The 288,358-nt window shown below is 41.3% G+C and overlaps 4 protein-coding genes and 1 long non-coding RNA gene across 6 annotated transcripts; 4 read left to right on the forward strand and 1 right to left on the reverse strand.

Moving 5' to 3' along the window:
* Positions 1-10,173: 10,173 nt before the first annotated feature.
* On the forward strand, positions 10,174-11,680 carry LOC136054145 (uncharacterized). Its single transcript, XR_010622713.1, has 3 exons — positions 10,174-10,466; positions 10,945-11,072; positions 11,573-11,680. It is a non-coding gene; the product is annotated as an uncharacterized LOC136054145 (long non-coding RNA).
* Positions 11,681-16,402: 4,722 nt separating this feature from the next.
* Positions 16,403-17,777, forward strand: PGAP4 (post-GPI attachment to proteins GalNAc transferase 4). The gene has a single exon (XM_065745224.1). The coding sequence runs from the start codon at positions 16,403-16,405 to the stop codon at positions 17,588-17,590; it is 1,188 nt and encodes a 395-aa protein (XP_065601296.1). The 3' UTR covers positions 17,591-17,777.
* An 8,614-nt stretch (positions 17,778-26,391) lies between these two features.
* Positions 26,392-34,294, forward strand: ALDOB (aldolase, fructose-bisphosphate B). The gene is made up of 9 exons (XM_065745180.1): positions 26,392-26,525; positions 31,146-31,267; positions 31,550-31,761; positions 32,013-32,067; positions 32,217-32,377; positions 32,528-32,611; positions 32,855-33,029; positions 33,173-33,372; positions 33,810-34,294. Exons 2-9 carry the CDS (start codon positions 31,156-31,158, stop codon positions 33,903-33,905), a joined length of 1,095 nt encoding a protein of 364 aa, XP_065601252.1. The 5' UTR covers positions 26,392-26,525; positions 31,146-31,155; the 3' UTR covers positions 33,906-34,294.
* Positions 34,295-35,291: 997 nt separating this feature from the next.
* On the forward strand, positions 35,292-35,989 carry MRPL50 (mitochondrial ribosomal protein L50). The gene is made up of 2 exons (XM_065745237.1): positions 35,292-35,448; positions 35,579-35,989. Exons 1-2 carry the CDS (start codon positions 35,324-35,326, stop codon positions 35,970-35,972), a joined length of 519 nt encoding a protein of 172 aa, XP_065601309.1. The 5' UTR covers positions 35,292-35,323; the 3' UTR covers positions 35,973-35,989.
* A 2,857-nt stretch (positions 35,990-38,846) lies between these two features.
* On the reverse strand, positions 38,847-152,582 carry PLPPR1 (phospholipid phosphatase related 1). 2 transcript variants are annotated; one of them, XM_065745221.1, is made up of 8 exons: positions 152,497-152,582; positions 102,812-102,920; positions 70,963-71,151; positions 59,693-59,825; positions 51,425-51,675; positions 44,144-44,320; positions 42,233-42,364; positions 38,847-40,368 (listed from the first exon to the last, which is right to left on the reverse strand). In XM_065745221.1, exons 2-8 carry the CDS (start codon positions 102,872-102,874, stop codon positions 40,336-40,338), a joined length of 978 nt encoding a protein of 325 aa, XP_065601293.1. In that variant the 5' UTR covers positions 102,875-102,920; positions 152,497-152,582; the 3' UTR covers positions 38,847-40,335. The 2 variants fall into 2 exon arrangements, with proteins under 2 accessions (XP_065601293.1, XP_065601294.1); XM_065745222.1 differs by lacking the exon at positions 152,497-152,582 and adding an exon at positions 152,176-152,347.
* Positions 152,583-288,358: the final 135,776 nt, after the last annotated feature.

Raw genomic sequence — 288,358 nt, forward strand, 5'->3', positions numbered from 1 at the left:
ACAGGTTTCTGCTCTCTCCAGGGACTCCACAACCTTCCTAAGAAACCTGTTTCAGTGCCTGACAACAACTTTCACTACCAATACATTTTTTTCCTCATGTCCTCTTGAATTTTCCTCACACGTTAATTTACTAAACCAATAAACACTTCCTTAGAGGGTTCCCAAAACAAGTTTATCAGCTAGAGTTGGAAAACAAAACAAAGCACATCTTCATTAGTTATAAGCAGCATTCTCTTCCTACATTCAAAGGTCTTGTGATGGTTTAAACCACAGATCTCTGTTCCTCTGAGCTATATGATGTCCTGAAGTCAGTGAAATGCAGAGTATACAATATTGTTCAATTTTAACCCACAGTGGCATTTACTGAACAAGTACGGGCTGCAGATTGAACCAGAATGCTGTTCTATATTTGAGTTATACTGAAAACAACGAGGCTCCTGTATTTTTACGATACAGGAGAGATAACAAAGAACGGCGATGAGTTAATGCAATACCACATCCGTCCTCCATTCCTGCCTCCTGCCTCGAAACGTTAACCCTAAACGGACCTCAACAATCAGACGGAAGAATCAAAAACAACCCCCACCCGTCTGCTTTCTCTCTCTTCGCAACACCCCCCACGGGCCTACAGCCGCCCCACAGCGCAACTGCCCCACAGCGCAACCCCCCCCCCACCGCCCGCCGCTGCCCGACCAACCCCACCCGCCTGGCTGCGGCCCGGCCGCCCCCACCCAACCGTCAAACAGCACACCGACCGCCGCCGTCCGCCTCAGGCCCTCCGGAAGGGAAACCCGCCGCTGGGCCAACCCGAGGGACGGCTGCGGCGCAGCACCGCCCTCAGAGGCGGCCGCCCCTTCCGGCGGCCATTTTGCCCGTACTTGTTATGGACGCTTCACGGGCTGCCGCTTGCCCTCGCCTAATATGGCTGCCGTTGCCATGGTGCTGCAGCGGCGACTGAACGAAGCGCCCTTGCCCTTAAGGAAAATGGCGGGCAGCGACTGGGCGGTGCTCTTGCCCTTAAGAAAGATGGCGGCTTGGTGGCGTGGAGGTGCTACTGCTGTGGCTGCCCTGGTCTCCTGCTTGCTCTGTGCCTTACGGCTCCCCGGGAAGAAAAGCAATAAATAAGCCATTAGCTGGAGCCAGAGGCTGAGGAGCGGCAGCTTGTTGACCTGCTGATTATGAGGAAGTTGGCTTTAGTGGTGTGAGCACCTTTGTACTGTCCCCAAGGTGGTTACCTGTGTTTGTGGGTTAGGATATCTACATAGCTTGACATAAACGCCCAGAGTCCAATATTTCACGTAGCTCATGTTTAGCTCCACTGAAGTACTGTTTTAGGTACATCAGGCTTAAAGTAACATCTTTATGACCATCCAACTCTGCAGATCGTGAAAAGCATGAAACAAAAAAGCCCTACAAGACGCTGATAACGCTCCTATCTCGATGCTTAAAGGCAGTTTGCAGCTTTCAAGAGCTGAGTTCTTCTTTGACCGCCTCCCCAGCAGCTGTTTTTGCTTGAATTACAAAAGATATCTAAATGATACACAAAACGATGCATGCCCTAGAGTGATAAGCTATCAGGGGGAAGACTTCAGGCTTTACAAACTTTACTTTATTTTTGTTTTTATTTTTTTCCCACTACATGTATTTTTTTCATCAAGTGCTGATCTCAAGGGGACTTGAAACACCCATGGCTTTACACCATTACAGAAAAACTGTAATTGAAACACAGTAATCACAAACATTTAATTTTCTCTCTTTCTTTTACCTCTATGCACCTTGGTGTTTTCTCCATAGGAAAAGAAAAACCCATTTCTCTAATCTGTTACATGTTTGTGTAAATTATCATGTTTTAGATGAGCATTCTTTCCTCTGGACAGCTCAAAACACTTGCAATTTCTGGAAGAAAACAGTGCATGCTTCAGTCAAAACTACAGCTGCTTAAAAACTTGAATGACTAGATGAGATATTTTCTTAAGTGTGTGCATGTGCTTTTGTATTAGCAGATGAAAAACTAATATCAGGAAACATATCAGATAACCAGAGATTAAATGCAAAACAAAAACAAAAGACTGTCTAAAGCATGGCCTACAGAGGACAGTTCTGGGTGTTAACTGTGTTTTAGGGCCATGACCACAAAAGGGCACTCACAGATTCTCCCTGCAACCAAGGTTGTGCTGAGGGTCCCCAGCCCTGATGCCAGTTAATCTCTATTGCAAATCTGAAGGACCTACAAAGCTTCAGTACTGGCTCTCCCTCAAATTGCAGAGGGAATAACATATGCCAAAGTTTGTTATGAAAGTCTTACAAATTGGCTTGAAAATTTGTCATTCTGCCAAGATACCGAGGCACAGTGTTGTGAACTCAGTCATTACCCAGATACATCTGGGCAGGCACTTTACAGTTAGGTGATGAAATCTGGAAGTGTGACACACCCAGGACTCTATCTATACGATCTTTCATCCAGCAGAACTGTGCTGCTTCTGGGAGAAAAGGCCATATGGAAGACAGTATGATTGCTGATCTTGACAAAACCTGTTTGAGAAACTGTCTCAGAGAGTGGCTAACAGAAGGCTCTGCCCTAGAAGCTCTATGCCCTGGAATCTATTAAGGGAACAGAAGACAGATTTATCCCAAAGACAGAACAGGAAAGCTTCAGCCAGTCAGTCCCTGATGCTGCCAGTGGCAGATGGAGAAAGGGATTGCAAGTTGCAAACACAAGGGAATGGGCCAGAAAACAGACTTGAGGACTTGTGTAAGATGCAGCTAGCTTAAGATAATAAGCTAGAAAAATTCATCTTCAGACAACCACTGTGAAACAGCAAAGAAGAGCAGTTTGCAGGCACAGCTGATTAACTGACCTAAAAGAGCTAACTAGGGGCCTAGTTAAATGAGCAAAGCTCTCACTATAAGTAATTATTTGGGGAAAAAACATCTCTTGTTATCAGAACAGACAAGCATTTTGTTTGCTAGGTTGTAAACTGGAAGCACTGAAGTTACTTACCCATAAAAAGTTACCACTGAAGAGCATATATGAAATGCAACCCTTAATGTGTCCTGTATGCGCTCAGAGCATGCTGCACTGGGTCTTGTTCTCTCAAAAAGTTAATCTACAATGTACAGCTCTAGGACTAGAATAGTTATGATACATCTAGGAAGGGAGATACAAATTATATTTTACCTTGATTAAGGAATAAAATTCCATTGTCATCTGACTAGAGCTGATTTGGGCAGAAATGTAATTATGCTCTGCAGAGAAATCCTTACTTATTTTTTGCCTTCCAGACATTTTACTTCCCTAATTGTCTCCCTCCTGCAGAGAAACACTTGATGCTGTAAGCCAGGTGGAGAATACAGGTGTGAATACAGGAGGTCATTAGGTCGCTGTATTTTATGAAATAATGAGTTTTGTGAAACATGCCTTACATTCTATTTAGTAACCCACAAGGATGGGACTTTGTGTATATTCCAGGCATGAGCACTGTATAAGTTCTGCATAGTAGCAATAACTTCTACACAGCTCAGTAAGTCACAAATGTGATCTCCGACAGTAACCCAAATTCTTTTTGCTCGCACCAGCAGTGCCTGAAGTAACAAACAATTCTGGAGCAACAGGAAGATAAATGCTAGAAGTGGCCAATTAAACAGGAATACCATGAGAAGAGAAGCGCACATGCTTGCTCTCTTGACCTAAAACATCCTGGCAGGCAGTCTGAAGAAAGAAGGAATGGAAGACATCAGTAAGTAATGCAAAGTGGACACTCAACAGGGATTAGTACCTATTCATAGAATGTTTGAGTTGGAAGGAACCCTTAACGGCCATCTAGTCCTACTCCCCTGCAGTGAACATGGACAGCTACAGCTAGATCAGGCGCTCAAAGCCTGGTCCAACCTGACCTTGAATGTCTCCAGAATCAGGGCATCAACCAGCTCTCTGGGCAATCTGTTCCAGTGCCTCAACACCTTTTTTGTAAAACACTTCTTCCTTATGTCCAGTCTAAATCTCCCCTCTTTTAGTTTGAAACAATTTTCCTTTGTCCTGTCACAGCACACCCTGCTGAAGAGTCTGTCCACTTCTTCCTTACAACTGCCCTTAAGATAATAAAAGGTGGCAGCTATCAGGTCTCCCTGGAGCCTTCACTTTTCCAGGCTGAATAGCCCTAGTTCTCTCAGCCTGTCATCTCGGGGCATGTATTCCTTCTCTTGAATCATTTTTGTGGCCCTCCTCTGGACATGCTCCAACAGGTACATCTTTCTTCTGTACTGAGAATTCCACACCTGGACTCAGTATTCCAGGTGAGGCCTCACCAGCACAGAGCAGAGGGGCAGGACCACCTGCTGGCTGTGCTTCCTTTGATGCAGTCCATGATGCAGCTGGCTTTCTGGGCTGCGAGGACACATTGCTGGCTCGTGTCCAGCTTACCAACCACCAGTATTCCAAGTCCTTTTCAGTAGAGCTGTGTTTAATCCTCTTCTTCCCCATCTTGTAATGATAGTGGGAGCTGCCACAACCCAGGTGCAAGACTCTCCACTTGGATTTGCTGGAGAACCTGCTGATCTGCCTGTTTAGGCCTCCCTGAACAGCATCCAGTCCTTTGTGTGTGTCAGCCACACCACACAGCTTGATGTCATCCTTAAACTTGCTGAGGGTGCACAATTACCTTGAAATCTCACTGTCTTGTTGCAGCAATGATAGAGATGAAAAGGACCAGAAAATGGAGCAGTAGCTTGAGTGTTCTCTTCCCCTTTTTGTTGCTAATCAGCACAACTCCCTAATGTGCAGTCTGTATGGAGAGAGATTCTGGGCACATAAGATTTTGGAAACTGCTATGAATAGTCTCCTCAATTTAAACATATGTGTACTACCCATACTAACAGATGTGCTTACATTTTTAAGATAGTTAGGTTCTTAAGGCTTGTCTAAACTTAAACATTCAAGAAAATCTATCTGTAGTAATTAAAAATATGTACTAAAGGCAAACTATATTTAGTCTCTGTTACATCCTGCAGAGGTGCTATCATTTAGAAGGAAAAAAAAACATAAATTTTAGTTCTTCTACTTCCAAAAATATTTAGCTAAACTGAATTAAAACTACTTCAATTGCAAATGGTGCTTGCTCATAGAGATTTGATTCAGTTTAAAAATAACCACCGTTTGATCCAGTTTTCCTGAGAGTCTTCGTATTGTTAAAACCTCATTCTAATGTTACCCAGACTTTCCATCTACACAGCAGCTTATCACACCCCAGCAGCAGAACTCTAGATCCAGAAGTGCACGCCTGATTTTGCCATGGAAGAAAACAAGAACAATTATCTGTGCATTGTGCCTCTCACATGCAGCAGCTCCTTCTATGCCTGTGCGTTTGAGAAGCACAGGCACAGAATTTGTTGTGTGCCCAGCAACCATGTAAAATAACTTTCACTCCCTTTTGCAAGGGAAAATTAAAATCTTTCCAGCAGTCCATCTGTTTGGAAACCTTGTGTTATACCAACTTACCCCACTCTGGTTGTTAGCGCTGCAAAATGTTCGCTGTTTCAGACCGTTCTTCTATGTTACAACACAGAGCAATTAAATGAAAGCCTGTGCATTCTCACAGCAGTTGCAGAGACAATTTCTTAATTGACAGCTTTGTGCTTTTATGGACTGCAGCTCAGAATGTCGGAGCTTGGCTGCCAAGTTATTGGGCCATAGAGCATTACAATTAAGTTTGTATGATGCACCCATTTCTGTAAGCATGATCGCACTTGTAGTCCTGAATTCTTGCCATCATTTAACATCTTGTGGTGTTGCCTTGTATTTTGCTGTAAACATCCCCAAATGGTGATTTGATTAGAGAAACAAAGGAAGCACAGACAAGCTCTGTGTGTGTGTGACATGAAGTAGTCTCTAAAAGAACTGGATTGCAGGTAGCAATAATTGTGTTTCTGTCACGTTCAGATATGGACAGTGTAGGTAGAAAAGCTTATAGAAACAGTATATAATAGTGTATCTGCAAGATGAATTAGTTATGGAAATAAGCCTGAGAAGTCTGAAATACAGTTATGTAAAGCAGACCTCAGGCCTGGGAAGTGTACGAAGAATATTTAATCCTTAATAGGTAACTAGATGTACAGACTCAAGTGAAAAGAAGATCACAGAATCATAGAACCGTTTGAGTTGGAAGGGACCCTTAAAAACCACCTAGAAGAACTCCCCTGCAATGAGCAGGGACACCTACAGCCCCATCAGATACTCAGAGCCCAGTCCAGTCTGGCCTTGAGTATCTCCAGAGACAGGGTATCCATCAGCTCTCTGCACAACCTGTGCCGTGCCTCGCTGCCCTTATTGTAAAGAAACTTTCCCCTTACATTCCAAAGATCAAAAGATTCCAGGCTTTTCAGAGGATGTTTGCATACCCTGGATAGCTAAGGTAGCAATTAGTCTGCTTTGGAGCTGCATTTCTTCTCACCACTATTGTCTAAAATCAAACACAATAGCTCTGACATATAAGCTCACAGCCTCTGCTATACAACAGAGGACTATGAACAGCATTTTTTTTTTTCCCAGTGATCAACACTAACTCTAAAAGAAAACCAGAGAAAGTCAGTGTACATAATTTGGTTTTCATCAATACTCATCAGGTTCCTATTATAAACAGCCAGCAGAAATGTCTGCTGCTTCTTAGAAAGCAGAATGTGAGCAGGAACTATTGCTTGGTTTATCTTGTGGATTTATTTGTTTATTTTAAGTAGCAAGAGAAGAAAAACATTTAAAAATTTAGCTGTTGAATTGAATAGCAGATAACCTATTCAGAAGGTACAGGAATAACCAGGTAATTACTGTCATCTGTTAACTAAATGTGTAAATGTGTAATGTAGTCACTGCACTGCAGAACTCTGCAACCCGTGTAGCTGACCAGGTTATACATATACTGGTACAACATGTTATGTTAAACATACTGTTCATTCCTCCTGCTAGAATGCACTTTTCTTTGGATTTTTTCCTAAGGACATTTAGGCTTACAAAATCTTCCTTCCTTTCTTTCTGTTTGTCTCTCTTTTTCCTGGCCTTTCACAGCTACCTGTCTGACCCTAATACATTCTGAATGTTTGTCAAGTTTCATTGCAGCTAGCTGAAGGAGGTCAGTTTCACATGTAGGTGTGCTGCTGCTTCACACTGCATGCAGTCTTATGCAGAGCAGAGACCCACAAGCCAGTGGAGCCACAGGGAGGTGCCACAGGTGTTTTTGAAGGAGATGCCCAGACACAAATGACATGGATCCATCAGAGAAGAGGCTTCTCAATTCAGCTGCCTTTAAGATGATGGATTTCTGCTCTGCTGTTTGCTGGGAGTGTGGAGCACATTGTACAAGCATCTGGACATCCCCCTGTTAGCTTGTCCAGCTGCTAACAAAAATGTCTATAAAAAGCAAGAGCTGTACCTGCTCTCAAGCAAACTACAAAAAAATATTAACCCTTTCCACTTGTAGAAAATGTTCAGCACTGTGAGTGGCCAGCTGCATGGCACAGGAAAGTTGATTTTAACAACAGAAAATCCTCTTACCCACGTGGCTGGGCTGAACCACTGCTGCTTGGGCCCAATTCTCAACGTGTGGTTTTGGTTTTTTTTTCCTGCTTATAACTTTGAAGGATTGTCCTGCCATTTTGCGAGATGAATAATTTCAGAAAGACATCTCAGGTTGCATATAGGTTACTGCATACACGGTCAAGTTCACAGATGCTCATTTCTGCTCTCCCAGCCCTGCCTGCCCTGCCAGGCTGGCATAATCACTTGGTGGGGCGGGCTGAAAGTGATCTGGGTAAGAAATAATCATATCATGTGGTTGAGGCACCATCCCTAGCGCTGTTCAAGAAGCGTTTAGATGAGGTGCTAAAGGATTTAATTTAGTAGTTGGGTAGAGATAGTGATAGGAGGATGGTTGGACTAGATGATCTTATAGGTCCTTTCCAACCTTATGAACTTATGAACTTATGCCAGCACACTGCCCGCAACAGGCAGCACTGTGGTGGCAATGAGCAGTCAGAATTGCTTTTGACTTTTTTCCATCCACTTTTTAAGGTCTAACAGGAGTTGTTTTATCGGAGTAAGTGTTGAAGAGTGACTGTCAAGTGCTCTGTGAGAAGCAATCAGCTGAGTCAGCTAGCAGCAGAGATGACTATAAAGAAAGGCTTTATAGAAGAATGCAGTTACCCAAACATCCATCTGGCAGAGAAGGCCTCATGGCCCATTCCTGTTAATTTACTGCTGCCAAATTGTTTCTGCCATCTGAAACCCCATCTGAATTAACACTGGGTGCACTGCAGTGTGTGTTTTGACTGATGTCACTCAGCAGCTCTCCCACACACATACTGTCACAGGAAGGAGAAAAAATATTTTGTGTTTCTCACAAATTCTGCAATTCTAATTCAGGGAAGAGCACGCCAACGGACCTCTCATGAACACATGATCTCTTTTCCATCCCACTTCCTCTGTTCTGAGCCAGGATCTATTGTGTTTCAAGCGCATCAGTATTTGGAGGCCTGAGAACATGTAAGAGGAAGATGGAGTATGAGTCACCGTCATTAAAAACTGGCAGAAAAAGTGAAAGGTGGTGGAAAATAAAGGATCTACTGAATCAGGCAAGCAAACGAACAAACAAATGAACTATGCTTTCTTGTGTAAAGATACTATGAAGTGAGGACCCAAAGGATAACTTTGTTCATAATGCTTACCACAGGAAATAACATAAGTTCTTTAGTTAAAATTATAATAAAACATAGAGCCATAGAATCATTAAGGTTGGAAAAGACCTTTAAGATCATCTATCCAACCATTAGCTGAACCTCACCATGCTTGCTAACCATGTCCCCCTGTGCCACATCTCTTGAACACCTCCCGGGTGACTCCACCACCTCCCTCCAGTGCATAACCACAGCTCTGGAGAAGAAATTATTCCTAACATCGCTCTGCTGGTGCAACTTGAGGCACCCAGGAGCAGAAGCCAAGCCCCTCCTCGCCACAACCTCCTTTCAGAGAGACGTAGAGGGCAGTAAGGTCTCCTTCAGACCACACAATCCCAGCTCTTTCAGCTGCGTCCCATCAGACTTGTGCTGCATACCCCTCACAGCTCCACTGAATGCACTCCAGGGCATCTCCTGTAGAGAGGAGCCCAAAATTGAACACAGTACTGGAGGTGTGAGTTCACTGCCCATAGGATCAAGCTTTGGCCAAGTTCTGCCTGTGCCTAACAGAGCATAGTGTTGTGCTGCTGGTGCAAGCAATTTCTCCACCACCCCCCTTTTAATTCTCGTTTCATTTCAGATTTGTAAGAGAGGTCACGGCCTGAAATAGTTCATCCTAAAAACCTGCACCCCCTCTTTGTTCTTTCTTTCTGCCTGCGGATGCAAACACCAAGTGAGGAAATCTATGCAAAAGACAACTTGGGCAGTGACACAGCCCAGCCTGGGAGCGCCCGGCGGCACTGCGGGAAGGAGCGTGGGCAGCAGGGGAGAGAGAGCAGGGGGGAGAGAGCAGGGGAGAAGCAGCGGATCGCCGCGGCCGCTTCCCCGCACTCACTGCGGACCCCGCCGGGGTGTGCGGGGCGGACCTGCGCAGGGCGGGCACCGCGGCTTTGACTGCGGAGAGAGGGACGCGAGCGGCACGGCCCGGTAGAGGCAGCCCGATAGCGCCCGGAGCCTGCGGAGGACTGCACGGCTCTGGCACCGAGCGGGGGGTAACGCTTCGCTGCTCCTCGGGCACCGCTGGGGGGGGATCTCCGTCTATTCTCCGTTTTTCCCTCTCTGTTTTCGGTCCGGGAGGGGCAGCGCTGCCCGGGGGGTTGGGGGGGGGGGAGCACGGCGGCCGCTGTGGGGGGACGGGGCGCGGGCGGGCCTTGGGATGCCGATTCCCCTGCGGAACGAGAATGGGGAAAACGGCATCCAGAAGGGGAAAAAAAAAAAAAAAAAAAAGAAAGAAAAAAAAGAGGCAGCTTCCTTCCTTCTTGCGATCGGTGCCGCCCTGAGACTGAGAGCGGGAGGGGGATGCCCGGGCCGGGGAGCTTTTCCTGCCCTCCCCGCGTTGGGAGCGCTGCCATCCACCCCCTGGAGGAAACTGCAGCCCGGATAAAGGTGCTGCACGATGGGACGCGGTTGGTTCGTAGGCTTCTTGCACTCACGCGGCTGCTGAGAAAGCTTCGCTGTGTACAGTGATGAGCTGCCGTAAGGGCACTGCAGGTTGAGTACTCGTGGGCAAGGGCACAAAGGCTGGGAGAGCTGCACGTGTGAAATGTGCTGTTTTCAGTGCTGACCATATACCAGATTGCTGCTCGGCTGCTGCATTTATCCCATTTTTCTTTTCCCCTGGGGCTCCCTGGTGTTCTCCAGAACCAGGACTCACACTTAACTGCTCCTTTCAGACATGGGAGAGAAGGGGGAAACCTCCCAGAATCTTTTGTGGTGCAGAGAGGAAGCAGTGCCACTGACACCAACAGGTAGTGCCCCAAGAGAAGTGCTGCTTATCAGTACAGCCCAACAGTTCTGTGGACAGAACCAGAATATTGCAGCTGCCCCCTGGTACGGTTTCGTGGTTTTATTTTTACATAGACATGTAGCAATTCCAACATTCCTAACAGGAATAGGCCTTCACAGCCTAGGCCTTTGCTCCCAAAGTCATGTCCTGTTTCCTTATTGCTGTATTGTGTTCTTTGCACTTAATGAGTGGCAGGGCAGCAAAGCTGCAGCTCTCTCTGAGCTCAACAGCCCAAACTGCACCCATTCCCTTCATGCTACTGCATCCCCAGCCCTGCAGATCCTGCAGGGAAAAAAAACCCTTTTTTTTCACAAGCTACCTTGGATTACTTACCTGTGTGAGTTACCAGCGTGATTAAATAATTAAGTGCCACCATGACATCAAAACCAGACAGATGTTATATATCTGGGGAAAATGGCCTCCCTCTTTTATATTTGTAGGCTGAGGATCCATTAAGGTAGAAGTCACCTCTTGCTGTGTTTGTGCTCAGTATCTTGCACTCAGCTCTTATTTCAGCAGAGGTCTGTGACACCAAGAGATAAAATACAACTGATCTGCAGCACCTCTGGTGAGTCAGAGTACTTGGCTTTGAGATTCTGAGAGCAGAGAGCAAAAGGCAATATCTGGTGCTGTCGTTAGCAGCAGCTTTTTTCTGATGCCTCTTCTTTTTTGCCAAACGGCGATGCAAACTTTATAATAAAGCGTAAGTGAGCTCAAATAAAAATCTACTCCTCAGATTTTGGAGGGCTTCAGGCAGATCTGTGTGAAAACAAGCACCTGTTTTTATACAAGATCAGATTCTGTTACATTTGTGTGTGTGTGTTTACCTCAGGCACAGAAAAAAAGGTAGAATAAGAAAGATATAGATTGCATAAATAATTCTAAAGTAGCATCAGCCTTTGCTGTCATCGTCTAAAAGACAGCTCCTCGCAAAGCTGCTTGCCGTAAGCCTGTATGGAGCTATTATTTCACAGAACTCTCTTCTCCAAGCTGCTTTTCAGTCCCACTTGATCTTAATACTGACATTACTGCTTGATAGTGCTGAAGGAAAACATCACTTTCCTGCAGCTTCGCACAGCAGGGAGCAGCCAGCTGAAAGCAGCAGGGGCTGAGAATGGTACCCTTTGATACTGTGGAGAAGGAAAGTAGAAGGAAGAGAGAAGATGGAGAAATAACCACAGTCGAAATACATTCAGTTCACTGTAATAGTGGCGTGTTTTTACTTTATTAACTCAAGGAGAATGGAGGAAATATCCTCCAGCTGCCACATCCACATTTGCTGCCCATTAGTTCAGTAGCTTCCAAACTGTGACCCCTGGATTTCCAGGGATTTGTGAATGATTTGTTAACTGTGGTTTGAGGAGAAGAGCCAGCCTGCTAATCAGAATGCGTTCAAGATGGAATTGCAGAATTTCTGGGCTTTTCCATAACGGGGTTATGAACGAACCACTGCCTTCAGAACAGGCTGCACAGAAAGGTGCTCATGGGTTAGTGGACATGGTTGTGATGGGCTGGTGGTTTGGCTTGGTGGTCTTAGAGATCTTTTCCAACTTTAATGCTTCTAGGATTGTATGATTCTGTATATCTGTGTATTTTCATTCTTTTAGTAATGCTTACATTCCAGAGCCTATGTCAGGAAAAGCTGAGGAAAAGCTGAGAAAACAGCCTGCTGCTCCCTTGATTTCTGCCTCTCTTACCACGTGTAACTGCCACAGGGCACCACATCCAAACCTTCTCCACTTCCCCAGCCACCTCTCTTATTCTTCTAGCTATCACCAATTTGTTGTACCATAGCAATATTATGCAATATTATAATATTATTATGATCTATTATAATAGATCATCAAACCTGAAAGATCTGAGAAATCCACCAGTAACCATGGTCCTTGCCATAGCCCTGAGCATGTTCAGTGAAACTAACAAAGCAGCCTGGCTTCTTTCATATCTATTGTGTCACAGGAGCAAACAGACCCCATAATGACTACCATAGCACATGGCTGCTTCATTACAAAATTGACTGTGTGCTCTACTGGCCATGAGTGACTCTGTCCAACTATTGGTACTAGCTGGTTCCGAGTTGGCCTAGAAACAAAATAATGTCAGCTGCCATAATCAGTGCTTCAGATAGAAGAAGTAGGAGGTATATTTGCACTTGCTAATAAAGTCTAGTCTAAGAATAACTGCTGAGCTCCTTCCATTTACATTCTGCCGAATCTTTTTTAGGAGCACATCATGCCAGAATGGTTTTCTTTTCTAGAAAGCCTAACTCCTACTCTTACATGTAAATGTAATGGTCAGATGTGCAAGTACTTGCCTTCTGTGCAATGCTGCTATTTTCAGTGCACATCTTAACACACGGCAGAAACATTATCTGGCATCTCACTTGCTTAAAATTGTCAGAAAACAGGAAAGGAATTGTTGTACTATGAATTGCAGATGAGAAAAGCTGGCCATCTGGTTCAATAATACTCATCATGGTAGAAACCTCATCATACAGAACAGTGAGCTGGCAGCTTGTGTGTATGAAACAGAAGGAAATTTCTGTATCTCTTAACTTTGTGATGCTTGAATCAGCTTCCCTTGGGCTCCAGCAGGACTCCTGATGGGGCACTGCCACCACCACCATCCTCAGGACAAAGCTCCCATTGGAGGAAGTCAGTCTGGACAGAGACCTTGCCCTGAGGCTGCAGGTTGGCTGCACAAAACCGAGCTGGGGAGCAGTAGTGCTTTTTTGCTCGAGGGTTAAACTACTGCAGAAAGAACACAAAAGTCAAACCTGCAGTTTGGTATGAACACATCTGCTGACATCACTGTGTCTCTTTGCTGTCCCAACTTGCCTTCCCAGGATCTTCCCCAAGAGCCCACCACTGCTTCATGCAGTGAAGACCCTATGGCCTCTGTGCCTCATTGTGGATGAGGCAGTGGAGGATGGAGATGCCTCTCTTGAATCATCAGTCCAGGAGCCTCCTAGAATCTCACATCAAAGACACGTGGGAGGCTTTGCTCCAGGAATACTTGCCCTCAGAACACCTCTCTGCAGAGGAGTTGGGAGCAGACAGAAAATCAGCTTTAAAGCCCTGGCACAGGTGACAGTATTCTGTCCTCCCAGAGAGGAAGTTATGTGTTTTTGTGTTCTTCCTCAGTGTATGCAGAGGTAACTTTATCCTAATCAGTGCAACTCAGCCAAGTAATTAGAGGCTAATGAAGATGGAGATGTGAATTTGGATGTGGTCCAGCTGTTCCCAGAGGAAATCTGCATCAAGATCTAAGTAAAGTAAAAGATGAAGCTCTCTATCCACACAGCTTCCCAGCATGTCTAAGCAATTGCTCAGTTCTACACAGAGGTGTGTAGAAATGGTCTCAACTTCCAGTAATTAGGTGGCTGCAAAGTAGTTATTTTCCATGATTCATGCAGTTTGCCTTTAGGATACAATACAATTCAACTCGGATTCATTCTTCTCACCTTAAACTTTACGGTCAGAAATGGTGCCTTAGAAAAGAACAGTCAATAATGGGGGAAAAAAGGAAGCTACATTTCCAAAAGCTTCTGAAAATGGAATAGCTTCAGTAAGGCCAGAGCCATACTGATGGCTGGAAAACAGCTCAATGGTAAGCTCTGCTCTCAAGTTCTACGTATAAGAACAAATTTTATCTGTGTAAAAGCAAGAGCTTCTGGTTCTCAGTGCTAACAGAGGAAAAGTGGAGAGGCGGATGATGCCTTCCTTCTGTCCTAGAATTCTCGTGATGGCTTTGGCTGGAAAAGACCTTTAAGATTAGCAGGTCCCATCAGCCCACCCACACCATGCCCTCTGCACTATGTCCCTCGGAGCCATATGCAAAGACAATGACTCTACCACCTCCTTGGGCAGCCCATTCCAACACGTTGCCACTCACTTCTAAGAAAATTTCCTTAACATCCAAATGGAACTTCCCTTGACTTCAGCTTCAGCTGCCCAGCAAAAGCAGACTTCTCCTCTGGCGATGAGCTGGCATTCGTCACGACAGCCAGGCTAAGCCATTGTGTTTGTGATTGGTTTGCACAAAATGAGGAGAGGCAAAGCCCTGGGTTTTGGATGAATGAGTGCATTCAAATGTGAGATCTTTACATTTGATGAATTTCAGGTCTTCATACTGCAAATCTCAGAGGCTTCGATCTGGTGGTTGAAGTGCAGCCATCACCTTTAATGCCTTTGCAAGGTCACTGATGCAATAGTGTCGGTGAAACAAGGTTGTGCAACAAGGAAAAAAATAATAAAAGAAAACCATGGGAACACAGTGCAGATTCCCATGCATCAGTGTGCCAGTTTGTTATCTCTGTTTACACAAAAGCTTTGAAATCATGTAGTTCTTTGAGTCATTAGAATAGCACAACACGCGTCACAGACTTATCCAAAGACTGTTTGAGTCTTTGAGTATATTTTCTATTAATGTTAGTAAAAGACCCTTCATACAAGATGGTCAGATTGCCATAGGGCAGTAGGAAGCAGTTCTTGTAATAGAAGATATAGCAAATCTGTGATGGAGGAATGAAGGTAGTTCTGAAATAGCCCCATATTTAGATCCTGCTCACTATTCTTTGAGTCATTCTTCTGTGTGGCTCTTCTGAGACACAGAATGAAATACTGTGGCACGGATGTCCTCCCATCCACACAAGATTCCTTAGGATGCTTCAGGCAACAGTGCAGAGAAGGAACAAGGGCTGGGAGCAGCGTGCTGTGGTTAGAACTTAGTGAAGGCAGGAGGTTAAAAATGGGAGAAATTCTTCACTGATTCAGTCAGCTAGAGGACATGAATAGCTCCATTCGTAAGGACAGGGAATACCAAGTAGAAAGGAAAGTCAAACTGCAGGTTATAAGGGGATATTGCTGGCATGAGAGAATTTACATAAACAGCCCTAGTTTTGTGTAGGCTACAAATGGCCCAGAGTTAGGTGTCCATAGCAGCCCAGACAAGCAGAACAGGAAAGCTGGATTTGGCAAAATCTCATTTCTGTGAAGGTGAGTGCTTGCTTAGACTATGTGGGTATGTGTACACATATGTATAGCAATGTCTAAGATAAAAATTAAAGGGATAACCTCTCACATTATAAATATGAGTAAATGGATCAACTGTATCTTGTTAATCCTGCTGCTGCTGTGTATTTCACAGATCTAGAGAGAAGACGTCTGACAGGGAGACACATTGCACCTAGCATACACATGCCTCTAGTGAAGCGAACTGGTGTGTTTGCTATCTCACTTCACCCTCTTTGGAGTAAAGTATAAACACACGCAGGCTTTTGGAACTGTATAAGCAACAGAAGGGAAGCATGCATCACTCTACAGAGGTAGAAGTTTGTCTTTCAAAATATGTGCTAGGCAGTGATACCAGAGATCTGGCTTTGGTTTGTGGCCAAATATTATGTCACTGCAACCAAATAGCTGCATCTCTGCTATTAACAGAAAGTTCTGTGTTTTTAGCAGAAAGAAGATTTATTTCTCTACAGTTCTGCACCCATGTTGCTTGTTTGTTTTGCATTTCAAGTACAGTAACAAACACAGTAAAATCTTATCTCAGCTAACTCAGGTCAGAGCTCCTGTGTGCTGAGAAGGTATTATCAGCACTCTGCTCATCTTCCTTCAGGCTTCTTTGGCAGTGATGTTCCCATTGCAATGGACCCCTTGGCAGCCCTCTCTTTTGGCTTAGTTGGTGCCTAACCTCAGCTTTCCATTTCCTCAAATCATGGTCTTCCCATTCTGACAGTTCCTATTTCGTTAACCATCATTCTTCTTCCTCTCCAGGCGTGGACAAACTTTGACAGCCACCGCTGCAATGGTATTTTGAGATCCAGAGAAGATGCAGTGGAAGTGAAGAAGGAGGGCACTGGGTGCCCTGAGGTAGGAGTGCCTTCTTGCAGCCATGTTACACCCTGCCTGGCAGCTCTATGGGAGGTGGTGCCGCTGGTCCAGTCCTTTTGTCCACCTTCTCACTCTGACTGTGGTGACGTTTGGTGTGCTGGCTCCTTTGATCTGCCACCGACTCCTCCACTCTTATTTTTATTTGCGGCGCTGGCACCTGAATCCCATGAGCCAGGAGTTCCTGAGGCAGAACCAGCAGGAGGGTCAGGCTGCACTCCACTACTTTGAGAAGCTGCAGATACCAAATATCTCCAGGGCCTCTGACAGTGAAACTTTCCAGCCCTTGCTGCTGGTCACCATTATCACTGTGCAGAGGCGGGATGATTTCCACTACGTCTTGCAGGTGGCGTCCCGTTTCCACCACCTCCTCCAGCAATGTGGGACGAACTGCCAGAGCCACCGTGTCCTCCTTTGTAACGTGGAGCCTGAACCCAGTCGTCATCAGGATGTCAAGCTGCTGAGCAGCTTCTTCCCTATGGTCAGTCGTGACAAGACTGGGGAGGACCCTGACCCCAGAGTGAACCACTTTGAGAAGGAGAAGCAGGACTATGTCTTCTGCCTTGAGCAGTCGCTCTTGGCATATAACCCAGAATACGTCCTGGTAGTGGAAGATGATGCTGTGCCAGAGGAGGAGATATTCCCTGTCTTGCAGCATCTCTTCTTAGCCCGATTCTCCAAACCATACCTCAGAGATGCACTCTACTTCAAACTTTACCATCCTGAGAGGCTTCAGCACTACGTCAACCCTGAGCCCATGCGAATCCTCGAGTGGTTGGGTTTGGGCATGTTTCTGGGGCCTCTGCTGAACTGTGTGTACTCCTGGGCAGCTGGGCGCCCGAGCCTGAGTTGGCCCATCGTCTTGTTCTTTGCTGCCTACAGCATGGCACTGTCAGAGCTGGTGGGACGGCATTACTTACTGGAGCTGCGCCGGCTGGCCCCTGTGCTCTACAATATTGTGCCGGTCACAGAGTGCTGCACGCCTGCCATGCTGTTCTCTGCTCCTTCTGCCCATCGTGCCTTAGGTTACTTGAAGGGGATGCAGTGTCGCCAGGGTTTTGCTAAGGACATTGCCCTCTACTCACTGCTGCACACTAAGGGGGAGAATGCCTACGTGGTGGAACCCAACCTGGTCCGGCACGTGGGAATGTATTCCAGCCTTCGGCTAAACGACAACCCAAAACTGCTGTGATGTCTTCCTGCTTTTCTAGACACAAAGCCCTGAAAACCTTCTCACTGAGCTGAGACGCTGCAAGCTCAAATGCTGAATGCTCTGCCACTCACACCAAACACCCACTGCCTCCAACTGGACAGAGAACAACTCTTCAAATAAAAGTTTCTCAAGAAATGAAGCTTATGTACACACAGACCCTAATATATATTTTACATACATCATGTGTGGCTTGGACTAGATGATTTTAGTGGTCTTTCCAACCTTAACGATTCTGTCATGTCATGTGAGAGGGGAGAGGGGGCTTTCAGATTTGGGTGTGGATCATCTCTCCATCATGTTCAATGAAAAGCTCTCACACCATTAGGAACAGCTGTACTGCCTGCTCCCCTCTGCATTCATTACAGAATTCTCAGCTTAGGGAAACAGCAGTGTTGGACGACGTGAATGTGTCTAATTTAAGCTAGTGAGAAGAAAGAGCTCCTATTTGCCCATCCTCACTAAGGTCTGATGTCTGACCTCGCTATTCCAAAGCTGTGTGTTCTCAGCACATCTTTCAAAAGCAGCACAGATATAATGAGAACTTTCCCTGAAAAGTCATGTAGGTTCTGCAGATTTTACTGAGTGTTTCAGTATTCCTTACTATCTCTCCTTACAGCCTGTCTGTACCTATACCCTTTCCTGTCCTTGTCCTTGGAACAGAGGCTATTGGAAAACTGTCTCTGCTGCTTTGTTAAAGGTCAGCTCAGAAGGTAGGAATAGGAAAAGAGAATAACAACCACTGGTGTTACACAGCCAAATGTACACTTTTGTAGATACATTTCCAGAAATGATAAACAATACATAATTACCACCATGTTGGTATTGCCACTAGTTGCAGAGGATCCAGCTCGTTAAGAGCATTTATCAGTTGCTGATTGGACTTAGACATTCGACAGGAATTTACCTGGACTTTCAATCAGCACGGAAGGAAAGGGAAGATTACGTCAGGTGCTGCCACAGTGCAGGATCCTTATTGGAACTGAAATTCATAATTCTGTCAAAGTGGTTCACTCACTGCTCCTGGCAGCAAGCAAAGTGGCCATAAGAAACAAAGCCAGCTGTTAATATAAAGAAGCAACACATCAAAGTGCCATTCCTCTGCTGACCCATTTACTTAACCTGTTCTGTTTGTCAGTCATTTGGGATAGGTACTTTGTACCTTAGCTTTGAGCACAGTTAAATATAAAACCATGGGGATAACAGAGATCTCATATAAAATCAAATCTGTCACCAGAATGTAACTGCAAAAAAAGCCTTCCTGGACTTCAGTGGGCTTTGAATCAAATTCACCTTTAGGTGGAGTTTGGTTGAACTGTACTTGGAACCACTTTCCTAACTTCAGAATGAAGCAAGCACAGCATTTTCATTGAGTTTTGGCTGGGCAGGGTTGTTTGTTCCTTTATTCTTGTCAAAATAATAACTCTACTTTGACATTTATTTTTTATCAGTCTCTACCAGGTGCTTTAAGCCTTCAGCTTTTAACAAGTGTGGTTGTAAGTGAGAAAGGCTTAAAAATCCTGAGAGGTGAATCACTTGCAAACCTCCAGCTGTGTGTCTGTAGTGGATACTGAACACACAGTACACGTGCTCAACACAGGTGAGCCAATTTAGAAATGGCTTCACAGCTTGAGGCAGTGCATGCTCAGACAGATGAACTTTGCTCGCTTCATGGATCAGCTAGGACACTTTGATATCTTCTTTGGAAATCAGTTGTGAATAAAGCTTGCTTGTGAATTCCATGTCATTCCAAAGGCCAAACATCTCTTCTGCCAGAAGACACAGGAAAGGTTGCAAAGGCAGAACTCTTTAAGTTTATTCTTAGCTGATGAAAACCTCAAAGATATCAAAGTGGTCACACAGAACCACCAGTGGCAGGTGGGCAAGCCTATTCTTGGGCTTTCTGGTAACAAGGTAAGGTGGCAGGATGTGAGTGTCACTTTCTATTTATTCCACTAAGTGCCTGCACTTGCAAGTACAACTTGCTTTGCTTATGCTTCTTCAGCTTATGGATGTTTTGGTGTGGCATACTTGACTCTTTTTTCAACTTTGTACTGTACAAATCCAGAACAACACCCTGTTATTTTCAAAAGGGTTCATTCATTTTTGCAAAGAAAATCTCACAGTAAGGTACAATTTGAATATTAGGAAAAATTTCTACTCCAGAAGAGTGGTCAGGCACTGGAACAGGCAGCTAAGGAAGCTGGTCAAGTCACCACTGCTATAGGTGCTCAAGAAACATTTAGATGTTGTACCAAAGGACGTCGTTTAGTGGGGAAACATTAGTGGTAGCTTGGCTGATCTTGGAGGTTTTTTCCAACATTCATGATTCTATAGTTCTATGATTCTATAAAAAGTGGGATAGAGAAATCAAAAATGAAAGAAGGAAAAGCAACTAAGAAACTTTAGATAAGAACACAACCAACTATCGGGAGTCGATAAATGTTTTGATGTGGGAAATCAATTACTGGTTCGTCTCCATGTTATTTTCCTTCCATTTTGCCCTGTTACTTAATCTCTTGTTCCAATAGTCTATAATTTCACTAAGCTTCATTTCTGAAAACTGAGAACATGAAATTAAGGCATCCCTCCTAAACTAGAAAACCATTTACAGAGCAAAAGAGCCAACAGAGTTTGGCTGGGAGAATCATTTGCAAACAGTATTTGGAGGGGCAACAATTTCAACCTGCCAGTGAAAGATAAGCTCCTGATAAGCCACTGAAGTGCCCAATTCACCTTTAAAATGGAGGTGGTTCCTACATGGAGCCAGATAGGAGTTATATATATATATGTGTAACCTGAGTTATTCAGGTCTTTAGTGCCCATCATGATGTTGTGATATCACAGACAAGTGTATCTTCTGTATCTTCTGCACTGCAGAACTCTGAAAATGACTTTTTGTTTGTTTGTTTGTTGCTACATTTTTTAAAAGAAGTGACAATTTGGAGAATTTTACTTCATCCTTGGAGGAAAAAAAAAATACAATGGAGGTTCCAAATTCCTGCAGGATTTTATTCCAGTTTGGGCTACAAGTGCATTTTCAAACACCAAAGTCATTTACTTCTCTTCTGCATCAGGAGAGTGGAGCTGAGTTGCTGTATCTGCGGCTATGTAAGTTTAAGCATCATCTCCTTGAAACAGCCTTGAGGTTGTTCTGACTCACATTCAAAAGATCAGACCAACCATTTTTGAAATAATACTGTTTTTTTTGGACGTTGGTTCATTCTCAATATTTAGGACTATTTTTCAATGCAGCAACTGTTGCTTGCACTGCAGGATTCCTGCTTCATGGGACAGACAGCGGGACTCAAAATTCAGGGAGAACAATTAGACAAAAATACAAAGTAAATCCAACATAAGCACAATTCCTGGCTGGAAACGAAACATAAATTGATAAGTCTGTATTAGAATAGAAGCCCAAGAGGTTTTTCTAACTACAGCAGGTATCGATATCTTAGTAGAAAGTACTGCATTTAAAGAGAGAAGGACAAAGACTTCTTCTCAGTTGTGATGCACTGCAAATGGCCATGCTGGCTGTTACAGCAGCAGTCAGTCTGATTAGTCTGGACACAAGGTGCTTCTGTTTAAAATGTAGCTTTTTTTTTTTCCTAAAGATATTTGCAAGCAAGCTTTCTTAAAAAATAAACATTTTCAACAAAACTATTGTCTCTTCTGTCTTTATGTCACTGTTAGCTTTCCTGCCTGGCAGATCCATCTCCTTTCTTAATAAATTTGACTGAAAAAAGATGTTCCTCTGGTCACTTTTTGCATCTGCATGGACTTATAACTTGTCACTGAACCCTGGGCTTGTACAGGTTTAAAAGGGCCTCTGGAGCAGATCTTTCTACACCAGGTTGCTCAGGTTTTTCAGACAAGTATTTTGGAAGACCTGAGATAAAGTCCAGGGACTTTATAAAATCAAGCTCTGATGTTCTGTCATTTAAGTTCTTGGATTTTTAATTTAATTTTGTACAGTAAAGTTACACATTTCACAAAATTAAAAGAGGAATTTTCAGCCTGAGGCAACTGTAGTTATGAACACAGTGGCAGTTGCTCTCTAGAAGTTAAGAGTTTCATTCCACACCAGCTTTCCAGATGTCACATCCAAATTCACCAGATGGTAAAATCCAACATACGGTTCTGAATAATCCTCAGTGTACCTCCCAATAATGCATATAGAATTATGTGTGTCTGTTGGCTGTGCTTCTTCATGTGTCTCAGTTGGTAGAATACCTTTGTTTCCCCAAAGTCCCTTCTGTCCTGACAGGTCATGCTTAGAGAGAAATCTCCTGTCTGGACAGGTTATGTGTGCACCTTCATGCAAAGACACAGCAAGACCAATGTCCATTTCCAAAACTTTGTCCTGTATGGCAAAACATAAATGTCACATTCCCAGCCACATAACTACTCCTGATTTGTAAGTGTTGATGAAGAAAAATAATATATTTTCTTGCACTGTTGGTGCGTTTCTGTCCATGTATGAAATCTTTAGTGTCTGCTTGCTTTCTCAATTTCTGCCATAGTTGCAATGTTCTTCCTGCACTGTAGAAACCACAATTACAATGGCATTTTCAGCAAATGAGACCACTCCAGACATCTGCTGTAGTTTCTCCAAACTGCATGCTAACATTAGCATGCAGCACCTAAATGTGTTTTTTTGAATCTGTGCTGCTTAGATAAAGTGGTAATTAACAGAAAAGTGTCCCACTCCAGCAGCAGTTATTTACTTAACCTTCTTTTTAGAAGCAAAATGTCAGCAAAAAGGCACAGAAAACCACAGTCATTACTGCATTTATCTTCACGCCCTATACAACAAGCAGAAGACGACCTGTAACAGGTATTTTGCACAGCCCAGAAAAGTCACCACTGACAGAGTGATTTGAAGTTGTATCCCCTTTTGCTGTCCCCAGTACAGGAATCACTGTGAACATTTGGGTTTTGTTAGCAGTCAAGACATACACTTGTTTATATTTCACTCTGAGCCGTGATGTCTGTTGCAGCCCAGCTTTAAGCCAGAAGTCAGAAGAGCAAGCAGACCTTCCTGGCCTGAATGAGGTCCTGCACCAGCCCTGCCCAGCACCCTCCACATACAACGTGCCTGCAGACACAGCTGAGTACTGTAGAACTAGGAATACAGTTGATTTCTTTCAGTGGGGTTAAAGGACAGGCTCTCTGCAGTGGGGGCTAGGAGTGTTAGGTGAATGAGGAAAACAAATCACTTAATAAACAATACCTCTGATTAGATAGGGATGAACAAGCTGGACTTTGAAACAGTTAAGTAAGACTGCAGAGTACAGAAAACAGGAAACATCCAGCACGAGGCAGAGAGGTGAAGAGGAGGCAGACTCCACTCAGCTCATCTGTTCTGATTAGACTTTAACCCCATCACGCAGGCAGCACTCTCCTGGGGCACACAGAGGCAGGTGTTTTTCATGTGGATGCATATTAGATTCAGATTTCTTCTAAGTTTCAGCTATTTTTTTCCACCTCATTTCAACCCTCTCACAGGTCTGACCACGTATACAAGTTCTGATAAAATTCATACTATGTCATTTCCTGAAGTGCAGAGGGAAGTTTTAACTCAGTTTTCTTTTTGACCTTTCAATTGATGGCCACTTATGTAATCTCTGAAACTTAGTTATGCAGTTTTTCCTTTTCCTACATACTTTTCAGGTCTATTACAATTTGTCTTTTGTCTGTCTTCGCGTTCACTTATTTTCTTTTAAAGGCATGTTAATACCAGGCAAAAATCAATATCAGAATGCTACTGCTAGACAGACAGAAAAACACAAGCAGCAACCAACAGGATTCTAAACAATTCTTTTTCTTTTACCTCATGTCTTTAAGTCAGGCTTTCCACGCATTTTGAAGTACTTAATCCAGCAACAGACTTCACTCAAAACATCAATGCAGAACTGAGTCTCTGAAAGCAGGGCTACTCCAGGCATATTACAAGGGCAGCTATTAAATTGACTTCTGCTGTAAAAATCCAGTACTTGCAAACAATACATTTGGCACTGTCAAAAGCAAAATCATAAAATAAAACCAGATAATAGCCTAAGCCACCTATAAAGGATTCTGGTGGTCTTCAAAAACATTTAATATACAGAATACTTCTGTCAACTTGTATATGGTAACTTCAGGTTGAAGAATCAACACTGGCAAAACACCCAAGCCATTCAAATACAAAATTCAATTCTGAAATGCCACATTTGTGAGAGAGAAATATCACAGAATATCCCATATTATTGGAATATTCCAATAATAAAAAGTGCAATATTGGAAGGGACCTATAAGGATAACTGAATTCAACTCCTGACTCCACGCAGGACCACCCAGGTCTTCCAGCCTTCCTGAGATGTGATGCATGGTCTGAAGTCAGCTACCCACAGCCACAAATTCAACTTCTTCTGAAGGAGCTGTAGCCCTCAACCAAGGGTGTTCACACTGGTAGACAGACCTCTCGCTAGCCACAGCCCCACAGCTGCATTATGTTACTCTGAAAAAAAGCTTAAATTAAAAAACACACAAAAACAAAATTCCAAAATAAGTTAGCAGATTGAAAAGCTGAGAGAGATGACAATACTCAAACACTGTTCAAACACCAGCTGGGTGAAACAGGTTTATAGCTCAGCTAATGCAATGATTTTGCTGTAGAAAAGTTTGTGTGGGTAATGATATCTCAGGTTAGTTTCTATGTTTCATGTGAGTACACTGCATTCCCTGCACGGTGCAAGCTTATTCCTCCTGCCTCCTGTGGAGATATAATACCACTATAACTTAATCTTCAGGGCTGTAAGTATCCCTAAACTATGATTACAGGTCTCTTTTCCAGTAAGTCTATTTTTAATGTTACATCACTACTAATTTCTGTGGATCATGGTCTGCAGCACGATTCTGCATGTTAATAGCACTAAACCTTAGAGTGACATTATCTGGAGTGACTGCTCATTCTGCATGACATGGCTGTGATTCCTAAATTAAGTGAAGAACTCAGCCACAAGTCTCTGCACTTCTTTTGCTCAGAATCTCTGCTAGGACTTGTATTTTGGCCTAGAAGGAATGGAAATGACCCATAGGGAAAATGTGTATATGTAATTCTGAAAGAACTAAGAGTGGAAAGGGGCTGCATGGGATTATCTAAGTGGTTTTAAAATATCAGATTATTTTTATCAGGAATACTTCTCCAACCTTTCTTGAACAGTTACTCAGTACATATTATAGACAACTCGGGGAAAGAAACACTTTCACATACTTTCCTGTCTATCAGTATAAATCTTCTTGGTCCCAAGAGACTCTCAGATAATTTTTTTCAAGAAAAATACTTCCAATCCATAAAAGATGCCTCAATTTTTGTGCTTCAGAAATCTTAATATGTATTGGAATTCCCTTTCCTGCTAGGGTGGGAGAAAAGGCACATAAAGCAAACAGCATGAACCAGGGAAAGCTTTCTTGTCAGTCATGTGCCAGAGCATTCTTCTGAAAAAAAAAAAAAAAAAAAAAAAAAAAGGATGGACTGGGGAGGAGAAAATTAAAGATAACAGAGCAGGACAAGAACGAGGCCCTCACCTAGACTCTGTTAGACCATACTCTCAGTTTTCTCAGAGATTCCTCTGCTGACTGTTGTGGAATGCAGACTCTGGCAGTGTGTTCACTGTTTAAATGTCCCACAGACACGGACATTGGCATGCAGCTCTAGGACAGACTGGTTCAGGGAGAAAGAGCCCTAACGAAGACAGCACTGCTTGGTGGGAGTGGAAATCAGTCATCTCATCGTGTCCATGTAAAGGCTAAAGGTGTCCCCACATGAGCCAAACAAATGGAGAAACTACGTCACTGTTTGGGCAAACACTAGGGTTTTGGAGTAGAAACATACTAATGTCCAAGGTCACAGAGTATACTTTTGCTGAGGGTATGATGTTTCCCAAACAGCCCCACACTGTTCTTCTCTCCATGACTATGGACCAGCAATATGAAGAAAACAACAACATAATCAGGTCTATGTCTGGATTTGATGAACAGCCATGGTGTGACCTGATATAAAGTGGAATGCTGATACACCATATATGACACATTAGTGTCTTTCAAAGAAAAATCTTACTCAGCAACTGAAAAGTCAGCGTGCCACTGTAATGTGGGGAGAAGATATTTCAGTGGGCTTTTCATGGAGACTTGCACCTCTCCCAGTGGGCACATTACTTCTGATAACCACCATTCTCACACTTACAGCGTGAAAGAAAATCAGAACTTGTGGTTTCTCTAATCCTGGTACCATAACGTGGCATTTTCTCACTCCAAATACAAATTAGGAAGTGAAAGCATATTTCCGTGCTAAATTTTCAATTGAAGAAAATCAGTGTAACACCTAGTGAGCTTCAGGAATGACAGAAACTCATGCTAATGAAGAGTCTGCTCCAGCAGTTCTGCATTTTGGTTTCTAATCTTCCCCTCTGCACAGTGCAGCTTCCTGAGCACAGGATTTCTGAAGATGTTGAACATAACTTTGAAAGTTATGCCCCGTATCCCTGTAAAAACTTTTCATGGCTTCTCCCGTAGTTATTCACAGCACATTTTTTTGAAGGAAAAAGAATAATCTGAAAGAATTGGAAAAGTCTCAGTTTCACAGCATCATAAATTGCATTATATATATGGGGGAGGGAAAGTGGGCGGAAAAGCAGGGACAGCAAATAGGTCCAATGGTTGTGGGTGGTTGCTATCTAGCAGCCAATCAGCTGTTCTAGGCAAGAATATCTGCCCAACCAGCCTGGAGAGGAGGGAGAATAAAGGAGTGGGAGGAAAAAAAATAAAAAAAAACGGTCAAGAATTTTATAAAACTTAGTGACTGGGAGGACTGGGTCTCTTTGCCTGCAGCCACCTCACCGGAAACTTGGAGCTGGGAGGCACTGTCCAACAGCAAGTAAGTGCAGCCATTTGTTTCTACACTGCAGAGGTGGTACATGTATCAGCAGCTGTGACACAATGTGTTTATCTGAACAAGTCTTTTGAGGGGGGGGGGGGTGTCAGGGTTTGTTTTTATTTCTACTTCTCAGAACAAAGCTTGCAAGAAGTGAGCACTCAGCATTGCTGCTGTGATCTCCAACTGCTAACAGTGGCTTTCTAACTTAGTTTAACAGTTCAGCTCTCCTGGAGTAAGTGATTTCTTAGTACAGGGGCCTAGAGGAAGAACATACCTGCATGGCTTTCTACTGCTTCAATTCTTATGTGTTTATTTCTGCTTGTGCAGAACATGAATTTTTGTTTTGTAAGAAGAAAGAATGATTGGAATTATCTGTGTTCATTGTCAGCAGTGCTGAGAGGATTCTTTGGTAGGGGGATGTAAGGTACTGTGCAATGCAGGAAACTAGGAAAAAGAACAGAGAATTGGGAATAGTATTTTTATGACCCTACAAGAAGCTGTAACTTTTCTAGCTGCAAGCAGTCAGCTTCTGGAGACTGCCTGTCAACAAACTCTGATCCTCACCAAGTCTCTCAGCCATCCCATGTGCTCTGCAGCCAAAACTACTTAGCCTATCTGAAACCTTGACCACTGCTTCACATACCTCCCCTGCTGCTGTCACAAATCTTGAATTCTTACCTAAATCTGAAGCAGATTTTTACCTTCTCTGACTAGAGCCCAGCCCTGAGGGAGAACTTTCACCCGAAGGATCACGCTTACTTCCAAGATAGAAGTATTTGTTGCCACCTCACCCACCTTGAGTGCCCCAAGAGTTTTCTATATGGACTGCAGAAGCCAGGTCCCTGAGAATAACTTCCTTTTACTCTTGTTTGAGAGATTAAATGGGGGTACATTCACTCAGAGTTTTGAGTACAGCTCTGAAGCTTACATGGGAACCAGGGCAGGTCTCACATATTCCTATCCACATGAGATAGGCTGCTGAAGTAAGGTCCCTAGACAATACATGTGGATGAGAAAGAACCCTGTTCTCACCCTCATAAGAAAGGAAAAACCTACCTGGTGATTAACCTATATATGCCTCCAAAGACCTGTTGAGATAGTTAAATCTGCTTTTTCAGAGCTTTCACAAAAACTACTACATCAATGGTTAGCATACTGATTTTTCTAGGTGACATAAGTCTGAATTTTTTTTTTTGTCCTGTGCACTTGTCTCATTTCTCAGCACCCAGAAATGAAGTATTTTGTTATATTAAAATCTGCACTTCTACCACAATATGAAGGGAGCAACATCTTGTCCTTCCCTCACTGCTCCTTCGTTGTATATACAGGAGACACAGCTTCTGCTGTGGCTTCCATAACCAAGTACTCCTGCAGAGTCACAGGGTAGTTCAAACTGGAAGGAAAATGGGGAGGTCTGTATGTAGCCCATTGTCCTGCTCAGAACAGGCAGCTTCTGGCTTTGCTTAGGCAGGTCTTGACAGCTTCTATGGATAAAGACAGCCACTTGCTCCACTATTTGGCTGTCCCAGTAGTGAAGAAAACTTTCTCCATTCTGAATCTCTGTAGTTTCAGCTTATGCCTCTTGTCTCACTCTCCTGCCACACGCAGATGTGAAGAGCCTAGCTCTGTCTGCAGATCACTTCTCAAGGTACCAGAGACTGCTGAGAGGTGCCCCTGAAGCCACCTCTGCTCAAGGCAGAGTTAGCCCCAGCCACATGGACTTCTCACAGAGCAACTGCTCCAGCCACTGACATTCCTGGTGGCAGCTACTGAACTCCAGTTTGTTGACATCTTTTCTGTACTGCAGGTGCACAAAAGTGGATGCAGTACCCTGTCATGGTGTAACCAGTTCTGAGCAGAGAGAGGGATAATCTCTGTCCTCCCCTGGTAGTCCAGGCCACAACCCTGCTTGTGCAAGGTGCTGTTGTGCCTTGTTGCTGGCCCCTGCTCAGCTCCCCACCTGACAGGCACAGTCAGAGCCCAGTCTCACTGACCCCAGCAGAACCAGTGCCAGGAGTGGGCTGGCTATTTGTCCTGGCTGAACTCCACAGTGTTCCTGCTGCTCTCCTCCCTCTCCCTGGTCAGGCTGGACTGAGTGGCCACCCTGCAACAAAGCACGTCAGCCAGTCCTGTCAGATGAGTGTTTTCAGAGGTCTAGATAAGAATGTGCTCTGTCAGCAAGGCCTACCCACCCACTCAGACCTGCCAGTTTGACAAGTGGCCAAATAATCAGCGGCCAATGGATGTACCAACTATAAAGAGAATATAAAGTACATGACACATTATGGGGCTGATCCTCCAACATATACAGTGTGAAAGAGGAGTAAATCTAGTCAAGTTAACACTATGCCCAAAGGTGGCAGTCTAAATTTTTGAAGGCATTTCACTATCAATAGTATGTTTTTATCTGTACCTGCAGCTTTTGCTTCTTCAAATCTTGTCATGTGCACTCTTCTGAAACAGAATCTCTTATATGCACAGTGCAATGATATGCACATGTGCTTTGTATTGCAAACTGTCAAGAATGGTTGCTGAAGAACTGTGCTTAAAAGTGAGCAGCCAAAACCACACACACTGGATACAAAGTGTATTTTGAGTTTGACCCAGCACGTTTGGAAACAATTATATACAAACAGGCAATGAAGAAACAAAGAGAAAAAAAATACAGACACTAACCTGATCTTTACCATCCAGGTGAGATTTTCTGTAAGATTAGAAGATGCAAGTCACTTCAGGTAGCTGGAAATAAAAGAAATCAAAGACATATTAATGCTTGTAAGATGACCTGAAGTGGAATTTGTTTTCTCCTTCTGCTGTTTGGCTTGCCTCTGCCCTTTGTTTCCCCCTATTAACAGGATGCAATGTTTGTGCTGACATCCATAAACATATTTTCCCTTTAAGCCCTCTATTACGATGGCTGAGGAAAACTTGAGACTTCAGCAATGCAATATTTGCTTTCACAACTGTGCTTTCCTCTTTCTCCCCACCCCTGTCTCCTCCTGGTCAGGTGCTGGGGGCTGAACAAAGACCTTCCTTTGTTTAAGGAGCTGCTGAAACCTGACAAACACTCCAGGTAGCCAAGTGATAGTTGTTATGCATTCAGTACAATTTTATGCTTTTGTTTGTTCTTTTACATTTTAAAAACAATGATACGTGAGTAGCTAACACAAAGAGAATGCTTGCTGTCACATATGTGTACACACCAGTGTGAAACAACTTGAGCTTATGATACTAGTTGGCAGCCTAAAATGGGTGGATAAAAATGTTCTTGAGAAACTTCAGTGTGGGACAATTCTAGATACTGTTACTGAGAATAAAGTTCCTTCAAGTTTTCTAATAAAGCATAGAAGCTTCATTCATGGAAGAATAGCCCAGTATTAACCAGTGAAACCTCACACTTCCATATTTCAACAATTTGCATTGCTGGCTGTTCTTGGGTGATAAATGCCTCTTTGCTATCTTTATGGAAGCACAGAGAACAGGCAAGATATGAGACATATCTTATTGCATGATGTGTTACTAGAGTGATGGTTTTGCATCTCAACTAGCTGTATTAAAGATACCTGGATACACCTGCTCATCCTGTAGCACACTACAAGCTGTAAATCTGAATTCCTTTTACTGGTTTAGCAGTGCATTAATTCAGCCTTGGACAACCTGCAATTTGCAAGCCTTTTTCACAGAGGCTGCGAACAAATAGAGTTGTTCCTCACCAGTCTGCACAGCAATTCACTGTTTCTGATCAGGTGCTACCTAAATGTTGTTTTAAGTGATTTATCTCATGGATGTACCACGTGCTGTGGTCTGTTGGCCCTCTAGCTATAGAAGATGATGACAGAGAAGTCCCCCTCTCAGACTCACATACACACATATGTAGAGAATTATCCTGAACTATTCAGATGATAAGCTGTAATTTAATCCAGTTTAATGAGAGATCTACTAGGACCAAATGTGTTGTCAGGAGAAGACAGAACTAGACCTGGTTATCTGCATCTGGTAAGCCTCTGTCAAAGGTGAGAAGACAAAAAGGGGAGGTGAATCCCTCTAACCTCCCACTTCTCATGCAGAGTAAGCAATGCTTTACAGTCCTTAGCCACGGGGAAGGAGAGAATTACAGAACAAGGCATGAAAGAAGTGATAAGGCAACCAGACAAAGTAGAAAATACTGTGAAGGCAGGGCAGAGAATGGGAGGAGGAGAATGGCTAAGAAGATGGGAAAACAAGCTATGTGACAATTGGCAGTTTTCTGATTAGAACCAACAGGCTGTAAATCTGCAATTTGCCTGCATATAAATCTGGCACACTTCTTTTGTTTTTTTGTTTGTTTGTTTTTTGACACACTAACTTTCTTTTAGTCTCCAAGCAAATCTGTGTAATATACACTCATTCACACCTTCTGATTCAGAAGGATATGTAAAGATGTGGCTCCTACTCTTTCCAGTTCTAATTTTGCCAGACATACAAGAAAAACTCACACTGGATTTCTGGGCATATGACAACCACATGGGCTGGATAAACACTAGGAAGACTTCAATAGGCACACTCCAGGCTAATGACCCAAGTGGACTGTTTGCTCACAAAGCCTCTCCTCATCTTCAAACTACATTTTTTTCCCTGCAGATAAGTCACCATGACCCACCAGTTCCCAGCACTGTCTCCAGAGCAGAAGAAGGCTCTTTCAGACATTGCTCAGCGGATAGTGGCTTCTGGAAAAGGGATCTTAGCTGCAGATGAATCAGTTGGTGAGTTCTGAATAGCAATCAATTTGCAATACCCGGTATTTTTCTCTTAATTTTGTTTCATCTTTGAATTCAGTAGAGTAATTTAAAAAAGACAGTTAAAAACAGTTAAGTGAGCAGGAACAACTCAGACAAATCAGAACTGAAACTAAAATGATAACAAACCGTGTATTGAGAAGGGAAGGTCTACACTATAGCCAAAGTTCATTCTATTTACTGCTTACAGTGACCAGGAGGGGTAGCAAAGCCTGATATATTTCTGTCTGGCCTTTTGCAACTTGTTAGGTACTATGGGAAATAGGCTGCAGAGGATCAATGTGGAGAACACAGAGGAGAATCGTCGTGCTTTTCGAGAAATCCTCTTCTCTTCTGATGCTTCCATCAACAAGAGCATTGGAGGAGTGATCCTTTTCCATGAGACTCTCTATCAGAAAGACAGCAGTGGAAAGCCATTTCCAGCTATCATCAAAGAAAAAGGCATTGTGGTGGGAATAAAGGTGAGCTATTATTATCCTTCCGTGCCAACAGAACTCTTGAGCCATTCCCCACAGCCAAATGCACACTTCCCTTTCTATCCAATCCACTTCTTCCCCTTTGCTGCAGCCCTTTCCTTCCTTATGTGTTCCTCTGGTGTGTTCAGCCCCATATTTCTCTTACAGCCAATGTGCAAAAGTAGACCCGCCCTGGGTCACATGGTTTGGACTCACTTCTGTCACTCTGTAACCCTTTCTATTTTTGCTGTCTCCAGCTGGATGCAGGCACTGCTCCTCTGGCAGGAACAAACGGAGAAACCACCATACAAGGTAAGGTGAGATCTAAGAAGCCTTAGCTGTGAGTGGTACAGTACAAGCCACAGTGTGAATCAAGAGGAGGTGCAACCATGGTTGGTGCCAAGGCACATTTCAGAGCTGCATCCTATCCTCTCAGTGAAGCACTGTTCTTTCATCTGCAGGACTTGATAAACTGTCTGAGCGCTGTGCCCAGTACAAGAAAGATGGTGCTGACTTTGGCAAGTGGCGTGCAGTGTTGAAGATCAGCAGCACAACACCCTCTCAACTTGCCATCCAAGAGAATGCCAACACCTTGGCACGTTATGCCAGCATCTGCCAGCAGGTATCTCTACCCTCCAACAAAATTTCTTAAGGTGCTGTTGCCCCTTCCTCACTGCGATAACGGAACAAATACCACCAAACACAGTAAAGACAGCAAGCAGAGTTTTTTCCTTCCACACTGACAAAGACTTCCTTGTTTTTCCTTCCTTAGAATGGCTTAGTGCCTATTGTGGAGCCAGAAGTCTTGCCTGATGGTGACCATGATCTCCAGCGCTGCCAGTATGTCACAGAAAAGGTAAAGGATCCCTTATTCTCTCCTCACCCTCACAAATCACTGGTAAATCTTATGCCAGATCATAACAAAAGTATTACAAAAGTTTTCCAGGTCTCTCTAGGGTGGCAGCTTCTGTAATAAATTTTAAGAGAAAGTGAAATGTTTGATCTTCTCACACTCACAAGGAATAACTTTCTTTCCACAGCAGGTTGAAGTAAAGATTTGAGCACAGGCCTGTATTCAATTTTCATTTTCAATCCTTAGGTTCTGGCTGCTGTCTACAAGGCCTTGAATGACCATCATGTCTATCTGGAAGGAACACTGCTGAAACCCAACATGGTGACAGCTGGGCATTCCTGCCCCAAGAAGTACACCCCTCAGGATGTGGCTGCAGCAACTGTTACTACTCTCCTCCGCACTGTTCCTGCTGCTGTTCCTGGTGATTCTTGATTCATTCCTAATATAACCTTTCAGTTTTACTAAACTTGCTCCTACATCTGATGTGCTGATTTCTCTGACACAGTCAGTAACTCTGCCAGCTGGAACATCTGATTTGTAAGACTTGAGGCCTCTGTCTTGCAGGAATCTGCTTCCTGTCTGGAGGTCAAAGTGAAGAGGAGGCTTCTCTCAACCTGAATGCCATGAACCAGTCCCCTCTGCCTAAGCCTTGGAAACTGACTTTCTCATATGGAAGAGCCCTGCAAGCCTCTGCCCTGGCAGCATGGCTTGGCAAATCAGAGAATAAGAAGGCTGCACAGGAAGCTTTCTGCAAGCGGGCGCAGGTATGAGGCCTTCCCCTTGATGCAGAGATGCTGCTCACTGGAGAGGAAGATATGCTGTCATCTTCCATAGGTTCCTCTTATCCCTGTCCTTCCTGGTGCTCTATTTATACAAAAGTTGTTATTCTGGTCTGTGTGACAGAAGCCTAATGCAAGAAACAGCACAGGTTTCTTGCCACCAGAGGCAATTGGGTAGTTTTGTTTCACAAAGTGGATTTGTACCTACTGCATGTCTGTCTGAAAAAAACTGACAGACCAGAGAGACAAACCTGGGGACTGCCTTGGCAGCATTACAAAATTAAGCTAGCTCTTAAATACCATTGACAAATACCAAAGATGACTTCATTTCCCTTATTTATGTCCTTTGTTCATTCATACTGTCTTTCTAGAGCTGTCTTTCTTACTCAGAGCTAACAGATTCCCCTCCTTTTCTTTTTCAGATTAATAGTTTAGCTTGCAGAGGACAATATGTCACATCTGGGAAGACTGATGCAGCTGCCATGCAGTCACTTTTCACTGCCAGCTATACCTATTGAAAGCACAGGAATCTGCACTTGTCCTGTCCTTCTCCACAAGGTGGAAGATACTCTGAAATGAAACAAAAACAAAGAAACCTAATTTCCCTTTCCCTGAAGAAAACTGGAAATGGATTAGTTTACTCTCCTACCTTGGCTTCCACAATTTACAATGGGGATATTCTTTTTTCGCTTACATTTTCCAAATAAATAATTCTTTCCACACAAGAAACAACTAACACTGAATCACGAATCTGCTCTCCTTCTAGTTTAAACTTAATTCCCAGAGTAGTAGTAGTTCCCTAGCAACTGAGATAGATACCCCCATTACCTCATTTTGCAGTCAAATCCTGAATTATAAAACCTGTCTGTATCTTTAATCTTGTGAATAAAACAACTATTAAAATCAACACACCTCACAAATCCTTATTCTTTACAAACTTTTCACCCTTTTTCATTTCTTTGGTTCTCAGCAGCACACACAGAAATTAAGACAAAGCATTACTCTTGTTGAGCTTGGGAAACCCTGAGAAGGTCTAAGTGAAATAATCCAGTAGTGATGAAAGTGGAGATGTTAGTCCTTCTAACTGAAGACAAACACTAAGAAAAGCTCAGAGATGTAACACAATAAGCTCTGCACTGGACTCTGGACACAAGTAAATAACATAAGATATGCAAAGGCTATTTTCCTTGGTGCTATTATTATTGCATTTTCAGAGCAATTAGCCACAAGAATGCAGGGAGGGATTTTGACCTACCCAGCTGACGTAACTTGAATAATTACGTTGATGGTGAAGGCCCACAGTTTGACCTGCAGTATGCTGTCGTGTACTTGATAATGCTGTTAAGCTTCCTTAAAGTACAATGCACAGTTGTTATGAAAAAAAAAAGCACAATATTGTGAAAAACTGCAGCCCTGCTATTTGATATACACGGTAGAAACAGCAGAACTACAGTAACCAGAAGAACGTTCACGCAGCAACACACGACACCCATGCCGTGGGGCAGCCCACCCACCCGCAAAGACCACACAAGCCTGGAGATGCTTGTTCTCTCCTAGAAACCCATTCCTTCAGCTGGAAGCGTGGGGCAGAATCACTTTCCTGTAACTCTGCGGTGCTCATCACGTTAACAACCGCTCGCTTCTGAGGCAGCGCCTCACGCAAACCCCGACACCGGGGAGCACAGAACCGAAGGGACCCCAGCAGATCCCCCAGCGGGGGTTGCTAAAGCAGGTTCCCTCCAGCAGGCCGCGCAGGAAAGCATCCAAGCGTGTTCTGAACATCTCGATAAAGAGACTGCGCACCTCCCGCGGGCAGCGAACCCACGCGCGCATTTATCCCGCGCTGCCATACACACGGAGGGATGTCGGCGTCACTTCCGTTCGCGGGATAAACGCCACTTCCGGCGGCGAGCGGGGCGGGAGCGACCTTCTCAAGATGGCGGCCGCCGTGGGGCTGCGTGTCGTGGGACGTGGGTTGGGGCTGCGTGTCGTGGGACGTGGGTTGGGGCTGCGGCCGCTGCTGGGTCACACGCCGCGCCGGACGCTGTGGGGCGGCCTCAGGTGAGGGTGTGGGGGATGCGCCCGGGGCGGGAGGCGCGTGGCTGTGCTCGGAGGCATTTTTAAGTGTGTGGGCGCTGCTGTAGTGACTGAAAACGCTGTAGTGACTGAAAACGCTTTTCTCTAATGTCAGCAAGAAGGAGGAGAAAGAGGTAGAAGAAGTCGGTGTAATTCCTCAAGAGAAAAATGAACCCAGCTTGATCTGTCCGCCACCGCGCAGCAGGAAGTATGTTCCTCCAGAGGACATACAGAGCATCCTCGAGGCTCGTGTCAAGGAGATTTGGGGTCCGTCGCTTGCTGGCAGCTGGCAGCAGGCGTCCCTGAAGGACAACAAGCTGAAGTATCGGCTCCTGGCCCAGCTGGCAGCAGAACTTGGTCACGCTGTACCCAACTCGCAGCTCCACCTGATGTGCAGTGCTCAGGATGTCCTGACTTTCTACAGCACTCCTGTGAAGGGTGTATCAAAGTTAGATGAGCTGTGTGCTGCAGAGCTGCCCCCAAACCTGAAGATTTCAAGGGAGTACTGAGCCCTGCCAGTAAGCATCACTGTACTGCACTTTGGTTCAGCTCTTATGGCCAGATTGTGGAGCTGAAGCAGAACCTGCTCATTGTGATATCAACCAAACATGAATATCCCCAATAAACGTGCATCCATTTGTCTTCACATTTGTTTCTGCGCACTGTATGCTGAAGAAAGTAAAAGTTCTGCTTATGAAATGCTGTCATGCTGTCTTGACACCTAGAGTCTGGTGGGGATGAGTGAAGCAGTGCTGCTCATAAACTTCTTGTCTTTGGTTCCAAACTGTGTAATGGGATTACATGAGTGTGTTGCTGTGTTTTGTGATGCTGTTCAGCATAGACCAACAGAATGCTGGGGAAGGCATGGGGAGATATGTCAGCATCTTTGCTGTCTCCTCCCCTGCCTTTATGAGAATCAAAATTGTGTCAGAAATGCTTTTAAAACCCATCTAAGACACCATCTTAAAACAGAACTCCACTTGTTCTACTAAAAGTTGCTACATGAACATAGTGAATGCCAGATAGAGCTCTGAGACCTATTAGTTCAGTAACAGGGAACTCTCAGCAGCCCTGTGAAGGTGGCTGCCTTCGAGGTAGCTTCCAGCATTCTTCTGTGACCTCATTTTTATATGTCTTAAGTTCTGCTGGCCCTTGTAGTAGCTATTACTCAGTGTTTCTGTTTGCTTATTCTTGGTGTGTGTGATTGGAACCAGATGAATTCAGGATGATAAAATAAATGTGCAGTAGTTTGAGAAATGCCAGAGACTGTGTTCAATACAAAGCAGGTTATTTACAGTAAGAGTAGATGCTGCTTGTGTGCAGGGAGTAATCAATAAATACTCTGAGTAATGGCACTCATTCATTCAAACCCTTGTTTCCCTGTTTTCTTTTAGCCTCCAAATACTTGAAATGCACTAAGAAACAGCACTGTCTCATAGAGTTGGGTTTCTTTGTTCAGCAAACTTCTAAGCTCCGAGTTTCTTAAAGTTTCTTGTGGTTCTGAGGAAATTTGGGAAATGAATTCTTCTATCGTTTTGAGTCTAGTGGAACTGAAGTGAGGTGTAGATGTATTGAATATTTGATGTCAGGGTGACAAGGAGGGTACTGGGAGTTGTTTCACTTGTCACAGCAGAATGCTTTTTCAACAAGTCCTTTCACTGTAGCTCATGGAAAACACAAAATGATAAGCTATCTGGAAGCACAGGCTGTCTGGGAGCAAGGCACTGGAAAAGCAAGTGGAAAAAAAATCCATCAAAGAGCTTGTTCCTGACAGACTGGATGCAGAAGTCTTGGTGAATGACAGCTGGGCTGCATGTGTGTGCAGCTGTGGGAGGCTCCCCTGTACTACCACACCTGTGGGCATAGAGCAGAACTTCCTAGCTGCAGTCTGAGCTTGTGCTCAAGCCTAGCTTATCAAGTTCTCTTCCTGCTGTCTATCCCGTTCTGCAGGGTTACTGAATTGTACAGATTTTCAGGTTTAGATGTGGGCTTAATATGTAAGCCCACACTCAACAACTCATGGGAGCTGATTCAGTTGATGTGTAAAGTTTTTTTTTTTTCCAAAATAGTGGAATATTTTGTCCAAATGCAGAATATTTTCACAAGCACAGACAGCATGGAAAAACCTTCATATCAGGGGAATTACATCTGAGGGATTCCTTCCCTAGAGAGGAGCAAATATGATTTTCCTTACGTTGCTACTGAAGTACAATTGTTGCAAGCTCCTCAGGTCTCAGCTCTTGCCCTGTAGTATTAAAGACTGCATTTTCAGCTCCTGTACAATGGATCTGATCTGACTGTAATGATTGCAGTCCATCACACACAGCATGTTTCCTTGATTTTCAAAGCTTTTGTGATTCTTTGCTTTGAATCAAAATGTGTCCTGAGCCTTAGGGTTTTGTAAGCCTGGAAAAAATGATGGTGCTGTGCTTACCAAGAGGCTCAAGGCTGCAAACCAAGCACATGGTCAGATCCATCCATGGAGCTTAAGACAGTGACTGACACCTGAGGCATTTCAGTAACAGCAGTTTTGTAGAACATGCTCGTTCAAATTTTGGGGAGGATGAATATTATATTAATTCTTTTCTCTGTGAAATGTGACCATTTTCCCTTCATGCAGGTACACAAAGCAGGTGCAGATGGTTTTCCTGACTCTGAGTTGCATTCCAGACCTTCTGTGCAGCCAAGAAGCATAATTCACACACTAGGAGCCAGGAGGAACAAGAAGAGTCCTGAGTACAGCTCAGGTACTGACAGAGGATTGAGAGAGGCCTCAGTCATCCAGCAGGGTCACTGTGTCCCAGCAGGCAGCTCAGGGACTGCTGCCAGTTGCATTACATAGGCCAGGTTCATACCTGAATTGTGTTAAACTTTGTGTAGTCCAAGAACTGTACATCCACCTTTAAGGTGGTGCAACTGATGAAAAGCACAGCAAGAAAAAAATAACAAAAAAAGACCCATCTGCAAAAAGCAGGATAGAGAATATAACTGAGCTTATTTTACTATTCATTTCCTCTGCTAGCCCCTTGGAGCACAAAAAGGTGCTGCTGATGGGCATAGCAAATGGAGTATTCTTTGCTGATGAGCTTCCCTAATGCCACGGTCTTCCTAAGGCAGCAGAACAGGCCACGTTTATTCAGCAGGTTTCCCCCGTTCCAGGAGAATTTGAATCAAAGTTATAGTGAGGGCCCTAGAACACTGCTGGAGATTCCTCATGGTTCTGTATGGTCCTTACATTCCTAAAAGTGACCCGGACACCAGACATCAGAAGAGTCACAAGAAAATACCTAAATGGAGAAATTACTGCATGACAAGACACAGACATCCCATGTTTTCTTTGTGCAGTATCATACAGAAGACACAGAGACCACACTACATTTTTTTTTTCATCTGTTTTGGAAAAAAATATACAAAAAAAGCCAAGAAGAACCAAAATGGAAACGTGAGGTAAACATTCCAGTAAAAGTACAGACAGAGGCTCCATTCTTTAAAGGAGACACACAGCAGTTATCACCATGCTAGAAGAATGAGATGCAGGAAAAGCCTAGAAACAGTGAGAAGTCGTGTAATGAAGCCTGAGCCCCAACTCTAACCATGGTATATGCTCTCTTTTTGTTCTCCCCCCTTCCTCCCCACCCCCCGTTATCTTCATATAACTTAAAGAGTGTAGCTGAATTTTGAAACAGCAGTATGGATATAAATTCTGCATGGCGGTATTTACAAAAATGCAGACTGCTACTACAGACTGTGTCAGTTCAGTTATATTTTAATTTATTTATGTTTTTAATTTCTTTTTAAACTCACCAAAGCCCTTCAGTGAAAACGACACCATCAGGGCACAACTGGCTCCGTGGCGAGGCCAATCTGAATGCTCAGTAATGCCACATCAGAAGATGTGGCATCACTTTTCCCTTGCCACCAGTGTTGCTCGTTACCTCATAAATCTGTGATGAAGTTATGACACACTTACAGCACAGCCTCTGCTCCACAGTGATGGCTGTATATCCCCATAGTCAATTCCTGAAGCCAGATTGCACTGGGAGCTTTGGCTGGGCCTCGGGGAGGAACAGAGATCTAGGGACATGATATAATCAGCTCACATGCTATCAGCTACTACTATAAATTTTCATGTCCAGTCTGTTTATATTGCAGACTGGGTATGCCATTTCAGTTATTCTTCAATAACTAGCACAATCACTCACACCAGAACAACCAGGCTCTGATTCAGTCAAATGCTTAAGGGATACATCAGGTCTGCCAAGCAGTCTGGAAGCTGCGTGGCTAGCTGAAGTCCATGATGATAAGGCTTGCTTAAGTAGCTCACTGAATTGAGGCTGGATGTTTTACTACTTGTTGGTTTGGGTTAGATTTCTGATCACCATTATTTTCATCTGAATTAAATAGATGTAATTATTTCAGAGCTCACTAAGATCAGAATCTGACCCACTGGTTGAAGCACTTTGTTATGGTAAGAAAAGGTAAAAGTGATTTTTTTTCCTCAAGATATATTAATTCAAAAATTAAAAAAAAAATCTGTGTACAAATATCACATAACAACACCAACAATTCCATAGATGTAGTTCCTCAGTGCACACTTTAACAAGAAAAGTTTTTTTTTTTCCTTTTTTTTTTCTTTTTTTTTTTTTTTTCCTTTTTCTATTTTGATTTTAAATTCTGGCATAATAATATTAAAGCTGACAAAAAATCAGGGCAAGCTACATCACTTCCTCATACAAAAAATGTACAAAACATTAGCCTCTAACTAGACATAACATAATACTGATCATCACAGTCTGACACTTAGTAACTGTGTGTCTTGAAGTATTGTACTGGAGGGTAATAAAAAATAGCTTCTGCTGCCAGTCTTCCATCTCAGGTCACTTCAGTCATAGAGGCAGAGTGATTCTGCAAAGAGTAAAATGCAGTCATGTGAGCATTGGTACATATGTTTGTCACTTACATGTATTGCGTGGAATGAATGAGAAAGCCCTTCACTAAATGCACATGTGACATCTGTCACCCAACAATGCAGATGTGACATCTGTCACCCAACTAACTCAGTGCTGTTGAGGAAGAAATGGCTGTGGATGTGACTGCTGTCTGTTCTGAGCTCATGATAAGACAGCCTGAACTGCACCCTGCTCCTGGGCTGTGAACACTCACAAGTCAGCCTGCAAAAGAAGGTGCCACTTTTTCATTGGCAGTTTTCAAACTGGACTGGATTCTGTCCAGAGTCAGTGCAGGTTCAAAGTACTCCTCACAGTCATGTAGTTAATGCCATCTATGTAGTTAATGCCATCTCATGTGACCATCCTCAGTCACAAAGAGCCTGTAACAGCATGATGCAGCTTCTCACGTTTGGCTTCATGTGATGTGTGTGTGTAGGTCCTACAGCTTGATGCTAGGCAACTTACAGAGCTTAAAACCACATGTGGAGGGTAAATATGGCAAAACACAGGCAGGCACAAAAGTTCTCTTTGTGTAAAAACAGTGCTGATTCTTGGAAGCCAGTGTCCAGGACTTCAGTAGCAGCACTGGGTTGTCCTCAGACCACACTGCATCTGCAGGGTCTGTGCACGCAAGGCAAAACGTGAGTGGGGACAGATGCAGAAATCAGCAGAGAGGACATCCCCTATGTCTGAAGGAACACTAATAAGCAGCCACTTCCAGGGATTAATTACAATTGCTTCTTAATAGCTTCAAAGCAGTATCATGTTTTTCATTTTTTCACTCCTGTCTGGTAGGTGTATGGCCACTTAGAAACTGATAACCTGAATCAGACAAAATTACCTTTTTAATTAGAATGCACATCAGCAGCTAAGGCTTCGTCCCTACCTGTACCTCTCAGTCCAGAAGCTATAAATGGATGACTAGACAAAATTTTTCATAATCTATGAATGCTTTTACCTCTTCAGCTGTTCTGTCATACACTTCAGTATGGAAGGATTCTATTTCCAGACTGCAAGTCCACCAAGAGAACACTTGGTGAAGTATCAATTCAAAATCTTCCAGCAGAGTTTTGCTGGAAGTCAATCACAGCTGTGAGTGTTTGCCACGAGGTGGTACTAACCTTGCCACAAGCCAAGCAAACAGCAGTGACATGCCAGCTAACACAAGAAGTACAATTTACAGGACAAACCCCACAATGGCATTTCAGACAACTGATGAACTACAACTCCTGCTTGTTCCAAGAAATCCTTGGCAAGTGGCTCTTGCTTGTTTGTTTTGGTTAAGTTTCATTTATGCCAACAACACAAGCTATCCAAAGTTAGCAGCTTAACACCAACATCATCAGTGATGATAATCACACTAGGTTTTTTCTTGTTTGTTTGTTTTTTTTGGAAAACTTGAGAGAATATTATTAGCTTCTTCTTTGATGACTTAAAGAGTAGATAGAAAACAGTGTAAGATTTCTCAATTTAGAAGATACTGGTCAGAAAAAAGTATAAAAATCTAATTTTTATCCTCACTGTTTGGACATTGTGTAGGTTATCCTCAAAATTATAAATCTAAATCCTTAAAGCATTCCTAAGTGTGATTACACAGGCTTATCTTCACTCTTCTCTCAGTTTACTGCTCTTCTAAGCAAAACTTTGCTATTGCACAGCAGGCATGTGAAATCCTACTCATTAAGTTCTGGATGTGCAAGAGGGGCAGAAGGTATACAGAATTTGGTGGCTTAAAAGATAAATGCCTTCTAAAAGAAGTTTTTAGTCTGCCATATAGAACATGTGTTTTGTGATGGTATGGGTGGGAGTATTTACAGTACCTGTGCACTCAATGTCTCCAGAGGACTTTCCACTCTTGGAAAAGCCATTAGTGGCATTCCTCGTGGATCTTCAGGCTTCGGTTTAGAAGGAGCTCCATGAGTGCCTTTAAAGTTATGGACAACACATATCCCCTGTGTAATGTGGAAAATGCAGATAAACATAATGAGGTCAGCATATGCTGTCCAGAGGAGTAACTCACAGCAATCCCCACTGCATGCTCAACTGCAAGCTTTTGCACAGAACTTCACCTTGGGTTTTTGGGTAAAGGCATTGTCTGTCTCAGCCTTGGGGAGCAGTGCACTGTTACAGCTGGCACTCTGGGCTATCTTGGTAAAAGGGTTCATTCTCTTGACTGAATCAATCTCAGCTTTCTTATGTTTTATACAGCAAACTCCCATGATATCTGCTTTATCATTGCAGAATCTTGGATTAGACTGTTGCTAAACTGTCTCAGACAAATAATCCCTTGAGATTCTGACTGCTAGTTCCAAACAGTGAAAACAGCTCATTCAGTTACTAGGTCTGCCTCACATCTGGATGACACCAAGTACATTTAACACCACCCCTGCATACTTCCAGCACAACTCCTTCAACATCCATCCTACAAGGCCTTCCCCTGTGCATGGTGATATCAATAAGGCCACACCGTGCACATATCTGCTTAGAGTTTAGGAACAGACTGGACAGAAGGCATGAAGGAGCTCATACATCTGCTGTCAGAGCAAATCCTACAGCCAGTTCCTTGCTGTCTCTTCCTTTTTTCTGGTCTTTAGACCTGAGTAAGGAGCAGGCTGCAGCCTGGGTTGACGGTGACCATAGGGTATATCGATAAAGAAAATGTTTGTTGCTACACAGTGGATGGTTTTGAAGTATATTGTTTTTAATTGGAATTAGGAACATTTTTTATAACAGTGGGAATCACCTTGAGTACTTTGTGGGTAAATCCTCAGCAAGAGATCCTTCACCAAACAAAGCACACCACATAATCAACAGTGGAGTGAGTAATATTCGAAGTATAGAGGAAGACATGTTCCAAGACTCTGAGGGAAGGCTTTTGATGGCACATTCTAATACATTTTGTTACCCTAATGAATCAATCAAATTATAGAATCATCAGGGTTGGAAAAGACCACTGATAGCATAGAATCATAGAATCATAGAATCACCAAGGTTGGAAAAGACCTAAAAGATCATCCAGTCCAACCGTTCACCTATCACCAATAGCTCCCACTAAACCATGTTCCTCAACACAACATCCAAACGTTCCTTGAACACCCCCAGGGTTGGTGACTCCACCACCTCTCTGGGCAGTCCATTCCAGTGCCTGACCACCCTTTCAGAGAAGAAGCATCTTGTCCAACTGTTAATCAATCACCACCAATTTCACTAGTTACGTAGTTCTGTCTCCAAGAGAATCTGTCCTGACTTTCTATTGCACTTCTGTGGTCACAAACAACGTGAGGAATGAAGACTATTGCTAAGAACCCCAGATGATATGCTGTACCCTACAATTCTGCCCATAGAAGGCCACCAGCATTTGTAATATATGAGGGAACAAGTCCCAAGCATCCTACCTCGCTTCTGACAGTAACTGAAATCTACACCATTTTCAAAGCATTTTTACAGGAAGGTCATGTAAGAGCATGATCAGTAATTAAAATAATCTTGAAATACATATGAATACACAGATGTCATCATATTAGCCTCAGTAATTAATATCAATTTGATTTCATATTACAATTTTCTCTGATGACACATTCATCACTAAAGTTAGTTCCTAACAACAGGGGCTAAAGTTAGTTCCTAACAACTGGGTTAATTAGCTCCAAAAGGCCATAGGAGAGGAGCGATGTTATGTTTGTTTTAAATACACATTTTTAAACAGAATGGGGAGAAATTGATAGGCTTACCAGAAACAAGGCGACTGCACTTCCCAGGATGAAGCCTGCAATCACATCTGAACAATGGTTTCGATACTCAGAAACTCGATTCAGCCCAGTGAGGAATGCAGCACACAGGGTGCCCAGGCACAGCACAGGTTTGGCTAGCCTGCTGCTCTTTGTTTTAATTGTGCTTGTGATGTACATCTGAAAGAAAGGACAAGCCAAAAATGAAAAGGGGTTTGGCAAGAAACTTTTTCTTTTTTTTTTTTCCTTCCAGACATATCATAATTCAGCAGAGATATGACAAAATCCACAGTTCATGTATAAAAGCCTTGAGAAATGGAGGAAGAGGTTTATGGGAACTCAGGGAGTACTCTCAGGTAAATAAAACAGGTACTGGAAAGTGATTTTTCAGAATGTCAAATATCCAATCAACTGTATTTAAGTACTGGATTTCTGAGCTATTAAGTACAGGCTCAGTTTCACTGACTTCCTGACCTGCTTAAGTGCTTGCTCAAATGCCAGCAAACACACGTGCTGAATGTAAATGACTCAAAGTTGGCAAAGAATTTCTGCTTGTATGCCTGCAGAACTGTGATGTACACATGGTGGAGCACCTAGCATTCAAGCCACCTATAACTGCTCCAGCTTTCTAAGCAGTAGTCACATTAACAAACAGATTCTTAGCATGAAGAGAAACCACTACAGACATTTTCTGTGAGGTAAAATGAAATTCAGAATAGAAAGAAGGTTACTTTCAAAACAGAGTTGATTATGAAAACGTAATTCTACAGCACGAGGTTCACAATTTTGTTTGATGAATTCCATGTTTTCAGCAGTTAGCATTTTATTTTAAATGTATTTTGAAAAAAAAAAAAAGAAGATAAAAATGTGTGTACATCACAATTAGCAGCCAGTCATTAATTCCAGAGCCTCAAAGTGCTGAAGATAAGCAAACCAAGTCTGATGGAAAAACAGTACAATAAAATCCTTTTAATCAAGCATTGGTACCTACAAGAATTCCCAAGATTTGGTAAGGACAGGCTGAGAGCTGCAGCTGTTCAGCCTGGAGAAAAGAAGGCTCCAGGGAGACCTGGGAGAGGTCTGTCAGTATCTAAAGGGGGACTGTAGGGAAGAAAGGGTCACAGAATCCTTAGCTGAGTCAGATGTGACACAACAAAGGGAAATGGTTTGAAACTAAAGGAGGGGAGATTTAGATTGGATATAAGGAAGAAGTTTTTTTTTTACAGTAAGGGCAGTGAGGTGCTGGAACAGGCTGCCTAGGGAGCTGGTGGATGTCCCATCCTTGGAGACACTCAAGGCCAGGCTGGACCCAGCTCTGAGCACCTGATGGATCTGTAGGTGTTCCTGTTCATTGCAAGGGAGTTGGACTAGATGTAAGGGTCCCTTCTAACTCAAATGTTTCTATGATACCAAGTAAAGTAGTTGCATCAAACCACAGTCTTTCTTGGACACGCAAAAAAGGACACATCTCCTATATCTGAAACAAGATCAGAAAGATAAACTCAGAAAATTCATTGGGTTCTTCTTAATTGTTGGCTGGTAAATGAACCCAATCCAGTGAAAGTGCAAACTCTTGTTGCATTGGAATTATAAAGACTACAAACCACAGAATTACCTTTCAGTTTTCAGTAACAAAATATTCTGCTTTATTCACTTGTTTAAAAAATATAAAAAAATAAAGAAAGTGTAATGATCTATACTGTAAATATGCAATATTTACAATTTCAATATGTTATTAGTAATAACTATATTTATTAATCATATATTATTGTATTATGTTATATATTATAATTAATAATTACAATACAATATGCAAATATCCATACTGTAAACACTGCAAATTCGCTTATATTAGCCTTCTGGACAAAAGGCAGTGTACAAAAACTCTCATTATTTTAATTCCCTCAGCAACTAAAAGTGCTTTGCAGGTCACAGAATCTCTTCCTCTGGGCTGCCTTCACTTTTCAGGAGGGCATTGCTGAGAGCTTTGCTGTGAGAGTACTGAACCTCGAATGGCTGAATGCATTCTTTGTGATGTGGTGGGAGCCACCTCCAGTCCCCTGCCAAGAACACAACGGGTTGGTCAGGGCAAAGCTGCCCCAGGGTTCTTCTCTGCCAAAATTACTGCTGAAAGAGGTCTAAACAGGCTTGTCTTGGTGCTTCCAACTGCAGTGACAACCATCTCACAGCTTTCTTCACACTGTAATCTACTTGGTAACCATGGGTGTTTATTTTAGCGTATTTTAGTGCATGTTCATGAGCCAAGTACACAGAGGTCACTATGAGGCTAACTGAAACATGGGTTTCTGGGACCACGAAGGCCACCTCAAGGCCACCTTGTTCATTGTCTTCCATGTATTCCTTTCTTCTGCTCTACCGTACATAGTATTTCAATTTAGCTTTCTCCCTATCCCACTTTTTTTTTCCTTTCTCACTGTCTGGTCCATCAAATTCCCCTGTTGCTGGCTTCCACTCTCTGGCTGCTGTTAAACATATCAGCCCTAAAAACAATACAATACATTAGATGTAGGGATCGTATGCAGTGATAACCTCCTAGTACATAGTGGGTCAGAGCAACTAACCAGTGGGGTATATTTGCTTCTACCTAGGCAAAATTACAGAATCACACAGATATAGGATTGAGGGTTTGGGAGGTACCTCTAGAGATCATCAAGTCCAACTCCTCTTCCAAAGCAGGCTCCCTAGACCAGGTTGCACAGGTAAACCCAGTTGTACCAGGTTACTGTCAGCTGCCAAGCAACTGCAGTACTAGACTTTTAACATCTGAAATTGCTAGATCTCTGCACGAGGAAATGATGTCTTCTGGTGAACAGACCATACAGAGGTGAATTCAGTTTGTGAATTGGAACATTATGGAATGTAATAGAACTGGGATGGGACTAAGTTACACTGAAGGCTTCTGATTGCTTTGTTTTTCCAGTCCGTCATGGGAATGCACACGCCTTGAAATGACAGCTACCAACTGAGCACTAGGTGGCAATCTTCCCCCAGTTTTGCTGATAGCTTGAGCTGCACCTGAGCAGCACTGATTCTCACGTTGAGGCTTTTCTTCGGAAACAATAGAGAAAAAATATCAAGTGAAGGGCCACTGTGTGGATAATCACTGCCCATCCTTTCACTCTGTGCATTTCCTCCCGCAGAGGCCAATTCAAATGAGCAATTCAAAGACTGCTTTCTAATTCTCCACCAAAGCACCGCTGCAATTTACAACATCCAAAGGAAAATAATTACCTCCTTAAAGCAAGAATGCAGCACTGCTGTGACAGCTGCAATCACTAGCAAGAGAGAGCAATTCACGCATGCCTATTTTCTTAAGGGTATGAGATGGAATGATGTTTAGCTTACTCATCATAGAATCATAGATTTGTTTGGGTTGGACATGGACCTTTAAGATTACCTAGTTCCAATTCCCCCATTACTGGCAGGGACACCTCCCACTACACCTGATTGCTCAAAGACATTTCCCTTCATCCTGTTATTACCTGCCCTTATAAAAAGTCCCTCCTCAGCTTTCCTGTAGACCTCCTTCCAGTGCTGGAAGGCTGCTACAAGGTATCCCTGGAGCCTTCTCCAGGCTTAAGAGTCCCAGCTCTCTCAATCTGTCCACGCAGGGGAGATGCTCCATCCCTCTGATCGTCTTCATGGCTTTCCTCTGGACCTGCTCCACCAGTTCCATGTCCTTCTTGTGTTGGTGGCTCAAAAACTGGATGCAGTACACCAGCTGGGGTCTTAAGAAAGAAGAGCAGAGGGATAGAATCACCTCCCTTGACCTGCTGGCCCTGCATCTCTTGATGCAATCCAGGATACAGCTGCAAGCTGGGCAGCAAGTGCTTGTTGCCAGCTCATGTTGAGTCTTTCATCAGCTGACACTCCCAAATCCTTTTCCTCAGGGCTGCTCTCAAGCCATTCTCCTTCCAAACTGTATTTGTGCTTGGGATTGCCCCATCCAAGGTGCAGGACCTTGCACTTGGTCTTGATGAACTTCATGAGGTTGGCATGGGTCCACATCTCAAGCCTGTCCAGGTCCCTCTGGATGGTATTCCTTCTCTCTAGTGTGTCAACTGCACCACTCAGCTTGGTGTCCCTGTGATCTTGCCGAGGATACACTCCATTCCACTGTCCATGTTGCCTACAAAGATGTTAAATAACTCTGGTCCCAGCACCGATCCCTGAGGAATGCCACTCAAACCTGGTCTCTACTTGAGCCATTGACTGCGACTCTCTTAAGTGTGACCATGCAGCCAATTCCTTATCCAGCAAGTAGTACAGCATCAAATCCCTTTTTCACTAGGATGTCATGCTCACTCACTCACTCATACAGATGTTCTCTTTACTACAGATGGGATGTCATTGAAAGCACTTGAAGATTCACACATCTTGGCAGGAAAACATAAACTTGTAGTAAAAAGAGCATTTTTAGCAATGAGGACAATTAACTGTGTAAACAGATTGCCAAGGGAAGTGATAGAATCTCTATCACAAGGAAGGTTTTAAACAAGAAAGGTTGTTTTTCCTGAATCCATGCTCTAGTTCACCCACAGATCACCTTCTGAGCTTGGAAATTATTGGATGAGATTCTCCATTTTGGCTAAAACTCATGATCATTGAGGCTTTATTATTGCTTTAGTCACTAATGCAAAGAAGTTATTTGAAGACTCTTACAATATGTTTGCCCCTTCAGGTATTCAAAGCCTTGTGTGAGAGCCTAAAATCTCAGTGAAAGTTGCTTACATTTGATTTCCATTCTGCAGGATGTCTTGTAAAATTTCCTGGACTACTATTTATGAAGTAGATTTATATACAAAATTCTAAGTGTGAAAACCAATTGTTTGATGTGTGAGTGTGGGGTGAGGAGTGAATATAAAAAGATGTGAGAAAAGGAGAATAATTGATATACATATGTTCTATCTATATAAATAATCTGTTCAGCTTCCTTAGTGCATTTGTCAGCACTCTCAAGCAGTGTATTTAGCAATGAGCAATGTGTGACAGTGGTGTTCATTCTGCATGTAACTCCCCTCTCATATATTTTCAGATAGACGAAAGCATAGACAGCCAAGGAAGCTTATTCATTTGCAAGTTTAAAATAGTCAGACATGTATATGTACCTATATTTATACACGTATGTAAATGTATGCTCACATATATTTATCCCTGCTGAGGAAGGCAGAGTGGAAGAAGTCTGTTCAGTCCTGTTGCAGAAGTGAGGGAGATTTATTTTTCCTGGAAGGATAACAATTTCAGCCCAGTTCTGGAAAATCTGGTGTCCTGCAAGTTTAATAGATAATCTTTCCCTTTACAATGGAGATTTCTACACAAAGAGCCACTGACAACAATCTGTGTTACATATGTGATGCAGCTTCCTGGATGTTCAGTGCTGCTTCCTTAAGTGCCAGAGCCTTGAATTTCAACAATTAATCTGGCAGGTGTAAATGGAGGAAATGGACAGAGGAATCACAATGACCTAGGCTACTGAAGGGATTTGCTGTAAGTATTTAAAATGTTTCATACACTGAAAGTTTACTGTCTAAGTATATTGTATCACCCTAGTCTAGACAAGAAGCAACTCAGGAGTAAACAATACTTATTAGGTTGTGATAACCACCATGAGGTGGTGTCTTCTAGGCAGATGGAGATGACAGAAGGAATTATTTGTGGATACTACTATGCCAGTGCCTAGCTTAAGTATGCTATGCCAGTGCCTAGCTAAAAATACTACCAAACTATTGACAAGAGTGCTTAGTTGTAGCTTTTATCCATAGAGACCCTCCTGGGATTGTTTTCATTGCTTTCACTCCAAAAAAAGGAAACGGGAGTTCTGAAACAATTCTGAAACATTCTACAATAAAAGGTCATTTAAATGCAGTGAAATAACTTCAATTTTATGTGTTCAGGTTGACGATCACCACCTGCTGGGTGCCCTTGTCGTTGATTCTCCCATGACCTTTCTTGGAGTGCCTAACTGGGATACCTAGATTTAACATGCCAGTTTATCTTTTTTTTTTCTTTTTTGTCAGACGTTCACAAATTAAGGAATACCCATAACATATAATCTCCTCTTGAATAATGTACTTAGAAGCACATGTTTCTAATTGTACAGCAGATTGAACTATGTGTAGAGATAGCCCTGCCTGGGAGGGCTTCTTGGGAGACTGATAAAACTGCATTAAATATAATTCCACTTTTGATGTAAGCATGGAAGACAGCATTGCTTTTGTATTTATTTTTTCTTTCTTTTTTTTCTTCCTTCCCCTGCTTTGGGCATACAAATTTCATCTCTGCCTGAAGGAATTAAAAGAGTCATTTTTGGGTTCTCAGCTTATTTGGCGGGTGATGAGAAAAAAAGCCTATTTGATTAAATATAAAACCCAGATTATAGAAAAGAACAACACAAAGACAAAACAAATATAATGGGAGCACTGTTAATGGCAAAGAAATGAACAGAACACTAGAGACATCTCTAAAGGATTCCTGAGAATCAGTGATGCGACAGCACCTTTAGTGCTGGAGGATGTTCTCAGGAAGAGATCTGGACTAAAATTGTACCATGGTATGGGCTAAAACTGTACTGCAGGCTGAAAACTTGTGGCTCAGAAAGAGTTATGCCTTAGATTTCAAGCATCAGATGCAGGCATCTCTTATTTACACACCTGTCCCGCAAGAGCTGAAGGCATTCATCCCTCTGCATACCATTAGCTTCCCAGTAGAGCCAAGAAGAAAGCACCCCAGGTGCTTCACAGACTAGGGCTGAGAAACACTGAACTACTGGAGACTTAAACTCAGGAAAGAAAAGTACTGCTCTCCTTCAGCTGTAGAAATCAGCTGTTTGCAGAAGATGTGCCTTCCTAGGAACTAAAGTCCCTGGAAGGCCTACCCAACCTGGTCTCTCTGCTACTCATTTGAGTCTGGTTACTGGGGGAGACAGTCACTGGTTTAGTTAATGCCTGTTTTAGTGTTGATGAGACTTGAGCAGGAAAAAGAAGAGGTTAAATGCTTACTCGAAGGCCTCTGAGCAAATCAGCAGCCAAAATAAGATTAGAACCTCATGCCTCTCCATTACATGGTGTTGCAGAAGCAATGAGAACTTGATTTGCTTCCATTAGTACTAGTAAAACAGAGAGAGAGAAGATGATTTTCCCCTGTGGATAAAGAGGAAACCTATTCCTGAACCAAACCTCTTCTTCAAAAACACACTGCATGACTCCATCTGGACGTACAGACAGAAACCTCTCATACGAGTCAGCAGTCATCCCTGGTACTCACCGTGGCATATAAAGCTGAGTAGATGCTTAAAGCAGCATGTTTGGATGGGAAGGATCTTCTTGCCTTCTCAATCACCTCTACATCACCAGTGCAAATGTTGCCATTGTTGATGAACTGGTGGTGGGTCCGACAGTCATTTCCAGTGTAGTTGGGTTTACACACAGTCAGGAAGTATGGAGCCAAGTTCCCAGTCACAACCTGGCCAGCATTTACAAATATGTCAGTGGCAAAAAGTCCAAATGCAAACACTCCTGTGAGGAAAGGTTAAAAATAGTTATTATTCAAATAAGTTTAAGACAGCCATGGTTCCTGAAGGAAGAAATATAACGAGAAGAAAAGGTGCAATTGCTGCTGTATTTACCTGGAAAAAGCCCATACTGACTCCAGCAGAGTCCTGTATCAAATGTATGACATAAAAGAGTGATTGCTTAAACTATGGAAGATGCTTAACTCAGAATCTCCAGAGGAATGGGAAGAAGGCTGAACATGGTAAGTAGGAGCATAAGTACTTCTGTAATTCAAGCTCTGAACTAAATTGTGAGTTGTAGGTTTCACTGAAAACTATGCATCTATGCTGCAAAGTTTCACAGCCTGAATGTCAAGCACAAATGTTTAAGAATGTCCATGAATTTTTACCAGATTTGGCCGAGATTGGTGGTGTCTTTGAACTAAAAAATAGAAGCCAAGAATAGGTGCAGTGTTGCACAAAGACACAGTACTGCTGTTTCCTTAAAATATCATTTGTCTTTTGAGGTGTGATTCTACTGCATTCTGATGTTGTAAAATAAAGATTCCAATTCAGGAATATTTTCCAGGTTTTTATGATAAATTCTTAACGTTTTGGTGCAGAAGAAATTTCCATGCAGACCCAGCTCAGTTTATGTCAGCAGGAAAACATACCCTCATATGCTACAGCAGAAAGACTGCACTTGAACTGAGAAGCATTTGCAGGTTTGTGGAACATCCCCTGCTTGAAATTACAGTTGTCACATCCTCCATTAACTCCCTGTGTGTGTTCTCAGCATCTACTACAGCTGCAGTGAACGTCTATTGGGATCTTTGCTTGCAAGAGCTCACTACATACCAAGGGAATAGAGCAGCAGGTTTCCAGTAATGCCAAACCCAAACATTCTGAAAGACTCAATCAGCTCACTTTTCCCCCCACCCATTGCTAAAGTAGATAATCACATAAAAACAAACAAACAAAATAACTTATTTATTTTTGGTCTAGGAATGCTGAAGGTCATACATTTTTGCCTCTTCCCTCCTGTAGCTTTGTAAACAAGTCATATGAACACGAGATTGTATTTAAGAACAACAAAGAGCTGGTGCTCCAGGGAAAATAACTTATCTTAGGAGAGCTGCAATGGTCTCAGCAACTGCATTGTTTATCTGTACTGACCTAAAAAAGGAAAAAAGTGCTGGTGCAGTCTGATAAACAAAAATAACAGGGTGGAGGAATGTAACACAACTGAAAATGCTTTATATCAGATTAACGAGAATCAAGGATAATTATGCTCATATTGTAATCTTGCCTGTAGGTAAGAAAAATCAGCAGGGTTGCAACTGACAGTTAGATCCTTTTAAACACAATGGGTCTACCTTCGTGGGGACATCAGGATGGACAGTAACACAAAATAAAGCCCATAGCTGAGAGCAGTGAATGATACAGGAGTCCAGCAGGACTCCCTGGAGCTGCTCGCTCACCAAGGTGCTGTGCTGACACAGCCATACTGCAGCACACGTCCCTTGCTGAGGTGTCAGTGCTCCTAGACTGCAGGACTGGCTTCAAGGGGAGTGTGCTGACTCTGCTCCTTTAATTCTTTTATCCCTCTGCTAATACTATAAACCCATGATTTTACAACCACTGACAGGAGTTCCTTGTCTACATCAGGCAGTGCATAAGCAAGTTCAAATGAAAAACCCTGCAGATAGCTCTTTGGACAGCAAAACATTGATTCATGCCAGAAAAATCTTGGTTTATGTACTATTCTTTGGCCAAATTAAAAAAAAAAAAACAACACAAGAATGGCACAGCTTGCTTTAAATGGTATCATTTTGAAGTGCTGTGCAAATCACAGGGAATGTAATGAGGATTATCACCCAGGTCTTCATAGTACTTTGAGGAAATGTAAAAGCCAGACAAATACTGCAGTCTGACCCCATCGCCTCCATGGCAAAGTCAGTACTAGTCAAAAACTGAGGTGTTTCAGGAAAAGCTCGTGGGCATCACACAATTATTTCAGACCCTGTGCAGTGCACAGGTACAAAGGCAGTGTTTTGCTCTGAAAAAAAATAAATTTCAATATCTGCATTTCCCTGATAACTGGTAGTGCTGAAAGTGCTGGCTCAGACTCAGCTGCTGAGGGCTGCAGTACACTGCAGATCAGCAGAACAAGCCACGGTTGAAGCCTCTGTCAAGCTTCCCATTGTGATGCATATTGATCCCTGTAATACCCCTCATGCAGTTCTGCCAAACTGTGCTTTATGAAAATCTTAGCCATGTGCAGCACTGAATCCAGCAAGCAGGAATATAACCCTTGCAGACTGATTACACATCACATGCTCCCTGGAGACTGCCACGGAGCTGTTTCTAATTGATTTAAAGTCTGTAACACCAGTGAGTTTTGGTAGCGATGAAGTCCCCTGATGGTTTTCGTACATCAACAATCCATCTGTTCAGCCAATTTGTTCAATGACCTACAGCAGCCAAGTTAACTGACCAGGGCATGAGCATGCAGTGATGTGGTTGCCAGATTTTTGGAGGCAGGCTGAAAGGCTTAATGGAAAGGGTAACCCGTCCTTTGCTCTTTACACTCATTCAGCTGAAGTTTGTGATGCAATGTCACCGAGAGAACAGGAGAACCTGTATCCTTTTGCATACTTTGATGGCCAGGTTTAATGGAGGTGATACCCTGCTAAGGAGAAGTGCTTTATCACACTGTGTTCACTCTGTCCTAGAAAATGTGAGAATGAATGTTAGCCCATGAGATGAGCTGGAAAGGAATATACAAAGCACAGGCACATTCAAGTAAAACCTGTAAAAACACAGTCTATACATTTCATTGTTCATACAATGGATGGATACTGGCTAAGTTAATTATAGGCACTCCTTCCCCTCATCCACACGTAGTTTGTTTGCAGAAGGAGACCTTAAGTAATGAAAGATCTGCTAATAAATGCTGAGGACAGACAACATAAACCTTAAATCCTTACAGCTCTACTGAAACTTCACCTGAAGGAAGCATCTAAATCTTAAGCAGCTTCATAAGCCTGAATCCTTAGGTTTAATTTCTTCCTTTACATACCCCTGTAAATTGCTGCCCAACAATTCTCCAATTATAAAGCCATAACTGTAGGGCTCTCTCTGACATGCAGCTCCAACTCAACTCCCTGTGTGTCTGTTTGTCAGCATCATCACTTCCAGCTATGTCTATTGCTTTGGCTAGCAGAAACATATGTCCTGAAGAAGGATCTGGCTCTCCTTCCTCACTGTTACCTTAGCTGACTTGTTTCCTCTGTGCAACTCTTGCTCGAGCTCTCCTTCCACTCTTTATCTCCCTCTCTGACATCACTGACTGCAGCTGCTTGCTGACTCCATGGAAACTCTCACTATTACAGATATTTTAAATGCCACTGATTTGAAACAAAACATACACACACAACCAACCAACCAAAGGAGCTGTACACAAGCTGCTGAAAAGACATTGGGAAGAAAGATGTAAGGAGCTGGTGAGTGGAAATGGGAATACGTAGGCAGAATCCCTTAATAGAGAAAAAAAAACAACAAAACAAAACACAAAACCATTAGGTCAGGTGACAAATGGTATAATGCACTGAATAGCTCAGGGGACATTAGAAGCTATGCTCTTGGGTAGCACTGTCACATCTCCTACAATGTGCACTTATTGAGGAACAGTTTCTTCTCCCAGCGTACTCTAATGTCTGAATTTGTCACACCCCTAATTTCCTGGGAAAAAAAAATAAAATAAAATAAAAAAATATATGTATATATACACATACCTATTTGCATTCCCACAGCCTCTTTCCCACTCCTATGATTCTTGAAGGGCATTAGAGTTTAAAAGGAGGGATTCCCTGAGAAACTTCTGGTTCTGCACAAATGTTGATCTTCAGCAGCTGATCCCAGGATCAGTTTCTATCTCCTGGGGAAGACCCTTCAAAGCTCCATGCATCTACTGCCTCCTGTGTCTACCTGCTTTGCTCATGAGTGTCCTTTCTAAACACTGTTTCTTCAAGACATAAGGACACGAAGAAGAAATTCAGTGCAAAAGTGCTCTGGAGCCTCAACACTTTCTCCATGGGTGCAGATGACATCTATGACATTCTATCTTCCTGGCTCATGGCTATCAATTTTCACCTGGGCAGCAGTCAGCTTAGAGCCTTGGAGCAGTCAATTTTGGGTTTTCCTCAAAGCAGAGACCCAATTCCCACTGTGGAGGTTCTTCATTGACAAGAAGTGAGACCCATGGTAGTTTAAGCCACACACCCAAATACAGGCTGAGCCCTCCTGTGAGGCATTCAATTAATGACAGTGTAAACTGTTTCACTGTGGAAGAAGACAGAAGGGTAAGGTCAGGCTGTGTCCCACAGCTGCACAGGGAATTGACATCAGAGCTCTGGGGGTTTATCTATCCCATTACAATAAACTCAGTGTGCGTGTAAATCTTGTAAACCTTTATTTGCCCAACTAAAGCCTTAATTTGCCAAAATAAAGCTTTAATTTCATTATTTAGCTGCCTACTGTGAGGTGGCCCCATGCTTTAAATTAAGCTGTCAGCAGAAGCTGATCTGTGCCATTTGTTAACTGCAAATTATGCAGCTCCAGAGCAAAAGCCACCGGTAACAAATTCACGAAGCAAGTTGCATTTCTAAATATCTAGAGAGAGACTACTTGCATGTTATCAGAGCTTTGCAGGACTACAACTTAATCACATGGATTAGAAGCCTAATATAGTGATATTGAAATGCAGCAAAATATACACTTCAGTCACCCCTGTCAGACTGAGTCAGTGAGGTCTGAATCACGGGCCTGGGGGTGCTATTGTAGATGCATGTGAACATACTGAATCCTTGACTAAGACTGTCCACTAAGGAACATTAAAATAATTTATACTTCTGTTTGTAATACAAATGATGAAATATAGCATGGAAGAAAATGAAGGGTGGGGCAAGATGTTAACCAGGGTACTGACTGGGAAATTGGGGAATAAAAGTACAGAATACTGTGTGATGGGGAGAAGAGGCTAAGGCCCGAGAAACCACCACTCCTCCTCCCTGATTTCTCAAAGTTCCAGGATAAAAACCATGCATTTTGGTACCTGCAGTTCTTAAAAAACTTGTGAGGGCTGAGGAGGGGATGGAGGGGAGGTGATGTGAGTAAAGGACGGCACTACTGTACTGATATTTTAGTACAGAAAGAAGCTACTCCAAAGGAATCGCACAGCCCTCGTATGACATGAAAATCTCCAAAATAAATGTCTGCAGAAGAAATATAAAAGATAAAGAGGAAGATGGATCAAATTGCAACATATATCCAAGTCTGACATTTCTAAGCTAAAATAGCTTTCTTTCACCGACAAAAGGAATTGATTTTCTAAATAAAAGAGCACAGCAGTTTTCACCTATCTCGAATGCAATAAAGGACTTGATAAATACTGAAAGGAGTTGAAAGGCATTTTTTACTACAAAAGACAAAACATGCAGAACTTAATTCTGGCACAGGGAGAAAGAAGAAGATTTTTGTCCATCTTTCTGTGGACAAAGGACCAAGGGGGAATTTAAGATAAAGCTCAACTGTCAAGGTCCCCATGAAACTCATGAGGAGAGAACTCTAGGATAGACAGCTACTGAGAGCCTGGGGAAACAAGAGAGAATAAGTAGGAAGCATAGCAGGCAAGTTGTGAACATAAATGAAAAGAATCACAAGGGACTGAGAACATTCCAGAGGAGCAGTGGGATTTTGGTTTTGCTTAATTCTTTGCACCACTATCAGAATACAGAAAAAAAAAAAGTGCCTTACTGTGCATATACAGAGTAAAAGCAAGAGGAGAATAAGCTCAAGTCCAGCAATTAAATACAACAGATACCAAAGTGATAATGTGGCAAGAGTGCCTACCTTTCGTATCACTAAAGATAGCCTGAAACTCTCTGCTTGTTACGTGTTTAAATTTAGTCCAGTATTCTTAAAAATCCATTTTTTTCCTTGCACCCCTAGCTATGAAGTCAGGATGAGACTAAAAATGTCTTCATCCTTCTAAAATTTGGGAACAGCAGCTCTCAAAAGCCCTCTGCAATGTGCCCTTCTGAAATCAGTGTTCATTTTCTTTAGACATGAGCACTCAGACACAGTGATTGGTATTTCTCATCCTGTTTAATAATAACAACTGCCACAACTTACAAGATAAAGCAGTATTGAACAGAGCTCAATTACTATTTTTGGAGGTACTCGATGAAGTCTCTTGCTCCCACATCTGGGCCAAAAATGATGATCAGATTTTAAATATTCAAATAAATCTGTATCAAGACTAAACTGGCAGCAAACTTCTTTGTAACAAGCCAGACCACTTGCTAAGATATCTGGGGAGAAAGCCTATTCTATATTTCTGCTACTTATGGCTCTCATATTTAGCAAGAAGAGACTCATGTAAGGAAATCCATGTAGGAGTAACTTGTTTGTCTCTCCATAGCCAAGCATCCAGGCAAACCTCTTTATAGACTGAGTAGCTGTGTGAAGCTAACCTCCCTGATGGTCCCGAATGGGCAGCATCTGGCCAGTCCTTCTCATTTTTCCAAATGCATGTGGAATTTCAATAAAGGAAGAGCAGTTATTTTTAGTTCCTTTCATAAATGATTTCACCCAATTTTCAGCAAGCTGCTTTTCTCACTTCCCAAAAGAGGCAGGGAAGTTTCTGACAGAAATGTACAATAAGTGTCATTTAAAATGAGACCAGCACTTGAAGCTATTTCTAATAAAGTTAACTTCCTTTTTTTTTTTTTTTTTTCTGGAAGACAAAGATGCAAAGCTAAGATTGATTTCTTTATCAGGTTCATATCCTGCTCCTCTCTAAGGGTCAAGTGTATCGTCATTGCCCACTCCTCCTCCACCAAAACAGTAGAGGAAATGCCTAGGAATAAAGCTAGCTTAAGGGAAAGCAGGGCAGAAAAGTGCAATTATAAGAAAACATACAGAGCAAGTGCTTAGCCTCCACAGTTTAACCTCTTTTAGTACTGACCCCGCAGGCGAGAATATTTGATTAGAACTCAGCAAAACATGCTGAATGTGCTGCAATAGCCAAACAGCTCTGAGTGGCCCAGTGGACTCCAGTACTCTATTTTTCTCTTAATGGCAGTTTACTATCCATCAATATACCCTAGAGGTTATCTGAAGTTCAAGGGTATTTCACTTTTAATGTCTTTTGTGTTAATGAGCAGCACAGAGGACAGGCTTGGGTGATGAACTGCAGGTGGTTTGTCTCCATACACCACGGTGTGCGAGAAGGTAAAGAAGTATTTCAGTTCCTAACCTCCATGCATAGAGCAGGAGGCACAAGAGAGGAGAGGGAGAAAGGAAACCATGGCTGTTCCTCTTCCTGGCCCTAAAGGACCTATGGAGTGGTCAGCTCAGTAAGGTCTCTGATATTTTTCCACCAATCTTGTGAAAAGAGTATAGTGGTTTTTAAGTACAACAGAAGTAAACTCCACATATTTTATCGACAGAATTTCTTTACTGTTTTCCTCAACAAATAACTCGACAAAATATAAAAAAAAACCAAACCATACAGAATAAAAATATGAATGCTATTTTTAAGCGGGCGTTGGCATTTTTTACGCTGTGCTCAGATGAACATCATGTGCCAGAGCTATAGAAGTTAAAATTAGAGCTAAAGAAAAAAAAAAAGCCAAAGAGATGGGCTACTGAGCACTGATTTGTAAGTAAAATGGGTATCATACACAGAATAGAAATTCCAATCATTATTCATATAAGGGTTTGATTGGCGCAACCTTTCTTCAAGGGTCCAGAAGAAGCATTAAGCTCATGAGAACAGGATATAAACCAGGCCCAGACAGCATGATACTGCACATTTCAAACATTACCTTGCAAATCCCAAGGGGACTATTCCTCTAAAGTGGAATTTACCTGCAAAGATTTCACAGCTTAATTAACTTTGTGCTGTAAAGTATTAGGATCTTTTGTTCTGTTTTGGTGCAAACAGAAACTGCATTTGCAGTGCTAAAGATGCTCACCTATAAAACGTATTATTCTTCGAAGCAGTGGGTTCAGGTAACAGCACTCTCCAGTCAAAATAGTTTTCTCTTGAATAATCAGGGTTTCTCTGGTTGACTTTATGAAATACATGGATATCTCACCAATAAAAATCTGTCAAGAAAGGGAAAGAAACAGAAGGTTAAAAGTGACATCAGCAAATACTGAAACACGAGTGGCTGGTTCCAGCCCACAGAAACTCCTGCACACTGTTGTGTTCTGGGACACTGTACTTCCACAATGAGGCTACACCACTCAGTTGAGATGTACCTGTCAAGACAAGAAAAGGGTCTGCTGTTCTTACATTCAGAGGCAAGACACTCAAAACTTCAGGCCTAATTTCTGAGATACAGGGGACAAAGCTTTACCATTTATTTTTACTATGATTAGCACAGAATTTGTCACATCTTGAGATTAGCATTTAAAATTTACAGACAGGGCAGGCTTTATAGATGGAAAGCTTCTATCCTTGCAGCAAAGTGGAAGGTGATTTTGCAGACTTACATCCCAACATTCCACCAGCAGAATATTCTTTGCAGCTTTTACACCTTCTTAGAGTTCTGAGTCTGCCATTCATTTTTTCTATGAAATATGATAGCTGTTTCCCATAGGGGTGGTCTCACTAACTCCTAAGTGCTCAGAGTTAATTTAACTGTGATGCAGAGAAGTTTATCTGCCCTAGCTGAAGCTGGACAGATTTTGATCACAGGCTTCAGAGGCACTGGAGGTCCACTCACAGCTGGCACTTCTGTCAACCTCACCTATCATGTTTTGTCAGCAGGCTTTAGAAAGGGAATCTGAAATTTAGAAAGACAGAGTTTGTAATGAGAGTCCTAAGGGAAAATAAAAAACAGCCTGAAGTGGAAGAAATGAGCTTTTAAAAAGAAAGCACCTAAATGAATTAATTAGAAGACAGTTATTATAAGACACACAAGAGGAATCCATAATGGTCAAAGAAAGTTATTGCTAAACTGCATGCACATGCATGCACACAGATGCAGAATTAGCACAAACCTCAAGGAACAAATTTTAACTCACTTGACTGGGATGGTGTTTCAAGGTTTCAAGGGCAAAAATTTATCCTTATTAAGCCAGATGAGCATCGTTATTGATTATTGACATTCAAGCCAAGTATGCTCAACCTCTTTACAATTCTAACTGCTGATGGTGAGAGATGTAGTTGTAAAATGTATGTCAATAATGGCATCTGGGGCGTAGGAGCCAATGCATGGGAGCCACACTGAAATATTGCCTTTATCTCATTTCACTGCATCTGCTCTTAACAGAATTGGCAAGCAGTTCAATAAGCTCAGCTTCCTAACTATGGGGCAGGGAATTAAGAAGCAGACCATCTGCACTAAAGCAGTTTGAAAGTGACACTGTTTCAAATCACTTACTATCTGAATTATGATAATACTGAGAAGTTTGAGTTAATGCTTTGCCTCTGTCTCTCTGCCTGGGGCAGTACATGTACATTGAGAGAGAATTCACACTGAGGAAATTCTAGTCTGTGAAGAGATAAAATAGCTGACTTAAAAAAAAAGACACAAAAAAACCAAACTTTTAAAATGAGAGTTAGGTATAAAACATGGTCATAGCCCTTCTTTAGCCGTACATCATTTTAAAGTTCCTTCTCATCAGACTGAGTGTTTTCCAGGCTCAGTTCCATCTTGGCTTCCAGGAACGTGGCTATCTTGCACTCTCCTAATGACCATCACGTAGAAAAATTAGTTCTTAGATTTAGAAGTAAATCTTGCCATGATATAAATCTGTTCAACTTCTCTCCACTGATTAAGCAGAGCTACCCCAGAATTCCTTTAGCACAGCAAAATATGATGTTTTAACTGGCCATTCCTTTCAATTTAATGTAGTCTCTGGGTACATACTAATAGCACTGTATTTGTGAAATGACTCGAGCTTATTCGATATAGCTGGACTATTCTCACAGTTCTGCCTCTGTCACTGCACTTAGTTGTCTGAATTTGAGGATTTTATTTCCTTGTGCATTTTATGCGAGCTCTAAAAAGTGATTCAGGGCCTTGCTGAACTCTGAAAACTCATGGTGAGCCTGTACACCTGTTCTGATAGCTACTTTACCCACGTGAAATTGAATGTGTGGCTCAGAAATGTGATTTTTTTTCTTCAGGCATTTCTGAGGATGAGTAACTTCACTGATTTTCATGGTTTGAAACCTGATGGGCAACTTGGCTGCATGTGGACTCTGTCCAGCTGGCCTCCCAAAATCAATCACTGACACTGTGAAGTACCTCAGCATCTGCCAGAGGAGAATCAGCAATGCACAAACAGGTAGAATTCAGCTCTAAATCTGAAATATAAATTTAGGCTCACATACATGGGTGGAGAAAAGAAAAACAGAAGAAAACAAACAAACAAAAAAATCAAAACCAAAACCCAAATTACTACTTTTGTTTAAATTTTGGAAAACAACTCAAGGTTTATTAATTGCTGTACCATGCCTGTTTAATTATCAGGTAGAAATGGCAAGGAAGCTGCACTGGAGGAAGGGGAATGAAAGCCCAGGTGATCTGCAGCAGGAGGTGAGGTGTGCAATAGGGAAACTAAGGTAGTGTCACAATATGCTTGTATTCTCAAATTCATGAACTACACTGAGCTTATGCTTGAAATTTTTTACTCATAGTTGCTGTTAGGTAAAACTACTGCAGTGATGTCCCAAAGCGCCCTTAAAATCAGAAATATTTTCCATGAGCAGTCATTTTCCCTCTGCCGATTTCAACTTGTCTAATGAGGACACTTCATTCTATTTCCTCCACCCCATTACTGCCTCCCACCACTGGCACTGGCACACAACATTTGCTCCTCAACATTCAGCTCTCAAAAACCTGCTGCATGTTATTTCTTATTTCCTGGCTCCTGCTTATCAAACAGATGGATAAATGGTCTCTCTCATTTTCCTCATCAACAGCCTTTTGTCTGCGAAGGATCTGAACTTGCACAGCCACAGCCTGGAAAAGATAGTCCTCCAATCCGTGGACCAACACCTTTGGACAGAGACATACCACATCTTCCCCTTTAGAATTCTCAGTGCAATGAGAGCACTCATTTCTCCTTGCTCTCCTGCATAGTTTACTGCTTCTTAATTCGTTTAATTATCAATTTAAATATCAGAACAATCTTTTGCTTTCAAAGGGAAATGGGATTTTTATCTTTTTCATCTTTGATTCTTACATGACTTTCCGGAGCTCACAAATGCCAAATGATTCTTTGCACAACTGCACTCTAAAAATGGATGAAAGGTAAACATCAAAAGGAGCTGTTTCAGTAGGGATGAACTAAGATAAGCTGTCCAGGGATGAATCTGGGAAACAACCTGCAGGATATTCCAGAACAGCAGCATCCTGCAGCATCTCTCCTGCAGGAACTGTGCTGTGGGTGAGGAGATATATTCCATTTAGGAAGTTAATTACTTGATGCTGTAGTCAGGGCAGCCAAGGCTGGGTTAAGATTTAAGACTTTTGCTCTTTTCATCCTGAAGTACAGACAATATTTTACAATATTCTGATTTCTATGAGTTTTAAAAACCTTTCAACTCATTTGCTTTAACAGCATCCCTGTGGCACAATCAATCAATGTTAACACCATTTTGCCAAAGAAAACAACATCCAAGAACATACTATTACACAGAAAAAATCTCGAGCAGCAAACAAATACATATCTGGACCTCAAGACATCATCACTCTTATTTCTGGGCAAGTTTCCGTGAGCTGTGTGACATTTCCTGAATTCTCTACAAGACAGAACTAAATTAACCAAGTCTGCAGCATCCCAACAGCAACTAAGAGAAGGAATGTACAGGCTGGGAGAAAAACTGTGAGTGGAGCACTGAAAACCAGAGGACACAAGCAGCTGTGGGGTATGGGGACCCTGAACAGCCGGTTTTAAAACGACTGCACAAAATTCTCCTTGGGAAGGCAAGCCTGCCCAGTGAACAGTAACCTTCAGAGTGCTCCAGCAGTCATTCCATCAGCACTGGCCTGAATTGGGCCCACAGAATTCCTACTTTGAATTGTAGCTTATCTCAGGACTGCATCAGCACAGCTGCTGGTCACCTGGGACACTCTCCAGGTGCTGCAGAGAAGCTCGGGACTTACCTGGCATTAGTTAGACAGCAGAATGCCTGCACAAGCACCACAGAATGTAAAGCATAGAATCACACAAACTGAAGTGGGATGGAGACCCAGGGAGACTCTCAACTTTGTCATCACCATCTCAAGTGCTCTTTCATAGTGGGCAGTAAGTGATGCTGAATTTTGCATACATGGAAGAGGAAATGAAGCAATCCTTTCTTCTCTACAATGCAGAATGAGCTTAACCATTACTTGCTAAGAACAATACCTGAATCTACATACAATTACTATCTCATTCTGTTTCCCTGTCTTCTTTTTTTTTTCTTTCTCTTTTTTTTCAGTGAAAAATCAAAGAACAGTTTTTAAAAAGTTCTGCAAGAAGGGAAATTCATTTCTTTTATTCCTTCAGAGTCAAAACAGCTGAAATCCGTAATTTTGGGTCTAAACTGCCTACCAATAGAAGTGCCTGATCGTTCTGTTAGAAAGCAAATAATGTGGGAAATATGTCTAAAATAATCAGGTTCTGCCACTTTGTATGTATAATCAAGAGAATGAATTTCCCACAGCTTTGCAGTAGTCCTCAAGAGCCAGTAAATTAATGGGCTTGTTTCCAAGTCCTGCAGGACACTTGGCAGTACAGGCATCTGCAAGTGTTAGAGCAGAGAAAGAAGTTGTAGCTATTACTATCCAGAATTACAGAATCACAGAAATGTAGGGGTTGGAAGAGACATCTGGAGATTTCCCAGCCCAACCCCCACTGCTAAAGCAGGTTCCTTGCAGCAGGTTGCACAGGAAAGCATCCAGGTGGGTTCTGAGTAACTCCACAGAAGGAGACCTCACAACTTCTATGGACAGCCTGTTCCAGTCATCTCCACAGTAAAGTTCTTCCTCAGATAGGACTTCCCATGTTCCAGCCTGTGCCTGTTTGCCCCTTGTCCTTTTGCTGCACACCACCAAAAAGAGCCCAGCCTCCTCCTCTTGCCCTTTAGATATTCAGAGCACTGATAAGACCCTCATCTCTCATCAAGGAGGTGCTCCAGAGCTCAGTCGTTTTTGTAGCCCTCTGCTAGACCCTCTGCTCTCTCTTGAGCTGGGTAGCCCAGAATGGTGCACTGAGCACAGTACTCCAGATGTGGAGTTCCCAACACCCTTAAGCTGAGCTCTCCCTCTGCAGCTAAACAGGATGGAGAGGCCAGCTGAGACAGAGAAGACTGTACGAGCACTGGGCCATATACCTCCCTGGAAAGGGTCAAACCTTGCTTATGAAGTCAGTCACAATGGATACTCCAGGCACTGATGCTGCCATAGGGATCCCTGTGCTGCTGCCTACTGCATTACTGCTAGCACAGCCTGGGGACTTATTCATGGAAAGGCTTGGAAGAGCTGCTGTAACTGGGCCCTGAGCAGCAGGAGCTGCTCCTGGCTTTTTTTCAGATGCAGGGAACTCAGCCAGCACACCACAGAAGTTCCCTGCGTTCCTTTCTAGAAAGGCTGTATTACACCAAAGCCAAAGAGGGAAGATGGTAATGAAAACAGAAAAAAAAACATCTAAAAAAATAACGTATTTGAGACAAGTGTCACAACAAGGAAGGCAAGTGTAAAGTTGACAGAGAAGCTGGAACAGTTTCCCTGTGCTTCAGATAATAAGATAAGATTAACATCATCGTTCATCTTCTAACAAATATTCAGACCTCAATTTTGTGCAATAACATCTCAGAAGAAAAACTCTTTTGCAGAACTTAATTGCACTGGCCCATTAACAGCTACAAGAAGCTGCCACCTCCTCTTGGAAATAGAAAGAAAGAAACAAAAGATTGCATGAAAACAGCAGCAGCACTTTCCATCCTACTTCAAGGAAATGAAAAACTGCACCCTTGAGGCTTTGTGCTGCTGTTCAGCATTCATTTCAAGGAGCTGCCTGTCCCTAAGCCTCTCTTCTCCTCTCAAGGCCAGACAAATCACAACGGATGGAGAAGTGCAAAAAGCAGCTCTGAATGCAGGAATGAGGGCTCTGTAGTGGCTGAGGAGCTGGCTGATTTGTAGTAACCCCATAACAGAAGAACTGGCCTTGAGGGACACAAATTAATGCCTGAGATACCCAGAATATTTTTAAGGAAATGGCTTGAAGATTTTATATTTATGCAAAACAACTTGCTCCAATTGAAACAGTATTTTTGTGAAATTCTCACACTGGCAAAAATCAAATTATTATTACTTCTGCTCCAAATTATAATTACACTCCACCTCTCCTTATTTTGGTACTCACAGCACACTGAAATACACTTTCTCTCTCTCAGGCTCCGCGTAACACAGTACTGCAGGACATAACTTTTAAATTCACCAGACTTGCTATCATGGAACTCAAGCTCTACTTCCAAGCTGCTTTTAATATTTATGTTCCCTATCACCAGGAGGACAGCTGAATAAAAAGTCTGAGCTATGCTTACTTCCAGAAAAGGGTTTGCATCCTAAGACCCCCGACTCGGAAAATAAACACATTCATTTACTTGCTTATTTCACCCTGCTTGAAGTGCTTACAAACACCAAAAGAGGAGCTGTCCATCTAAAGATCTGTGTCTACTATCTAAATGTGCAGATCTGTTGCTGTAGGCTGTGTTAAGCTCAAGACAATAGTGTTGTTTTTTTTTTTGTTGTTTTGTTTTGTTTTGGGTTTTTTTTTTTTTTGACAGTTTGGAACATTTTATCCTTTGAAAATGGATGAGGCAAAAACTGAACTGTGTTATTCTCACAAGGATATGGAGATGAACATCCTCCCCCTCCTCGCCACTCCCCTTTCCCTGTCTCCACATATTCTGTAGGAAGCTTTTTGCCAAGTACTTGCCATGACTGTCAAGGAGAAAACTGATTTAACCCCAGCTGCAGAAAGGTCTGGAAGGCATGTGCAGTGAGGAGAGGCTGAGAACACCTGGGCTGCCCAGTCTGGAGAAGGAAAGGTTGAGAAGTGGCCTCACAGCTCTTTGCAGCTCTCTGAGAAGGAGAAATGGAGAGGGAGGTGTTGGGCTTTGCTCCTGGGAATTGATGGCAGGACGTGTGGGAATGGGTCAAAACTTTGCCAGGGGAAGATGAACAGGACACTGGAAAACATTTCATTATTGTGAGGGTGGTCAAGCAGTGCAACAGACCTTCTAGATTTGGACAATGCCCTTGATAACAAGCTTTTGGTTAGTCCTGAAGTGCTCAGGCAGTTGGACTTGACGGTCTTTGAAGGGCCCTTCCAACTGAACGATTCTATTCCTTTCCATTCCACTCCATCCCATCTCATTTCATTCCAGATAACTAAGATAGAATGAAAGCATTTTTATACCCATCTCATTGTGAAAACAAGACAGCTGGAAGCAGCAATTTTTTCATAACCAATCTCCAACATCGTTGTGACTGAAATCAGCTGCCAGGAAGGGCAAAGTCTCAGAAGAAAAGATGGATAGTGAAAATAACTGCTATGAGACATGAACAGTTTCACTTTTCCTTCCTCATAAAGCTCTTCATGGTGCCAGAATGTACAGGTAACAAGTACAATCTAAGACAGGATTATAGGAATCTCTTTATTCTAGCAATAGTCAGCATAATTTACTACTTGATTTTGAGCCTGCATGTTTCAGGGGAAAAAACAGTAAATATGAAATAAAATGTTTATTTACAAAGAAAGATAAGTTTGTCCATTTTCAGGTGCAATTTATCATTAAAATCACCATTTCCCTCCTGCTTTGCAGCAAAGATGTTAGTATCAACACTCTCTGAGAATTAAAAATGAATAAGGGAGATGAAAGCATTTGACCTATTCTCAGTGGAACATTTGAGAGAAAAATGCATTTCAGAGAATGGAGTCAGGCATACATGATTTTAATTTATTTAACAGTGTCACCATGAGATTCGGGCATCTCCCCTTGCAAGAAACTCTCATTATCAGAGACTAATAGGTTATCACCAGGAGCATTAAAAGACTTTTGTAATTCTGATGTATGATGATTAACTACCCAGCATAGCAGAAAAACAGGCTGGTCTCATTTATTTTGCTGCTACAGTGCAGGGAAATGAACATACAGCAGTACCAAATCACAACAGCACATCTAAGATGTGCTGTAAAGTACATGCATTCCTTTTCCCCATGGCCTCCATTACAGCCAAATGTCTGAGACACAATGATATTCCATTACATTCATGAAGATGTTCCCTTCTGGCTTTCAAGCACTCAAACACCTCACATCTATGCTGAAATCAAGGGCTTGGAGCCCTGTTCAGAGCTCTGCACAAAGGACTGCACTTAGACATTGCTTGGGACTCATCTGAGTGTGTTTGTACTGAATCTTGGACTATTTTCCATGGCTCCAAAAAGGCTGTTAGCCAGAACTGAGAGTGCTTCCCAGTTGCTGCTGGCCTCCTCTTCTCCCTAACAACTCCCTTCCCGTCATGAGGTATCAGAGAAGGGGCAATATGCACATAGCACTCACTGCCATAAATCCTCTTAGCCAGACCAACCAATTCACTGTCAGAAAGCGAAGCAATAGCATCTTGCAGAGAAGGGAAAAAAAAGGGACTGGCATTACCTTGTACTTTTGTCAGTTCTTCATACTGGAGCTGCAGGTTGTCAGTGATTATTCCCAAGAACAAAGTGCACAGAGTGAAGCTAGCTTAGCCCACAGTGAATGCATGCAAACTTCCCTCCTACAAAACACAGCTGTGCTTTCTTTCTTTTGCTTTTTATTGGGGGGGATGGTGGTGAGGGAAGGGATGGAGGCAGAGGAAACTACAGTATAAATGGAAATGGCCGCACTTATTCCTTTTACAGAAACCTCTGGGACATTCAGGGATGTTCAACTGCATGAAAAACCTCTTCCTGGACTTAGACTGTCTGAACAACAGGCAGCACCTATCAGGGCATTGCTGCTGATACTCACATGCACTGTAGTTTGACCAGCAATGTAATACAGGGACATAGCTTATAGAGAATCTGAGCTCATTTTCCATCTCACTTACCAGCTTTTTATTAACTATCATTGCCAAAACTCAGCCTTCAGCAGAAGACTGGGTGAAAACAGGGATCAACTAAAGAAGTTTGAAATCATCCTGCAAGGAGGGGAAAGTCCGTGAGGAGGAGATGGGTATGAGAAATAGAATCAAATCACTCAGACAAAAACACTGTGCTGAGGACCCTGTGAGTACAGGAAAATATCCCTTTGACATCTACTCTGTTGAGAATTACCACAATACTAAGAAATTATACAGAAAGTATTAAATAATATATTAGTACTGCAACACAGTAACAGACATAAAACATTAAATAACATATTAATATATAATACACCATGAATAAAAGGGAAAATGTTTATCTGGGAAGCGTGATCTACTGTCTCCTTGAGGTTGAACACAGATCACAACAATGCACAATGCAAAGACTCTGCCAATGCATTTCACACTGACACTGACCAAGTTTTCTCTAGATGAAGCAGTAGAGTCTGTTCAGCAGTACAGAATAACCCAAGAAGCAGAGCTTACTACCTCAGCTCCATCATTTAGTACAATTACTGTATCTCTGGACCAAAGCTGTAATCTTTGCATAGCTTGCAGTTTGCAAGACAAGCCCACCAACTCCACACTGCCCTTTAACTGAAGTTCTCTGCACACAAAATCTTCATTTGATGTTCACTCCCATCTTTCACCTCCTGTTTAATAAAGACTAAGGGGACTACAAAAACAGCATCATTCAACTCTCAAAGACGCCACAAAACCAGATGTTCATAAGTAACTGGGAAGAAATTATTAGGCCACTGATGTCAAAGAAATGTTGACCCTCCAGAGCAAAACCTGAAAAGTTTCCAGACAACTTCCCCAGAGGAAGACACTAATTAAGATCCAACTGAAAATGAGTGTTTTTAATAACATGCCAGTCACTGAAACATGGGACAATCCTCCCACTAACTCCAGTGTCACAGCATCCAGACATGACAGCATCACTCAAACTAACTTCAAATGCACAGCCTGAAAAAGTGAAGGTCACTAGGGAGAAAGTAGCATTTATTTTTTCATTTGCAAACCATCCATCCAATAGAGAAAACAACACTGTTACTGCGGAGGATTTTCTGACATAAATCATTTTGAAATCCCAACTCGTTTTCAGAAAGTGTCTTTTGACAAAAAGATGTAGACTCTCATGCAGATATCTTTCACAGTTCTTATCAAGTCCTGTGTTAAACTGTTTCATGCATCAATATTACTGCAGACTAAAAATTGAAATGGACTATGGTCCAGCATTTAGCCTCTCACATGTAAATACACAGTGAATGGCTTTAATTAAGTTTTCAAAAGTATAGAAAGCAAGGTTAAGAAATACTAAAGATTAAAAAAAGAAAGGAGAAAGAAAAAAGCATTAGAAAACAAATGAAGGATGTAGCATGATGAGAATTTATCAGTGTAATTACAAATAAGGAAAATGAGCTATTGGTGAAATTTGTAACTTTCTGCACAGAAAAACTGAAAAGGGAAAGTGTTTGTTTTACTAATGTGGGACTACAATAACCAGTTTGGAGTTGCTTGTAGCAGTTAACTGAGCATTTTGACATGCTTGTAACAAATACAGTTTAGCTGACTGGCAGGGTCTGGTGAAATAGTTAAGAGAAGGTGGCTGCCAAAAAGACAGAGAGACTTGAAATATGAAGGAGGGAGCATACATACTTTTCTCAGTATTGAGCATCTCTCTGCTTGTCTGAGCCCTTTAAAACCTTACAACAGTCCTCTTACTACAGCAGGAAATTATCCCAAGCATGCTGCATCTCCAGCCAACATTTTTCTCCTGCTTTATCCTGGATTTTTTTTTTATTTATTTCCAGTAATAGAACACTTTTATGTTCGTGCTTCTCTGGAGCTCAGACAATTGACAACTAATCACTGAGGTGGGCAAGCTATTGTAGCAGGCTTAACAAGCTGTACCACTCAATCTTGCTTTGTGATTACCTCAGAATAATTACATCTGGAGATAAGTGATGAAGATCATATTTGCTAAGGCAAAGTGGAGACCCAGTTAAGAGTAAATCAATTACAGCTGAAAAGAGAGGAAAGGGGACAGAGATATTACAGGACTATTATTTATGGAGCAGCAATGAAGAATTCAAATAATTTCTTATACTTACAATAGCTGTCGGAGTTGAAGCCAGCACACAGTAGAGCACCAGAGGTGAAATGAAGCTCTCATCCTCCGTTCCAGGGTATGGTTTCATCAAATTGCCATCCTGACAGAAGAAACCTTGGATGTGCACCTGAAAAGTATCGGTGCACTCGAAGTAGTAGGCAAGCAGAACAGTCCCAGCCATGATGACAAGCTGAAAATACAGCATGGTGACACAGAGACATTAGTTGCTTTTTAACAGATGCAGCTATGCCTTCGAGCTACTCTAGTACTGCAGACAATCCTCCCATCATCGACATCCCAACGGTCTTTGCAGTACTGGTGTGTGTGTGTGTGTGTGTGCGTGCGTGTGTGTGTGTGTGCGTTTCTCCGTGCTGCTTTGCAACATCTGTTACATAAACCTTTTGGCAAATGACACTAATGAACGTCTCAGATAGAAGTGGGTCCGTAATGCAGCTTGTGGAGGGATGGGAGCTTCGACAGCTACTTCATCAAAGGGCATGTGAGTGGCAGTGGCAGTGGCGATCAATGAAAGCCAGTGGGATAAGGGGCTGCACTGCCGGAGCAGAAAGTGGCAAGCTAAAACCTGTGGGGAGCTGGAAGGGATTGTTACAGGGATAAAAGAAGCTAAAGCCAAAATGCTTTCCTGCCGCAGCCGCAAGCCCACAACGGGGAATGCGCACTCTCTGCTCATCCAGAAGAGTCCTTCCTGGGTCAGATGAAGGCTCATCTGGAGGTAAACCTGCCTCCAGCCCCTCACCTTGCCCTTCAGCTGCTGCTTACCAGGAAAGCTTTAGGAGACTGCTCAGTAATCCTGCCTCCCCAGACAGCTGGCTGGGAGCACTCTGCACTGTTTGCCTACCCCACTCCATCGCAGCCACCTCTGAAGAAGTCTCTGGCCTGAGTCTGGATCTTCACATTTACCAATATGAACCACAAAGAGCTTTTCTTGTCTCATTTTGTAGTTCACTGCTATCAAACTGGACTGCCTGGAAAAGCTCAACTATTTCGTATGCATTCACCATTATTCTGTACAGTCCACATCGAGGTCTGTATCAGCTTCCCAACACATCTTGAATCAGCCTCAGCAAGGCTGTCATTAATCTAACCTCTTGCAATTAAGTTAATATGCTAACTCATCATTCTTGTTCACTCTCTTGACAGACTGCAAAGGAAACCTCACTTCAAAATTGCCATCACTTACAAAAGCAGTAATATTGATCTAGGTGTTATGACAATTACAGGAGCAGATTCACAGTAGTCGTGGTAGAAGGTTGGGCCTCCTACCACTGTTACCACGAACATAGAAGTTCCTTTAGTGTATGTTAGGAAAAAAGAGCAATAAAAACAAATGCGAAAGACCGAACTCCAAAGTTTGTAATATTATCCTCTCAAAAGGTGAGCATCAAAACTGCTTTACTGAGAGACTGCTACAAGAACAGACCTTGCTCTCAAAAACAAACTTACAAACTACCCACATATGCCTCTGACCTATCCTTTCAAGGGCTGTGACAGCCAAAAAAGATTATCTGGCCAGGTGCTGGACCAAAATTAGATAAAAAAATAAAAAAAAAAATACAGAAATTGGAAAAATAATTAATGAAATTAGACCACAGAAACCCAGTATGGCTAAGGCTGGCAGGGTCTTCTGGTGCACCCAGACTGTCCCAGTCCCCGCTCCAGCAGGGACACCCAAAGCAGGGTGACAGGACCACGTCCAGGTGGCCTTTGAAGGCTCCAAGCAGACAACTGCACAGACTCTGAGCAACTTGTATGGCAAGAAGACAAAAGTGAAACCAAAACTGAATGCTTCTGAACTCTCCACCATTCTTAACTGTCAAAATCAACAATATCATTTTGTATTCAGATTCTAAAGGCCATGGCCATAGATGAATTCCATCTCCTGGAAAATAACACAGGGAATGTTGAATGTTCTTAGCCCAATCAATTAACTGTATGAATTCAAACATCAGCTTCTGCAGATTGCAGAATGATGGTATCAACTGTAATTTCTATAGGCAAAGAACATTGCCTTTTTTAGACGCTCTAGAAGCCAGGAATCCACATAATTACTTCCTCATCCATATTTTCTCTTTCTCCCACTCTGATTTATAGCATGAATATACACATAAGCATAAAACGTTAATGAAACATTTGTTTCCTGAAGACTTTTGCTTTCTTCTGATTATTCAGTAACTTTTAGAATCAGCAGGATTTCCTATAAACAAACACAGTACTATAGTTAAGAGATTAGAAGACAAGAACTTAATTCCCTGTGTGGCTACTGATTACCTGATCAACCTTGGGCAACTCAATTTTATAAATTAATACCAGAGGAAGGCAGTGACACTACCACTACTCCCCCTGACATAAACAGTAGACTTCCTGGGCATAGGGGTACTGAAGCTTAGTTCCAGCACTTTGCACAAACCAGGGCTGTCAGTAACGACCTGACACATCCCTCCCATTCAAAATATACCTCCAGAAATGCTTTCGGCTGCCAGTGTATAAAATAAAATGAGACAGAACATAAGGACATGGGTCAATGAGAGCTGCTTTTTTCCCTTGCCATTGGAAAAGGGAGAAAACAAGCACTGTATATCCATCATTCTTTGGATGGCACAAGAAAAAAATATTTTTCAGAAAAAAAAAAAAGCTTTTTGAGGGGTTTTCTTTTGTTTCTTTGCTTTTGCTTTTGTTTGTTTTATGTGGGAGAAATCTTTCACTTATCCCAAAAGTACTCTCTAGTAGCAGTTGACCTTCCCAGTGCCACATGTTGCCTCAGTGCTGCATGAAAACACCTCCTGCATATAAAATTCCCCTCTGTTGACTTATGTCAGTACTGACCTACCACATGGACACCTCAATAATAAATCAAATCCTGTTCACTGTTCAGTTTCTGTGTTATGATCTTTTGAGAAAAAAAAAAAAAATGAAATCAAGGAAATAAAAACATATCTGCACAAAGAGAATGCAATCCTGAGAATGCTGGACATCTCAGAGGAACAGCAACAGTAAAATAGCAGAAATCAGACCTGCAGTTCAACATATCCTTCCATGGACCCATGAAGACAAGGGACCATGTGAGATACAGAAAGGACAGGCCAGTTATTGCCATGAATGTAAGCAAAATTTTTGCTGCCCCTACAAGCAGTGAAAACCTGGCCATGTGTGTGGCATGATCCTGTGTTTCATGTTGAGTATTCACTGCTGTCAGCAGCTTCTTTTTATCCTTTTCCCTGTCCTTTCCTTCTTTCCTTTTCCTTTTCCTTTCTGCCATCCCTTTTCCTTTTTGTTTGTTAGTTTCATATTTATTTCTTGTGGCAATTGTGGCTCTTTTGTGTTGACTTACTAATCACAGATGCCTTAATCAGCTTTAGTCACTTGCTCTTTCAATTAATAATGCTAGAACTTGAAGTGACAAGTGCAGAAATCCTGGATTTTTTAGCCACAGTGAGCTTGCAGCAGAAAACTTTCTCTTTTCTCTGTATTTTAAGGTTTATGGTATTTGAATGAAGTAGTGAGGTAGGCTGACAAGATAAAAAACACCTGGATACATAATTCAGAAAAGGGAACTCCGTTTAGCAATGATATTTTGCTGGCTTTACTTATCAGTCCTTACTGATGCATTTCTTTGAGTTTACTTCAGAAAAAATTTAAAAATTAAAAAAAAAACACAACAGTAATTCAGTTCAGAATACCAACCAAGGAACAGAAATATTTAAGGTGCTCAATGGCCTTCATTACACATTATTTAAGCACATTATAATCCTTAATGTTTATCATAACTACTCTATTGTAAGATAAGAAAATGCTCCTGTCACCATTTTACAGAGAGGGGGCAAAAGCAGAAGGAGATAAAATGATTGCCCGCAGGTCACAGTGGAGCCTGTGGCATAGCCAAGATGTATCGTTCTCTTGGACTCCATTTCTCTGGTTTAGTATTGACTAAATCTGCACATGATAAACTCAGTGATGTATGCTCAGATCCTGATTCTGCAGAAGCTTGACCACTATGCAGTTAACGAAGCACACCCATGTCTGATCCAGCCCCATGTGAAAACTTCTGCTTGACATCAGACCAGGCGTGACAATGTGGGTTCAACTGGCTTGTGTTTTTCTTTTTCCTCAGAGCCAGATATTTAAATGGATTAATTCAGTAGCACCTCACTCAACACCTGTTCCTCACCAGACCATTACGTCCTGTACCTCTCTGCAAGCCTGCCTGCACCACTTCTCTCCTTGCAGACCTATCACAGCATCCTTTAAACTGTTGGAATTCTATGAAATAAATGAAAAACCCAGAACTTTTTAAATGTCCAAGAAATAGGAAGCAAAGCATGCAATCTTCTTTCAAGCTGTAATTATTTGTTGCAAGTGATAATTATACGTGTGCCCTAAGTACAAAGAGAGATCCTGAGAGTAAGAAAGGAGATTCAGGCACATTAATCCCTGTGTTCTGGGACACATCCAGAAATCATTCCCTTCACTTTAACACTGTGACAATGTCACAGAGACTGGAGCAAAACCAAAACAGAATTATTTAAATTCCACTCAGCGGGACTCAATTCACAGACTGCATGCAGTCTCTTCATTTACCACAAAGCACTTCACCACAGCTGGAAACTCTGAGAGGATCAGCACCTTTTTAGGATGGCTGTGAGCACAAAAGGGGCTGTACAATCTGGCAAAACAAGCAAACAGCCACTGGAAAACTTACCCACTGCTACTGAGATACTTTGTCATTTGTATAAATCATAATGTAAATCCATAAAAATGAATTTGGAAAAACAAACAAGTACTGTTGGTATTTGTATATAAATAGGTAAATTCTTTCAGCATATCAGCTTTTCTACACTCTAGTGATAACATATCTTAATTAAAAGCACTGTAAGATAATGTTGACACTCGTGTGTGACTGATAACTGGAAAACTATTCTTGCACATAAATGACAACATTTCTATTCCTTCTGAAAGAAAACAAACTCTTCACATGAGATTTTCTGTTGTTGATAGTCAGTCACATAATTACTGAAGCCCTCCTCAGTTTATTCGTTCTCACTAAGCTTTGCTGTGTTTCATTCCATAAACTGAAACTCACTATTTCATGAGCAGAGCCATACAGACTTGCCTAAGTGTTTCCAGCTCTGGACACACATTTGGCTCACATTTCCAACTGTTTTAAGCAGACTTGCACCTTCCCTTCCGAACCAGCTCTAGTGACCACTGCTATGTGAAGACTGAAAAATCCTGCTGTGTTCAAATAAACCAGCTGCTGAGAACGTGGTATGCTGTGAAAACAGGTTAACTGTGTTCAGTACTCCCAGCAGTTTTACTGCTGGAAGGAACTGTTAGGAGTGTGCCATTGCTCTCTGCTGGACAGCACCAGTAACACTCACCAGCACATCCCAGGCTGCTCTGGACAGGGACAGTGACCATTTTCAGCCCGGGCGCCTTGGCCATGCTTTCTGGGACTTCCACAGAAGCACAGACAACTAAAAGCAATGCCAAGTGTCATAAAAATTGTGCCTGTCTACAAAGACTTACTTGTACCTTTCTATAAAGGGGTACGAAAGACATACTTGTGCATCTCTATAAAGACAAATCAAGACTCCACCTAAGAATTACTGAGATAGTTTCCTGAAGCATCCTCATAACAGTGAAACCTGAAACTCAAGCTGGTGCAGAGGTTATGAATTTTATTTTAAGTTCTACCTTTACTTTTCTGTAGCCAACTGATTAAATCATCCTTCATCTGACATAGATTTCTTACTTCTAGTGTTTGTACCTGAAAAACCCCACATCATCTCTCCTGTAAGGCTTTGTTTTCTTCAACCACTTTCCTTCAAATACTATCAGAAGTGTTGAATTTGTGTTACTAAGACAGTTTTACTAAAAATAATTAACGGGAGAAGCATTTTCATGGTATGTCTCTAGATATTTCTGTAGCACTCCTGAAACCGTGATGATGCCATGATTGTAACTTCCCAAGGCTTCCCTAAATATGCACACTGTAGACAATAAAGTGGAAAGGAAACAGTTAAATAGCTACCTGCAGAGAAGCCTATCCTTACACATAACAAAGAAGATGGAGACAACAATTAATTACAAGTCCATCTCATCCAGATGTGTTAGCAACTAAAAGGCCTCTTCTCCCACTGAGGTGTGAGGGTAATAGGTACGTTTCTCCCATTAGCATTAATGAGAGATAGCAGTGTAAACTCTTTAGGGATCAACAACAGCCTCCATCTCTACAGCAGTTTGTTAAAGCATCTGTTCTGTACCACTTTATCACAAATGACATGCCTTAAAATGTTTCACCTTGATATTTCTGAAGCACATCAAGGTCTGCAGAAAGAGGGAGAGTGTATCACTCAGCAAAGGCTCTTGCAGACTCTGACCACAGCAAAATAATGGTTGCAAATGGATGCCACGGATCTTGCCAACTACATAATTCATAGATTGCAAAGGGAATGGATGCAGCAAATCATTTTTACTGTTCAATAAAATATTACAAAAAAAACCAAACCAAACAACAACGACAACAACAACAACAAAGAACCTCACAGCTGCTAGAGGAATGTATCACAGACTAATGCTTGGAGACAGCAATAACTTACACTGATCTTCCACCTAATACATAGGTTGCCCTGAAAGTATAATGCCTTATTTATTTCCCTGGAAACTACAGCAGATACAAAGAGCACAATAATACCAATAGATATAGCAAATTCTCAGCTGCAAATGGGTATCATATTTTTCCATATGGAGGAGTTCAGTTCCACACCTTTGCTCCAGCTGCTCTTCCATGTCAGACACCATTCTGTCTTACTGATTCTCTGCTGCCATCCATCATATGGCGACAGCATGTAATGGGATGTGGGTGGAAGGTTCAGCCTCTGCTGCCATATGATCAATATCCACCTCTTGTGATGTGAGCCAGCAACATAAAATAGGAATCATTTCTTTCGGAGCAGCCCTCAGATAAAATATATAAGATATATATCTTATATAAGAAGATATAATAATTATATACATTATATGTTATATAATATAAGATATAATATAATTCCAAGTGAATGGTTTAATCATGCAGAATAACTACCTCTTTTATGCTGTGCCTGAATAAATATGATAGTCAGTGATCCATCAGAGCTGCCACTTCTCTGAAGCATTTTCAATCCATCACCTGAGATACCTGCCTTTGCAGTCTGATCCTGAGATCTCTTTTCTCTAGGAACTGTTGTGCAGAGTCACAGTTTGTCCTGAAAACAGACAATTTCAGGGCACAGCTTTGCTACAGGAGTTTTTTGTCCCAGCAGCACGGTGATGGAAAGCATCTCAGAGAAAGCTAACAGCATACATGGGCCTTTGAGGCTGAGGCTGTGTAGATCTCTACAGAGATCTCTCTGATCTCTACAGAGCTCCCTGCTTGTCCATTTCAAGAATTAATAGTCCAATTTTACTATTTGTTAACAAGGTTTGGTCTAGGTGTAGCTTATGAGGCTGAAGAAGACGCTCTCAGAGACAAAAAAGGGACTTTATATGTTCCTAATTAATATGTTTCAAAAAAGACACTTCATGAGTCTCTTAATGTACCTACACATGGTTGAAAACAATCTCAGCTTCCTTTTTATGGCACAGTGTTTAGAGAATTTCTATCTGCTACAAGTTCCTTTTACATTAAAGAGATGCGAAGCTACCCAAGGGCTCACCTGTATCAGGAAGCTGGATTTCTCCAAATCTAGCTGTGGTAAAGTGGTCAAGAACTCCTAATGGCTACAGAGGCATAAAGATATGGAAGTTCTTGAAGTGGAATAACTTTTTTAGTACATAGGAAATCAACTGAACATCATTAATGAGGCACCTTGATTATCAAGTATAATTCAACGCATTCTAGCTCTCTCAGTTCAAAGCGAGCCTTTTATTTTGTAGGCTCTTACATTTTGCATGTGATATTTATACAATAAATTTAAACCTATTTTTTTGACAGGTAACTGTGACCCATAGATCACAGGCTGAAACTGTCAGCTTAAAGGGAGGAGGAAAGCCTAACCTAACCACGTTTCGCTGTGTATTTTAGCAGTATAATCGCTTTTGTGTACCCAGGGTGTGAACATGAATATAAACGAAGTCCAAAGCATTAATTATTCCTCCATTTGCTCAACTGGAGATACTGAGTCCATGTATTGGAAGACTGGTGTAGAGCTGGCAGATTTCTGAACTCCAGTTGTGGATCTCCACTACAGCGTATTACGCTGAGTTACACCTATTAATTAAAAGCCTATTTTTTTCCTGGCACTTCTGTTATCAAAATTAATAGTTCTCCATAATAACACAAGAAACTAAGCAGCATATGACTTCCAGTATTATTTTCACTTTCTACTAGAGATGTATTTGTTCAAAGCACATTTTATTTCTGCCTCTTTCACTGATTCTCTTGGGGCTGCTAAGAAGATAGAAGGCACGACAGCGTAGACAGCTTTTTAAAGCACTCCTATAGGAGCTGTAGCAGTAGATGAAACATGGGGCTGTTGCAGGAAGAGGGAGGAGACCTTGGAAAACATCCTTCATCCTTCTGATGGAATGAAATGACAGTCTCAGTGATTCCTCAGCTTCCTCGTGTTGTGGGACATGGTTTAGTGAGAGCTATTGGTGATGGGTGAATGGTTGAATCACCAAGGTTTATCTTACAGGTCTTTTCCAACTTTGGTGATTCTGTGATTGATTCTGTGCCTGCCCTCTCAGGCTGCTAGCATGGACACTAGAGTCCTTTGGGGTAGTTTCTTGGGTACCAACACCAAAAGATGTGTATGTTTCTGAGGAACCTGATGCCATATCACATGATACTGCCCTGTCAAAAAACCTCAGTTGACAGATTTTCCTGTATCACTGAACTTTGACACAGTCCTTATCAGCTAAGAAACTGACATCAATAACAGCTTGTCCTCCTCTCTCTATCCTTCATATCCTGCTTGTTCAGCACACTTCTCACTTGTGAAAATTCAAGAGATGAAGGTATCTATTTTCAAAACCTGAGCTGCTAAGCATTTATCAGGTAAGAAGTAGATCTTCTCTCCTTGATAAAAAACAGTGCTTTAATGATACAAAATTTGCCAGCTTTTTTCCACTCACACTTTTCTATTAATGTCCCAGTACTACATCACCCTTGCCAAAATATGACAAATATGCAACTGTGCTGCACAAAATGCTGACATGGCTATGAGCTGCAGAAGGCTTTTACGCCTTGTGGATGAGAAAAATACACAAATCTCTGTGTTCATATGGCAGTGTTTGTGCAAACTATGGATAATGACTGGGAGCAGAACTGGCAAAGGTATCCCTGAAGAATACCTAAGACATGACACCCAAAGTTAGCTGGGTGTTTCATCTGTCAGCAGGGGGGTTTATGGCCCAGTGCTTCATTTGTAACACCCCAACTCTGTTCCCACTGCATTCATCACACTCCTGATGAGCTGGGATGCTTTTAATCATCCCCTTAGCATGGGCACAACCTGTGGAAGGCCAAATTCACTTCTCCCACATGTCTGAGAGTGGCATCACGGGTTTCCTCCCTCACTTCAGAGGGAATGCACATTGAGTTGGCTGTCTCTATGAGCTTTGGGTGGTCAGTCAATGCTATGGACACTTGCACAAGATTGTTTGCAGCTCAGACAGGTGGTGAGATGAATGGGTAAACAGTTCAGACTTACCACCAAAGGTGTTAATGTAAACTGGAAGAAGCACAGCTGTGTTCTTTTAATCACCAACAGTGGAGGAAAAGCACTTCCCCTGTGGCTTGAAGAGTGAGGAAATGAATCCTCAGCTATTTTATGGAATCATGTAATACCCATGTTGCCAAATGCAAGAGAGTCCATAAAAATCAATACTAATGATATCTTTTCTTACCTAGAAGACAGATAATAAAAGGCATGAAAAGGCCTATCATTTAGCTCCCTGTAGCTTAACCCTGAATGGCAATACATATGTTCAACCTTTCATATTTCCTTCATTTTGGCAAGCCATATTTCATTTTAATTATCTGCACTGTATGGAATTTTGAAGACATCTTCTTTAAAATTTAGTTCCTACATGGCCACAGTACTTCCCTTTCTACAAAACAAACAGAAGAAGTGTCAATAGTAAAGATTTTTCTCTGTTAATTTTCACATCATAAACTTTTTTATGGAGCAGACTTAAAAGCAATATGATTTATTTGAGCTGAATTAAGTTATGGTGAGAGATGATGGATTTTTTTTTAATTTATTTAAGGCAAGTACTGATGCACAGTGCTATTATCTACTGAGCACGATGTCTGCTTCTCCTTAAGTCCAAAGCAGGTTTTTGAAGGCTTATCAGCAGGGGGCATTAATGTAACATTAAACTCCAAATCCAAACTAGCAAACAACACTGCAGTGACTGTTGTTATTTTATTATTAAAAAGTAAGGTTTCTCCTTGTATTTTTCACAAGATTGTTTATGTTATTTTTTTATTTTATTTTATTTTATTTTATTTTATTTTATTTTATTTTATTTTATTTTATTTTATTTTATTTTATTTTATTTTATTTTATTTTATTTTATTTTATTTTATTTTATTTTATTTTATTTTATTTTATTTTATTTTATTTTATTTATGTGTATTTGGATTCCAAGCCATTTGCTGACACTGATCATCTGCTTCACAACCTATTGTGAGTTTCATCCTGACTGTAAAATGTATTCGTCATTGTTTGATGTAGTTTAGAAGTACCTGATTTCAGGTACAGCTATTACTTTCAAAGTGAATTACATCCAGCAGAAAGAAATGGTGGTTTCAACACATGCAAGATTACTTAGTCACAACATCAGCTGCTGCCTGACATCCTGTATACACATTTGAGGAAATGACTGACAATGCCCCTGTTTCCTAGGCTTGCACCTTTCCAGTAGCAACTAACCTGGAGAACAGAGGTACTTTCAGAAGGAAATTTTTAAATAGCAGCATATTCCCTGCAGAGTTCCCATTTCACACTCCACTGACAACAGAGGGAAAAGTAACCACTCAGATAATTTAAACCATCAGCCACAAAGAAAGAGTCCATGTGCTCATGCCAACAGGACTTTATGTTCTGTTTTCCTACACTAAGAAAGCACACAAAGAATATACCATTTATTTTGCTCAAGTCCTATGAAAGTAGTCCATGATATGCTGTGTTTCTACATGCCACCAGAGAAGTGCCTGAAGACTGGAGGACACCCAATATCACTCCAATCTTTAAAAACGGCAAGAAGGAGGACCTGGGAATGTACAGACCAGTCAACCACACCTCTGTTCCTGTAAAGGTGATAGAACAACTTGTTCTGGATGAGATCTCCAAGCAATTGGAAGAGAAGGTTATCAGGAGTAGTCAGCATGGATTCACCAAGGGGAGATCATGCTTGACCAACCTGTTAGCTTTCTATAATGCCATCACTGTCTGTGTAGATATGAGAGGAGCAGTGACTGCTGCCTACCTTGCCTTTAGCAAGGCTTTTGACACTGTCTCCCACAACATCCTTGTTATGAAACATAGAAAGTGTGGAATAGATGAGTGGACAAGGAGGTAGACTGAGATTTGGCTGAGCTTAGAGAGTTGTCATCAGCAGCACAGTCTGGTTGGAGGCCTGTGATTAGCAGTGCTCCCAAGAGATTGGTGCTGGGTCTGGTCTTGTTCAGCATTTTCATCAGCAATCTGCATGAAGTGACAGAGTCCACCCTCAGCAAGTTTACTGGTGATACAAAGCTGGGAGGAGTGGTTGGCACACTGAAAGGCTCTACCATTTTACAAGACTTGGGCAGGCAAGAAAATTGGGCAGGAAGAAATCTGATGAGGTTTAACAAGAGCAAGTGTAGAGTCTTGCACCTGGAGAGAGAAATCGCATGTATAGGTTGAGGGATGAACTGCTGGAGAGGAGCTCTGAAGAGAAGGACCTGAGTGTCCTGGAGGACAACATGGTGACTATGAGCCAGCAGTGTGCCCTGGTGGTCAAGAAGGCCAATGGCATCCTGGGGTACATTAAGAAGAGCATGGTCAGCAGGTCAAGGAAGGTGACCCTCCCCACCTACTTTGCCCTGGTAAGGCCACCTTTAGAATACTGTGTGCAGTTCTGGGCTCCTCAGTTCAAAAAAGACAGAAGTCTCCTAGGATAGGAGTACAGGAGAGGGCCACAGAGATGATAAAGAGCTTGGAGCACCCATGTTATGAGGAAAGGCTGAGTAATCAGGGTCTGTTCAGCCTGGGGAAAAGGAGATCTGCTTAGTGTTGATAAACATCTAAAGGGAGATGGGAAGCAAACAGATAAGGACAGGCTTTTCTCAGCAGTATGTAGTGACAGGAAAAGGAGCAATGGCCTAAAACTTGAACGTAGGAAATTCTATACAAACATGTGAAAGAAATTATTTATGATTGGGTCAATAGTGCATTGGAACAGGCTGCCCAGAGAGGTAGTGGAGTCTCTTTGTATGCAGTTTTTCAAGACCTGTCTGAATGCCTTCCTGTGTGACCTGCTTTAGGGTACCCACTTTATCAGGGACGTTGAACTCATGATCTCTTGAAGTCCCTTCTAACCCTGCAATACTGTGATTCTGTGAATATGTATAAAAAACACTAACACAGGGACTTTTAGCAACATTCAGACATTATCCACAATAGCAACAAGTACATGCATGCCGCTGGATTTTTTCCTTTTTCTTTTTTCTTTTATTTATTTATTTTTTTTAAGGCAAAAACTTGTTTTTTCACAGCAAAAGTTATATTAACAGTGGCTCTCACATTGTCCTGTGAAATTGGCAGGGCTCTTCCATGTGTGAAAATTAAGAATCTTCTCTTAGCAAAACCTCATGCATATAATGCAATTTTCCATAAGAACTCAGAAGCATGGAATAATATTGGGTCTGATAGCCTTCCTGATAAATGCAGGAAGATTTCTAGAAGCTAGGAGACAAAAATTAAATCTCCATTTGTCAAAGGGGATAATATGCCAAAATTTTTATTTTTATTTTTGAACAGACAGAATGTTATCACAAAGTATTATTAAAATCTCTGAGCCCCAAGTATACTTTCCCTCAAGCATATCCCATGAGCTTTTTGGCACATGGCATTAATGCTCCATCCAATTTCAAATGGCACGCAGCCAGGAAACTCCTGCTTCCAGCAATTAACACCTTAAAATGATCAACAAACTATGGCAGAAAGTAATTTTCTTATGAGAAAAAGCCTGCCTTAAAATGGCATCTGTTCTAAATGGTTTTTTTTTTTTTAGCAAAAGAAGCAGAATATGGATGTGTTTTGACTACTCTGATGTTGAATTAGAAGAAAAGGACACATTTTCCCACACTTTCCCTTCCCTTCCCATTAGAGTATCTGCAAATCCAGCAGGTTCAAATGAAGAGAACATGACTGAAATATTTTAGCATTTTAACATCAGTAATATGTACATAGTCCCCTCTCAAGGAGAGGATTTTTTTCTAGCTTGATGTATACTCAAGTTTTAAGACTTGATCTCCCAACTAAGAAGAGGAAGACAAGTAAAGTAAAATAAGAGCTATTCCAATGGCAGACATGAATGTCCATATAGAGTCCGTATAGAGTGTAGGGATGAGTTGTGTTCCAGGGGTGAATGGCCTATGTATCTAGGGCTTTTCCAAATCATTCCATAGAAAATCCTGGAATCACCCTCAGGATTCATAGATGAAACTTTCACCTACTTCACAAAATCCACCACCCAGCACATTACAAATACTATGATGTTTCAAGCATCATACAAACAGACACTACTAGAAACAGATGCTTTGAAAGAGCTTGTTTTGTTGGAAAACTTGGAACATTTGTCTCTTATTCTTCAAAACACAGGCTGAATTCTTTCCATATCATGAAACTGCCCATGGAGGGGTAGGAAATAGAAAACAGCCTACCAAGATGTCCTTGCAAAACTATTCTTCAAATTGTGCACCAAAAGATTCCAAGTCTGATCCCCAAAAATATATATCTTTTTAAATGCACCTGCGCTCAGGTTAGAATTGACAATAAGTATAGTAAGAGTCAGGAACTTCATTACAAACCAACAGACTAAAATCTTCCTGAAGCCTAATGATGCTCCAGTGAGTATAGGAATCAGTGTTGGCATGGTGGCAGCACTGGGACTCAGATAATGCACCTAAATAATGTAAAAAGAGGGGAGTGCATAGGACAGCTGTCCTACCGTGCCCTCTTTGCACCGTGTGAGATACTTTTATGAAAGAGGTGCTTTAGTCATGAATGAGTCACTGTATTCAAAACAACAGCTTCTGGACACAGTTCTGGAATTTGCTTTTCACTGTCTGGACCATCTAATGGTCTGTTCTAGATAGTCTGAATTTATGAAACCTGTCCATTTATTTAGGTACTGTGATATAGCAACATAATAAAATTCTTGTAAAATTCAGAGCATCTCCAAAATGATCTAGAGAGAATTTGGTCTTGAGTTTTGTCTCTTTCTAGCTGGAAGCAGAATGTGTCCTTTTGTGAAAGAGCTTTTTTGTATTTGATTCATTTTGACAGCAGACCTTAACCTTGACCATCTGATGTGAGTCATCCTGGGCATCAGAAATATTGAGAAATGTAGTCATACTTTATTACTTGCCTAATTGCTGTAATCAGACACAAAACTAAAGCTTTCTTAGCTTTGAAATAGCACGCTAATGCTATACGAAATTGATTTGATTGCCACACACACGTTTTATTTGCATAAGGTTGTTTCCAACAGAACTGTCCAACAAAAGGACCCCCTTGAAAGCTGAAACCCTGCCCTTGGCTAAAGCAATTTCCAAGTTGCCATAAAATACTGAGAATGGCTCACTGACTGATGATATTTCACTGTACAAATGGCTCATAAAAGCTGTTGAATCTGCCATGTACTCTAAAGGCATTTTTGTCTAATGACTATTTTCACTTACATAGGAGCTGTCGGGAAAATCCATTCCTCATATGACAATCAGCATCCAATCCTGACAAGAATCAGGATTCTGGCACAACAAACTAAAATGTCTTTTCTGAATGCTTTTCATGACTGCTCCACGGTATCTTCATGTGGTCTCTTTAAAGTGAGCTGATCACTGAGAGATATGGAGGTATGTTTTGATTTCTGAGGTATCCTTGCAGATAGAAAAGCAAGCATCTTTCTGCAGACTGAAAGGACTGGCAATGGGAGTATCAGACGATAAAGAGAATTAGGATAAAGTAAAATACAAAGGAAGAAAAGATCTGAAGGAAGTGAAAGCCAAACCACACCAAAACTCAGTCCTTATATTCCCTGTGCATGTTTTCAGACCATAAAATTTAAACATTAATGATGGGCTGAGTAATATTTTGAGTGAAATATTTCAGTAAAGCTCAAAGAAAAAACACAGTCACCAAGTGATTTTTTTCCAACCTTCTGGATAATGCCAAAGTGTTCTAGAGCAGAGTAGCTTTCCACTTGGTGAAAAGGTGTTTCCTTTCTGCTACCATGGGGGCAATAGGCCATTGTGTCATACACACATCATTACTCCGACAAATACCAAAGAAGCTAGAGAAAAGTTCCCTGTCAGATGGATAAATCTAAAAGCTGCTGTCATCACACCTGGCCAAAGGAAAGGGAAGTTGTTTTCCACTCCCACCCTTACTGATCAGGTCTACAGAAGTATCTTAGGGTGGAAATCCTTACTCAAGAGTCACAGAGTAGCTGTGCAGTGTTAGGAGGCTCATACTCCTACTTTCCCCATACCAAGAATGTGCTCCAAATCTGCTCTCTCATTAGCCATTTTTACCCATGCTTTCATCTCCCCCATTCTAGAAATGAAAAAAAAGCCCCTGCTCATCAATTTGCCTTTTAGGAAGGATGATCTCAAGCAGAGATGCATCCTCTCACATTCTTAAAAGCCACCCCCCTGGGCAATGCAAATCTGAGTGGAAATAGTTCTAAAAAAAAATCAGTACCTTCCCTCAGTTATATTTCAGTGAACATTTGTGAGTAGAGCAGAACACTGAAAAGCTGTGAAGTTTAGAGAAACACCAATAAATTCTGTTTAATGCTTAGATAAAACCACTGTTCTACAGTATTTCACAACTCAGAATATTTGAAAGTAAACACCAAGTGTCGCAAAAGCCAAACACTTAGACACTACATATTTTGGACCTATTTCTTTTGCCTTCGAAAAAAATAATTATGCTGACATTGATTTCCAAAGGTGTTAACAGCAGACTCCTTTATGTGAAAGTTTCAATAATCACAGAAGTGCTATGGGTTGGTGTTTGAGGTTAGGCATGGGTAAATAATTTGGCAGAAATGAATGTGTGTTCGCAGACAAGAGGCTACAGTCAGACCCTGTGACATGTCTGCCTTTCCACAGATGGGGCTTTCCCTCTGACAGGTGGCATCTCCACAAGCTACCTGGGGACATGCCAAAAAGGAACACATTTTAAGGCTCTTTGCTAAGAATCAATCTGCTGTGTGCTGTGAGGGATACTCTGGCAGGCCTTTAGTTCTTCACTCTCCTTGTGGTCAGAATCCTTACTCCCGTGTGCCTGGACTGTTTCTTACCTTCATAAATGGGGCTTTGATGGTTTCATCAATTACAACAAATGACAGTTTTAAATTCTCAGCCCTGCTGACAAGTTCTTCATTTATTATTATTAACTACTTCTTGCAACAGTCTAATATTCTCTTTTCATTCTTTCCTATAGTGGCACAGCACGCTGACATTTTAAGTCTCTACTTAATCCCCCTTCTTTCCCATATACACAAGAACACTTTATCATTTTCAAATGACTAATACTTCAATACTTCTGTTCTGCTACCTGCTGAGGAAAAGAAGAAAGGGGAAGGCTGTGTAATGGTGTTTCAGAGATAGCAGCTCTATAGATGACTGTATTTATTTATTACTAAAATACATTTTAAATAGTTGCACTATTGCAATGGAGATATAAATGCATAAATGTATAGTTCTAAGAGAAAACTGCTTTCTTTATCTTTCAAAAATTCTTTTGATAGTTTAAGGCCATTAAAGAAAGAAGAGACTTATAAAGAAGGGAAAATTCAACTAGCAGGTACTGAAATGCATGCACTTAGGTTTTCTTACACAAATCTGAGAGAGTCATGTTTCAAACTGCAGCAGAAGTCAAGATAAAAGACTTCATATATAGATGCTGAGATCTTGACAGTAGTCTAAGGAATCTAGGTGGGCAAGTGTCTCTGCCTTTGTTTCCCCAGCTCTAAAACTGAAATATACCTTCCCTTATAACACAGGTGTTACACTGGTTATTTTGGCACAAAGGAGACCCATCAAATAAGAGAATGAATTCATGGAGTGATGACCAGACGCAAACGTGCCTAGATGTGATGCCAGGCTGTGGTCTGCAGTCCACATAATTAGTGGAGTTGGTATGAACCACTGGAGATCACTTAGTCCAGTCTCCTCACTCCAACCAAAGTCAGGATGGCCAAGTTCATGTCCAATTGGGTTTTAAAGTATCTTAGAGGGTAAGGGTTCTGCATCCCTTTAAAGTTTATACACACTAAGATTCCTTCCTTAGTCTCCTCTCTCAAGGCTAAACAGCTTCAGCTCTCTCAACCTCTCCTCATATTAAGATATTCCAGTCCCCTATTCATCTTCATGTTTTTTTCATTAGACTCATTTCTGAAAAGTCCATATCTTTTGTACTGGTGAGCCCAACATGGGACAAACTACTTCAGATGTTTCTCATCAGTACAAGCAAAAGGGAAGGATCACCTTTAGCTATCTAACACTCCTGACAGAGCAGACCAGGGGGCTGTTGGCCTTCTCTGTTGCAAGGGCATATCACTGACTCGTGTTCAGCCTGTCCACTGGCACCCCAGGTCCCTTCTGATCCATAAAAAGATCAGTAGTCATACTGATTACTCCTGATCGTTTTCTTTTTCTTTGTTTGGTTTGAAATGGTTCCACGATTAGTAGCTCTATTGCTTTGAAAAGACAGAGCAGAGACTGGCCACTCTGCAGTTCCCTGGATCTTACTTGTCCTTCCTGAAGACAAGAGTGCCATTTAATCTCTTACTGTCCTCAAGAACCTATTTTAGTAACCATGATCTTTTAAAGACTATCAAGAGTGGCATGTGGGAGCATCAACCAGCTTCCATGTGTGCATCCCACTGGAGTTCACGGTCTTTTGTATGGGCAGTTGTTCAAATGTTCCTTAAGCTGACTTTCCTGCACTGTTGTTAAGGCTCCCTTGATCCAGACATTCCTGCCTCAAGGGCATCAGGTTCTCAAAGGCCATTCTTACTGGTAAAGACTGAGTCAAGGAAGGCACTGAGTACCCCTTAAACTTTTCTGTGTCATCTGTCACCAGATTCCCAGCAGAATCAGGTTCAGCTGCATGCCCAGGTTTTCCTTTTTCTTTCATTTACTGCCAGTGTACCCATAGATAGCTTTCTCATTGGCCTTTACATTCCTTTCCTGATTGAACTCCAGGTGGGCTTTGGCTTTCTTCATCCCATCCCGGTATGTTCAGACTGTGTCACTATATTCCTTCTGGGTCACCTGGAAAGATGAAGTCCAGCAGAGCATGTCACATCAGAGACTTGATCATCTGTTTTACAAAGCTGTCACTAGGGTACTTTAGAAGCCTTCTGAAAAGATTATGCCATGCTTTGTTGTCCTTCTACCTGTGTAGCTGAAGCCTGTGAAAATGAGGCTTCTTTCAGCTATCTGAACACCTTGTCTACTGCTTCCTGATCAGCTGGTCTGCAGCGATCCAAAACAACATCAGGTGATTCTGTGATTCTGTTTACTTGGTAATTCAAACCCACAAGCTCTCATCTGGTTCAGAACCCTTCCCAAGGCAAACATCCTTGGCCTAGCTGCTCTCTTTCATAAAAGGCCACTCTCCTTGCTCTCGCATCCTCTCCTTCCTAACGAGCCTCTTGTCTATCCATGGCAGCAGTCCAGTTTTGTGAGATATCTTGATGTATTACCACAACACCAAAGAGAGTGCAACCTTTCATTAATCCTAAGCAAGTGTGTGTGATCATGTCCTTCTACCGAAGCATACGTGAGTCCAAGTCATGAATGATAATGCACAGCATGACAGAAAGGCAGAGAGCTATGCTGATTTCCCCAGAAAGGCATGAAAACTCTTCCTCTCACTCCTTTACTTATGCCTGATGTGATCTCACTTGACCTGCTTTGCTGAATAGTGACTCCTCTTCACACCATGCTGCTCCCTTTGCTTGGATGTTGTCCTTTCAGTCTGACCACTTTCTCATGCGTATGGCTCCCATGCCCTACAACACAGCATCTAGAACACATAGCCCCTAGACAGCAATTCAGGTTTACAGTAGTTAGGCATTGATGGATGCAGCAGTTATTGCTAAAAGAAACTGTCTTCTGATACCAAGACAGCAGTTTGCTCAGACCAATCAGAAGAATCAAATGGAGACGATGTTTTAAAATAAGTAGGCAACTGTCAAAGACATTTTATTTCACCTACATGGACACAGTCTTATTAATATGTACACAGCCTTATAAAATCGGTTTTATTTGCCTCCAACATTTTTCCAGCTGAATAGGAAGCTTTAAAAAAATACAATTATGTTATCACTTTGAATCTTATTTGCTGCTTCTAAATAACGTTGAATCTGAGCCAATCCTTTTATACAACTTTTTCATCACAGTTTATAATCCAGCAATAGTCATATTATAAAATTAACAGTGGTGGTCTCTTCAGTTTTCAGTGTAATCATCTTTCTACATAATTATTTTCATAATTATGCAGGGCATAGAAGAAGGAAAATTGTGCATTTTGAAAACTTGCATAAAATTGCTAGGTTTTAGTGTTTGTGGGGTTTTTTGTTTGTTTTTTGTTTTTCAATTAAGCACACCATTCCCTTTTCATCTCTTAATTCTGTCAAAATAAGTAGAAATATTCACTGCTATTTGCTACAGCCATTTACCTGAAGAAGTTAGGTTTTATTTAATGCAACTGCTGATCTTCTGAGTATGCTGTTAACAGAATCCTCCAGAGATCTCTTCCCATCTGAATTTTCATTCAAGTCTATAAGCTTTCTTTTAACTTGCATTAAGCGTAGACCTAGGTCCCTGACTCAGCTGACCCTGGCTGCCTTCCTTATTCAAATCACATCTACTGTAAGTTTCTTCCAAGTTCCCCAATTTTGTTAACTTTCAGCTCTGCAGAAAGACTCTTGCAGTAAGAATGAAAACCCTGAAACTCATTATGATAAATCAATACTGGTATGAATTCATATGAGACCGATGCCAGACAAAGCACTACTACATAATTAGCCAGTTGGAGAGTCTCAGTATGTTTCCTACCATTAAAACAGAACAGGACTGATTTTTCATTTGGCTGGTTCAAATGAGCTCATAAAAATCATGGACGACTGCTGATTTAACTGGCTCCAAGTCAAAGATTAGCAGAATCATAAAGCTAATAAAAGCGTAATCTGTGATGTAGTCTCTTTGAAAGGTTAATTCATACCATTATAACTGGAATCTTACATTGGGCAGGCACTAACAAGAAACTCGATCACATTTATGAGCTACATTTATTCTTTTTTTTTTTTTTGCTATTGTTTTATTAGAAATGCAGTAATGGTTATAGACTACAATAAATCAGAAATTTAATCAATAGCTCTACTATGAAAAACAAAATATCACAAACTCTATTGATACGAGATTTTAAATCTCAGTAAATAGAAATGGTATTAAATCCATAATGCTGTACTTTTGCATAGAATACACACATAATAAATTTATTTGCTTTAATAACATATGTAACAAGTACTGATGCATTATTAGTGGGAGAAGGAAAAGCAGCATTAAGTCAGTCATTATGGAGCCAAATCTAGACATTCCCTTAGTTGTTAAATTTACCCTAATGAAGTCAGGGGCAAAACTGACAGTGACACCAGCAATAACTTCACAGTCATTTCACAGTGCAGTGACGGAGCACTGGAACAGGCTAATTAATTGCTGTAGTGTTTCAAAAAGTTTATTCCAATTAATTTTAAACCTGTTAGAGCTTATCTCCCCATGTGTTCAACAAGGTTCCTTGTTCCTCGTGCACTCAGGTTGTATAGGACATCAAGAGAAAGAAGCATAAAGAGGCTTTGTGGTATGTGTAAAACTTTGGAGCAAACTAGCCAAGCTTGAAGCACCTCCACCACCTCTGTGCTCTGTCCCCAGACACAAATTATGATGCACTGCATGAGAACAGAAAACTCACAGTCTTCACTGCAAAGCTGGCAGAGATCACTGACAGGCATGAAACTACGTATGCCAGGGCTGGTGCAGATCAGATGGTATATAAGCACACACTAGAAAGAAGGAGTTGCAGACCCTTATGAACAACCACTTGACTTCTTGGGCTGTGCAACAACTCCGTAACAATTGACTAGATGCTTAGGAACATATTGATTCATCATTTTTCTAACAGGTCTTTCTAAAAATCCATCCCTAACTGAAATCAGATCCTTTAAATCTTTCTGCTTCACGATGAAGACGATGCTTTATTCCTGACACCTGCAATTAAAACTGGAGTGCTTCTGGACAAGCTAACACAATATAACATTGAATATAACATAATCACAGATATCCTAAATCTTACTAAGTCTGAGCTTGTTAAATTCATCAGAAGTATTATTTTAGGCATGACATCAAGCTGAAATAAAATTCTTTAAGACCCGTGAACTCTGAATCTGTGGGGCAACCTCTAACCACGACTGAAAGCAAACACCATCATGAGGAATGATTTCATGAGTAATGACTTCATGTATGTTAGGCTTCAGTACCCATTTAGCATAATTTGCACAACAAGTAACAAATTTCAAAACATCAGTTCACAGCAATACTCCTCTCTTAGGGATTTCCTGCAAATACGTCTTCATAAGGAAGATTTTCATATAATATCTCAGGTAGCTGTTTTCTTCACAGCTGGGTACAAATACAGAATCTGTGCAAAATTAGACAGTACACGGCTAGCCTTCAGGAAAATGATCTGAAAACTACTCGTATTATATCTAATATTTCCCTGAAGTGTCTTGCAAAACACACCACTGTAATCTGACCATGCAAATATATTAGAGAAAAAATATTTATTTCTAAAAATCTGGGATGCGGGAACGTGCTGAGGAGAAGCAGCAGGCTTCCCTCATGAGGAGTCACAAAATTTGAGGTGCACCAAGCTAAGCAAGTTACAACACAGAAACATACAGCATCATTTCTCCATAAAGCTATCTTTTGTTTTATTTGCTGTCACACACTGTTGCAGCCATAATAGCTTTACTTCTTTTTGTACCGGTAACCAGATTATTCCTTTGTGATTTGAAGGGAGAAGATACCAGTTCCTGGGGAAGGTCCAGGATAAGCCAGTATCTTAGGGTGGTAAAGTAAGTCTTATGCTTACAAGACTTTGGCAGGCTGATTCTTAAAACCAGTTCTAAAACTCTGGAATTTCTAAAGAACTGAAAATACCAATATTCTTTAAAAGCTGTACTGTTTATACATACCTATGACTTTACCCCTGTAAAACTGCTAGAACAAAACTCCTTTCTGTTGTCTAGAGTGCTTAGCTGGTTGCCTGATGGCCAGAAGTGAACTCCTGTGTCAGCCTGGTGAAATTGGGCATGATGATTAAACAGACCTATGAAAACTCTCCTGATGCCAAAGCATCAGGTTTGATAATGCAAAATATGATTTAAATACTCTCTTTGCTCTGAGGTTTCTCATATCTTTCCTACTGACAGTTTCTGGGAAGGCTGTATTTATAATTGATATTAATCAATATGGATGTTGGATTCCTATTCGTCTGCACCTTTTTTGCATCATTCTAAATAAATGTAGGGATATTCCTACAGATTAAAGAAAATGTATGGCCAAGGATGCAGATCAGAAGAGATGGTGTAACTGTGTCATGGAGAGTCAATCATATGATAATGTGCTGCATCTGCAATGATTGCCAAATTTTCGTTCATCATAGTAAATGAAGAGCTCAACCAAGTTGAATGCTTGGGAGGGAAAGTATTAAAAACCTTCAGATCTCTGAACTGTGTGAAAAAAATACGACAGAAACCTTGCATCTATTGTAACATCTATCATAATCTGTAATCAATATTACAATCTAAGTGTACTTCTGAAAAAAGGGAAGGTTTCAGCAGTAAGTTTAATTGACAACAACCATATTACATCTGCCCATGTCAATATGTCCATATTGATTCCTATGTTAAGCCTAATTAATGTTGGCCAGTCATTACTAGAAATACCATGATTTGTAGAGGACTGAGTATGTAACACATGGAACTTGAATAAAAGAACTCTGGTTTTCTAATGTATTTCTTTACAGTTAATATAGAAACAATATTAATTACTAGTTTTTGTGGCAGTAACCTACCAAAACTGCATTTTTTAACCTACAAATTTGTAGTGTGTCTCTACTTAAAAAGTAAAGCAAATCTAATTTCCCTAACCAGTAAGTAATTAAAAAGTCACTATTCTTTCTTTATGAACTTGCAAAGGCCAATGAAATACAATCTGAAGCCATCATAAAAAATGTTGGTGATTTTCAAGACACAGCCAACCAGATACAGAAGTGTGTTCACAGCAGTTTCTCTTCCTCCCAAATAAATTTTTTAGTCATCCATAAAGGCAAAGCATTTTCAGTACTGTTAATCTCTTCCTTGAAAACTGCATCAAATTAATTGGTGCAGAACCTGAGACAATATTCAAGCTGTCAAATGGATTATCTGTGGTGGGAAAATTTAAGAATAAAGACCAGGGATATAAAATTGGGTTCATATGACTGCAAGCAAAAGTGCAATCCTATTTTCATTTATGTTTTACAAAAAAATGTAGTAATGCAGTTAATCCCTCTTGGGTAGGCCCTTAATGTTAATTTTTCAGTGTCCTCAAGAAGATAATCAAATAGCAGTCTGCTTTCTTCCAGAGTGCTCATCTCAGCTATGAGCTTTCTATTATAAAAGGTTTTATACTTCTTTGTATTATTATAGAAGACCCGGAAGGAATATCTGTTCAGAAAATTAAATTCACTGTTGTGGACAGGTGGGGTTGTAACTACTTTTCGGGGTGCCTTCCAACCAAAGCCATTCTTTGATTCCATGACACTAGAGCTGCCTAGCAATTCAGCAAAGCGAAACCAATATTCATCTGACATTCACTCAATGAGATTAAGCCAGTGGTACAGAATGGAACAAAGAAGTATGTTGTAGACAGACAAAGAAAGCAAGCAAAATAAGGATTGGGGAACATAAAGAGACATAAATATATAGAGAAAGAAATGGATATATTTGATGAGTGAATACGAAATGAAGCAATGAGTCTCATGAAAACAGAACTGACTGAAGCAAAGGGATTATTCAGAAACTTCATCCCATGCCAAGAGAAGTGCCTCTGTTTTCTCACAGCATCTGTCACCATCAGTCACACAGTCACCTCACTAGCACAGCTAATGACAGGGAGTTTATACAACACCAGCACACAACATGTCCCTTAGGGTGTTTTGTCCTCACTGCATCCCAGGATGGCTGCCTTAGTACTGCTGGCAGTGCGCAGATGGAGGAACAAGGCACTGGAATAGTGAGTGCAGGACCACAACAAAACTTATGGCATGGTTGTCCATGGGTGTTACTTTTGGCTTGTCTGGGCTGCTCTTGGTGAAGAGGAATTGTCTTGGGTCACATATATGTAGGCTGCTTCAAAAAAGTAATGCCTCTGTTTTTACTTCCATGGAAACTACAACTGATGCAAAGAGCACAATAACACTGTTTGATAGGGCAAATTTTCAGCTACAAAACACTATTTTTCAACACAGTCACCACCATTAGCTCTTCGTTTTCATCAGCAATGAGCAAAAGCCCAAGTTCTTAAATTCCTTTATCACAATGGAAAGCTTGGTAGCATATTCTTCACTGTTCACAGGAGTGGGTATAGCCAGTGCATCAAAATACATACAGTTACATGCCATCACTGGAGCTGGCACATCACTATGCCCCATGATCTGGTTTCAGCCTGGATAAGGTTAATGGCACACTGATTTTCTGTTGGTGCTGGGGGCTGCTCAGAGAAAGGACTCTCTGCTACAATGGCACAGGGCAGGGGGTGGCCACACTGTGAGCTGGGCTGGGCTGTGTGTGGCCTGTGGGCTGCAGGTTGGACATGCCTGAGTCCTGAAGTTTTGGCATCCACTGGAAAATCTTTCCTGTCTGCCTCATCAGGAATCAAAATCATTAAGTCTCACATAGTGAATACTGAAAACCATTATAGAATACAGCCACTGAACACTGCAACTGTTGGAATTTAATTCAGCCCACAGTGCCTCTTTAGTTGATGTTTATACTAAAATTTGCATGTACTTTTTGGGTGTTTTCTAGGAGAACTAGACATTGCCTTGCCAAAATTAAAACCCATATATTGAGCATCCAAAACTGTAACTCTGTGTTCACTCATCCTTTAAGAGATGCTAACCACTGTAATAGTCAGGAACTAGTTCTTTTAACAAAACGCAAATAGAAAGTCACCCCTGATATATTCTATGTCTCTTACAAATGTTGCTTTGAGGACCACAGCACACAGAGAAAGACCCTTCACGCTGCACTGGTAAATTAAGGCAGAATCTTTCACATTCCCTGAACACTCTGCTCAGAATTACAGATCATCAGCTGGAACCCTTAAATGGAGAATCTTTTGAGATTTCAGAACATCTAAACAAAAAATTAGAATTAAAAAATACGGCATGAATGTCATGACTGTTCTAATGATTCTTCTAGTGATTTTCCCATGGCTTCCAAATGCCTGCTGTTCAAGAGGCACCTTTCTCACATTCACAAATGACTTCAATATTGAAGAAATCCTGCTGCTAATGTTCAGTGATTGGCTTGACTACATAAGATACTGGAGGGAAAATAAGTTGGGGAAAGTGATGAATACATTTCTCTTTTTTTTTTAACTTAATTTTAAATTAATATCTGAAGATAATTCAGTATGTCCTGGAAAAACAAACAAACAAACAAACAAACAAAACAAAACAAACAAAAAAACCCCCACCAAACTCAAAACAGAAAAAGTGAAGAAAAAAATTATCTCACTGACTATGGAAACAGAAATCCTGTGAGACTGTAACACAGGTACAGTTTGTTCAGAATAAATATGAGTAGAATTTTGTTTTCTGCAGCAATTTTTATTTTCTTTCTGAGAAGGAAATAAAGATTTTTCTTACAAAATCTGCAGTTCTATGCAATCTCCATATTGACAGGTGAGTTGTCAAGAAGAAATACTTTATGCTCTCCCTGCAAAAGCTTTCCTGAGAATAATGGAATTAGTATGAAAAGATAGAATCTTCAGATTAGAAATTGAAAGATGTCCAATGTTTTGAGTTTTGATGGTTTTGATTATTTGAACCTCCCCTAACCTACCTTTGCCAATGTCAGGGTTACAGTAATCCACAAAAAAAGCAAAATGTGACATACATCATAAAGTCACTTGTCATTCAGTAACTCCTTGATCAGTTTAAGACAATTTATTTAACCCAGAGCCAGAAAATTCCTCTGTTCTACTGTGTGAGAAAACCTTGGATGTATGTTTTAGAAGGAACTGTACTTGAAAATTAATCCTCATATAACTCTCATCCTAAAACAACTCAAGCTCTCAAGCCAGTGTACAAAGGAAGAGGAAAATGGAAGTAGAAAGTGCCATATAACCAGAAATTCCTGAATAGTTTTCTTCTTTTATTGTCTAGATAGCCTCCATAATCATAACTACTGTTGACTCACAAGAGATGAGAATGTTTTATCAGAAAACAATCTGCTTGCTTATTGTTTCTTTAAGAACAACCATTCACACAATGGCTCAAAAGCTTTTTTGACACTAGAGTTGTGAGGATGTGGTTTACCTAAATATTTAACCATAACCTTCCAGCATCTACCAATAGATACAATCAGCATACCACATCACACTTCCTGTTTTCTTACCATAAGCATTAAATATGCTGGAAAAGTAGGCGTAATCATCTTAATAACGCCAAATTCAGTCAGATTGTATGCAACCCTCCTCTACCCATTTTGTCCCAGAGTACTAGCACTTAGGTGAGAAGAACAAAAGAGAAAGACCAGAGAGCATGGTGGACACTGCTAGATCAACACCTCATGGAAGCTCACCAATCCCCCTGAAGACCACTTCAGAGATAAGCTCTGGCCATGAAAAAGTCCTCAAATGATCCTGTGCACTATTTGTTCTTGCTGGGATAGATTTGGAGCCTACAGACAGCCAAGTGCTCTTCATCTTTTTCTGCACAGTTTGGGTCCATCGCTGAAGCTACCTGAGTAGGGTGTTCTGCTCTTAGCACTTCTATTTATTCAGCAGTATGCAGCATCAGACCTCAAGAAGCAGATCCTCAATGGCCCACACACTGCTCAGAGCAGGGATACATGTCTGTTGAGTGAGGAACAAAATACTTAAATCTTGCTGCAACATGCAAGATATGAACAATGCTGAAGAGAACCCTGCAGGGATGTGAGAAGATTGACTGGTTGGAGCAGATTCCAGGAAAGGGAAACCTATTAGCTTTGCTTCCCTTATTATCCTACTCCATGTGTTCTGCCGGGAGAAACAGCAGGATGAGGACTCTCAAGAATCTGATGAGAAAGTGGAAGAGGTATCTGAGGAGGAAGAAGAATCCTAAGAGGAAGAGCCTGAGGAGGAAGAGCCAGCATTAGAGAACGCAGAAGAGACCTCCTCCAAAATCATGGAGCAGGGCCTCTCCAATGAAGCAAAGATAATTCGAGCTCAAGCCTAAAAAAATCCCTGCAACCAGCTGGGGAAAAGCTGCTGAAAACCCCTGCTAAGAAAGCCAAACCAGCAGCCCCAGCCATCAAGAAACCCTCTGGTGGCAGCTCTTCCAAGAAATCAGCAGCCAGCAGGAGGAAGGAAGTAAAACCCTCCACCAAGGGCTGTGAGGAAATCTCTGGGCAAAAAGTAAGTTTTTCTACTGTCAGGGAATCCCATGATCAAAACCACAATCTTATTCATTAAAATCAACGTGCATTTGTATTTTAGTTCTGATGCTTAAACACTTCTGTTGTTTTGTTTTGTTTGTTTCTTGAATGATGTCGGAAAAAGCTGAAAACTAAATCAAACCAACCTAAGTACTTGTTAGATCTTAGTGCTGTGCCTTGTGCTTACCACTCCCCTGCAACAACTGTCTTTAGTTTCTGCAATAATTTTAGTTCTTTTCTAGGACCTGTAAACTGTACATTTCACAGTGTTCCTCTTGGGTTTGGAGGGAGGGTGGCTTTTAAAAATTCTTCAAAGAAGTTATTTGCATCTTTAGACAGCAAGAACGTGAGGATTGGGGAAATACAATCCCTAAGGAGGTACAATGACATGAGAGTCCTCCTTAGATCCCCGCTGTGATGAGGGTCCTTCTTGTCCTTCAGCTGGACAGGAGCTTCCTGAAGGCTCTCTTCACTCCTGCTGTCTGCAAACAATGCTCCAAGGTGGGACAGGACTCTCTTGCACTTCCTAATCAACTGTTTACATGCTTAACACAGTTTAATACAAAAACTCATTACAGACTTCTGGTAATAAATGCCAGACTGCAATGATACCTCGTATGATACAATAAAGGACCATCTGGAAAGCTGCCTGCACTGTTTGGGAGAAGCACTCAGATCTGATAAGTGGTTAAAGATTACTTTAATGAATCCATATTTAGTGTTTAAATCTACGCTTAATGTGACATTGTTTCTAATTAGGGACTAAAAATGTTCATTGATCTTTCCCATCCTCACAGATCAGACATAACATGCTATCTCTACGTTATTAAAAAGTTCTTATTTTACTTTAAAAAAAAATGGCATTAGTAGACTCAGACACAGCATAGAAGTTCTTATAATGAGCTATTTATCTTCAGGTCAGGTTTTATAATAACTAACTGCTACAAGTTAGCTGAAGAAAATGACATGGGAAAAAAAAAAGTGAATTGGAATAAATGTCAAAATTGTGTCTCATTTGTACAGATTGAGGCATAACTGTATTTAAAATGCCCAATTTTCTGGCAGCACCGTGTTTCCACCATCACTTATTTAAAGGGATGCTGCTTATTGGGTCCTTGCCAAGTACCTACTGCCAGAGTAACTGACATAGCAACCAAGCCCAGCATAAATAATGCCACTTTTTCTTAAGAGTAAGTATCTCAAAATTCTTAATCAAAGCACTACATTCTATGGAACACAGTAAAGAAGGCAGTATATCCTGGGGAACATCATAGGAATCACCTCCCTTCTCAATCATGATCACGAAACATGTTAACTACCAGATTGTTTTCACATGGAAAAATGTCATCTGGAAAGCAGGAAATGTTTTTTGCTGTCTGTGCACCTTTTGCAATAGCAGCCAGGTATCATGCAGCTTATCAACCCTTCTCTTAGTCTTAGACACAGAATGTGGCAGCATGAAAAGCAAAGTGCTTTCAGTGCCTTGAGATTTACAAGGCTCTTCAGATTGAATGGCTACTATCAATCATCTCTGCATTCCCAGCAGGAAATTAAATTTCCTGTTTTTTAATGCTACAATGCCTGACAATGTAGTTCCAACAACGCTCCATTAAAGATCTGGACAAAAAAAACCAAACAAACAAAAAACAGGGAAAATGTGTTTTTGCACAATGTAGAAGAGAGAACATCATTTTTGGACACTAATTCTCTGATTCTACCTGATTTGTCATTTAAAATTGTATTTTAATCAGGAAGGCAAACATATAAAAGGACAAGGAAAGTATACAAATGATTTATTCTTGTGTTCGTGTCAGTTTTGTCTACAGGAGGAACAATTTATAGCTCTGTCATACACTGCCAACCAGACTCATCATTCATACATTTAGAGGACTAAAAACCCTCAGCGCAGCTTCCTTCATGCAATAAATTTGATAAATTCTATTCCTGGTGGTGTTTACTATGGCTCTTCTCAGCTTATTGTAGTTTGTTATTTGCTTTTACCCTTCCTTTCTCGAGGTGATGCGATAAAGTAGTGACTTGTTTCTCTCTTGTTTCTGTTTAGTACCCCCTCCTCCTGGCCCCTGGCACCATGGTTAGCATAACTAGCAATAAGGCAAATATCCCCAGTTATGTAAGCAGGGTGTTAATGTTATTATTGCCCTCTTCTCTCTACTCTTTGGCCCCAGTATGTAGGGATTCCCCTTACCATCAAGACAACAAGAACCGACTGCTGAGCCACTAAGAGGATACGGGGACCACAAAAGATGGCTAAGCCCATCAGTATAAGCAATAGTCAGGTACTGGGTTTACAGGAGATGGTGAAATCCACTCTGTAACTGTAAACTATAATAATATATGCAGCACCATCTGTAAAATTAAGCAGCTAGAAGCCCTAAGTGGGATTTACTACAGAAATTATGCTGGCCAGGAAAACTTGTGACCCCACAGTGGCCAGGGATACCTCCACCATCACAGCTGAATCCTGAATCCAGGTAATGAGTGTATCACATGCTGATTGCTTAGATTTTCACTTGATAAGCAGTGAGTTTGTCCAGGTTTCACTGAAAAGCCCGTGCAACCAACCTGATTGTTAATGTCTTTTTATTTCACAAAACAAGAAAACTCTACTTAGAATTCTAAGTCCTTGTCCAGTTCCCATTCTGCCAAGGCTCCCTTGTCTGGGAAGTCATGCTGAACTATAGCAGTGTTTTTGTTACTCTAATCATCCATCTTCACCTTCCAACCTGACAGATACCTCCTGTAAGGGTGGACTGACCACTGCCCCTTCAGGTCAAAACCGAAACGACTGCAGACTTCAGATGAAATACCCATGGATGTTCAGATGGCTGCTGGAGCTAAGCTGGCAGCACAGAACGTAGAGAGTGCACATAAGGAAACTTTATCTCCTGGCTGGGGGAGATCCTATGAGAAGACATTAAGTGTGTAAAGGTTAGGAAGGTCCTGGATGTCACTGTGTGCTTTCCAAGGCCTTGAGAAGATCGCTGTTCTGAATATCAGTGACTTACAGCCCATTACACCTGCTGCTGCAGCACACTGGATCCTTTTTAAGATTTCAGTGGGAATGAGGTAAGTCTTCCTGTATATCCAGCATTACAATCAGTCTTTGGACTGTTTTTTGCTTCTCTTATCAATAAGCATAAGACATCTCACAACTTGGGCCAAAGAGTTGCATTCAAGCTGCATTAGAGAGGTGGAGCTATGGATAGGCAGTCACAGGCAATTATATCAAAATTAAGATAACTTTTTACCCTCCCTACAAACTTAGAACTACATGCTCACTGTGGAAACCCTAGGAGCCTCTTAAGCACCAGCTGAACATTTATTGGTTTCAATACTGATTTTGGTCTGTCTGGCAGGGTTGAGATAAGTAGAAGAAACACCACAAAAAGATTCAATTATATCGAGTAATGTGCCAATTTAAAAAAGTTGCACCTAAGAAACATGTGAAAAAACATCCATACCTGTAACTGTGCTTCTTATCGGTTGACAGACCTTTGTGCTAGCCAGCTCCTTCTTCAAACTTGAAGGATGGCTGTTCCTCACCTACATTTTATGTTGCACCTGAGCTGAAAAGAGAGCTAAATGTTGCTCTATTAGACTAGCAGATCTGACGTTTCTCTAAAAAATGCCTAGTTCTTATGCTGCCTCAAGATAGATACAGGTCTGAAGAAAACTGAGAAAATTCAAGTAGTCACTTGCTGACTTACACCTGCAGCTATTTATTGTTCTCTACCAAACACTCTAGGACTGGCCAGAAAATTAATTCTTTGTCAACTGAGTGCCACACTCACCTCAACAAAGATGAAGCAGGGGATGATGGAGTAACTTCTCTGGGTGTTGTTTCCTAAAGCCATTTCTCATCACACTTCTTGAGGAGGCACCGTTCAAAACTTTATAATCCTGAAGAAGAAAGGAAAAATATATTTCAGTATATTCCACTGTTTTGCTAACTCCACATTTAACATACCAAGGTTCATAACATATTCTGAATGAGGGAGGCAGACAAAAAAGAGCACGAAGGTCTAACTTGTGTTTGTTCAAAATAACCTGATAAGGCATTCCTTTTTTGGCACAAAAATACTGAAGAGATAGGTAAAAAATTACATTTGTAGAGCAAAGAGCAATAAGGGATACAACTTTTGTCCTTAATGACAATCCACTCCCAAGCAAGTCCATCTTTCTCAGAACATATTGTAAAACTACATTTTCATCCTACTACCCTGCCTACAATGTCTTTTGAATCAAGCGCAAGTGGTAATTGACTAGTGGACTTATACTTTAAAAAACACACTAATGTTACAATATGCAATGTAAAAATAATCAAATGTTTATTTCCATAACACATGACCAACTCTAGAAGACATCATGGCTTATCCATACAGAAACCAAACAACCCAAGCATATGTAACAGGAATGCATGGGTCGGTGCTGCAGACCCTTTCTGTCCTGCTATAAATTAGGATATTACCTCAGAACACCTTCCCTATGTAGCATCACTTCACGCAGCTGGCTATTTTAATTAACATACCCATGTGACACTCTGTGCCAAGACATTTAATCTCTTTGCAGCAACAGATTAGAAAAGAAGAGAAAAGAAGAGAAACACTGGGAAATTTTACTGAGAGACTGTGATTTTGTGCAGGAATACACCAAGAAATGCAATCAAACAATTTAAGAGAGTGGGACTGGTAGTGACCTAAGCTAGCAGAAAAACACAACTGAAAAAGTAGTGTGTAGATCAAGACCTGCCAGCTGCATGCTTGCAGGGAGCATGAGACACGCATGAGGGTGCAAATCCTCTGCAATAAATCTAAACATGAGTGCATCACGAGTGAGCACAGATTTCACAGAGTTGTATTACATTCATGAGTACCAGTAGGCTGTGGGCAGAGACTAACAACCATCTTGTTGGTGAAGAGCATGCCTCAACTCTCTCCTCTTAAAGAAGCTGTAGAACACCTTGAGGTACTCCCCCATAAGCCTCACCTATGTATTTACGTGGGCACAACCTCATTTCCAACACATCAAAATCATGCACTGATAATGAATCTCGTGGGCCAGGGCCATGGGTAAGAAGGAGGTGAAAGCTGATGTATTTTCCAGAAGCTTTGTACAAGCAACTTGGTCCAGCACCTTGACATCACTGGTATGAAGGTGAGGATTCAGGCCCTGGCATATGGAGCTTGTGAGGCTCACAAGGGGAGTAAGTGCTTTCCCACCAGCTCTAAGCAGGTGCACTGGAAGAAAACACTATTAGCAGAACACGGAGTTCAGCAGAGGTTATGGACTGAGGAGCCAGCACAGCTATCGCCAGCCAACTAGTATTGCCACTTCAGGTCTCAGCTCTCCTTAATTTATTTGACCCAGAGCTGTAAGATATATAATGCACATGAAGATTTTGGTAATGTGGTTCTAGGATCAGCTGTAGTGGGTGCAGTGAAGACACACTGTGTGTTAAGAGTTTCTGAGCTCTTAGCCATTGAAAAATGCAGCTCTGGGTCTCACACAGTGCCCAGGAAATGTCACCTCTGACATGTTTCAGAAATACAAAATGATTTTTTTTAAGCATACTTCAGCTTTACTTAGGAGATAAAATGTGTTTTCTGTCACAGAGTTGTGCCATTAGTTTTGTGTTTTTATTTTTATTTTTATTTTTTGGATTTTGCTATTCCAACTCCACTTGGGTTATAGAAAATTCTCCAATCATTAATTTTTAGCAATAAATTTAATACCATTGGCTTTTTTTGCAGCTCCCTCTCTCTTTAAATCATCGAACACACGGTGCCTGGTAGAACAGTGAGTCAGAGCTGCTTACTATTACTAAACCCTTTTTGAACCCCGAGGACACACTGTCATCACCTTTTCTGCAAATCCTAATTTTCAACTGGCTTTGTGTAAAGATGTTAATACCTTAGCACCTTCATAAATGCCCTCCCAGATTGATCAGTATTTTTCATAACACTATCCTGTAGCTTACACCTATACCTTCAATTCCAATGCCATGTTCCTTACAAAAGCAGAGGGCTACAAGCAACCCAGGAATTTAAGAAATGCTCTCAACAAATGCATGAAGCAACTGCACAGGCCAGCAAAGATGCTGAGGTTTCTTATCAGTCGTACAAAAGTGACTAATTAAATGCTAGGGGACTCCTTATGTCATAAATATTTATCACTGCGTCTGTTCTCTCATGCTCATCGTGAAACACTGGTCTAAAAAAAAAAAGCACTTCTTATGGGAAAGTATTTTACATGTCAGCTTCTCTCCTATGTGATGACACGTCTGTGTCAGATGTAAGTAGTCTAAAACCACACAGTTGCCTGATCAGGCCAGTTGATTCCCACACTGTGGGAAAACTCTCAGTTAGCCTTTGCTTGTCATAGCAGGTCTTTCCATCAGCTCAGGCTCCAGAAGGATGGAGGGGAAGAGCAGTGTGATCTTAGTGGGAGTGCACAACCCTTTGTCTCCCTCCAGCTGGCAATGAGTCCTCTAGGGACACAGACACTGCAAAACACAGATTACAGCAATCCCTAACGTCTTCGGTCTGCACAGCAGTCACAGATAATGTATTTTTGCCTCCAAAAGGGGAGAATCACAGTAAGATGTAAAACAAGTGTTTAGTGATTCTCCCATCTTAAAAACCATTCCTCTTTGCAGTGAACACATTTTCAAAGCACAAAGTGTCTGACCAAAGCAGCGAGAAATAACAGCTACAATATCAGCATATGGCATTGCCTGATCGTTTTCACTCTGATTTTTATCAGTTTGACTCAACTTTTAAGGAGCTTGTGCTACCAAAGCTGAAGATGGCTTTTTAGTTCCCACTAGCTATAACCTTTTAGTCTCTAATATGTGAGCACTGCAATGAGAGGAAAACTGGTCAAACTTATTCCAGTTAATTATGGACCCTAGTAAAGTGAATATTAACAATTTAGAGCTCTGGTATTACGAGGTGCTTCCATTCCTTGAACAATGCATATAATACTGCATTTGTGAATTAATTAGCATGAGTTAGTTCTCATTTTTTTCAATTTAGCCTACATACATTTTCAGAAAGCTCCTGAACTGCATTGTAAGAGGTTATGGTCTGACATCTCCTGGGAGAACAAGCAGAGACATGGAATATACATCAGTGATTTGAAAATTAACTAAAAAGGACAGCAAAGAAAGAACAACTCACGCTGAAGAGATTTTATAGCCTCTGGGATCCATCCAGAGGAAGAAAAAAGAATGAATGTCAGAGAGCAGAGGAAAGGAAAAGAAAGGCCTCTTGTTACAGGTTACTAAAAGCCCCATTCAGGTATGTTGTAAAGCTCTTAATTTAAGCATGTGGCACACAGCTAGAAGGACATTTCTAGGATAAACTATAGCATTTTGTGAGTCTTTCAAGTATATATATCTCCTGCAGCAGACACAGTGCAGCTCATCATTGTTCCACGGTATCAGTGCTCAAACGATGAATTGCTAGCCCATTCCTCAGAAGGCAGTGGTCACCCTTAGTGTTACAGTGTATAATGATTATCTGGGCACCTGTGGAAAATACCAGAATCCAAAATCCAGAAAAGCTGAATCCCCAGAGCAGGTACGGTTTATCACAGTTTACAATATGTATCTCATTTAATCAGTGAACATTTCTTTAAATTAGGAAGGCATTCACTGCTTTACTTTTCATCTGGTTCCAAAATGTGATCAAGTAAAAAAAAAACCAACATAAAAAAAAAAAATAATGTCCATCTTAATCTAGATAGTTCAATGATCTTTTTATCAGCTAACACCCTGTTTCAAACAAAATTTAATTATTAAATTAGGGGGAACACAACATAACAAAATTAACGACACTTAAAATGCAATCTTTTTCTGGTTTGTAATTTAGTTTAACCTTGCATTAATAATTAGCAACCCTGTACTGGTAATTGGATTCAAATTAAAAACATCTTCATTCTCGTTAAAATAAGAATTCTGTTCACAAGTTAAAAAAAAAGGACTAAGCCTTCTGCACCACTCCAACAAGGATCAGTTTGTGCATCTGAAACATGAAGCCACGTATGCCAAACCTTCATTCAGTTAGGAAAACAAACTCATACTGATGTCATTGCTCAAGATGATTATCCAAGCCTTGGTAGAGAACTGAGTTATTGCAACCACTATTTATTACACGCCCTGTTACAAATTTCTTTCTTAAGCAGAATCTCCTATTTCCTGTGGGGAAACGGAGCCAGAAAGCGATGAAGCAATTTGCTAGACATCACACAATGATTCAGTGCCTGGGCTGAAAGAAGCTAGATTAATCTCAGTCTCCTTTCAAGAGCTCCATCCACTTGATGGTGGAATCTCTACACTTCAAATGTACTTGGTAATTCCTGCACGAACCTTTGCAGTTCTGCTGCCAGGGATTCCCATGGCTTGCTGCTGAGACCAAAGAGAGTTTTGCTGTTCAGAACATCACAGAACACACACTGTTAAGTCTGCACAAGTAGTGATCAAACACACCCCAAGATGAGGCAGCCTCATGTCCCTCCTTCACAGCTTCAGTCTAGCCTTGTCCAAGGCACAACATCATTGCAGTACAAGCTCAGCGTGAAAATACATGTAATTTCCAACAGATTGCAAGGTGATAATAGAGGGTTAAAATGTCTTTCCGCATGAACCTAATGACTCCATACAAAAAGGCTTGAGGAATTTAAGTACAATTTTCCTAAAAAAAAAAGAGTCATGGCTATTTAGTTTTTTCCTGGGTAAAGTACAGACATTTTTAGTGTTTTTTAAAATAATCAGATAGCATGAATTATCCCCAAATGCCTACTGTGTGAGAAGTCCACGTGACATTGTACTACATCCAACACAATTTAGAGATGAAGATGTGATGTGAGACCACGTGAAAAGCCTTGCCAAGTCCAGATAGATCAGCTGTACTTCCTTTGTCTACTGAAACTGTTGCTCCACCATAGAAGGTCACCAGGCTGGTCCGGCACAATCTGCTGTTGGTGGAGCAGTGCTAGCTTCCTTGGAACACCTGCTCTTCCCTCATGTACCTTGACACGTCTTCCAGGAGGAGTTGTTCTACAACTTTCCCAGGCACAGAAGTGAGTCTCCCTGGCCCATAGATCCCTGGATCTTCCTTTTTCCCTTTCTTAAAAATGAGAGTCAAGTTTCCCTTTTTCCAATCATGACAGACTTTGTCTGACAGACATGATTTTTGATTTAATACTTTCTGTGCTATTCTAAAAGGCATTGGTTGCTTATGTGCCAGCAAGAACACAAACTTGATTTGTGAGGTTTCACAGCTATGCACAGAAACAGTTTTGCAACTATCAATATTAAAAACGTATTTCAAAAATGCATGCTTCAGGCTGAGACCAAGACCAAGCAAGGCCCTGTTTCAGGTCTTCATTGTATTTTTATTGGTTCATTTTAACAAATGACACAACAAATCTTCCCATTAGCAGGATTTCATGCCATGCTGAACAAACCAGGCCACCAAGACTTACATTGCTCCCCAACAACTTCCACAAAGGGAGGACCAGAAATGTATTTTTTGAAACCTGAAAAAACAAAGAAACAAACAAATAAAAAATGCACTTCTTCCTCAGTTCATTTGGATGTTTATGAAATCTCTTGTTTCTAGCTGAAAGTATTAACATAAATTTCAGTACTGTTTTCCTTTCTCTGTGCTTTAGAGGTTTGTACTAAATAATTGTGAGTCATTAAAAATATACATTTTGTTTGTGATCATATTATTCAATATTTTTTTTATAAAATACCTTATTTTACAGTTGAATGAGATGCTCTAGACAGTAAAATAGGATTTTTTTTTGCTTGGTTCCTCTGAGGTGCAGGAATACCCCTTGTTTCCAACTGTACAACTAGTCCACTCATGTGTACTGTATGTGTACCACTATGTATCCTAGGTATAGGATATAGCTCTGTCAGGAACCTGACAATTTGAGGAATACAGACATGGGTGAGGGGCTCTGCAGAGATCACAAACTAAATAAATCCCACTACTTTGGGATTTCTTAGGGTGTAATTTAAAGGGGATAAAGGTTAAAATTAGTGATACAGTGGGGAAGGTTTGATGGCTAGACTAGAAGATCTTAATGGCCTTTTCAACCTTAAAGATTCTATTAAAAATAACTGCAAGTTAAATTCAATTAGAATACAGATAAATATTTCACTCCAAGCTCTTCAGAAGTGTGTAAATTATACACAGGCAAAGGAATGAAGAGGATCAGAATGAGAATGAGACTCACAGGGATTATGTAGGTCTCAGAAACACAACCAGGATGGAAAGCTAGAAGTTCGCTGTTAGACTGTATGACATCTTAACAGACTTTGTAAGTCTGTAGTCTAATGGGGTAATGGTTGCCAGCTGGAACATAGGAGGCTCCACATAAATAGGAGAAAAAACTTCTTCACAGTAAGAGGAACACAGCACTGGAATGGGCTGCCCAGGGAGGCCGTGGCAAGCTATCAGTGTACAAGGTTTTAATGCAGAAGGAAGCCATTAATATTGGTGGCAGGAGCTTATTCCTCTGTGGTCTAGGATCTTTGGGATTTATTTTAATACATTTTTAACATACCTTATACGCTGCTTGTTCTACACTTGTCTGTAATTCCACATTATGTTCAGATTAACTATAGTATTCTCTAAATATTCTTTCTTTGCTGACTTTGCAGTCCTTCAGAGACCATTAACTGGCCAATGCTAATTTGGCTGCTTGTAGATCTGACATCTCTATTACTACTTTGTGCCCTTTCATTTAAAATTTCTTTTCCCCTGGGACCCCAGACAGTTCAGTCTATAAGGAATGAGGACTTGTTAGTCCTACCTCTTAGACAGAGAAACACAGAAAAATTACCATAAAAATAAGCACTACATTGTGATCACACAGGAATAAGCTAAGACAAAACTGATTCAGTAACAGCTAATGCTCTGTTAGACAACTATTGTTCGAACAAAAAGGACAGAACAAAGCTCCAGGCAGGCCAAGAGAAGCCATGGCAATAGCAGATCTGAATAAGTCTAGTCTTTGAGCAGAACTTGTGTTGTTATTGGAAAATGCAATACAGACTTTGTCCAGCCTCTGACTTCAATTCTTGATAGCGTGCAACATGAACCTTCACCCACAAATCCCACCAGACTACTGAAAATCCTCCTATAGCTTTAAGCTCTTGAATGCGACCAAGCAAAGGTCCTTTTGGAGGCCCTTGCTCCTCCCAGTGTTATTTTGTCTCACAAAACCTGCACAGGTCTCACAGGAACCCACATGGCCATTGTTTGACCAGCTAAGCATTTGATTTTTTTTGGACAATGCAGTCTGCACGATGAACAAAGCTGCTATCATTAAGGTGGCAACTACAGAGTACAAAGCCAAATTCTGAAATTCCTGTAGCTGAGCCTGTAATGTCACTTCTTACAGCGAGGTTCGATTAGAATGACATTCCTTAACAGAGTTTTCATTAGATATAAACCTTTTATGACATGCTTGTGATGTGCTGTGGGTAGAAAAATGCACATAAATAGGTACACGCTCAAATACAACAGGAATGTACAAATTATATTGTAGAGAATGACTGGAAATCAATGGAACAGATCTGCAATTGCATTTGGTCAAATTATGATTTGCCATCTAAACATGCTAGTTGACAACTGTACACAAACATACTTTATGTTGCTTTGTCTTCTCTGCTTTGTGCTCTCTGCTGGCATCCCTTTGAAGAGACCATCAAGAACAGAGTCTTCTCCAGCAGCTCTTCATTGCTGATGCACAGCTCACACCTCTAAAACACTAAAGTTCTCATTTACTGAAACTACTTGATCAGTTCTTCAAAAACAAAGAATTCCAGCACACTGGAACACCACATACAGAGTGTTTTGCATTGCAGAGGAAACGATTACCATCTGTTATTTTTTTGTCCGTTTGAGGGCCATACATTTATGCACTGCTCTTTTAATCTATCCTCAGTACAATATTAGAAAGGGGTGCACACACTCCAGTCACAGCCTTGAAAAGCTATATCATTATGTAATCCATTACAAACTCAGGTTATCACAGGAATCACTGCTAGACTCAGTCGATTCCCCATTGCTGCCTGTAGTGCTCTAATCAACACACTTTATCCGTGCACAATTGTCTCTCTATGGATGTACACACACAGATTTGCACATCTCTTTTTTCCATAAGTTACGTGGTAAAACATCACACTCATATCTGAATAAACTATTAATTGTGAGTACTACTATTACTAGGAATTACATCTATTCTCACAAATAGAAGCTCTGGTTTTGAGATCAATATGTATTTAAAATACATTAGTGTTTCTATTTTCATTTGTTCAGCTTTTCTGCTTGCTATCACTTCAGCCATGACAACGTGATTTATATGAAAAGTACTGCACTTCTATCTTCAAATATATGCATATGTGATAAAATAAACTAAACAGGAATGCAACAACAAACTTAAGAAGTGTCGAGTTAAAATCCGTAGTGTTGGAATGGACTGCATTCTCTTCTGAGGAGACAAAAACAGCAAAGATTGCAAAGAACGTAAATGGTATACTTGTATTATTTTCACTTGCTATGCTTGATTCTCTTATTTCAGTTGAGTTGATTCACTTCTGAAAAGCTATTCTTTGTAGACCTGTTCTTCCAAAACCTTCTGGAAGGTGCTACAAAAGCTGCAGAGCCACAGGTTTGTATTTCTCACTTCTCTACATGCAGGGCTCATATTTGGATGGAGATGCCTGCATTCACATTGAGCTTTGCCCTCCATCCCCTCAGCAGAAGGCACACTACTACAAGCTCTTGTCCAGGGAACAGTTCAGGACCAAGTGGCCCCACTTTCAGGCTGTCTCTTGTGGTCAGTGCCCCTGGCCCCTGCAGCAGGACCGCTGCACCTCAGATTTCACAGTGCCCTGGCTTCTTATTCTTGTCTGAGCATCTCTCTCTGCTTGTTGTCACATCTTCATTGCTCATTCTGTTTCACAATTTGCTTCCTCAGAATAGCTATCCTAATTGCAGATATTACTGTCTGTGCCTGATAGCGGCCACTTCCACTATACTTATTTACAATTTATTTGGATGTGCTACTACTGATTATACAGAAAAGCAAATCCAAAAAAGGATGAGGTAAGGATGAAATGAACTGTATTATTATTGTTGTTGTTGTCATTATTATTATAAAGTTCTATTTATTAGTGGAAGAAAGTATTTTCTACCACTAATCCCAGTGGATTGTCCCGTGCAGCCCTTGGGGTCCCTGCACCCTGCTTTGGAAACCACTGATTTACAACATCACAGACAAAGCTTGACAATCTTTTCTTACCCAAATACACTTTTAATTGTTGTAATTTTCACTACAGTAACACTTTTCAGCTTTCGATATTCCTTTCAAAGCTAACACAAATCAACATGGCTTCTCAGAGTGATGACCTGTTGCTGCAGGGGATACATCTAACCCAGCTTTTTCAGCTACCCACTGAGAACTGGCAGGTCAAGGCTTGCACAGGATTTTCTCATTCAGAAATGTTAAGGCAAACAGTTCCTGTTATTTAAATAGTCATTGAAAGCACTTGTTTTTGATTTAAAGACCTACTTTTGTGAACAAGCCTGCTTACAATTCTGGAGTCAGAGTGGCAGTTTCCTAATAACTTAGTATGTCTCTAATTGCACATCTCCCTTTAACATCCTTTAAAGGGTGCTCCAAAATTCACTTTAAAGATTACCAGTACCTCATTAACTGTGAGTGCTGTTGGTCTCATGATGATTCTGGCAGAGGGCGGAGTGGAATAACTCAAATCACAGGCTTCTATTCCTGTTTCCATCACAACTCTTTCAGGAACACGTTCTAGAACCCAATGAGGTTACAGATTATATGTCCCAACAGTCCCTTTAAACCTTCTCATACCAGCTGCTCAGTCAGAGAAGGTACAACAGATCTGTATGGCAGGCCTGTTACTATTCCTTAACAAGTTGAAAATATTATTTCTAGAAGCCTAGGCTGCTTAAACCCACATCCACTTCACCACACAAGTGTGGCAAGAAAACATCCAAGCCCTGCAGCTCAGACACAGGAGAGCTTGAGGCAAGTTTCTTACCCAGTTGGTCTCATCATTAAGAGCAGACAAATGTGGATCAGCTCTTTGCCCTCCACTGCCTGTGACAGGTATATCCATAGGGAGATGGCTCCTCTCCTCCTGCAATCAGATGCATTAATGACTTCTGCAGTGAGTACAGCTGCCATGAAAACAGCCAAGACTGAGTTTTAGAAAGCAATACTGATCTAATGGTTCAGTGGTGGGGATCGAGTTTCCATAAAGAACAGAGTTCATCAAAGCTAAGTTTATGTCTCACTATCACTACAAATTTGTATTTCCACATGCCAGTTCTTGGATCAAAGGTACCACAGCTGTGTGCCTCAATGCATCGTTCAGGTATTAAGCATATCTATAACTGAAAATTATTCAAAAGATCACTGGCTAATTCTACATTTGCAAGCTGTGCACTGAATCAGGTATTGCCTGCCCTCTTACAGCTGCCAAAAAGCCATACAAAAGCCAGATTGTGCATTCAGTGAATTCAGCAGAATCACAGTCACAGGGCCACCACCTTACCCAGATGGATCCACCACTGCTTGCCAACTCACAGCACACCAATCTGGTATTAATGAGCATGCATCCACGCTTTCAGTGCTGACGGATACAAACTGGGCCTCTCCTTAGATGCAGTAGTTAAAACTCAATTTTACGTGCACTTCCTGACAAAACTGGAATGCCTCCAAACCTCATCTCCTGGCACAAAGGAAATAAATCAGCAGGAAATTGTCAGAGAGATGGATGATAGGAGGGAAGATGAGATCCATCATAATGAGTTAGGTCTCATGGAGCAGAGCTCACAACACTGATTGGCATAAGAAAGTCCCAAGAAATGCAACCACAGTTGAAACAGGAGGTTTTTTCTCATAAGAGAATGGCAGTGACAGCTGAACATTGTGGGCTTCTTCAAACAGAGAGAAACATGTGATACTGCTTTTCAATGCACAGTGCAAAAGGAGCACTATGACCATTATAAACCACCTGCAGATTCACTGTCCAAATCTATTACTTGACATTGCATTTGCAAATAATCCTCCCCTATCATTCTGTAGACATGTTGAACTTAGACAAGTCCAGAAAGAACTTGAGATGTTGAAAGGAGTTTCACAACTTTTGCATTGGTATCAAGACACTCTGGCCACTGTCAGTGGTTGACAGTGACTTCAGCTGGGTGGGAGTTCATATTTGTTTCTTATCAAGTCATTGCTGTCTCAACTGTTAAATCAGTATGCTTTTTATCATAGAATCATATCACCAGGCCAAGTTTTAGAAGAGACAGAAAAGGCAACTTGATTTATATTTCTCTCTCTTCAGGAATTTTTTTGGAGGAAGTTCCTATACTGCACAGTCTAAAAAGCAAGGGAAAACATTTGCTTATATATAACTGCTTTAGATAATAACCTAAGAGCACTTATACAATTTTAGCTTGGCATTTTCATGTAAACATATGATTAAAAATCAGCAGAATTACTAGCAGCAAGCTGGGCTCCTTCAAACAAAGCTTCAGTTTCTAAGATTGCATTTGCAACCAGTCAGACATCAAAGGAATGCAAAGTTTCACTCTTAGTCCATGTCCTAAATTAGCCTTCATGGCATCATCTGTATGTCACAGCAATGGAACATTATTTTTACTGAAATACACATGCCAGAGTATTATAGTGTATGTGAAAACACTGTACTTCCATACTAGTATTTCTACCAGCACAGATTTTGGTTGCCAAGGGTAATTCTGCATAAGGATTATCAGAGTGAACCATCACCAATTTGGGTTTCTCTGAGAACCTCGTGTTGCTTGAAATAATCTAGGAGATTGCTGGCAGCCAAGGCAACTCACTAAAATTATTTACTACCACTAACTCAAATCTTAAGGGTAAACAGGGCAGCACAGAAAACAACTGCATAGTTTTATAGAAGACAGAAGACTTTTCTACTAAACCACAAGCAAACTCTAGGTGAACATACAGACTAATGAGCTTAACAAAGTTACTTTGATTATTTGGATGGGTTTGACCCTTGTGACATTGGTTTAATCTCTCCAGGCATCAAGAAGAGCACGTAGATACCTGTCAGCAGAGAACATTTTCTAAAAAAGCTAGAGTTTTGTGGTAGACCTTTTAAGACTCGTAGGATGGAAGTACGAATGGGAATTAAGTTGGGTGTAGAAGGAGGCATGCAGGGAAAGCACTAGGAATAAAATCAAGAGAACAAGTGTTAAAAAGGGGCATTAGCTACCAAGTGCTAAGTGTAGTTTCATTCAGATAGAAAAGATAAGATTCTGAGAAACTGAGCAATATAAAATGGAAACATAAAATACCCAGAAAAAGGAACACAAGAACTTTGCCCAATGCATATGAAGGTGAAACAAAATACTGAGGTGAAAAATCAATCTTGCACTCACTATTGAAGACTACAGAGGAAAATCAGGTCCAAACCCCACCCACCGCTGCCAGACAAGCAGAGCCCCAGAAATGTAATGGGACTCAGCAGCCAGCAACACAACTGGGCTCTGTGCCTACCCAACACAGATCCACAGTGCTCAGTGCATTCAGTGACATGACACAAACTGGGCTCAGTCAATAGACTGGTGTAAAGAAGGGGCTCTGCCATTAATCTGAGCAGAAACCTACACAGGGCTAATGAAAATCGTTTATTCTTAGAGATACTGGAGGTGACAGGAATGTGGAAAAAGCTTTACTAGAATTACAAGGGGTCAAAGATGAAACACACAACGTAGTATATTAAGATGCAATGTAAAATTGTGGACCAAAAAAGAAAGGGTGTTTGCCCATATTCTGGATAAGCGTGGAAACAATTCCAAGCAAACTCAAGACAGAAGAGTAAAAAAATACCACCATCAACACTGGTGTTCTTCCACCTGAGATGCTGATGGTAATTCTCCATTCTTCTTGATGAAGACTCATTCTACCCACCAATGGACAGCACTGGATGGTTCAGGGTAACATGGAGAAAGGAAGAGGTCCTGGGATGCTTACACGCGACAGCTGCACTTGTGTTATGAAAAGGAGTTACTAAGGAAAAGGAAAAAAAAGAAAGCCCACAGGTAATTTGGACAACTGTTATAATTTCAGCCAAAGTATGTAGGTCGCTGTAAAAGCAATGCCTTTGACTTACATTTCTTAGCTCTCCAGTGCATTTCCCACATCAAATTCTGTATTAGTTACTGATGTTTGTCTGCAAATCATGAAGTTAAATGGTTGACCGGAAAACAAACTATTTGAGAACAATTTTGAAATGAGATAAACCGAACTTGATCCACTTTCAGGACCTTTTAACTGGTTTGTTTTTTGCTTTTATTTTCATTTATTTATTTATTTATTTATTTATTTATTTATTTATTTATGAGTTTTTGGAATGCGTATCTTCCCAATAAAAAGGTTTTCACTGAAATCTAGACCTTAAATGAAGTGCAAGAGAGAGAGAGATGATGTAAGCAGTGGACACTGGGAGCAAAGATTTTAAGACAAGCGTGAGGAATAATTGTGCAAACCTTGACCTTAATGTCAATACAAGATATTGCACACAGAGCACGTGTTTGGAAGATGGCAGGAATCTCCTATGTTTTTCTGGATGTAAGGAGATCTCTTCCCTGATTTCAGTGGATGTGGCACAAGAAGGTTTTTTCATTTTTTAGGAGCAGCAGTACGATCAGAAATGTTTCCATTGGAACTCATTGGCTTTGATCAGACACATACACAGGTTAAGTGCTGGTGCATGCAGAGATGTATGGCTCTGTTTAACACCACTCGTTCACAAATTATGGTGGTGTTTTTTTGTGGGTTTTTTTTTTTTTGACATTGCAGCAGATAGCTCAGGGTATTACCTGAGGAGAAGAGGCTGCCTAGCTGATTTAGAACTATGATATATGGTTATTTTATCTCCATACTAATTGCTGTCAAACATTTGCCAAAACAGAGTCCCCTAACAAAGCCCGCTGTCCTCCAGATAAGGTGCTCATCGGAAAGGTCTCACCACTACGTGTGGGAGTACAGAACATCAGTTCAAACTATCAGCATGATGAAAGATGGAAAATAAATTCCATTATCTGAACAGTCTTATAAAATGACTCTTCGTTCACACACTGTCCCAAAAACCTAAGGAGCAAAGAGAAATATTATTTCGTTGCAATAAGCAGAATTTTTACAGAACTGGTATTTTTTTCATTTTCAGCTTAGATAAGCTTAACACAGTTTAGAAATTGTATTTTCAGAGCCAAAAGAAACATTGAAATGAGTTTGTTTCTTTAACCACAACTGGCCTACGCTAAAGAGATTTCTCAAACCGAAGGCACCGACCTCCAATTAACGACCTAAAAGGACATTGTTTAGTTAACTGTATATTATACCAGGAGGAATAAATTGTGACAAAAACCAACTGGTTGCCAGCTGCAAATTTCACCAGCAACATTTATTCCTGCATCCCTTTTCTGCGGTCTTTTTAGGTGTGAGCACAGAATATAAATGTGCTGTGTGGTGGTGGAATGTCCTCCCAGGGACCATGCTTAAACCTCAACTACAATCAGAACAGGTAAAACTGCAGAGAACTACGAAGTGCCAAGAAAGCTAGCCAGAATTTAACTCTGCAAAGGCATCCTTCTAAAAACAAAGAGCTATTTGGGCTTTAAAAACCCTTTTCAGTATCCTGAGATGAGGGAGAGTTTGTTGTACAAGTGCTAATAGAGAAAGCAGAGGAAAGAGTCAGAAGGCACTGAAACTGCTGGAAGTGTTTACCAAACACAGCAATCCCTTTAATTTTCAGCTTGAAGGTTTTTGTAGCTTTACTGTGGATGTGAGCCTTTTTTATAATTAGCAAAATAAGATGGAGCAGGCTCAAACTTTTCAAATAGCAGGGAAAGCAAACAGAACTTTCCTCACTCCTCCCACTTCTCTTGAGAGTTTAGGCATGCTGTCTGTGGACAAATGACAAACAGAAAACTGAGTGTTTTTTCAGTACATCAAACACAGCTTTTTTTTTTTCATATTTCTCTTAATTTCTTTTGCTTTAAATATTGATGACTTCACATGTACTAAGTACAAGCTCAGGAAACCTTGAGTTGGGTCAGTGAATGTGCCTTCTGTCTATATGTAGCACAAATATTTTATCATTTCTATTCACTACACTTCTAAGAAGCAGAAGAAGGGCTGTTGGAACTACTAACATGCGACACCAAAAACAAAAACAAAAGAAACATAAATAAGCCTTAGGGTAACTTTCTAAAATGGAAAGGTCACTTGTTCTGCAAAGGTAAGTGTGACTAACAGAGGTGTTCTGGCTGGTATTTGTAAGGCATTGCCTCGAATGCCAGTGAAAAGCACTGACTGTTCAGCTGCTGTGCATCACAGCAAGCATAGAAAACAACTCACCTCTCCCCATGCATATTATATTCCCCCATGCCGATCCCTAAAGAGTGAGATAGAGGCTTTATACCTCTGGGACCAGGTTTTAATTCTGTGTTTGTTCTACTCCTGTTAGAATTATCCTCTGAGAATTTCATTTGTAAATGCCAGTGAGCTTTCACAAAAACAAACACATCCAACACAGAGAAAAAAAACCCTCCACATCCCATAAATCCTTTTTTTTTCATGAATATTCTTTTCTGTGATATGCCTTATATTTATTCCTGCTGATGTGAATTGAATCTCATTTGGAGATGTGTATCTTGTCTTCTCCTTGCCTCCCTTCCTCCATCCCTCTTTCCTTCAGGGTGAACACAAGGCATTGGTCTGGGATACACCACATCACGACTTGCTTGCGCAGGAAGAAACAATAAAACCCCAGGTCCCTGAGTCCATCCACACTCTTTCACAATGACATGATCTCAGGTGACTCTTCTCCCTCCCTGGCAGAAATGGCTACTAAGCATGGTAGTGAGCCAGAACCCAAATCACAACTTTTCAGGCATTCTGCCTTCCCCCCCCCACCCCAAATGTCCTAGCTACTCTGTTCTCTGTTATAAGCCAGGAATCTCCTATGTTACTCCAAATACCTTTATAGTGGAAAATATAAAACTAAATAAAGCATTTGTTTGTGGAAGCCATCATATTCTTAAAATCTTTCCACAATTCAATGTTGCATCTGCTACAGCTGGGGAAGAATGAAAGATTTTCCACAAAGAGGTATTTACAGACAGAAAGGTTGGAGTCCTTACAGTTATGGCTTGCATAGTATCTCATTTGGTCCAATGCTGGTGCAACATCATTCTTTGTCAAATTACCAATGACAAATTACCGATGATGAAGACTATTTAAACAGCAATAATGGGTGAAACTCAGATCAATTTAGGCTGACACAAAAATATTTGATGTTGCTCAGTCCCAAGAGTAACTGAAATTGGAAATGAGAATATTAAGGTGTATTTTACAACAGGTCTCAGAAAATCAGTGCAGAGACTCAGTTGTTTAATGAACTATTAACGTCAGATACTACTGAATAATGAAGATAAAGTTAAAAAAATTCAGAGCCTACATTTTGCATGTAAGAACTGCTGCATGCAGACAAGTTATTTTCTTATCTGGGTAACTTAAATGGCCCCTTACTTCTGTTCTTCGTCCACTCACACAACCTCTGAGGAGTCCTTATTGCAAAAAATAAAACAAAAAATAAAACAATGAAACCTTTTGTAAGTCTTTATCATCACAAAAATAGCAATACAAGGTTCTGTTGGAGTATTCTTCTTTCCAAATGTTGTTCCATTTGCCTGTCATTGCAATGGACAGATTACTTTCAATAACATGTACTCAATTTTTTTATCTTTGTGCCCTCAGTACTAATGATTTCTATACTTAGTGTATTCATACAGAGCAAAAACATTTGTCTGAAGAAGGCTAAAAAAGCAGAAAATGCAACACAGAAACTTCATCAGCCTATACCTGTTCTGTTATATTTAGGCATATAACAATATACCCAGACAAACTCACACACTCCTATGATGTACAAATTTTGTTCTCCATTTGTATTTTCACTTTAACCCATCATATTGTTCAATGAAGCCAAAACCACAACTAAATCTTTCTGCGTAATACGTAGATTTATCATTAGTAGTCTCTGCTCCATAGATGTCATACCAATGTGCATTACACCACAACAAAATGAACCAGTTGGCACCTGCATATTCTGGGTTTACACCAATGCACTGAAGGAACAGGATATGACGTTTCATGAGCAACAGCACCTGTAATGCCAGAAATGGTACAAACAGATTATATACTGCCAGGATACAGCAGGCCTTTATATACTCTGCAGTGTATTAATGAAGGCAATGTGGACTTCTCTTTGAGAAAGAGCTGCCATCCCAAGTTTTGCAGCATTCTGTGGGATTTTAGTAACACAAAGTATATTCGGATGTTTCTAGCAAGTTTGGACTGTGCAAAATCCTGCTTGCTGCAATGCTCATTTGTGATATTCATGAAGATGGTGAGAACACCAGCTGATTTCAGACTTCAGATGGTCTTCAAACAACAGAAGACTTCCAGATGTAGGAGATACACTTAAAGATCCCTGAGGTAAGATCAGCCTCCTCATGAAAGATAGAAAACCTCTTTAAATCTTACTATGGATGCATGGAGAACAGACGTCTTGCATGCCACATCTGAGCTCAGCACCCTACATACTATACTATTAGCTACCATGACAATCAGATAAGAAAACATATGGAAAGCCTATTTCTAGATACACTGATCATTTCTGGTTCTGGTGACACAGCTGAAAGTGTAGTACACACTCTTGTAAATGGAGATATGAATACTTCAGAAATCAGAACCACCATGCCAACTAACCACGTTCATCAGAAACGTATTAAGTTTGAAAAATGGCACAGTAATTATCAGCTGACACAGCTGTGGGACAGTTGAACATATCTGGTAACATCTAGACCAAAAAAAAAAAAATAAAAGGTATAAGTGTGGGAGTCTAAAATGACAGGAATGAAAAAAAAGGAGACCCCTTAAGAGTGTGCACACATCCCAGGAGCAAGACTGGGAAACACAAGCTTCTACCATGTTTAGGAGGTTGCACCTACTACATCAATAACTTCCACTCCCACATCAGGAAGATAGCAAGATACCCGAATAAAGCTGTCTATACCATTTCTTCTGTAACTAAAGAATTTCTCTTCAGGAGCCCAACTCAGAAAAAGACAGGTATTCTAAAGAAACAAGAGAAAAGATAGAGATAGCAGCCATGGTGCTTGACAAGAAAGAAAAAAGCGAACTTCTGAAGCACAGAACAATCCCAATCCGTCTCCTGAAGGTTATTCAAGTCCCAAAGCTAGCCCATTCTCTCAAGCTCAGACGGATCTCAGGGCCAGACTCAGACACCAGCTGCTTTTGTCCTCTCTGTGGCATACAGGTGGTCCCTGACAGACCATCTTGGTGCCTGCATATGGTGTCTGCAAACGTTTCTTCAAGCAAGAATGCTGGGGCCATCCATGCAAGAAGGTATTCATCTGCTCATGTGCCTACTGGCCAGCCTTGGGCTTTCACAACCTATGGCAACTGGAAGAATGCAGTGTTTCTCTCTCACATAGCTTGCTCTGGTACAAAATTCCAGTTAAAGTTCACTTTCTGATAAACAGTGGAAAATATACAATAAATACAGTAACTGGGAAACAACAACAAAAACCTGAAAATAGATAGAATAGAATCTAAAATTTGTTTTTACTTCAGGTGAAATTATGAATCTTTCTAACAAACAAAGATTTCTTAAAGTCATTCTTCTAAGAACGAATGTGCTAACATTCTACTTCATGCATTCTTATCACTGACTTGCTTCTGACAGTTGTAATTAAGCAGATATCAGTAAATAATTGGTATTTTGTCCGGATTTAATTTAGCCATAAAGATGTATGATTTTTTGCTTTTACTGACTCACTTGTCATCTTAAGTTACCATCTGTAAGTTTCAACTATCAACTTCACATGTGGTTGTTTGGCAACCAAATGACAAGGAATATCACAATGCTTTGAAATAACTAGCTTCACTTATTGCCACATTGCTACTGCCCTTCCATCCTTCTAAGGATATAGAAGGAGTGCAAAAACCAAGTTTGGATTATTCAGGGATTAGGTAAACTGAACAGCAGAAAAGAGAAAAACACATTTTGACTCCTAGCAGCTATGCTTTCAGTCATCTCACCACCTTAGGAACCACCAGACATACTGATTAGATGCTGCTGAGTGCATGAAAATGGGTGAGTGTTCTGTAAAATCCAGTTGTGTATGCCCACGCATCTAGTGAATCACTTCTAGTTATGTCCACGAGATGCCATCCTGTCACACCCTGCCCATAAGTGGAGGAAAGGGGTGACCAGATTCACAAGCACCCTGGGTTAGACCAATCTAAAACAATACACTGAAGTCCACAGACAAGCATCAGTTTTAAAGAGACTCTGTACACTGCAGTTATCTCAAAATTGTTGGCACAAAATTATCCCCAAAATAATGGGACTCTGACACTTAGACTCTATCTTAAAATGTGTGGCGAAACTGCAATGAAATAAACCTCACAGCTACTTCAAAACATTACCACTCAATGACTTTACAAGAGATGCAACTTTTAAGAAACTAAAACAGGCCTTGCAATTACTTAATTTTATGAGAGAAAAAGATCAAAAAGAGAAAACTGAGGAAAATGGAGAGAGAATGAGAGTCAGAAAGGGGGGTTGCACTAAATGATCTCTAGAGGTCCCTTGCAAGCCCCTTAATTCTCTGATTCAGAAAAATGGAGAAAGTTTCATCACCGGTCTATTTTGAAGGCCTGTCTCAAGGAGTTCCAGTGCCAGCCTGCTGTGATGGAGAAAGGATGGGGAGCTGAGTGTGCTCATCCAAAGGTCGCAGTCTCGAACCGGCAAACAGAAATGATAGTCACCAAGAAGATGAAGAAGACAACCTCCTCAGGCATGCTTTTATGCCTGCTGGGCGTGCAGGTGCACTGTCCCACGGTTGTAAACAACCAAATTCACCATAACAAGTTTATAAAATACAAGTCCATAGCCAAAGCTTGCTTGTGGGAAGGGTACGCCAGTTTGTCAGCAAAGCAAGGCCAGCCTGTTAGAGAACAGGATATCATACTTGCTGGTATCAGCCTTCAACTGGCTGTCATGACAATGGCTTTGTGCGCAAGCATTTGAAACATACTCCAGAATGTCAGAAAGTGGTTTCTGTTGGTCCTTTACATCTCCTCTTTCAGTTTTAAGCCACTTAATTTAGAAAAGTCATCCCTAAGTGGAATTTCAGAATAACAGATCTCTTCTTTCCTGTCAGTGAAGCAATTGCATTTAGAATACAAACAAAGGCCTTTTCAGGTCTGAAACAGATCCTGACATTTTGAAAAGGATGCCATTGATTGTACAGGTCACTACACAACAGATATTTCCTGACCCTGCTGAACTCAGCTGGAAAAATCTCCATCACAGTGGCTATGTATTCAGCACCACAATGTCATGGCATTAAGATATTCCCTAAGTAGAAAACACATGTAACCTCATGAGACTATACTTGATTTAGCTTTCAGCCACACTCAGTGAAATCCTTAATGCACTTTTCCAGAAAGGATCTGCTTCTTGGCAATGTGGAGCTTCCCAGAAATGCTTCATTCTCACAGTGAAAGAAACTCAGAATCATTTGCAAATACAATAGTTAAGAATTTAAAAATAAATTTATCATCTTTTAAAATATTCTACACCTGGAACTCATGCTTTCCATCTTCATTACAAGGCTCAAGCCTCAGGTATGAAATAATGTTTGCTCAGAAATAAATATAACCCCTTAGCACACTCAAGTTACCATTGTGGTTTTATGATTTCTGCTGCAGGACAAACAGAACATCAGGACATCAGAACACCACGTAAAAACAATGGGAGTTAAGCAGTTAATGTTCTGGTGGGAAGTGGAAGAGGGGTGGACACCTCAGCTCCAGTGTGCTAAAGCATGTGTGCTTCCCCTGCAGTTTTACTAACCTAAGATTTCCCATCTTGGATACTCTTGCCTCTCTGCTTGATTTTCTTGGACTGAGTAAAATTACCTCAGATCTGAGGTAATTTCCATGACAGTTATGCAGAAGTGAACTCCTGTATGAGTACACCAAGTAACTTTTGCTTATGTTCCTTTAATAATTTTCTCACTTTTAGACAAGCTTAGCATGGAAGATACTTTTGAGATTGTAAGATGTGCTGAAAGTAAAAAAGGCTTGAAAATATTATCTGAGTTAGCATTTTGCTTTATATAACAGTAATTCCAAAAAGGATCTGTCAGCCTGAGATATGGGTTTCATTTGTATTCATTTTTTAATTACCCATGGAAGTTTCTACATAGCCTGGTAACTGCGTACAACTTTTGAGTTCCATTTCCTGCCTTTGCTATAAGATTCTTTATGTCAAACCGTGATCCCCATTTCTTCTCATCAACACTGCAGAAAAAGAGGGCTAGGATTCTATAATATGCATGCCTGAGATCAAAAAATACCTGCCAAAAGGATGAAATGCATCCTGGTGGACCAGAACAGTTGTATTTTTGTACTGCCTGGGAAAGAAAAACAAACCTTTTGCAAAAGTGAAAGACATAGTTATCTTAAAACAGTCCATTTTTCAGGTCCAGAAGTTCAGGGTCATGTTTTTATTTACAGAGACATTTTTGACCCTTGCACCTCTACAAGTGATCGAGTAAAATAAATCACAATAAAAGCGTAACTGATGCTGATCTACAAATGGTACAGATTTAATAGAACAGGATTCTTATCAGCTCTACTGGAAGCTGTTTGTTTCCATAAGCAGACAGACAGCATGTGTGAGCTTTCCTGAGAGGAGCAATGTCACCTCCCTGAACGAAAAAAACACAAACCAGTGGAATTTGCTAAACATCACACTCTTCAGATTTGCATTTACCCTTACAATACAAACAAGAGGCAACATATGTAGAAAATCAGTTACACTTCACGAAGGAAAATGACTCTACAGCTCTACACATTTGACGTTTGATGGAGAACCTCTTCAGCGTATTTACCACTCCCTCTTGTGACTCTCAAAACCTGTGATTTCACTTAGTTTGGCATCTGTGGAAGCAGTTGAGCATTTTCTCTAGCAAACTGAATTAAAAACCCACGCCGCTAATGAATGTAACCAGGTATTTCCTTGTTTACTTCTGTTTTTGCTGCTTTCCAGCAGCAGTAGCCTCTGCTAGATGCGGCCTGCCTCAAATCCTCCTGTCTTTGAAGAACATCTGCTGCAGCTAAAGCAAGATGAACACAAAAGGCTTTCATCTCTGCAGAGACAGGTCAATACTCCGAGAATCAGCACTATACACTCCTCCTACAAGGCCTGTTCATTCCATCTATCTGGGACTGGGACTCTGGAGAAGCTATGGATGGCCCATTCCTAGAGGTGTTCAAGACCATGTTGGATGGGGTCCTGAGCAACCCGATCTGGTGGGTGGCAACCCTGCCCACAGCAGGGAGGCTGGAACTAATCTTCAAGGCCCCTTTCAACCTAAGCCACTCTATGATTCTATGGAAACAGCACCTGATGCTACACTGACAGATGACTTCATGCAAGTCACTTAGCCTGTGAGCTTTCCAACTTTGTTATTTTCTATAATTCATTGTTTAAAGAAACTTGTGCAAGGAACTCCATGAGCTAGATACTACACTGCTGTCCCCCAAATCAAAAGGAAAAGCACAAGGTCAGCTAGGCTACAGCAGCTCAACTCCCATCAAGGTAAGCAAAGCTTAGCAAAGCAGTTTTTAGTGTTCTGGCATACAAAATCACACCAAACTTGTTTTTTTTCTTGACTACAGACTTCTTATAGGATGCTAAGATGTATTTTTTTTCCCCAAGTTATCTTATTTAAAATGTCAACAACATTACTGCAAAACAAGGCTTCTTGTGACCTAGGGTTACACTGCTGAAAAAAAAAATAAAAAACAAAAATAAAAAACAAAGTGAAAACAAAACAAACAAACAAAAAAAAAAAACCAAGGAGAAAAAGCAAGTCCTTTGCAATCCTGCTTATGTGATTGCTTCTTCTATCTTGTCTGACACACTGCAGACAACTGCCACAGTTAAAAGGCTAAGTTGTGACAGCGTGAAGAGAGACTCTTGCTCAACTGAGACAAAATTATGCCACACTGAGGAAAAACAGAGATGCAACATGCATTCTCTTCTGCACTAGGCTCTAGGTTGCAGTCAGGTTTTCCTGTTTGTTAGTTTAAATAAACAGATTGCCTACTTTCTATTTGGAACAGAAGACCCTCAAAACCACTTTCATGGGGAGAGAAAGGGAAGAAGGGAAGGGAAGGGAAGGGAAGGGAAGGGAAGGGAAGGGAAGGGAAGGGAAGGGAAGGGAAGGGAAGGGAAGGGAAGGGAAGGGAAGGGAAGGGAAGGGAAGGGAAGGGAAGGGAAGGGAAGGGAAGGGAAGGGAAGGGAAGGGAAGGGAAGGGAAGGGAAGGGAAGGGAAGGGAAGGGAAGGGAAGGGAAGGGAAGGGAAGGGAAGGGAAGGGAAGAAAGGAAGGGAAGGGAAGGGAAGGGAAGGGAAGGGAAGGGAAGGGAAGGGAAGGGAAGGGAAGGGAAGGGAAGGGAAGGGAAGGGAAGGGAAAAGATTATGACATCCTGAATAAAAATGGACCTTCACAGGAAATCTTCATGGAACCACTAATTAAGATATTTAAATCACTTTGAATTCAATTTCTCATAGATATAATCCAATGTATTAACAAAACTCAGATTCTTCACTCCCTTTTGAAGTTACATTGCTGTATTCTCCAACAAATGAAGGACAAAAATCTGCAGAGGGTGCGATAATAAGGACACTGCCTATTCACAAGAACAATTATTTTGCAACCAAAGAGTTCACATTAAATGTGACTAACAGTTGCTGATAATTGTTAAGGGTCAGCAACCTTCTGCATTGTAGAAAAACAATCCTGTAATTAATTAAGAATGAAAAATTCCATTCTACTTAAGAACAAACCACAGTGCCCCTAAGCTATTCTATTAGCTGAGTGAAACTGCTAGATTTCAATCGATGCATTCTAGTCTGTCCTGTTTGAGATCATGGCCTTATTAAGCCACCTGTTAGTTCACTGGTGTGAGACTTTTTTTTATCTACACAGACCCACTCCTTTTTTTTTTTTTAATTGGGGCATTTCAAATAAAGTCTGCAATAGGCCCATCACCTGAAAGTGTTTTTGTAGGCCTATATTCCAGTAGCGACACATATTAAATTTCATCTGGCATGTGGGAAAATGAAACGAAAGGATGAGTTTTGAAACATAAACAGGATCAATGGAGAGGACTCCACTCCACCGTACTGAATAATTACATCCCGGCGTGCTGCCCAAAGCATATTCATCATGGAGAGACTACAGGGTACAGTGTGCTGCTTCATCAGACAAAAGCTGGGAAACTCTGATAAGCCATCAGCTTATAGATTTGCTTGCTATTGCACTATCATAGGTTCCTGGAAACTGTTAAACCAAAGCACTGTGGTTCATTAGCAAAGTCCATAAATCCAAGGGCTTTTAATTACATATTAAGCACTGTACAGGAGTTCACACTACGCTGACTGAATTCCCCACATCTTCCATCTTGCAGTGGGTTGGTTCCCCTTCAGTGCTGTTCCTCAACTTGGATCAGTGACAGAGGAAAGCTCTCTCTAGCATCTGCACCATCATGAAACATAACACTGTTCATACCCTGGTGCTGCTGTGAGTATGGACCATATGTTTTGCTTAAAAAAATTTACACTTAGGAGACCCCTGTCTTTTGCTGCTGTTTTGCTTTAAAAATATTTTTTACTTCTGGCTTTATTCTGGTTTACAGGAAGCACTTCCAACATTCTACCTTATTTATTAATAAAAAATGAAAAAACACCAAACACCTAATGCACAAACTATGAAAGGAACGTGTTCACGTCCTGGTTGTGAGAGCAGCATTGTCAGTCCTGCAGCAGATGTCATTGCAGGCTGCATTTCGTTGCCTTGAAGACTTAACCAAAGAGTAAATGGAATTTGTCGTTTGCAAAATGCAAAATTTTTTTTCTAAGGTATTTTACCAAACTGCTAGGTTAATTCCCATGGAGGTACTGCTTACGGGCTCTACTGTACAATGCTCAAACTAAACACAAAATGTTTATAAACCACCCACTGACACTGCATGAGAATACATTTCCATCCAAATTCGTGAGATAAAATACTGTCTTAAAAGAAAGTTCACTTACTTTTTCTTTTTCTTTTTTTTCCTTAAATTGAAGTGAAACGCCGAAGAGCAAATTAGCCATACGCAACTATATAAAATCCTCTTTTTTCTCCTTTTTTTTTCCATCATAACAGCCACAGCTCAGAATAACTATGGTTTAAACATATACATGAGAAGAACCTCCAAGCTGAAAGCCCTTCTCTAGTGCAGAGGCAGGACTGAAGCATGTGCATGGCAATGCCTCAGGCAGTGACTGAGGCATTGCATGGATGCACAGCTGAGGCTAAGAGCCAACAGGGAGCAAGCAGAAGGACCAGGGGCTTGCACTACCTTCCCTGTGGAAAATGTTCACCATAGAGGAATGCATTTTGAGATGTACTTTCCCACTGCACCACCCCAGCCACAGGTGGCACTTGTGCCAACCTACCTGTAAGGGACACTGCAGGGAGACATGTGGCAGATGGGGCTGAATCAAGGAGAGCTGGAAAACTATAAAATGGGATTTCCTATGGCAGAAGAGAGGATAAATCTCATCTCTGGATGATTCATCTCTTAAAAGACCTTGGAGGCATTTCCTGTTTAAGACTTGTCCCAAGACACAGCAGGTAGCTGCGGCTTGTGGCCAAGTAGTTGCCATTCCAAAGCGAAGGTAAAAAACTATTTTTAATTTTAGCACCATAAATCCACACTGGCTCTTTTGATCATGAAAAGACTCTTCCTTTGTAAAGGCCAGAGAAGATATTACAGCTTTACCCTTGCCTTCTCTACCACGCCTGTGGCTGTAGCCACAAATATCTTGTTTTGTAAAGAGAGATGACCTTAGTAGTTTATCTCGTTTTTTGCAAAGACTTTGTTTTGCAAGCTGGTGTCCCACTTGGGCTCTGTATTATGCATTGGCCATGTGGGTACAGTGTACAAACAGAAAAGAAAACAACAACAGCAGTGACAAAGCACTAGAAATTTGAGTATTGAACTCTAATGGCGGTTGACTGTTTCCTGGAGTCATTTAGAAATCTTGCCAGTTTTACAGCACATCTTAGCACACTTTCATAGAAATTCTCAACTTCATGATGATGTTTTTGAAAGCACTGAAATATGAACACAAAGAGACCTTTCAAGGTGTTCCACTGGTCTCTGAATATAAAATTTAAAAAAGTATTTTTACATCCCACTCTGGTTTCACCTTTTTTTGACAGACAGATGCAAAAACTTCTCTACATGGAGCCAAACCTCTTCCTAACTGCAGAAGGGCAAGGATTGGTGCCTTGGCATTTGAAGGCTAAAAGTCTGAAGATGAAGAATGACCCATTTAAATCACATTACATATTAGGTTTGAGAAAGTATTACTCCAATGTGACAGTAGGGGTTCTGTTTTGAAATTTAAAATCGCTTTATCTTTTGCACAGCAAGGGTGATGAGATGAAAGAGATCAGAAACCTCAGCTGTGATTGAGACCAGAATCAGTTCCTATTTTCTAGCACCTTAAGAAGAGAGCATCATGCCATTGCTATTTTTTTACAGCATGCCTGCAATTTACAGCAGTGCACACTCTTCCATTTGTCTCTCAGTGAAAACATTTCTACTATTGTGTTTAAAAAGCATTTGCTGAGAGGTGTTTAACAGTCCCCTCTGAACTTTCTGGACTGAAACATGATATTGTTGTCACCAGCCATCAGGAAACCTTGTGCCTCTTGAAATTCACGCTTTGATAGAGGCTGTCAGCAGATCTGTGTGTATGTGTGCAAGCTGAAGCACAAGATGTTTCATAGGGTTACACATCAACAACGCAGCATATGGCAGCAGGATTGTACAGGCACCTCTAGCTGGGATTCCATAGCACTTCCACCTGCAAGATCTGAGGGATGTCCTGTAATCGACATTGTGAAAGGACACTGCACACAGCCAAAGGGTAAATGGGAGAGACTGCACAGCCTGCATTTAGACATGCATCAATGCCTAGATCAAGATCTATTTAAAGGCCTCCTATGGGCACAGAGTAACGCTATCATTAGTGTCTGTCTGTTGCTCTCTAGTGCAGATAAGAGGATGCCTTCTAAAAAGGATGTAGCCTCAATGACAGCACCAGGTGGGCAAGAATCAATTTATCTGAGCAAGTATGTCTTTAGAAAGTTGTTGCTCACCTTGCATCTAACCCTGAGTTATAAAAATACAAAATCCATAATGAGAAGTCAGGGTATTTTTCCTGTTAGCAGAGTTTGTAAAAGAACACATACAAGAAGGATCCTTTCTCTGAAATATATTGAAGAGAAACATTATAAATCAGTAGCAACAATATGTGCTATGAATCAGCCACACAAGTGCTGCTTCCCAGATAGCAGCAGGGTACTAAAGGACCCATCCAGGCAGGATGCAATTGGTCTGCAAGTCCACCCTGCTCCTGAATGTGGCTGTAGGACGAGGAGAATCTGGGAACTGCTGAATGTGATTGCAAACAGTTTCAGAAGAGAATAATGATTATCTGGGCACCTGTGGAAAATACCAGAATCCAAAGTCCAGAAAAGCTGAATCCCCAGAGCAAGTATGGTTTATCACAGTTTACAACAGACATCTCATTTCTTTAGACGAAGAAGGCAACCACTGCTCTACCTTCCCAAAATGTGACCAAGATTAAAAAATAAATAAAAAAGGATTGGATATCCTGTCCATCTTAATCTAGATAGTTCAGTGATCTTTTTATCTGCAGCTAACACTCTGCTTCAAACAAAATTTAATAGTTAAATCAGGGGGAACACAACATAACAAAATTAACCTTGCATTAAAAATTAGCAGCCCTGTACTGGTAATTGGATTCAAATTAAAAACATCTTCATTCTCATTGAAATAAGAATTCTGCTTACAAGTTAAAAAAAAAAAAAAGGACTAAACCTTCTGCACCATGAAGGTTCAGTTTGTGTATCTGAAACATGAAGCCACGTATGCCAAACCTTCATTCGGTTAGGAAAACAAACTCATACTGATGTCATTGCTCAAGATGATTATCCAAGCCTTTGTAGAGAACTGAGTTATGGCAACCACTATTTATTACACGCCCTGTTACAAATTTCTTTCTTAAGCAGAATCTCCTATTTCCTGTGGGGAAACGGAGCCAGAAAGCGAAGCAATTTGCTAGACATCACACAATGATTCAGTGCCTGGGCTGAAAGAAGCTAGATTAATCTCAGTCTCCTTTCAAGAGCTCCATCCACTTGATGGTGGAATCTCTACACTTCAAATGTACTTGGTAATTCCTGCACAAACCTTTGCAGTTCTGCTGCCAGGGATTCCCATGGCTTGCTGCTGAGACCAAAGAGTTTTGCTGTTCAGAACATCACAGAACACACACTGTTAAGTCTGCACAAGTAGTGAAAAAAAGAATCATGGCTACTTAGTGTTTTCCTGGGTAAAGGACAGATATTTCTAGTGTTTTTTTTAAATAATGAGAGCAATAGCGTGATTAATCCCCAAATATCTACAGTGTGAGAAATCCACGTGACATTGTACTACATCCAACACAATTTAGAGATAAGGACGTGGTGTGTGACCATGTGAAAAGCCTTGCCCAAATTTAGATAGATCAGCTGTACTTCCTTTGTCTACTGAAACTGTTGCTCCTCCATAGAAGGTCACCAGGCTGGTCCGGCACAATCTGCTGTTGGTGGAGCAGTGCTAGCTTCCTTGGAACACCTGCTCTTCCCTCATGTGCCCTGACATGTCTGCCAGGAGGAGTTGTTCTACAACTTTCCCAGGCACAGAAGTGAGTCTCCCTGGCCCATAGTTCCCTGGATCTTCCTTTCTCCCTTTCTTAAAAATGGGAGTCATGTTTCCCTTTTTCCAGTTACCACGGACTTTGCCTGAGAGTCATGATTATTCATGAAAGATGGAGAGCAGCTTGGCAACCACATTGTGCAGCTCCCTCAGACACCTGAGAAGCATGCTGTCCATCCCCTTAGACTTATACACATTCAGGCTTTTGAGTTGAACTTGGACTTAACTCCACTTCTATAGTGGGGGGAATTTTGCACCCTTGACTCCATATTATAAGTTCAGGGATACTAGAAATATGGGAAGCCTGACTGGCAATGAAGACTGCAGCAAAGAACTCATTAGGTATCTCAGACTTCTCCATGTGTTGAGAGGCCAGCTGTCCTTTTCCATTTATCAGACGGTGTATACTCTCCTTTGCTTGTCTCTTCTGCTCAAAGTATATAAGGAAACCCTTCTTGATGGTTTTCACATCCCTTGCCAGTTTAATGCCATCTGAGCCTTGCCTTTCCTCATCCCATCCCTGCCCATCCAGACAGCATCTCTGTGTTCTTCACAGGCACCACATCCCTTCATCCACTACTTACACTTTTCCTTTTCTTCCTTCAGTTTGACCAGCAGGTTCTTGCTTGTCCACGTTGCTTTATTGCACTGTCTGCCTGACATTATATTCTGGGGGATGAAGAGCTCTCAGAAAGGCATCCTTAAAGTGATGCCAGCTCTGTTCTGTTCCTTTCTCCCTAAGGATAATTTCCTAGGGGATGGCATCTAGCAAGTCCTTAAATGGCCTGAAGTTAATTTTCCTCAAGTTCAGGGACCGGTCTGCACTCTCTACCAGGCCTATGTTCCTCAAGACCACAAATTCGACCAGGGCATGGTCCCTGCAGCCCAGGATGCCTCCAACCTTAACCACTTTCTTTAATGATCTCTTCTAGATACATGAGCACCGGGTCCAGCAATGCTTCACCTCTGCTGGATCTGTCCAATACCAGAGAGTTATCGTCAGCGGAGTTCTGGAGTCTCTGTGATTGCTTGCAGCTTGCCAAGTTGTTTTCCCAAAAGATACCTGAGAAGCTGAAACCCCCAATCAGGATGAGAGCCTGCAAGCATGATGCCTCCTGGAGCTGAAGCAAGAAGGCCTCATTGAAAGGTTCCCCTGCCCCTCAGCCAGCACAACAGACATGGACTAGGCCCTTCCTTTCCGGCCTCATGAGATATCGCTCTTTTCTCTCCTACATCTCTTTGCCAATGGCTTGCTAGAACAGAAAAACCTAAGGGGGGAATTTTTGGGTTCCCCCTTGATGCCATCTAGTGCACAATCCACCTGGAAGACCAGAAGGTGAAAACCTGAATGGAACAGGAAGCTTGGTGCTGGCAGAGGCTCACATCAGTTCCACCTGGGCCCAAAGAAAGTGATTGCGACCCTTCCAACCAGCTCCAGGACAAAGTCTTGCCAGAGCAGACAAGCCTTGTGTGCCAGAAAACTGCAGAACATCAGGCAGCAGAGCTCATGTCCTGTGCCCTGCCTGAAGAAGTGGGGCCGACCACCGGGTCCCTGAGCCCATCGCTGTATGAGGGCTGCTCTGCTCCTTCCAGCACTGCTTTGTTGGTGAAGCTGCATAGAGACAAGATGTGTGTGCAGCTTCCATCTGCTTTGTGCCATGGACAGGCTCGGTGATCCTTCCTGGTCCTCTGCCCCCTTGCAGCCTTCCATCTTCCTGCCCAGGTCCTTCTGCTAGGAGCACAGCCCTCTGGAGGCAGCTCCATCTCAGAATATCATCTGCATCATCTACCTGGAGCCCATGGGGGACAGCATGTCCTGCCACACCACGGTGTGCCCAGGGTGCAAACAGGCCTAGTTCCACTGGGGCTATGTCAGGGCAGGAGCTCTCCCCTCATCCTGTGGACATGGTTGATGCTCAGCAGCACCTGGCCTCGCTCAAGCTCATGCTGCTTGTGCTTCTTCCTGCAGAAACAGGCCATGCATGCTGCCATCCTTCTTCTGCTCTGTCTGCAGCAAAAAAGAGCAATTCCATTCCCAAATGACATCACTGGACTAGGGTGGCAGGGTGGTGTTGCCACATACCATGCCCCAGGAGGGATGGCAGCCTGCTCCACTGGAGCTGCAGGTTCATCCTGCTGACCTTCCTATCTCTCCTTGCAGCCTCCAGCAGTGGCTCAGAGCTTGACAGCCCCTGCACTTCCAGCCAGGAGTTCTCATTGCCATCCCACATCTATTCAGGATTTGAAAACATCACTGCCGGCCCCGCTAGCCAGGCAGCATCCAGCCCATCTTGCAGCTCCCAGATGCCTGAGCCCAGCATCCAGTCCAGAGTGACTGTGACAGAGCAGAGGACCACCTGCCCACATTTATCTGAGGAGCAGGATGCCTCTGATCAGTGCTGAGGATGTGGTGGAAGGAGATGGGCACCAGCTGCAGGCTCTGAGACCTGCACCAGACAGGGAACATCGTGGTTCTCCAGAGTATCCCCAGCAGCTGTACCCAGAAACTGTCCCGGGCAATGGGGGACAGACTGCATAAGAAGCCACTCCCCTTCGCAAAGTTGGGTCTCAGGCTCCTAGAGTCAGCCCCAAAGATGAAGTGGTGGCATCCCTATGAGCCCGAGGTGCTCAGAGCAGCACCCACACTTTGGCCAGACCAGTGCCATCAAGGTCCTCGAGGGCTTCCCCACTGCCTGCACACAGGAGAGAATCCAGGCTGAACATGGAGGAGCAGCTTGGAGAAAGTCACTGTGCACTTCTGACAGGCATGCTTCTACATGACACTCCATAAAGGCCGTGTTCAGATGAAAGATTTTACTGTTATCTACACACTTACAAGTTATTGCCATGCTACATTTCTCTGTGTTGCTCAGACAACACTGAAACATATAAAATAATTACTGAAATGAACATCTTCCAAGAAATAAGATAGCAAAGGACTGATTAAATCAAGCAGTTATTCCTTGGAGACTGATGAGAAGCTGGATAGTAAGTAATTTACTCCATGCCATCAGCATTCCTTGCAAACCCCTCCCAACAAAATAGTATCACATCTGCTTTCTTCTTCACAAAACTGGTACAGCCAAACACAGATCTTGGATCCTCACAGCTGTGTTCTCCACTGGTGAAAATGGCAGAGATTCAATGAACCTGACTGAGGTTTGAGCCTTCATTAATTAACTGAAAGCTTTTGAGACCACACCAGGAAACAAAAGCAGCTACATGTCCTTTTATCACAGATGCAGCAAACTACAAGATTTTCTATTTGGTATCTTGCAAAGCAATGCCAGTGTCATGAAACCTGACAAAAAGGAGGAAACATTTGTTTTAAAATTAACCAAGCAGAACAAATTACCCAGCAAGGATCTAACAGAGCCCAAGGAGAGAAGAATTATAAGTCAAATGGTGGTCTGTTAATATACACTTGGGCAACCACTGTCAGACAAGAAAGTTGGCCAGAAATGGCATTCAGACAACCTGCAAGTGCTGCTGCACACTGCTGCTGATTGCTTAAATCATGACAGTGTGTAACAACACTCATCATTCAAGGCCAGACTGTACTGGGCTCTGAGCACCTGGTCTGTCCATAGGCGTTCCTGCTCGTTGCAGGGGAGTTGGATTTAATATCTTTTAAGGGTTCCTTCCAACTCAGACAATTCTATGATTGTATCATTGTGTATTAATCTTTCTCTGTTGCATGAAAATCTGAATTTTCATCTCTAAGCTTCTGGCTGGCTGCAATAGTATTTCCTGTGAAATGTTTAAGGGGCAGTGAGAAGGGTGAAGAAGCACTGCTGGTCTCCTGGCCACTCATCACAGAGAGACAGCTGTGCAACACCAGAACAGTCATTACTGATGCCACTTCCCCTCCTTTGGCTTCAGAAAAGCCAAAGGCACCAAGGCTTAGCTTTGTCTGACTACTAAAGAGTTCACCCCACTGTGACTGGTGAAATACAAATGTTTTGCAGTGTAAATGGCTGCTCTGGAGATAAGGTTTGCTAATACTCCAAATGATGCACAATGCAACTAATGCAAATACATTTATATTATATACATTATATACATTTATATTATATACATTTATATATCACAATGCAAATAAATTTATATGGTGAAACAAGCATAGAAAAGATTAGCTTTACTGCCTTCTTGGAGGTATCAAAGACAGAGGGAAGGAGGTAAGGGCAATAAGAGGGCTGAGGGTGAGGCAACAAAGATGAAACAAATCTCATGGCACAGACAAGTGAAATCCATTAGAGAATGCAAAGGTCTGTGTTCTGCTCTTCTTTACAAGACTTCAAATAGATTACACAGATGCAAGTGTCAGCAGAGCATGGCCCTCTGCGACCAACCGGGCTTGCTTGCAGCTGTGGTTGCTGAAGGTAGGTCTTGATTGGCAGCAGAAAGCATCTCTGATAGTGCTAGCCCTCGTGGGGCCACCAGTGAAAGGTCAAAGAGCAGGCATTCAGACTAAAAGAAGAGGCATCCTCACGAGGAATAGCAGAGATGCTGAAAAAGTTGAGTGTCAAGATTTTCTCCCACCTTTTATCCAGAGGCCACAGGCCCTGAAAAAGGTAAGCAATTTAACCACTGCTGGTTAATACTTCAGATAGAAGTATTTGTTCACATGAAGAGCAGAATGACAGTCACGTCCTCTGACATAACAGCCTCATGGTTAAAAAGGTAGTACTTATGAAAACACTCTTGTGTTAGGGGAAGTCTATCAGAGAACACTGTATAACATAGTGTATCTTTGAATTTCAAGTAATGACAATTATTTTCTGAATTTTCAAAGCCTTACCCTTCTTCCTTTTCATCGAGCACAGAAAGGAGCTGCATTTCAGTTTAATGTAGTGGGTTTTAAAGTGGATTAAAAGGATACTTGAGTTGGCTATTTATTTATTTTTTTCATATCGACCATGGGAATTGTCCTTTCCTCAAAACCCATTTTTCAAAACCATTTTAAAAAGGAATATATCCTCTTTTAAATGAAAAGAGACAGTGATTGACCTTGAAAATCTTTTTTCCCTACATTTCTGAAAAAGAAAACATCTATAATTGGCACATCTCATTAAAAGCTATGCTATCATAGTAATAAGTGTTTAGTGAAGTGAGACTAACATTTTAATTAAGTCCTTTTCATTTCTGGGCTAATTTTCATTATATTATGAGATCATTTTAGGGTTACAGAAGCCTGTCCTATGCTCAAAGTCATGCTAAAAACACCGTTCTCAGTTACATTCCCTCTGCTTTTGCTTAGAGCATTATAATTTATTTATTTATTTATTTAATCCAGTCTCTCTCCTTATGTCTGTGTCTAGTCAAAACAGATCGTCTGTAATAACTCATCTCAAGGCGCTGGCTCTTCAAAACTCAGAGACTACATTAGGGTTGACCTTCGCATGTACCCTTTTCAGGATGGTGCTTATTAGACAGAGAGTTATTGGAAACTGTAGTAACTTGGACACCTGATCTGTACCCAGTCAGCAGCAGATAAGCTGTGACTGCAACCACAGACACTGGAGCTGGTACAAAGGAGCCAGAGCAGTCACAAATCATACTCAACATCCTTCCTGACAGTGGCAGCCTCCAGGTGCTCAGCAGGTGGTAGCAGACTGCAAGGTAATCAACTTACCCACAGCTTCTTTCTAGTCCCTGGACACTCGTGACCTAAATGCATCAGAGCATCCATCCTTTCCACTTCTGTCAAGTTATTTTATGTCTCACCCATTTCTTTTCTGGCCAAATCACCAAGATGTGAAACTTCTTGAAGTAGTCTGTCAGTGTTAGAAGTTCCTCAATGACAGAATAAACATCTGAGCAAGCTGCAGGTCCTTCTGGTGTCAGAGAAGCTAATTTGATTTGATTGTCTTCTAGTTAGGAAGTGATACAAAGCTAACAAAATAGAAAGGAAGGTGATAGAAAAAAGGAAATTGATGAGCTTACACTGAGGGCTAAGTCTGAACAGCTCAACACAAGTTTGGCATAAAAATTAATACCTTAATATCATCAATGTTTATTTTATCCAGAGAGGAAGTACAGTTGTCCTTGGTTGAGGACTGTGGCAAAAAGGTAAGGAATAACTTGCTCTTAATTCTCACAGAAAAAACAAAAACAACCAACAACAGAACAGTAGATGGTCTTGGGGTGCATATTCAAACAGTGTGCCTTTGTTGATCTTCTGTGAAATCCAGCAGACAGATTTAGGAGTCGAGAATGGAGAATGCAGAGCTGATGGAAGCATGATGACCAGAGGGCTGGAGTACCTCTCCTATGAAGAAAGGTTGAGGGAGCTGGGCTGGGTCAGCTTGGAGAAGGTTTGAAATTAATTTCAAGAGAAAGATCTTTCAAATTCTGTGAAAAAGGCTAAAATAAGAGGGAGAAAGGTAGTATGGGAAATCTCCTGCAGCACAACACCTCCAAAACAAAAAAGAGTTGGCATCAAAAAGTCTGCATTTTTTTCTTGAAACATGGACACCCAAAGATTTCAGCTTGCAATTTATTTTTGTCTTTTATTTCACGCAAGGGCTGTAAGAATGACAAAGATGAAAGCTAAGAGTTGGCTAGCAGGATAAAGATTTCTAAAAGAAATGAAAAAAATTAACACAGCAATTAGAAAGAGACTGAATGGCCTGCCTAGGGAGGTGGTTGAGGCACCATCCCTAGCGCTGTTCAAGAAGCGTTTAGATGAGGTGCTAAAGGACTTAATTTAGTAGTTGGGTAGAGATAGTGATAGGAGGATGGTTGGACTAGATGATCTTATAGGTCCTTTCCAACCTTATGAACTTATGAACTTATGAATACCTGCATTACTCACTGCTTAACTCAAGCAAACCAGATGTGAAAGAAAAACTCAAGTACTACTCTGATTGGTTTAATTTCACACAGTACTGTATAATGCATATAGCTAGGCTGCCTGCTTAGGGTTATAATTCACTTTCACGTGACACAGGCTATCCTCTTCTATAAACCTATATAACTCCACTGACTGCAAAAAAATTTAGCAGTCACCAAAGGATATCATAAACTTTCCCTTCATGTACAGGTGGAAGGAAAGGGGGAAAGAATGTAGGCTACTCTGGAAGATACCTGTCAAGTTTGGGCTCCTTTTCAGAGGATGCTCCAGAGACAAGATAAGCATTATCCTGTCACAGTGCAGTGACGGAGCAGTGGCACAGCTGCACACAGAGGTGGTGGAGTCTCCTTCTCTGGAGATGTTCCAGACCCACCTGGATGCCTACCTGTGCAACTGGGGTAGGGAGCTGCTTTGGCAGTGGGGTTGGACTAGATGATCTCTAGAGATTCCTTCAAACCCCTGCAATTCTGTGATTCTGTGAAAGACAAGAAACTCCTTTCTTATTTGCTCAGGAGATCAAACTAGGAATGTGTTCCAAGAGCAAAAGGAGCACTAAGAGGGCTCTGTATTATAGGACTGGTATGTATATCAGAAGGCTGCATTAATGCATATTTGCTCAAGTAGGACCAAAGGTGGAGACCCCACCTTATCATCAGCCTGGAAGACAGCAAGAGAACAGGAATGCAACAAAACAAAGACTCATTCGTACAACACATTTTAACAACTGCTGATGCTTGCAGAATCACTACCACTTATACCATTTAATACAGATTTTTTCTCCACCTCTCCTGCTATGTCATACCACCTGTCTTCTGCCATCCCACTGAAAGTCCAGCATTATCTACAGTAACCCACATTTGTCATACACAGGCACTTTGTGCATATATCATGTGAAGTTTTGTATGGCTTTCAACAGCTGCACCTTCCCAGCACCCCACCATTTGTTTGCAAGCTGTCTGCTGCTTAACTGTTCACCAGTTCAAAGCAAACAGATAAACAATGCATGATGCATTTCTGCTACATTAAGGCTGATGGAGAGAGAAGTTCTGAAAAGCAGTTTCTAATTCCCATCTGTCAATCACCTGAACATTACCTCTTGCACTCCACAATTCATCAGCAAAACCTTCCAGCAGGATTGTTTGATGGTTTAGATCATTTTTAAAAGTACTAATCTTAAATCACTGATGGTTTGATTGAAACTTGAGTCTCTCACTGAGACTGTTCAGGTTTAAAACAAACTCAGTATTGCAATTCCTACCCAGAATGCTCTAACCAATTCTTGTATGTAATTCCAGTTTACTTTCCTGATACATTTACAGATGAAACCTCAGTTTCCTCCTGCCATCATCATTATTACATGGAGACCAAATCAAAACTGCAAGACACAAAAATAAAGATTGAGATGATCAGTAAATTAAGGAAGGCCTACTGGTTAATCAAGCAAGGCTGGGAAGTACCATATTCCTCAGGAAGCCACGATGAGAACCAGCATGAAAAGGGCATGACCAGCCAGTCAGGCTGTTGAAGGCTCTGCAATTGAATATGTAGATGTAAACAAACCCAGAACATCTGCATGACTCAGAAAGGTACGAGAAACCAGTCACACAAAGCAGAAAAAGCTTGCAGGTCAGGCATGGCCCATTGTAAAGCAAGGATGCATAAAATGATTTTGAGGAAGATGAAGCACACCGACTGCTATTCAATGCCAGTCATGTTGACACCACCTCCACCAAGGCAAAGACTGCAAAATGTGCTTTTCTGTCCTGTGATTTTATATGAGCTTTGTTTGAAACTCATATTGTGCTCTCTCTGCTCTAATTAACATACCATTTTCTGCCTGACTCACCTCTCCTTTACAGAACAGTGCAGATTTTATTCTTATCTTTCTGTTTCCCATATTGAATACTTTAAGGCAGAGATAAATACTTCATCCTCTTTCCTTCGGCTGTTATCTGCAGTATTGACTGGCTTCTGCTGCAGATCATAGATCTAAATGAAATTTTACTAGCATTAATGCTTACTATTTTGCTTAGTATTTTTCTGTTGGCTGTCTACATCTACTACCTATGTCACTGTAAGTAGCAAATCTAATCTCCATGAACTCCATGGTGAAATTTAGCATGAGACCTGTGAAACAGGATTTGAATCTGAACAGTGGTCTTGCTGGCCCTCTGAATCAGGGCAGTTTTCCTGGGATCAGGAACTAGTGTTGTCTTAAAAGGAATTTAGGAGCTAGACAAGTAAATATCAAAAGAATAATGGAAGTTATCTCTACTAAACAAATCCCTCTGTTGCTTTTTGTTGTTACTGTCATTGTTCTTCATTTTTGCTTGTTTTACTACTTTCAAAGCCTTTCTGTCTGTGGAACATAAGTTGCTCCCATTTACAAGTGTATTTTCCTGCCCAGTAAGGAATAACACAGCCAAACACTGACTTTTTTGATGCCTCTGGTGCAAGAGTTTAAATCTGGAAAGCCATTTCACTGAGTAATTCAGCTAAGAACTCCATGAATAACTTAGGATCAGATAAAGTCTTCTTTAAGGAATGCGAGCTACATCCATCAGACCAACTTACTGACAGAAGCAGAAACAGTCTTAACTGTATAAATGAATCCAAGGAAGAAGTACCTCTGAAGATAAATGAAGCCTTATCATTATACAGGGAAGACAACATTAATAATACAAGGATGTGTCATGAAGACGTTAAGTTTCCCAAGAAGAAATAACTGAGGAAGACAGAGTTATTTGTTAGCAAAGGTAAGTTCCGATAAGCAAGTGAAGACTTACAGAAAAACAGTCTTTCCTAAAACACTAGTCAAGTAGATATTTCTAGTATCAAAAAACAGCTTCTTAAGATACATAAGAAAAAGAATTGAAAATTTAGTCAGAAATTTCCCTTCCTGATGATGCAAAACTGCAGTCAACAGTAGGAAACTTCTGTCATGGAGGGCACTGACATGGCAGATAAATGTTATCACATGCTGCCACGAGTGCAGTAACAAGCAACTCCCTCGCCTAGCACAATCACTCCCAAGAAAGTGTCTCACACATAATTCAATGTTAGTTAGTAATGGTCTCTGCCCTGATGGTATCCTGGACATAGGTGAGTAATAAAAATTTCAATTCAAATTTGATGAAATAACATCGTACTCCAGATGTTCTTCTGATTCCAGAGCACCAGAAAAGATACTAACACCCACCCCTATGTTAACTTTATCTAACCTGAGATAGAATACAGTGTTTTTCAAGTATTAAGACTATCCACATTAATCTCTTTCAAGTAACATCAGTTATTTGCTAATAATCACAATTCTTTTCTGTGTAGATGAAATATTTATAGGACTGCTGGTCTGAAAGTCATTGAAGGACAAGCTCCTTCTTTAAGTGGAGTACTTCATATTTCCTTGATATTTACTTGATATAAGCTTTGTTTTCCCTTTGAATGAACACCCTAGTGGTGTTGAACCAAAGACATGAGCATTAGGTTGGATTAAAAACTGCAGACTAATTGCAGATCCTTGTATACTGGAAAATACAGACTGTCATGCCAGTAAATGCAGTCCCTCGCTATTGAAGAAGTGTCAGCAAGTTAACATTTATCATTTTCTTGACCTATATCTTCATATTTAGAGATCAAAGCCAACAGAAGAACAAATAAGGTCAATGATATTCATCCATTTGCTTGCAATTTCATGTGAAACCTCCTTTTGTTACTCTTGTTTAGCTAGACAATATTTCATTACATAAATTGCTTATTCGTGACTCTCGTGGTAGTAGGAAGCAAGGTCTGATTTTATGCCTGGGGAGCAACACTGTTACAGGCTCAGGAAAAATAAAAAAGCTCTCAGTCTTTTAGTGGAATAGTTGTTTCACAAAGGTGGGAAAAAATTGGTTTTGGTTCCCCTTACCCCTGTCACTCCTGGGGAAAAACAAGTAATATTAAATAAATCCAGTCCATCCCATTTGTTCAACTGGTACTCCATTGAACACCAGGTGCCTGCCTTCCCTTCACTTAAGAGATATGCAAAGCCTGAAACAAAGAACAGTGAAGCTGAAAATCAGTTCAGTGAATGGGCTAGACAATATAGTTTCAGTCAATAATTCCAGCATTTGGTTTCAAAGCGGAACTCCTTGTGTGTTTATATATTTTACAGAAAGAGACTATATGCTGTAAAGAGGTGACACAAACAAAATATTTCATTCTATCTGAAATGACACCACATTTTTTTTCAAGTCAGTAAGAAAAACAGCTTGTGCTTTTGGTCAACCCAAAACCATTTCCTCCATGGTTCCCTGGTCCCTTATTTTACCTCTTATGTCCAGCATAGAACCACAAACTCAAGAAAATCTCTCAAAGAACCCACTTAATGGACATAAATACATATGCATGACCAGGGAGGTGGTGCAGTTATTGTCCCTGAAGGTGTTCCAAGAAATATTTAGAAGTTGTACTGGGGGACATGGTTTAGTGGGAAATATTGGTGATATGTGGATGGTTGGACTGAATGATCTTAGAGGTATTTTCCAACCTTGGTGATTCTGTGATTCTATATAAGAAGAACTGGGAGGAGCAGAGGACATTCACTGCGTTCTTCATCTCTTTTTGTTAATTAAAGCACCATTTCTTTTCTCTTACTCTATATACCAAATTCAAATGTAGCATACTCTGGTCAAACTGAAGACAATACGATACTTCACTGAAGACATTCTGCACTGAAAGAATGGATAAACCCTCACACCTTCCTTTGGAGATAAACATGTAAATAGTAAAAAACAAAAACACAAAACAAAATACTGCAACTCAAGATGGCTGTTCATTTTATGTTGCAATTTTAAATAAAAACAAAGCAAAGTCTCCAAAAAAACAGCTGTCTATCATTATTTTATTTTTTGTGAATAGTACTTCTTATTGTTTGGGGTCAACATTTTTCAATTCTGAGTAATTTTTGGCAGAATTCTCTATGTTCCTGAATTTTATTTTGCTATGGAAACTGCCCGCATTAAGAGAAGTGAAGTTATAAACCAGCCAGTTCTAGTCAAAATTTCCTCCATTCTCATACAAATCACAGAAGGGAATGATTGACACATAGTCTTTGAACAGCTTCTCTTGAATTATCTTTTCTTGTGGCACAGACACTAATGTTCTTGCTGAACACCTGTGAATTTGTTATATTCTGCAACCACCTTGCATAATGTCTTAGCTGATGCACATTATGTGTAGACCAATTCCAGTACCCCTTAAGCAGTCCAAACCGTGGGCCAGGTGCCATTTTGCACCCGGGGGCAGGACAGATTACTGTGTCCTCTGCACTGTCATTACAGCTTCTGCATAATTTTCAAGTTGAAGATAACCAAACTTCTCATTGCCTTTCCTTTCAGTTGCCTCTGTCCTTATCTAACATACCTGAAATCTCAGCTTCTCAGATACATGGGTCCATGGCATCAAGTACAGGGCACAAAATAGAGCAGAAGCAGAGGTACTGTATCGGTCAACCTCACGCAGTGGCTTCTGTCCATGATGCAGTGGTGCCTAAAGTGATTACATACCAGTATCTTTCCTCTTGTTTTGGCAGTCTCACTGTAGCCACGTGTCTGCTGTGCACAGCCCATGACCTACTTCGGATTTTTACTAAAGCACTGCAAAATGTGTCCTTTGTCTGCTCCTCTGGAACCACAGAGCCAGGACACTCCTCTGTGTGCACAGTGTTTCTGTACTTGGAGTAGAGTGACCCACACTGGAAGCAAGCAGTATAGTCTCAATAAAAGCCTGAGGATGTTGGGTATATCTTGAGTGATATTTAATTTTAGTGGTATTTTTTTTGCTGAAAGACATTACCAGCTTTTAATCGTTTTCAATTGTGCTATTTATTTCCAAATAACAGTCTGTGTTCTCAAGATAACTAATTTGCCTTGCCTAAGTGATGCAAGGATGTGAAACCTCTTAGGATTTTTGGCTTACATTTGCACAAGGGAGACACAAAATTCCCCTGACTCACCCTAGTGTTAGAAACACACCACTGGAGACCGGTGTCCTCTGACTGACCTCTTTCTGCTGTTAAAAAGCATATCAACCATCACTGTTCACAAGCTGAACTACTTCCTATGAGCAGCTTAGATGCCCAAGTACCCCAACTGCAAAGATGATCCACAATCAATCAGTTTTTCATAAATGATAGAATCATGTGAGTTGGAAGGGAGCCTTAAAGGCCATTCAGTCCAAACCCCCTGCAATTAACAGGACACCTACAGCTCGATCAGTGCTCAGAGTCCAGTCTAGCCTGGCCTTGAGTGTCTCCAGGGATGGGGCATCCAGCATCCACCAGCTCTCTGGGCAACCTGTGCCAGAGCATCACCACACTTTCTATAAAAACTTGTTCCTTATATCTGATCTCAATCATTCCTTTTTTTATCTAAAACCATTTCCCCATGTCCTATCACAACAGATCCTGCTAAAGAGTCTTACCCTTTATTAATGATAACCCCCCTTTAAATATTGAAAGGCCGCTCTCAGGTGACCTCACAGCCTTCTCTTCTGCAGACTGAACAGTCCCAGCTCACTCAGGTTGTCCTCGCAGGAGAGGTATTTCTTCCCTTGGGTTATTTTTCTGGCCCTCTTCTAGATGCACTTCAACAGGTCCATGTCTCTTGTACTGAGTACCCTACACCTGGATGCAGTATACTCACACCCAGTTCTTCAAAAACTATTCCACTTTCAGCTTGGTAGGTTACAGCCAACAGTTCTGCAACCTACTAAAAATTTTGAGCTTCCTAACCTATCTTTAAGTCACACTAAAAAGATGTGTATACACTCCTCTTCAGCTCGTGTATTTTCCCTCTGTTTACCACAATTTGGTTGTATGACCCTTCTCCACCTCTCTATGAGGAGCACAGCAGCACTAAGAGCAACCAGCAGGCATGACCCTTACAAAGAACCATTTGGGGGCATTTTGCATTCTGTGAGGGCAGTCGTCCCACAGCCCTGCTCTTTGTAGGCTGTCCTCTCTTGCTTGCCCCAGGTCTGCCTGCTGGAGCTGGCGTGGTGTTTTATGAGCGCAGTCTGACAGATGGGAAAGATTTTTAGCATGCAAGAAAATGAATATACAGCAGGACTGCTGTGTGAGAGGGCAAGATTCCTGTGTGAGACTGTGCAAACAGAGCTTCTGACTTCATTTACCCAAATATGGTATGCTATCAGAACAGCATTATTCTCACAGGAGTGCTTCATTGGTATTACAAGCAAGCCTCCAGCACAAAGGAGTGTGATTTAGGTGCGACAGGGAAAAAAAGGCATGGTTTTATGATGACTCTTCATTCTTCCAGCACCTTTCCTTTCTTCCTTAAATGATTCTCATAGGATTCTGCAAAAATCCCAGCTGTGTTTTATGAAATATATCTTTCAAGTTTCTAGCTGAGTGTCTCAGTCAATTTAAAAACAGGCAGCTAATACAAGCTGACTTGCTTTTTCAGTTCATGAGTTGTGAACCCTCCCATGCACAATGAGTGGAAGAAGTAGAGAAATAAGTTACTGTATAAAAGGTACCAGTAAATTACTCAGCAAATACAGAAAATTATTGTGTGTGTGTAAATTAAACGTACTTCTTTTTTCCAGTGAGTATTTTACAAGTGTGGGTGACAGAAGCATGCAGCAGAATATAAATGTGATACAACTGCCTCTTGCAGCATGTGTGTTTCCATCAAAGTTGGATTTTTTCCTCCTCCTCTTCTCTTGATTGATTTGAACTGATGGGCTGTGAAGCAGGATTCTGAGCTCGCTGGTGCCTCAACAAAGAAGAAAAGAGGCATGAGAAACATCTATGAAAATGCATGTTGAAATCTCACGCTCCCATTTGAGTTACTGAAGAGTGTGGCTGTGTGGAAGGGAGCGAGACCCTCAGCTCCTCTGGAAACCCATTAGCACCAACAGACTCCAAGCAGATTAGCTCAGATGAATCTGCAGGGAACATCAGGCATGAGATCCAGACACTTTTGCTGAGATTTGTACAAAATTTGTCCTAAGAGGAGATTAGAAATGAGATTCAGTTTTATAACTGTGCAGAAATCAGCTTCGAAATCGGTGCTACATCCTGCAATTTCAGTGATGGACTTAGCAGTCACAGTTTCATGGATATCTGCCATTGTTACCCCATAAATTCGCTAAGTCTTTGACATCAGTAACAACAGCCATGAAAATCATATGTTGCTCCTCCATACAATACTTTCTTGAGCAAAGAATCAGCCCTTCAACTTACAGCCCTTCACAGTGCAACAAAGAGAAAAGGAAAATCAAAGGAAGGGTACACTTTAAAGGCTATTTAAACTAGGTTAAAGGAATGGAAGATATGTGATAACATAAACCATGCTATCTTATCATGGATAAAAGTGACACAGTTTAAAAAGGAAAAGGAGAAGCCTTATTCCAAATACAAAGGATGTCCAAGTCCATGGGTGATTTAAAATAGTGATCTTGCAGACACAGCTCTGTTGGCTGGCAACAAACGACATGCTTTTAGATTTTTCCTGATCCTTAGATCCCCAGAGGACATATTAAATCAATTATTAGCATTTCTATGCATGAGGACCTGCCGTGAAGCTAATTCTAGCTTAGGTTAAGATATGAGAATAATGTATAGAATCATAGAATGGCCTGGGTTGAAAAGGACCTCAAAGTTCATCTAGTTTCAACCCCCCCTGGCACATTCAGGGTCACTAGAGCAAGCTGCCCAGAGCTACATCCAGCCATGCCTTGAATGCCTTCAGGGATGGGGCATCCACAACCTCTTCACACAACCTGCTCCAGTGCATCACCATCATGCATCATGGAACTTTGAGAAAAATGGATCAAAACACTGTCTTATACGTTAGCCCATTCTGCCTCCCTTCTGCTGCCTGTGGCCACCCTGTCCAACTAATTATATCCTTGATCACTCTTGTATGATTTTCAATACTATCATAAGGATGGCAGCTGCACAACGTAAACCAGACACTCCAATAGGATGTCCTGCACCTCACACTAGGAAAACTCCACACATTTCATACAAGGCATGGAAACCCACTGATGTAAGAGAGGTTACACTGCATTTCAAGAGACACTATGATCCTTGGGAAAAACAAAAACAAAAACAAAAAACCTAGAAACACAACAGAGACTACCATACAAATGAGGTTGCCCTTCATCCCCAACCAACATGGAACTGCCCATGACTGTTCCAGGTAATCAAGTAATCAAGGGAAAGGCAAGCTGAGAGGCTTAAATCTACACCCTGTGTCTGGGATGTAACTCAGTCTAAGAGGGCCAAAGAAAAGGAAAGATTGAGGCAGTGAATGCAAGGAGATTGCAGTGCTAACAGCAAGAAGGGCTGTTCAGCGTGATTTTGATGATGCATAGGGAGGCTGCAGGCTACCAACCAAATACATATATATATTCCAAAAAGAGAGGAACATTGACTTCTTATCTAACAACGAGGCAAATGATTACTCAAAGTAGCTACTGACTGAATCAGTAGAAAACCAGGTTTTCAAATCTAGTTTATGTCATCCAACAAGCACTGATGGTAACATAACTTTAACAAAAACATTATGCCTTCAGAACCAGAGCACACAAAGAAGTGCCACTCAGACTACTCTCTCAGCTACTTCCAAGTGTACTTCTGAAAAGCACTACTGAAGAGCAAATTTCATCTTGGATGCATATGAAATAGCAAACAGTGCCAAAGTAGGTAAGAGTGAAGAATCTGTGAGCAGGTTGCAATTTCAATTTCACACTATAGTGGCGGTAAGCATGCTGGTCTTTAGATTTATTTTAATGTCCCATCCAAATATCATAGAACCATAGAGTCATAGAATCAGAGTCATACCATGTCATACAATGGCTTGGATTGGAATGCACCGGAAGGATCATCAAGTTTCAATCTCCCTGACACAGGCAGGGTTGCTGATCACTAGACCAAGTACTAGATTGACTGTCCAGGGCTCCATCCAACCTGTCCTTGAGGATCAGGCTATCCACAGCATCTCTGGGCAGCCTGTGCCAGCACCTCACCACTCTTTCAGTGAAAAACTTCCCCCTGACATCTAATCTAAACCTCCTCTCCTTTAGCTTAAAACCATTCTCCCTTGTCCTACCACTATCTAAATATCTACCTATTAAAAACACCAAAAGCTTTGCAATTTCTCAGAGAATTAGGTTTGCACACAGCCTACCTGTGATCAGCTTAAATAAAATTAAGAAATATGAATCCACTCAGTGGCCAAAGAAAGCATAACTCATGAATAGCACAGGGCAACATCTTCAGAACTCAGTATGACAGCAAGCCAGGGTATCAGAAAACACTGATCTCGTCCTCCAGAATTTTAAACTTAAAGCACAGGCCATCATATCAGTATGACAGCAAGCCAGGGTATCAGAAAACACTGAACACTCGTCCTCCAGAATTTTAAACTTAAAGCACAGGCCATCAGAGGTTCCCAGTTAAACCCAGAACAGACACTATGCAGCACATTCTGGAGAACTAAGCTCTGAGAGGCCAACCAAGATAACGGAGCAAAGCTGAATCTGATTAATTCACATGGGATTTTCACCCAGATAAGAACGGACTAAAAAACAAGCAAAGGCTTCAAGAAAATAACTTTTACCATGGCCTGTACTGACAGAGCAAGGGTCGAGGTTCCTAAACTGAAAGAGGGTAAACGTACATTAGGTATTAAGAAGCGATTTTTCACAATGAAAGTGGTGAGGCACAGGAACAGGTGGCCCAGATAAGCTGATGATGCCTCATCCTTGCAAGGGTTCAAAGACAGGCTGCACAGGGCTTTGTGCAAATTGATCTTGTAAAAGAAGTCCCTGGTTGGGGTGTTTGGATTAGAGGAACTTTAAAAGGTTATCCCCAACCCAAACCATTCTATGAATCTATGATTTAAGCTTCAGTAAATAGGAAGGTTATGAACTTATGAACTTATGAAGGTTTTACTTCCTAAGAAACAACCTCTCACTATATGACAAGAGATGTAGAATCATGTATCACTTATCTTGTAGGCATAAACCAAGAGAGAAGAGAGAGGCTGCCATCAAGAACCTCTGAATTTGTCTTTGCTTGACCTTCATTTTCAAGAACCAATTAAGTAGAAAAATAATCCTGAAAACATAATTTAGGAGATAGGAAGAAAAGAACTATTTGTTTTCTTTCCCATGGAAAGAGTGACACAAACCTTATTCTCCTCAAAACTTCAAATGCACTTTACATTTTCTAATCCTTTTTTAAAATTTAACCATACTTGGAATTTGGGTGAGATAACTGCATCTGTGTGGCTAAGATTCCATCAGGAACTTCCAACCCCACATAGAAGAGTCATCAGCTTTCAGAAAATTATCCTTTTGGCACTTAACTCCAGCCATCAGAAGCTGTAGGTAACTGACAATTCCACAATTGCACTCCAATCAAAACAATATTCACAATAGATACTGCAAAACTGGACAAACATACTTCTTTTGCACTGCTGTTTTCTGCAGAACAGTATGAATTCTGTGGCTGTGGAAACTACAGACCCACCTAGAGGATGCGTAACCGAGCAGAAGTCACATGCCTAAGGAATCAAGGATACAGCCCTCCATCAGTTCTTTCTCTCCCCTTTAAGTCTCACCAATGAGAAAGAAAAAGCATGGTCCTTGGTGTTCATTAACCTATTTCAACACACAAGGTGACAATTTCAACTGTTTCACTGAGGTATGTCAATCCACTTAGAAACAAGTTCACATCCAGCAAGAAAGAAGTAGTACTAACTATTATTCTGGATTTAAAACAAAACAAAACAAAACTGTGGGATTAGCATGTTTTTTTTTCCTTCGCAGCTTGCTTTCCACCCAGGGTGGGAATAGGCTGCTACTGAAATATAGCAGGAGATTTGAAGAGGGGATGAGGAAAAATAAGTAAACAAGGGGAGGTAGTAAAGATTAGTTGTCATGGTTCCCAGTCATTGACAGACACTCAAAAGATGTAATATTTAAATCTTCTTCCCTTTGTCAAATCTGCAAATCGTGTTCTCCTTCTGCGTGAATACATTCACATTTACCTAAGGACAAATGCAAAAAGGATACTAAAGACTTCTAGAGACTCTTTTTTTATTTTTAGGAAAAAAAAAAAAAGAAAATTTAAAAATTAAAAAAAAATCACACATTAAAGAAATGGAATGAAAAAGGGACCTCCACAGGAAGAGCCCATAGATAAAAAATGAATCTTTGCATTGAGAAGCTGACCCACTCTGGACTAACTCCTCTGGAAACCTCTTTCCCCTTCTGAGAACAACTGCACATTTTATGAAACCTGAAGTGTCGAAAAAAGCAAACCAACACAGAAAACCAAACAGAAATAACCCTTTTTCATGCCCAGCAGAGAGCCATGAACCGCTCCTTGTCCTCCTGCTGCCCACCTCATTTCCAGCAGGGACAGTGCACTCTGAAGTCCCTTTCCTGCCCCAGGTGTCTCCAGGTGCCCACCATAGCCTTTATGTGCAGACCAGTGCTGTTACCCTGACCCATGCATCCCTTAAGAACACACTGAGAGAGAAAACTGAATAACCTCAGGCATCAGCTAGCAAATGGCATCTCTCTACCTACAAGCCTAAAGTAACAGCTGACCACAATGCCAACATCTTTTCCTTTATAGACCACTCAGATTTTCTAATGCGTGCAAAAAGTCTCAGGTTCACGCTTCCCAAAACATCCAGCCCTGGCAGCGACGTTGCCTGTAGTGATATTCTTACGCCTCTATTCTGCAGTCTTTTTTTTCCCCGCATGTAACGTATCCATAATGCACTACTGCAGCAAGCAGTTTCATTCCAAACTACCGAACAAACAACTCCGCGAGCGCTGCGAGAGAACGTGAGAGGAGAGCACGGCGGGGGAATAGAGGAGCAGAAAGATGATGTCCTCCTTCCCTTACGCCGCTCTCCCTGTGGGCTGATGGCAGCCGGCACCGCTCCATCCCCACACTCACACGCAGGATAACCAACACGCGTTGACTACAGCCGTAGTAAAACCCTGCGGGTGGGCTGCGAGGGCAGCCAGGTGCACAGCCCCGCGTGGGGTTGAGCAGGAGAGGATGGGGGGTCTCCTCGTGGGGAGGGCGCGCTCGTATCGCCGTGGCAGGGGCGGAGGATAACTCCACGACCTCCTCTTGGAAAGGTATCTCTCGATAAATGCCATCGCGCCGCTCCGGTGCCGCTTTCTCCGAGCAGCACTCTGCTCACCCGAAGTGTGCTGCACCTCCTCCTCCATTCGCCATGTGGAGAGCAGCGAGCCGGCCACACACACGGCTTCCCCAGCTCGCCCAGGCACCGCGGTACCCGATGCCTTCAGTGCCTTCCAGGACCATTACAGGTGCAGAACACAAAACCGCATCCGCCCGCACCCGAACCCCTTTCGGAGAGGAGAACCGCGCCGCGGAGCATCCTCACCCCCCACCTCCCGCCGCTTCAGCGGCCCCGCGGGACGCACCGGTCTCGACCCAATCCCGAGCCCCACTCGTGGGACGCAGCCCCGGCCCCTCGCGGCTCCCCGGCCCCGCTCACCCCGCGCTGCGGCCCCGCTACGGGCGGCGGTCTCCATGCGGGCGGGCGGGCAGCGCCCGCAAGCCGGGCATCATGGTCCGCCCTCCCTCCTCCTCTGCGCCGGTGGAGAGAGGCGGGGGGGGACGGGGTTGTCTTCCCTTTATTTATTTTTTTTTTCTATTTTTTATTATTATTTTTCTTCCTTCACTCTTTTTTTTTTTTTTTTAATGATGACAAGAGGATAACTGCAGCAGCTCCTTCCCCATCGCCCGCTTCTCCTCCTCTGCTTCTCCGCGCTCCGGAGCCCCGTTCCAGCCCCCCCGCCCCGGCTGCGGAGGGGAGGGAGGGGAAAGGGGCCGGAGACGGGGACAGGGAGGGGCGGGCGGAGGGGAGGGAGCGCGGAGCTCCCCCGGCTCTCCGTGGCCAGCCGTGCCCCCGGACAGCCCCTTTCTGCCGGGGTTTCCCCGGTCCCACGCCCCGCCGACGTGGTGGTGGGGGGGTCAGTTAATCGCCCCCAGCCCCGGGGGACACTTTGCTACCGCTAATTCAGAAGCTGTCCCCCTTCTGCCGTTCCTCCCCCCGCGCTGGTTGCAGAAGTCTTGAGAGCGTCCGCATCCAGCAGGGTGGGCTGCCCGTCCCGCAAATGGGAACGAGGAAGGAGAAAAACGAGCAGAGAAGCGAAGCAAAGACGCAGAGGGATGGGATCGGGGTGAGCTGCGGCAGTGCGGCTGTCCCTAAGCTCCGGGGAGGTGGAATGAGAGAGGGATGCTCCGGGTGAGGTGGCCCTCCGCCTGAAGCAGGGCAAGCTGATGGCAGGAGGGGATTCCAGGCACTGCGTCAGAGGCTGTTTCCCCCCCCAGCATTGCTACCGACCAGATCCACTTCACATCCTCACACTGAGGAGTGTGTGCTGCCCTGTGCGACCGAGCAGCTCCGTTAAGCTGCTGGGGCTGGGCACCCGACACAACCTTTTCTCGACAAGCTATTGCTTGTGAGGCTCAGTGAGAACACAGAGCGCTGTGTTAAACTCCAGTTTGACTCCCAGCCACGGAGGTGTTGTTATCAGTGAGAATGTTACCAGCTACTCGCATGTGAGCCGAATTTCTGATCATCAGGGCAAAGACAAAGTGACCCAGAAGTTATCCTACTGAGAACGAGGGCAGAGTCCTGGCCTCCCCCAGCTGTGTGAAGTCCTGCCAATGTGGTTTAACAGCAAAATGGAAAAAGAAATACATATATATGTACTCCCATCTACAAGCTAAAGTAAATAAAGATAATAAAATACATATCTGTGGAGCAATTAAGTTAAATAGTTGATAGGGTAGCTGCAAAAGCGCTTCCCAACACTTCTTTCTCCCCTCATTTTGTAGTCAGAGAGCACAGTGTCATAGGACAGTGACTTCCCAAGACCTCCAGAAACCCCAGGCTGCGCCTAAGCTGCCTACACCATAAGCTGCTGGAGGGACATGAGCAATGTGCAGCGTGCAGGTACTCATCCAGGTCTGAGAGGTGTCTGCTGCAATGCAGAGGAAAGCTTATCTGTGTATCTAGAGGCTTTTTCCCTTGCAGGAGGTCAGAAGCACATACACAGACTGCTGAGCAAGGCTCAGGGTGAGAGGTATCCCTGTGTGCTGGAGCAGTGTGACAGCATGGGATGTGTTCATCTGATCATCCCCAGACACTGCTCCACCAAAGTTCAGTTAACCTGAAGAATGACTGCTTGAGAAATAACGATGAAAATCTCCAATCTGCAGCTGCTGCTTCATCTTCTCTTTCACACTGCACCATAAGAGCAGTGGCATCTATGGTGCTTGGCTGTATGTGGGAGGACTTGGGGGGAAACCTGAATGCCAACACCTCTTTCTGCTGTTTTCAAACTGTGCACCATCAGCAGACCTGATGGAAGCAGCACAGGATTTGTTTTCCCTCCTGCTGTTTGGTCCTGTGTGTTTCTGACCTTCTCCTTTTAGGAGAGATCAGCAGGGCATGAAGCTTTCTTCCCAGTGTGGCTTGTGTAGAGCTAGAGAAGCAGCAACAATGGCTATTTTTAGCCTAAAGTAGGCCAGGCAATTCCAGAAGACATATTAACAGCAGGAACATTTGAGAACAAAACAAGCAAACATAGGAGAAAACAGAGAAAGATAAACAATAATGATCTTTTACCAGAAGCACTCTGGTAAAAGACAAAAGTGTAGAAAACTGAATTCTGTGTCTCAGGGGACATGACTCTGCTTCATGGCGACATACACCATCTTTCAATAGTACCTGTTGCATTTAGAACAGTCAAAATACCTCGTTCTAGCTTTGTACATCTGTACTGGGCTTGTTCAGCCTTGTTCAGAAGAGAGAAGGCTCTGGGGAGACCTCACTGTGGCCTTCCATTACTTCCAGGAGGCAGATCAACTTCTTAGAGTCTGATAACGACAGGACAGGGGGAATGGCCTTAAATGAAAAGAGGGGAGATTAAGGTTAGGTGATAGGAAGAAATTATTTACTTAGAGGGTGGTGAGGCCCTGGCACCAAGCTGCCTAGAGAGGCTGTGGGTGTTCCCCAAAAACCTGGAGGTGTTTGGGGCCAGTTGGACCCTGGACAGCCTTGTCTGCTGGCTGGCCGCCCTGCCCATGGCAGGGGGTTGAACGGGGTTCTGAGGTTCCTCATAACCCAAACTGGAGTTTGGGGATGCCCAATTCAGCAGTACTAAGTAAGCATGCTTATCCCAGACAAAGCACACCTAGCCTGGACCCAGTTCAAATACCATTCAGATGCAAAAGGTGCTGCTCTCTATATGCTACTCTCAAAAGTACACAGGAAAAAAAGAGCTATTGCAGGAGAGATTCATTTTTTTACTGCTAAAAGCAACAAATTTTAGCTTTAGATCAATTATAATTTAGTGGGGGCATGGCTATCTGGCAGCTCCTTCTTCTAGTATTGGATTTGGAGGAATTGATTGCAGTAACTCAGCAGTCTGTAAATCTTCACAGAAAAATGAGTATAACAACATTCACCATGGCAAACGTAGGTTATTCCCTTAGCTGTTTTATACTGTTATTAGCTCCTGGCAGTGTTTTCTCCTCTTTCCAGAAGAAGTCCTAATAAGATACCTCACACTTTGACTCATCACACTGTGATTCTCTGGAGGCATTCAAGGCAAGGCAGGATGTGGCTCTGGGCAGCTTGGTCTAGTTGTTGGTGACTCTGCCCATGGCAGGGGTTTTGAACTAGATGATCTTTGAGGTTCTCTCCAACCCAGGCCATTCTATGATTTGATGATTCTGTGACCTTTACACATGAGTAATTCCACCAAAGACTATGCAGAACATACTCAAAGTTGCATGTGTGTTATTATATGTAATTTGTGTTACCATAAGCCTTCATGAGCTTGTGTAGGTTGGAAGTAGTTTATTTGGTTTATCGCTGATGGATGGTGGAAAGTGGCTTGGCAGTCACCTCCACCAGCTCCATCAGCACCCTCAGTTGGATCCCATCTAACCCCATGGACTTGTGACAGATGGAGTAGCAGGTCTGTAACTGTTTCCACCTGAACTGTGAGGGGTTTACTCTGCTCTCTACCCCAGATTTCCTGGTTAGAAGGCTGAGGACCACAAGGATAACTGGTCTGACAATTAAAGGCAGGTGTAAAAATGGTATTGAGAACTTCAGCCTTTTCCTTAAGCTCAGTGTCATGCTTCCTGCTGCATCCAGCAGAGGATGGACATTTTCCTTCGCCCTCCTCATGCTGTTAATACATTTGTAAAAACGCTTTTTGTTGTCCTTTGCCACTGTGGCCAAGTTGAACTCATGCTGGGCTTTAGCCTTTCTGATTTTCTCCCTGCATATCCTAGCAGCTTCCTTGTGCTCTCCCTGAGTTTCCTGTCGCTTCTTCCTCAAGAAACAGATCCTCTTTAGAAAGGATTCAAGTAAAGTTCATACAAGTTAAAGTTCACATAGAGGAAATAAGCATATTTTTTTAAGACTTACATCATCCAGGTATGAAAATCTTGTAGCTGCCAGTGACACAGAAGTCTTCACTGTGGAAGAAGATTCACAAGGAAGGCAAAAAACAGTCTGGAAAGATGGCTGTGAATGCAGAGAGCAACCAACCCTGCAACACTGCCATCAAAATTATTCACTCTCCAAGGAGTGGCAAACCAGCTCTCTGCTTTGCAACAGCAGATTGATGCTTTCTAACAAAAACACCTCTATCCACATAAATACACACACATAAGATGTCTGAGAGTGATACGAATTTGTGAAAATCACCTCATAGCACTACATATGTTGCGATAGCAAATTGCATTTACATAATGAAGTGTACTAGCAGTCAAGCTAGTACACTTGCTGTGTGGGTGTAAGCAGGTAGCACGCCTCAGCTGTGGCTCAGAAATCTGTTGCTTTAGCACATGGGGTAGTTTTATGTACCACACATTTTGTTTGTTTGTGTGTGTTTGTTTTTCTGTTTTTGTTTTCTTTAATTTCCTGGCATCTCGCTCCTAGCAAGAGAGCAGATTCACTCTCCATGCTGTTAACAGCAAATTCCTAATTGCTATAGTGGAAGAGATGAGCAAAGCAGAATTTGCACCTGAGGAGGAGGTGCTGTGCATTTCTTCTAGTATGTGCCTAAAATCAGCACTCCAGACAAACAGTTCAAGTACCTGAGCAGAAGCTCTCTTGAGTTGTCTGCTGGTCTGAAGCCTCAGATCAGGACACACTCTCTATTTGGACAGTATTTGAACTCTAATTTTTGAATGTATGAACTGATACTGGCTTATGTACACATGGAGGAGTTTTTTTAGTCATTTCATCTTTTCATCTTTGTTAAGAGCACTGGGTGTGTCCTGCCTTTTTCAGAATTCCTCCTCTTAAGTTTCTCTAACAGCATTCGTATTTGGAAAACAGATATAGCAATGAGAAGAAGTTCTCCAGATGCTTGTGTAGGATTTGAACAGGTACAATTTTATCTCATTAATTCCCCTTTCCCATAATTTTGTGAACCTTCCCAAACACCTTCTGTGTGAGAACAGCTGGGCTGGCTTCTTCGCAAGGGTCCTTATCTTTAGCAAGGTCTGTTGTGACAGGGCAAGGGGAAATGGTTTCAGGCTAAAAGGGGATATTTAGGTTGGATGCAAGGAAAATGTGTTCAAAAATATGAACAGTGAGGTACTAGCACAGATTGCCCAGAGAGGTGGTGGATGCCCCATCCCTGGAGACACTCAGTGTCAGGCTGGATCAGGCTCTGAGTACCTGATGTCCCCGTAGGTGTCCCTGTACACTGCAGGGAAGTTGGACTAGATGGTCCTTCCAACTTAAGCCATTTTGTGATGAACTAGTGTGCTCACAAACCCAGACATTTGCTGTACACCTCAGAAGGCATCTGCACTGTCTTCATCCATAAGCGTGGGACAGGGGAAGACTAAACTAGCAGAGAAGGAAGAAGGAGTGATCCACAGTACTAATGTACTGTTTCAGGGCTAAGAACTATTTCAGGTACTGTTTCAGGTACTAAGAACTAGTTCAGGTTTGTTTTCTGAACTCATCTATAGAACTAAACTACAGTGATTTTAACTTCTGAATTGAGATAGCTTCTGCTAGATTTAATGCCCAGAACAGCTGGCTTGGCAGGAGAAAAACCGCAGAGGCTCTTCCTGTGCTGAGGCATGACTACTTAGGGAGGTTCAAATAAGCAAAAATGTAATGTCTGTACTTGCAAGAGAAGAAGCACTAGCAAAATTAGCAAATCTGTTCTTTCAAAACCAACATATCAATTCTGTAAAGACAGCATCTACAGCCTCGCTCACAAGTGAGTCAGTGTGGCATGCAGCATTTTGCTGTCCAGTTTACTGCTTGAATTTCAGAAATGGGGGCATCTTCATTAAAGTTTCAGGATCTGGTGAATTTCTTCTGTAATGCTTGGATAAGAATCAGTCTCAAAGCATGAACATGCCTCAACTCTCTAAAAAATGGGTCTCCTAACTTTCTGTGAGTTCACATTTTTCTAACTTGCAGAAATGGAATAGGAAGAGAAATAGGAACAGGAATAGGAACAGGAATGGGACAGGTTCTGTCATTGCACCTTGAGTTACAGTCCACTCATGTCTAGTCTTTCTGCTTATGAAATTCATGAATGCATATCAAGACCTCTCATTCTTGAGACAAAGCACAAGCAACAGCTTTCCTACACACATTTCTGTGGTCTCCTAGGGCAAACCTAGAAATGTGTTCACACATTCTAAGTTGTTTGAATTTGTGCTACAAGGTCTGCACTAAAATTCATTGGGAGGGTTGCAGGCAAAAAGTGACTGGAGCCCTGTCTGGGCTCTGACTTGAGGCTAACTACAGTGAGCAGGACACAGGAAAATATTGGACAAGACATGGGAAAATTGCTGGACATCACAAATAATAGCACGAGATACTGATGAAAGTTACAGCAAGTGCTGGGCGGAATGGCTGTATCTTGCATGTGACTAAGGGCAAGTTGGACAAGACACAGCCAAACTCCAGAGATAATCGGGAGAGAATTGGGGCCTTCAAATGAGTACAGTCTGAAAATCCACCATACCCAGGTAACTGTGTCAGGAATATCAAACCAGGTGAAGATTGGATAGGTAAATCACAGAAATAACAAGTTTGATGTCTGTGGGTAAAAATAAAGTAGACATGGGTAGTTTATTTTAGAAGAAACTGGGGTGGACAAAAAAAAAGGTGCAAGGTTAGTGAAAAGCAGAGATGGGAATTGGGAAAAAATGCAGCAAGGCATGCAGGCCGTATGAGTGAGGATGTATGGGGGGCAGCACAGAATTTGGTGACTGCAGCTGGAACAGGACTATGAACAAAACCCATAGATTCACCTTTACTACACCAGCAGGGTCAGCTCTCAGCTTCAGGAGAGCTGGGTGGGACCATGACAAAGCGATTTCCCTGAAGATGGATGGAACAAAATAGGCGTCCTTGTAATGTCACGTTGGTGCTTATTACAGTTTTAGCAGCACTGGTGGATATGCACCATCTCTTATAAAAGGTCCCACCTGTCTACCTTTGCTCTCTGAAGCTGTCTGAGGGATTGGCCACGAGATATGCACCAAGTCTACTGCACCACCCATACCATGGTTCTAAATGTTTTCAACACTGGGTATCTCATAGTGCTGCATCTGAGTGTCAGACATTTCCAGCACCAATGAAGCACAAGAATTTCAAGAGCAAGGACAACATTTGCAAAGCCTGACTTGCCAACATTATGGTCATAACGTGCTGTGAGATATGACAGCCAGCATCTATTGCTATTCCATTTTTCTCCAGTGCACCGTTGCTTTTAAAACCCTCTTCACAGGAAGATCACCTGCCGTCAGTTCAAGCAGTGGACAACAGAGGGCACGATCTCACCCTGCCCTCCTTTCCAAACAGAAGATTCGTGCTCTGTGCCCATTTTCCTTTTCATGGGTATGTGGCAGATCTCAAAGACAAGTGCAGTGCCTCCCAGCAACTACCACATCAAATGCCAAGGTGAATTTGTTTCCATGTGCTCAGCCTAACAACAAGATTAGCATGCAATATTGCAGCGCCTGAAGATTAAAACCAATTTAGAGTTTATGGGACAGCTCTACAGAAAGGAGGTTATTAAGAAGGGATGTAATTATTGAGTTTAATTACACTGTCATCTGGCATTTTTGTTAAAGTCAAACTAAATCTGCGTGCAGCAGCTGAGAATCAGGCTCAGAAGCTGTAATGACCATTTTGGTGGATAAGAAAACTAGGACCTGAAGTAATCTGGCAGTTGGATAATGCTTACATCAAAGAGGTTGTGTAGCTCTATTGATGTCACACACACAAATACAGTCAGGGTCACTGCTTCATTTTACAAGGCTCGGTGTTAACCTGCTCATATTTCTGGTGAAGCAGATTTCCCATCATTCAAGAAACCCCAGAAAGGCTGTGTGCCTGACAATTGGGAATGCAGCCTGAACAATAACTTCTTTTAAAGGCACTGCTTGAGAATAACCTCATTCTGTCAGCGAGGACTCATCATGACACCAGAGCAGAAAAGCCAGCTTTGGTGCTTCCTTCCTGTTTCATGAAGTTGTCTATGACTGATGAGTGAACTGGCACTCTGTTTTTTGTTGTTGTTTTGCTTTGTGTTTTATTTATTTATCTATTCATTAAAAAACATTCCAAAAAAGGGAAGGAACAGAATAGAAGTTCCTACATGCCATTACTGCTACATACATTGCTACCTGCAGGTGTGATACCTAGATTTAGGAAGGTGCTATTCCAGCCTTGCACTGTATTACTGCAGTTTAGTCACACAGCCCCCAAAGCTCAACATCCAGTCTTGATCAGACTAGGATCCGGGCTCACAGGTATTTCCTGGGTGGTCCAAGCAATGCACTGATTCCTCACAATGCAGGGATCGCACAGGGCTGCCCTTAATTGTGAAAACTGTGTAAGAGATCTAATGGAAATCTATGGTTGCTGCTTCCTCTTCCCTTAAAAGAAAAATGTGCATCTTTGGAAGAGAAAAAATAAAACACAGAGTATGTTTTTTGCTTTTCAGAATTATTTTTTCTGTAGAAATGAAGGGCAAAAGAAGGCATTGTCCTACAAGACAGATGCCTGCATTTTTAATCACATGCCATGAAGAAGGACGGTTAATGACTTTGACTCTGAACTGATTCAGCAATCTTTTATTAAACAGGGTATATGTATTTGACTCTCCCTTGTTGGGAAGAAGTGGACCAGTCCAGCTCATTGCCAGGGATTCTTGTTGCCCTGAACAAGATGATGATTATGAATGAAATATTTTTAAGAAAGTGCTCATATATTCACACTATTTGTCAAGAGGTGACGAGGAATTGCCAGACAAATCAAAGCCTAGGCAAACTAAGAAATACCACTGCAGCTGTGGAGTGTTTTGGATAGCAGCCAACAACCACCTACAACCCCTTGGAGGTGGCTGGTGTAGTTGTGCTATCAAGGAGAGAGTAAATTATAAAGGCCTGGCAGATAGTTCAGCTATTAACCAATAAAAAAAAAAAATGTATTTCATAACAAACCTCGGGTTGTAATGTGAAGGAAGAAAGACTTTTCTCCTTTGAGAACTGTTGTAGTTTAGCCTAGCAGGCAACTTAGCACCACACAGCTGTTTGCTCAGGACCCTCAGAGTGGGGCTGGGGAGAGACTCATAACACTGGTGGATTGAGATAAAGACAATTTAATAAGACAGAAAAAGAAGAGAAATCAATAATTATAATAAACAAACAAGCAAACATGTAAAAACAAATAAGGAAAAACAAATGATGCACAATGCAGCTGATCACCACCCTCCAGCTGATGTACAGCCAGTCCTTAAAGAGTGGTTGCTCTTGAGGGGGCAGATGCACTGTTTGTCCAGAGGAAATGTTTCCCTCCATGCAGGCAGATGCACAATGGCTGATCCAAAATTAATGCCTTCTAGTTCATTATTTTGGCCCATGATGTCAGTAGAGGTTGAACCTTGCCACCAGTGCCCCTTTGCATTTTGTTGCTGTGTGACAAGTGGAAGCAGAGGGGCAGTCTGACAAAACGACGCCCAACATGGGAGTGCAGATGATGCAAAAGTGTTTCATTGAATTCCTTCATGTGGAAAAAATTGCACCCATGGACATTCATTAACACCTATGAATGTTTTTTCCCTTAGGATATTGCGACCTGTCGTCACATTCTTTAGTCTACATTCCTCAAATACTATTTGAATTTGCTGAATGAGGAAAGAGGTTCTGCAGAAAAGAGAATTAGTTTATCATTCATCTAGTCTGTGCATGTGAGTTGATTCATAAAAGCAGATACTGACTGTATGGTACATTGTTAAAAAGCTGAAATAAATCTATAGTATTGTTCTGAATTCAGTGAACTACCTTTCTTTTGTTGTAGTTCTTTGTTGATGGTGTCGATACTGTTTTGTTTTTGTTTTTATTTTATTCTGCTTTTGAAATTGTGGACGTGTACTTACTTTCTTGAACAGTGAAATGGATGACATATTAATGACATTGTCATTTCTATGATAACTGTCAATTTCTTAGAAAATCTACCATTAGCAGGCCTCAACATTTATTACAGTTATCAGAATTATTCCCATCCTGAAAGTACAGTGCAAAACAAACAAGGAGATATGCAGAAACGTAGTGTCAGACTATGCACACAGTAGATCTTCTTCCCTATCTCAGGCAACTCATATCCACCAGAACACGGAAAAAATAAAAACATTTAATTTGATGACCCTGAAAAAGACAGATTTAGGAAGAGGATTTATCTTCAATGATCCATTTCTGTTATATGACCTTGAGTGGAAGGGACCTTGGAAGAAGTTATTAAGCTGTTTTGGTGAGGTGACTCCGGGATTCAAGTAACACCAAACACATGCAAACAAGGATCTGCCTGTTAAAGAAGAATGAACTCAAATGTTGAGTTCATAACAAAGTTCACGTCTTAATTCTTACTAGTTATGGATTGAGAAATAAATTTGTGTAGGCAAGAAATGTTTATGACAGACGTATGCTCTAAAGGCCCTAGCAGAGGACTGCTTTCCACCTCATCTTGTTCTTTTTTCTCCTACATGCCCAACAGGGGTTCGACCTAAATGGGTCATGAATTGACTACCTTTGATGTGAATGGTAAACACTTCATCTCCTACTCCACAAAGTCTGTTAGTTAATATTTATAGGAACTTAGGAATATTAAGTTATTTGAGAAGGAGAATATGTATTCCTACAAATACAGGGGAGGAAGGGAAGAAATTGTCAAAGATATCAGATTTACAAAGATATCAGATCATGAGGTGCCTTGTGAAGACATTAGCTGCTGAGAAGCTAGTTATATAAGAGGAACTCAGTCATTTTAATGAACGCATTTCATGAAAGTTTAATACTGTCTTATGTTGTGCATCTTAAATGCCAGGCTCCTGAAGCAAGGTGATTACATATGAATTTCCACTTTCATTTTTTCAACCAGCATTGTTGTTAAAAGCATTAACCATAACAAATCATGTTAAAGGAAGAGTGGAGAATTTTCACATGTATTACTTCAAAACTTTTCATCTGTTCAAGTTTTTTGATTTTGGAGAGTTTTGCTGCAGCTTTAAAAATGCTGACATTGGGCTTCTGTTGTAGCTTTGACTGTGACATGATAAATAATAAATCTTATTAGAGCTCTGGGATTTTTCCTCTATGAAAAAGTAGTGAAAGAAGCATGCAGGGAGTGGAGTTATTACAGTGTCTTAGCTTGGCTAATGAAGCAAACTGGAAAGCTTTAAGGTCCATTTACTTTGGCTACAAAGCAGAGATCAAGCACCAAGAATTTCATTTTCACCAAAGGAGGAAAGCTCTAAATCTTCTATCCTTCATTTCACTCGCAATCCTTTACTCCACAACTCTATGGTTATCCCCACATTCTTTACAGTTCACATCCAGTGTGCACTGGGGTTTTTTGATACTACTTTTCTTATATCTATTCTTCTTATATGTACACAGGGTTTGTTTTCTTCTGTTCTCTGCCATTCCAAGAAGAGATGTTATTTGGCCTAATACTCCGCCTGTCATATCTTACTGCTTAATGCTACATCATACCCTAGTTGGAACATCTTGAAAGATTTTTATATTCTTTCCGCTGCCAAATTATTATTTTCCATTTCCATCACCTTTGGTCTCAAGTCTTCTCTGTTGTGCTGAATGAGATGGGGAAGAGTTCTATAATTAAACATTAATGTGACAGCGTATACATTCGTCATTTGATTAAGTGTGCCATAGCACACGATCTATTCTTAGCAGTAGCTGCTGTGTACAAGTCTTGTATTACCAGTGCTACAAACTGCTTTGATAGATAATTAGTGAATAGTGAAGCAATAGTAAAAGTAATTTGAGTTATGGGAAGATATAAGTAATCCAATGGATATGCTTTATTTGATTCTCTCATTTTCTCTCAGTTTCGTGTGCATTCATGTAAATATCTTGTGGCTCTTATCCCAGTGTGCCTATAACCTATCTACTCTTAAGACAACAGGGTTCATAAATTGAAAGCCAAAAGGCAAGCTGAAGACATATTAAAGAAAAGAGGGAGGCTGAACCTCAGTTTCTTCACATCTTGAGGTACCCTTCATATCCCAAGTGGCATACAAGATTGGAAAGGTGAAGAATGAGATTAATATCTTTTCTTTGTGAGACAGGTGTTCATATCACAAAGATGAGTTTGCTCTACAAGGATGCTTCAGGTAGCTCATGTATGGGAGCCTCCTGACCTCCTAATCCTCTTGTGAATCCAACCCTCACTCCAATAGAGCATCTCATCTCCAAAACTGGAAGATTCTCAGGTATTCAGCCATAACAAATTACAGAATCTCCATTACTAACAAGCCCTAATATTTTGGAATGAGCTTAGAAAACCTCTGAGAGTAGCCTACGATGTCTAAAAAGTTTTGAAGAGCTTTATGTCATATGAATTACTTCATGTGTCCACAGGAGTCTGAAACAAAACATGTGATAGCTTGCAAAAAAAGTCTATGAGGGGTTGGCATAATTATCAATTTCTGTGCGTCATAGAATGACTTGGATTGGAAGAGACATTTAAGATCACCTAGTTCAATCCACTGCTATGGGCAGGGACGCGTCCCTCTAGACCAGGCTGCTCACAGCCCCATTGACTGTTCTCAATGTCCTTGAGGGCTTCTAGGGAGGGGCATCCACAGCATCGCTGGGCAACTACTCTCACACTAAATAATTTCTTCCTAATATCTAGTCTAAACCTACCTTCTTCCAGTTTAAAACCATCTTTCCTTGTCCTGTTGCTACGTGTTCTCATACAAGGTTCCTCTCCAGCTTTCCTGAAGTCCCACTTCAGGTACTGGTAGGCTGCCATTACGTTCCTTCAGAGTCTTCTCTTGTCCAGGCTGAAAAGCCCCAACTCTCTCAGTCTGTCCTCACAAGGAGGTGCTCCAGCCCTCTGATCGTGAAGACTCATGGCCTTTCTCCAACCCTCACTCCAACAGCTTGATGTCCTTCTTGTGTTGGGGCCTCAGAATTGTGTACAGTACTCCATGTGGGATCTCATGAGAGCAAAGTAGAGGGGCAGAATCACTTCCCTTGACCTGCTGGTCATGCTTCTCTTGATGGCAGCCTAGGATATAGTTGGTCTTCTGGGCTGCAAGAGCACATTGCCAGCTCATACTGAATCTTTCATCAACTGACACTCCCAAATCTTTCTCCCCCGTGCTGCTTTCAAGCCATTCTGTGCTCAACCTTTATCCGTGCTTGGGATTGCCTCGACCACAGTGCAGGATCTTGCACTTGATCTCATTGAATTTAAAGAGGTTGGCATTGGCCCACTTCTCAAGCCTGTTCAGGTCCTTCTTATTTCCTGGAGATATACAGTCTGTTACAGTTTCTGAATGAGAATTCATAGAATCATAGAACCACCAAGGTTGGAAAAGACCTCCAAGATCATCTAGTCCAACCATCAACTTACCAGCAGTATTTCCCCACTAAACTATAACCCTTAATACATTTCTTCTATACATTTCTTGAATACCTTCAAGACTGGTGACTCAACCAGCTCCTTGGGCAGCTCATTGCAGCACCTGACCACTCTCAGAGTAGAAATGTGTGCAGGTTTTGAACACTGTCAACCTTCAGAGTTGCTCAAGCTGAACAGCCCTGTTATCAGTTACTAAAGAATGCCCAGGCATGCAGACAAGTACATCGTGCAAGTTGGGTGGTTCTCCTAACACTGGACAGCTTTCAGTTAGATCAGTGTGTGAAATGATGCTGTGCTGGCCTAAGGAAGAAAGAAATCTTTACCTTTAGCTCTGTGATGCATGTAATAGTGAAAGTTTGCAGAAACACATTTCTTTCCCTCATGCATAAAAATGCCCTCCGGGCATCAAAAAAACTTTGCTACCTGTAAATTGCAAGCATATTTTTTGTTGTTAGCTGTAAAAACCAAATAGAAATAAGAATAAAAACATACATTGTTTTCTTAGAAAACTGCAACCTTTCCAGCTAAAAACAAGAATTTCTTCCAATTCCCAGTATGGAACATTTGAAATATTCTCTGTGTTTTCCTTACTTAATGTTTTGAGAACAGAATGTGCTTTGGCATGAAGTTGTTTGTGCCCTACAGGATAAGCATCTCTATATGTTAGTTAATAAGTAAGCACTTCCTGGCATGTTTTGATATTTAGGACTTTCTTCTAAGCCTGTGGTTTTGCTTTCAAAGCATGTATTTGAAGTTTGAGGCAGAATTCCTTGCATGCTACCATTTTCCTTCTGTAAGAAACAGTTTGGTTCTGACGTCTACCAGCACTGGGTTATTGACTTCACTCTCATAAGCAGCGCTGGCTACAAAATTAAGAGGTGATTTCATTTCTACAGAAAATAAATAAATGGTTCCCACTATCTTCTGTGGAGCAAGTCCAGATCTATAATTCATTGGCCAGCTCAGATTAACAGTCTCTTAAACATAGTTCAGGTGACAACAAAATCACAGGTATACTGGAGTGGACATTCTGCATCCCATAGTAGGAAAATGTGCATATGAGCACCTGGAGGGTCCTGTGGGAGAACAGCTCTTAGTAAGGCCAAGCTTTGAGATCTGTGCTAAGCTTCATGAAGATACCTAGTTCTCCTTTCAGTATCCTGTCCTGGGTCTGAATAACTTGGTTTCTTTCATCCTGTCCATATTCTTAAAGATATGAATAAATATTTATGCTTACATTCAAAAAAGAGATTTAAAGAGGGAGAGAAGTTCTAGAAAAAAATATGCAGGGGCTATATGTTCTTTCTTTCTTTCTTTTTTTTCCCTACAAATAATAACTTCTTCCATTACTGTTTTAGTGGTGGGTTTAGAGCACACCTGCTCAGATTCTCAGGCTCAAAGAAACAAGTTGGGCAGAAAGGAACCAGAATCCATCACTTACTGTTCAAAAGACATTGATTCTTAGATGAAATGCAGCTACAAAAAAAGGCATAATATTTTTGGCAACATATTTTACCTCATATAGCTGTTTGGGACCATACAGGTGAAAGCATGTCCTTCTGTAACTAAATCCCATCATCTTTTTCAACGGCACCTTTTAAAATCCTTACACAGACCTCTGTAGAAATCATTCTGTCTGAAAATGTCTTTTACTGATGCAACAACAGCTACAGATCACCGATCCTTTTCTCCAAGTGGCTGTTTTCCAGAGTGGAGAAAGGCAAGGCAGGGCAGAGCCCAGCAAGCTGGCACTCACTCAGTTCAAAGATTGTCTTTCAAACCAGCTGTCCAGTTACTGATTTTCTTTGGTCTTTGTTATCTATTTTTGTTTCCTTTTCCATGCTGGGCCCTGACAACTTTTGGAAAAACTTAAAGCCTTGTTCTAATGGAGAGTGACATCAAATTCTGAATGCAAAAACCCCTATTGTTACTGACTCTCAGCTATCAGATAATTGAATGAACAGAGCAGCACAACCTCTCCGAGACCAACAGGAAAGACAAAATTTGTTTTTCTTGTGGATACTTTTTCTAGCTAATGCAAAAAATCTATAAATTATATGAACTCTATGTGAAGGTATCAAAGGAAAAAGAATGGTTTATGTTCAGAAGTCATAGGAAATGTTTATGGCACCATAAAACAAAATTTCCAGAGTTGGAAGGCTTTATGCAGTAATAAGGATATAGAGATGAGAAGCTATGAAACAAATGAAGGAGCTCTGTGATGGAACATTTCCTGGCTGGCTATCTATCTATTAAGGACCAGATCTGAGACAAGAACAGTTGTTTTCTTCACAGGGAACATCAGACAAAAGTAACTGACAACACAAGGTGTTTAAAAGGTTTCTCCAACTGAGCCCAGGTTCTTCCCTTTAAACATTCAGCATCATTTCTTTAAGGAAATGTAATCACTACACCAAACCCCTTTCATCAGCACACTCAGTTTCAGTGGAAACTTGCCTTCACCACCACTCACTCTGCAGGAGATGTCACACTGGCCAACATCTTTGTTTTTCAAAACACCATCCCTGAAAGATCCACCTAACAACTCACTCTTTTGCCCAGCTCCCAGGAAGGGAGAATGAGTATTTGGCTGAAACCTTTGATCTCCAAGGAGGCAAGAAAAAGAAAAAAAAAAACAACAAAAGGAATCACAGGTACATCTGATCTGTAAGGATAATGTCTTGTGATTGAAAGGAAAACTAGAAAAAATGTAGATGTTATTTTCAAGTAATATTTTCCATTATTTTCCAATTACAGATAGAAGATCATTTTTTCGTATGTATCATTACCCCTACAGCAGAACTGTGTTTCTGTTGTCAAATGGATGTTTCTTATTTGCTGAATAGACATTTTTTTATATGTTTGCCCTTTTCTGCCTTCATAATTAATTTGTTGCCACAGGCCAGATTGAATGGAGACAGGTTTGAACATTTTGCACTTGGCTTTAACCCAGCAAGCTACCTAAAAATATGCACACAATGAAATTTTTGATCAGTCTCTTTGAATTAGAGCTTACATGGCTATACTGGAACAAAAATTTCAAGTCCTTATTGATACTAAGAATATGGTTCCTCCAGTCAGTGTTGATTATTCTGCTTGAGGAGCAAGGTGAATATATGAATATGAATATTTCCATCATCCTGTATAGATTAAAGCCAAGATTTTCAGAACTGAATGGAGGTTTTCGCTGCAGAACATGAAACAGTTTAAGAAGCCTGATTTCTTTTTCTTGAAATAATAAATCACCAGCCTCTGGAAAACAAAGTCCTTTGAAATTAACAGATTGACATAATGAATTACTTCTAAAAACAGGTGATCTGACCATGCTAACAATACTAGACCCAATGTCTCAGGCAGTTTGTACCTACATTATTTGTTTTGTTGTGCAGTTCGCATTATAAAGTACAGTTTTATTGACTCTGTAGAAATTGTCAATCAGCAAATTAAATAATTATGCAATTTCATACTGGATAAACAGCTCTCACAAGTACATTCATAAATTACTTATATATACAATTATTTTTCTGCAGACAAACAGGAAAATGCTACAGTAATTCAGCTGCTGCAGAGCAGCAGAAGGGTGGTTTCTAGGACAGAAAATACTGAGAGCAAGGCAAGGGAATGTGCTTCAGAAATCATTGTCTTGCTCTGATATGTAGTAATTGTAAGAGAAAATTTAAATCTAACTGCAAGAGCAGCAAGAGTCTCAAATTTAATGTAGCAGTGAGGGTACCACTGAGCCAAGATGGGTCACTAAAACTGCATTGTAAACCAAGCACAAATATTTTCAGTACATTTTCAGTACAGTATTCATTACGACAATGCAGAAGTTAACCAGTCCTTGCTTCACTGATATGTGAACATACCTAGGCCATAAAACAAATGATAAATTATGCTGTGGTTTGAACAGCTGCAGATGGGGACTAAAGCTATTGGTTGTTTATGGCTCAGTCTCGGAGCTGACTCCACTGGAAGGTGTCTGCCAGGGGCACAGAGTGACCATTTCCCTGCAGGTTGGGCTTGGAAACAACTTGCAAGGGACAAAGAGCAATTGGGATGGAGAAAGCAAGTACCTTCCTTCCCCTGCTTGTAGAGAACGTCTTCTTCAAACCACTGTGACAGGCCAGGCAGTGTTCCTGGGAACCTGGCTGTGAATTAGTGTTTGCAGGGCTCTTCAAGACCGTAACAGGTCAGGAGAGCTCAGGGACCTGCCAGTCCTTATCACAGCCATAGCACAGCACTGGTATTAAATACAAAGATTTTATGCTGCTAAGCTTATTATATTTATCTACTGCCAATAATCACAGTTAATCATGTCATATTTATACACTTGATGTACACTGCCAAATTTAAACAAACAAAGCTGACATAATTATATCTCCTATTGCCATGTGTCAACTATCCTACTTGCAGGCTACAGACTATATAAGCTATTAAAGATCACTGCATATATACTTCATACAGTCACTGTTCTATTCCTGGCTGGGTAACACGAGTACACATTTTTTCCCCTATCAACACCAAGTTTGCTTTATTGACCTCTTACTATCATCATGTTATCAGCACTGCAAAAGATAGCAGCTAAATGACTTCAGTAATATATTTTCCATTCCCAAATAGAGGGAAGGAGACAGAACACATGTCTTCCTGAGCTGGAGTTGTGTAATATTCTCCAACTGAAAGTGGAAAGTAGCAAGTCATGAGTGTGTCTTAACACAAGGAGTACTGGAGGGTGAAATTTGGGTTGGGGAGGGGACTGTGTATTTGTTTCTGAGCTGGTCATAGCAGTAAGTTTTAACTACCTAAGCAACTGGATATATTAGAAATTTCACATACAACTATTGACACTTTCTTCATCACAACATAGAAGGAGCTGTACTGATTTACAGCAGCTAAAATTTTGCCCTAGGCATGCAGTCCTACTGGTAACGTTCTATTGATCATGTTTCAGAGAAAAGCCCAGAAATCAAAGATGTATCACTACCAAGTCTGAGACAGTATTTTGCTAGTTTTTTCAAGCTGTCATTGTAAGGCTTTTTGTTGTTGTTGTTGATATAGCTTTAGCTGGGTTACATTTTATATGCTTTCTTTGCTTTCGTGCTAAAACACAGTCAAATTTCCATCACTCTTCCTTATTCTCTTCTTGTTACACTTTATACACACAGAATGAAGCTAAAATATTTTCCATTGGTGTATTTTTCCATTTCTCTCTGATCAGTCTGTGATTGTGCTTTTTAAACTCTATCAGAATGCAGAAATCACAATTGAAAAAAAATCATTAATCTTCCATCTACTCAGTTTCTGATTCTGTTCATCTGTGTGTCATCTGTTCATATAACTGTGGAAGCATATCCATGGAAGCAGCATGTCACCACTCCAGTGCAGGTCCAGGGATAAGCTAGTGGGTACTGCTTTAACTGTGAAGACTCTGTTTTGGATGAGTTTATATTTCTGTTGAATCTAGTGAATGGTGAATCATTAATTTAAAAATTCAGGTAATAGCAAAATGTCGGACTGCATGGCAGATGCTATCTGAAGTCATACTGCATGTGTTTTCAGTGAGGAAATAACCATTTTGTTAAGACTTTGATTATAGTATGTCATCTTTATCCACATTCTCCTGTTTCATATTTATTGTGTGTTCATTTCTCTCTCTCTTTACCTGCCATTTTTTGTCTGATACCCAGATTATCAAATATTTTGAAAACAAAATGTCTGTACCATCTGTCTTTATCAGCTTTCAGTGCAATGAAGCACTATTTGAGTTGGGAATACTGCGTATGTCTAGTCAAATACTTGACCTTGAAACCAGATGGTAAAAGGGCATTATCAATTAAGAAAGGGATGACATGTACATTTTCAACTAATAAAACTACAGTTCTAGCTTCCCTCGAGAACTTAATGCAGGAAAGAGGGGCAGATGAAATCTATAACAGCTGTGAATTTTCCAGAGATTACCTAGAATGCCTTATAAGATTTCAACTGCTGGTATATGTGCATTATTAGCAATTATTATGCCAAATCTGACCTTTAACCAAAGAGGGACTATGAAGGTGTTAAATTGAGTGGCTACTGACCACGAACTGCTGAGTACCTTCATAACCTGCTTCCTAACCACAGTGTGGTCAGCAATGGCAATGCTATGTATGCATACATCCCTTGCCTTTTGTAGGAAGTGATGAAGACCACTACACCAATACCAAGCAACTGACAACATCCACTCTGATGGTTGTGTTGTGTATCTGAGAGAGGGAAACTTTTTATGTTCATGTGACTTTCTACCTTGTCACACATTAGCAAACTAATGCTTAAAGATCATATAGTTCTGACTCCTCTGCTGTGGGCAGCGTTGCCACCCACCAGAACAGGATATCCAGGGCCCCATCCAGCCTGGCCTTGAACACTTCAAGGGATGGGACATGCACAGTTTCTCTGGGCTGCCTATGCCAGTGCCTCACCACAATATAAGTACAGAATTTCCTCCTAACATCTAATCTAAATCTCTCTTATTTTAGTTTAAAGCCATTCTTCCTTGTCCTATACTGGAAGGACACAATGGGGTATCCCTGGAGCCTTTTCTTCTCCAGGCTGAACAAGACCAACTTTTTCAGTCTGTACTCATAGGAGAGGTGTTCCAGGCTTCTGATTGTCTTCCTCTGACCCACTCTAATAGCTCCACATCTTTCTTGTGCTGGGAGCCCCAGGCCTGGATGCAGTACTGCAGGAGGGGCCTCACAAAGGCAAAGTAGAGGGGGAACAATCCCCTCCCTTTCCCAGCTGGCCACTCCTTTGTTGATGCAGTGCAGGATAGATCAGCCATTCCTTTCAGGAACTTAGTATACATGCCATCTAACTCCATAGTCTTGTACAAGTTCAAGCTCATAAGGTGATATCAAAATTGTTCTTCGCTTACAGTGGGAGGGATTTTGCCCTGCCTTCCACTCCCATCTAGAGTTTCAGCAGCTTAAGAATGGGAAGCCTGATTGCTAGGGACAAAGAACTTGTGTATCTCAGCCTTCTCCATGACTTGTCAGTTCTCTTTTGTCATTTATCAGAAGGAGTACGGCATCCCTGTATTCTTCCCAGACCATGCATCTCTGCTTGCACTGTCTGTGCGTTATTTTCTCTCTCAGTTTGGCCAGCAGGTCCTTGTTTAGCTATTCCAGTTTTCTGCCTTCTTTGCTTGATTTATTACACCAGGGAAAGGAGAGTTCTTGTGATCTCAAATAGGTGTCCTTGAAGAAGTGCCTGCACTGCTCTGTTCCTTAGTCCTCAGGGATACCTTCCCTCAACCAACAGTACCTTAAACAGCTGAAAGTTTGCTTTTCTGAAGTTCACATCCTGGCTTTGCTCTTAGCCAGGCCTGTATTCCTTGAGATCACAAACCCAATCAGCATGTAGATGCTACAGCCCATATAATGTAGCCCAAATAAACAGCCCCCAGTCTTAGCCTCTTTAATGACCTCTCTTGTCAGTTCGTCTAATACCTGGACCATGTATCTACAGCACCCCAGAAGTATCTGAGATTGCTTGCAGCCTGTCACATCGTTTTCCTAGAGATATCCAGGTGGCTGAAATCCACCATCAGGTAGCCTGTAGGCACAATGCTTCTTGTAGCTGAAGAGAGAAGTCCTCATCAGCAAGCTTTCCTTGATCAGATGGCCTGTAGTAGATCCCAGCTACCAGATGTCCTTTATTGATGCAGTCCCAAATTTTTACCTATAAGCTCTCAAGCTGTTCATGGTTTTTTTCTCAGAGCCAACTTTTCACAATCTATCAGTTTCTCAACATAGAGAGCAGCTCCTCCTCACCTTGTTCCCTGCTTGTCTTTTCTAAAAAGCTTGTAATCCTCCAGTTGTGTGATTCCTGCACATTTCCACTATGGTAATAAGGATATCGTTTTCTAATTGCACCATGACTTCCAACTCCTTCTGTTTTTTGCCAAGCTGGGTGCACTGATGAAGATGTACTTCAGCTATGCTATCATCCATGTTACCTTCTAGGAGGAGCCCTCTTAGATCTCCTTAGGACAAAGCCGAGTGTTCCCTGGCTCTTTTTTGTTACTCAGAAGTCTGTCCTCTTTCTCTGTCAAATACAGTTTAAAGATGTGCTAACAAATCCACCTAGCTTGATGCCTAGGATGCTCAGAAGAACACTTCCTGCACTCCCGATCCCTTCAGCTTCTTCCTGAGATAGTGAAGTGTTGGTCTGTTTGGCAGTACAGGATCTGATATTGCTCTAGTGGAGAGATTGAGAAAGCTTCTGCACAGGCTTGCTGCTGCCAATCCTACTTACTACTGCCACAACCCATCTGGAGCCTTGTCACTAAAGATTTGTGTTTTTATTGGAATATGAGTCATGCAATAGGAAATGGCTGAGATACATGAATGTATATTCATGCTTCAATAGCTGCAATCTAAACTCTGTCTTTCATTTATTTTCTAGAACAGCCAAATAGTTGGTTGAATTGTTGTTTTTGTGTTGTTTCTTTTCCACTCCTGAGAGTCCTAGACCCCCTTGAAATTTACTTATGCTATGGGCAGTGCTATTTCTGACTTTTAGCCAGTTGTGATGTTCCTGATAACAGCACAGAAATGTAGGAAAAAATTGACCAAGGCACATAACCAGTAACTTTGCACAAGTGCTAGAGGTTTGGGGGCTTTCAAGGTAATCTGGAAGAAATACAGAGTAGATACTGTGATTCTCTATAAAGCCACTATGCTCTCAAGAACCAGATTATCTGTATGAGGAACGGCAGAACAACATCACACCTGTTGAAATAGAAAAGTGGGCTCCATCAGCTGACAAAATCACTGCTTCTCTCAGGAACCTCTTGTTTCAAAAACAGTGCCAGCAGTGTGGGAACAAGAGTAAGACTGATAAATGCTATGTCAGTAGGGCATGACTTGCTGCTCCATTCCGGGAGAGCATTGCTTCAGATAAGTCAGCTTTTCTTTTATGAAGATATTTTGGCTGGATGAGAGTTAGAGTGTATAGATTTAATATGAGTTTTATCACAAGTACACTCACACAGAAATGTCACATCTCTCAAAGAGCAGTGGACTGAAAAACAGTTCCCTAAGAACCACAAAGGAACTGGAGAAACCAAACTCCAGCAGGAATGAAGCTTATGCTGGCCCCACACGGAGGAAATGTGCTCCATCAGGTGAAGCAGGACTGGCAACCTTGTAAAAGATTGGTTGAAATTGTTGATATTATTCTTTAACTGTACATTTCAATGTATATTCTGTGTGACAGACTGTATAGTGAATGAAGCTTCACTGTAATGGACCCTTCACAGACTGAATGGTCTTTGTAACAAAGATTTAATTACTTCATGAAAAAAATAAATAAATAAAAAAACCTGAGATACTGCCATATTTTATTTTTGAGATTGTAATCACACTTCCCTAGCAAAGCAGAAGGTTAATTACTCCAGAAAATATATATATATTTTTTTCCAGTAGGATGTTTATTTATACATGGAGAAAGTTAATGGAGATGTACTAAAAGCTGCTAGGACATATCAAAGGTTTTGCTACAAAGGAAAACCTGAAAACTGGCTGGTAGGATCACACATAGTTTCTCAGAAACACATAAATGTATTAGAATAATAGAGTAGAAATCAGTGACTCAAAATAATCAAATGCTTTTCTTCTTTATTAAATATACTTGCCTCATTATTTTTACACTAAAAAAATAAAATAAAAGAGAATCCCCAAAAACTTTGCTGTTGGGATCCCAGAAAAAATTGTAAGATTTCCAAGAGAAGTTCCTTTGCAATTAATGTTATTAAACATATGCTTTCAAACATTCATTCATATATTGCCTTCAAATTTTTTATGCATTTTATTTTGTGAACACTAATGGAGTCTTTAAAGCAGAAAGAAATTAAAAAACATCCTCTGGTCTACTTAAGCACATCCAAACTCATTCTTAAATTTTAAACTCTGTAGTAGCAAGAGTGTAAAAAGCAGGCTGCAAGAAGAACTGAGCTCCAGACCAGAGGCATCTATGTTCTCAAATCTCACACTGTTGAATTCAGTATAGTGAAGATGGGAGAGTTCTATAGCCATTAACAGCACATCGAGTTATCCCTTTAGGTTGAAGTGCAGAAACACGACCTGTTACACTTCTGTTTTTACTGTGTTCTTCCTCATGCCCAGAAGGACGATCTGTGTGCTGCAGAAATACCAGCATGTATAAGCTTTAACAAATAATAGCAATAAAGAGTTTTGTGAAGATTTTGGAATGATTTAATGACAATTTCTCTTCTAAATAAGAATCAGGCTTCTGTTTCCATGTCACCATGGTATCTGAATGGTGCCTTTTTCATGTTCATCTACGGTCAGCATTGAAGCATTCCAAGATCTCAGCATCAAGACTGCTGTTTTTGAATAGTGTTGATCAAAGTCATTGTCAAGAGTTCTCTTTTTTGTGATTTTGAAAAGCTCACAAACAAGTTGAAGTACAGCTATTGTTTCCTGCCAAGATGAAGGCACAAAAACTTGGCATCAGCTGTTTGTGGCAGGAAAAATGCCTTCCATTAGTTCAAATGTGAAAAGAAAAAAAGGTTGCTAAAGCTTCCTGGACCATTCTCCTGCCCAGTTCCTATGACTATTAATAGAATAAATTGTATTTTAATGTCATATTTGGCACCAAAAAATCTTAACAAATAATTATTTTATCCTTAGGAGGCATATCTGAACATCTTTACATCGTAATGTGACAGCATGTCTGATTAATTGCTATTATTCTGTGTTGTTTGCCTCTTTTGAAGCACAGGTCACACAGGTCACATACAGCTTTACATCCTCACTTCTTCTGAGTTCAAGGATATTGAAAACTGCAAAGTAAAATTGAACCTCTCTAACTTATTATTCAAAACAATGTATTCATTAAATACGATAGCAATAACAAATGATACAGCCCATCTTCTGTTGTTGTTATTGAGGTGCACTTGTTCTTGGAAAAATCAAAGCATTTCTGCAGTTGAAGACAGCTTGTGCTTTATTTTGGCATTGAAGCAGCACCTCAGGGTTCCAAAGAGAACCCACTGCCTGTTTGTTCTGATCTGTGTTGCTGTAAGTAGGTTTGGAAAGAATTTTTCTAGTTTGTGAAGATTCTTGGGAACACATGTGTCTTTCCTATTCTGCATCAAGTTCTAATTGAGTTATTTAAAATGCTGTCTTTTTCTTTTATTTTGTGTTGAACATAAAGAAATTGATTCTTTTCATACATTTCTCTGCTATGTAAAGACAAAGTCAGTACGTAAACATTATTTTTCATAAAGGCACTCTACCACAATAGTCATGTCATATATCTGCTTTCTTCGGATATGTGTAAAAGAGAGAATCCTGTAAATATCACATCTTAATGGATTTCTGTAGCCCCTAAATGCTAACTGATAGGTCCTTGACATCACCTCTACAGTTCCCCTGCAATGTTTTAATACAATATCTCCATCAGCACAGGAACTCAGGTTTGAGTGAATATGACCCTGCCCTAGCTGGCTGCATCCAACACTGCTACAAAAAGCAAAAACTCACCATTCTCCTACTAGAGAATGGACTCCTATATAGGAGTCCCTATTCCTAAAGAATAGACTCCTGTATTAGTCTACAGCTTTGAGCTATATATCATACTTTGGGATTTACAAATATCACCTCTGGCTTTAGTACACATGTGATAGTGACTGAAACCTTCCATGAATACTAGAAAAGGCTCATGAGAAGAAAACTCTTCTACAGCAGCAGTGCTTGTGAATGGCAAAGTACTGAATGCTCCTGTGCTGTGGAAGGCAACTAGAAGTGAAAATAGGAGATCTTGAGAGCAGCAGAGACACCTTCCACATGCAGAGGAGGCAATACAATTACATCTACTGGGACCTATTAAAATCACTGCCCTGTATTGCTGGTTGACAGTTTTCAAACTAAACTTTTCTTTTCTTAAACAATGAAGTGCAGTTTGTCAAAAAACAGAACTTCACAAGAAGAAATGTCTTTGGTGTCTCTCTCATTTCCTCAATAGCAGAAAGAGGTTTTACAGTTCCTAATGTGTTTTGGTTTTGTGTTCCTGTTGAAAAAAGCTTTCTGTTTCAGACAGTAAATGAATTTGTACCCCCTAAAAGTTATTTTTATTCAAACTGATTGTTGTGATCCTTTTTTTGGTAGCCATTTAAAAACAACGATAACAAAACCTAAGCCAATCAAAATATAATCAAAACCAAAATAAACAAACAAAAACAACACCAAACCAAGTCAAACTAAATAATAATAATAATAAAAAAAAACAATCACAGAATTGTAGGGGTTGGAAGAGACCTATAGAGATCATCAAGTCCAGCCCCCTACCAAGGCAGCTCCCCAGCCCAGGTTGCACAGGTAGGCATCCAGGCGGGTTTTGAACGCCTCCAGAAAGGGAGACTCTCTGTGCAGCTCCAGTGCTCCGTCACTGCACTGTGAAGAAGTTCCCACACACATTTCTGCAGAACTTCCTATGCTTCAGTTTGTGGCCATTTGCGCTCATCCTATTGCCACACACTGCTAAGAAGATTTTGGTCTCGTCCCTTTACCTCCTGCTCCTTAGATATTTATAGACACGGATCAGATCCCCTCTGAGTCTATTTTTCTCAAGGCTGAGCAGACCCAGGTCTCTCATCCTTTCCTCATAAGAGAGAGGTGTTCCACGACCTTTATCATCTTTGTAGCCCTCTGCTGGACTCTTCCAACTAGATCTCTGTCTTTTTTGTACCAGAGCCCAGAACTGGACACAGTACTCCAGGTGAGGCCTCTGCAGGGCAGAGTAGAGGGGGATGATCACCTCCCTCGACTTTATGGCCATGCTCTTTTTAATGCACCCCAGGATGCCACTGGCCTTCTTGGCCATCAGGGCACACTGATGGCTCATGGCCAACCTGTCGTCCACCAGAACACCCAGATCCCTCTCCTCAGAGCTCCTCTTCAGCAGCTCATCCCCCAACCTGTACCAGTGCACGTGGTTATTCCTCCGTAGGTGCAAGACTCTACACTTGCTCTTGTTAAACCTCATCAGAATTTTTTCTGCCTAACTCTCCAGCCTGTTAAGGTCTTGCTGAATGGCAGCGCAGCCTGCTAGCCTGTCAGCCATTCCTCCTGGCTTTGTAACATCAGCAAACTTGATGAGAGTGGGCTCTATCTCCTCATCAAGGTCACTGATGAAGATGTTGAACAGGACTGGACCCAGCACCAATCCCTGAGGAACACCACTAAGTAGAGGCCTCCAACTGGACCCTGAGCCACTGATCACAACCCTCTGAGCTCTGCCAGTCAGCCAGATGTCAACCCACCTCACCATCTACTCATCTATTCCACACCTCCTCAACGTTGTTATAAGGATGCCATGGGAGACAGTGTCAAATGCCTTGCTGAAATCACGATAGACTACATCCACTGCTCTCTCACCACCCACCCAGCCAGTAATGACATTGTAGAAAGCCACCAGGTTGGTCAAGCATGACCTCTCCCTGGTGAACCCATGCTGACTACTCCTGATAACTGCCTTTTCTTCCAGCTGCCTGGAGACAGTATCTAGGACAAACTGTGCCATCATCTTCACAGGGACGGAGGTGAGACTGACTAGCCTGTAGTTCCCCGGATCCTCCTTCTTGCCCTTTTTAAAGACAGGAGTGACATTGGCTATCCTCCAGTCATCAGGCACCTCTCCCATTCTCCAGGACCTCTCAAAGATGATAGAGAGCAGTTCAGCAATCACCTCTGCCAACTCCCTCAGCACCCGTGGATGCATCCCATCAGGGCCCATGGATTTACATACACTGATGTTGCATGGATGCTCTTGGACCATCTCCTGCCTCACCAAAGGGGAGTTTTCCATTCTCCACACCCTCTCTTTACCCCCACAGTCCAGGAGTCCTGAGGAAGAGTTCCCACAGTGAAGACAGAAGCAAAGAAGGCATTCAGCATCTCCGCCTTCTCTTCATCCCCCATTACCATAACACCTGCCTCAGTCAGTAGGGGATCCCACATCTTCCCTAGTCTTCCTTTTACTGATGACATACTTAAAAAAACTTTCTTATTATCCTTTATCTCCTTTGCCAAATCCAATTCCAGGTTGGCTCTGGCCTTCCTCACTGCATCCCTGCAGGCTCTGACAACATCCCCATATTCTTCCCATGTGGTCAGATCCTTTTTCCACATTTGATGTACCTTTCTCTTCCCATTGAGTTTATGCATGAGCTTCTTGCTCATCCACACAGGTCTCCTGCCACCCCTTCCTGATTTCTTACTCACAGGGACGCAGTGATCCTGAGCTTGGAAGAAGAGCTGTTTAAATGCTGACCAGCTCTCACAGGCCCCCTTGCCTTCTAACACCCTAGCCCACGGGATAGCTCCAAGAATTAGGCCAAGGACTGAATTGTAAACGTGATTTAGAAATAAGAGCATTTCAGATTCTTTGTTACATTAAGTGGACTGAACATCACATGTCCAGTTCTAATTTTTGTCCCCCGTTCTTCCCACTTTGTCTTCCTGTTGTCATTTTTTCAGCTCTTGCCTTCATCTTACAGTAACCATAAGTAACCAGGGGGAATAGTTCTCTGGGTTTCCAACAGAACTCCAGGAAGAGTATCCATCAGCTTCTGTGCGCTCTTATTTTTGTCAGGTAGCCTGAAGCTGGCAACACCTTGAATATTTCCTCAACCACTGAGCAAATCATTTATCCTCCATGGACAGGATAGTAGTGACAGGGCCACATGGATATTAATCTGGGACACCTTGTCTGTCCATCTCTTGGGTGTGACAGATGAGGAGGAACATGGCTTGCTGCTTCATTCTTTGACATCCATTGCAGAACTTCAATTTAATTTCACTGAACAGGAGAAGTCACAAAATGCAGCTAAGGGTATGTATCAGGGGAGATTATAAAACTTATCACTGTGAAATGAAATGAAGAAATACCTTCTTGGAATTATACCTCCCATGCTTCATGCTTCAGCTGAAGAATACTTTTATGTAAACAGACTTGAAAACAGAAATGTAGTGACCTCTGAACTTTGTTAGTACTCAAGTGTCATCCCCTAACCACATACACATTGCAGCAAGAAGCAGTTGGCCTCTTTCCCACAATAGTCTTAAGTTTTTAATTTAAGTGTCAGTATAATGTTTTAGTGCTGCCCTGAGGGAGTATGCCATGTAGTTGAAGCTCAGGAGGAGCAGGTAGAAATAATCTGCAGATCTCCAGCTATAACATTAAATTTGATTTAAATCTCTTAATCAGAATGGACTCTTTCAATGCCAAGCTTTTAAAAACTCAGCATACTATAGTCCTCAAGTTAATAATGATAAAATGAGATTCAGAGGACTCTGCCTTTGTTTTGGGCACTGCTTCTTCATTTATAATGACAAATGAATGGTAGCTGCAATTCCAGGTAAGGAAAGTCTACACATTCTTCTCCTTTATCTCATTAAACTACATATACATACTGGTGAATGTTAAAACACACACTTTCCTACACGTGCTTCCTGAAAACATCAATTCTGCAAACTGCAGCATAAGCATTCTTCCTACTTCTCCTGATAATTGGTTTAATGGATACTAAGAGCTGGAGAAGCAGTGTAGCACGTACAATTTATTGCTATAGCTAATTACAGGGAGTGTACACCTTCAGCATAATGTATACAAGAACAAGTACGTACAAAGTATCTCTAAATCTGCCTTCTAATGAAAGCTCAAAATGAAATTTCCTTAAGTACTTCCAATCAAAGTCTTTGGAAAAGCAATCCAATCTTAATATAATCAGTACACTCACAGAACAGCCCTCTGTGGCCAATTTAAAGGTATTTGGATAGATGTCAGCACTTCTTTTTAAGCACTCTCCACATTTTGAGCCGTACATTCTGAGATCTGATAAACAAGATGGAAGCTTAATGTTGTAATTACTTTCTGTTGGAGAGGAATTCGCCAACTGCTTAACAACAACAACAAAAATCAGCATCAGTGATGTCAATCACATTGTTCTCATCTCTATTGTTCCTTGCTCATGAGCAGCACTATTTCCTTAGGTTACCAAGCCTGCCTTCATCCATGGAAAATGATGAAACCTCAGGGATCAGCAAATACTCATGGAATCCTGCTGCATTCTTTGACCACAGCCCGATATTCTTTAATTAGCTTTTAAATTAAACACTCTCTTCCCCAATGTTAACAGTTCTACAGCATGCAGAGTTACTCAAATTAATTAGTCAAATTAGCAACACACAAAATCAGCACACTAAGATTTAGAATCCATTTGTGGGCCTCATCCACAGTGGAATTAACTTAATTACCGCCTTACTATTTACTTCAGCGTATCTCAATCCATTCCTGCGTTTGGTTTAGGATCATTTTTCTCACTGTGTTCTGGCACCACTCCACTTGTCCAACAGCTTTTGGGTGCCTAAAAGGACAGGACTGTTTTGGGGAATTCACATGTGGAGCCATAAGATGTATTCTGGTGTCTGCAGGACACAGGGGCTGCTGCATGAAGGCTGTGTGCCCACTGCAATCTCTCAGATGAAGCCTGCTGGCCACCATCTGCTGGGCTCAGCAGGAGTCCTGAGGCTTTCCTCAGTGCCTGCATCTGGGCCTTGACTGCACTGTGTTCTTAATATTGCCCAGATTTCTTTGCATGGTGGCTGCAAGAGATCACAGAGGGAGAAAACCCTAGCTAGCGGATTGTTGGCGTCAGAGAGAATTTTGAATCCTTTTCATGCCACATTCTGCTCACCCCACCCAGGTGATCACCATACGAGGTCCCTTCTCCCAAGCAGACGATGTTCTTTCTGCCAAGGGCTGTGTGTGAAACCTGCTGGACACTGTCCAGATTCATCCGGCTGCCGAGATAAGCGCTGCCAGTTTCACACTGCCCTCAACATGGGAGGGAAAGAACAGAATTACTTTTCAAGAGACAATGCATTTACGTGACCGCTGTTTGAGCTCTTCCGAATGCAGTTCAGTCAGCTGGAGTGTCAGAGAGACTAGAGACTTGGAAGGAACAAATCTTAATCCTCCTGGCTCAACAACCATCCAGGGCAAAAAAAAAAAAAAAAGGAGACATATGCTCATATTTTCCAGTTAACAGTCACAGTATGGTTAAATACAGCAAGCAATGCCTTCCAATATCTGCATTTCTACCAAAATGTATTGCTGTAGCATTGTTTAGCTGGAAAGTTCTTCTGGCAGTAGCTTTGCTTTGCCACAGGTAAAGCATGCTTCAAGGGTCTGCAGTGTAAGGCTGCATATCTGAAAGGAAAATGCCAGTCAGAGTACAAGTATTACAAACACAGACAGGAAAAGTAAACCACAAGCTGGGAAGGAAGAAGAGGATCAATACATTTACTCTAAACTAATGAATTTCATCCACCATCTGCTTTCTCCCTCATTCCAAACTATTCATCTGTGTGCCCTTTTTTATTTCTCTTCTCACTTTCTCTTCCATCTGTCTTCCTAGATTAAGTCAGTTTATTATGAAGATAATTGTTATCATCAATAAAGAAGTGCTGCAGCACCTATGAATCCCTCCAAAAAGATGAAGCAGAAAGTAAAGAATGGGCAAGGGACTGTATGTGAATCACACAACAAAACTGAACCCTGCCAGAAATTTCTTGCAGCACTGAAGAGCAGTCTTAGCAAAATAATGTCTAGGATTAAGATGATGAGGGGCAGGTGTTGGGTGGAACAAATTTAATAGGACATTTCCCAGATCTATCAGATCAGTCCTCTTTCCCCTTAGCAATACCATGCACTGACTGATCTATACAAACAGCTTATTAACACCAAAGGGAGTGTTTCACTTCTTTGTATTTGGACAACAATATGTGGCCTAGAATTCCCTAGAAATTAGTAGAAAACTGGTTACCAAGCTGTAAGTTCACCAACCATGGAGCCAGCACTTCTTGCTAGGTGTTTATACTAAAATGTAGGATAGAATTTGCCTTAAAAGACAACCTTTGCAAGCTGCTTACCTCTAATGGTCTGCCCTTGTAAAACTATAGCAAATATAGAGTATATTCATGCAGAAACCATTTCAGACAGGCAGGATGCTAGTCAGCTTTTTAAGTAGTTTACAGTCTGTTGCACAGTGAAACAAGAACTGGGCAAACTGTGGATAAACCTAGGTTTCTAGCCTAAGACTGCAGGAAGTAAAAAAAAAAGATGCCATGCATAATTATAATGCCTGACTGCAATCATAGAAATGAGAATGGAAGAAAAGATGCTACACAACTGTTTTATTATCTTTCCCCTGGTATCTGCAATTTCTTTAACCTCAGCTGACGTAAATTAGTGTCTTCTATTGTCTTTGATAGAACCTTATTCTGGAATTGACCCTTGGTCAGTTTATAACAAGGAAGAAAAGAGCTATGTTGCTCGAGAAAAAGGAAAGAGCCTGGAAAGAGGCTGCTTGAAGTTGCTTGGAGATGATTATGTTTGTCTTTGTCCAGAGGCTGCTTGCAGCACAAAACAGCTCTCTGCTTTTATCGGGAAGCAAGCTTCAGAACAAGTGATGGGACAACTACTCTCTAGCAAAGAGGATATTCTAGCAGAATTCATGCTGTAAGAGTCAAGCATTTTCAAGCATACTGGCATTTCCTCACATATAATAAATGTCACTATTTTGGAGATGTTACTGGTTCATAGAATGAAAAAACAAACGTGAAGGAGCATGGAAATTCAGTGCTAGCAGCAGGTTTAACAGCTATCCCTCAAAGAAGATAATTAATAACGTCCTTCTTGATGATTCAAGAGGCTCCAAATGCTTGACCAGCAAACACAGGGAGTGATGTTGCAGACAAAGAGCCTTCCTTGTATCAGAAATCCCACTGGAGTAAATGGGAAAGTGGATGCACGTAATGCTACCCCATGGCTGCTTGAGAGATCAGGGCTCACCATCTGTACAGTGCAGCCTTAAAACCCTATTGATCTGCTGCGTCCTCGTCACCTTTCTGTGCCCTTGCCTGCAAAGGGGAGCACAGCCATTTTAACACCCCAGTGCACTCTCATTGAAAATCTATGACTATCACCACAGGTCACCACGTTGATAAAGCAGGCATCTCGCTTTGTGCCATGAATCTCACTGGTGGCACTTGTCAGCTCAAGTGCCTTTGTTGCTGACAGATGGAGCACAGGTGTCTGAGGTGGGCACTGCTGAGCCTGGGTCCTGGAGGAAGGATGGCAAACACAATGGCTTTGCTAGAGGCAGCAGGCATGCTTTATGGGTTACAGGACCAGGCCAATATTTCTGTGGTGTATTTGTATAAACTCAGACCTTTGACAAGCCTAGTATAGGAGCAATGGTGTGACTCATATTTCTTCCCCCAGAGTGCTGCAAAATTCACACACACACACACACACACAATCATGTATGTGCAATCAGCTTTTTCTAAGTGGAATAGGTTGTCCAGAGAGGCTATGGAGTCCCCTTCTATGGAGACTTTCAAGACCTTCCTGGATGCCTACCTGTGTGACCTATTGTAGAGTAGGTATTGCTTCAGCAGGGGGCTGGACTAGATGTTCCCTTGAAATTTCTTCCAACTCTTTCAATTCTGTCATTCTGTGATTCTGTAATGGGTCCATATATATTTCCAATCACAAAAGGTCTCATTGAAGCACTATAGCAGGAAAATAGCACAGAGCCTCAGGACATATTCCACACTACCCCTCACACCACAGTGAGCGGAAGTCTGCTGGAGTTAGGGTCACCTTTTAAACACCTCTACTGACACGTGGACTGAAAAGAATCATCACAACAACTTCCACTTGCTGTGAAGTCATTCTGAAAAACAGCCAAACATCATTCATACACTACATTGTTGTTGTTTTCCACAAATCCATCTCCAAGTGGCTGCCAAAAACCCTCAAACCATCAGAGAGCAGTACATTTCTTTTTTGTTTTCTTTTTTCCCCAAGATGCTGCTCCCAAGTTCCTAAAGATTGCTTTTGGCAGTACGTGTCCATAAACCCTTTAAGCTGAATGATCCAAGAGGCAACTAAAGCCTCCTGTTTTCCTTTGGTTTTGAGTCTTCCCCTGCTCTGGACAAGCTGACCAGCACTCTGTGGAGCATGGCAGTTATCATACTGTTCTCTCAGATGAGAATCCTGTGCACAAGGACCTCTGGGTTTTCCCAAAGGTGTGATTTGTCAAAGCTCAGTGAACTTCAACAATCCTTTTATTTACATGTGAACATACAAAACTGCCTCGAAGAGCTTCATGTCTCCTGCTGTAATTACCATTGCCCTCACTAATCAAGCAGTGCTGGCCCATTCCCCAGAGCTGCTCCAGGCACGTCACAGTACAGCCTTGCATGAACTGCTTTGGTGCTGGTGTTTCCATAGAGCCATTTGGGTTATTAAAGCAGCAGTAGCTTTCTGTTGCGGATCACATCAGATGCAGCAGTCCTGTGCTTACCCTCCGTAACTCAGTGCCTGGATGCTGCCAACAGACACAATTCATCTGAGCATCGATGCTTTGCACTGCTGCAGGACTGTAAAGGGACCCAGCTGCCTCCTCTGCATCATGTGGCTTGAGCTACAACTCCTGGGGAGCAAAGCAGCTCCCTTTTGGATTTAACTGTGAAGATCACAGAGGTGTCTTTGAACTTCAGCTGCTGTGTTCATTTTTAAGAAACTGAATCTTTGATATTCAGCATAAAAGATCAGAATGCATCAGTTTAAACCTTGCAGTGAATTATGTTATTCCTTAGAATGAGAGATGAGACAGAATACTAATGATTTATGGTGAATGAGACCTTTACCTTAAAGGAAAGTTTTGGAAAAATCATTGTAATCAGTATCCAAAGAAGGCTTACATTTTCAGGCATTCTTTTCCACATTTATTTATTCTAAACAACAATAATAATTAAAAATAATCTTCAGTTTCTTGCTTCAGTATATATATATATATATATGTAAGGAACAATTTGTGTGTCAGGTGAGAAAGCCGATTTTCAAGAAGTGTAATTTTAAAAAGGACTGATCATCTGACTGTAAACTCGAGGACAGGGTTTTATAAATCTCACATGCATCAATGTTTGAAGCCTATGGGTTGCCATGGTTACCATGACATTGCGAGTCTTATTTATAGCCCTGTACTATATATATTGCTTTCCAGAAGAAATGAAAGGGATGTCTGGCTGTGAAGGAATCTGGGAACTGCACATTAAAAAAGAATTGCAGAGGGAAAAAAAAATCTAATTAAGGAGGGATTGCTGAGGTTAGACACTGGCTTTTATAGCATGGAGCTGTAACAGCATCCTCTGATCAGAGCAGCCAGGAGGAATGCAAGCAGTCACATGCCATCTTCACCTCAACCTGGCCCAGGGGAATCAGGGGCAGGATTTCCCAACACTGATCCTTGTTCCTGAGGAATGCAAGAGGGCACACAGGTAGTAGTGCCCTGAGCCCCATGGCTGGCAGGGCCAGCATGGGAGAAGGGTTTGGGGACAATAGTCGCAGCCTCAGATGTGAGTGCCCTCCAGCACTGCTTCCCCAGGGACAGGAGGCTGCAGACATCTGCATCGATGTGGGACACATTCCCTGGCATCAACCAAGAGCAGAGCGTTTGGCTTTCCTTCCTCTCTGAAGGACACATGTAACATGCACGTGTGTATTCATATACACATATAGATGTTATGTGTGTTATTGCACATATATTTTTATAAGGTATAAGTGATATAATTTTAATTATTATGCATATTAAAAAGAGCAAGTCAGTGGCAAATTTTACACAGAGACTGCTTTGAAAACTAAGATTTGTAGAAAAGCAAAAGACGAAAAAAGGCAGAGAAGGGCAATAGGAAAGAAGAGAAAAAGAAAGAGAGGGAGGAAGGGAGGAAGGGAGGAAGAAGGGAGGGAGGGAGGGAGGGAGGGAGGGAGGGAGGGAGGGAGGGAGGGAGGGAGGGAGGGAGGGAGGGAGGGAGGGAGGGAGGGAGGGAGGGAGGGAGGGAGGGAGGGAGGGAGGGAGGGAGGGAGGGAGGGAGGGAGGGAGGGAGGGAGGGAGGGAGGGAGGGAGGGAGGGAGGGAGGGAGGGAGGGAGGGAGGGAGGGAGGAAGGAAGGAAGGAAGGAAGGAAGGAAGGAAGGAAGGAAGGAAGGAAGGAAGGAAGGAAGGAAGGAAGGAAGGAAGGAAGGAAGGAAGGAAGGAAGGAAGGAAGGAAGGAAGGAAGGAAGGAAGGAAGGAAGGAAGGAAGGAAGGAAGGAAGGAAGGAAGGAAGGAAGGAAGGAAGGAAGGAAGGAAGGAAGGAAGGAAGGAAGGAAGGAAGGAAGGAAGGAAGGAAGGAAGGAAGGAAGGAAGGAAGGAAGGAAGGAAGGAAGGAAGGAAGGAAGGAAGGAAGGAAGGAAGGAAGGAAGGAAGGAAGGAAGGAAGGAAGGAAGGAAGGAAGGAAGGAAGGAAGGAAGGAAGGAAGGAAGGAAGGAAGGAAGGAAGGAAGGAAGGAAGGAAGGAAGGAAGGAAGGAAGGAAGGAAGGAAGGAAGGAAGGAAGGAAGGAAGGAAGGAAGGAAGGAAGGAAGGAAGGAAGGAGAAGAAGGAAGGAAGGAAGGAAGGAAGGAAGGAAGGAAGGAAGGAAGGAAGGAAGGAAGGAAGGAAGGAAGGAAGGAAGGAAGGAAGGAAGGAAGGAAGGAAGGAAGGAAGGAAGGAAGGAAGGAAGGAAGGAAGGAAGGAAGGAAGGAAGGAAGGAAGGAAGGAAGGAAGGAAGGAAGGAAGGAAGGAAGGAAGGAAGGAAGGAAGGAAGGAAGGAAGGAAGGAAGGAAGGAAGGAAGGAAGGAAGGAAGGAAGGAAGGAAGGAAGGAAGGAAGGAAGGAAGGAAGGAAGGAAGGAAGGAAGGAAGGAAGGAAGGAAGGAAGGAAGGAAGGAAGGAAGGAAGGAAGGAAGGAAGGAAGGAAGGAAGGAAGGAAGGAAGGAAGGAAGGAAGGAAGGAAGGAAGGAAGGAAGGAAGGAAGGAAGGAAGGAAGGAAGGAAGGAAAAGAAAGGAAAGAAAGAAAGGGAAAGAAAGAAAGGGAAAGAAAGAAAGGGAAGGACAGAAAGGGAAGGACAGAAAGGGAAGGACAGAAAGGGAAGGACAGAAAGGGAAGGACAGAAGAGAAATGGAAGGACAAAAAGGAGGAGGTGAGGGAGACAGGCACTGAGGAGGAAGGGAGGAAGGAGGGGAGGAGGAAAGAAGAGGGAGATAGAGGGGGGTAGAGGGGCAGTGGAAGGGATGAATTTTTAATAAAATGCTTCCCCAGTTTTTAATCCAATTCCATTTCTTGGAGCCAGGTCACTGCCCAAGGCAGCTGCTACCCCAAGGTCAGTTTCAGCTACCCAAGGCAAGGCAGAGGTGAATCAATAATTTAGACAGAAATGGAAAAGATGAAAGCGTCAAAAATGAAAAGCAAAAAAATTTAACAACTGAAATGCAAAAACAGAGAATTAACAAAAAACAAACAAACAAACAAAAAAAACCACATTTATTAAAATATATCTGGTTTTAAGGTCTTAAACTGTGCCTTCTAACAATTTTTTCAGGACTGATACCATAAGTGTGGTTGCAAGCAGTTACTGAGGAAAGGAAGATCTATTCAGAAATCTCTTTGGGAAGGAGCTGGAAATGAGGGCAGATCCCTGTGCAGAAGGAGCATACACTGCAGTATCCATACACTGCTTTAATGGTGAGTGTTCTGCTGATTAAAAATCTGTGGAAATGACTGAAAACAGATATCCATAGAAATAAATTGTCTAAGGTTTGATGGAAACAAGAAAAGCAAAGTACCGTGTGCCTCTGATAATGAAAGTAAAGTATCCCTTTCACTAATTGTATGCACTTCAACTAGCGTGGATCCTGACAAAACACGTATCTAGAATATTATTTGGAATTATTTTCAAAATTATAACTGCCTTGTAATTGTAAAAATGAAATCAATTGCTCTCAGGCTGTTTTGACATGAGAAAGCAAACAAGGAAGCTAAAAGATCTGCTATTTAATGAGCCAATCACAGCTATAGAAGCACAGGTGTATTATAAAGTAATTTGCCCCTTGATTTTCAGTCCCCTCTTCCTCTTTGATGATGCCTACAGGGTGAAATTTAACTTAGTCCTTTACTGGGAGTACTGTCAGTTTTAGTTAGGGAGTAGGGGAAAGAAATGACAAAAGAAAATGAAGAAGAGAGAACACAAGAAGAATTAGGCCCCAACCACCTCCCTCATTCTAGAGAGATCTTTTTTTCCCCAAAAAGCAATATGTTTTCCCTCTTAAGTCATTTAAGGCAGAAATTGAATGTTACAATAAACACTGTGGATGTATTATAATCTTGCTTCAGTATTAATTACAAAGTTATGGCTGTGCCTCCATTGAGATTTTGCCCCTCAGCAGTTAGTTATGCAAGTCCTGTTCAGAAGCAATCATCATAATATCAATATACTTTTGCTGTTGCCTGCAAATTACTAGATGACCTAATGCCACTGAGAGCTTTTGTGCTATTATTTTTCTTCATATTGATTAAATGTAAATTATTGAGAAAAGTAATTGAGGAAATTCCAGTGCAGCCTAGTGCTGTACCTAGAGGCTGTCTGTCACTGAATTTGGTACTTCTGACCTCATAATTTGATATGTTTATTTATAAGTTTATTATCCAGGATGCAGCTCCAGGTGTTTATTATTTAGGATATTATTTGTTTAAATGCCCACCCAGGCACAATACAGAGAGAGTGGGAGTGTCCATTTACCAAATGGAGAACAGGTAAATCTTCAGGCTGCAGAAATTAAAATAACACTTGCATTCAGTTGTACCTCTGGAAGAGTGAAGAGTAAAATCATTAGAGCTTTCAAACACATTGCTTTTCAAGATTTTAAGATATGTATATATATATATTAATTTTAGAATGAAACCGTATGGGAAATAATACTCCAGTATAACCCTAGGGACTCATAATTCTTGCAAGAACCATTCTAAAATATACTGACTTTTGGTAGTGAATGGTTCTTTGCTTTATATTTGCATCTGATTCTCCACAAGCAAGATTATACAAGAAGGTGGATGCTTTATGGAGTCCTTCTGGAGGCATGGTATCACTTCTTCAGGAGCTCGGTCAGCAAAAGTCTGACTCCAACACTGTAATTGTGGATCCTGTTGTTCTGGGACAGAGGACTTCTTTCTCTGACTGCAGTAGAACCTTCTGATCTTACAACCTATCCACAAGGTCATGCACATTAAAAAACCAAGTGCCAATAGAAGTTATGTGAGATGCTATGTCATCTCTATGGGCAGGAATCCATTGATCACTATGGATGAGGTAATATTTCCAATCTGTGTTAGTCATTCTGTAGCAGAAGTTAAACAGAAGAGAAGGTGCAAGTGTAATTGTACCAAGTAAATTTGTAGGAGTGAGGCAGAAAAACCAATTACCCTCTGCTATTTGTAACTGTGAAATTTGTCAATGCCTTCTTCTAAAGATGTTAGCTTCTGCCTTCCAGGGTTGCAAATATAGCCATGCTCATAATGTGTGCCATCAGCACAGTACAGTTTGGAAGGCTTTTAATAATGTTTTAAAAGGCATCACTCTGGTACAAGAAATGCTTAATGCCCCTGCATAGATTGGTCAGGGTGCACAATGGGATGCAATCAGGGTCAGTAGAAGACTATGGTGCATGCTGCACACAGCAAAGCCATAGCCTGTGGATGTCAGGCACTTGCTGCTCCTGAGCTCAGACTTGAAATCAGATGTTGGAATAAGACAAAGAAGGAGCTGTCTACAAAGGTGAAAAATTATATTATGAAAGATCTAGGAAAGGATCTCCTTCTATAAAATCTAGAGTTTTAATTATGGCCTGAAATGAAACCTCATGAGGTATTTTGGCCTGACAGTGAAAGGGAATTAAGAAAATTTATGGGATTTCAACCTTCAAGAACAAAAAGCGGGGTCTACATTATTAAACTTCTACCTTAAATCTCAGCGTTACTCAGAGAAACATTATCAGACTGCTCTGGTATCTTTCTGATTTCTGTCAGGGATATGAAGAGTCAGCCTTTCAGATGCCAAAGTTCAAATGCAAAAAGTGATGTGGAGAATGTGCTTAAGTTTTGTAAGAAATAACATAGGTTATCATAAAACATATTTCTTTTTCTGTTTCCTTGCTTTGGAGTCAGTAGAACGTTTTTATGTTGCTATATTCTTCTCAGTGCCACATGCCAAAAATGTTTTTTGTTTTCTCCCGTATCTTCCAGTCTTTGTCTGTTCATCATCCTCTCAGCTTTCCCTGACCACTCTCCAGGACCATTTGCTTCTCAAGACAGAGCATTCAGTGTAAGTCAAACAGGAAGCTAGTCTTCTTGCTTTCCAGACAAACACATTCAACAGTGCATTACATGATGTAAGAGCATGCATCTGTCTTGGATGACTCCAAGAATTGAAAGCAGATAGCCAAACAACATTTTGAATGCTATAAAAGCAGTGAGGTAGGAAAACAAGTGTATATTAACCACAAGTCTAAAACAAATGTTAAGCTACTCAAATACTGTTGTAATTGACAATTTTATCTGAAGTATACCTGCATGTAAATGTCATACCTACAGCCAAAGTGGTTTAAAATGATGTAGGTAACACAAGAACAGTACCAGCAAATGTCAAGGAGGCCAAAAGAAAATGAAGCATATTTCCCATCTCCTCGAAGCTGTGAAGAAATATATATTTAAACAGAAACCTTTGCAATTAGCAGCTCTGCTGCACAGTGGCTCTTCTTGTAAGATGTGTTTTTCTTATTTTAAGTGTTTCTAAGTGCTTTTTTATTCTTGCAGAACTGCTGGTATTCTCTGTCTTGCCATCATCCTTTCTAGAAGTGCAAACTCTTTACTGTTATTATAGTTACAGTAGCATTTGGACTTTTAACATATTTGCAAGTTTTCTTTGTCAGAATAAATGATCAAAATTATTCAGTGTTTCTGTTGTTTTTGCATTTTTTTTAATTGCCAGCCAGTCTCCCTTACAGTTTGCTTAGGAAGCATTCTTTTTGACCATTAGAAGCTGATGGCATCCAAGGAGACCCCAGCCTTTTATCTTCTATGCAACACCCAGAGACTGATCTAACCCTTGGTGTAAATTAAAGCAGCTTCAGGGCATGTAAATTTGTGTTGCTGTCAAGGGCTCCCTGAGGGCCTGCCAAAGATCCCAGACCCCTTTTGTGCTCCGACTTTGCATGTGACCAGCACAAAGATCCTCCTGCGACCTCTGCCTAAATCCTTCAAAATGTCCTTCCCACAGCATAGGGGAGGTTATGTATATCCACCTCTTCAAGTCTACAGGAATATCCAGTCTGGATGAAGAGCTTCCCAGTTTCATGGCTGGATACAAACAGTTTGACAAACATGTTCTAGCTGATGTCAAAGCCAAAACCAGAAAAAAAAAAAAAAAAAAAAGAAGGCAGCATGGAACAGAAAGTTCCAACTTAAAGATATCCAACCTAAAGCGCAACTTGAGGCCATTTCCACTTGTCCTGTCCTCTTTACTGATGACCTGGAGGAGAGCACTGACTGCATCCTCAAAAAGTTTGCAGATGTCTTCCAGTTGGTGGGAAGTTTCTATCTGCTTGGGTAAAGGAGGGCACTACAGAGGGATCTGGACAATCTGGATAGCTGGGCTGAGTTCAATAGGATGAAATTCAACAGGGACAAGTGCTGGGTTCTGCACTTTGGCCACAATAGCCCCAGGCAATGCTACAGGTTTGGGGGAGGGTGGCTGGAAGGCTGAGTGGAAGAAGTGGACCTGGGTTGTTGGTCAGCAATTGGCTGAACGTGAGCCAGCACTGTACCCAGGTGGCCAAGAAGGCATCCTGGCTTGTATCAGGAATAATGTTGCCAGCAGGAGCAGAGTAGTGATCATCCCTCTGTACTCAGCACTGGTGAGGCTGCACCATGAGTGCTGTATTCTTTTTTGGGTGCTTCACTACACGAAAGACGTTGAGGCCCTGGAGAAGGCTCTTCCGGAGAAAGGCATCAAAGCTGGTGGGGGGTCTGGAGCACAAGGCTTATGAGGAACGCCTGAGGGAACTGAGGTTGTTTAGTCTGGAGGAGAGGAAGCTCAGGGGTGACCTTAGTGCTCTCTGCAACTACCTGAAGGGAGGTTGGGGTGAGGTTGGATTTTAACTCTTCCATGTAACTATCAATAGGACTAGAGGGAATGCCCTCAAGTTGCACCTGGTGTGATTCAGGTTGGACATTAGGGAAAACTTCTCCTCAGAAAGAGTGGTCAGGAACTGGAATGGGCTGCCCAGGGAGGTGGTGGAGTCACCATCTCTAAAGGGGTTCAAGAAGCATTTAAATGTACTGAGGAACATGGTTTAGTGAGAAGTACTGGTGATGGGCAGACAGTTGGACTCAATGGCCTTGGAGGTTTTTTCCAACCTTGGTGATTCTTTGATTCTATGATTCTATATCCAACAATGACATCATGGGCCAACATAATGAAATGACTTTCAGAGCAGAGCATATTTAGAACTGAGTTTTCAGGAAAAGTATTTCGCTGTTTTCTCTAATCAGTGACACAGGGCAGCTTTACCTTAATCTCCCCATCTTAATTGCTATTAATCATTTTTAAATACAAAATCATATGTATTCGGGCAAAGTGATTTGCTGTGAATTGGTTTTCCTGATGACAGGAATCCCAGGGAGGTGCTTTTGTTGCATTCATAGGTATCACTTCATTCTTTTCTTCCACAGAAATTTCTGCTTCTCACTCCCTTATGTATAAAGTCAAGCATGAGCTTTACTGCACAAATACCTGACTACTGAAAACTACAGTGCTTCCATAAAACCTTGACTCTATGAATAACTAAGAGCGAGAAGAGAAAATTTTGCAGAGACACTTTTGAGACAGATAGTAGTGGAAAATCTCCACAGGATAAGATAAAGAAAAGCTGGTAAAATATTAACTTGTTAGGCAATAAGGTGATGAAAAGAGTTAATTAGTAATAGAAGCTACTGCTTTCTATGTCTAAGCACAGGTTGTGTTTTCTGTGTCCTATGAGTGTAATTGGAAATGGCATGATTTTTAACCTTCAGTCTCCTGAGACACCACGGAAAGTGAGGTTGTGTGGTGCTTTACCCTTGAGAAAGAAAACAAATATTGTAGGAAGAGAGCACTGGCTACAACTATACCCTCCTCAAAGGTCACTGCAGAGTGAGGTCAATTTATTTAGCAGATTTGTTTGAATTCTCAAGAGGGCACAGGATATAGGGGGAGCACAGTCCTCAGCTTTGTTTCCAAAGCTTTCTCAGCACAGCTGTTGTGAGCAGAGACAGCAGGCAACAAGTCTCCCTGATGGTGCAGCTAAACATCAGGCAAGAGAGAAAAGAAAAGAAGGTGCTTTCCTGAGTGATATGCTTAATTCTTATGTAGCTTAATTCTTTTATGAGTATCAGTGACTTAGATGACAATAGGAAGTGTTGCAACAAATCTATTATATAGAGAAACTAAAATTTATTAGAGGAGAAAAATAAAACAACAGAGAACAAAAAACAAAAACAAAAACAAAAACACAAACAAATCCACTTTTTCAACACCTCTGTGTCTTTGTCTGTAATGTATAGCATATGAGCTGGTCTCTTTTGCAGCTCTGGTATGTGACAACTGTGCAGTTTACTGAACCAGAATTACCTTCTCTGTGCATAGTGCACCCCTCACTTTTAGAAAAATGCATCACACCAGCAAATCAGATTCTGATTTATTAAACTGCAGTAGAAAATAAAGAAAGGGGGAAGAAAGTGATTCCTTGGAATGCAGGGATATATGGGAGAGTGATTTCCTCATGAGATATAGGCTAAAATTAATTCATGCTACTAGGAAAGCAGGAAAAATGATTGTAGTCTCAAGGCTAAAAAAGTTAAAAACATTACCTGGGACATGATGTTAATAATCAAATGTTTTCATGGGTGAAGACTGAATCTTCCTCACACCCACTAGATTTTTGTTCAGTGTCTGAACAAAGGTGTGCTTTCATGGTTTCTGACAGGAAAAAAAGGTGCATTTCTTGCTATTTTGACGTGTGCTGAAATATGGCACATATGAAAAGGGGCACACATGAATCCTAGCTTAATACAGAGCTCCCAGCTTAAATTTCCAACTTACTTCCCTATTTGCTGATTTATCGATTTGCCAGCCCTACGGTTGGGTCTTACCAGTTTTTCATGCATAGGAGTTTCCATGGTAACCTTGTGAGTAAAGGTAAAACTGGTGGAAGGCAGCAATGAAACAACAAACCACCAGTGAGCAGAAAAACTGCTTTGGGCCAGGTTGTGAAACGCTCTGGGAGGACAGCATAGGCAGGGTCTGAGGCACCTGTGGCTTTTTGAACTGGACTTCCCTGGTCAAGCTTTCTGAATGAATTACTTTGAAAATGCTCTGGGCATGGTAGAATTTATTAGTAGAAAACAGCCTGGACTGATGAAATAGAACAAAACAAAACAAAACAAAAACAAAAACAAAACAAACAAAAAAAACCAGAATGACCCTGACACAGCAACAAGAGGGATTGCTAGGAGGAAGGGTGACTAGTGGAAGGAGTTTCTGCTCTATTTGAAAATATGGGTTTTTTTGCACTTTGGGTGCAAAAGATTTTATACAGAGCAAAACAGACCCCGATAGAGGGGATTTTGGTTTCACAGGGACATCATGCTTATAATTGTCTTCATTTGTTGCTTGTACACAACCAGTAAAACATAATATAATCAAATATGTCACCAGCTGAAAAGGGACTGTGACCAAACCTATTCTGATGCTTATTCTTTTGTGAAAGTCAGAGTATTTTCTGGTAACAAAGAAAAGATTTTTAAGCTCCTTCTGATTCTCTGAGGTCATTCGGCAGCAGTATTTCAGCATTTCTTTTTCAAAGATTTTTATCTGAAGGTTTACTAATTCTCTTGCATGATCCGCTTAAGCTCACAAATCTGGAGCAACCTCGAGAAAAACATGATAACTGTAGAACTCAGTGGAACACAAGGAGAGGCATGTAGCTCAGATTTATAATAAATCCTAATTCTTAGGGTTCTGCCTCCTGGAGGTGAGGCTGGCCAGGATGTCCCTGTGGGTCTGGAGATGCATGGGGCAACCTGCAGGCCCCTAGATATTCATCAGCACCACCTCTTCTCTTCTATTCCCTTTTGCTGTGGGGGAGAACAGCAGATGTGCTGCTAGGTAGAAATAAACAAAAACAAAAAACCACAACACCAAAGCATGAAAGAATCACTCTGTCTGATTAATTGAAACAATAGGTTTAGTTACACAAAATGTCTAATCAGCTCTGAAGAGGGATCCAAAGCTCTGAAGAGGCTAATAACTTCATAGTGTGCAACACCAGGCCTGCATCTGTCTGAAAGGAGGATGTCTGACAGCTTTCAATTTTTACAGGATTCAGGAAAATAGTACAACTAAATGAGAGGAAGGCAGCGAGAAAGACTTGCTGTTGTCAGTTGGGAAAAGGCTGGAGCTGAAGCTCTGACAGTACAGTGTATATATGTATAAATATATGTGAGTGTAGTGAAGAAAGTAGTGGCTGTAATGTGTTGTTTAGCTGCTGGTTCTGTTAGCTGTTCACTAGTTCTGTCCCGTTGACTTAATGATTTGTTCTGTATCTGGTATTACCACCCAAATAACCAACACAGTGAAGAACCACTAATGCACTAAGCTGCCTATCTGGAAGGAACCCCAAACTTCATTCTCCATTCGCCAGGGATTAGCCACCAGGAAAGATAAATGGTTTTGCATTAAATGCTGGAATTGCAATTATTATTATTATTTTTTTTTTTACAGTAAGGACTAATAAACAAGCTGCTCTTTACTTCTCTGATGTGTGGCATCTTCTCCCTACTACTGTCCTGATTAATGTCCCACTGATCTGTGCCTTTGTTTCTGTTGTCAATGGTATGCTTCATGCTGCAGAGGGATGGTCTTATATATGTGACACACTTCCAGGAGTGGGCCTAACTGGCCATTGCCTTGGTAGCTTGGTTTTATTTTGTGGATTTATAAAGCAGATGAACAAGGCAATCATTCTCTCTGCATAACATGCAGCAGTGCTGGTGCAAAGTTGCCAGCATCACAACACTGGGGAACTCCTCCTGCAGACCTGGCCAAGTCTTCCTGAACCCTTAAAACTTCTATTTCCAGGTTTGTGTATTGTGGCTACCTAGTCACCCTCACCAGCTTTCTGTCCTCTCAGACTCACCTGCTGTTCCCAAAACTGGAGAAACAAAGTGGCTGGATAAAGGTCTCCCTTCTCCTAATGTTCATAAGTCTGCTCTGACGTGTCCCAGCACTTAACCTCAGCAGTGGGAAATGCTAAGCAGTTTGTCAGTGTTGGTATGAAAGCTGCTTTATGGGAATTTTTCTTCTCTTGGCTCTTTCTTGTGTGTAGTAAGAGTGTAAATGAATGCGTAGTTACGAGTTTGCTCAAAAGATGCCTGAAGCTTAAAACTGCTCATGGTAACAACAAATTGTTTACCTGTTTCTTAATCAGTATTCTAATTTTAGCAGCCAATTAAGAGACTGCAGACTGTACATGCATCAATTTGCAGGTTGCTTTTTAAGTGCTTGAATTAGCATGGCATGCAGAAAACAGCTGAAGAACAAGTTAATTGATTAGCTGAACATAACACGTACATCTCTCTGCAAGTTTTTGTCATGGTCTCTCTGCTTGGAATGATACCCCAGCCAGAAAGGAAAACCCTCCTTCTGAACCACAGCTCTGACAGCTGTGCATGCTCAGTCCTCTTGAACCTGCAGTAGGTTCTTAGATTCTTTGCCATGGTTACTTCACATGAAGCCTGACTACGACTTCAAGGTAACAAGGGTAAGGAGCTTCATATGCCCTATCCAAAAGAGCAGGGGTTTAATTAGAGTTGCATGGAGATCTTTCACTGGAGGTTTTGTACTGTGCTTACTGCTGTGCCAACAGAACAACGCTGGGATGTGTCTCCAGAAGCTTGCAGTCAAAGATAGATAGGTACAGACAGAACCCTATAAACTACCAAATAGTTCAATAAACAATAAAGTTTAGGAAATAGGAAAGCAGGCTGGGCCAGGTAGAGTGGAAAAAGATGAAGTGAACAAAGGTGTATTTGAAGTATTAGCTGTAACTGGGTTCTGTAGCTTCTGTTAACTCCATTTCTTCCTTCTAGTCTCCAGGGTCTTCTGTATTTTCAACAAGGAGCAGTGAATGAAGTAAGCAAACAAATTATCCTGTTGATCTCTTTGCTACTCTTGCATAGAAGGGTGTAAGCTATAACAAATATTTATTTTTATCCTCATGGGACATTTCCTGAAAGTAGAATATTGTCTGACTGTTGTTTAATTTAGAGAATATTGAAGTGAGTAGGTTCAGTGGATTACTTAGTGGATTAATGTTGAAAAGGATGTGTTCTTAAGGAAGAAATATCACGGTATCTTTACCCAACGGATGGCACAGACCTATGCATGAAGGCAATGGCTGGTCAGCCAGAGCCAAAATATCAGAATCCTGGTATAAATGCTATCAGGTGGAAAAGTCAAAAACAGAAAAATGAAATGAAAAAGACCATGAGCAACTTGGAATTTAACTGGAAATCACTCTGATGTATTTGTCAACTACAGTTTTGAGGAGATATATTTTTTACATAATCCCATGCCAAATAGGATGTATTGGAAACTTCTCCATCTTTAAGGGTGAGCAGCAGAATACATTCTGCAGCAAGAGCCATATGGACAGCAGTCTATTTTCACCGTGAAGGTTAAAAGTAGGATAACTTTTACAAAGCCAAGAAGTCCATTCACACTCAGTCATGTGAGAAGGATGGGTAGAGAGGAAGCCAGCTGTCTTGCTATCCCCAAAGATTAGCCTGAGAAAACAACACAAAGGCAATAAAAGAACAACCTTTAATAAAAAGTCATAGTAAATAACATGTTACATTCTCCAAAACCACTGGTACTTACAGACTGATGCAAGTGAAAAGCCCAGTTCAGAAATCTTTATGTTTTGCCTCTGGTTAAAGCTGGCTATCTCTGTTACTGACAAAAAGAGCAGTGCCAAACAGAGCACTCTGGTCTCTAGAAATTTAATGATGGCAAATCTTAGACACATTTGTGATTTATATTAGAAGAGGGAATGAAAAATAAGGTTTTTAGAGACTACAGCTTGTGCATGCCTGTTGGGAGCATACTAAATAAAGCCAGCTTAAAAAAAGACCTAAACAAATATTAATTCCAACCTTCCCCTTGCTTCTTGCAGAGAAAATGTGGCACAGATGCTGTCAGCCTGCAAATGTCAAGCCAAAATTTGTGTCTATGTGCTACTCAGACAAAGCTGTGAGAAATGTGTTTATTACCCTTCATTTTTATTATTAAATTAATGTTATAACCATATTAGTACCTGTTTTTTTGTTGTTGTTTTTGTTTTTTGACCTTACAGACCTTTTACCATACAAACAAATTATTTTAGAACAAAAATCAGCTGTTTAACAGAACACAGCCTGCTGCGCTGCAAAATAAATTACTAGATAATTAAAACAGTCTCTAATCAGATTTTTTGGAGCACATTGTTCACACAGGTGGCAGTGGCTGGCATATGAATGAGGTGTGAAGTAGTCCATACTGCCTTGTTACTATAATCATGTTAGAATAAGCACTTTTTTCTTCTTTTCTGATGGATCTAGGTAAGAACAGGAGGAAATGTTTAAATGCACATACGAGGCTTAGGAATCTATGGGAGAAAGTTTCTTGATCACATTCTCTACAGCATCTTCATCTGTCTTTCCACATATCCCACTCTAGTATGCCGGACCTAGCACCTCAGATCTAGGTAGCTACTGGAAAGTGAGGTATCTATCAAGCAATGATGACAATAACTGTAGTAGCATAGAATCACAGACTGGCTTGGGTTGGAGGGGACCTTAAAAATCAACTAGTTCTAGTCACCTGACATGGATCACAGTCACTCCCCACTAGATCAGGTTTCCCAAAGCCCCATTCAGCCCGGCCTTGAACACATCCGGGCATGGGGCATCCATAGCTTCTCTGTGAAACTTGTTTAGTGCCTCATGAACCTCATAGGAAATAACTTTTTCAAATATCCAATCTAAATCTACCTTCTTTCAATTTAAAGCTATTACCCATTGTACTGTCACTACTCTGAAAAAGAGCCTCACTCCATCCTTCAGGTGAGCTCTCTTTAAGTACTTGCAGTCTACTATAAGGTCTCCCAAGTGCTGTCACTTCTCTAGATTGAAAGAGTGACAATTTGTGTCCATTCCTGTGGGTCACAAGTGGTCAGAGGATGATACTACTCATCCTGGGAACAGTTCTGCAAGTTGTTATTACAGAGGCATCTTGCATTTTGTGCTTGCAACTTCCAGAAAGAGTTGGTGAGATGTTAACAGTTCTTGAACTCATGCCATTACAGTTTCAACAGTAAATCTCTGATAGATCTGTCTTGAAAGGGAAGATGTTGCTGAGGTTGTTCACCGCTTTCAACATGAATTCTTGAAAAACCTTTAAAATTATTATTTTCTCACATATACATCACCAAACGTGTTTTGAAATTTATACTCATTTTAAATCTGATTTTTGCCTAATCATCATCCATAACCCCGAACTATCTTTCGAGTCTCATCAAATTCTGTGCGTTATTAATGACTCTCAAAGTTACCCTGAGTCTGGGAATTATCTTCTAGTTGGGTAAAATTTAGGCGAAATAAAACAGACTTAACAGCTCTCCATTTCATTCGTAATTGCAAAACAAGTATTTTTTAATGGAGCACGTGATACACTGCCACATCACTGCACATTGTCATCTAGTACCCAGTAGAACTCCAACCAGTGGTGTGTGAAGAACATTAACACAAAAGACCAGAAATCCCATATCTGAATGTGTGTGATTGCAGTATTATAGTTCTTGTGGTATGCTCACACGCTCTCATGGATATGCTCAGGTCTGCACATTTCTTATCTCCTTAAAACAATGTTTGGGATAGAGGCTTGAGGAACGTCTGCCAAAACCACAAGGCAATGTAACTCTATGGTAGCTACTTCTAAAGCAGTTTCAACCTAGGAAAGAGCCCTTGTAAAAGTCATGCACACATTTGGTAGAAAGGGGGTATGTGATCATTAGGAAAATGTTAGATGAAAGGAATAAAAAAAGATGTAGAGAAATCTGAGGTCTTTAAAAAATAGTGCATTTTAACACTCAGTGCTCTATTCCAAAACTTCCAACAGAAAAGTAAAAAGTAATAGTGTACTTGGCCTTATTGTCCAGGTCCTTCATTTTTACTTAATTTAAACTGGCTTCAGTCAAGTGCTTTCAGCAGGGTTTAACAATTTGTGTTTCTTGAGAATGTAGCCTACTGACTAAGCTGTTTTTTCTTTCTCTTTTCTTTTTGTTTTGTTTACTTGGTACTTAATGTCTTCTGATTTTCAATCTTCCAAGAACAAGTGAGAGTATCAGTTGACTGAAGTAATACTTCAAATTGTGCAGGCATTATTTTTTTGGAGGAAAGAAGGGCTTCAGGAGAAAGTGGAGAAAGAAAAGAAAAATTCTTATTTTTCAAGAGAAGTTGCTGTTTTAAGGTACTAAGACGGAGTTAGAGGACAATGTCTCTCCTGACCATATGAAGGAAGAAAACAGTTCTTCCAGGCTACCAAGGAATAGTGAGCATTTTTCTAAAGATAGTAAACTGGAAAGCATTGTGTTTTCAGTCTTACTTCACAGGTCTGTAGAGGTATCCAAATGCTCTCCGTTCTCCATCCTCCCTAGCACTGTTGCATACTGAAACAGGTATAATTTATGAAGGTAGCATGCAGGCTTTGGTTCATAACTGGTGAAAATGCAAAGCTGGTGGCTGTGACGAAAAATAGTGTTGTGTAGCTGAGAATTTGCTCTATCAGATGGTGTCTTTGTGCTGTTTCTATCTGTAGTGGTTTCCATGGGAATAAATAGGAGTCATTATTTTCAGAGCAACATATGTATGTATTTCATTGAAGGCCATCTGGTCTCAGAGGAGGACATGGAAAAATATGGCTCATCCCAGTAGGGCAGCTGGGAAGAGTACTGAAGTTGCACAGCTTTTAAATATTTCATACCATTTTATCACAATAGTTTTCAATTTTTTTTTTTAATTGATATTTCTAGAGTAACGTGTTTAATTAACATGGAAATCTCTGTTGTTGTTGTTGTTGTTTATTTGTTTGTTTGTTTTGTTTTTTCCCTAGCTCCTTAAAGCTGTGCAAACCGGTCCTAGTTTAGGGAACCTGGCCTGAGGAACAGCTCCAGTAGAGGCTGTTCTGAAGCATTGGGCCTGGCCAAGAGATCTTGGAAGTGAGGAGTGCTGTTGTGGCAGCCTGAAATAACAGTTAAGAGCGTGGTTATGTTGGAGGGTCTTAGAGAAACAACATGAGCTGTGGCTTGTCAACAGCTCCTGAAGTATACCATCCTCTGTGGCATGACTGTACTCTCAAGGCTTCTGATAATCATTTCACAATTGGAAAGGCATGGACAAATAGTATCCTTTTTAATACTTATTTTTAACTCTTTCAGAGTTTATGTCATAGGAACAAGTAACACCACACAGTTACGTGTTCTTTCAAATGCTGTGTAATCATAAGGGTAACCATATTTTTGGCCTGTGCCCACCATGCCAAAACATCCTGAAACTGATTCTGGGCCTACTACACTATGCAGTTTCTCTTAAAACAAGTACTGTACAGTACATACCCTCCTTTCTTTAAGCAGCATGTGGCTGGCAATTGGTAGCTGTCAGGTAACCTGTTCCTCATTGCAATCTATGCCTTAGTGTGATGCTCACATCAATGCAGTTTGAGGCAAGCCATATCATCAGCACGTAACAGTACCTCACCACAGGAAGAAGTATTTGTGAATCAGTGATCAAGACTCTAGTTGCATGCAAAACTGAAAGACAGATGAAACTGGGGGGAGGTGTGTGGGCTATGGGACAGTGTTTGCTTCTTCTGCTTCTAGTGGGGATGTGGAGCCAGGAAACCACGTCCTTCTGTCACTAGCCTTTTGTGTGTGCTCTGCCCACCTCTTCACAATGTGATATCTGGATTTTCAGGGCTCTGTCAGAGGCAAAAAGTGCAGTGAGGCAGTGGCCTTGTGCAGTCTCTTAGGCTAAGTGGTACCATCTCAGAGCAACAGCCCCAGGGAGCTGTCAACTCTGCCAAAGACATTGTTCTGTCTTTCCAAAGGCATTGCTCCGTCTGATGTTCTCTTTTTATATCTTTATTTTTTCTTTTTTTTTTTTTTTCCCCCTCCATCAGATGATTACGTGATTTAGACTGAAGTAATAGCAGTAATCATTGGCAAGAGCCAGAAAGGGAATTGCTATGCAAAACAAACAAACTTTCAGCATGAGTCCATTTCTAATGTACTCCGAAGCACATTTATTAACGTAATTCTCCAGTGAATTTAAATGTTTAAATATACCTGCGAAGGAGAAAAGTCACTGGCTCATGCAAAATTGCTCTGAACTATATCATTAATTTTGATACACTAAATAGCAGCAGGCTTACAATGAGTTATAATGTTGAGCTTTTTATGGGTAATTTAATGCAAACAAGAAAGTTTTTTTTCTTTCATGTGTGCCAATTTTGTCTAGAGTGAAGACTTTCAGCTCAGTGAACATAGTTTTTTTGTATTTTAGAAAGATTTTGCTAACACTATGTGAGGTCCCAGAAGAGTTTTAAACAGTGAAAAGATACAGATTTTAGAATAAATATCTCCTTGACTGTTATTAAAATACAAGTTTACAGGGCCTGGGCAGATTGTGTTTATATTTTCAAAACTGTTAAGATTTGAAAGTTTGGAGTTTGGGATTTCTCCTTGACTTTTCATATGTATCTCCGTTCCATCATTCACACTGTGGGACACCTCTCATATTACGATGAAATATTAATTTCTTTCCCACAAGCTGCTTTGTGCCCTTCACACAGTACTGAACAAAGTGTACAAAGATCCACTGTATATGAGACTTCACAGTAACCACTTGTCCTCTCAGCGAGTTACGCAGCTGCAAGAATTTTGAGCTCACCCTCTTTCCAATCAGCTATGTGCATGCCAGTACACCAGAATGTAAAAAAAAAATATGTGGATACAGCACAGGGTTATGTTACAGTTGAGATTTAAGCATAGGTTAGAATAGTCTAAAACCACCTCGAAGCTTGCTGCGTAGGTAGAATCTCTGCTGCTGTTTTCCCATTGATCCATGTTGCCTGAGTATCTGCATTAGAGATTTTACAGGTAGGTAAAATACATTTTAACAGATGACAAACTCAGACTTTGCCAGTAACTTGTAGAAGTGCAGCTCAGGGCTGTTAAGCTGTGATACATTAGGCAGTGATCAAGGATCAGTGCCAGCTAGCCCCATGCTGCAGGTGCTGCCCCAGCTCCCTCATGCGAATTTGCTGGTGTTTTCTTAGCAGTTTGATAAAATCTCACTGGTGTGTTTAAAGCTGTTGGGGTGCCCAGCTCTCTTTTCTCACCATTTGACCTCTTAGCACCTTAAGTCCAGTGGACCAGTTTAGAACATTCTATCTTAGGCTGCCATGTCTCAGGGCTTCCACCACAGCGGAGGTATCTCTTTCTCCTCTCCTGGGAACACGTGTCTAAGACTGAGATCTGCTCAAGTGTCCCCCCTACCAATGCCAAGAGTGTGTTCAGTGCTCACTCCATCTTCTCCAGTCACTGGCATCTGGGGGAAGAAGAAGCAGACCCCTCTGCCCCATGAAGTCTGTGCAGAAACCTGAGAGGACTCAGTTATAAAAGAACAGAGGCTGTGTTATGAGAGCTTTACCAAAGCTAAGAGATGTTAGTTGACTGCTGCTGAGAAAATAATTCCGTATTTGTTCTCTGCTTTTATGCTGTTTGTACCACTTCAGAGGAGGCAGGAAACCTTTACACTGCTTATTCTGTGGTGGGTGTAAATAGCCATGCAAACTACAGCAGTGCAGAGCTTAATTCACAAAACCCAGGTTCACTGTAAAGACCCATATTAAAGAAAAATGGGCTGACTAAATTGGAACTAATCAGTATGGACTAGGAAAAGTGAAAGCATATTTTATGTCATTGAAGAATGAAATATTTCCTTGTGAAAATACTGTTTACACAGAAAGATGGTGATAATTAGGGCAATAAGTGAATCACTACCAATAATAATAATCTTACAGTGCTGTGAAATGTGGCAGCATCTCATTACTGGGCAATAATGCTTCTGTTAAACGTCAGCAGTATAAAACATTAGCAAGAATTTAAAAACTGATTAATAGAAAACTTTTCTTTCAAGGCAATATACCTGATCTCCAGTGTGAGAAAATCTCCTGGGAGATAATAACAAGAAGCTATGTACTATGGGTGTATTAAAAAAGGGCAACGAACCATAATGGAGGGAAAATTGCGTTTCCATCTGAAGTTATTAATTGAAGAAACCCTTTCAAAGTGAACACATATTAAGCAAACATACACTACAGCCCCTAGAAATAAAGCTAAGCTTACATTTTTTTCATCTTTTTAGATAATATGTTTCTGGTGGAGCCTGGAGAAATTATCATCCACCAAATTAATGCAGCTGCTCTCTACCATATAAATAGGTGTTTTTCTCCAAAATTCTGTGCTTCAAGGCAAGATTTGTGTCCTCTTATCTAGAAAGAACAAGAAGAGCTTTTCTTGAAATCTCACTGCTGATCTCAGCAGCACATCAAGCTTCTGCTAGTACTGGAAAGGGAATCAAAGTGCCCTGTAGATGTGCTTGTGGAACTTATGGGCACTGAGCATATAAATCTGTTTTGGACTTGTTTTGGACTGATGAAGAAGCCCTAAGAAAATCCAGAACAAGTCACTGTTTTCAGCTCAGCCTCTTGGGGAAAATAATCTGTTGAGACTCTTTCCTCACTCGCAGAAGAGAGGTTTCATATCCTCCATATCAATGCTCTCTACACCACAGTGATATACCAGGTGAAACACAAGAATATCTCTAGGCAATTCTCAAGGTGATTTTTCTCAAGGTGAAGATTTGAAATTATGTGATTGAGTGACAGCTTTTGGACACTGAGCTCTTACACTGACCCACAGTGTGCTGTGGATAAAACTGATCCTGATCCTGCATGGTAACAACGCAGCCCATAGAAAATATTCCTTAGCAGCTACTAAATGTCATTTTCTCTACTGCAAGCTCACACAAATATGAATGGTTTGTTTGCTGCAACCAGAAAAAAGTTACTTCATTAAAAGACATGAGTGTTGTTGATTTTTAATTGCATACACTAAAGCGTTTGTAATGCCAGTGCAAATATTTGACTGCAGATTTTTCTAGTGGCCTGCCCATCTTATTTTTAACAGCATAGGAGTCAGTAGATGGAGCAAACTCTTAAGGCACTTCTCAGCATTTTGTTGGACTATCTCATGCTGGCTGGACTTCTTAAGAATGTAAGCTGACACTTCAACATCTATCTGCATCATGGAGAAACTTCTAAAATCAGGAGCAATTGATTTTGATAAATATGTTGGTAATATTTCATGTACACATATTACTTCCTTCTTTGATACATCAAAATAAAGTGAAGAATTTCACTGCAAAACCCAAGAATGGTCATGTAGACCATCTGCAAGAGGTAAAGAGGCTCAGAAAAGTCATGGATTGATAAATTTTTTCCAAAAAAAGTGTGAATTTCATGCAGTGAACTACTAATTTCACAGCAGTTAACAATGTGAGTTGCTGGTTGCTAGCAGCCTGCCCCGAAACTGTTATGTCAGAAAATGTGTGTCTTTGACTCAGGAGAATGAAGATGGAGATAATCATGACAGCAAACACTTCTAAGTCACACTGCAAATCAAACTGTGATCTTAAAGACACTCTAAAGGAGCAGAGTGCTTCTGACAAGGGGGAGTTCCTAACAAACAGAAACACCATCAGTGGCAGGCAGTAACATGCTGGTGATTCAGGCTTTGTTATGGTTCTGGCTGTCAGTACAAAAAGGTGCTCAAAAAAGGGTGAGGAGAAACTGGTTTTTTAGGAAAAATGGGTGGTGTGGCCTGCTTCACACTGTTCTGGAGGGTCAGAATACCATGACAACCAATTATGTGTTAGTAGTTATTCTGCACATAGTTTTTGTCTCTTAATGTGTATAGACTTAACATATTATACACAGAAATGCATGCTTAGTGATATTAGCATTGTGGCCTAGGAAAATAGATTTCTGATTTTGTGATGATAAGTAAGGAGTTTGGTTTTGGCTTACTCAGGTGTAGGAACAATGCTATTGAAGTGTGAGAATAACAGATGCAGGTGGTAAAATAGTTTAGCAGCACTAAATTATTCAGCAGTGTTGATTCTGTTCTAGCAGCTTGTTTGCTCAATGTACTTTGAAGTATTACCATTCACTCACAAAATCTGTCATCACAGCATTCACCTGAGAAGAGATCTTCGGAAAGATCATTTTTATTTTATGTACCCATTAAAAATGGTTTCAGGTGGACTGATTATTTCCATGTAATTGGACAGCAGAGGAGAAGGAACAGACACTTGATATGGGAAGTATTTATATATTTTATTAAAGCATCCCGATGTATCACTGAATTGTGCAAAGTCAAAATTGCTGTGCTTAAAGTTGAATTTTGTATTAGAAAAAGCAATGATAGAATTATACTCAGTTTTAGCTTGATGGATGCATGAATTCATTGATGATGACAGGTAGAATTGACAGACAAATCTAGTTTGGAGAGGACCTCTGGAGGTCTTGCTCCAATCTCTCTCTCAGAACAACTGATTTAGGTTACCTGAGGCTTTTAGGCAGTTAGGGTCACACATAGAAGGAATGAAAACTCCTCAGCCTCTCTGGACCCCTGTTCCGGTGTGCATCCACTGTGTATCTCTTTTCTTTTAATGGGACAATTCTGGCTCTGCCTTCTCCATATCTTCTCATGAAGTAGCAGAAGAAGACAGCTTAACATCATCTGAATAACTATCTCAATTATTAGGCCTCCTGTATTTTTTATTTGTCTAGATTTGCACTATGAACTGGAATGATTTCGGTTCACTAACCTTGGATTTGTATCTTTTTCTTGTCTAAAGGGGAAAAGAAAATTTCAGAGAGTTTAATCTGAAGATTTTGATATTGTGAAACCAAAGGTAAAATATTCAAAGTCCTAATTTGTAGTGACATTTTTTTTTTCTACTTTCTATAAGATCTATAAGAAGTGTCTATAGAAATGTCTACAGAATATGCTTTGACAACTAGTATGGCTATTGTTCAGCTTGGCAGGAAAAGAATCAACTATATACTTAAAAAGGGAGAATTTGGTGGTTTAGGTTGTTCTAAACAATCTTTCATTTCAGTTAACAACTGCATATAATCTTGGTTTACTCATGAGAGGTGCTGTTGTCTCATTAGCAACTCTATTACTGCTGTTGCTGAGTGCTGCTTTTAGCTCTAAGATCATTCATAGCAATTGATAACTGAACTAAATCTGCAGAGATTCTATATCTCAGCTGTGACTCAAAGCTGTGGTTTTCTCTGCAGCAAGGAGCCATATGAATGGACAAAGGTATGGTTATGTTGAAATTGTTGAAAATGCTTCACTTCACAACTTCCACTGGTAAACAGAAGCATCTTTGTTTTTAAAGAATTATGCTAGAAATGATTACAATAGCTGTGTAACACAACATTGGTATTCTTTGTCTTGCGTGTGCTTTGCATGCTGTCTCTGAAGCATCAGCATTAGTGGTCACATTAGGATTCAAATAATGCACTGAACAGTGGGGAGCTGTTTGGTCTCCTGTGCGTGTAGCAGCACTCCACCTGAAGTAGAGCAGTATGAAAGAAGGAAAAGGTTTGCGAGAGAGACTGCAAAAATCGACTTGGGCACCAAAGAAATTACTGTGTAAGCAAAGACAAGAAGTGCCAAATTTCTGAAAATCAACATACTGAAATCCCTACTTCTTTCAATCTGGTCTCTGTTTATTTCTTTTTTTAAAGTTCTCTCTTACTTTAAGCAATCCATTTCTTGTCTTCTTCATATTTTATGCATTTAGAAAAAGCGTTTTTGTAAACTCTGGAAACGAAGTTCTAATTGAACCAAAGCACACCAACTCAGCAATTTTGCACATCTTTTGAAGTTCAGATTTTTTCCACTCAAGAATGACTTTTTCTGATGAAAATAATTTGTCAAGAGTAAAGTGAAACCTCACCAAACAAGGATGAATTTGCTATATTACTCTTAGGAAAGAGTGATGTTGTGATCAAGGTCCAATAATACCCTTTAGCACATGAATGCCACAGCTTAAATGTGAAATATACAGACTGTATCAAATTTCACAGCTCTGGGCAAACTTCTACATTTGGGTTTTTATTCATTCCTCAGGATACATGCTGTGTATTGCTTCCAGCTTACACCTCCCTGTGATGTGCTTTATCTGGTTATTATATTTCTAAGATCCTGTCACAAGTTTAACTTTTTTTTCTTTTTTTTTTTTAGTGGTGAAGAATATATCCAAATGTTTGGACTTGTAATTGTTCTTTAGACAGAATGTAAGGTAAATATCCAGTTACAACAGAGTTGGAGTAAAGCAGATTTGTTTAACCTGAGAAATTCAATGAAATAAAATGAATTCTAAGAGAAATGAGTGTTGTATTTTATGAAACATTACTTTGTTTTGTTAGTAGAATTGATGAATAAACTGTCAAAACTTTCTCATGCATTACAATTTAATAAGTAATTCTCTTAAACAAGAAGATACTCCAGTATACCTCTGACATTTTGGAAAGCTAGAATTGATTTCTGGGCTTCAGTGAAAATCTCAAAAACTCTTTTGTCTAGCTGATCCTCTCAGATTTTTAGCAGACAGGTTGAAAATTGCGCGTCTAAAAAACTTTTATTTTGTGATTGGAGATGCTCCAGGACAATTATTTTATTATGTCAGAGGTCTCTTTGGTTCATGACTGTTTCTACAAAGGGTACTAGTGTTTTGAGATGCAGTTGTTCATCCCACTGCTGTCAATCTGAGGGCTATCCTCTGGAACACAGAGACTCATTTAAGAAAAGCAATCCCACAGTTGTTTCAGGTATGGTCTTGTAGGTCAGTGATGTTTGGCTGTTACCAACCTGAGGCCAACACTGTGTACGTAACTGAAAGTTGAAGAGTTAGGCACGCTTTTGCCAGTTGTTACAGGAACCTCTTCATTCCTGGAAGAAAGAAGAGGCCTTGCTTCTTTACACTGAGACATGCAACTAATGGGATCACTCATTTAAATACATAGAATCGTAGAATCATATAATGGCCTGGATTGGAAGGGATGTTAAAGATGATAGGATCATGGAATCAAAGAACATAGATAATATAGTTTAATTCCCCCTTTTGTGAAGCATGGCTGCCACCCACCAGAGATCAGATTGCCCAGGGCCCCATCCAACCTGGCCTTGGATGCCTCCAGGGATGGGGCACCCACAGTTTCTCTGGGCAAATGTGCCATGGCCTCACAGTCCTCTGAGTAAAGAATTTCTTCCTAACTTCTCACCTAAATCTTCACTCTTCTAATTTAAGGCAATCTCACCTTCCACTATCACTATCTGCTTGTGTAAAAATTTGGTCTCCCTCCTGATTATAAGCTCCCTTCTTATGGAAGGTTGCAATAACATCTCCCTAGAGTCTTCTATTCTTCAGACTGAAAAAGTCCAGCTCCTCTCAGCCTTTCTTCATAGAAGAGGTCCTCCAGCCCTCTGATCATTTTCATGTCCCCGTCAGGACCCATTCCAATAGCTGTGCACCCTTCTTGTTGAACCTCATTCAATTCAAGTCAGCCCCTTCTCAAGCCTGTCCAGGTCCCTCTGGATGGCATCCCTTCCTTCTGTTGTATCAACTGCACCACTCAGCTTGGTGTCATCCACAAACCTCTGAAGGTGCACTAAATTCTAGTGTCTCTGTCGTTGTTAAAGACATTAAAAAATCCCAAGATGAATTCCCAGGGGACACCATTATCTCTGCCCTCCTCCTGGTCATGGAGCCGTAGTCTACAATCCTCTGGTTGCAACCACCATCTAACCAATTCTTTATACACCAAATACTCCAGCCTTCAAATCCACATCTTTCTAATTTAGATATAATTATCTCCAAATATAGGAGAAGCTATTCCTCCTTAACCTACGAGAGGAAAAGATTGGAATTACTGTAAAATGATGGAGTTGAAAGCAATAAATGGCATTCTTGTTTTCCCAGACTCTCCATGCTACAGCCTGTTCTCAAGATGGAAGTGCCTTTAAATTTCAAACTTCTCTGGACTTGGCACATCTAAACCAGGGGAACTGCATATTTCCTGAATGTCATCACTCCCCCCTCCTGCTGTTTCTGCATAAATCCATGAGGTCTGTTTTGGTATCTGTGAGTGGATGAATTGCAGTGCAGGTTTATCTTCTCCTGGCAAATCTATATAGACAGTCTTTAAAAACATTTTCATGTCTTGGAATAACTAGAATGCCATTAATTAAATAACTAACACTGGTGAGGCTTCACCTGGAGTACTGTGTTCAGTTCTGGGCTCTGGTACAAAAAAGACAGGAATCTCATTGGAAGAGTCCAGTGGAGTGCCATGAAGATGATAAAGGGTCTGGATCACCTCCTTTATGAGAAAAGGCTGAGAGACCTGGGGCTGTTCAGCCTTGAGAAAAGAAGACTCAAAGGGGATCTGATCCACATCTATTAATATCTAAGGAGCGGGAGGCAAGGGGACGAGGCTGAAATCTTCTCAGCAGCATGTGGCAATAGGATGAGGGCAAATGGACGCAAACTGAAGCATAGGAAGTTCACACATATGTGCATGGGAACTTCTTCACAGTACAGTGAAGGAACACTGGAGCTGCACAGAGAGTCTCCCTTTCTGGAGACATTCAATACCCACCTGGACGCCTACCTGTGCAACCTGGGCTGGGGAGCTGCTTTGGCAGGGGGTTGGACTCGATGATCTCTACAGGTCCCCTCCAAATCCTGCAATTCTGTAATTCTGTGAAAATCAGTTATCTACTGCCCTGCTGGAATAATAGACTTCATTTCCTTTTCATTCTATACTTTAAAATTCATTCATTTATTTATTTATTGAAAGAGAGAGGTTTGGGCAGCACTGCATTTGGCATTATCCCATTAGTTATAAACAAAGTGCTCAGTTCAGTGGTAGCCATCAAAATCTCTGCCTGGGCAAGGCTTCATCCCGCTTCCAATGGCACTGGGGTGACATCCTCTGGTACCAGCTTAGTTTTGTCATTCAAAACAGAAGAATTCCTCCTGTCATTGCTTGGCTAAACGAGACCTGCCTCAAAATGCTACTAGACAGAGAACAGTTAGTTTTTCTAAAGCAAACCATCAGTGGCATAGATTTGACATAAGGAGTGTCCTTCAGGAAACAGAGCTACCAGTCACTTTTTATTGGGTACCAAATCACTCACAAGTTTCTTCAGGCCATGTTTTATCTGTCTTACAGCATTTGTGTTCCTGTGCAAACACTCTCTCCAAGGCCAAACACCTCGAAGAGGAGAATCACCATTTGGAATAATGTCTGCTTGTTGCAGCAGGACCCTAACTCATGCTGCACAGACCCAGGACTGCCACCAGATTTGATGTGCTCTTTGAGTGGGTTAGCCAAATAAATGGGTACAAAGACAGACAAAACACAGGGGAGAGGCAAGCCAAACAGATAGAAAACATCTAAAAGACTCTGAGCAGGATTCTTCCAGAAGAATGGGCTCAAAGTTTACAAAAAGAGAGTGAGATAGGAAGAATCTGGAAAGATCTTTAGCTCCCTTCCTACATTAAACCCACAGAAATCTCCTTTTAGACACAGAGAAAAAGCAAAGAATAATGTGAATACAATGCACACACTATGAAGTACTTGATTTTTATCTCTTTCAAACCATCCAAACAAGATCAACTGAACGAAATGGAAATCTTTTTGATCTGGAAGTATTTTCAGCTTTTTGTATAGATGGACTTCAACAATGCAGGGTATTGTGGTGTAGTTCATTTACTAGCTCTGGCTTAAATTCAGCAACAGCATAAATAATCATTTATTTCTTCAGTCAGGTTTTGCCAGTTTTCTAATCTGTGGCACATACAGAACCTGTACTTGCTGCTGCCAAGCCCCAGGCGAGCTTTATGACATGCTTTCAACAACAGCTTGCTGGGGCATATTTCTCATGAAATCTTCAGTTTCATTGTTTATCCACTTCGGTTTGGTTTTTTTATTTATTTATTTAGCTTGAAAATGCATTATGAATCTACACTGAGTGGAGATGAAATTAACTGTGTGAGAGTCGAGCTGTGAATGAAGTGCAGCCACTGCACACAAACAAATGAAAACAGCAAGGGTAGCTGTGAGCAGTCCCCTCACAGAGAGAAATGTACCAGGAGAACATATTATTTCTTTGCTGCCACAAAGGATGTGGAGGATGTATTGATGTTTTCCAGCATGTAAGGAGCAGGCACAGACAGCTTCTGTTCTTACACATCAAACTGCTGAATTTATCACATCTCTAACAGGCTGTTTTTTAGCTAAGATTTCTACAGTAAATTAGTTAAAAATTATGATACACTTATCTTGCACTCTGTTGATCTCAAAAAGAAGTGAGAGATGCTCTGTATGGTTTGAGGCAGGAGGCATTAATTCTACACTGAGATGATTAAGTATAAAATGTTTCTCATTGAAAATTTTACAGGGGGTATATGGACAAAATTAACTTTTTATTTATAAAGGAAAGTCATGAGTTAGGTGCTAGTCTTCAGCAGAAGGGTGTAATGCATTCTCAGTCCCTGTAATATGACCATCAGTGGAACCCATGCATTTTCTAGGAATTAAGTGTGCATACGTAGATATGTTTTTAAATATACATACCAGTTCATATAAGTTTAGTGTACAAGTGTGAAAACTTCTTATTTTAGATACAACTTTCGGGCAAAGCATAGCTTTTTAAGGTTCCAGTCCTTTGCCTTTGGCTAGTAGACTTCAGCAAAGAAAAATTTATGTAACCTCGCCCTTTTTGAATAGGACCAAATGTTCTAAAAAACATCAAAACATATTTAGACCACATATAAAACAGACTTCTGGAGCACAGTAAATAAAAAATCCTTTTGACTGCATTATTTAAGAAAGGGTGGTTCAAACATGTCTAAAACACAGTTTTCTGAATTGAATGGGGCTTTACAGAGTTGTCAGGAAAAATGGGCAGAACCAGGTAGGCAGAAAAATACCAGTTCTTCACATAATCACTTATGATATTCCTTCTCCTACGTTTGAGATCTGAGATATTCTGATAAGATTGTGCCCAAGACCTGCTGCTTCATATTCTTATTTGATATCCACTCTTGATTCCAAGAAGCAGAAATTCCTGCTCTGTGATTAAGGACTAAATTGCATCCTAGATCTGATACTGTAGTGGAAATCCAAATGGTCAAAGCATATAGTGTGGTGTAATACTGGTATTTGAAGGTGTTCATGGATTTCTCCTGCAATATTGTATTAGATGCTTCAGCTAAGAACTGTATTTATCCTTCAAAGATACACAACAATGCTTACATCACTAATTATCAGTTCAGTCTCTCGGATGTGAAGTTTCATGTTTTTCTCCTAAAAATATAGTACAGAGATGTTTCACCTAGGACCAAATAACGTTACTCTGGGATACGTTAGGCTGTTAAAGGTGGAAAACAGACTCCCAATTATTTATGTAGTAACAATCATCTACTGTAGGATAGCTGGGGTCTACAACACAAGCTGCAAATAAACCTAGCAATATGGCCACAAATCAGTGCTTGTTCACCAGAAACTGGGGAGGCAGCACTCTTAATGCCCAACAGATGCTTTGTTTGAGATGCATTTGCTTAAACTCACTCAATTCCAAAGTAGTATGAAATGGGTCAGAAAATGCACTTCGGGGTAATTAGGACACTTTCTGAACAATTAAAGTGACTGTGCCCATGACCTTCAGCCTTTCACATCACCATTCATGATGCACTCATGGTCTGTTGTATTTAATTGCTTAAAGAATATAAACCACACTGCATTGTAAAGCTTTTGTTCTATTCTATGCTGCAAAATTGCACACCCTTAAAGCTAAACAACAGTGAAGGAGCTCCAAGGGAGAAATTCCCCATGGTAGCTTTTTTCTCTAAGCAACAGCAAAGCTGTCCAGCTCTTTGCCCACCCACCTCTCTCCTGGGAGTCTTCAAGGAGAGCTTCAGATATGGCAGATGGCTCAGAGTAGCAGTTAGTTATATGTGTGACTGATTGGTCTACCCCCCTTTGTTTTTTAAGTTAGAAAGGTAGTTGAAATATTGGAATAATTTCATAAGCTAGTTACATATATTTCCCAGAGTTCTTGCTAAATGAACTTGATAAAAGTCTTGCTTTTTATTTATTTATTTATTTGTTTGTTTAATTTTTTTTGCCCCCAAACTCTGCTTTTTTAGCCATCATCTATCCTTCTGCCCTGTTGGCAGAGGAGGGTTGACACATAGAAAATATCAGGTCCTGAGTCATTGGAAGGTAATAGATTTTGAGAATAATAAATAACATGGCAGCCAGAGAGGTGAAAGAGAAAATAAAACCTGAAAAATTAGAAGCAAGAGTTCCCACTTATCTGTCTGAAGCACCTGTACACCTGAGTGCCTTAATAAGGATCCCAAGGAAAATCACTAGAGCACAGAATTAATTAAAGGTGTTGTAAAGTGTCTCACTGGATTCTATTTCCTGGGACATGGCTGATGTCAGGACAGTGTGTGGTTGGGAGCTTGAATTTCCTGTCTGTTCTGGGCTGTTTTAGTAACAAATCCAAAACGCAACACCATGCAGACAGCTGAGCAGAAGATTACATTCACCCCATCCAGTCCCAGTGCAATCTCCATATCCTATTCCATGTAGTTTGCATCGTGCTCTGGTCCTACATCAATCAATAGATCCTCATCAACCACCACACACTTTCCCACCCTTTGATATATATACACAGATGTTTTTCTGTTACTCCATGAACTGCTCTCCCCATACATCAGGTTCATTCACTTAATTTAGTCCATGGCTTGGTCTCCATCTCTTATTGTGGTCACTCAGGACTGGTGACATGGCGTATACTGATGAGTTGTGGGGTTTCAAAGCTAGCTGAGCTTGGGCTATCACTGTACTTGCTTGTTAAGTGTTTTAACTTGTTTATTTTTTCTACAATATTTCTGGTATAGATAAAGTTAAAATTTCCCGTATACAGACTTGATATGACTTTATCTTCTGACTGAAGTACATTATGACTTTACAGCTCCGTTTGTGGATATTTTAATTAGATTATATTAGAATTAGATAATGGTTTTACAGTCTGCTTCTCATCATCTTATTAAGCATAACAACATATGGACTAGAAACAAGATAGTTTCATAGAATCCTATGTGGGATTATATGACAATTCAAAGCAGTCTTGTGAACCTGTCTTTAGAGAAACGTCTTTAGGAAGCTTGTGCTGATTCCTTGATCTGCCCTGAAATGTTCATATTATCAACTGCTTCTGAAATGGGGCTGTGCCACGCATGTTACATAGCTGTGAAGAAAAGCTACATGGAGTCCAATTGTTCTCACTTCTCTTAATGGGGATGAAGGGGGTGGAGAAGTGTTGTTGAAAGTTATTGTACCCATGATTGCATTATATAACACTTTTTTTCAGCATTTGAAGAAAATTATTTTGTTTTTGAATTTCAACAAAGGTCTGAAGCAGAATATTAGCTTAGTAACCATGTTTCAGCTCTTTTGGAAGCTGCTATAAACAATTTGGGGAACATAGGAAGAAAATAGAAACAAGCCAATCAACTTCACTAGCCTCTTCCTTGGAAGAAGACTGTCAGCGTTGATTAAAAAATTGCTTGATCATTATTACCAGGCCAGGCTAGTCCTACAATGTTGATTTACTGTTAGCACTTGTGATCTCTGTTCTATTTATTTATTAGGAGATATAGTTTTATTACAATATAATGTCTTTTGAGGCTGTGATAAGCTCAGGGCTTTGTCTAAGTACTTCAGGCTTGCAGGAGAACATATGTTTTTAATACATTTTATAACGTGGAGAAAAATCTGAATTACAGAAAACCAAGATGCCAACATTTAGGTTTTGTAGCTGCCCTTGCAAATAAATATAAGTTCATGCTTTCTCCAGGAACCAGCTCCTTCTTGAGCCTGGGGCACTAAGCATTTGCTTAGCTTTGTAGAAGTGAATATGCTGGGGTTAGTATGCAGAATAAAAAGTAAGTAGCCAAACATAAAAGCTTCTGTCACTTCTCTTATATGTCAGTTTTGGAATACTCCTTACTACATTCTGTTTAGCTCATTCTTTCACAGTTTAAAAAAAATCTGATGATCACGAACATTCCCACACCACCACATCCTTATCTCTGAATTTGAAGAGTGGACTATTTGGTGGATAAAGAATCACTTGGATGGTCACAGCCAGATGGATATGGTCAACAGCTTTATGTCTATGGGAAGGCCAGTCATTTGTGGTGTCCCCAGGATCTGTCCTGGGACCAGTACTCTTTGTCATGTTTATCAATGACATAGCAAATTTGTGGATGACAAGAAGCTGAGTGACTTTTTACACAGTCTGATAGGGCTATAATAAGGAGAAATGGTTTTAAACTAAAAGACAGGAGACTTAGGTTTGATATTAAGAGGAAATTGCTTACTCAGGGGGCTATGAGGCCCTGTCATAGCTGCCCTGAGAAGCTGGGAGTGCCCCGACCCTGGAGGCATTCAAAACCAGGTTGGATGGGACTCTATTCTAAACTGACCTAGTGGGTGGCAGCCCTGTATGGCAGGGGTTTGGAACTAGATGACTTTTAATTTCCCTTTCAGCCCAAGCCATTCTATAATTCTGTGATTCATATTTACATTGTTTACCTTCTATTTGTTAATTACAATTCCCTATCATTCACTTCTAAGCATAACTCAGTAACAGACAAAATGAAAATCCTTCAATTCAGTAATTTATAAAGACAGTCTTAAATTACTACTCAGGTGAAAGATTTGTCTTCCTGAAAGAAATACACATATGTAAAACATGACATTCTTTTTCAAAAAGGTCCTTGTTCCCTTTATTCCTTATAATTGTCCCATGTTCTCTTGCACAGGAAAAACATACAGTTGACTATTTCCTCTCCATGAAAGTTTTGCATGGAAATACATTTTTTAATTCAAAGGGCAAATTATTTGCTAGCACAGTTCTTCTGATTCATCACTGAATCTGTGCTGCCAGGGGCAAATGCTAAACTTACTGAGATTTTTGAAAGATCTTCTGTCTTGATCACAAGTTTCTCTTCAACTAGATAATTCTTAAGCATATTACTGAGTTGTTTTACTCCCTGGAAGGAAGTTATAAATTTTAAATGAAATGAAATGTTGGTAAGATGCCATTTTTACAAGTAGAGCAAGGGCATACTACAACAAGAGCTAATTCTTCAGTGTCCAAACCAAGCATTGATCCAGGCCAGTCAGCTCATACATGCACATGACGTTGTGAGCAAAACCCTATCTCTCTTCCACTCAAATTGGGACAAAGTTGTCACTGATATAAAAATGTAGAAATTGTTATGTATTTTTCTGCATAGGAATTGCTAGGACACAGCTTGAACTAGCAGTTGAGCACCAGGTGAGAAGGTGTAGCTAACCCAGAGAGCTCAGGTGCAAGCAATACACCTGAGTGGCCAGAAGGGGTGGGCCCAGGGTATACTCCTCATTGTCATTTAATGTTAGCAGCCAATGGAGCAGTATCTTTGGACAGAGACTGCACTCTTCTTGAGATGTCACTAGTTATTAGAAAGGTGAGGAGCTTCTTCATCATCTTCTCTTGCTTCATGCAATTGTATCCCAGTGTCACCATCCTTTGCTTCACACATTCCTTGCCACTTTGTCTATAAATTCAGTTTCATAAGCTTAGATGTCAGGTTGGGCATCCAATTTGCATTTTAGATGTAGTGTAAGAAGAAAGATAGGATCAGGCTCATGAAAATAGTGTTAATCAAAACCAAGTTTGCAAGTGACTGTATTTGCATGAGTAGAGTTTCTACAGATTCAGAGTAGGTTACACAGGAGATCACAGTACATGGGAACTAAAAGGCAGCTGGAGGTGAGTCTGTTGCAAATGAGCTGCACTGCTGCTGAAATATGTCTAGACTCTGACCTAAGTTAGATGGGTATGAGAAATGGGGTGGATGAAATTGATGGCTTTTTCTAAAATTGCTTCGAGTGGGCCTTGAGTGTAAAAACTGCGTACTGTGAGGTCCTTGAACTGAAATTCACTGAATACCTGGACAGATCATTTTTCTACTGACTGACGACCCTTTTCTGCAAACTGGGATACACATAAATATGAGAGGAACGTGGCCTTAACAAGGTTGCTACACATACAAGTCTTGCAGCAAACCACAGCTGTAATTCCCTTTACTGTTACTGTGGTTAAGGCAATATGGTTTCCAGAGAATACATTATTGTGCATGCAAAACATGTAATGTTTTGACCTTGTATTTTGGCTAGGAAAACTACAGTGTTCCCATTTACTTTTTTGGATGTGGGTTTAGATGTTATTTTCCCTCTCTCTTGTTGCTGCAAACTTCCCTGAGCTAGTTATTTTTACGTGCTGTGCTGTCCATGATCTGCAGTTCAACGCTCCAGCCTTTAAGCATCTGCTAACATAATAATAACATCCAGGAAAGTTGGGAGAAAGTGACTTCTCTGGTTTATGAACTAAAAGTGCTACTGTGAAACTACTTCTCCTTGACAAAGAGAAAGTTGTTTACATTTTTAGCCTTTTCAAGTCAGTATTTTAGCAAAGGGCCTTTTGCTTGCTATGTCATTTTATTAAAGCTGGCCTACTTATGTCAAGAGCTGTGCAAGATCCTCATCCAGGTTTTGCTCCCTGACTGTATTTCTAAGCCTCATGCAAAAGAAAAAGTTGCTCACTAATATAGGGGATTTTTTTTCCACCTGGAGTCAAGAGTTTGCTGAATACATGGATGATAGGTCTTAGCTGTTTTTGAATGACAAGGAAGGTTCTTTATACAGGTTATTCACATAGCACTGGTGTAAGATCTATGTGATCTTATTCAAAAGATAAAAAGAATTGTGCGTCATTCTATTATTGTCCAGGCATACATTATTATTATTATTATTATTTGGAAAAATATATATTAGGCATATTTCTCAAGTAAATGTTAGTATAGAAATGTACGTCTAGGAAACGAAAGTGTCCCCAGTTGTTTTGTCCATAAAACAAATGAGAGAGCAGTATAACCAAGTGTAAAAATAATGCATAAATGAAAGCTTTATGCTGGCAAAAATTAGCAGACAAAATGGAATTCTGAGGAAGATAATAGAAATGCAGACAAAAATATTCAGAATATTTTTTTTTCTTTTGGTAGAAGTGGATATACTCTTTCAAGATCTTGGGAAAAATGTCATCAGAAGTGTCATTATGTGTAATACTGACTGCATTGTTCTACCTCCACTCATTATGGATTATTCCTTCTTCTCTGAAACCTCGATTTCTCAAAATGCATACACTTTGACCAACTGATACTTGAACTGCAGCAATACACATTAGAATTAACTAATTTCTGAAGCAAGAAGCTTAAAGCTACTCTGCTTTTAATTCATGAAAGTACTCATCAGTAAACCATCCTGGAGTTGTTTTTCTATTCTGCCTTTTAAGATCCATCATGTTCATGTGCATGCTATTAACCTCCCTGAGTCCCTCCCCTTCAGATTTCTAAAATCCTTTCTCTTTTCTTCCGACTTTCCGTAATGAGATGCAACTTGAGACATAAATACATTAAAAGATCACTACATACCAAGTCAATTTAAAGAAGAGTGCTGGTCTCCAGATACCACTATACTTCTGTTTAAATTGCATTCTAATTAAACACATAGGTTTTGTACTACTTTATCCCAGCCTAAACCAGGACAACTGCATGGAAGAAAACAGCATAGGAAAGAGACCATTACAAATGACCATTGCGTGGTCTCTGGGGGTGACAGAACTCCTGGACCTCCCCAGCTCCAAGTAGTTTGGCCAGTGGGCTCACGTTGTAAACTGTGCTAACTTCAGCAAAAATCATGCACTCTTGGAAGTGCTGTTTGGTCATTCTGTTCCACTGCTGTCTTAAAAGGATTACTTGAGAACTGCTTTATTTCAGGCTTTTTATTTATATTACACCCCGATCTGACCGAGAACACTGAGCCAGAGGTTTTTTGATCAAAATATCAGAAGGAGACCCATGAGCCTTTGCTAAATCCAAGGTAGGATTACAGCTAAGCACAATCTTCTTCAAGAGGATAAAACAGGAACAAGTGCATTCCAGAGTCTGAAAATGCAACTGACATACACAATGAAGCATTTGCCCATTAGTGTTTCTCCTGTGTGTGATACACAGTGCCTAAATTACATCCCCCATTAAAGCATTAGTGATAGAAAGCTGGGGAAATTAATAAATAAATAATAATAATAATGTAAGAACGTACATTTAATTTGTTTACTCCTTTGCCCCTAATAGGAACAGGGCCAATTACTGACCTACTCCAGGTTCTAGTTCTCACACCAGATAACAAAGGAGACAAAGGAAATAGCTAAGCAAAAACAGAAGGCATGTAAAAAATCAAATTGGATATTTGGCAAAACATAATTCAGCAAAGACTAGATAAACTTTCTCAGATCCTCTTGCCCTGGTCAAAACAATACTGCTACACAAACTTACAGGGTAGAAAGTGGCTAAAGGTTTGCATGAGTTTTTAAACACAAATAAAGGTACTCTTGGAGACAGGCACTGAAGACAGTGCAAGCTGTCAAGGCATGTAGAGTCACTAGTTGAGTCAGTGTCTTCAATGATATAAATAATTTATTTTACTTGGACAACACTAACATTGCCAGAAAGTGAAGTGCTACTGAACAGTCAGATATAGCTGCTGTCACATCTTAAAACTAGCATATATTTGTGAACAACCACATCTGCCAAATGCTTCATCTCAAACAATTTCTCATCTTAAAATTACTAAATGTTTCTGAATTGCTTTTACTTTCTCCAGGATATCAAGACCGTGTCAACTTGAACTACAACTTATTCAAACCTAAAAATACAAAGCTTGCTTTGTTTTGCAGGGCTGGGGAGCCTAAGGTGGTCTCTGAGGTAGCAGAATCTATTAATTATATTGTTTTGACATTGCATAATGAAATGAAATATTACACCTAATTGTCTTCACTTCAAAGAATAGGTAATTCTACTCTTATTTGCACAAGTATAATATGGGAATTAATAAATTTCAACAGAGAAACATAAAGATAAGTCAAGAGAAGAGCTGGGATTACAGTCTTTTGGCAAAATTCAAGTGAGAATTAGATTGCAGCATTTAACCTATGGATTGGGGTAGATTGTAATAAAAATATTTAGCATACACTGAAGGACAGGTCTTTCTTATTCATGCAGTTCCTTTCAGATTTTCTATTTGGAGCACCATATTTACAGGGAGGGCTTTTCTTCTCTCTTGACCTAAACTCATTGTTAACTGATACCACTTTTTCACCACCAAAGAAGGCTTGACCAAATATTTAAATCCTTATCCAGCCTGCAGAAAAGATGTTTAAACTTACTGACCATTCAACTGTCTGAGATGAGTGATCACTGTGCATCTCCCAGTATGCTATGAATGTTAGCTCTGAAATAGCTTACTCATTGCTCATTTCTTGGTAAGACTTTGTTCTCTCTTAAATTTCAAACAGTGCTGGAAGATACACTGACCCCTCCTTTCAAACAGGAAGTAATGCCATTCAGCAAGACTCTTGTCTGGCCATCAAGCAGGCACGACTGACTTTTGGGTGTGACTATTTCATCTCTAGCAGCAGTGTCCACCCTAAGTGTAGATCTAGAAGATAATACTGTGTCTCAGTAGCTGTCCTACCTTTCACAGCTTTTCCCATTAAATGACTCTGATGATCTAGGCAGAAAATGACAGCTGGTCTAAATATTCTTAGAGAAATCTGTAATTTGCAAAAGCTTCATGCAAGAAAATGTGTTTCTGAAGAAGTGCTGATTTTTTAATGTTCTGTGATAGGGAGCAGTTCCTTTCAACTGGAAATGCAGGGCTAATTGGTCCAATATTCTGTATGACCATTAACAACTTTTCAATGTGCCAGGTGCCCAACTGCGATTTCAGAAAATGTTTATCCTTTAAAGGTTGTCTTCTGACTGAAGCACTTGCATACTGGAGCACAATGGCTCTTCTGCTAATATCTGCCTTTCTTGCTAGCCATGAATTCAGAATAGACACTAAAGCTTACTGCAGTCTGATGAATGTAATAAATTGCAAAAATTCGGCTAATGGCTGGCCTAACTTATGACTACACTAGAGATACCTAGAGGCAGGAACCTGAAGTTTACCCAACCCTTTTTCCTTTGTTTCCAGCATGCACTCTTGAAATTTGTTCCAGTGTTTATTTACACTTACTCCACGAACACTCTGGGCAGCCTTTCCCACTGCTCGGTCACCCTTACAGTACAGCACTTCCTTCACCTGAAGCTTCCTATATTCCACTTTGTGCCTGTTGCTCCTTGTCTTGTTGCTGGATACCACCAAAAAGAGCCTGGTCCCATCCCCCCCTTTAGATATTTATAGACAGTGATGAGGTGTCCTCTCAGCCTTCTCTTCTCCAGGCTGAAGTGTCCCAGCTCTCTCAGACTTTTCTCATACGACAGATTCTCCAGCCCCCTCACCATCTCTGTGCCCCTCCACTGAACTCTCTCTAGAAGTTCCCTGTATTTCTTGAACTGAGGAGTCCAGAATTGGACAGTACTCCAGATGTGGCTTCATCAGAGCAGAGCAGAGGGGGAGGACTACCTCCCTTTCCTTCCCATGTAAAGCAATGTTAGTGCCAAGACAATCAGTAAGCTGTGAAACCCAAAGTGAATTTGAAATGCTTAGAATTACACCCACACCTAGGAACTAGGATGTACTTCTGGATTTGACAGCTTAGATACAGTCTCCAACTGCAAACGTTTTATTCTAATTACTTAGCATTATTTGTAATGTTAGGTCACTGGAGGGTCTTTGCAAGACTTGACAGCTATTCTTCAGTATGTCAAAAGTAAGTACTCGTGGACAGCTATGTCCCAGCCTACAAAATTGAAATAAGAGGTTTCAGTCTCAAAATAGTTTCTGCATTTATTGTTGAATCGCTGGAGATTTCAGACTGGAAAGCCAGTCTGAAAAGTACAAAACAGGACAAAACATAGTTTGCATCAAGCATCTCAGAGTGTGATACTCAGACCTGTTTAATTAATTTTTAGCTTCTGAGACAGGCACAAACATACGCATTGTTAAGGGTGAAATGTTTGAAGCTGAAGCAGGTCCTCCTTACATGCAGTACTCCACAACATGTTACTTTGCTTGTACAGTGTGTCCTCACCTTCTATGCCCTGAAGGCACAAAGAGTGTAATGAGCACACTCCTTGCTGATGAGAATCCAGCCGTACAGCTGAATAATTTTCCTTTTCAACTTGACTAATTTTGACTGTATTATCCTCTTGCCAAAAAAATAAAGACTTGTTGTTGAGGTGTTTTTCTGCCTTTCCCATTAGGCAACAGTGAAGTCTAGCTGACCTGACTGAGCTCTGCCAACACCACAGTTTGTTCTGGCACCCACACGCAAGCTGCTCTGGCAGTTGGTTGTTCACAATTCAACTCAAGTTTTATTTGTGGATGTGAACAATTTTCTTTTAGTGGACACTTATTTCATGCCCTTCCTCTACAAGCAGTATTGTGGGTAATCAAGATGAATCGCCAGTATCAAAAGCATAGAAAAAGTGTAATTAAAGTATGTTTTACTCTTTATCTATATATCCTCCTCAATACCCCTGCATCATTTAGCTACTGAGGTGTAGCATCTCTCTTCCTTCCCCACCCAATTGCTCTTATTCTTTTTGTAACATTCATTCACATACGTTCAGTTATTTTTTTCAAGAGTGATGCTTTATAACTTCTATTTAAGAACAAATTAATAAAAATGTACGACGACAGATATCACCATTCTTTAGAAGACTATTTCCTTACTGTTTATCCCAAGAGAGTCATCTCCTGGGAGGAAACAGCTGTGAAGAGTCAGAAACCGTCCTGTTACAATCTCTCTTGAGCAGGCAAACTTTCTCCATGTGCATGGTGCAGAGAGCCAGAGAATCTAATAAGCAACTGTGGATCTGCTAGAATTCAGCTTTGCAGTGCCTAATTCCATTTTTAATCATGTAGGGATTAAGTTGCTTCTTAACTGGTACTGAATCGCTCTGCTAAGTAATGAGGGAATGCCAAGCTGGGGCTCAGTGCAGCTGTCCCTCGTGCAAGGCTGGGAGCAAGATTTCCCCTGGGGCTGTGGGAAGAGGATTTTTTTTTTCCCCAGAGCCTTCCTCTCCTTATTTTGTCCTCACAGCCTTCTCAAGCGTCTTCACTCTCATCTCAGCACAAATGCCTGCAGGCAGATTGAATCGGCTGTGGTTTGTGGTGCCTGGAAATTATTTGGAAAAAAAAAAAGCAAACAAGAATAACACTTTATTGTTCGAAAGCAAACATGATTTATCCACCTGTCTAGATGCTTTGTTTTGTCATAAATCAATCTATATTATCATCACCTATCTGTGCTTAGCACCTCTGCTTCAAAAGAGAATTTGCAGCCTGTGCGCCCTCTTATTAGTACAATGCTTAATTTGATTTACTAGAAGCAGACATACAAAGTGTGTTAAATCTAAATTCAATCTGACTAAAAGTTGATTTCCATGCCTGTGAAATTCTAACTATTTGATTTTGGAGTGTGGGGAATCGTCTTGCTGGCACTCAAAAAGGAGCTATTCCTGACTACAGCTTCACAAAGCTCTCGTGGAAGCACCCTCTCAGAGACTGACAACAGAGAGCATAAGCTTGCACGATGGCCATGCACCTGCCTTTATCTCCACTGGGGTCCCTTGTGACCAGAGCTGTGTGGCATCATTAATAGCTGCTGCATGCATGTGCACAACTACAAAGGGGTACACTCATTCAAGCAAGAAGCCCTTGACTCCAGACCTGGATTTGCTGGTGGATACGTTCCCTGAGAGATGACATTAATGCCTTTGGGCAAATGCTGATATTTGCACGTTTTTCAGTTACTCTGCAGAAGTCTTTGAAATTCTTATAAGTCTGTAGGAAAGCAGTGATCCTTATGCAGAATGAACTAAGATGTCAAAGCTCAGCAGAGCAACACTTAGCTACAGAAGTCTTGCAGAGTAACAAGAAACTACATACATATTCTCACTTGGTGGGCAAAGAGGAAGATTTGCTTCATAGGTCTTCTCTCTAATACTGTCTTTCTTTGATGTATAGCTGTGTTACTGCAGACTTCTGCATATCATTCTGGTGCAACTAAACATTTCTTTGAAGATTCGAGAGGGATGTTGGTGGACATTAAGCTTGTAGCAGTAAAATAATCTGTTTTCCAAGAAATGCTGTGGAAATACATCAAGAGGGAACATTTACCATTCGTAAGATTTAGGAGATAGGTTAATGCAAGCAGCAATTTAATTCCTTCACTGCAAGCATTATATATATATACATATAAAATGCTTCACTAGGCCCAAGATTCAACGTTTCACCATGTAAGTGAGATTTAGAGTTTGCCTGTGGTGAGATCAGCACCAGGAGCTGCAGGGGCATAGGTGGGGACAGACCTATGAGTTGTTTGTCTTTTCTTCAGAAGCATGCCTAGCAGTTGAACCTCATAACCCAGACAGGTGTGCACAGGTGAGTCAGGCTGGCTGAAATACTGTAGTGTGGTCACACTTTCCATCCTTGTTTCCTCTTCTGATCCTGCCACACAGAGCAACTTACACCACTGCAAGCCATTTAATGAACTCCACGCTTAATGCAAAAACTGTCAGCATTTCCTGCTAGCTGTGGTATCAGCAGGAACTAGTGCCTGATGAATGTTAAAATGGCAGACCTGAACACTGAGTTAATATTTCACACTCTCCTTAATCACTTACTGTAACCCAAGGTACTTCCCTTCCTGTAACTGATAATAAGATCTGTTTTTGAGAATCTGTTTAACATTGGTGTGGCCATTTCCTCCCACCTTCCAAGCCTTACACAGCAGATCTCTGCGAGACTGTTTAGTATTTATAGTGACATATGGAAGTAAAAATCACTGTAACTTTAATTACATATGCACTCATTGAAGTGCATATATATACACACTTATCTACCTATACACAACCACAGACAATATATGTACACATGTAAAACCAGGCTGTGGACTCCCTTCTGTGAACACATATGCACATATATTTATAGGTTGCTTGCATTTCTTATTGCTTCTTTTCTGACAGTGAGATAGATTCACAGACCTGAATTGTGCACTCACAAGGAGGATTTCACATGGCTGTAAGTACAGTGGTGTCAGGCTTGTTTTGGGAGACATTCATCTGTTCTCAGCCTGAAAATCTTTACGGTTTTCAATTAAGATTTGTTACTCCAAAGGCCTTAGAGAAAACCGTTGTTGTGACAGTTATTATTTTCTAAACAGTGACCTCTTTAATAGGGCTTCCACATTTTAATCTCAGCAGTGTTCTCACTGCCAAAGAAGAAGAAGGAAAAAAGAGAAAAATAATACTTGGGAAGTGCGATGTGCATCAATTCTAGTAGTGTAAATTGCTTGCAAAATACTTAAGATTGCATCAGCTTGTAAGCTTGTGTTGATTTCTCACTCTTTTGTTTGGAATTCTTATTAACTAAGAAATTGGTAGAATTTCTGAGAGGATTATTATTATTTTTTTTTCTGAGGCTTTTTGCATAGAAAAGAAAGAAAAATAAACAGAGGAAGCCTACTGATAGTAAAATAATCTAAAAATAAGCATGTAATATTTTGGATTTGTGGTCTACTCCACTCAAAAGCAGAAGAATTTTCAGTACTATTTCTATACTTCTGTTACGTCACACTCTGCTGAAACAGGAGCAGAATACCATCAAGTTTGACTTGCTTTTCTGGATGACATTTTGCAGATATTTTGTGTAAGCTTAGAGAGACTGAAGAAGTGTACCTTAATACTGCTTTCCTCTCTCAGGCTTTTTTTCTTCACTCTGATGCATTGGGAGATACACTTCATAAAACTAAAGCTGTCTCAAGGTATTCTATAATGTCATCTTCCAGCTGACTGTAGTTTTTTAGCATCTTTGAGAGTTCTTTGAGTACTCTGAGATAATTTTGTTCTCCTTGATTCCCTCCTCTCTGAAATAAATCTGTAATATTTCACCCATGTGCTATGGAAAAACAAAAAGATCTATGAAAGAAATAAGAATAATCTTTTTAAATGGAGGAGTTGAGCTCAAATAATATGTGATGGGGACTACACAGCTTCTTAAATAAATATTGTAAATGCTTAACTCTCACTGGAAAACTACACATTTTTCTTGTTACAATTTCATTATGTTAAGGCCACTGATAGAAGATCTGCAGTGAAACATGCTGGGATGAATTAGACCAATAACTGTTACTATTTCATTATGATGATTTAAGCCTTCTACAAATGTCATGGCATTAACATTTTATGCAGAGCCATGAAGAAATGGCTGCTGGAAGAATCAACAGCCTTTTTAAAAGTCAGCACTTTTTGCCTATCTTTATGAGACTACCGGTCACTCTGCAATATTAAATGACAACGTTGCTGTGAGAATTATATCCCTGCATGATGCTTGACTTGGGCATCTGGCCATTACAGGAATGAAACTGCCAACAGATTCAATAGCAATCTCCATCACAGTGCTTGGGCATGGTTCAACAGTCCATTTACATTTGGCAGATATTCCTAATAAGTCTCCCTCAGGGCAAGTAACCTTTTATTAATATTTTCTCTTCAAATTTGTTAAAGAGATACCTGCTCTAATATGTTGTTTGTGCCATAATGTGCTCTGACTGATGATTCCTTCCTGTTTTCCACCATGCCCTTATTCAGTTCCTTGCATAACAGCCTCTGCTCATCCACATCTCGGCTGAGGTCCTCTCAGAACACACCTGGATTTGTTGTGGTGCACCATAAGCAGTTTACCCTGCCCACACTTCCTCTTATGCCCACTTGCACCACAAATTTTTAGCAGATCTTCATCATTTGCCTTCATTTCTGAGGAATGGTGGAAACAGCAAGAGTTGGTTTACTCACATACATGCCCAAAAAAGAACATGAACGGCTATGAAGCTCTATTTAACATATTAGATTATTATGAACTTGTAAGTGAAATACACTCATACATGATGGACTACAAACATGAAATTAGGAAACTATTAGGTGTTCAACTATTATTTTCTGTTATTTATTAGTCATGTTTCTCTTGCACCTTTCTGTCTCTGTTGTGCCATATGGCTGCACTATAAACTGGCTCGTATCTCTTTTCATACTTCATTTTGAAGAAGAAACACTACAGCTGTAGGCAACTAAATTAACAGAAAATTAATTTTCTTCTTCCTGTTACTATTACTATTGTTAACATTCTATCTCCAGTGTTAATGTCAAACCGCCTCAGCTTTTTGAAGGAGTGCATACTGCAAGGCCAGAAAATTATCACAAGCAACAGGAAAACAAGTCTGGAGATAGCTTTGCTTGGACAATTTAAACAGAGCAGAGGTTCTTTCCATTGAGCTTTCTGGAAAAGCAAGTAGCACTATGATGGAGTGGCAAGAACAGACCATGGTCATGATTATCGCATCAACTAAAGGAAAATACAGAGTTTTAATCCTACTGCTTGGATTAAAAAAGGAATTATTAAAATGGGAAGCTGTGTTAAAAACACGAAGCTAACCAAATAAGTCTGATTATTGAAACACATATAATCACAAGGACTGATCTCAGTAGCAATTCCCAAATGTCTTAACTGGAGCTGTGAACTTTGACCCTTGAGATGCATACCAAAAGGTGCTAACTGGAAAGGCTCCCACGGCCCACTTGAAAATAATGGATACCCTATCAAATGTGACACAAGAACACCAACATATGGTAACTCCTCCTAGCAGTGTTGGAAATCTAGAACTGAGAATAAATGATGATACACTGAACTTATTTGTCTCTGTGGTATTTGCTTTTTCTTCATTTTTCTATTTTTTCTATTTTCTATTTACTGGTGGCGAGTCCACTGCTGCGGACAAATACTTGCTGTGTCAGACAATAATACTACTTTTTCTGTCTAGTTCAGGTGAATATTTACAGCTAGATAACTCTAACAACCACCCTTCTTTCAAATAAATTGACACTAGAAATTTAGGAAAGTACTTACAGTATAATCATCCCCTGCTGGGGCATCCAACTCATTTTGCTTTGGAATTAGAGTAAAAACTTTCACCTTACCTGATCACTTCTAATTCAGTAGTTTCAAGATTGCCATTACCAAGTTATTAAAGTTACTGGAATAGGTATTCAAAATTTTGACTTGAAAAACAAGATATTTTTATTTCTGTGTGCCTCCAGGCCCTTAAGCTAGTACTGCTGTTAAACTGAGGAGTTTTACCTAGAGTTGTAAACACAAAAAAACTTAAAACTTCCCTGAGTAAAAGCTGAGAGTGTAACACATTTCCAGCTGTGTTGAGGGGAAAACAAAACAAACTATTAATTGGATGTAAGAATTTGATATACACAACTTTAATAGTATCATACAGTTCAAAATGGGAAAGTTGAAAACAATATTTCTGCTTGAAAGAGAAAATACTGGATCTCTGGATCCACATAGAGATTTCTGCAAAGAATGTTTTTAGTGGAGAGCTGTCTCTGTGTAAGAGCCTTGTGGGCCTCAAATGGTAAATATTTTGTGTGTAAAACCGAGTCTTTTCCATTACAACTAATCTTAAACACCCTAAGGTACAAACAGAAATATGCGAGAAAAAGGGTGAGTTTTTAGGACAACTTGTACAGCAATAGTTCTTGGGTTTCTTTGTTTGTTTGTTTTGTTTTGTTTTGTTTTTTCTTCCATCAGAAGATTTTTAGATTTAAGTGAAAATGACTTGAAAGAGGGAAATTAAGAAATTCCACCACAGACCATGTAAAATATTGCTGAGCATTAACATGCTACTGATTGGTTATGAGCAACCACCTCTATTTTCCCTGTATTGCTTTCTAAACTCTTTGCTGCATATCATTTCCCAAGTGCTGTGTAGTCTGAATGTGTTGACCTCATCCCTGGTAGCATTTTCCTCCAAGGAAAGGCCAGTCAAGGTTACACATAAGACACTTAGGCTGCAGCTAGTTTAAAATTCTAAATCCAGCTTCTGAGCTATAAAAGTGCATTTGGGGCTGAGGGAAACCTTCCTGAGGTCTTCACTGCACTAAAGTAGTACTGCATTATGGATACCTCTGTATGCATGAGCAAACACTGTGATAGAATAAGATATGATTAAAATTGTCCGCCAGTTTCAAAGGGAAGAAGTTGGACTTTGGTCTTTAAAAAACATGCGGAAAGATAGTTTCTCTGGAATACATTATTTTTCTTTAAATAATTTATAATAAAACCTAGTTTTATTATAGAATCATTAAAACCTAGTTTTATTATATATTTAGATCTAGTACTGCTGTGCCTCTTGTAGCAGATGCCAGCTTCATCAATACTCATTTCCAACTGGATAATATTGGACACAATTGGAATCACAGAGAGCCATTGAAAAGATTTTCAGTCAAAACAAACAAAAAAAAACAAAAACATTTATGCAGTCAAGAGTTCCATCTTTTCAAATAGCTGTTGATTTTTTTTCATGGTTTTTTTTTTTTTAATTATGGTGTAATGGGATATTTTTTATTATCTCTGAATGCAACTCAGTGACTTCCACCTTTGAGAGCCATTGTTGTATTTTCCTACTCACCCTTCATGAGATTTTACAAAGTAAAAATGTAACAGTTCTTTCATCGACTTTCTGAAGAACTTTTAATGAGATGAGATTAAATTTGTCCTATTTAGCTTCAGTGCACTAATTTGATTTGTGTTATTTCTGCGCACAGAGCTCTTCTCTGAGAGCTGTCTCTGCCTAAGAGTTTGGTGAGCTTCAAATGATATATATTTTGTGCACAAGAAGAGTTTCCAACTCTCATTCAGTTCAAGGCCTCTTGATCAGTAAAATCCTCTGCCTGTGAACTGCAATATTCAGATGTGTTACCTGTGGGGGAAGAAGCAAGATTATTCAGTACAGTGACTATTAAATCATCTAGACAGTAAGAGGATTATATATTCACACTAGCTTAGACATAACTGAGCCTGTTAACATTTCCATGTACTGTTCCTAATTGAATTCTGTCAATAAAAATTAACACAAACTCAAGAGCCATTTGACTTCCACTTATCCATAAAGTGCATGCTCTGCAACAACAACTTCCTCAGAAAACAGGACAGAGAGGGGAAGAACTATTTACAGCTTGCTGTGCTGGAAAGTCCTCATGGTCTGCAAGAGCCTGTAGCTGAACTGCATCCATTTAATCCACTCACGCTGCCCACAGCCTTCACAATTTCCTTGTGAAAAAGCATCAGGCTTTTTGTTCAGCCCACCATGTAGCATAGCATGTGCTAAGGAACACTTTTTTCTGGGATATGAGAAGCTAACATGCACCTCTTTGGTGTTTTCTGTACCAACTATTCCATGCTGGACTTTGCAAGAGTTGTGGAGGAGTACCAGATAGGTTAAAAACAGAGTGACATATCTCTGTGCCTAGCCTCATCTACCACTAAAAGCAGAATTGAAGTGCCACGGTTACTGTGCAGCACTGCATGCTACTGCCCTGACAAAGAAGAATTTCAAGTACTACATTTCTTTGGTCAAAGAGTATTTTAAGCAATTCTGCCTAGTATGCACAGCAGATTAATTAACTCCCCATCAAACTGGTTTCTGACAGATCTTGTGGGCTCCGCTTCTGCTGGTAAACAACCAGTTGTCAGATTTAATAGAACTAGCCTATTCCATTTAAGTCTTTCAGATGAATAAATGCCCCTAGGCAAACGGTTTGCAGATTTCCCACTGCCTCCAGGTACAGCATGTGGCCTGCTGCCTTCCCCCTCACCCCTTTTTTTTTTTTCTCTAATGTACAATACTATTATGGATGGAGACACTACCACTAACAAAACAGTGAAAGCTGAGGAACTGCCAACTCCTCAGCAGGAGGTGTAAGAAAATGTATTGACACTGGCAGAAATATTGAGAATGCTGTTTTCTTTTATTGTACAATCTGAAAAACATAAACTGTCATCAACGAAGAAACAGGTTAGACCTTGAATTCATAGCAAGTGCCTTTTTATGAGACAGCTTTAAAGCATGTACAGCCTGTCCTGGCTTTATTTAAGACTTGCTGGTAGGTCCACTACCTCCCACTGAGTGGCTATGTACCTTGATAAGGTATGCATTATGCTGCTTTCCAAAATCTAGATTTATTGTTTCCAGCTTACAGATTGAGGACTATAAAATTTTATCTACCGCTGCTTTCAAAAGTAGAAAACCAAAGGGACTGGTATGGGTGGTACACAAGGAAAAGGAGGAGGTGTTAGTGCAGACTGGGCATGTCGGTTCAGAGTGGTACAAACCTCAGAATGTTGTTTGAGCAGCACAGATGGAGATAGCACTGTAAATTCTAAAGATAACTGGAAAATCATCACTCGTTTTTGTACTGCCCAAGTGTGACCTTGAGTTTTCCGATGATAGAAATGACAGAAAATTTATATGTGCGATTCTGTCTTCAGTTGCTGAGAGAGCTCTTGTTAAGCAAAGCTTTCAGTCTCAAGGCAGTGCTTTTTTAATGGAGGACTGGAAAAACAAATTGTGTTATGACAAAAAGAGATGCTTTTAATATCCCTGTTGTTCAAAAGGGGCCAGGTGGTACTTGCACCAGGCTTGTCTCTTCAGCTGTGTTCACAGACCTTCATTACTGGCATTTTTATTGCTTCCACTGGGCTTTACTGATGTCATGCTCTGGCAGCAGAGGAGGCTAATGGATAGAAGAGTGGACCAAAGCCAGACCTATGTCCAAACTGTCCTACCTTTGAAAGATATAGCTGTGAATTTGCGAGCTCAAGGAAGCTTAGAGGCTATGTCTTTTCAGCAGTGATGACACCAACTAGTTTGTCACCTCTGTTGGTACAGATAAATACGAATGTAGCATGCAGGCTGGTTCATTGCTGGTGAAAATGCATAACTAGTGATGGTGACCATACTGAAAAACAGCAATCTGTAGCTGAGAATATACTCTATAAAGGAGTGTTCTTGTGCTCTTTGTTGTAGTCATTAAAATAAATAAGACCAGCCTACATATCTCTCAATCCTTGTCTAAGCTAAACTCTGACATGAGGAAAACAGTAAAGAAAGCCTGATTATTTTTAAGACAACGGTTGTTCTGCAGAGTAGGGTTTTCTTTTAACTCTCTGATCTTCTATTTCTGACAATTACAGACTTCACAGTTTTTTATTGATCTGTAATAGGAATAAATTATGTATGATGGCAGAAGTTTGATAATATGGATTCAAAAATAGGAGAAATACATAAGCAAAATTTGATTAAAAGTCCACTGATAAATCAGCAATAAGCCTAGGTTTTTAAGACAAACTGATCTTCAAAATTTGAAGTATTTAGCACTACCCTCTCTCTACCAGCACAATCTATAGTTTCTACTAAGTTATCAGTGCCACTGCAGTACTCAGTGGTTGTTCTCACTCCCACAACTCCCATCGTGCTGCATGCCAATCATACCCAGGGTTTGAAGCCAGTTCTTCACAGAGCCACCAGTCATCCACATACTCACAACAGAGGAAGGACTGGTAAACTGTCATATCCTCATACTGACTCCAATTTCTGAATCTTTCAAGTTCTAGCCTAGCCATTCCATTTCTCTTTTTCTGAAGACAGCATAAGGAAAAACCTGCTATTTGATTAACGCTTCTCTCGATATGATGCGCCCAAGTTATGACACAAAGGCCTGTGTAACTTCAAGAAGAAAACATGATTTTTTATATAGTCTTCTTTGCTGGAGCATGCTGTATGTGCTGCATGAACTGCCAGGTCACCTAGCAAAGGTCTCAGGGTTCAGAAGTCAAGTCCCTTTCTACACAATGCTCCCTGTACCATTCACCATCTCAGCTGCCATCATCTCCATCTTTCCCTGGGCTATATAATCTGTGCTTACACAAAGGCCTGGAGATCCAGAAAATGAAGTGAGAAAAGCTGAAAGTGAAAGAAGTTGAAGCATGCATATTAAAAAATCACATTCAATTTCTGAAAGTGGTCTCTCTTATGCTCTGCACAACTAAGCTCTGCAAAAACCTTTTCCTGTTACCTATGAGCTCCTACACTCATAATGTGAGCAAAGCAAAGCCCATCCTTCGTCCATTGATGAATCTCTGTATCCCAAGAGTTTCTGCTCTGCAGCTGTGTTGACTTAATGAGAATTGTGAGCTGCTAAAGTGTGTTCCCCACAGGGGAGATCAGGCAAAAGTTGGCTTGTTCAGCTAGAATGATGTTGATAAAGATTTCTCCTTTTCTTGCTTACAAAGCCTCACATTAAAATAACACATTAGTGTCACAAACTGTGGCAAGAGTAAATAAAAAGTAGCTTTTATTCATTTTGAAATAAAAAACTCAAGGAATTTTAAATGTGAAATAAACATATTTTGACTGAAGGAAAGTAGTTGCCATAAAATATAGAGCTAGTTCTAAATTAGGCAGAGCCAAAAATTAGGCTCTGCCTAATTTAAATCTAAATTAGGCAGAGCCAGAGTGCAAGCCAAAAATCTAGGCATGTTTTTTTCCCCTTTTCAGACTTTTTTATGGATTGAAGCTATTGATTTCCCAAGGAATTTTGCTTTAGATCTGAAAGATATTTCTCATAAATATACTTATTTCCCACATCTGTAGCTTCTTTTCCTTCCAATTCTAATGGAAGGCATTTTGCTGAACTTCCTAAATAAAGCAAATTTATAATCTCTTAAAGTAGATCAGTATTTTGCAAACTTTCTTTGCAACAACTCTGGAAGCAGAGCAGCTGGTAGCAGTGCAGCCCCTGCTGTACACTGCAAGGCTTCTGTCAGTATCATTGCTGCCCTTGAGTTTATCAGTTAAACAGTTTTGATGTATGCTTCATCCAAAAACAGACACCCGTTTTACATTTTCCACCAGTCTCAAACGCTTAACAAATAATCCAGTACAAAGCTAATGAAGTATTTTGATTCTTACTCTGTCTAGCAGGGAAGTTGTCTGATTCTACTTCTTGCATCCTACGGTCATCATTGTTTTTTTTTGTTCTGATATGGTTAAGCATGAAGAAGTTATTGAGTTCTATTGTACAGATAGAATCTCTTTAAAAACTGAACATCCTGCAGAAGTCCTGTCAAGATCGTATTTATGACATTCCTGTTATTTAACACTAAAAGAAGAATATTTTGAATCGAATTTTTGAAGAGCTGCTGATGACTCTTTACAACAATTTAAAATCCATCCTTTACATGAGAACAACTTTTTCTTACCTTTCAAGAAGAAAATAACTGAATGCAGAATGCAGCTATTTCTAACATCTAACTCTTATTGAATCTCCCTGCACTGTGCTGAAAGAGGACTTCTGATTGCTCTTTGAAAATGAAATGACTGCTTTGTTGTTTCTCCAATAACATATATTCTTTCTGAAAGTTGATGAGAATGGATGAATCTGAGTCAGTTTTAGATACTTTCTTGACTTTTGTTGGAATCGTGATTTTTCACCTGAGCTGATCCTTTTTTCTTTTGCTTTTTATTCTCTTGGTCTATTTCTTGCACCCCCTTCAGCAATTTAGTAAAGTGCTCTCCTGCATCACATTATGTCAGGTATTCTCTCCAGTTTGTCAGCTTGCAGATTCAAACAGATGATGCAGAAAGGCACTAGATTATTATTCTCATTGCTGAAATGCAGAATGCCTGCAGTTTTCCTTTTAAGATCAAAGCCATGCTGTGTTAAATGCAAGTCATATCTGGCATATATTGCAGTGGTATAGCATTAACAATTCTTTAGAGACTCTTAGGTAGCTATATCCCATTAAAATCAGTGAGAGCGAGGTTTGTAATTATTTTCAGAGAATACAGAAACTGGTAGTAATTCATTACAGTAAAACATTTAATTCCAAGATTCAAAGCACTGAACAACTCTGTAGTTGTATATGCGTTCTTTTTTTCCCACTTTGTTTTGAAATTTTCATATGTTACCAAGCAGAGTTATAACAGTGTGATGCAAATTAATGATTAGCTTTTCCAACAGCCTTTTAAAAATGACTAGAAAAAGATGGGCAGAAGCTGGGTAGCCATTTGTAAACCTATTTTGGCACATATCATCTGCCATACTGAAAGAATGGGCTTTTCCTAGCATATGTTTGCATGTCCTGAAGTTGTGCACTTGCTGTAGGAGCAACACATGTGTTGTTCAAGATGTGATTGCCTAGACTCGCACCTGGGAAGATTAACCATTGCCTAATCGTTCTTTTCAGAAGCATTAATGTTTAAAAATAAATTAAAAATGTATAGCCAAGACAGTCTTTTCATTACCACAAGAAAGAAAAATTCCAGCCCATTATCTTTTTCATGCATCCAGCCCAATAGCATTGTTAAAAATTAAAAGCATTAATGATCTGCATGTGAACTCAATGGACAGCTGCATTTGAAATTAAATTACAGGAGAGAAACAGCGTTTGATTAAAACAGAACTATTGCCTGACACTTAGAAATATCTCAGAAGAAAACTGGGCTAAATGTGATGTACAGCTATTCATTTTCATGGGTATCTGTTCTCAGGGACAATCGTTATTCTCTGACAAGGAAGAATTGTTTGAAAATCAAAAATAGATGGGTACTCAGCATTTATAGAAATCTATAAAAGGTGAAAGTAGTGCCTCTGAAGACCATCTGTCATCTCTTCCTCTGTGTATTTGCAGGACTGATCTTAAAGCTTTAGAAAAAAGAAGGGCAGACAAAAGGCATGTTCACTAGCTACATTCATTAAGGTTTACTCTAATCTAGTAATTGGTGATATATATAAGAAAAATGCAAGTTTCTCACATTTGTACTCCTATGTTTCTGGGTTCTCATACACCCTCCCAAGTACTTACAGAGATATTTTCCCTTCTTAAATAGTTTTGCACAGTTTGATATTAGACACTGACCTTCAGGTTTTAAGCTCATGTGTGACTATTCACTTTAATCCGCTCTCATGCAGAAATGTGGACAATCCTATGTTTATAGCTTTGCGTAGCAAGGTTGTGATAACGGGGGCTGCAGGGGAGGCCTGTGCTCCAGGAGTGAGGACATCAGGGAGGAAGATGCTGTGTGACAGCAGTTGGGAGAGAGGGGTGAGCAATGGGAGGGAAGTGGTCCTACAGGCACCGAGGCAGTGCAGGAGGAGCTCCATTTGTGGATCAGCAGCTCTCAGCAGCAGAGGAGGAGCCCAAGGAGGAGCAGGCTGTACCCCTATGCAGCCTGGGGGTGGCACAGCCCTTGGGTAACTGCCCGTGGGTCTGGAGCTGGGGTAGTGCTTGGGGAGCTGCAGCCCATGGGAAGCCAGTGCAGGGTCCATTCAGGAAGGATGGTGTCCTCCCACGTGGAGCAGGGACAGCGAGTGATCGTGGAGTGGCAGAGATGAGGGGTACAGACCGACTGCAGCCCCCAGTGCTCTGCTCAGAGGGAAGAGATAATAAAAGTTGGGGTGTGGGGGAGGTGGTTTTCATTTGCTTTTAGTTCTCACTGCTTCAGTCTGGTAATAACACCCTGTGCTGAGCTGGTTTTGCCCCTGATGGTAATTGGAGTGCTTCAGATCTCACATGGACAAAAAATTCTAAGCACCCTCATCTCACCATATAAGCTGATCCTGAAGTTGTGTGGGAGCTTTCCCCACAGACCTCTGAAGGCCCCTTCCAACCACATGGATTCTGTGATCTTATCACCCTTAGAAATGACTGACTTTAAGATGGGCATTAGTGGAGTCCATGTCAATAAATTTATTGGGGGAAAAAATAAGGAAGTATTGTTCATTGTTCTCATCTCTTATACCTCTGTGCCACTCAACAGTTTATGGTCTGCTTAAATGTAATGTTTTCTGCTCATCCAGCCTTGTTGAGGTGTGTGGGCTAAAACTCTGGTTGTAAGAAATAAATCCCTGTCCATAAATGCATTTATCTGCTATTATGAAGGACATTTGGAGAAGGCTGATCAACAGTTCAGTCTTTGTCTGAGCAGTGAATTCCTGCCCACTTATCATTTTGGTAAGAATAACTCAAAGAAGCTTTGCATTTTCATTGTAAAACACTTAAATCTGTCTATTTTGTGCTTCACTTGGTAGTACAGAGAGAATACTGTTCGGAAGAATCTTTTGGAAAGAAAATGTTTCTTGAATCACTTGATCTCTAGCAGGTAAACAGTGAGGGCTGTTTATTGGGCATGCACTTTCCAAGATTTCAATTTATTAAACACGCACCTTCCAAGAAAATATGTAAGGCAATGACAGGAGTTTTTGTTTGTTAATTTCTTGAGTCCACACAGAACCCCAAGGGGTCAAACTGAGCTCCTACAACTGTGACTTCTCTCACATCTGCTCTGCTGAACTGTCATTTCTGCTTACCTGTTGATGAGATTATACAGATTACTTAATATTTATCTGGGCTCTAAAGCAGCTTTCTACTTCAGCTGCACAAGAGCTAAATGCTAAAATAAAAGTTTTACACTTGCAAGAAAGAAAAAAAGGAAATGCAAGCAGTGGTATTTATTGTTTCCTATGCATTTCTTCATTCTCCAGCTGTTTTACTACTGCAAACTTTTTTGTGATAACTACTGGTTACAAGTGGCTGTATTCTGCCATCTAACCCATCACTGTTGGAGTGAGAAAGGACAATCCAAGTGGTCGGACTCTTTGGTCCTTATAGATTTGATGGGAGAGTGCAGGGTGAGTTGAGAGGTGCTCAGCTTTCAGTGGTGCCTTCATTCTGCATTGATTCTCTGCCAGTTGACAACTGACAAATGATTAAGTTTAGGGCTACATGTGCCCTAAATTGTGCATATAAGCACCTCTTGCATTAGCAAGCTACTTATAACTTTATTGTTACGATTGATATACACTTCTCCTGTGAGTTCAGGCAGTCTTTGCCACTGACTGTCCACACTGCAAAATTCCCCTGAGTGCTGCTCTATTTTCTACCAACCTCAATTTCTTTTGAATGGAGTTTTGCCTCTAGCTTTGCCATATGTTCAGGTGGCTGCATTTATCTAAGAATGCTCTTATTGGGTGTAAGTAGATGCAGATATCTATGGTGTATGTTTATGTGCTCGTTAGAATGCATCTTCCGGGACATCTTCCTTTTTGGAAGGAAAAAGGAAAAGAGGAAAACAATGCGGTGTAAATAAATTCCCTGTCCAGGCAGTCATAAGAACAGCAGGAGGCAGACAATTCTTAAAAAGAAAGTATTATATCAAAAGTGCTGGAAGTTCATCCTATAATTTTTTGATTCTCTTTGGAGTTTGAAACTATTTCTTAATCAATTCAGGTGCAAGCCAACTTTTTTCAAAAGATTAGTTAGTTCCTCTTTTATAGCTTAGAATATTTGGATTTTCTGAGGTTTTGGCAGAGAAATTTTTGTTCTGACTAGCTCAGATACAGATATTTCTAAGTAATTTTTCCTCATCTCTCTCAGAACCTGAATAGGTACCTTTCTGCCAAGGAGGATACATTCAATTGATGTTTAATGTCCTGAGCTTTTTTTTTTTTCAAAATCTAGTCTCTTATTTCAGTGCTTACATCAAAATGCAAGTCTACTCTGAGAGGTGCTCCTCGCTTATGCAGAGGTAGACATACCATTTCATATACTGTCTCTTTCTCTGCATATAAATGGTTTCATCACAGCATTACAGCTTTGCAGCATGGTTTTCTTTTCTCCTGACTAGTTAAATGGAATTGTCTCTCTCTTTTTTTTTTAATCCTCTGTGTAAAAAATCCTCAAATCACAAACAGTAGGAAGTCAGACTGTGAAATATCTCCCTTTTCAAAGTGAATTGGTAAAATATATGTCTACTGAAAATACAAGACCTTTGCGATTACTTCCTTGCAGGCTCTATGTGAGGAAAGGTAGATAAGTAAATTACTTCAAACTGCCATGAAATGTAGCTAGTCAGATATCCTTTCTGAGTGGGTGTTGCCTGCTATCTGTTTTTCCTCTTTCTCTATCTCCACATAAGAAATCAGTGAAAAACACAGTGCTGGTTAAACGTACTATAGATCCACACCAAGACATCTGAGATTGGCAAAGCCAGCATCAAGTGTTTGTAGCAGCCTATTTTGTCTCTGAGCTGTTTTCTTCCTGTCTTAGTTTCAGCTGGGACAGAATTGTTTTCTTCAGAGTGTCTGCTATGTGCGGTATGATGCCGTGTTTTGGTTCTAGGAGAAAAATGATGTTGGTTGGTGTTTGTAGTTGCTGCTAAGCAGTGTTGTATAAAGCCAAGGCCATTCACTGCAAACCTATGACTGCTTTGGTGCGGTCTGTGGTTTAGAATTCCTTGTGGTGGTTGCCTGGCACAGCTCCCGAAAAAGCAGTCTAGGAGCCGTGACTATGAAGTAGCTCTGAAAACCTTGGTTGATATTGGTACTTCTTGGAAATAAAATACTTGAAAAATTCACTGTTCTGTTAAGTTATGATAGTTTTTCTCAGATTTGATTTATCTTTTTGGATCTATCCCCACTATGAAAAATCCATGCATAAACCAGTGGAGAAGCAGGATCAGGGCTGCAACTAAAATGTTGGACTGTTGTTAGGCTTTCTTTGAGAGCACGGAGTACAACACTTTCATCTTAGTTATGCTGTGTTAAGATGGAAAAATCAAGATGTTGGCTACACAATCACTACAAGTAGGTAAATCTGATCTGCTGCAGAAAGTGTTTTTACTTGCTCTTCTGAAGCTCCTGTTTACAGTTTGGAGCTAACACAGACTTTCAGGAAGTTTATAGATTCCTAACAGGTAAGTAATCCTTTTTCAAATGCACTCCAAATGAGTAGGGAGGAAGAGCATGTAAAAGATTAGTTCCCTGATATGGCCACTGTGAATGCTAGTGCATAAGAAGTGTGAGAAAGAACATCTAGAGTCAATGCCTGCTGAGATTTATGCAATAATAAAATCACAGCAGAGACTACTATCAAAGCAGAACCTTTAAATATGAGGGTAGGCTGAGTTTGTTCGAAGGGAATTTAGCTGTGCTATACAGCACTGAGTGGCTGAGGAGAAACTGTTATTGAATACATCAGAGGTGTTTACTAAAAACAGATACTATCAGAATTTAACAGTCAAGGTCATGACTGCAGACATCAGTAAACATTGAAAGACCAGCAGGCTTCAGGAGATAACGTCTTTCCGTGTTTAATACTGCTTGAATGCTGGAGCAAAGTATGTCCCAGCAAACTGCTGCATAATTCAAATTTATGTGGTGTTCACCAGGGTCACTGTAGAGGGGTCAGATTAAATAGGTTAATGATCTAAATAGTCAGGTGGGTTTGATCAGGGAAAGGTCTGCTCACCCAGAGGTGTGCCATAATTGGAGGAAATGAAAGCAGGAGAAGGTCTCATTCCAGGAGATTTTCAGAGATATTACAATCCTTTTTGGAAAGATAGACATATATTTTATGGTCTGCACAAGTCTTCCTGGAATCTAAGGGTCTTCAGAAAATATCAGGGTAATAAGATCTGAATCATATCCTTAAGATGTTTCTATCTGTCTAGGAAGCCAAATCACAAATACTGTCATCCCAGCCTTATTTGGTTCTTGTTCATTTCTGATGAGAGCCATTGTCTCTTTTCTGCTTTTGTGAGAAGTGAAGCTGCTTTTCTCCCATCCAGAGATCATGGATTGCCCTGTCCCTGGATACATTTTTTTACTGGCAGCACTGAAGGAAAAATAAAAATTCCAGGTTAGAAACAGGACAAGTCAAAAATCTCTTTCATTTCAGGTTAAGTGAGATTTGCTTGGAGATTTTGTGATCAGTATCAGATTTACCCTGACATTGCACAAAGGACTTGATTATGTTTGTGTCTTACATGTCCAGATGTAGTCTAAGTCCCCATTTTTGAGGATGTTCTGGAGATTTTTTTATAGGTCCTGGTTAACAAGCTGGTAATTAGGCCAGGAATCTTGTGACAAAACTTGCGTGGTTTCTGGTATGGAGCTACGTTTTGTTACCTGCAAAACCAAAGATTCATGGTTGCATGGGCACACTGTTGCCCTGCACAGAAACTTGAGTGCATTTTGTAGCTGAACACTCCTCTCCACTTCTTTTCAGCACAGCCTTTACATTTTGTTTCACTGTTATCAAGATCACTTTTCATTCAGGTTGATGACAATTCAAAAAGATGCACTTTTTGCTTTTGGAAAATAATATCAGCAAGACTCAAAGCAGTGAAGATTAACATATCTTGTCTCTTGCTTCCTTGATTTTTCTCGCATTTTTCTAATAATGTTGTTTCAAATTTCCTGGTTTCTTTCTATTTTTTTTTTTCCCCTAGAAATAATAGAACTCTGGAAAGAGGAGAAGGAAAAGAAAGAGGAGACGAAAGAAAGGACAATAAATAAATAAATAAAAGCAGTAGTACCATATGAGAATTTGAAGCCTAAATATTGTTCAGACTTCTCACCCACAAACAGCAGAAAGGGAAAAATAAAAGCAGGAGCTGGGACTGAAACACCTTATTTTTAGGAAGTAAATGGAGAAATGTTAATACTTACAAGTTTTTTGTATTTCTTAATTATTTTTTTTAGTTATTATTATTGCAGAATATGCTATAAAACTCCTTCAGAATCACAGTATCACAGTTATTTTTAGTTCACCTTCAGCTAGTGCATTTACATGTTTGAAATGTGTAGCTTCTAGTAGACAAAATGTCCAAACATTCTTCAAGAGCTTAAGCTTTCCTTCCTGACCTCCAGAGCATTGGGTGCAGGCAATACTATCGTGCTTCTTGCTATGCGTTATTGTGTCACAGATTCCCATTCTCTACTCAGTTTATTTTTACAACATAAAAGTATATAAACCTTCCCTTGAGTGTTTCTTAAGTTCTCCGATAGGAGTAGAAACACTGCTGTGTTGTAAACACCTACTTGTAACACCTATCAATTACAGGTACTTGTGTACTCCACAGTGAAACTTGTGAGTTGTTTCTGGCAATATACCTGTCTGGTCAAGTCTAGGAGAATAACCAGAGTTATTCTGACATACACCTTTTAGGTTGTTTAGTAAATAGCAAACAGTCAGTGAAAGCTGCCTCTTTCCTGGAACAGAATCCCTTTATTAATTTTATTATGGGAAAAGCATGGTGCGTACTTTTCATGAAACACAGAAAACATTTGTTGTTTTGCACTGTGTAAATCAAATGTATTTATCAAAGTGTGCAGTGAAGGTCCATTCACATCCTCCAAAATAATGATTATGTGTGTGCTGTTGGCAGTTTTATAGTGTCCTTAATAATTCTTGCTTTTGTCAGCTGGAAAACAAACAAACAAACAAAAAAAGTGTATAGGGTTGCTGTGCCTTGAAAAATCTAACTTCTGAGAGGAACAGGTAAATTGAGCCTTACTTCCCTTGCATCGTTTATTGTCTGTTCTCCAACTGTAGTGTGCTAAGGCACAGAGTCAGCAGAATACAGGAGGAGACTTAGGAAAAGTAGTGAGCAGCCTGTGGAAACTCAGTCCCCATGCACATTAAGCTTTCTCTTTGCCAGTGATCCATTATTCAAGCTTGTCACAAGCTGAAACTTTCGTTTTCAAAGACAAATCCGCCCCCAAAGCAACACAAGCAAGGAACAACCCAACAGTTTACTGCTGAGCCCTGATGAACTCACTTCAGTCCTCACTGCTCAAAACACATCACTAGTCCCTCTATGGACAGAACGACTTGATCCGTGACCAAGGAAAAAGTGATCTGCACAACTTTTCTTTTAAATTTTTAGTTCTCTCTGCGTTGGAATTTACTGTTTCTGAGGGAGGTAAGCAGAGATTTTTCTCGCCTCTGTAAAGGCAAGCTCATCTGCACAAAGAAGGGAGTGAGCTGGTTTTAGGGATGGTAAACCACCATGGGAGAAACAGCTAAAGAAGTCAGTGAAGGTGGAGGAAAACTGCTCAGTCAGCAGCATCCCTGTGGTACACACAGCATGCTTACAGGTCAGCTGTCAGGCTGGAGTATAAAGCTTTCCCTCTGCTCTGCGGGGAAGGAATGAATGTTATTCTCACAGGAAAGCTGGTTGAAAGAGTTGGGTCCTGTGTATGATTTCACAGTATGCCACACAGTGCAGTACTGAGGGCACTGCTCCAGACCATGTTTTTCCAGGGAGTCTCTGGGCTAACCTGATGCTTGGTTAAAATGTTCTCATTGAACAACATGAGATCTGTTTTCGGGATACTGATGAGTCTTTGGCTAGCAGGGTTTGGCATAAAGAACACAAGGTTGTGAGATTTGAATGTTTCCAGTCTGCAAACATCCTTGGTTTTTTTACCTCTTCAACATCAGATAGCCAGCCTGCTAAACTTACCATAGTGGTTCCTAGAAACTGGTATTAATTCACTCTTAATTTATGATATAGCTTTCCTTAATTTATGTGAAAGACCCATGTTTGTTAATGTTCATACACCGAATCCATGGAAGGGCAGAACATAGTGGTTTTCAGACAAATACTTCACCAAAGCATGCTATCTGCATACAGTGATCCACCCAGTCAGAACCCAACAGTACTACTATGAACACCATTTTGAGTATAAACAAAATAAGGATTGTTCTCATTGTTCTGCAGCATTTCAGGTACATTTTAAAATGAGCATCTCCCTGAGATTTCTCATCATTTCTGTTGCAGGTGAAAGAAAGCATGTTAATAAAGTAGGAGGAGAATGGGAAAATGAGAAGACACAGAACAGTGTAGTCAGTAAAACAGAGAAGTACAGTTATATCAAGGACAGCATCGTTTCATCCCTATGTTGTAGCTACAGAAACCTATTTATAAGCAAACACAAAGTGGTAAATACCCAGGGTTATGTATATGGCAGTAACACTGAGAATGCCTGCTACATAAGGAGAGCACAAAAGTGTGTTGGTAACTTCACACAAGCAGTGCATAAATGCTTGTTGCACGTGTAATCCTTTATTGGATTGAATGGTGCTCTCAGCTCATTGAAATGGCCAGGTCCAGTTGTAAATTTTATTATATACTCCCACATTTGGGCTGGATATTATCACATTGAACTAATCCAATGTCTAAATCATCACCATCTTGGCAGTGAATTTTTCCCCTATGTAATGGTTAAAAACAGTCAATAATTTTCCTCAAATTAAATTGCATTCTGTACTAAAAGCTCATTTAAAGAAAGCAAGTTGCAAAGTACATTATCAAACCACTATAACTAATAAAAAGATAAAAATGTCTCAGAAAAATATGGCCAAATCCAATTTTTGTACCCACATAAACTTGAAGCTTATGAAGTTTGAAGTAAGAATTTCCACTGAAAGATTATGTGAAAGCATTTAAATTTATTCAGTAATTAGATATGGCTGGAGCAGGTTGTTTTACTACTACTTTCATTGCAGAAATGATAACTCAAGATTTGAGCATGTGATGAGCACGTGGAAAGCATGTGCTTACTCAGCCACATACGTCCTCTCTGTCTTTGGACACATTTTTAGGTCATTTCCATTGCCAGAGTTACCCAGAGGCATAACTAATGCAAATTCTTCATCCTAGTGAGAGAGTTCTTCACAGAGACAAAGTTCTGGGGTTTTATACAGCAGACTCACTCTGAATTGCTTATGAGCAATTAGTTTGTGCCAGGTAAGTTTATCTGCACCCTGTTCACACAATGACACTCCTTCCTCTTTTTTCTTGTGCCAAACTGGTGTTCCATTGCACAAAAATGTCATCCTCTCTACCATCAGAGGAAGGACATTTTCTTTTAATTCATTTTTAGTAATGTGCTTATTTTAACAGGGAAATCACAATGTTGATTTCAGAAATGAAAGACTTGCAAGATTGTTGAGGAATCTTAAGTTTCTTACTTTGTGTGTAAGCAGTGAAATCACGACTATTTGAGACCATGATCTAATTTCACCTGGGTATATATGGGAAATGGCATATATTTCAATCAGCATTCAATCGAAGGCACTGCTGACAATGATTTTTACCAACTTCTGTTGCATTTCTGTGGATAGTTGACCTCTCCCTATGCCCTGGGAGCTTTATCTTTTTGTCATTACAGTTTTCATACCCGTTAAAAGGCATTTTTTTAAAATAATGTTGGCTGATATACATATACTTCTTAAGACACTGCTGTAAGACAGAAGATGGTTAAAGATTCTGCCAACTAGAAGCAGTGCCTGGGGACACAGATGACTCTGGACCTGTTGTGTGGCTTATTAAATTCCTTCCTCTTACCCTGGCTTCACTGCATGAAGTGCATGGAATCAGAGAGTGGTTGTGGTGTGAAGGGACCTGTGGGTCTGCTTCGCTCAATCCTTGCTTCAGCAGGGTTCAGGCAGGGTGCCTAGGACCCCATCCAGACCGATTCTGAAGATGTCCTGGAAAGTTTTTTCCAGTATATTCATGTTTCTCTTTGTAGTGAGAAGCCATAGTCAGACCTAGCTCCCGCTTCATTGGTGCTGAGTAGAGGAAGGATCACCTTTCTTCATCTGCTGACCGTCCTTTGCCTAGTGAGTGCAATAATTAGGATTAACCTTTGACATTTAAGGACCAAGTTGCACAGAATGGTTAAACTTCTTCAGTTGCTGTATGGTTTACTGTGCAGTTCATAGGTTCATAGGTTCATTAGGTTGGAAAGGACCTACAAGATCATCTAGTCCAGCAGACACTAGGAGAAATTTAAGTTAAAGAGCTGGCTGGAAGAGCCATATGCAGAATTAATCCCTTGCTCCCACAGACTGCATGTGTTGGATATCCTGGGGGCTGACTGTGTGCAAAACTGGGTCAGTACACTGGCTGGAGAGCGTGGGCAGGCTCCTAGAAAAAGACAATAAGCAACCACAAGCTCACAGTAAGGCCTGTGAGATCTGAGGAAAATGGACCAACCTCTAAAAGAAGATCCAGTCATCAAGTTTTGAACCAGGGAACGCTTTGCTCAAGGTGGATGGCCTGGTTGCTCATAGGACTTGGGGCCTTCCAACACTGGACGCTGGTGAGTTTGTAGGGTCTGGTTGCTCACAACTGGTGAGGATGTCCTATATTGTTCATACCTCAAAGGATGACAGATGAGAGCACACTCCTGTAACTGCAGATAGTGTTCTTTTTCATTTCTTGAAATGCCAGAGTGGTATCTGAGCTTGTAATATGACTTCTTAGTGTGAATCTTATGACTTGTAAGAGGTCAGTCACTTTTCAGTTCTTACGTTTCTAAAACTCACTGGAAGCCAAAAGAAGGTGTGGATGCAAATTTAGTAAAGAGAGGCTCTTTTTGAAGGTACCTGTGATAAAAGCCTAGCTTGAGCTTAATCTGGCCACTGTGGTAAAAGTCAACAAAAATGTTTTACAAACATATAAACAGTAAAAGGAAGGACGAGGAGAATCTCCATCCTTTACTGGGTGCATCAGGGAACATAGCTACTGAGGATAAGGAGAGGGTTAATGTTCTCAGTACCCCCGATTAGGACTTTCTACTCCATCTGGACTTCCAAAAGTCCACAAAGCCAGATGGGATGCTCATGAGTGTTCTGAGGGAGCTGGAGGCTCTCCACCACCCATCACAGGTCCTGGTCAACCAAAGAGGCCCTCTTGGAGGCCTCTGAAGACTTGCTGATATGATGCCCATCGATAAGAGTGGTTATAAGAAGGACCTGGGGAACAGTCCTGTCAGACTGACCTTGATGCCTCAGGAGGTTATGGATCAGATCATCTTGTGTGCAATCAAATGGTATATGCAGGTCAACAGAGAGATAAGGCCTGGTTAAGCATGGGTTCAATAAAGGCAGGTCCTGCCTGAGCAACTTCATCTCCTTCTGTGACTGGGTGATCCAATCACTGGGTGAGGGAAAAGCAGTTGATGTATTCTACCTAGACTTCAGCAAAGCCTTTGACACTGAGAAGACACTGTCTTCCACAGTATTCTCCTGCAGAAGTTAGCAGCATGTGTCTTGGATTGGTACACTCTGCTGAGTAAGGAACTGGTTGAAGGGCAGGGCCCAGACTGTGGTGGTGAATGAAAACACGGAGGCCCTGGAGCACATCCAGAGAAGGTCAACAAAGCTGGTGAGGAGTCTGGGGCACAGGCTATATGACAAGAGGCTGAGGGAACTGGAATTGTTTATTCTGGAGAAGAGGAGGCTCAGGGGAGACTTCATCAGTCTCTACAACTCCCAGAAAGGAGGTTGTGACAAGGTGGAGGTTGGCCTCCTCCCAGGTAACAGTGATAGAATGAGAGGTGATGGTCTCAAGTTGCTCAAAAGGAGATTCAGATTAGATATTCAGAAAAATTTCTTCTTAGGAAGAGTGGTCAGGGACTGGAATGGTCTGCCCAGGGAGGTGGTGGAGCCACTGTCCCTATATGTATGTAAGGAAAGGGTACATGTAGTACTTAGAAACATGGTTTAATGGGAAATATTGGTAGTAGGTGGTAAGCTGAACTGGATGATCTTAGAGGTCTTTTCCAGTCTTAAGAATTCTATGATTCTGTGAAATTTTAATCAGGAGAACATAGTGGAACATGGAAGACACAAGGCACCTAAATTACCTTACTTTTTTTTTTGAAATGGCTTTCTCCTCTGAAATAATATTTTATAAAGAAATAAACTGAAGGATAAGAAAATGCTGCTAAACTTTGCTTTGCATTAATGCTGTTTTTTTCAGAGGTGACAAATTTAGCAAGAAAATGTAATCAGATGGAATATGACTAAGGAAAAACTCCTAGTCTCTAAGTAATCATTTTCTTTACCAGGAAAAAAAAAATAAAGCTAAAACACAGAGACATATAAAAAATGCATACATTTTTGCTAATTAAGTTGCATAAAAGGTTTTTAAAAATGATGAGTTTAGAAATTCTATGGGCTGTTTGCAAATTACATCAAGAAGGTCTTGGTTATCTGATATTTAATTATTCAAAACTGTTCAATGAGTTATTTATGTACAGGGTATATATACAGATAATTCTCAGCCTTTAATATTCATATTGAGTTTGGATCATTTTGATTGAATGCCTATATTCTTTAGTCTTCTTGTATAAATCCCTGCACCACACAGCCTTTTGCTCACTCCCCAGTCCCACTGTACTGGGGGAGATAATCAGGAATTAAAAAAAAACAAAACTCATGGACTGAGATAAAATACTTACTAAGACAAAAGGAAGGGGAAAACAGTAACAGTAATTATAATTGAACATTTACTTTATCAAACAAATTATTGCTCTCCAGGCACTATCTAATGCCCAGCCCGTCCCTGAGCAGCCAGTGTCTCCCCTGTTCAAGACCCCCCCCAGTTTTGTAGTTCTACATGGTGTCATATGGTACTGCATATGTAATGCTGAATCTATTAAAAAATGGATATGGTTGAAGCAGGAGTACTCCTTTCCTGTGGAGGTTGTGAAACTCTCATCCTAAGGACCCTAGTCAACTTTGGGCAACCACTGACCTCGTTTATGATTCAGTTATGTGCTGCTTTCTATCACGTACATACCAGGATGCAGAAAATTGTGTTTTTATGGAAGTACAAAGACTGAGAATACCCTGGAGAGGCAGACCTCTTTCAGCCCAAAACCCCTGTCACATAATTTTAGATATTTGCACCATGCTTGAAGAGATATTAGTCTGGGTGAACTCTGCACTTTCTCTTCTAGCAACCCATCATGTGAAATAATTGCATTAGTAAATCGTACACGCAGTTTTCATTCTTCTATACTGTGGAAACAGGTTTACCATCATATCCATTACAAAAATGCTACTTAATACTCTGTCTGACTGTAACTTCTGCACAGATTAATGCATTTGGCCTAAATCAAAAGCATTTTCAGTGCCTGCTGTACTCACAATTTGCTCTTTCACTTACACTGATGAACATCTGTGCAATCTGTGCCAGATTGCCCTTCATGACCTTTTCAGTGTTAGCTATTGTATTTATTCTGATTAACAGTAAGGGAAGGATTATTTCCAGGTCCTTCAGTGTAGAAGTTATTCATTCTGGGCACCTATTTCAAAATTTGCAGTAGCTCTGTGGACAGGCAAGAAGGAGTTATTGCTATGCATGCTGATACTTCTAATTTTCGGTTTTTATTTTTCTCCTAATACTGATGATCTTTCTATATTTTCTATACTTTTAATTAGCCTTTCTTTGTTTGGAAGGAATTTATTTGTAAATGCTTCCATAATTCTTTATCTATTTGTTTTTGTATCCATATTATCCCATACATTGATTTCAATTTTTTCCTACTACCCAGTACTTACTAACTTTGTTTCATGTCAGAACAACAACAAAAAAAAATGTATTGAGGGATATTGCATGAAATAAATGATGATGCTTAGCAGTTTGCTCAGCAGAAATGCTAGCATTAACTGCCTGATTGTTTATGATGGGAACCACATTCTGTAATAGCTTGAAGAGGTACTGCCTGAAAAGAGATTGAAAATATTATATTTTCATTCCACACAGAGAATGTGGGAGAAGTGGGAGGAGAGGAGGGAAACCCTTCCAATAATTGTAACCTTCAGTTGTTTTCTGTCCTTGCTTGCACTCTTATGCTCTCTAATCATGCTAACATTAGTGACATCCATGCCACTAGATGGTTTAAATTGCTCTCTGCTTTTTCTTGATTTTTATTAATGCATTCCTTTTCCTCAGGGGGAATTCACCTTAAAATTGTTTCATCAAAACTCAGATTCTCTCCTGGTGCGATCGTTCCATTCTCAGCTGGTGGTGCTGAAATTGATCCTTCCAGGTAGCAGCCTTTGCAATTAGAGCTTCCTTCCCAGTGAAGCTACTGCATTATCACAGCCTTAGTTTCACTAGTGCCTGAAGTACCTGATGGGGGAGGTTGGAAGTTTTTCAGTTTTCCATAGTGCATTTGTGGGATAATGTCCACTGCATAAAGGAAGCCATCCTCACTTCTCACCCAATCCTGCCTGATCAATAGCAGCCTCCTTCCCTCTGCTTTGAAAATCTAAAAGAACTAATGTTTTCATCAGAAGCAGAAAACAAACTTTCTGTGCTCAGGACCTGTGTGTGACTGAAGACCTACAGGATATGTAAAGCATGCTTCCCCACTCCTCCAATTTGCTGTGTTTTATTTTTTTTTGTATGCTTGTTTGTTTGTTTTGTGGAAAATTGTTGATTGGTTAGCTATTATGACTATATAAATAAAAGAATGAAGAATGAAACATGCTGGCATGAAGACAAAGGACCAATATTGTCTTTGACTCAGGCCTGTCACAATGACGGAAGTTGTAGTCTCTTTCTGTGGATTTTTGTTTGAATCCTCAAGTGTAGATGCAGTCTACAAATTCATTAACCAGCTATTAGATTAACATGCTGTTCACCTTTCCTGCGTGACTTAGGATGAGGTATATGGGCCCTTGCCTGCTGAGCAGTGGTACACTTGGCTTAATGTGATATAGCACTTCCAAATGCTTGAAATATTTCCATGTTTCTTGACTTTCTGTGTGTTCTCTGCATGACAGCACAGAACAAATCTGCCCAATTACATGGGGTATCAAATTATCAATCAATTAACTTGTTCCAAAGTGAATAGTGAGTTTCTCCTCACTGCCCTGCATTATTCCTTCCTCTTGGATGCGGCAGTGCCCTAATATCACCAGCTCTTTGTCCTCTAGTAATCCCTGAGTGGCCTTCACATAAAGTACCACATTTCCACCACTGTTTACCACCTAGACTGTTGAGTTCACAAGTTTATAACTGAACGGACTCCTTCCTCAAAGTCACTCTCGATGCATTCCTTGTCTCTTGAGACATCATTCCCACTTCCCCAGATCTTGACTGACTTGTGGCTGCTTGATGTGTATTGACATATCCACCTCTTTTTCCCTGCAGGTGGCTCTGACATGCTGTTGTTCATCTCCCAGAGAAAAAGAGAGGCTTGCTATCATAGAACACGAGGTGAACCTTAGATTTCATTAGGTGTAGGAAAGTGGCATGACTGGGACTTGATTTGCCTGTCCCATGTCATGGATTCTGTGGCTTGGCACCTGCGTGTCAGCTCCCAGCAGCAGTTGCTTCATGTCAGCTTCCTCCTCTGTGATATCTGCAAACTTCAAAGCCAAAGCATTCTTTGGTCCTTTCAATGGTGTAAACCAAACTTTCTATTCCCCTTTCTCAGTAAATTTACTCTCCTACTTGCCCTTTCCAAAACAAGAACAATGCTGCCTCTTTTATCTTTAATTTCCTTTCATCTATTTACTAATTCTTAACACTTAATCTAAGATACATCCTTTCCATCATGAAGTAAAAAGTTTATTACTACTTTATGAGTAATTGCTACTTAACTATTTTTTAAATTTAGTTTGTTTAAATAGCATTTAAGAGAGGATTAGTTGAATTATAAAATACTGATGGTTATTTTGAAGGCTTCGTTTTTGACCTATGAGATGTCGTCTAGATTAAATGTTATGAACTCTCAGTTTTCCAAGTAAACATAGATGGATGCAAAACTCACTGAGGACCTCATACCTGGTTATTTCAGAACTATACATTTGCCGCCTAAATAAACAGTTCTTGACTAGAAATTTGGTGGAAGGAAAGGAAGGAAAAGAAGGAAAAGAAGGAAAGGAAGGAAAGGAAGAAAGGAAAGGAAGGAAGGAAAGGAAGGAAAGGAAGGAAAGGAAGGAAGGAAAGGAAGGAAAGGAAGGAAGGAAGAAAGGAGCTAGGAAGGAAGGAAGGAAGGAAGGAAGGAAGGAAGGAAGGAAGGAAGGAAGGAAGGAAGGAAGGAAGGAAGGAAGGAAGGAAGGAAGGAAGGAAGGAAGGAAGGAAGGAAGGAAGGAAGGAAGGAAGGAAGGAAGGAAGGAAGGAACTCGGAAGGAAGGAACTCGGAAGGAAGGAAGGAAGGAACTCGGAAGGAACTCGGAAGGAACTCGGAAGGAAGGAAGGAACTCGGAAGGAAGGAAGGAAGGAAGGAAGGAAGGAAGGAAGGAAGGAAGGAAGGAAGGAAGGAAGGAAGGAAGGAAGGAAGGAAGGAAGGAAGGAAGGAAGGAAGGAAGGAAGGAAGGAAGGAAGGAAGGAGCTCGGAAGGAAGGAACTCGGAAGGAAGGAACTCGGAAGGAAGGAAGGAACTCGGAAGGAAGGAAGGAACTCGGAAGGAAGGAACTCGGAAGGAAGGAACTCGGAAGGAAGGAACTCGGAAGGAAGGAACTCGGAAGGAAGGAAGGAACTCGGAAGGAAGGAAGGAACTCGGAAGGAAGGAACTCGGAAGGAAGGAACTCGGAAGGAAGGAAGGAAGGAAGGAAGGAAGGAAGGAAGGAAGGAAGGAAGGAAGGAAGGAAGGAAGGAAGGAAGGAAGGAAGGAAGGAAGGAAGGAAGGAAGGAAGGAAGGAAGGAAGGAAGGAAGGAAGGAAGGAAGGAAGGAAGGAAGGAAGGAAGGAAGGAAGGAAGGAAGGAAGGAAGGAAGGAAGGAAGGAAGGAACTCGGAAGGAAGGAACTCGGAAGGAAGGAAGGAAGGAAGGAAGGAAGGAAGGAAGGAAGGAAGGAAGGAAGGAAGGAAGGAAGGAAGGAAGGAAGGAAGGAAGGAAGGAAGGAAGGAAGGAAGGAAGGAAGGAAGGAAGGAAGGAAGGAAGGAAGGAAGGAAGGAAGGAAGGAAGGAAGGAAGGAAGGAAGGAAGGAACTCGGAAGGAAGGAACTCGGAAGGAAGGAAGGAAGGAAGGAAGGAAGGAAGGAAGGAAGGAAGGAAGGAAGGAAGGAACTCGGAAGGAAGGAAGGAAGGAAGGAAGGAAGGAAGGAAGGAAGGAAGGAAGGAAGGAAGGAAGGAAGGAAGGAAGGAAGGAAGGAAGGAAGGAAGGAAGGAAGGAAGGAAGGAAGGAAGGAAGGAAGGAAGGAAGGAAGGAAGGAAGGAAGGAAGGAAGGAAGGAAGGAAGGAAGGAAGGGAGGAAGGGAGGAAGAAGGGAGGAAGAAGGGAGGAAGAAGGGAGGAAGGGAGGAAGAAGGGAGGAAGAAGGGAGGAAGGAAGGGAGGAAGGAAGGGAGGAAGGAAGGAAGGGAGGAAGGGAGGAAGAAGGGAGGAAGGGAGGAAGAAGGGAGGAAGAAGGGAGGAAGAAGGGAGGAAGAAGGGAGGAAGAAGGGAGGAAGAAGGGAGGAAGAAGGGAGGAAGAAGGGAGGAAGAAGGGAGGAAGAAGGGAGGAAGAAGGGAGGAAGAAGGGAGGAAGAAGGGAGGAAGAAGGGAGGAAGAAGGGAGGAAGAAGAAGGGAGGAAGAAGGGAGGAAGAAGGGAGGAAGAAGGGAGGAAGAAGGGAGGAAGAAGGGAGGAAGGGAGGACTCACTGTAGGTCATTTCCAACCTTGTGATTCTATGGAAGAAAGGAAGAAAGAAAATAAGGAAAGAAGGAAAAGGAAAAATTATATATAACCACAAACCCTCAAACCACTGTGTTACAAGTTAAGCAGATCTCTGATAAGATATATGAGATTATGATAATATTTTTTTTCCCGGAAAAAAAAAAAAGGAGACTTTTATTTTTATTATACAGACAGACTCTTGTGCTGGTGCTTCTAGCTGCTGAATCACAATGATCCTGCTTTTGAACTGCAGAGCAGTTACCATTTATACAGACATTAGATATTTCCATAGATTCACTTTGTTCTCAGTCATGTTCAAAGAATGTATTTCTCCTCACTCAAACTCCGCTTCCCAGCCACATAATCATTTCTGCAGAACAGCTCTTAGCAGCCTGAGGTTGTCTTTTTGCAAGCATGCACATTCTAGTGCATGATATCACGAAATCAGAGATCTCAAAATAAATTTTTCATTGTAAAACGTGTTTGGACAGCTTAGTGGCTGATTGATATATGTCACAGAATAAAACTGCATTAAATTACTCTTACCATGTTTTACTTTGCAAAGTTCTTCAATTCCTGTTGATAATTGCTTTCTGCTGTAAGAATCTATTTTAATACTGAACCAGTGGAGCTGCATGTTATCTTTGACAGTATTTCTATTAGCAGGCTTTTTGTATACTCTTGTTTCACACTGCTTTATGCCATCTGAACTCTTTTAGTTGTCTAATACAGGTAGAAGATCTGCATTGCTGGAGGGGGTCACTGGGGTGCCTTAAACTTCCTTAGATGCCAGTATTGCAAAAAGTGACATTAATTCATGGGTACAGTGAAGAAACAAGCATGAAGGGTTATCGCTTTCTTAGCCAAGCTGTTGATGAGGACATATCACTTTGAGTCTTGGAGGCTGTTTTTTGACAGATACTCCCACACTTTGTGGGCAGAACTGTTAGAGGGAGATTATTTTTTTAATATTAAAATTTAATTCCTTCCTTTCTTCTGAGTTTGTAAGTATAACTAGTATAACTATATATAACATGCCAGATTTGCTAACCTTGAAAGTTGATGTTATATCTTCTTTTCCAGCAGAGTAGTAGCTCTATCTGTATCCCCAAATCTTTGCTAATTTGGAGGAATTGTTATCCTAGAGACTTCCATGCTTGGCACAGAATGAAGGTAAGAAACAAACAGTAAAACTGAAAGGGCAATTCCTGGGCAACAGGGAAACTGAAGCAGACATTGTTAAGACAAGGAAATATGGAGGTCTGATTTCTACAAAGTGTGTTACAGTTTAGGTGACCGAATTTCCTTCAATTGAAGCTTAACAGCTGCCAAAGCCTTCTTAGCATTTCACTGTTGATCTCTCAGAAATGATAACTGTCAATTGACATTAGTGAGCATGTATTAATTGTCCAGTGTGGAAGGTGAAGCAACACCGCCAACTGACTTTGCTTTGTGAGACCAAGAGTCGTGTCTGAAAATATAACATAATTACGTCACAATTACATGTGACATCTTATAGACCGTGACCTCAAATAAAAAATATAATCATAGCTGTTCTGAATTTCTCCACTCTTATCTCTAATTTGTCTTGAATTTCTTTTGTTTCTTTATTAAGTAGTAGAAAGAAAAGTGTATTGAGTACTTAACACTTCTGCTCAAGAAAGAATAAAAGCTACATAAATTATCTTGTTTTAATTTGAGCCCTATCATCATCCATCATGTCTATCTGAAGAACACGAGCAGTGTCTCTCAAGTTTTTCTGCCAAAGAATATCAGCTCTCTTTGGGAAAGAAGAACTGATTCATTATTTGAATTTGAGTGGAGAATCTGTTTCAACAGTTTCTCAACAGAGATGATAGATTCGTGGAGTGGTTTAGGTTGGAAGGGAGCTTTGACATCTAGTTCCAGCCCTCTGCTATAAAATGGGGCACCCCCCTCTAGACCAGGTTGCTCACAGCCCCATGCAACCTGGCCTTGAATGCTTCCATAGAGGGGTCATCCACAACCTCACTGGGCAACCTGCTCCAACATCTCACCTCCCTCACGCTAAATGATTTCTCCTTAATATCTACTCTAAATCTACCCTCTTTCAGTTTAAAGCCATTTCTCCTCATGCCCTTGTAAAAAGTCTCTTCCCAACTTTCCTGTGGGCCCCCTTCAAGGACTGGAAGGCCTCTATAAGGTCTTATTGGAGCCATCTCTCTTCCAGGCTGAAGAGTCTCATCTCTCTCAGCTTGTCCTTGCAAGGGTGATGCTCCAGCCCTCACCTTTGTGACCCTCCTCTGGACTTGCTGCAACAGCTCCATGTCCTTCTTGTGTTGAAGACCTCAGATATATATACAGAGACAGGGCAAAAACTACAGTAATTAAAAGGACCGTGGCTATGTTTCATAACATATCAAGGTGAGTTTTCCTGAAAGTGCAATGCAGGCTGTAAAATTTTCTAGGCATCAATTTATAATCAACGGAAAATTATCAGTCTAAATAAAGCATAATTGAACAATGATTAGCTTGGATTTTGCAATTATTGAAAAGAATACGTGAAATTTGAGTATTTGAAATGGTATGATTAGAAGTTTTAGAAGCACTTGAGGAGTTTTTTTTTGTTTTGTTTTGTTTTTTTCCAAAAGTATTTCTAATCCCATATAACCACTTGTTTTATGTAATTATAAAAATACTTTAACATAGAACATTGAGATACTTTTGTGTTATTGTTGACAGGTGTACTTGCAGACACTGAAGTAAGATTGCGGAAGATTAAAAAATGAAATGATGGATGACGTGTAAATGAAACCTAGCTGAGTGAAAAAAACAAAAACTCATCTGTACTGTTCATTGAATTCTGGAATCTCTGACTGACGTGCAGGAAAGCACACAAGATGACTGAAAAATTCCCATTGGATTGAAAAAAAAGGCAGGTAAATACCACAAGACTGCAAAATTAAGGAGGCAGTTTTGAAACCTAAAGCATTCTGAAAATCGAAGTTATAACAGACCCTTACTTTCAGCTGAGAAAAAGAAAATACCAAGCAAGGTCTGAAAATAGAATTTAGGAGACATCTTAGTGCAAGGTTGAAACGCATTATGTGACTGTATCAGCAGGTTCAAACTTCATTCATCCGCAGTGGGTTTGATTAAGCCCCTTAGAAGTATCTGTTTAAGCAGTCTTTTGATCCTTTGTGGCAATATTATACCCATCACACATTCATTTTCTTTGATGCCTATTTTCAGAATAATTTCAAGGATAAACTGCCTTCAGCAGCTCTGTTTGAATTTGTAATTTTAACTTTCAGTATACTGTTTCATATTCAAAATTCAGATTTTAGTAGTGGGAACTAAGTGCTAAACTAGAAATATTTCTAAATCCTGGAATCTTAGATCTGAGTAGAAATGTTTTGATTTCCAGTCCGAGACTTTGTAATCAGTCTTTAGATAGAAAAAAAAGAGCCATGTAGATTTAAAAGTTATTAAAACGGCATCTGAGCAAACAGTAATTGCTTACTAATCAGACCTAAGCATTTTGTTAATCTGGGAGCTGGAACTACATAAGGCCTACTAAGGAACATTTTAGAAAGTACCTGACTTATGAAGAGCTGGCAACTCATTGTTCCCTGGATGAAAATTTAATTATTTCTTTACTACAGTATATTTTCAGCCTCCCAGTGGGGGGGAAAATTTATATTATGTTAGTTATGCTGCATAATTACTGTACCATAGGTGTCTTGAGAAGGTCTGCAAAGACCTGAAGTATTTTTCTCTTTTATCACTATTTCTTTTTTTTTTTCAGTGTGGTTCACTGCATATTTTATATGTGCAACAAAAAAGAGTTCTATTTTCTGATACCTTCTCATGTAAGGGGTAATATGAGCAAGGAAGAGGACTATGGATGGTTTCCAGTTACCCTGCACTTTCTTTTCAACCCAGAGAATATGTCCATGTAAATTAAACAAAGGTTTTCCCCTTGGTATCTTTCACATGTGTGTCTAGTACATGGAGGATATGGAAAATACTCACATTGGGCTGTTTTAAACTTTTGAGCTTAAAAATTTGTTCTTATATACATTTACTTGTATGTGTGTTTCTTAAGTGGAAAGTGTGCATTGTGTGATCTTCTTGATAGCTGACAAAGTATTTTGCAGCCCATGAAAAGCCCAAAGGGCACCCACTCCAAGTGCAGTGCTGTGGATGATGCAGTGTGTTATGTAGAACTAGTTCTTGTCGTTCACCAGCACCTCAACAAATCCCTTTTTACTGTGAAAGCAGCAATGAGAACTGAGCTTCTATTTCCTCGCACCAAGTAAAGCCGACAGATGTCCTCAAAGTACTTCCATAAATGCTAGTACCTCTATTAATAACAAGAATATATAACTCTGTTAGAGACATACTAAGCCTGTAATAGTCATGTATGGAAAAGTGACAGCAAGGAATTTCAAAGCACCTTTTCTTCTTCTTTAGCAAGAATGACAACAATTTACATTTACATTGGAAGTAATAAAGCTTGCTATTTTTATAAGCATAGAAAACTTTTCCTTGCTATGTACAGGAGGCTTCTATAGTCCCCCCTTTTTTTTCCTCTTCCTTTCTTTTTTTTCTTTGTGTGTGTGTGTGTGTGTGTGTCAGATGGGAATTGTCCTTCACATTGATTTTGGTCCAAGTTAAAATGCAGGACAGACCCAGTGATGCTCTGCTGCTTTCCTTTGCCTTTGACTTTGAGGTGGAGAAGCAGAGGCTCAGAGAAGCAGATGTGCAGGGAGGAATGATGCACGTCTTAATGAGGACAGCAGCTTTCCTCGTGCTTCCGATGGTTTTGTCTTTCCAGTGATAAGCATTATTGATTTTTCCTCTCTCCTTCCCTCATACTGCGGTTGTTTTTTGTGACCTGCAATGAGCTATATGCTGAGCTGTAACATCAGCACAGGCAAGAGGAATCATTCAGGAAGCCATTCATTGATCTTTTAATTTTTTTCCTTTGGAATAGAAGAGCCTTATCACAAAACAGTTAACTACCAGCTTCAGCAAAGCAAACCGAGCTGTGTGTGCTGAGCTGGTGCTGAGACTTGGCAGTATTGCCACTCATTATTCAACGTCAGGCAGGCACAGACTCGTGCATATTGGTAATTCCTTTGGTTGGCCTGTCTTCGCAATCTCCATGGCAACTGTTTCCATTGCCATCAGCATCTCAGGGGCCCAGCCTCATTCACATGTGTCTCAGCTGCTCCTCTTCCAACACAGCAATTAATAGCTGTGGTGTCACTATATTTAGATGTCTTGTGACCTCTGTGTTATTTACCTCTGAGATGAATGTCTTCATGGTACTCTCTCCTTTTCTTGCATGGCTGTCTCCCATGGTTTCCTCCTGGGAAGTCAATGGGGAAGGTCTGCTTCTCCTTCCTGCAGTGCTCTGGAACAAAATGCCTTTGCAGCTCCACTGAAACCAGCTAGACCCAAGGGCACATGCTGAACTGGTCTCCTCAGGGGGGTCTAGATTAGGAGGAGGCCTGCTCTGCATTCAGGCAATAGAAATCTCAGGATGGGAAGGACAGATATTTTCAGAAAGGAGGCATACAACTGCTGGAAAAAGAGACAAAGGCAAGCATATGAAGCACCTTGTCTAAATCCAGGGAAGTTACAAGCCAAACTCAGAAATTTAGCCTCCCAGTCCTCACGTTACCCATTGTAGACAAGGCAGGATATCCACTCTTTGAACACTCACCATGTAAAATATGTTTCAAAGATACAAGCATGGGAGGAAATGTAAGTTTTTTAATGTTTTAATAGAGGAATGTCTTCATAATGTCTCCCATGCTTCTCAGTGCACGCACTGAAAGCCATTTGCCACCACACTTCCCTGTAAACATTTCGTTAAAAGAGTTCTTCTGCAAAGAAAAAAGGGAGATTTTAAAAATTTCGAACTATGATTTTATTGTAGCAAGGACTGCCAGTTCTTATTAAATGTATGGACAATAAACCTTTTACAAGACGCAGAGGAATGGTTGCTAAAAAAAAATCTCAGATTCCAATTCTGCCTCTGTTCTGTGTAATGCTCTCCTGGCATTTAACTTCAAAGTCATGAGAATATGGAGTGTTTTTTGTTTTAGAGTAGAATCCAAAGAGCTTGGTAAGATATATTTCTTCCCTCCTCCCTTTTTTTTCTCATGTAGATTTGTTACATCAATCATATAGATTTGGTTTATGCTTTCTGATGGACTTCAAAATATACAGTGGAGCACAATTTGAGAACTAAATTAAAGTATATGATTTTTGTTAAAAAAAAAATGCATCCTCCTTTCACTACTAAGCTAAACAGACAAACAATTTAATCACAGACAAAATTGCTTTTATTATTCCTCAGATTTGGGGAAAATTATTTATTATTGTTGTTGTTGTTATTGTTATTATTATTATTTTGCTTGTTTGTTTTTTACTTTTGGATATATTGTTTTTTTCCTGTCCTCCTCCTCTCCCAATTCCCCTGTGATACTACTATGGAGCATCAGTGCTAAGCCTCAGGAATGTATTTTAAGGAAGAATGCACGTCCTGCAGCTCCATTAAAGAAAACTGCATTCAATTCTACTTCTTCCTAAAGCCTTTTCTTTTACCACTGATTTCAGGTGTATTTGACACTTTCAATTCTGAAAAAGGTGGAAAATCCTCTTATTAAAATCCTTCTTTTATTTTTTTCTCACGCAGTCACAGTATTAATTGAAGGTGTTCTTGTTTCTCTCTGGTTCTTAGCAACCAATACGATGATGCTGCTTAGTGCTTAGGAGAACGTAGTGGAAGGTGCTGCATGTTCCCACAGGCTGCAGCTGATGTTGCTCTATGTCCCTCCTTTTTCTGTCTTTTTATTTTATTTTTTTAATTTTCCAGATAAATTGAATGTTGTCTTTACTCTGCAGGAGCACTGATGGCTGAGTGCTGCCGTGCCTTGCAAAACAATTCAAATAGTATCTCAAAATCAAACATATAGGAGGATAACATTAACAGCAAAATAAAAGGTTACTGCCCTTGTGGGTGCTGCAGAGCATCACATTCCAAGTGACACACGGCCTTGCACTCCTTGCAGTGCACATTTTAAACTACTGCTGTTCTCTTCAGCCTTCAAAGCGTGTATGCATAACTCCTGGAAAAGCACTTTCTGTCCTCTTAACTACTACAATTTTATAAAAAAAATACTTTAATTCAGCATCTTCTGCTCTTTATCCCTCAAAAACTATTGGTTCAAATTAACTGTTGGTTAAAATTAGAAGGTATTGGAAAAACTTAGGGTTTTTATAAGTGTTTGCTCTTTTTCCCTGAGTAGATCAATATTCAAGTGATAATTCTGTAGGCTTCAGCTTGGAGTCTTAAATCTTTGGATGTAAAGATGTTTTTTACTCTCTTGCCAAACATGAAATATCACACATATTTGTTGTGTTACATGTGTACTCATGGGGCAAAACCTGAATCAAATTTAAACTCCACTTGTGTTATAGTGTGATTGGATGCAGTGTTTCAGTTCATTGCTCCCCTGTTTCGTAAAAGCAGAGTGAATTATAATAGATGCCTGGTGGTGAAATGACTGACAGTCACTCATCAGATTCAATTACCACTCACTGAAAAAAAGTGAGATGGAGAAATGGGCTAGGGATGTTTGTCACAGATAGAGCTTGCATAGCATGGTCAAAAGAACCAGGCTTTCCTCATTAGTGTATCCTTGATTTTACAGCATGACACTCAGCTGCCTTGTTCTTCATGCTCTGGCAGTCCATTTTCAGGAATGCAGGCACGGAGTCATCACATGGTTTGGGCTGGAGGGGACTTTTTGGGTTGGAAGGGACCCAGTCTGTACATAACATGAGAGTAATGTGCAAAGACAATTGTTTTTAAAGCAGCTGACACAGGAGGTCACAAAAACACCCACATGGAACAACAGAAGAGGCCTGAGGTGGTTTCAAGGGACTTTTGCTAGCGTGCATCTGCTCTGTCAATTACTTTGAAAGGTACTTAAGATAGTTTCTGATATTGGTCTGTATCAGTGTCCCTGTTGGTGGCCGGCTAAAGTGCAGTTGAAGGGCTTTTGAGAGGAAAATTTTAGCCAACATATGTGTTTCTCATTTTCCGTGAAGATTTTATTTTAAAATGTACTAGGCCATGTGAAGAAAATAAGAAGATGAAATGAAAAAAAAAGCCTGAATGTTCTCTAAGTTAGATTTACAGAACAGTGTTGTGAAGTTCGGGAGTGTGTTTCCACTCACTGTCTGGATTTGCAAAGTCCATATGACTCACTCTTGTGAAAGAGGTCTGAAGTATCACTGTTTTTTGAGGACTGGTTGCAGAGGTTGTTGTACTGAATGGCCATAATTCCCTTTGACAAAATGCCTTTTTGTCCAAAAGAGCTCTTGGACATGTCTGGCCATGATACAGTCATCCAAAAAGAAAGAAAGAATAAAGAGAGGTTTAATGAAAATAAGTAAATACCATAATTCCAAACCTTTTCCATTTCTATTCAGTGCTTCTGAAAATAACAGAATAAGCAGGTGTGGCACATCAGAATTCAATGTTTACAAGTATGGATGAACACACACTTCAAAAGTCTCTGTTAAGGCTGAACTTTTTACATTTTTTGTGGTTCTGAATGCACACTTGTCATGAGTCAGGTGTTCAGACCTCATGAATTCCAGACAGGTTATCCAGAAAGTTCACCCACAGAATCATGGAACGTGTTTTTTGAAGAACCAGATTTGTCCAGCAGTATAGATACTGAAATCATCTCTTTTCAGATTTGCTCTACATGCATGCGGAATAGAAGCCCTGGACATTGATGTGTTAGCATCATCCCTAGGAGCCAGGCACTAAGTTTAGATTCTCAAGCAAGTGCAGTCCAGCAGGTGCCACATGTGTGATCTTGCCTGATCACACATCATGCATAATTTAGTTTCTAATTTAGTCTGGGTTAGTGGTGTTTCCACATGCTGTTTGTGTAATCTTTTTATTAGCAAACCTCCTGCTTTAAGGTAGAATGTTTTATTTCCTATTGATTTCAATGCCTCCATGTTTTCTCAAACCTGTCTGTGTTCTGTCTCACCTTCTATTTTAAATTATTGTGATTACAAACCACAACCAATCTACTGCAGCAGGAGTGTAATTAAAAATAATAGCCTCAGCAGCTGTGTTGAGAAACCAGTCGTTCCCTATAACAGTTAATGGCACATCTTGAGCTAATCTGAATGCAAAACATGCCCCTTTAATGGCTTCTTCCAATATGAAAGGGAATGGAAACCCATTAATAACTATATTCCGCTGCAAGGTTTTGAAAAATGAAGGAACTCACCCTACCCCCTCTCAATGTCTCCTGGAAATTGCATCCCTGATGTCTGGGAATCAGTAAAATGCTTGTGATTTATACCACCAGCAGTCTCCCAGTCCCTGAAAAACAGCAACGGAAAGCTTCACAGGAAGGTCTCCAGGGGCCCAGGCACAATCATCTACCATGGAAGAATTGGACAGAAAGATATTTACTGTGTAGCATTTCTCAGCCTGTGACTAATAGAAAGTTCAGCAAAGGAAGGAAAGAAAGAACCAGGAATAAGAGAAGCGAGCCAGTTCAAGGTGTAGTATGCTTATTGTCCTGAAAGCTCATAGCTGAGGAAGACCTGGGTGCAGAGACAGTATTAGTCTGAATTATTTTGAAATCCTATGACTGTTTGATAAGTTGAAATGTAGATCTCATAATTTTCATGTGTTTCAGCATTTCCCTCCAGGAAATACTTTACTCTTCTGTTCTTTGAAATTGATATTTCCTGCAGGGATATGTGGATTTCAATTAATTTGCACTAGAAGGAACTCTGTTGATGAAATATTTTGACATTTTTATTTGAAACGATATACAAATTCTTATTACTATATATACAAAATCAATTCTGAAACGAAAACTATCTCTTACATCCAGAAATGCTTGTCTTGAAAATCTGCTCTCTGAATGGAAAGCATGTAGATAATCCTGTGCTTCTCCAAGTTTTGCCCATAGCTGGCTGAGGAAAAAAAATAGAAAATAGAAACAATGGTGATAAAGCATACTGTAAGTATTAAGTGCATCCCCAGGAGTACTGCTACCTTTGTTTTGAGTATTTTTTAGAAGTGGAGCATACTAATTCATGCAGTCAGCAGAATTTAAGGTTCATCAGTAAGGATTTATGAGTGGCTGCTAAGTGCATTTTCAGGTGTCCTTTTAGTTAATCATCCTTTAAGAGCAGATAGAGCTATTCATGCAATCACTTTGTCAGTTGCTCATATAAACCCAGCATATGAGATTGGTAGTTTGCTGTATATGCTTTTCACCAGTCTAAGAGACAGCATGAATGGAAATAAACACCATGCTCCTTCTGTATGCATGCAGTGTGCTGTGGAGACTTTGTTGTTTGCTCCATAGACAATGTTGAGATGTGACTCTTAGTTTAGCCAAAGTAAGAATTGTCTTTCTGATGCTGGGCTGTCCAATTCAGGGGCAGAATATGTATTCAAAGAAAGGTTAGCCTTCTGGATAAATAGGGAAAGGGGATACAACTCCAAAATTTTGTACAAACAGAACCTCCTGTCTATCGGTCAACTCTCGCTGAATGCGTCAAACCCAAAAATGTTCATGCTCTTGCTCTCCCTGTCACTTCCATAAACAAACTCCTAGGTTCAGCCCAGCCCTAAAGCCCGGCTTTAGCAATCTGTGTAAACAGGAAACTTATGCACTGTGTTCCACCAGACACTAACTATGGACATTACACATTTCATCTCTGTGAAGAGTACTGTGAAGGAGCAGTTTGGGGGTGGCTGGATTTGAGGGGTGGTGGTGATATGTCAGAGATGTGGCCCTTAGAGAGTGTGTGCTGGACATTGGTACAATTTATCATAGAATAATAGAATTAAAGAATGTCTTGTGTTGGAAGAGACATTGACAATCATCTAACACCAATCCATGTCACCTCTTTGGTCTTTGAAGATTGTCAGATTGTCCTGCTCTGGTTATATGTCTTTAGTAATATTGATTGTGTTTGTCCATTCCATCATAGCATAGATAATACAATTCACTGATTGGGAATGGACAAAACCAAAACAGATCATCAAGAGCCCATCCTACTCACATCACAGAAACACAGAATCACCAAGGTTGGAAAAGACTTGTAAGATCATCCAGTCCAACCATTCACCCATCACCAATAGCTCCCACTAAACCATGTCCCTCAACACAACATCCAAACGTTCCTTGAACACCTCCAGGGTCTGTGATTCCACTCAATGTATTCCTGATTGTTATTCTGTTTGCTTTCCTGTTTGCTTAAAACATCCAAGGTTTGGAGGTATTGTAAGATGTTTATGGGAAGATCAAGGGAGAGCAGACAGAGCTAATGACTTCATCAATATAAGGCAGCAAAATTGTGAAGCAGACGCTGTCTTTCACTTAGTAAAGTGATGCAAAGAAGCTAAATTGCTTTGCTCTACACCTTGAGAAGTTGTCCAGCCTAGTGTGAAGTAGATGTGATAAACTATTCTTCTGACTTGGCAGTGATTTAAGTCTAATTTATTCTACAGGATAAAAGAGTGAGAAATCACATTCAAGTACCTGCCACAGGAATCAGTAATCTTAAGAGTACAGCTTGCATAATCAGAGGCATTAGTGGTGTAGTTTATGAACTAGGATTAAGACTCAGCAGCAGCATCTGAAATCTATCCAGATGATAAATGCAACATTCAACCATCCTGAATAACAAAAATATTTGCTGCTGACAGATATTACATGGATGTATTGATTTCCTCTTTGGTGGGTCAGTATCCTCAAACCAAAGAAGAATGTCCATATAATAAAGTCAAGCATTGAATCACAGAACCATAGGATGCTTTGGATTGGAAGGGGCTTTAAAGCCCGCCCACTTTCAAGTATGGACTGGTTGCTGCCCACCAAATCTGGTTAGAACAGGGCTCCATCCAACCTGACTTTGGGGTCCTCCAGGGATGGGTCACCCACAGCTTATCTGGGCAGCTGTGCCAGGATCTCAGTGCCTTCTGAGTAAGGAATTTCTTCCTGACATCTCACCTGTATCTCTCCTATTTTAAGTCTTTCCCTTTATCCTATCACTATCAGACCAGGTAAACAGTCAGTTCCTTAGAAGTCTGCAATAAGGTCTCCCTGGAGCTTTCTCTTCTCCAGATTGAATACACCCAGCTCCCTCAGTCAGTATTCATAAAAGAGGTGCTCAGACCCTCTGATAATCTTATGGTCCTTCTCTGAATCCTCTCCAAAAGCAAAGATGAGCAATGCAGGTACCACCTCTGCTGCATTGTTATTGCTGTGTGGGCAGCTGCTCCAAACTGGCTTCAGTTCTTTGCCTGTTCTTTGATAAATGTAGAATTACTTTCTAGAACTGAATAATTTATTCCTAGTTCTCACAGAGATAGCCAAAATAGCTTTGATGTTTTTCTCTGTAGTTTGCATGTTAGTGTTTATTCACTAGAATCACACTTTGTTTCCCATTAACCTCAGCTGTGTTTTGTGTGGTCAAAAAATAAATAAATTAATTAAAAAAAATAAAGTAGTTGCCCACTGCATTTCACTGTATATGGAATTTTTACAAACAAAAATCAGTTACCTGGCAAGTTGCTGAAGCAACCTTTTTTCTCCACTTGGAACTATTTTGCACTATCTTGTATAATTGGGAGCACTGGAATAATTTAAACTTGATTTACCACGTTTCATACCTTGTAGTCAACTGGTGTCCCTTATGTTAAGTGGAAAGGAAGGTTCAAGCTTCACTTAAATATTTTCTTGTGTCTAAAACTTCTAAAAAGATTGTTACCTTCCTTTCAGATGCTCTGGTTATTGCTAAGAGTTGGACTACAGAAACATCCCAGCAACATCAATGACTCCTCCTGCACCTGGACCTCTATTTCAGGAGTCTATTATGGGCTTTATAGCTTTGAGATTTCTCTCTCTCCTATATCTCTGTAGCTTGTTTGTTTTGAGGAAAGGAGAGAAGCATAGGCAGCATGATCATTTAATCCTTGTGTCCATAGCAAATCTGGCTAAAATCAACCCAAATTTGGTATCTGGCAACATCAAGTGTAGTAAAAGGCTATCAAGTAAAAGATGTCAGATTCCAGCTTCAGTGCTGGGTTTCCAAATGCTGAGCATCACTCAAGATTTCCTCTTGACTTCTCTCACATGACATGTATTGGGTTAGCTCAACCAAAAAAATCTGTATTTCTGCACTCCAGGAATAGTGATGTTCTTTTTCCAAAGAGCTGTAGAGTCCGTGGTTAAATTTTAAAACATCAACCTGGAAAAAGTAGTGAGCTGGATTGCCAGCGATATCTCTCCCTTCTGATCTTAGTGCTGAACAACAGATGCTAGCCACGTTGTTCTTCCCTATAGGAAAACACCTAATTCCTAAAAAGTTATGTTTCTTTTATGGGATGAGCTTCTGAATATCCTGCAGAATAAATTATTATTTGGCATTCAGAGGCTAACACGTGACAATCAATCTGCTATCTCCAGTATAATTACCTGGAGTTAGCAGAATTCAAACTTAATTCGGAGTCTTTTGGAGCTGATAGCATTTCCACTGGTTTTGGTCTGCCTTAGACAAGAGACCTTACTGAAGAAACCTAAGAGGCTTATGAGCTAAAGCTGGGAAGAGAGGCAGTAGACAAGGCACGAGATGTATGTGAGCATTGGTCGTTATTCACAGTAATTCACAGCAATTATATTCCCTTGCACTTCACTGATGTTTAAAAGTAAGAAATTGTAGGTAACAGTAAACATTTTCTTTTGCAATGAGAGCAGCTGATAAAATGTGATGGCATTTTATTAAGAATTAAGCCAGTGAGGTTGTTTTTGCCTGTTCTGTGAAATACATGAGGACATTAACTGAAACAAAAGCTGCAGTATCTCCCAGGTTCAAGTGTTGCACTTATTTTTAACAGGATTTTTTTTCTCTCTTATTAACTAAGTCTGTATATGTATTCCTGGAAAAGGAAAAAAAATTCTTTGGTTGATCTTGTTGCAAAGTTTGTATTTATAGAAGGGCCCATATTCTAGCCTGTGCTGAATGTACATCAGTTCATTTGTGAATAGTCAGTACTTTGGGTCATTTTGAATCAAAGCTTGGATGCTGACAGTAACTCTGGAGGAATGCTTGTCGACTCATCTTTATTACTGCATCTGGTGCCTGCAAGAGAATTGACTTGATGAATAGCAGCATGTCCAGGAACAACATACCTGTTTCTATGCAGAAATGACTCTCTGAATTGCCGAGCCACTTTCTGCCATCTATCAGCATTCCTGGTTATCTGGAGAGGTCCCACAAGATTGGAGGCTTGCCGATGTGACTCCCATTTACAAGAAAGGCCGTAAGGAAGACCCGGGGAACTACAGGCCTGTCAGCCTGACCTCGGTATCAGGGAAAGTTATGGAGCAGATGATCTTGAGGGAAATCACACGACACGTGCATGGCAATAAAGGGATCAGACCCAGCCAGCACGGGTTCACCAGGGGCAGGTCGTGCTTGTCCAACCTCATCTCCTTCTATGGCTGGGTGACCAGACAGGTAGATGAGGGAAAGGCTGTTGATGTAGTCTACCTGGACTTCAGCAAGGCCTTTGACACAGTCTCCCACAGTATTCTCCTAAGGAAACTGGCAGCCCGTGGTGTGGACAGGTTCACTCTTCTCTGGGTGGAGAACTGGCTGGAGGGCCGTGCCCAGAGGGTAGTGGTGAATGGAGTTAAGTCCAGCTGGTGTCCTGTTATGAGTGGTGTCCCCCAAGGGTCAGTTTTGGGGCCCATCTTGTTTAATATCTTTATTAATGACCTAGACGAGGGAATTGAGTGTACGCTCAGTAAGTTTGCAGATGACACAAAGTTGGGAGGATGTGTCAAACTGCCTGAGGGTAGGGAGGCCCTTCAGAGGGATTTGGATAGGCTGAACAGCTGGGCTGAGCTCAATGGGATGAGGTTCAATAAGACCAAGTGCCGGGTCCTGCACTTTGGCCACAATAACCCCATGCAATGCTATAGGCTTGGGGCAGAATGGCTTGAAGAATGTAGAGAGGAAAAGGACCTGGGGGTGTTGGTTGATGCTCGGCTCAACATGAGCCGGCAGTGTGCCCAGGTGGCCAAGAAGGCCAACGGCATCCTGGCCTGTATTAGAAATAGTGTAGCCAGCAGGAGCAGGGAGGTGATCATCCCCCTGTACTCAGCTCTGGTACGGCTGCACCTTGAGTACTGTGTTCAGTTTTGGGCCCCTCACTACAAGAAGGACATTGAGGCCCTGGAGCGTGTTCAGAGAAGGGCAACAAAACTGGTGAGGGGTCTGGAGCACAAGTCTTATGAGGAGCGGCTGAGGGAGCTGGGATTGTTTAGTCTGGAGAAGAGGAGGCTCAGAGGAGACCTTATTGCACTCTACCACTTCCTGAAGGGGGGTTGTGGTGAGGAGGGGGTAGGTCTCTTCTCCCTGATAAATAACGACAGGACGAGAGGGAATGGCCACAAGTTGCGCCGGGGAAGATTTAGATTAGACCTGAGGAAGCATTTCTTTTCTGAAAGAGTGGTCAGGCACTGGATTGGCCTGCCTAGGGAGGTGGTTGAGGCACCATCCCTAGCGCTGTTCAAGAAGCGTTTAGATGAGGTGCTAAAGGATTTAATTTAGAAGTTGGGTAGGGATGGTGATAGGAGGATGGTTGGACTAGATGATCTTATAGGTCCTTTCCAACCTTATGAACTTATGAATTTCTGAGATCTGGGGTCTTGTTTTTACCATATAAGTTCATAAGTTCATAATGTTCACAGGATTGGTGGGGGGCACAGGGTTGTGACGTGGCAGCACAGGATTGGTGGGGGCACGGGATTGTGACGTAGGCACATGGAATTGTGACGTGGGGGCACAGGATTGGTGGGCGCACATGCCCAAGTACTGAGTGCACAGATCGAGTTGTGAGTGCACAGGACCGACTTTGAGTGCACAGGACCAACTTTGAGTGCACAGGACCGAGTTGTGAGTGCACAGGACTGACTTGTGAGTGCACAGGATCAACTTTGAGTGCACAGGACCAACTTTGAGTGCACAGGACCAACTTTGAGTGCACAGGATCAACTTTGAGTGCACAGGACCAACTTTGAGTGCACAGGACCGACTTGTGAGTGCACAGGATCAACTTTGAGTGCACAGGACCGACTTTGAGTGCACAGGACCAACTTGTGAGTGCACAGGACTGACTTGTGAGTGCACAGGATCAACTTGTGAGTGCACAGGACCGACTTGTGAGTGCACAGGACTGACTTGTGAGTGCACAGGATCAACTTGTGAGTGCACAGGATCAACTTGTGAGTGCACAGGACCAACTTCGAGTGCACAGGACCGACTTTGAGTGCATAGGATCAACTTGTGAGTGCACAGGATCAACTTGTGAGTGCACAGGACCGAGTTGTGAGTGCACAGGATCAACTTTGAGTGCACAGGACCGACTTGTGAGTGCACAGGACCGAGTTGTGAGTGCACAAGACTGACTTGTCAGTGCACAGGACCGATTTGTGAGTGCACAGGACCGATTTGTGAGTGCACAGGACCAACTTTGAGTGCACAGGACCGACTTTGAGTGCACAGGATCAACTTGTGAGTGCACAGGACCAACTTTGAGTGCACAGCACTGTGATGCAGGTGAACAGGATCCAGATGTGGGTGCACAGGTTCGACATGTCGATGCACAGGATTGTGATGTGGGTGAACAGGCTCGAGATGCAGATGCGCAGGATCGGGATGTGGGCGCACAGGATCGAGACGTGGGCGCACAGGATCGGGATGTGAGCGCATCCTCCCAACTTTGTGCCATCTGCAAACTTACTGAGGGTACACTCAATTCCCTCGTCTAGGTCATCAATAAAGATATTAAACAAGATGGGCCCCAAAACTGACCCTTGGGGGACACCACTTGTAACAGGAGTGGTATATCCCACTGTCAGCCCCCTTGACTTCCAGGCTGTTGAAGTCTCTCCTGCGGAGTGCCTAGGTGGGATGTGGGGGGTCAGGGGTTGGTCTTGGGATCTGCACAGAGCACTGTGAGGCCAGCCCTCTGCTGAGATGAGCAGGAGAATCAGTTTAATCATTTGTTAACAATAAGGATTTGGTGATGCTGGAAGACTCCAAGCACTTCAAGGAGCCTGTCTATAGTATAAGTATATATATATATGTACTTATATACTCTTATATATATATAAGACTTTCAAGGAACTGCTACAAACAGAGAGTCTGAGTAACTAGGTAATTATAATGAAGATAATTCAGGATTGGTTTTAAATAATCATTGGGATTACAGTGGATTTTTTCCATTAGTATCTGTAAGGCCACTTCCTGTGAAGAGCCCAGTTAGACAGAAAGCAAAGGCACAAATCATTTGCACATCAAGAGTAATGATTAGAAGACACACATTGACTGCATCCGAAGGTAAATCCACTCAGAATCCTCTGAATTCCACAGAAATGACTCCAGAGCTGCACTAGACATTTCTTACTGCAGAAAGTCAATAACAAAACAGTGTTGGAAGCAGGGAGAAACAGCAGTTGTGTGCCCAGATCTTTAATTAAGAAATATAAAATCAGATTGTATCTGTGCTTGGGATTACCCCAACCCAGGTGCAGGACCTTGCACTTGGCCTTGTTGAACTTCACGAGGTTGGGATGGGCCCACCTATTAAGCCTGTCCAGGTCCCTCTGGATAGCAGGCACCATTCAGCATGGTGTCATCTGCAAACTTGCTGAGGGTGTGCTCAATCACACTGTCAGTGTAATTGATGAAGATATTAAAGAGCACCAGTCCCATTACTGATCCCTGCAGAACAGCACTCGTTACTGATCTCAATCTGGACTTTGAGCCATGACCATGACTCTGCGTATGATCTTGCAACCTCACCTACTAAACAGTTTGTTCATCAAGTTTAGTGGGTTTAGTGGGAAATATTGGTGACAGATGGATGTTTTGACTGGATGATCTTGAAGGTCTTTTCCAATCACGGTGATTCTGTGATTCTGTGAAATCCACACCATTTCACTTTGGAGAGAAGGATGTTGTGGGGGGACAATGCCAAAGGCTTTAGATGACATCACCATTCCTTCACTTATCCTTTGAGGCAGTTACACCATCACAGAAGGTTGGTCAGGCAGGAATAACCCTTGGTGAAGCAGTGCTGGTTGTCTGGGATCACCTAACTATCTTCAATATGTCAGCATAGCTTCAAGGAGGATCTGTTCCATGATTTTCCCTGGAACAGAGATGAGGCTAACAGGTCAGTAGTTTCCTGGGTCATGCTTTCCACTCTTCTTAAAAATGCATGCAATAGCATTAGCCTCAAAACCAGTAATTTGTATCCTTCAGATATTCTCGTGTGTGTGGTTTGCTTCTGTTTGGTTTGGCAGCTCTCTATCTGCCAGTTTCGTTTTTTCAGTGGGAAAGACTGCTCCAGCACTTCTTCAGCAGCATCTCTCCCAGGGATCCAGTCTCTCAAATGTTGCATAACAGTCCCACTAACAAAGGAAGTATTTTAGCTCAAACAGGATAATAGGAAATTGAATTTTTCTTGCCAATGTTCCCCTTGGGACCTTCTACAATTGAGCTATTGGATGTTTTGACAGATAATTGTGATGGTAATGCTGCTAGTGTAATAGTAATAATAGCAATGATTATAATTAAACCTATTTCCTTGCAATTGATTAGCCTGAGAAAGTTCTTTCAGATTTTTCTATTTTAAATAAATTTTTATAACCCCACCACCAACAAAAGAACACCATATGCTCAGAACAAATCATTAATCCTCTTTCTGTGGTACTGATAATTTGAAAAAGTGTATTTTATTCACATACATTATTTGGAAGTGGAGAAGATAATTTTTCTTGTATAACTTATTTAATCCTTATTTGCAAAGATGGCACAACACATTACTAAACAATTATCTACCATGTTCTCTTAAGTTCCCCACCCACCAGCTCATCTTTTACACCGAGAGGAATACTATGTGGAAAATCTAGTGGTCATAAGTCAGTTGTGTCCATAATGCCAGAACTCAGGAATTACTATTGCCACATCCTGCATTCAAGGTAGAGTGTGTGCTTTAAAAGAGCATTTGATTTTCCATAATTAGAAATGTATGTAAGAAAGTTCACTGGAACAATGAAGTTTTAGTTGCAGTGAGTACAGCTTGGTAATTAAGTTCTTTCCATTCAGTGTGAAAATGTCCCACATTCACGTGTCTGCTATAAAATCTCAAGTATCAGAGGGATCCTCTGGAATCTGATGAAAACCAATCATCCAAGAATAAACTGATTGGAAGTAAGTCTGAGTGCTACCTCTCCTTGATGGAAATCACTAGACCTTGCATGTCAAGGGATTTACCAATTGCTGCTTCAGTACTCTCGTAACTCAAAGGGGATGCTGGATATCTGACAGCTGCTGGTTTTGCAGTTGAGCTGTAGGATTTTGTCTTCTTGTCTCCAACAAAATAAAAGGAAATAAGATAAAACAGGAAAGCTTATCACTGAAAAACCTTAACACCGAAATATCAAACATAAATACTGAAAAGAGAAGTGACGCATTATGAATGTTCTAGTGTGAAAATGGAGGCAAGTTTAAGCATTCACATTCACCTAAAAACAGCTTTTTATGTGCTGCCTGAATGCTTTGGAAATCCAGTATTCATTCCTTCCTTTAAAATATAAAAGGTATATAAGTATTTATTCCTCAGTATGCAATCACCCCTGTATTTCCAAAACAAAGTGTTTAGTAGGACTCAAAAAACTAATGCTAACAATACTCCTAACTTCTTAGTCAACTGGGTGTATAAGCAAATGCATAAGAGCATTTTTCCTTTCACGGCAGTGAAGTGAGAATGATGCACATCTTCCCCCACATCATAACATAAATTTCTCTGAAATAGCAAATAAATTTTGTTCTAATTAACAAAGCACAGTTTATTCAGCTAAAGATTTTGTACTGTCTGCTTTTGATCTGAGCACCTGTGTGGAGGACCCTGAATATTGTCAACCTCTGAAAGAGATGTGCATTAAGCACTGTGAAAATCTTACTGTGGATAGTTTGAGATGAGAACTTTGATAACAGTAAAAAAAGTAAACCTGAGAGATCCTGTTGATGTTGTCTTGATAATACAGTGTGAATCAGAGAAAAACAAATAATTAAGGAAGAGAACCACTTCCTTTAGGAACTTTACTTTCTCAGTACCTTCATCAGGTTCACATATGTGCCTTTTTTAGCAACAACAAAAAATATGTGGTTTATTCCATCTTTTGCTTCCTTAATAAGCAGTTCTGTCAGAGAAAATGTTCTGACAGGAAATGTCCTGAAATCAGACCGTGCACCTTCACATGAAAAAAAAATCCCACCTTGTTCTGGTGATGTCAGCTGTTGCTAGCAGTAATATCTCTCTGTGTCAGTAAAATGACTGAGATCAAGCAGAGCTTGGGAGTAAATAGCACAAGAAAACACAATTTCTGAACAACATATGATATGTAACATCCAAATTATTCCTCAGATATCAGCGTGAAACTCAGTAGTGCTTTTCAGCAAAGTACATGGCTCTCCAACTCCAAATCACTTTCTAGAAGAGACATTCCCTGATGCAAATTATACTTTTTATAAAGTAAACTTTATACTTTTTATAACCTTTATATTTCATGTCAGTTTGATAAACCTCAGAACTAGATCTATGTTGGGCAGAAAGTTTTGTATAAGGAACACCCTGACAGCATAGTCAGCTGCACAGCTTGAATGAAAAGTGTGTGTTTTGTGATAAGCAAACGAGTCTTTGGATTTTAATGATTTCAATGAAGAAAGAACAGACACATTTGGTTTGGATGAAGTCCACGTTACCCTTCAGTTCCCTAAATTTGGTGGCAGAACTTAAGAAATTCACTAGTTTAAAGTAAGGGGCTAATTTAAAGTATTTCACAGTTTTTCAGATGTCTATTGAACGTTGTTCATAAATAGAAGTTGTTTAAATGAGACAAAGAGTTATGATGCATTTATTTTCGTAGTTCTACTTGTATTTAAAATAGCACATCTGATATTCTTTCTTTCCCGACGTAAAACCAAGCATACTGATGGACCCCTGATCATACCACTGTACCTTTTTTTCTTGGAGAAGAATGATAGATTTCTAAATAGCCCAGACCTACTGGCAGCCCGTGGTGTGGACAGGTTCACTCTTCTCTGGGTGGAGAACTGGCTGGAGGGCCGTGCCCAGAGGGTAGTGGTTAATGGAGTTAAGTCCAGCTGGCGTCCTGTAACGAGTGGTGTCCCCCAAGGGTCAGTTTTGGGGCCCATCTTGTTTAATATCTTTATTGATGACCTAGACGAGGGAATTGAGTGTACGCTCAGTAAGTTTGCAGATGACACAAAGCTGGGAGGATGTGTCAAACTGCCTGAGGGTAGGGAGGCCCTTCAGAGGGATTTGGATAGGCTGAACAGCTGGGCTGAGCTCAATGGGATGAGGTTCAATAAGACCAAGTGCCGGGTCCTGCACTTTGGCCACAATAACCCCATGCAATGCTATAGGCTTGGGGCAGAATGGCTTGAAGAATGTAGTGAGGAAAAGGACCTGGGGGTGTTGGTTGATGCTCGGCTCAACATGAGCCGGCAGTGTGCCCAGGTGGCCAAGAAGGCCAACGGCATCCTGGCCTGTATTAGAAATAGTGTAGCCAGCAGGAGCAGGGAGGTGATCATCCCCCTGTACTCAGCTCTGGTGTGGCCGCACCTCGAGTACTGTGTTCAGTTTTGGGCCCCTCACTACAAGAAGGACATTGAGGCCCTGGAGCGTGTTCAGAGAAGGGCAACAAAACTGGTGAGGGGCCTGGAGCACAAGTCTTATGAGGAGCGGCTGAGGGAGCTGGGATTGTTCAGTCTGGAGAAGAGGAGGCTCAGAGGAGACCTTATTGCACTCTACCACTTCCTGAAGGGAGGTTGTGGTGAGGAGGGGGTGGGCCTCTTCTCCCTGATAAATAACGACAGGACGAGAGGGAATGGCCACAAGTTGCGCCGGGGAAGATTTAGATTAGACCTGAGGAAGCATTTCTTTTCTGAAAGAGTGGTCAGGCACTGGGATGGCCTGCCTAGGGAGGTGGGTGAGGCACCATCCCTAGCGCTGTTCAAGAAGCGTTTAGATGAGGTGCTAAAGGACTTAATTTAGTAGTTGGGTAGAGATAGTGATAGGAGGATGGTTGGACTAGATGATCTTATAGGTCCTTTCCAACCTTATGAACTTATGAACTTATGAAAATTCAACGCAATATTCATCTCTTTCCAAAAGTAAACATCCAGTTAAAGTGGTATCCTACATATCCACGACATGAACCCCCACTTTCTATCCCACTTTGACTCTTTTTCCTGTAGCCTTTAGTGGAGTCTGCTGTGTCGGTTTTGAGCTGGATTCAAATCTGTGGCTAAAGATCAAGTTCACTTCTTAGGTGCTTTCTCAGCTTTGCAATTCAAATTACTGCTGTTTCTGTATACTCAAATTTATCTCCTTGATGCTACTTGGCTAAAATTAGCTTTTGTAAAGACACCTCCTTGTAATGACAAGAATTTATAGCTCTCTCACATCACCTTTAATCCATTGTATGCGTATTCATTTGAGAGGTGAAGCATCGAAAGCATGGAAAAACAAAACGATTTACAGAACAGCAAGAGCTACTTGATAAATAGGAATCCTAGCAGTCATCCAGCAAACTGATCCTTACACTACAAATTGGCGTGTTTCAGGATACTTGGTTTAAGAAGGATGTTGAATGTTTTGTGGACAGAAAATGTTTACACAATTTCAAATGGTAAGTGAGCAAAAACGTGGAGAAAAAAAAAAAAATCCAATCTTTTTAACCCAAAGAAGCACTCCTTGCTCAAGAGACCTTTGAACCACGAACTACTGCAGATCTGGAGGAGTATACCACTGTAAATATCACTGCACGATGACATTCCTCATACATGCTTCTTGGGAAGTTTTGTTAGTTGCTGGAGACCACGCCTTTTATCTGAAAATAGTATTGTCATTCAGATTCTAATTTAAGGTTTATTTTTGGAAAAGAGCTATTGGAAACACTAAAACCAGTTTGCACTCTCTGCCTTCCCCATCTCCACAAACACATACGACCAAGCAGACACATACACTCAGTTGTAAAATCATTCAAGAAATTATTTTATGCCTTGCTACCAATAGTGTCCAAATTAACTGCCAATGAAAGTAAAGTGTATTTGGAAGAGAGCAAGAGGATGTCTTTGCAAATGCTTCCTTTTGTTGTTGATTAGGAGTATGAATCTATCAACACAGGACAAAAACCTTCCTCAGCGCAGATTGAATGAAAATACAGAAATGAAAAATTAATGAAAAAAAAAAAAAAAAAAAGAAAATACAGAGCAGTCTATTTAAGCAGAAGAAAAAGCATGTTTATTTTGTGGGCAATTAAATGCTTCAATGTATTACTGAAAGAGGTTATAGTGGATATCCATCCTTGGACTGATATTTTCCTGAACAACCTTCTCCAGCTGGTCAAATTCTAAGCATGGGTTTTGAATCCCCAGATGTGCCTCCTAGTTTCAACAATTCTGTTTGATTCTATGATCACTTCAAACCACCCACTAAGAGCTCTGCCTTGATTCTTGTTTTCAAAGCGTGAATGCTTTGCTTGACAAGGGACTTCACCATCTCTTCCTTGGTCGTATTTTGGGCGATGCTCACCAGTTGCTGATCGAGCCCCAAGTGATACTAAAGTGGATGCAGTTGTGTCATCCGAATAGGAGCTGATGAACTGGAATGTGCAGAGTGAATGCTGATTCATTAATCTCCTGTTAAAAATGGCTTTCTCAAAGTATAATGTTTTAACACCGGTAATTATTCTTCAAGGCAGGCAGAGAAAGATCTGGCTTCATCAAGATGTTCATGGCACTCAGTAGCATGAGCATATCTCATATCTCTCCCTCCAGAAATAGAGGTGGAGGTAGAAGTAATAAGATTCACGTTTGGCATGAGCCTTCCACCTTCCTGCTTTTAGTTCTTGTGAGTGCCCCCAGGTACTTTCTCTTCTTATTGCTGTCAGTTTTTCCGATCATAAATGATAACACTGGGAATTACACAACTATTTAAACAGATTTTTTTCTCAGTCTTGCAAATATTGTCACTGTTTTCTTTCTCCTTCAGCTCATAGATCTGTGGATTTGTCCTTATCCTCAGCAAGTAAAACATCCTTCCTGGGGCAACCAAGGGGAAAATGATACAATAAAGAAATAGGAATGCTTGCATTTTTCTGATTTTATCTTGACAGCAGATGATGACAGGCACATTAAACAATAAAAGACCTCAATGAAATACATATTTGGAGGGAAAGAAGAAATTCAAAGGGGAAATATAAATCTCTCTGCTCACTGTGGTTTTATAATAATTATGATGTTAATTTTGTGCTCTTCACAGGAGCTGAGCCGTCATACTCCTGAGTTGGGTGTGTTTACTTATTGCTGAATAAATTAAATACAGATGGTTTATGATTTTGTTCCCTTAATGAGGTCATGTTTTAAGAAGGACCCTACAAGTGAAACATCTGAAGGTCTTGGATAGATGAGAAGGTTTTGGTGTTCATCGTGAAACTCTGCTGCCTGAGCTCTCCTCTGTGTACCTGGACCACACCTTTCAGGCGGACAACAGGGAAAAAATCCTTCTGCCTTTTTCTTACTCTGTGCTATAACTACGTCTGTGACGTCGCTGTGACATCTGCTATAAAGCAATCGGAGATAATTCCCACAATGTGATGAACTTTCAGCACCTTCCTATGTCACTCATGGACAGGAATATGGGAGTGGCAACATCAAATGGAAAGAGACCTGAGTATGGTGGATGCACAGCAGTGCTGTTAAGGGGTCCTGATGTAAGTAAAACTAGGTCAGAAACTGCCAAGCTTCTCAGGTGCTTTTGGGGGCTTATCAGGTGCTTATCTGCTATGTGTTAGATATTTTAAAGTCATGACAGACAGCACAAGGCATCGTTCAGCTGTAAGCTGCAGTTTCCTTTGTTTCACAAAGTGACACCCAGTAACATCAGGAAGTAAAAACAACACTGCAAACATAAATGATTTTTATGATTCATTAATATCCTCCTTCACTCACGGTGGAAAATTATCTTTGTGACAAAAGTATTGCAAAATTATCTTTCAAAAACCAAGAATGCTGAACAGTTCCTGTCTGTCTGTTCCCTTACTTCAATTTTTGTCTAATTATGAACAGCTAATATGTCCCCTGCCTGCCTCATTCAAAAAATCTTTTTCAAACCCAGAAGGAAATAGCAATTCTTGGGCATATCCAGAGTGAGAGCCTCCTTTCTTTTGAGAAGAGCTGTTTAACAGACTTCTTTCAGAACCCACTGATCAGGTGGGGATTTGTGCTGAAGCAGCATCTCTATTTCACACAACTGGAGCAATCCCTTCTGGGCGTCTTAAAACCAAGCATCTTTAGTGAGGTTTTAATTACCTCTGATAAGTTCCCTAGCAAGTCATGAGGTTTTTTATCTCTATCTGAGAGACTCAGAGGATTATGCTCTTTGGTAATAACAGGCATTAGTGTACAGTTAGAGCGCAGTTCTTTTCTGTTTTCAGTTTTCAGACTATTGTGATAATTATGCAACTTCAGCCACTGTAGTTGTCATGTACAGAACTCTCTAAAAAGGATAGAGAATGAAGAAATCTAAGTCTGCCCATCCTCCACTCTAGGAGGTTAGCTTAGGGAGGCACAGTCAGCTGTCCCATGACCTTTCAGCTTTTCTTTCTCCCAATCCATGTAGATTCATAGGTTCATAGGTTCATAAGGTTGGAAAGGACCTACAAGATCATCTAGTCCAACCATCCTCCTTTCACTATCCCTACCCAACTACTAAATCCAATCCTACCCAACTACTAAATCCATCTAAACATAGGCTGGGTACTCGTGCATCTGTATGACTGTCCTCAGTGGTTTTCTAGTGCGTTACAACATGATACTGGTATTATTCAGTATATAAAGGGAGGCTCCTTTTAGTATCTAAAGAGGGGCTATAAGAAAGAAGGGGACAGGCTCATGAGCAGGGTCTGTTGTGTTAGGACAAGGGGAAATGGTTTCAAACCTAAGAAGGATAGCTTCAGATTGGATATTAGGAAGAGGTTCTTTACAGTAAGGATGGTGAGGCTCTGGCACAGGTATTCACAAGAGGTGGTGGATGCTCCTTCCCTGGAGACTCAAGATTAGGCTGGATGTGGCTCTGAGCACCAAATCAACTGTGTGTCCCTGTTCACTGCAGCAGATTTTGGCTAGATGGCCTTTAGGGGTCCCTTCCAACTGAATGGTTCTATGGTTCTGTGATCCTACAAGTATGCAATTGCTTGCAATTGAACTAGAAGTGAAGTAGAAGCTAAATGGTTAGGCCACTAAACCTGAGGAACATCTGACTGAAATCTGTAGCTGCTATTATTCTTCCTGGAGAGCTGAGGCTCGCACATTGCCACCAGTAATACTTTTGCCCTGTCACCCGTGCAGCAGGAACAACTGTGTGCTGGACACATTCCTGTTCGAGCACTTCTGGTGATCCTGCTGTCCTCAGGCTGGGGCTTTGTCTGAGTGCAGTACTGTAGGCAATCTTTTTTTTTGGCAGAACTGTCACAGGGAGTCCGTCCTCTGCTCTCATGCCAGCTAGGGCTGTCACTGCCAATGCCTTGCCTTTGTATCTCCAAAGCCTCTCTCTGACACGCTCACAGCATCCTGGTATCTCTCCAGCACTGTCACCTACAGAGGTAAACCCTTCAGTGACTGATTTGATTGCCTCTAGAATTAGACACTAAGCTGTCCTCAGACCTGTTTCATTTTCCACCTCTTTGTGCTTGTTACTGCCATCTTTTTTATTGAATTTCTAGATTTTCCTATTAATTTATTTATATTCATGCAAAAAGTGCATCTTACCGTGACCTTGGAAGACAGAAAAGCTGCTGGCCCATGTCTGGATATGTCACTACTTGGTACACAAAGGGGTTGTGGATGGGGTCGTGGGGCTGTGTGTGGGGTTTGGATGTGGTTATGGGGCGTTCTATGGGGTGCCCCACAGGCTCCTGGTGGCGGTGGCGGTTCCGCTGTGGTGGTATTTGGGGTCGCCCCCCCCCCGGCGCCGGAAGATGCAGCTCATGGTGGGGGGGGCGCGGCGCTTCGCACGGTACTATGGGGCGGTGGTCACGTGACCGGGCTCAGCGGGCACGGGGGGGGCAGAGGGCACGGGGATGGGGTCGGAGGTCACGGGGGAGGGGGCAGAGGTCACAGGGCAGGGATCCCCCCACAGGGATCGTGGGGGGTGTGGGGTTATAGGGGAATGGGGGGGGTGTGGAGTTATGGGGTTATAGGTAATGATGGGGGGCTGTGGGGTTATGGGATTACAGGAGATTATGGGGGGTTATGGGTTAAGGGGCAGAGGTTATGGGTTATAGGGCTGTGGTTATGGGGCTGTGGTTGTGGGGCCGCAGCCCCCCAAGCCTCCCCTGCACCACACAGATGTCTGGCGGTGGGAGTGGGGATCTCCGTGGACTACTGGTGGACGGAGCAAGTGGAGCTGTGAGGCGTGGAGGAGGTGGGGCCACGTGTGAGGTGGGGGTAGGGGCATGGCGCGTGGGGTGGGATTGGGATTGGGAGAGGGGTTGGGATTGGGATTGGGATTGGGGTGGGATTGGGATTGGGGTGGGGTTGAGATAAGGGTGAGATTGGGATTGGTGTGGGATTGGGATTAGGGTGGGATTGGGATGGGATTGGCATTAAGATTGGGGTTGGGGTGGATTGGGATTGGGATATGTTTGGGATTAGATTTGATTGGATTTGGTGTTGAGATTGGGATGAGATTGAGACAGCTGTGAGATTGGGATTGGATTAGGACTGGGGTCAAGTGAGATTTGGGATGAAGGTGGGATTGGGATGGGATGGGATTATGGTAGGGTTGGGATTGGGATTGGTCCCGGTGGGGTCAGTGGGGCTCTATGGGTCTCTATGAGCTCTATGGGTCTCAGTGTGTCCCTGTGGCCTCCGTGGGGCTCCGTGGGTCCCTGTGGGGCTCCGTGGGTCTGTGGTCCCCCAGCCTGTGTCACCCCCCCCCTTTGTCACCTCCCAACCCCCCCGTGTCACCCCCCATATCACCTCTCTGTCTCACCCCTTGTCACCCTGTCACCCCTCCATGTCACCCCTCTGTGTCACCCTATCACCCGCCGTGTCACACCCCTTGTCACCTCTCCTGTGTCACACCCCTATGCCACCCTGCATGTCACCCCCCTTGTCCCCGTGTCACCCCTGCTTGTCGCCGTGTCACCTCCCCCATGTCACCCCCTATTACCCCTCTGTCACCTCCGCATGTCACTGTCACCCCCTTGTCCCCAATGTCACACCCTGTGTCACCCTCCATCAAGCCCACTCTGTCACCCCCCTGTGTCACACTTCGCACCACCTCTCCCTTGTCACCCCATCACCGCCACGTGTCAGCACCCCATGTCACCCACTGTGTCACCCCCATTACCTCCCAGTGTCACTCCCCATGTCCCCATGGTGTCCTCATGGTGTCCTGATGTCCCAAGGTGTCTCCATGAGCCCATTGTGTCCCCGTGATGTCCCTATGATGTCCCATGATGTCCCCACGCTGTCCCCGCTCCGTCCCGTTGTGTCCACGCAGTGCTGCAGGAGCTGCGATGCCGCCTGGCGCAGGAATTGGACTTTGAGTTGGAGGGGAAAAACGCAAAGTGGTGCAGCAAAGAACTGAAGCACTTCCACTTCGTCACTGTGCCACGGGTGTACTGGGAGCTGAGCAGCAAGGTGAGCTGGGAGCACTGGGAGCACTGGGAGCTGAGCAGCAAGGTGAGCTGGGAACACTGGGAGCTGAGCAGCAAGGTGAGCTGGGAACACTGGGAGCACTGGGAGCACTGGGAGCTGAGCAGCAAGGTGAGCTGGGAGCACTGGGAGCACTGGGAGCACTGGGAGCTGAGCAGCAAGGTGAGCTGGGAGCACTGGGAGCTGAGCAGCAAGGTGAGCTGGGAGTACTGGGAGCACTGGGAGCTGAGCAGCAAGGTGAACTGGGAGCACTGGGAGCACTGAGAGCTGAGAAGCAAGGTGAGCTGGGAACACTGGGAGCACTGGGAGCTGAGCAGCAATGTGAACTGGGAGCACTGGGAGCACTGGGAGCTGAGCAGCAAGGTGAGCTGGGAGCACTGGGAGCACTGGGAGCACTGGGAGCTGAGCAGCAAGGTGAACTGGGAACACTGGGAGCTGAGCAGCAAGGTGAACTGGGAGCAATGGGAGCTGAGCAGCAAGGTGAACTGGGAGCACTGAGAGCTGAGCAGCAATGTGAGCTGGGAGCACTGGGACCACTGGGAGCTGAGCAGCAAGGTGAACTGGGACTACTGGGAGCACTGGGAGCTGAGCAGCAAGATGAACTGGGAGCACTGGGAGCACTGAGAGCTGAGAAGCAAGGTGAGCTGGGAACACTGGGAGCTGAGCAGCAAGGTGAACTGGGAGCACTGGGAGCACTGGGAGCTGAGCAGCAAGGTGAACTGGGAGCACTGGGAGCTGAGCAGCAATGTGAACTGGGAGCACTGGGAGCTGAGCAGCAGGGTGAGCTGGGAGCACTGGGAGCTGAGCAGTAATGTGAACTGGGAGCACTGGGAGCTGAGCAGCAAGTTGAGCTGGGAGCACTGGGAGATGAGCAGCAGGGTGAGCTGGGAGCACTGGGAGCTGAGCAGCAAGGTGAACTGGGAGCACTGAGAGCTGAACAGCAAGTTGAGCTGGGAGCACTGGGAGCTGAGCAGCAAGGTGAACTGGGAGTACTGGGAGCACTGGGAGCTGAGCAGCAAGGTAAGCTTGGAGCACTGGGAGCACTGGGAGCTGAGCAGCAAGTTGAACTGGGAGCACTGGGAGCTGAGCAGCAAGGTGAACTGGGAGCACTGGGAGCTGAGCAGCAAGGTGAACTGGGAGCACTGGGAGCACTGGGAGCTGAGCAGCAAGGTGAGCTGGGAGCACTGGGAGCTGAGCAGCAAGGTGAACTGGGAGCACTGGGAGCACTGGGAGCTGAGCAGCAAGTTGAGCTGGGAGCACTGGGAGCTGCTCCGTGCTGCGCTTTGGGGGCCGCGTTCGTGCACGGCCCCACACACTGCAGCGAGGCACCGCCCCATAACTCCAAGCTGGGCACAGCTGCAGAGGCCTACCCCAAACTGGACCCCAACCCGGAGCCCGACCCGGATGCATCTCTGCAGCATTGAGTGCCCCTCCCACAGCCCGTCCCACAGCCCCATTTCCCTCTGCCCCATATCCCACAGCTCCTGAACCTGGGACAGCGGCTGCACCACCTCCTAGACCTCTACAGGGCTCTGTGGGGTCACTGTGTCGCTCTGTGGGGCTCCATGGGGTCTCTATGGGTTGACCTGTCTTCCCATTGCTCTCTATGGGGTCACTAAAGAGCTCATGGGGTTACTTATGGGCTCATTGGGGTCACTTTGGGGCCCTATAGGGTCACTATGGGTTGACCTGTACTGTTGCTTTTATGGAGCTCTATACGGTCTCTGTGGGGTTACTGAAGGGCTCCTTGGGGTCACTGTGTCACTCCATAGGGTCTCTATGGGTTGACCTGTCCTCCTGTTGCTATGTGGTTCCATAGGGTCTCTGGGGTCAGTGGGTCTCATTGGGGTCACTGTGTCTCTCTGTGGGGCTCCATAAGGTCTATGGGGTCACTGTGTCTCTCTGTGGGGCTCCATAGGGTCTATGGGGTCACTGTGTCTCTCTGTGGGGCTCTATGAGGTCACTGTGTCTCTCTGTGGGGCTCTGTGGGGCTCTATGGGGCGCTGTGGGTCCCGCTCACTTTTTGCAGTGCTGTTGGAGTTCCGCAGAGCTGAGCGCCGTGACCCCATTGGAGCGGTTCTGCCCCACTGCGCTGCCCCCCAAGGATGACCCCTGGGAGCAGGACGGCATCCCAGCCCCACAGCATGTGGCAGTGGGGCAGGAAGGCACTGCGGTGCCCAGCCCTACAGCCCACGGCCTCTGTACCCCACTGCTGGGCGGACAGGTATGCGTCAGCGCCCCTCATCTGCACCCCACACCCCATAAACGTTTTTGTTGCTGTCCCAGGGCAGCAGCAGTTGGATCTCAGAGGACGATTTGTACCAACGCCCTCCCCTGATCCGTGCCCTGCCCCATGGCACACCCGATCGGCGTTGAGGACAGTGGCGTCTACGTGTGCGACAGCAGCAACCTCACGGAGGAGGGGAGGCAGCTGTACCTATGTGGGACCGAGCTCAGGGTCATGAGTGAGTGGGGGCCCCAAACTCAAAGTTCCTTCTCTTTATTCTTCCTTCTTTCTCCCAGATCTGGGCACCTGCATCCCGATCCTGTGCGCCCACGTCTCGATCCTGTGCGCCCACATCCCGATCCTGCGCATCTGCATCTCGAGCCTGTTCACCCACATCACAATCCTGTGCATCGACATGTCGAACCTGTGCACCCACATCTGGATCCTGTTCACCCACATCACAGTGCTGTGCACTCAAAGTCGGTCCTGTGCACTCACAACTCGATCTGTGCACTCAGTACTTGGGCATGTGCGCCCACCAATCCTGTGCCCCCACGTCACAATTCCGTGTGCCTACGTCACAATCCCATGCGCCCACCAATCCTGTGCCCCCACGTCACAATCTGGGCAGGTCAGAGAGGGCGCACATTGGGGTTGGGGTGCTTGGAGGGGAGCATTTGATGGGGTGTGTCACGGTGTTGTCCGTGACAGTGACCCAAGGGAAAC

The sequence above is a fragment of the Cyrtonyx montezumae genome, unplaced genomic scaffold, assembly GCF_038088225.1.
Source record: "Cyrtonyx montezumae isolate F1298 unplaced genomic scaffold, pur_monq_1.0 scaffold_34, whole genome shotgun sequence".
Taxonomy (NCBI): Eukaryota; Metazoa; Chordata; class Aves; order Galliformes; family Odontophoridae; genus Cyrtonyx; species Cyrtonyx montezumae.

Coding starts and splice junctions, on each gene's coding strand:
- PGAP4 (XM_065745224.1), top strand. CDS start 16,403: ATGTTACACCCTGCCTGGCAGCTCTATGGGAGGTGGTGCCGCTGGTCC.
- ALDOB (XM_065745180.1), top strand. CDS start 31,156: ATGACCCACCAGTTCCCAGCACTGTCTCCAGAGCAGAAGAAGGCTCTT. Junction 32,068..32,216: donor CGGAGAAACCACCATACAAG/GTAAGGTGAGAT, acceptor TTTCATCTGCAG/GACTTGATAAACTGTCTGAG. Junction 32,612..32,854: donor GCCAGTATGTCACAGAAAAG/GTAAAGGATCCC, acceptor TTCAATCCTTAG/GTTCTGGCTGCTGTCTACAA.
- MRPL50 (XM_065745237.1), top strand. CDS start 35,324: ATGGCGGCCGCCGTGGGGCTGCGTGTCGTGGGACGTGGGTTGGGGCTG. Junction 35,449..35,578: donor ACGCTGTGGGGCGGCCTCAG/GTGAGGGTGTGG, acceptor CTCTAATGTCAG/CAAGAAGGAGGAGAAAGAGG.
- PLPPR1 (XM_065745221.1), bottom strand. CDS start 102,874: ATGGCTTTAGGAAACAACACCCAGAGAAGTTACTCCATCATCCCCTGC. Junction 59,826..70,962: donor CTTCAACTCCGACAGCTATT/GTAAGTATAAGA, acceptor CTTTCTTGACAG/ATTTTTATTGGTGAGATATC. Junction 42,365..44,143: donor GTGCAGTCGCCTTGTTTCTG/GTAAGCCTATCA, acceptor CACATTACACAG/GGGATATGTGTTGTCCATAA.